The 269,050-nt window shown below is 39.3% G+C and overlaps 4 protein-coding genes, 1 non-coding gene and 1 pseudogene across 17 annotated transcripts; 5 read left to right on the top strand and 1 right to left on the bottom strand.

The window, feature by feature from the left end:
* The first annotated feature begins 69,754 nt into the window (after positions 1-69,754).
* Positions 69,755-104,438, top strand: GRAMD1C (GRAM domain containing 1C). 4 transcript variants are annotated; one of them, XR_009540763.1, is made up of 14 exons: positions 69,755-70,009; positions 72,538-72,656; positions 75,058-75,190; positions 78,503-78,662; positions 85,058-85,195; positions 89,354-89,472; positions 90,912-91,054; positions 91,820-91,923; positions 93,270-93,446; positions 94,576-94,633; positions 96,596-96,706; positions 96,926-97,031; positions 101,858-101,962; positions 102,737-104,438. XR_009540763.1 is itself a non-coding variant. In XM_060150583.1 (14 exons), the coding sequence occupies exons 2-14, from the start codon at positions 72,613-72,615 to the stop codon at positions 102,738-102,740; spliced, it is 1,413 nt and encodes a 470-aa protein (XP_060006566.1). In that variant the 5' UTR covers positions 69,755-70,009; positions 72,538-72,612; the 3' UTR covers positions 102,741-102,765. The 4 variants fall into 4 exon arrangements, 3 of the variants coding, with proteins under 3 accessions (XP_060006566.1, XP_060006567.1, XP_060006568.1); XM_060150583.1 differs by lacking the exon at positions 101,858-101,962 and adding an exon at positions 102,055-102,170 and having other exon boundaries at positions 102,737-102,765; XM_060150584.1 differs by lacking the exon at positions 101,858-101,962.
* LOC132521453 (U6 spliceosomal RNA) lies at positions 84,666-84,767 on the top strand. Its single transcript, XR_009540900.1, has one exon. It is a non-coding gene; the product is annotated as a U6 spliceosomal RNA (small nuclear RNA).
* Positions 104,439-105,335: 897 nt separating the features above from the next.
* ZDHHC23 (zinc finger DHHC-type palmitoyltransferase 23) lies at positions 105,336-117,212 on the top strand. Its single transcript, XM_060150580.1, has 5 exons — positions 105,336-105,488; positions 106,060-106,254; positions 108,310-109,020; positions 110,609-110,776; positions 112,632-117,212. Exons 2-5 carry the CDS (start codon positions 106,094-106,096, stop codon positions 112,897-112,899), a joined length of 1,308 nt encoding a protein of 435 aa, XP_060006563.1. The 5' UTR covers positions 105,336-105,488; positions 106,060-106,093; the 3' UTR covers positions 112,900-117,212.
* An 882-nt stretch (positions 117,213-118,094) lies between these two features.
* On the bottom strand, positions 118,095-221,934 carry CCDC191 (coiled-coil domain containing 191). Of its 7 annotated transcripts, XM_060150574.1 has the most exons (18): positions 221,779-221,934; positions 219,267-219,305; positions 215,103-215,244; positions 203,269-203,412; positions 199,728-199,906; positions 198,035-198,258; positions 194,511-194,664; positions 177,043-177,233; positions 168,648-168,894; positions 159,781-160,226; positions 158,858-158,970; positions 156,019-156,101; positions 155,165-155,266; positions 135,867-136,010; positions 131,395-131,547; positions 130,716-130,861; positions 119,128-119,307; positions 118,095-118,929 (listed from the first exon to the last, which is right to left on the bottom strand). In XM_060150574.1, the coding sequence occupies exons 1-17, from the start codon at positions 221,869-221,871 to the stop codon at positions 119,163-119,165; spliced, it is 2,745 nt and encodes a 914-aa protein (XP_060006557.1). In that variant the 5' UTR covers positions 221,872-221,934; the 3' UTR covers positions 118,095-118,929; positions 119,128-119,162. The 7 variants fall into 7 exon arrangements, with proteins under 7 accessions (XP_060006557.1, XP_060006556.1, XP_060006561.1 ...); XM_060150573.1 differs by having other exon boundaries at positions 118,095-119,307; XM_060150578.1 differs by having other exon boundaries at positions 118,095-119,307; positions 159,781-159,962.
* On the top strand, positions 146,279-146,892 carry LOC132520778 (ATP synthase F(0) complex subunit B1, mitochondrial-like; annotated as a pseudogene).
* A 185-nt stretch (positions 221,935-222,119) lies between the features above and the next one.
* Positions 222,120-245,633, top strand: QTRT2 (queuine tRNA-ribosyltransferase accessory subunit 2). 4 transcript variants are annotated; one of them, XM_060150569.1, is made up of 9 exons: positions 222,120-222,271; positions 228,469-228,689; positions 229,434-229,489; positions 231,199-231,275; positions 233,232-233,444; positions 237,431-237,630; positions 239,772-239,923; positions 241,627-241,744; positions 243,410-245,633. In XM_060150569.1, exons 2-9 carry the CDS (start codon positions 228,490-228,492, stop codon positions 243,639-243,641), a joined length of 1,248 nt encoding a protein of 415 aa, XP_060006552.1. In that variant the 5' UTR covers positions 222,120-222,271; positions 228,469-228,489; the 3' UTR covers positions 243,642-245,633. The 4 variants fall into 4 exon arrangements, with proteins under 4 accessions (XP_060006552.1, XP_060006553.1, XP_060006551.1 ...); XM_060150570.1 differs by lacking the exon at positions 222,120-222,271 and adding an exon at positions 226,595-226,635 and having other exon boundaries at positions 243,570-245,633; XM_060150568.1 differs by lacking the exon at positions 222,120-222,271 and adding an exon at positions 226,595-226,635.
* Positions 245,634-269,050: the final 23,417 nt, after the last annotated feature.

Below are 269,050 nucleotides of genomic sequence, written 5' to 3'. Positions count from 1 at the left end.
TCCCATAGCATTCTGAATATTACTTTAAATTGAAAAAATGAATGGTTTCTAAAAGTAGACTTATAAATGAAAGGAAATCAGTGTACTCATCTCTACTTTTGGCAAATGAACTAAAGCTTTGTAATTCGTAATTCTGCAAGCCAAATTATTTAAGACCCAATGTAGCAACATGGTTTTTATTTCCTTAAGTGTATTTTTAACAATTTCTAAAGGAGTAAGAAGCAGTGTGAAATGAAAAACTCTACCAACTTTATGTAGAGAAATACTTAAAAATTCATGAGAAAGCTTATTCATTATAGAATGGGTGATTTTTATTTTTTGGTAATAATCCAATATTTTCAGGTTATTAGTTTTAATGTATTGCCACAATATAAGAGTATGAAGAAGGGAACCAATTTTCCCAGGTGAGGTATGATAAAATGCCTCTGAAGTTGTTCTAAGGGCTCCCTTTTAGTTCGAGTTCTCCCAGAAGTTGACACTGAGACATGTATTTGCGTGCAGACAGTTTATTTGGGATGAGATCCTAGGAAAACACCAGTAGGGGAATAGAGAATTAAGACAGAACTGAAGGAAGCCAATACGTGTTCGTATCAAGCAAGTCAACATTTTGGAGCACCATCCTGCTTGGGAGTTGTGGGAACGACTGAAAAATATGCATCTCGTTATATTCCACCTGGGGTGCAAAGGAACTAGCGTCCTTTCAGCATCATTGATTGACAGCCACCTGCTGTCAGTCATCCACTGAAGGCTGTTCCCACAAAGACAGGGAGAGTCAGTGCCCAGCACATGAGTATAAGTAGATCAGGCTCTGGTGGCCACAGGAAACCCTCTGCAAAGAGATTTAGGTGCCGGCAGTTGGGAGGTCAGCTGGTGGGCACCGAAATGGTACTCATGGCTGAAGATATTTGGGTGGGGAACTCATAGCATCTGCTTCAGGGCTCTTAAGACACAGGAAAAAAAGATTGTTCAATCAGTAACTGAAAAGCCATTGTTCTGCAACATAAAGAAGCACCCTGTAAAAGGATTGGGCACTCTTTGAAAAGAGTTTTTAAAAGAGCATCTCTTCAAAGAGAAAAGATGTCTTTTAAAGAGCAGATAGTACACACACCAATTATGATTATAAATAGGCAGATGTGGGGTTTAATGCTTCTGAAAGTAAAGCAGGTTCTTGGATTAGTGGGGATTTTGATCATATATTCCAACCCCCTCATAATACAGAAGAGAAGTGGAAGTTTAACTGATTTGCCCAGTGTCACACAGCCACTTAATATCAGAATTCAGAACCCCTGATTTCTAGTGTCTCTTTGTACTCAATCATACTGTATATCTTTTCCTTATTATGTACTTTTCATTCAGAACCAAGAAGTTGGGTTTATAAATGTGAGACAGATAAAGTAATCAGAAGGAAAGTAGGGAGAAATGACTGGCTAGCCAAGGTGCTTGTGGACATTGTCATGACTCAAGTCATGTTTAGAAGGAAAATGTGTTTGAGAAACTTGAGTTTGAGCCAGAGTTTAGGAAGGTGAGTCTAGAAATAGCCATTTTTACCAAAATTATGTAACAGAAGTCTTTAAAGTGGGGAGGAGTAAAAACATAAACAATTATAAATACCTTATTAAGGATTTATATCCAGAATATATGAAGAACTCCAAGTCAAAAAAAAAAAAAAAGAGATAAATGATGACATAAATGGATGAAAGACCTGAACAGGCACCTCACAAAATCGTTGAATAACGATGGTCAGCTTCTAGTCATCAGGGAAATGTGAATTAAAATTACCACGAGATACAATTTTATATACACTAGAATGACTAAAATGGAAAGGACAGAGAATACCAAGTGTTGATACAGATGTGGAGCAACCAGAACTCATACATTTTTGGTGGGAGCATAAATTTCTACAGCCACTTTGGAGAACTACTTTGGGTGGTATCTACAAAGTTGAGTTAGTAATACCTAATACACAATAGAAATGCATACATACATGTTCACAACCAGAAGATACGACCCAAAACGTTTATAGCAGCACTGTTTGTAATAGCCCCAAACTGGAAAGTACCTAAATGGTGGTATGGAAGAATGGATAAGTGGGTTGTGGTATATTCACACAGTGAAATACTATATAGACGTGAGAGTTAATGCAGCAACATGAATGAACCTCACTAATAACGTTTAAAGAAGCTAAACAAAAGAAAGTACACTGTATGATTCCATTTATATAGAATTCAAAAGCATAAAACTAATATATGGTGTTTGAAGTCAGGATAGCAGTTACACATGTGGGGAAGGGAGTGTCATCAAGATGGGGGAATATGGGGGCCTTCTAGGGTGTTGGTAATGTTTTGATTCTTGTGGATCCTGTCATACATGGGTGTGTTCATTTTGTAAAAATTCACACACATGATTCAAGCACTTCCCTGTATGTATATCATACTTAAATGATGTTTACCAAAAACATTACACTTAAGGGATTTCTATTTATTTAAAGTAGTTTCACACTAAGATATGTATAGTGGTGGTTTTAAAGTGCTTTTGAATTTTACCTAGTAAAATGATGACATTCTTGTTTGTTTGATTTTTAAATGTGCACTTTTCTAGCAGTGGTGATTTTTCAATCCAGGAGCTCTCAGTTCTGTTTGCAACAAGTAACTTACTTTGCCAGACAGCTGACCAGGATTTGGGGAAAGTATGTTCTTGGAACAGAATGAGGCTAACCAGATCACACAGTCATAGAATGCAGACACTGTTGGCTTGTTAACAGTGCTATAGCTGGTTGCATGCAAATACGGATTCAGGTGTCCCTGAATACACATCACAGCCCTTAAAGCAGCAGTGGATGCCTGTTAAAAGCAGCTTTGATGTTTTAAATATAGATGTCTTAATGAGCTGTTTCTCAAACTTGTCTGACTATAGGAAATATGGGACTGTGTTAATGATACAGATTCCTAGGCCCTGCACTAAGCCAACTGAATTGGAATCCATTCTAGGGAAAAGATATAGGAGTCAATTTAACAAATAACCCACATAATTCTTACTATGGGGCAAGTTTTAGGACATAAGTATCTTTATTCAACGCTTAGATATAAAAGGTAACCCAGGAGACTTAAATAAGTATTCTCTGAATACTAACAGTTTTACCACAATCTATCTCAGTATTTTAAGATTTTGCTGAACCATTTATCCTTTAAGACATCCCCTGTTATTGGTCTTAAACAGTGCTCTACTGATTCATGTGTATTCTGACTAATTTAGATCCAGAATTGTCTGGCAGTAAGACAAAGTTTTCCTAAATCACGAAATTTGAGCAATAATAATTGTTATACCTATGGATTTCAAACAGGATTCTGTTACAGTGGTTTCAGGTATTTACTGAATGAACTAGCAGTTTCTCTTCTGCTCATTTCTTTGTATGCAGGAAATTTCAGAAAGGAATCAAAATTCTGTGATATATTTGAATTTTTTCATACACAGGCTTAATTTGTAAATAAAATGATAGAAGAATATAATTTAGTCTCATTTTTTAAACAGCATTTGTCCTGGGATTTAAAATTCCTTTTTCTTTAATCCATTACAATATTTTTTTAATTTGATTTTCAACCATCATCTGAACAGCTCTTATACTTTTATAACTTCCAAGTAGTACATCTAACATTTACTAGATGACTTAAAATTGCACTGAGTTTTAGACACCTTGTATAAAAGCCACGTTACTTTCAATCACATAAAATCATATTCATGGCCTTTATTTTTATTTATTTATTTATTTATATCTGAGTTGGGTCTTCGTTGCTATGCACGGGCTTTCTGTAGTTGAGGCGAGTGGGAGCTACTCTTTGTTGCAGCGCACGGGCTTCTCATTGCGGTGGCTTCTCTTGTTGTGGAGCATGGGCTCTAGGTGCACGGGGCTTCAGTAGCTGTGGCTTGCGGGCTCTAGAGTACAGGCTCAGTAGTTGTGGTGCACGGGCTTAGTTGCTCCAGCATGTGAGATCTTCCTGGACCAGGGCTCGAACCAGTGTCCCCTGCACTGGCAGGCGTATTCTTAACCACTGCGCCACCAGGGAACTCCATGGCCTTTATTTTTAAATTGCATGCTTTATTTCAAAGTCTTTATAAAGACCTTTTAACACTTGTCCTAAAAATAGGATTTAGGACAGTATTTTCTCAAGCATGGTATTGTAGGTTGGGTTCTTTGGAAACATGCTGAGATAGAGATGGAGGTACAAGTTGCTTATTTGGAATCAACACGAGAAAGGAAAGGGGTGAAGTGGGATTGGGCAGAGAGGAAATCAAAATACAAAGCAGGTTTGGCAAAGCCTTAGCCACTCCAGTGGGGAAGCTCTGGAGGAAATACTGCAGATCAGAGTTGACATGCATCAGACTGAGACGGCCAGGCCTTAGTACCCCAGTGCCTCTCTCTCTCTCTCTCCCTCCCTCCCTCCCTCCCTCTCTCTCTCTCTCTCTCTCTCTCCCCCAAACCTCATGGAATCCCGGTTCAGGCTGCCCTGTGAGGATGTGACCTCAGGTGAGGTGGCATCTGCAGACCTAGCCTAGAAGGAGCTGACAGCTGGCAGCTGTCTGCTGACCACACTCCTGGCAGCTGACTAACAAGTCTTTCCTTGACGGGGGATTGCACAGCACAATTCTGTGTCCATGAGGTAGTTTTGGGGGAGAGACAGATGTATAGTGTACATTTTAATGCACAGAGGCAAAAATATACATTTTTGCCTCTGTACATTAAAATGTACTTCATGGGCTTCCCTGGTGGCACAGTGGTTAAGAGTCCGCCTGCCGATGCAGGGGACACGGGTTCGTGCCCCAGTCCGGGAAGATCCCACATGCCGCGGAGCGGCTGGGCCCGTGAGCCATGGCCGCTGAGCCTGCGCGTCCGGAGCCTGTGCTCTGCAACCGGAGAGGCCACAACAGTGAGAGGCCCGCGTACCACAAAAAGATAAAAAATTTAAAAATAAAAAAAATAAAATGTACTTTATGTACATATGAAAATATAATTCATATCCAAGATTTCAAGGATTTGCTTAGGGAGGAGGCCAAACTAGTAAAAAAAAAATTTGAGCCATTTCTAAAGAAAATATTAAGTACAGAAAAGTGCAGGCAATAAGGAGATACGGCCAGATCGTGAAGGCAGTCTTCAAACCAGAAATTTTAACAACCCCTACAAGTGAAAAGCCGGACTCGTTTAGTGCTTGTTAAAATGTCAGTGCTTACTGAATACTTCTGAAAGGACCAATGTTGGCCTGATTCCATATTCATCATCAAACGCAAACCTCTTCAGGAATTGACTAATTCAAAAATAATAAAATATATTTCTTCACATTTGAATCATGTGACTTACCTAGTCAAATAGTTAAAAATTAAAAATTAAATAGAATGAACCAACAAGAACCATTTCAAATATATTTCTTTCTTGTAGCAGCACCTCTTGGTATTACTTAGATTAAACTACCGCCAGGTAAGCAGTAGTTCTGTGATAAACATAATTAATAAATCTCTGGTATTTATAGATTTGCTCAAGTAAGAAGTAACACAATGCACCTCTGCAGCTGCTTTGTGTCTTTGAGGTGTCTTTTTGGGCTTCCCAAAGGGAATTTTGCATGTGCCACACTGCCTGTATTTTAACCCAAATTCAGTGACTAGCTTATTTGAACCCTCCATTCATTAGATTCTAACTTAGTTAACAATTCTTTGCCCATAAAGAAAGGGCCTATGTCATAGCAAGTCACCTATATGTTGTCCTCAAAATGTATGTTCATGAGAAAATTAAATTAATCCCTAGATACTTTGTAAACAGAAACACAGGCTATTGAGTCTGTATATTGAGCAGAAGGGGAAACATGCACCTTGATTTTACAGCAAATTGTGTTGAATTATAAGCAATATCCATTTAAATGTTATGAAGTGAAGATTTTAAAATTATACATCATTAAAATAACTTACTTCATAAACATAACAGAAGCCAAAAGGATGGGCTTGCTCTTTTGGAAAAGAATTCCTGAAGTACAGCTACATAATATGTTAAACTAAATGTGAGTGTAATTTCTTTCTAAGCTTTGAAACATAAGCAGTTCTCATTACTGTCCCCATCATCCCCTGAGAAATTTGTTCCAACAATTATCTCATACTTAAAATATCATCAGTTGGGACATCCCTGGTGGCACAGTGGTTAAGAATCCACCTGCCAGTGCAGGGGACATGGGTTCGAGCCCTGGTCTGGGAAGATCACACATGCCGCAGAGCAACTAAGCCTGCGTGCCACAACTACTGAGCCTGTGTTCTAGAGCTTGCGAGCCATAACTACTGAGCCCACGTGCCACAACTACTGAAGCACACGCACCTAGAGCCTGTGCTCTGCATTAAGAGAAGCCACTGCAATGAGAAGCCCGCACACCACAACGAAGAGTAGCCCCCGCCCACTGCAACTAGAGAAAGCCTGCACACAGCAACAAAGACTCAATGCAGCCAAAAATAAACAAATAAATAAAATGTAAAAAAATATATATATCATCAGTTCCTCCTGTTCCAGTAGTCTCTTTCCCCTTTATCTAGTAGCAGGGATAAAATATCATGGTCAGTAAGAGCATAAGTTCTTAAATTAGACAGTCCAATTTCAAATCCCAAGTCTGTTACTTACTAGCTGTATGACCTTGGGCAGTCAAGTTAGCCTCTGTTTTCCCATCTGTAAAATAGAGATGATAAAAATATCTACCTGTTTTAGTTAGGGTTAGGTTCAGCTTGAGTGACAGAAATCCAAAACAAAGTGGTTAAAATAAGGTTAAAGTTTATTTCTTTCACGTAAGTGTAAGCATTCCAGTACTTTACTCAGTACTTCAGGTACTCAGATTTGTTCTTCATCCTCAATATATGTCTTTCATCCAACACAGCTCCAGCTCCTGCCATTTAGGCCTACATAACATATCCCAACCATCAGAAACAGGAAGAATATGTCCTTCCCTATTTTTTTTTTTTTTTTGGCGGTATGCGGGCCTCTCACCATTGTGGCCTCTCCCGTGGCAGAGCACAGGCTCCGGACGCACAGGCTCAGCGGCCATGGCTCACAGGCCCAGCCGCTCCGTGGCATGTGGGATCTTCCCGGACCGGGGCACGAACCCGTGTCCCCTGCATCGGCAGGCGGACTCTCAACCACTGCGCCACCAGGGAAGCCCCTGTCCTTCCCTTTTAGAACATTTCTATTAACATAAAATTGACCAGTTATTAGTTACAAGGCCACACCTATCTGCAAAGAAATTGGGAGATACATAGTCTTTATTCCAGGTAACCGTGAGCCAAGACAAAGATCAGGGTTTCTCAGTGACGGTAGCATCACTCTTAAGGGAGTTCCGGAAATTTGTGAAGGTCTTTAAAATTTGTCACAATGAATGTATGTGTTTGAGTGTGTGTGTGTGTGTTTGTGTGTGTGTGTTAAAACTGATGGTGGATTTAGATGTTGTCAGCCAATCCATCTACCTTAACATCCTCATATTTCACCCAGTGGTGAAATAGCAGCCACTGATGATCATTGTCTTGATTAGGGCTGCCCAATAGAACTTTAAGTTGATGGAAGTATTCTACATCTGTGCTGTGAATACGGTAGCCACTAGAGTCAATAGAGCACTTGAAGTGTGGCAGTGTGACTAAGGAACTGAATTTTAATTTTAATTGATTTAAGTTTAGCAAAGTGTGGGTGTGCTTCCTGTACTGGAGAGCACAAGTCTAGATCCATTATTTCATACTTGTGATATCCAATTTTATCATTTCTTCTATATTTATTAGCTTGGAATTTTCTATATAAAAAGGACTTGCAGGATGGTTTTAAACTAAATTCACATTGAAATTTGTTTGGACCACCTAGGTAGTGTGAATATGGTCTGCAAATCAGCATAATGGTTGGTCTATAATAACAAAATTTCAAGTCTGCGTTCCCCAACTCACCTTCTAATCTCTTACAGGTGAGAGCATGGGATGGGCTTTCTTCAAGTTCATGCGCAGCTTTATGAGAAGGTGGTTTCCCATTAGACTCTCCACATTGGGACTTTATCTTCTGTCATTCTCTTCACCAGGCCTTGTAAACTAAAACTTAGTGTTTGGCCAGATTCAAAGCAAAAGCGGCTTCATTACTTCACTCGTGTTTCTGGGTTCCTTAGATACTGGCCTGATAATTCTTACTATCTTGTCATCTCTCTGATAATTTACAGAAGGTTTTCAAAAAAATATTTTATAAAGCATTTGTAGTTACTCTTAGTGGGAAGTTTGGTCCAAGTAAGTGGCCCACCCTATTACCAGAACTACAATTAGAACTCTACCATGTGTTCTTTAAACCTCACAACAATTCTAAGAAGGGGTTACTATTCCTCTTTTTTCCAGATAAAGAAGCAGATGAGACACATAGAAGAAACTTACACACAATCATACAGCTAGTGAATATTAGAGCCAGAATTTAAATTCACTTCTATTTTGGGAATTCCTTGGCAGTCCAGGGGTTAGGACTTGGTGCTCTCACTGCCAAAGGCCTAGGTTCGATACCTGGTCGGGGATCCCACAAGCTGCAAGGTGCAACAACAACAACAACAAAAAATCCACTTCTATTTTGCTCAAAGCTTTTTCCCTTATCGACCCAACAATATGCCTTACACAGAGTGAAGACTTTTGGTAACTTTTCTGAAAAGTAATTTAACCTTTTTATTTTGCTTTTTTAAAGTATTAGATAACAGTGAACCCAGATGCTAAATAAAAAGGTGTTTGAACACTAGAATCCTTATTTTTGTTTGTTTGTTTTTTTTCTTTTTGGTGCTGGAACCCGGGATCAAATCCAGTTTTATTTCGAACAATTATATTAATGACAACTACCAAAAATGTTCTGGAGTTAGAATATGCAACTGAAGGAAATGGTGACAGCTTAGGAAAAAAGAGAAAAGAACACAAATAAAAATATTACCTGTAGCTGATCCTGTTGGTGAACTCCCAGAGTCCATTTACCAGGCCAGTTCACTGCCTCCAACTGAGTGTTGACCGCTAAGATGCACAGCGGCACACTAGTACTGAAACTTGCCCTCAACCAAAAGGAGCTGCCACATGTGGCAATGCCTGGAAGGTTAAGCATTCTGTGCCTGTGCTCTCCCACCACCCCACGCCCGGTGGTCCCAAGCCAATATGAGGGTATCAAAGACCAATCCTCTTGCCTCAAGGTGAATGTCGTCATGTGTGCCTGTGACGACATTCATGCTCTAGAGCTCCCTGTGGGATCAGGATGAACTTCAGCTGCACCCACATGAGTGTCTACTTTGCCTCTCTTTTCCTGCTTCTCTTATAAGTTTCCCCTGAGCAGCAATCCCTCAGCAAGTCACTTGTACGGGAATCTCTTTCTCAGGTTCAATTTCTAGGGAAAGGAACCAAACACATCACCTTCCATTTCCTCCCTTTGGACCACTTTCTCTTCCACAGAATTTCTCACTGAGTAGAAATAACTACCAGGATTTTTCCAGCCATGTTGAACATGGTCAGGCATCTTGTTCTGAGAAGTTTTCACTGAAAAAAGTCCTTCAAATTATAATCTTCATTTCGAAAGAATTGAGAATTCAAGTCCACATATTTTTCTTCTATGACCTTCTTCTTTTCTAGGACCTGAATCACATACAGATGCTGTTTCCCAGGGGTTGGACTTACTTGTAAATGTACCGTTGTGTGGTCCAAGGCAAGATATTTACTGATATTAGTATTCTATTCTCTGTCCCCAACAAACTTAGCTACACAAAAAATACTACATATTTTACAATTTGTATATATTTAATATTGAGTTCTAATTACCGTGAGCACAATTTGCATTCTTTTGTAGGCAGAATTAACACTTATCCATGAATTGTTATATTGAATGTTAAACTGCTAATGATCTTACTAGAGATTTAAAAAAATAATACTCCTGTGGCCTGTTAGATTCAATAAAATAGATAATATAGTTTCTAAATATGTCTAATTTCCAGGAAGAGTGTTATATAAGGGAAAACATTGTCTCAACATGTTTGATGATCTCTGAATTTAATTACACTATCAATAGTCTATTAGAAAACATTTACTTATATCTTTGTAAAAGCAAAGCATTTCTACTTAAAGTAGCAATGCTAAAATTGTGAGGTTAAGTGATATCATTAAAGCAAAGGAATAGGAAAGGGGTGTGAGATGGCAGGTCAAATTTACGTATGTTTATTTATTTAACACCATAGGTTACAGTGCTACATTAGATAATATAAGGCATCCCATTTCAGAAATTGGCTCAAGGTGGATTTAAATAATTCACGGTTTAATGAAATGAAATCTAGAAACCCAATACCTTTAGCAAATGACGTAGGAGCTCTCTCAGCTTGCTCTTCTCTCTTTTTATCCCAACACTTCTACTTCACATGTACCCTTAGATTTTGCCAGTCTCTAAAGTTGTTCTGTCCAGTGGATCTTATGCTACTCTCCCAGATAACATTATTATCCCTTTCCCTTTCTCAATCCTCTTTTTCTCTTTTGGCTCTTTCCTACTAGGATAAAAATACATTCAAGCCACTTGCATCTTACAAAAGGGATTCAAATCAAAACCAAAATCTTTCTGTCAAACAAACATTCAACAAGCCACATTTAAATAAAAAGGGAATTACTTTTGTTAGTTGTTTATTTTTTATTAACTTAAAAATACTATGAAATGTATTGCGCATACAGAATAATATATAATATTTACATGGGCAATTTAAAGAATAGCATAAATATGTATGTACCCATTACTCAGATTAAGAAATAGAACCTTAAAGGAATATAGAAACCCTGTGTTTCTCCTCAGTTGCATCTATCTTCCTCCCCCCCAAAGATACACATCACTCTGAATTTTGTGTTAATCAGTCCCTTGTCTTATTTACAGATTTACCACTCACATATGTATTCCTAAACAATATTCCTTAGTTAGAAAAAAAGAAAAAGAAGAAAAGCTGAGTAGCAAGCACCAAGTTACCTGTGTAAAGGAAGGGTGACATTGCCAGTATCAGATAACAACTTCTAGGAGAAAATAAACTGAACAGAGTCTATGGGTCATGATTTGGTCATGACACCAGTCGGGTTCCCTGAGCATTTATAAGAACCTCTTCTAGGAAGTCAGGGGGCAAGGGCTTTATGGAGCCCTGAGAGCATAGCGCTCATCATAGTTTAGGCCCCTGGACCAGATAACAGACATTTAGCAAAAATATGGTCAGAGAGAGTAGACTGCTCTGTGGTTTTTTTTTTTTTTTTTTTGAGGTACACGGACCTCTCACTGTTGTGGCCTCTCCCGTTGCGGAGCACAGGCTCAGGACGCGCAGGCTCAGCGGCCATGACTCACGGGCTCAGCTGCTCCGCGGCACGTGGGATCTTCCCGGACCGGGGCACGAACCCGTGTCCCCTGCATCGGCAGGCAGACTCTCAACCACTGCTCCACCAGGGAAGCCCTGTTCTGTGTTTTCTGCTTATAAACTTCCTCTGGCTACTTCCAGCTCTCAGGAGGAAGTCAAAGCAGAAACTTGTGTAGTGAAGCAGCAGAGCATGGTGGGAGAATAGGAGCTTCACAAACTAAGTACGGGAAAGAATCTGAGCAAGACCCCTGGGGGGATTTTATCCTCAACTAAAAGAAGGTAAATGGCAACAGGGATCTTGGAAATCAGCACTCAATTGGTTTGTCTCGAGTTGCAATGCCCCTGTCTAAACAGCTGTCTTCTATATCTTGTCTCCAGCTGTCATTCTGGGATCTTCCTTCAGCATCTTCTTGGGGGTTCCCTTCATTTCTCTCCTGGTTCCATTTCCTGTTTTTTGTATCCCACTTTTTGCCTTTACTGGTCTCTCAGTGAGCAGTTTCTCCAGTAGCTTCTTTCTCAGATAGGGTGGTACATTTTTTGAGACACTGTATACCTTAAAAACATATAGTTGCCTAGTAACCTGGAGGTGGTGAGATGATCTAGGGTATGTAACTGCTTCTCAAACAACTTTGACCTTGTTCTCCTTATCTTAGCTGCTATTCTACTTCCTCTTCCCTTTTTATTTATCACCAGTTCCACACATATTTTGGTGTTGCCAATTCCTATGCTTTTGGGGGATTCTGTGGTATAAATTGGGTTGGTCTCAGTTTTCCCCACTACCAGTTTAGGAGTTGGCTTTCTCAGTTTTATAAGTCAGTTACCACTTGTTCCTCTCTTTCTAGAGTGAATCACAGCTGACCATTGACTCCAATAGGATGCGGTATAGGCGACACTGTATAACTTCCAAGGCTAGGTCATAAAAAGCATTGCGGCTTTCACCTTGTTCTCCTGGATCAACAGGCTCTGAGGAAGGCCCTGCCAGGCAGCATCTTAGAAAGGCCCATGTGGAGAGAAACTAAGGCCCCAAACCAACAGCCTGCACCAAGTTGCCAGCCACTACGTGAGACACCTTGAAAGTGCTTCCTCTAGCCTTAGTCAGGCCTTTTGATGACTGGAGCCCCACAGGATTACTGAGGGCAACCTCATGAGAGACACTGAGCCGGAACTTCCAGGCCAAGCTGCTCCCAAATTCCTGATCCACAGAAATCATGAGAGATAACGATTATTGTTATTTTCAAGCCACTAAGGTTTTGGGCGATGTGTCATGCAGCTATACTAAATGGAACACCACTGGGCCCAGAGAAAAAGTGATTGCCTTTCCTTCTGCTGACTAGTACTTCCAGACTCTTCTCCTTCACTCTTCCCTAAAACCCTAGCTCTCACTTTCATGCCAGAAAAGTATGCCACAGACTACCTCTCTTCATTGCAGTCATCTACGAAGTCACAGTCCACATACTCTTTTTTTTTTTTTTTTTTTCTTTTTGCGATACGCGGGCCTCTCACCATTGTGGCCTCTCCCGTTGCGGAGCACAGGCTCCGGACGCGCAGGCTCAGCGGCCATGGCTCACGGGCCCAGCCGCTCCGCGGCATGTGGGATCTCCCCGGACCGGGGCACGAACCCATATCCCCTGCATTGGCAGGCGGACTCCCAACGACTGTGCCACCAGGGAAGCCCCACATACTCTTTTTCCTTGTTCATGGTCACTTTCCTCTGTGCTACTCTTTTTATACTTGGCTTCTTGGTTTGTTCATGCTGCTATAACAGAATACCACAGATTGGGTAGCTTATAAACAACAGAAATTTACTTCTTCCAGTTCTGGAGGCTGGAAGTCCAGGATCAAGGTGCTAGTACGGTTGCGTTTTGGTGAGTGGCCTCTTCTTGATTTATGGCCGGCGCCTACTCTCTGTGTCCTTACTTGGTGGAAGGGCAAGGAATCTCCGTGGGGTCTCTTTTATAAGAACACTAACTCCAGTCACCTCATACCTGCCAGAATGGCTATCATCAAAAAGAACACAAATAACAATTGTTGGCGAGGATGTGGAGAAAAGGGAACCCGCCTACGCTGTTGGTGGGGATATAAATTGATGCAGCCACTGTGGAAAACAGTATGGAGGTTTATCAAAAAACGAAAAATAGGACTACCATATAACCCAGCAATTCCACTCCTGGGTATATATCTGAAAAAACCCAAAAACAGCAATTCGAAAAGTTACATGCACCCCAATGTTCCTAGCAACATTATTTACAATTGCCAAGATATGGAAGCAACCTAAGTGTCTATCAACAGATGAATGGATAAAGAAGATGTGGTGTATATATACAGTGGAATACTACTCAGCCATAAAAAGAATGAAATTTTGCCATTTGCAGCAACATGGATGGACTTTTTCATCTTCCCAAACTGAAATTCTGTACCTATTAAACAATAGGGGATCCATTCTGCCCTGTCCCCAGCTCCTTGAAACCACTGTTCTACTTCGTCTCTGAATCTGACTACTCTAAGTACCTCATAAGTTGAACTAATTTTATACTCTTTATCATGTGTGGCCATGGAAATCTCTGTTAGTTTAATGGTCAGCTAGAGATTTGACAGAGATTTCCTTAAACTCCAGGAGAGAGAGAGAGAGAGAGAGAGAGAGAGATCCGCAGCGGGAGAGGCCACAACAGTGAGAGGCCCGTGTACCGCAAAAAACAAAACAAAACAAAACAAAAAAAACTCAGCTAGGCAATTTGCAACTCTGCCCTAGCTTTCCCTTTCTGAAGAGGGTGAAATCAGCCAGAGGTGAGAGCTTAGGGCCTTAGGTCTTTTCTGCGCATGATCCAAGCTCTGGACATGTGTGTGACTTGCTGTATTCCCTGGAATTTGTGGGAGCTTTTCAAAGCCCTTTTTCCCTAGCCTTTCCTCTCAAACTTCTCAGATTGTCTATTGTTTGCCTCAACTGTTTTCCCTTGTCCCAAATGGCAGGCAGTGGCTATTACAGTGTTTACCTTCAAATGTTTTCCATAAATCCCACCCTCTTCCCCTCCTTTAGGTAGAGAGTTCTGAGTTAGGTGAAGTAAGGCAAATCCTTTAGCTGGTCCTTCCGGGAGCCACCAAGACAGGTCAAAGCAAACAACCACAATTCTTTAATAAGTTCTGTGCTACTCCTCTAATAGTGGGAACCAGTCCTAGAAATGTGGGCTATTGTGAGGCAGGGGGTGATAGCAGAGTAAATTAAAATATCACAAAGCTCTCTTACTGAGACTCAGCTCTTTTTTCTTAGTTAAGCATTCCCCTGATTATTACAAGCTTTTTGTTGGATTCCTGAGTTCCGAATAGGTAGGTCCTGACAGTTTCTGCCAGCTTAATTGTTGCTTTTGTGAAGGTACAGACTTTCAGAATTCCCTACTCTGCCATTTTTGTTGATATTACTCCCTCTCACTTTTTTTTTTAAATTGAAGTATAGTTGATTTACCATATTATATTAGTTTCAGGTGTATGACATAGAGCTCATCCTCTCATTCTTAAAAAAAAAAAATCAGCATAGAATTCCAATGGGTGGATGTACATAGTTTATTCAGCCAGGCCTTCATTGATGAACATTTATTTTCAATTTTTGCTAATGCAAACAATTCTCCAGTGAATAACTTTGCACATTATTTTGCATGTATGCAATTAAATCTATAGGAAAAAGCCCAGAAGTGGAATTGCTGCAAGAGTATCTGCATTTTGTGATTTTTATGTTTTGTTAAATTTTTAAAAAAATTTTTAGGCCATGCCAGGCGGCATGCAGGATCTTAATTCCCCGACTAAAAATCCCCTGTGATTTTTATAGCTATTGCTAAAGTGCTATATTGCTTTACACTCCCACTATGAGAGTTACTGTATCTCTGACAGTCTTGCCAATAGAATGTGTTATCAAATTTCTGTACCTTTGTCAATCTAACAGGTGAAAATGATATTTCAGGGTGGTTTTAATTTCTTTTATTCTGAGTGAAATTGAGCACCTTTTAATATTTTTTAAAAAGGCACTTGTATTTCATTTCTGTGAACTTTCTGACATATACTCTATCAATTTCTTACCTGATTGGGGTTTTTCCATTTCAGTTTCTAGGAGTTCTTTATTTACTAGAGTGACCTCTCTTTAAATACATGACAATGAATCTCATTTAAGCATTGGTGTTGCCCAGCAATCCTGTTTCCCTCATACGTCAGTCCATTTGTTTTCCTGTGGTCCCAAGTAAGTATTTCATAATTTCTCCTTTCTCCTCAAACTTCCAACTTGTCCTCCATATTCACTTTCAGGCTTGGGTGTTATTTCACTGAGAAATATCAATGCCCTTCAGCCAAAGGCCACCAGGAGCACACCTGTAGCGGAACAACACTCGTTGCTATGAAGGTTAAAGCACATCACGGAGAACCTTGAGGACGTCTCAGTAAAAGTGTATTGGAAAGGATTTACTATGGGATTTGGGTTTGCGTTGGGGGATTTTGTAGGGAGGATTCAAGAGGTGGGGATTTCCCCTGGATTATATGTTGTCAGAAAGCTGCAGCGATTCTATGATTGGGTATCTCCATGCATCTTACCTAGAAGATGGGAGGAACAAAGTGAAGCTAACGCTGTGCCTGGGAAGGAAGCAGGTGTCACTCATATCAGCCAGCGTGGGGGGGTATTTGGTCATTTTGGTGGTTTGAGCCATGCCCATATTTTTGTGTCTGTTTAGACATGACTATGACCCCGTTTTTGTCTTGTTCTACCGCAGTCACAGAGTGGCTTTGTTTGACATTAGTGTGGTGTGAAATTTCTGTGTTCACAGAACATCGTGGCCTGGCTGTGAGTGCCAGGCCATCTCCTGGCTGTCAGGGCTGCCTTGACGCAGTCCAAAGAGAACTTCCACAAACTCACCTCAGCACATCTGTTCACTTACCTGCACTTGTGCGCATTTATTCTTCCTTGATACAGGAACAGCCCAGGTTCCTATCCGGGGCCAGCACATCCACTTGCATACTGAATCCTACCCCCTTACCTATGCAAGGTCTTCACTCCAGCAGCTCTCCCTACCCTATCTCTCCTGCATTCGTGATTTTCCCTCTCTGTTGGGTCATTCTCATGAATGTTCAGACATGTTGTTATCATTCCCGTCTTAAAAAACAAACAAAATTTAAAAACAAAGCTAAACAACAAGCCCCCTTTTGACTCTAAATGCCCCCTCTAACTACTGCCCTATTTCACTGTCTCATTTAGAGCAAAACTCTTCCAACTAGTTGTTTATACACACTTCCTTCTACTCTTTTCCCTTTCCTCCTGAATCGGCTCTCCACTGAAATTGCTCTTGTCAAGGTCACCAATGACCTCCAGATTGATAAATACAGAGCAATCTAGAACTATTCTCAGTTCTCATCTGATCTATTAGCAATATTTATCATCTTTGATTTTTCCATCCTCCTTGAAATACTTTATTTGGCTTCAGGTTGGAGTCCTCTACCTCAAGGACCATTCCTTCCCAGAGTTTTTGCTGTTTCCTCTTCATCTCCTCAACTTCTACATCTTGGATTGTTCCAGGAAGACATCATCAGATGTTTTCAGTATCTACATTCACTCACTTGGTGATCTCATCCACTTTCATAGCTTTAAAAACCATTGATATTCTGATAATTCCCAAATCTCTATCTCCAGAAATTCGGGATTATGCATACAACTTCCTATTTCACATATCCATTAGGATGTCTAATTGGCATCTCAAACTTAACACGTTTAAAATCAAACTCATAGCTCTCCCCGGATTGTTCTTCTCTTAGGCTTTCTTATCTCAGTTAATAGTTGTTCCATCCTTTCAAGTGTTCAGGCCGGTAGCTTTAGAGTGATCCTGACTTCTTTCTCTCATACTACACAACCAATCCACCAGAAAATCATTTAAATTCTTCCTTCAAAATACTGTCTATGCAGAATCTCACCACTACCACCACTGCCACTCTGGTCCAAGTCATCATCTCTAATCTGAGTTATTGCACTAGCCTTCTAATTGGTCTCTTTGATTCTGTCATTGTCCCTTTATCATCTCTTCCTAACATTTGTGGAGTCTGGGACAAGAATATAAACGGATGTGCATATTTGCCTAAATTTGTAAAAATTATAAATCAATAACTTAAATATATTCTACTTTCCTATCTTTGCAAATATATCGCTCCAAAGACCTAAAACACCAGTTAGAATTTAGAGTTCTTGGGCTACCCAGAATTCTATGCCAGGTAGTAAGTGATGTGGAGATAACTATTTCCTGGCCACTAGCCTGCAAACTGCCCTTTTATTCCAGCTCTGGCTCCATTCCCCATTTGCAAGGACCCTTGTGTCCATGCATACGGACACTTAGACTACAAATCCAAGCTCCATTTACACCCATTACAAACAGCCACCCCTTGGTAACTCCACAGGCTTTGGGTGTGCACACCAGTGATGTCATTTATTCTTGGAAGAACAGATTCACAGAAGAGGTCTTTGTGGTTCCTGGAAGTGGACTTGGGGCAGTTTGGGCAAGGAATTCAGAGTTCTGGCTCTTTGGAGTGTGGTCTCTGAAGGGAGGAATGTGGCCAGAGGAGGCCTAGAGTAGAGCCTCTAAAGTAAGGCTCAAGGCAGGGGCTCTTCTTATCTGGATGTCCGCTCAGGCTCCCCTTTACAGGCTGTAAGGGGAGAGGACAGGAGCACGGAGACCAATCAGGAGACTACAGTAGACAGACTGGTCCTTTTACAGAGCAAGTCAGATGGCACCACTCTTATGCTCACAGCTCTCCACTGGCTTCCATCTCATGCAAAGGAAAAACCAAAGTCTTTACGATACTTAAAATCTTCTGCGAGATCTGACTTGTCCTCATCCACCTTGCCTGCTTGGTCTCATTTACTTTACTCTCCCCCTTGCTTACTTGCTTCTGTCCACACTGGTCTCCCTTGTTGCTCCTCAAACAGGCCAGGCACCCTTCCACCCCAGAGATGTTTGAGCTCACTCATCCCTCTGTCTAAAGCCCCCTTATCCCAGATATCCCTGTGGCATATTCCCTTCTTCCCTCGTGCCTTTATTCAAATATTACCTTCTCAGTGAAACTATGACCTGTTTATTCAAAATCTTTCTGTTTCTTCCCTGGTTTGTGGTCTCCAAGGCCATTATCACCATCTGGCATAGGTGTAATTTTACCTATGCTCTATCTCCCAACTTTAGAATATAAGCTCCATGAAGACTGTGATTTTTATCTATTTTATTTATGAGCTCCCAGCTCTCGAAACAGTGCCTGGTCCATACTAGGGGCTCAGTGTATATCTATTGAATTAATGATTACAAACCATTTTAAATCTTTTTTATTTCAACATAGGCTGCTTAGAGACCAAAATAAAATGTGTTACAATTTATTAATATAATACCAATTTTGTGTCTGATTAAAGAGAAATAAATTAGCCCTATAATAATCTCAGTCTCACATTTATATGAATTGTATATGATTGTCTATCTCTATTTCTATATTTTAAATTTAGGAAATTTAAGTTATTATTTCTGCCAAAACCAAAACATAGTGCCTTCCAGATAGCAGGCTCTTCAGAAATCTGTCTAAAACATATAATGCCTTCATAAGTTTCCACTGAGTAAATATACTGTAATTTAGTTACTATCATTCCCATTTTTTGGATGTTTACTTTTCTAATATTTCACAAGTATAAGAAATCCTGCAGAGAACATCTTGATGAATAAAGGATTATTTCTTTAGTGTAGATTCCCAGAAAAGGACTTATAAAGTACCAATTTATACTATCACACAATTGAATTATAAAAATGGTTTGTCATTTTAAATGTGCATTTCTTTGATTACTATATACTAAAAAGAGCAAACCTTAATTGAAAATTTGCTCTGTGCTAGAGGCTGTGCTATTTTATATAGATTATCAAATTTGAGTCCATTATTACTTCATGCTTATTAGGGACTAAATATTTGTATCCCCTCTAAATTAATACGTTGAACCCTAGCCTGTCAATTTGGTTGTATTTGGAGTCAGGAAGTATTGTAATTAAGGTTAAATGAGGTCATAAGGTTGGGGTCCTGATCCAACAGGATTAGTGCCCTAGTAAGAAGAGACACCAGAGAGCACACCATGTGAGGACATGGCAAGAAGCTGGCATTTGCAAGCCAGGAAGAGAGTCCTTAGTAGAAACCAAACTAGGTGGAAACTTGGTCTTGGACTTCTAGCCTTCAGAACTGTGAAAAAATACATTTCTGTTGTTTAAAGACACCCAGTCTGAGGTATTTTGTTATGGTAGCTGACTAATAACATACTGTTGCTATCTCTATGTATCAAATGAGGACACAGGTAACAAGAGATTAGATGAGCTGCCAATATATGGTGGAGCCAAAATTTGAACCCAGACAATTTTTACTTCACGGCCAGCCATTTGTTCTGCCTAACCAATGGGATTGTCTAATCATATCTTTTTTTCATTTTATCTATGAAGGGTCTTATTTTTTAAAATTACTTTTATTGAATATTGAGTAGATAGAATAATTATATGATAAGAATATATATATTATATATCTATATATGTAAGGTATCCAGAATGACTATACAACAACTTTATACCCCTGTCCAGTTTGAAGTTCCCTATGCACCTCCCTGAATCTAATGCCTTTCTTTCCCTCTCAAAGGGAAATTGTGCTTATTGGGTTTTTTCTTCTCTAGAGTTTTATTATATTTGTGTCCTTTAACTGTATTTGGAGTGTACTGTTTGGTTTTACATGTTTTGAAATGTTATAAACTGAATCTTACTGTATTTTTCTGACTCCCCTCTTTAACTCAACGTTATGTTCTTGAGATTCGTCCATGTTATTGTGTCTTAATGTTTAATAAATTCTCTATGCATTTAAAGATACCAAGTCTTTGTCTTTTAAAAATGTGTTATTTTTTTAACCTTTGGAATTTTATATTTTAATGGACATTATTAATTTTTCTCTAATGATATATTCTATTGTTTACAACATAATTTTTACCCTTGCAGAAATTTGATATTCACTGCTATTCTCCTCTTCTTTTTCTTAAAAATTAGATTTTTAAAACCAATGCCATTCACTTTAAATTGGGTCTAAAACCTGAATAGTGATTTGCTCAGCCCAACCACAGGATCTTCCTTTATCAGATGATTTTCATTTTTTCAGCCTTCACAAATAGTTTAAATTGGGCTTCCCTGGTGGTGCAGTGGTTGAGAGTCTGCCTGCCGATGCAGGGGACACGGGTTCGTGCCCTGGTCTGGGAAGATCCCACATGCCGTGGAGCGGCTGGGCCCGTGAGCCATGGCCGCTGAGCCTGCGCGTCCGAAGCCTGTGCTCCGCAACGGGAGAGGCCACAGCAGTGAGAGGCCCGCGTACCGCAAAAAAAAAAAAAAAAAAAAAAAAATACTGGCATTATTAAACTCTTTCAATCCAAAGAAGTGTGTGGCTTCTGGTTCAAAGAATAGACAGTCATTTTTTCTTCAGTCTATTCTTGTACACAACATTGAAGGAAAACACAGCTTATGCAAAGTTTTGCAGGACTAGGACAAGAACCTATCCTTTCTTGATTATCTTATTAGGTAATTTGTCCTTTAGCATGTATTATATATTTTAAAAATACACTCAATATCTGACTTTCTGTGGAACTGGATTTGACTCCTTCCTCCTCCTCAACTTTACATGATTATTTTCAAACATACAGAAATAGAAAGAATCACTGAACACTGGTATACCTGCCACAAAGATGCAATAATTGTTAACATTTTGCTATTTTGCTCTCTATGTATTGTCTTAGTCCACTCAGACTGCCAAAACAAAAACACCACAGACTGTGTGGCTTAAACAACAAAGATTTATTTCTCAGGGTTGTGGACTCTGGGGACCCCAAGCTCAAGACAACAGCAGATTCGGTGTCTGGTGGGAGCCGGCGTCCTGTTCACAGAAGGCAGTCTTCTTCACTGCGTCCTCGCACGGTGGAAGCAGACTACGCATCAATCTATGAATTTGGGAGGACACATCCATTCTCTGGCATCTATCTTTGTTGAAGCATTTGAAATCAAGTTGCAGACATCATGACACTTCACTCCTAAATACTCGAGCATGAATTTTCTAATAATAAAGACATTCTCCAACATAACCAAAAGTATTAATTAACCATAAACGAATATCAATAAATTTATCTGTCATTCATTATTTTGTAACACTAGCTCTAATAAACGTTTCATATTCAATATTCCTCAATTGTTCTAGAAATGTCTTTTATAGCTGTTTTGGAACTAGCATCTGCAACAACATTCAATAGCTTTTTATCAATAACCTCAATTGCTTATTTTTAAAATTTTTTTTTATTTTTTACATCTTTATTGGAGTATAATTGCTTTACAATGGTGTGTTAGTTTCTGCTTTATAACAAAGTGAATCAGTTATACATATACATATGTTCCCATATCTCTTCCCTCTTGCATCTCCCTCCCTCCGAGCCTCCCTATCCCACCCCTCTAGGTGGTCAGAAAGCACCGAGCTGATCTCCCTGTGCTATGCGGCTGCTTCCCACTAGCTATCTATTTTACGTTTGGTAGTGTATATATGTCCATGCCACTCTCGCTTTGTCACAGCTTACCCTTCCCCCTCCCCATATCCTCAAGTCCATTGCTTATTTGAAGGAACAGCCCTTGCCATGCAATTCACTTTTTCTGCACATTGGAGCAGTGTACGTATAAATGAGAAGCAGAGTGGAGGCTTTTTGCCTAGAAGCCACTTCACGGTAGGCACATGAGTTTGAGGTTGGGAGGTAGGTAAGGACAGGGACTCATCCTGATTCCTAGCAAAGATAGGCCTGCCGGCTAACAAGTTAACATTACATACTGGGGTGGGGGTGTGTGTGGAGGGGGCGAGTCGTGAATGGCCGCCAGAGGGCGCAAGACGCGCCGACGGGACCGAAGGTGGCCCTCGGAGGGCGGGCGGGAGGGACGCGCAGGGCCGAGAGGCAGGAGGGACGCGCAGGGCCAAGAGCCCGGAGCGCTCGCCGCGGGGCCGCGGGGAACGCGCCTGCAGCCCACTCCCCGCGGAGGGGCGCGCGTGCGCGGTACGTCGGCGGCGGAGGGATCCGCGATGGAAGGCGCTCTGATGGTCCGCCAGGTAAGCGGCAGCGCGCTGGGATGAGTTCCCAAGCGGGGGATGTACCCGGCAGTTTTCTTCACGAAGGTAGTTTGAACCCTCTCAGATTATGAAAATTATTTCGTCTTTTTCCTTTTCTTGGTGCTCTTTAGAGTAATTTGGCAAGTTGTTATCGAGGAAACGGTGTCCTGTGCTTCCTGGGAGCCTTTCCGTCTGCGCGGTGGTGGGAAGATCTGCTTGTTTGTGGGCGTGGAACGCTGGCATTTGGTCTCGAGATGTCCTAGTCCGGACGCCCCAGCCTAAGGCCCCACTGTCGTGATTCCGACCTGGGATCACGTCGATCCAGTCTCACGCCATTCCCTTAACTTTCAGCTCTTGATAAAAGGGCTGAGAACTATAGATAGTTTAAATCACTGTGCAGTCAACTACGTTTTTGGTTTCAGCTAGTTTTATTTGTTTACTACCTTATTTGATTAATGGAAGAACTTGCTGATTAATCTCTAGGGTGAAAGCCCACTTTTGTTGCAGGAGTACCTGCATTTCTGAACACTATCCTCATTGCTTTCACCTTGGTTGTGTGTGTGAATTTTACTTTTAGAGTTGCAGTCAGTGCAGTCCCTTTTAATCGAGAGCATTTTATAGTTTATAAAACGGCAGAGGCACTCAAATAATTGTTGGATGAACAAATAAATGAATGTGCTATGTCAGTTGATTCTCAAAACATTACTACGAAATAGGCCAGGTAGATATTTATGGACCGAAGCAGTCACTCATTCAGCTACGTCCCTGGCACTGCGTGTTTGGGGTAAATGGGGAGCAACACAGACGTGATCCCTGCCCTCAATGAGCTTATTGTCTAGACTAGAGAGCACTGTTACCCAGACTGTGGAGTGGAGAAAACAGATTTAGAGAGGTTGAGCGACTGCAAGTGACCGCGTAGCTAATACCTTGGAGAGCTAGGACTGTGCTGTGGCCACTCTGTAAAGCCAGAATGGACTCCTACCCAACATTTGATTTGGAGAGAGAAACTGACGGTGCCACACACACACCGTGAAGAGGTTTATTACTTTTATTTAAAGGCTTATTACTTATATATGTACATAGTGAAGAGGGAAGAGCAGGGCAGTCTCCTCAAGAAGATCCAAAATGATTTGAAAGGGCAAGGGAAGGAGGCTGGCTCGGCTTTTATTGTGGTTAGGGGGTGGGGTCACGGGTTCCTGTGTGCCTACAGGGTCTTGCCTGGTTTGACTCTCCCACCCACACCAAAGGAAAGAGCACCCAGGCTTTTTTTTTTTTTTTTAACCAACTTGCCCATTTGAGGGACAGAGAGGAAGAAGGAGGGGGTGAGGCCTGAAAGCTGTCAGCAGGCAAACTTAAAAAAATTGAATGAGACTGATGACAATTCACCGTTGGTGTCTGACTGATGACTGAAATGTACCATTTTTCATTGAGTTTAATTTTGAACTTGTTTAAGCCATCATGGCTGTGGTATGAGGGCTGCAGCCTGAAGTCAGTAAGGAAAACGTAAGTTCCATGGAATGCCTTGTTCAAGAGCCCGATGATGTGTATTTTGAGAAATAAAATGAGTACCTTGGTCGCTGTTAGTAATGTCTGGAACTCTTAATGGGGATAAGGAGTGTCTTGGTGAGGCCTTTTATTGTGGCTTTAGTGTATGTATAGACACGTGGACCATGATTTATATTTTGAGTATCTGAAAGCAAGAGAGTTCCAGAGTTCTTTACTCCAAATGGTACAACTCCTAGGCAATGGCCCAAGAGTCTGTGAAAATGTGCAGATGGAGCCGATTGTTGGCCAGAGCATTCAGTGTTAAGAAAACTGTGGGAAGTTCAGCCAGTTGTGCTGACCTCTGGGTCCTTTCCTTCATCAGGGACATCCTGGTTAAGGGATGAAAAGCAGTAGGTCTCCAGTGAGCTCCAGCATGTGTAGGGGTCATGATGCTGTCCACTGAACAGCAAGTTTGTCCATCAGACTTAAGATGGGAGTTAGAAGTGTTGAACTCCTATTGCTTTCACTCAGTTGAATCCAAACTGGTCTCCAGGTATTCAAGGGGTTCGGGAGAGGGGTGACCTCTTCTAGCACCATGACATCTGAATGAGAACAGGGGAGGGCCATGCCTGCCTGTAGGTGGGCTATGCCAGAGGGCCCAGATTTGTTTCTATCCTGCAGCAAGGAGACCTTGGTGGCTATGCTGAGCTTGCAAGGTGTTGCTTCCAGGACCCAAGGCATAATGGGCAACTGGGTATGGAGGGTCACAGGCTCAGGGCTTGTGAGAGCCTCTACTTCTAGGAGGGTCCAGTGTGTTGTCAGTCATTGCTGTTTAAATGGCATATTGTGTGGAGGTGAGGAGAGAGTTTCTTGCATCAGAAGCCAGTGGACAACTTATGGACACTGTGGGTGGTCCAGAGACTCCAGGAGTCATGAAAAGAGGCTGCTGGAGTCTCTACAGTGAAGGATTCTTTGTGTGTTTATAGGTGTGTTTGTGGGGTTTTTTGTGTGGGGGGGGATGGGGGAGGAAGTAGCACTGTTGGGAGTGTCTGTTATATTATAATTTTGACAAATTTTAGAATCTTTTTTGGGAATCCACCTATTAAGGGTGGATTGACCTGCAAGTAACAGCATAAACAGGCTTCAGTAAAATTTGTAAATGAGTAATATATAACCTCCAGTATCCAAAAGGACCTAAAAGATGTTGGACTTTGTTTTTTTCTAATTTATTTTATTCAAGTATAGCTGAGTTAAAAAGTTGTGTTAATTTCTGCTGTACAGCAAAGTGATATATACATTCTTTTTCATATCTTTTCCATTATGGTTTATCACAGGATATTGAATATATATTGTTCCTTGTTGGACTTGTTTTAATGTTGCCCCTTGACATTGTAAGGGGAGGAGTGGCCCTTGGTTTACCAAATAGTTTTCACGAATGTAAACAAGGTAGCAGGCCTTACAGTATCTGTGGGGCAGTGACCCGTCCTCTTTTCATGAGTATTTGTACGTCCTGAATGGGTGTGTCAAAAGAATGTCCTCAGAGGAGGATGTAATCAATGTAACATCATACCTGTGCTCCTGGAGAGAATTGGATACAGTTACCTATAAAGGTTGTATGTGGTGGCAAGGCTTTTGAGATGCCATATGGGTAGCCAGGTAAAGGTATATCATGTCCCTCTGGAGGGGAAGGCAAACTGTGACTGAGAGGTCACTGAACAGAACGTATTTGTCAAAATTATCCAAATATTTACCAGTTTCTGATTGGATGGTGTCACTAATTTTAGTAGTATTGGGTAGAGGGGCCTTCACGGGTAGGACCATAGCATCAGGGATACAGTAATCAACTGTGAGGCACTATTCATTTTTCCATCTTTACCAGGCCACATTGGGCTGTTAAATGGAGAAGCAATAGGGATAATCACTCTTTCACTAATTAGGTCTTATATAATAAATCTCAATCTTTGAAGGCCCTGTTTTATTTTACATTGAGCTATGTTAGCTATTTTAACTAGGGGTTGAGGGGTGGTCCATAGGGTCCGACTTTTATAAAAACGTTTTGTAAGCCCCAAAGACTTGATATAAATTTATTACTCATTGGGTCAGAGCATCCTTTGCCACTACAGGATATTTTAGGGCAATGTGTTCTATGACCAGGGAGAATTTAGGCAAGATAGTAGTTCTGGTAGTTAAGGTGAGACATACCTATTTGTTGTCTATTTTATGTTGAGTAATTCCTCTAAGATTGTAGAGGGTAACTTGTTTAAATTTAGTTCTTTAGGTATAACTGTAGTTTGAGCCCAGTATTGATTAGAGCCATGAAGATTTGCCATTCAATGCATTTCAGCAAATGTTGAAGTTCATTCAAAACCTATGCTATAAATCCCACCCCTGTGCATATATCCAGAGAAAAGATACATGTACCCCAATGTTCATAGCAGCACTATTTACAATAGCCAAGACATGGAAGCAATCTAAGTGTCCATTGACAGATGAATGGGTAAAGGAGATGTGGTACCTATATATATATATAATGGAATATTACTCAGCCGTAAAAAAGAATGAAATAATGCCATTTGCAGTAACATGGATGGATCTAGAAATTATCATATTAAGTGAAGTAAGTCAAGGACAAAAATCATACGATGTCACTTATATGTAGAATCTTAAAAAAAATGATATAAATGAACTTATTTACAAAACAGAAAGAGACTCACAGACATAGAAAACAACCTTATGGTTACCAGAGGGGATGCTGTGGGGGGAGAGGTAAATTAGGAGGTTGGGATTAACATATGCACACTACTATATATAAAACAGATAAACAACAAGGACCTACTGATGTTGAATATCTTGTAATAACCTATAATGGAAAAGAATCTGAAAAAGAATATATATTTAGAACTGAATCACTTTGCTGTACACCTGAAACTGACACAACATTGTAAATTAACTATACTTCAATAAAAAGAATGGTTATATATTTTTTAAAAACCCTATGCTGTAGAGGTATGAAAGCCAATCTTTACCTTTTGTTGTATAAATTATTTTAATACGTTTTGGATTTCCAACTGTGTCAAATTGTGGACCTCTGTTTCAATTTTTTGTTTTGTTTTGTTTTTGGTTGGTTTCTTCTCCCTGTATCCAGCCCTGTTTGTTTCTTTTTTTCTCTCTCTCTTTGATGGTTAGTGAATGTACTTCCTGTCGAGGGGGTCCTGTGTATCCTTTCATATTTGTAAATTTCTTCCTCCAGAGAACCTCAAATCAGTATCACCAGGGTTAGGGGCTTCCCCCATGGCAGTGGTTACTTCGTAGAGTTTAGGAAACTCAAGCTGAAGTTGTGTTTGAATTACCCCTTTACTGTGCCACATGGGTGCTGTGGGAGCTTTTCCCTGTAACCCTGAGGATCAGCAGTTTTGTTAAAAGAGGCATAGGTGGTGACTGCAGTAGCGACAGCAGTGTTTAAGAGTCCTGGTGAGCTTTGTGGTCTTATGATGGATGCCGCTCCGTCCCCGCCCCTTTTTTTTTAACTCCATAGTGACTGCTTTTTCGTGAGTGACCACCCCATGGGCTAATACCTTGCATAGGGTATAACCTTTCCCCTAAGCACTCTATAGGTTGAGGCCAGTGCCTGGTTGAGACATCTGATTCATTTATTTTATTTCTTCATGTTTGTATAAATCAGAGTTAATTTACCAGTTTCCCTACCAATGGACAGTAAGGTTGTTTCCACTTTCTTAGTGTTACAAACATTGTTAACTTCATGTACATTAAATTGGTGGGTCGTAGTACATGTATACCCATCTTAGACCCTACTAGGCATTGCAAATTATTCTCCAAAGAGAGAATGGTTAACTCCCGTTACTTTTTTTTTTTTTCTGTTTAATTGTTCCTCTAGCTGACTATGAACTCCTGGTTCACTCTAGTGCCAACTAAACTACCTAATAAATAGTAGTAGTTGGAAAATATATGTTGCATGTATAAACATATGAACTATAGAAGCAAAAACATATTAATTACTCTTTTCTAAAAGCTTAAATATTGTCCTTTTTATATTAATTTGAGTATTTTGAACATTAACTGTTTTCTTTTTAAAATGGGGCATTTCTCAGTAAGTAGTTTAATTGTTTGATACTTGTTTCCAGGTAATAAATGAAAGGGATTCAAGCTTTGCTGCTGAGTTACAGGAAGAGTTAGAGGAAAATCTTAGTCCAGTTGTGGATGAGAATAATATAGTGTCAGCTACAAAACAGGGGCCAAATTTACATAACTGGAGTGGTGACTGGACCACTATAGTGGTGACTGACTATATTTTCCTTCTTATATCTTCATTTTAATCTTAAATGCAAGATTTCTTTGTCTATAGCAATTCTTATTTATAATATTTTCTTATTAACTTCTAGACTTTAGATATTTTAAGTTTTAATCCAGAGTCCGAAAGACATTTCTGATTATGCTCTCTTTTGGCCACTAGAATGCAGTGTTGTGGCCACTGCATTGTGATGCAGTGATGGAGTAGAATTATCTGCTTCAGTTTCCCTGGGAGAAAACTACACCACAGAAATGGATTCCACTTACATTGTTGTGCCTTATATTGGCAAGAGACTAATATCATACAGAAACTGTATTTCTCAATGTTATTGAGAAACCAGCCACTTCACATAATTTTGATTTAAAGAATTAGTTCCTGTACCTAAAAGGAGGTTTAACAATGTTTGACCTGTAGCGTGTAATGATTATAGGATAGGTTTTAAAGGTAGGAGTTTCATATTCTTTTTGCCCTGTCTTCACCTGGTTGTATATCCTGGATATGCTTCAGGTTTCAGCCCGCGTGCAGCAACAAAGACCCAACGCAGCCGTAAACAAACAAACTAGTTAATTAATAAAATCACAAATGGACATTGACTTTTGTAAAATTTTATTTCTGTTTCAAATGATGTGGTAATGTGATTTTTCTTTTTCAACATGTTACTATGGTGGATTACGTTGGTCAATTTGTGAATGTTGAACCTGCCTTGGATTCCTGGAATAAACTCCAGGTGGTCATGTTGTATAATTTTCATATATTGCTTTATTGCAGTTGCTAGTATATTGTTGAGGATTTTGCATCTATATTTATGAGGGATATTGTTCTTTAATTTTCTTTTTTTTTTTTTTACTGTCTTTATCTTGTTTTGGTATCAGGGTAATACTACCTTAATATAATGAGTAGGGAAGTGCTCCCTCCTCTTCTGGTTTTTAGAAGAGGCTGTGTAGACTTAGAGTTAATTTTTTTTAAGTTTTATAAAATTCTCCACGGAAGCCATCTGGGCCTGGAGATTTCTTCCTTGGGAGATTTTAAATTATAAATTCAATTAAATTAATGGTTGTAAATCTATTCAAATTATTTCATATTGAGTGAGTTGTGATAGTTTGTGTCTGTTCATCTAAGTTGTCATATTTATATGTGTAGAGCTGTTTATAGTATTGCCTTATTTCCTTTTGATGTCTTTGGAGTCTGTAGTGCTGTATACCTTGTTTTATTCCTCATACTGGTAATTCATATCTTCTTGCTCAAGATTTTTTTTCCTTTGTCAGTCTTGCTAGAGGTTTGCCAGTTTCATTGATTATTTTAAAAGAATCATCTCTTTTTTCATCAATACTCTATTGTTTTTGTTTTTCTGTTTCATTGATTTCTCTTAACTTTATTATATACTTTTTTTGCTCATGTTGGGTTTATTTTCCTCTCCCTCTTCTAAGTTTTTGAGTTGGACACTGAGATTATTAGACTTTCCCCCTTTCCTAATGTGTGCATTTAGTGCTATAAATTTGTTTTTCAGCTTCAGTTGTGTCCCACAAATGTTGATATATTGTGTTTTTATTTTCATTCAGTTCAGTATATTTTTTATTTCCCCTAAGACTTCCTCTTTGGCCCATGGATTATTTAGATGTGCATTGTTTAGTGTCCAAGTGTTTGGGGATTTTTGTGCTATCTTCCTGCTACTGATTTCTAGATTGATTTCATTATGGTAAGAAAACACACTCTGTATGGTTTCACTTCTCTTAATTTGTTGAGATATGGCTGAACATATAGTCTATCTTGGTTTTTGTTCCAATACACTTGATATTATCAGTCTTTAAAGTTTTGCTAACCTTATACATTTGAAATAACACCTGAGAGAACGTAGATGAACTAGACAAATTCCTAGAAAAACACTAACTACTGAAACTCACTCAAGAAGAAATAGAAAATCTCAAAAGACCTATAACAAGGAAAGAGATTGAATTACTAAGAAAACCAAACCAAACCAAACCAAAGCAAGAAAACTTCACAGAGTGAAGCTCAGTACCAGATGGCTTCACTGGCAGATTCTACCACATTGTTTAAAGGAGAATTAACACAAATCCTTCAAAATCCCTTCCCTTAAAAACAAAACAAAAAAAAAGGAACACTTCCTAAATCATTCACTGAGGCTAGTGTTACCCTGATTCTAAAACCAAAATTAATTGAAAATCTATAGATTGCAGTGAATGACTTGAAAATGAAATTTAAAAAAGAATTCCATTTACAATAGCATCAAAAGAATAAAATACTTAGGAATAAATTTAACAAAAGAAGTGTAAGACAGGAACATTGAAACTATGAAGTCTCATGAAAGAAATTTTAAATTCTATAAATAAATAAAAGGATATTTTTTGTTCATGGGTTGGAAGATTTAACACTGTTGAGATGGCAGTACTCCCTAAATTGATCTACAAATTCAGTGCCATCCCTATCAAGATCCCAACTGATTTTTTTCTTTTTGGGGGGTGTGGAAATTTACAAGCTGAATCAAAGTTCAATTGGAAATGCAAGGGCCAAGAATATCCAAGACAATCTTGAAAAAGAGTGAAGTTGGAAAATATAAACATCCTAATTTCAAAACTTACTACAAAGCTACAGTAATCAAGACAACGTGGCCCTGATAGAAGGCTAGACACGTAGATTAATAGAATAGAATAGAGTCTAGAAATAAACTCTCACATTTATGGTCAGTTGATTTTTGACAAGGGTGCCAAAACAATTCATTGAGGGAAATAGTCTTTTCAACAGATCGTTCTGGGACAATTAGATATCCACATACAAAGGAATGAATTTGGACTCCCTATTTCATACTGAATACAAAATTAATTCAAAATGGATCATAGACCTAAATGTAAGAATTAAAGTTGTAAAACTTTAAGAAGAAAACATAGGTGTAAATCTTCATGACCTTTGGATTAGGCAATAATTTCTTAGATATGATACAAAGCTCAAGGGGCAAAAAAAAAAAATAGATAAGTTAGACTTCATCAAAGTTATAAACTTTTGTGATTCAAGGAGTCCATTAAGAAAATGAAAAGACAACTCACAGAATTTGAGAATATATTTGCAGATCAAATATCTGATAAGGGACTTATACTGATATATAAAGAACTCATAGCTGAATAATAAAAACACAAATAACCCAATTAAAATGTGAATAGACATTTCTCCAAAGATATGCAAATGGTGAATAAGCACAGGAAAAGATGTTCAACATCAATCATTATCTAAACATAAATCAGAACTACAATCGGGGCTTCCCTGGTGGCGCAGTGGTTGAGAGTCCGCCTGCCGATGCAGGGGACACGGGTTCGTGCCCCGGTCCAGGAAGATCCCACATGCCACGGAGCGGCTGCGCCCGTGAGCCATGGCCGCTGAGCCTGCCTGTCCGGAGCCTGTGCTCCGCAACGGGAGAGGCCACAACAGTGAGAGGCCCACGTACAGCAAAAAAAAAAAAAAACTACAATCGGATACCGTTTCACACCCTCTAGGATGACTGTAATGAAAAAGACAGACATTAGGTGTTGGCGAGTATGTGGAGAAATAGGAACCCTCATGCATTGCTTGTGGGAATGTAAAATGGTGCAGCCAATTTGGAAAATAGTTTGGCAGTTCCCCCAAATGTTAAACATAGAGTTACCATGTAAGCCAGCAATTCGACTCTTGGGTATATACCCAAGAGAACTGAAACATTCACACGAAAATTTGTACATCCATGTTCATAGTGGCAGTATTCATAATAGCTAAAAAATGAAACAACACTAATGTCCATCAGCTGATGAATACATAGACAAAATGTGGTATAATATATTCATAAAGTGGAATAATATCCATAAGCTGAAATGTTGTAATGTTTCATGCTACAATATGAACGAACCTTGAATACATTATGCTAAGTGATAGAAGACAGACACAAAGTCCACAATATCACATGATTCCGTTTATATGAAATTCCCAGAATAAGCAAATCTATAGAGACAGAAAGTAAATTAGTGGTTGATAGGGGCTGGGTGGAGGGGCAAGTGGGGAATGACTGCTAATTGGTATAGGGTTTCTTTTGGGAATGATAAAAGTTTTTGGAATTAGATAATGGTGATAGTGGCACAGCTTTGTGACTATACCAAAACACACTGAACTGTATATTGTAAAAGGGTGAATTTTATGGTATGTGAATTATATTTCCATTTTAAAAGTTGAGTGCCTTGTTGGCATGGAACTCTAAATGACTATTTTCTTCTGCATTGAATGGGTAGAAATGGGCTCTCTGAAGAGATTCATTGCCTCTCTAGTAGTACGGTAATTCTTGATTTAGCCCGTTCAGTAATCTTAAATAATCATTCATTCTGTTCATCAGGATTTTTGTTTCTTTTCCTTCTGGGCCCATGATAGATATTTGTTTCTCCATGTGCCTGAATTAAGTGTAGCCATGTGACTATTTTTTTGGTCAATGAAATGTGAACAAAATGATGTGTGTCATTTCTAGGGGGCAGCCGTTAGAGTTAGTACACTCTTTGCCATCTTCCTGTCCCTGGATGGTGGAGCCTTTATTAGCGTATGTCCCTCTGTTAGGACAGTGTGGAGCTAAGCCTTTTGCCAACCCACAACTGTTCATTTGTGTTTAAATGGGAAATAAACCACTGTTCTTGTCAGCACTGAGATTTGGGAGTTGCTGATTACTACAGTACAATGTAGTCTTTTATGACTAATGTACCAAGTTAATTTACTGTTAACTTTTACACTTTCTCTTATTCCAGTCTGCTTTCAAAACTGCTTTAAAAATCTGCTTCTGAGGTTATGGAGTGTGCCATAGATACTAATCAGTGAGACTCTCCAGGTCATTTTTGACTAGCTGCTGCCAGCCGTTAGGAGTTTTGGACTGCAAGATGCTAGTTTATTGAATTTTACTGTATTGACATGTATAAATATGCACTAAAAGTGTTGGAATTACTTAGAGTGAGAAGATTGTTATATTTTGAAAATTATTTTAGAGAAAGAAGAAGTTGGGACCTTCAAGGACGGATACTTTAAAATATGTATATATATATATATATATATATATATATATATGCTTCACACACACACACAAATATAAATATATAGATATATTTGACACACTGCGTGGCTTGTGGGATCTTTGTTCCCCGACCAGGGATGGAACCCAGGGCCCTGGCAGGGAGAGTGCCGAGTCTTAACCACTCTGATTGCCGTGGCTAGGACTTCCAAAACTATGTTGAATAATAGTGGCGAGAGTGGACATCCTTGTCTTGTTCCTGATCTTAGAGGAAATGCTTTCAGTTTTTCACCATTGAGAATGATGTTTGCTGTGGGTTTGTCGCATATGGCCTTCATTATGTTGAGGTAGGTTCCCTCTATGCCCACTTTCTGAAGAGTTTTTATCATAAGTGGGTGTTGAATTTTGTCAAAAGCTTTTCCTGCATCTATTGAGATGATCATATGGTTTTTCTCCTTCAATTTGTGAATATGGTTTATCACATTGATTGATTTACGTATATTGAAGAATCCTTGCATCCCTGGGATAAATCCCATTTGATCATGGTGTATGATCTTTTTAATGTGTTCTTGGATTCTGTTTGCTAGTATTTTGTTGAGGATTTTTGCATCTCTATTCATCAGTGATATTGGTCTGTGATTTGCTTTTTTTGTAGTATCTTTGTCTGGTTTTGGTATCAGGGTGATTGTGGCCTCGTAGAATGAGTTAGGGAGTGTTCCTTCCTCTGCAATTTTTTGGAAGAGTTTGAGAAGGATGGGTGTTAGCTCTTCTATAAATGTTTGATAGAACTCACCTGTGAAGCCATCTGGTCCTGGGCTTTTGTTTGTTGGAAGATTTTAAATCACAGTTTCAATTTCATTACTTGTGATTGATCTGTTCATATTTTCCATTTCTTCCGGGTTCAGTCTTGGAAGGTTATACGTTTCTAAGAATTTGTCCATTTCTTCCAGGTTGTCCATTTTATCGGCATAGAGTTGCTTGTAGTAGTCTCTTAGGATGCTTTGTATTTCTGCGGTGTCCGTTGTAACTTCTCCTTTTTCATTTCTAATTTTATTGATTTGAGTCCTCTTCCTCTTTTTCTTCTCATTAGTTCTTTGAAAATATTTTAAATAACTGCTTTGATGTCTTTGCTAGATGCAGTATCTGGGAACCATGAAAGACTCTATTGCCTGCTTATCTCTTTTCTTATTATGAGTCACATTTTCCTATTTCTTTTCATGTTTCATAAGTTTTTTGAAAATTGGACAACATAGGGACTTCCCTGGTGGTGCAGTGGTTAAGAATCGCCTGCCGATGCAGGGGACACGGTTCAACCCCTGGTCTGGGAAGATCCCACGTGCCGCAGAGCAACTAAGCCCGTGTGCCACAACTACTGAGCCTGCGCTCTAGGGCCCGCGAGCCACAACTACTGAAGCCCACGCGCCTAGAGCCCATGCTCCACACCAAGAGAAGCCACTGCAATGAGAAGCTCGCACACCGCAATGAAGAGTAGCCCCTGCTCGCCGCAACTAGAGAAAGCCCGCGCAGCAACGAAGACCCAACACAGTCATAAATAAATAAATAAAATTAATTACAAAAAAAGAAAATTGGATAATATAGATAACATATTGTAGCAGCTGTGGATTCTGATTGCATCCTTTCTACCGCTAAAGCTTGTCATTGCTAATTTCTGTTTAGTAACTTGCCTAGAGTAAATCTGTGAAATATGTTTGTCCTGTGGTATGTGGAAGCAAATGTCTTTGCTCAGTTTATTATTATTGTTGTTGTTTTACTTTTAAGGCTGATTTCTGGTGTCACCCCTTATATCAGCCAATCATTGGTGAGAAATTGTGCTCAAAGACAGAGCCAGTAAGCCTTTTCCCTGCTGCTGACAGATCTGTGTGTAGATTGGGTAGTGCATTCGAAATTCAGATCATTTTCAAGTTTGTCCCAGTTTTAATGTTCCACTGAGACTTCTTGTATCTCCATCCTGGAATGTGTGGATAGTTTGGGATTTCTCCAATCTCTGTTACACATGCGTGTAGTCCCTGTTTATTTAGGAGTACATGGAGAGTTTATCAAGTTCATCTGTGGCTGTCTCTCTTCTAAGATCTCTCTGTTACACCCCCTACTGATCTGACAGTATGCTTGTTTGTTGTCCTAACTGGGACTTCAACCTCCACACACTTGGATAGCTTCAGAATTTTTCCTTTCGCTTCTGGGATAGGTTTTCTGCTTTCCACTCTGAATCAGCTAAGTCCTGCGCTGCTAGTTTTCATGGCCTGTTCCACCTTTGTAGAAGTACTATACTGACTTAACTTGTGGGGGAAAAAGAGTAATGCGAGCAGGCCCAGGAAAGAGTGCCACAGACTTCTGATGCTCATACGCAGGTTCAGTAGATTTTCCTGAGAAAATATTTCTCCATTTATTGTATGCCTTTAGTCAGTTTCCAATCATTTGAGATGATTGTTTTTGACAGTTGTTTTTTTTTTTCCCCCAGCTGTATATTTGACTTTGCAGGGAGGATTTGCCAAAGTCCTCACTCCATCATCCTGGAAGCATCCTTTGCTTCCTTTTGGTGTTTTTTGAAATGTTTATGTGGTTTTTCATATAAAGACAAACAAAAATATTGCATAAAAAGTGTATAATTTTAAAGTCCATTTTAATTTTATTTTCTAAGATACTACAATTCAGTTCATTTAATGATGATCATAATTAAACAGAAAATTAATTTTTTTATTGTTGCAGATTTCAAGTTCTGCCTATAAAGACAGGAATGAGGAGTATAAAAGACAGTTCACACATCTACCTGATACAGAGAAGCTGATAGCAGGTAAAAACCAGGAAGTTACAAAAAACCCTTTTACTACCACATCAAAGTAGAGCTGATGAGTGACAATATTTGTAGAAAATTTAAGCCTTTATGCTACATAGAAACTTTTTTTTTTTTTTTTTTTTGCGGTACGCGGGCCTCTCACTGTTGCGGCCTCTCTCGTTGCGGAGCACAGGGTCCGGACGCGCAGGCTCAGCGGCCATGGCTCACGGGCGCAGCCGCTGCGCGGCATGTGGGATCTTCCCGGACCGGGGCACGAACCCGTGTCCCCTGCACCGGCAGGCGGACTCTCAACCACTGCGCCACCAGGGAGGCCCCAGAAACTATTTTTTGAGATAAGCAGCATCTTATCATCTGTAATTAGACAATGTAAAACTAAGTTGTAATTCAGGGAGGCGTGATTTCTGCGGTATTAAGTACAATTGACCCTTGAACATTGAAGGAGTTAGGAGCGCTGACTCTGCAGTCAAAAATCCACGTATAACTTATAGTCAGCCCTTCATATCTGCTGTCCCTCTGTGTCTATGGTTCTGCATCCATAGATTCAACCAGCCACAGATCTTGTAGTACTGTAGTATTTACTATTAAAAAAAACTTGCATATAAGTCCACCCACACAGTTCAAACCCATGTTATTCAAGGGTCAATTATACTCGCTAAAAAATAGACCTAAGAGGAAATGATTTGTCAGTTTCTTCTAGTGCTTGTTTCATATGGTTTTGTAGGGAAAGTTTAAATTTGATGTTCAGTATATATTACTGTTCCTCAGAAAAAAGTGCTCCTTAGCAGATAATAGAGCAATTTTATAAAATCTTTTAGGGCTTTATCATTATTCATATAGTCTTTCAGGTAGAATTTTTTTTAAATAGGCCTTAAGAGGAAAAATTTAGTCATAGAACTTACAAAAGTGCTTTATTTTTGCTCTAAGTATAATATAGATTCTTTACCATCAAAATACTGAAGTTGGCTTTAGTTTTAGTACATATTTCATTTAAACCATTTATTCATGGGAATTTCTCAGATTTCTGGTGCTGTTGGTTAATATTCAATTCAATGTAACTGAATTTCTAGAGAGTTCGATTTAGTTCTTTAAATATCAAAGAAATGAATCAAAACAATTTTTAAAAAGATTGGAATGTAATATAGTCTCACGATAATAGAGTGTATGGTAAAAAATTGAAAGATCGTTTCACCGAAGACCACTCTGACCTTCTTCCTGGGTGATAACCACTTTTAGCAATTTCTTATGTATATTTCCAGAAATTTTCTGTATGTATATCAAGAGGAATATATTCCTAAGAGAACTTAGATGGGAGCACACTGTGCTTACTGTTTTCAGTCTTGTTTAGAGCTCTATTAGCACTACTTACGGATCCACTTCATTCTTTTAATGGCTGCCTAGCAGTCAATTGAATGAATTTTGTACCATAATTTGTTTAATAAATCCCCTCCTGATGGACATTTTGATTGCTTCCTGTCTTTTGCTGTTACCACTAATGCTACATTGAACCTTCATGTTCATTTGTTTTGGCACGTATGTGCCACATGTATTGTAGGTTAAATTCCTTCAAGTGGAATTGTGACTAAAAGGTAATGAGCACTTAAAAGGTTTATACTGTTGCCAAGTTATCCTCCAAAAAGGCTACACCAATATTGATTCTCATCAACAGTGTGTGTAAGTATCTGTTGTGGCACACCTCAGGAACTTTGCTTTAGCAAAATTTGGTAGATAGAAATTGTATTTAAATATGCATTTCTTTAATTATGAGGGAGGTTGAACATCTATAAATCATTTGTATTTTTCTGTGAACCTTTCTTTTCATAAACTTTGCCCATTTTTCTAGCAGTTATTTGTCTTTTTCTTGTAATAACTTGTTAGATATTAAAAAAAATTAGATATTTTTAGGGCTTCCCTGGTGGCGCAGTGGTTAAGAGTCTGCCTGCCGATGCAGGGGACGCGGGTTCGTGCCCCGGTCATGGCCATTGAGCCTGCGCATCCGGAGCCTGTGCTCCGCAACGGGAGAGGCCACAACAGTGAGAGGCCCACATACCGGAAAAAAAAAAAAAATTAGATATTTTTCACATGTTGTTGCAAATGTGTCTTGCCAGTTTTGTCACTTGAAATCGAATACTTTTCATGGAAACCTTTATAAAATATTTTATACTCATCACCGCTTTCTTGAAAGAAATTAATCTGATAATACAGTGATACATACTCACTATAAAGCCTTAAAGCCATACAGAAATGTATAAAGAAAAAATTGAAAATCATTGGTGATCCTACCACCTATATGTAATTTTGCTTAATATTTTGTAGATATCTTTCAGTATGTATATTTGCTTTTAAAAATTTACAGTTTTTGTGTTTTTCCTCACTCACTGCTATAATAAACTTGTTCATTGTATAAAATTTGGAAAATACAGGCATTTACAAAATAGAAATCTAAAACCACTTATAATTGTACTATCTGGAAATAATGTCAATGACACACATATCTATACAAATTAAAATATCTAATTGGTATTCTGTACAAATCGCTTTAAGTTCTTCGATTCAACCACATATTGGATCACTGTCTTCTGAAACAGAGAATCTTAAATTTAATTTAAACTTTTATTTTAAAAAACAACTCATTGTCATTTCAAATCCACAATATTATACTTTATAGGCTAGTTCAATAAATATTTATTAGTACTCAGTATGTGCCACACACCATACTGTTTCTGAAGAACTTGGAGTGTGGTGGGAGAGCAAACACATAGAAACAAATCACTATGATTCAGGGTGATATGAACAGTTTTAACAAGGTACAGAAGTGGTACAAAGGAAGACATAACATGTTGGAGGAAGGCAAGTATTTTAATTTTGGGCATGTTGAGGTTGAGTTGCCAAGACAACTAAAAAAATAAAAAATAAATATACATATATATGTGTATATATATAATATAAATATTATCTGGAAATAAAGATTTAGTGTACACCACAGTAACCTTCTAACTTGTCTCTCCCCTATTCGTACGTGCCTTCAATCTATTCAATACTGTAGCTATAGTGGTTTTTCTAAGATGCAAATCTGATCAGATTAAAACCGTTCATGGATAGTATTCCAATGACCTTAGAATAAAGCTTGACTGCCTGACTTACGTGGCCTTTCATATATGTTAAATATCCTCTCATCCCTCATCCTTCATCAAGGTCCCTTCAGTCTCTAGCCTTCTGAAGGCAACCTTCTTTAGATATGTCATTTCCTTTTGTTTTCAGGCTTTTTTACTTCAGTTTGCCTAGAACTGTTTTCCCTCCTCTGTACCAGGCTATCTTTTGTCTATATATTTTTAAATATATATTTATGTATTATATATATTTACATATATATTTTATTTGAATATTTCTCATTTAGCAATGCCTTTACTGTAAATTTGACTGGATTGGTACAGCTCTCGTATTCAGCTACTGCGCCCCAGAGTAACAGTTGTAGTAGTTAAAATACTGAAACACTGACTGGTAAATAGCCACTGCCTTTAGCCCCCCAAGTGACTCCTCATACCTTAGCTCTCCTGGCTTCTCTTCTAGGATTCCTAGGGCCTTCCCATGATCCAGCAATGAAAGGTTTTATATCTGACATAGAAAGGTCCCTGTAGAACTCTGATCCAACACTATGGTTGGTGATCAGTGCTGTTACTTTAAATATCACCTCTGGATAGATGCCTCCACTCTGTGTTCCCTTAAGTGCCTTACACTTTTCTCTATCATATATTTACATAACCATTATCTATATTATTTGCTATTGTAACCCTGATACCAAGGTCAGTACTTGACTTATAATAATGGGTGCCCAGTGATTGAATGGATGGTTGATGGATAGAGGAATGAGTGAGTAAATGAATATCAATGTCACTTAAAATCAGGAGAATAGATGCGCTCAACCATGGATAACATATAGAGTTAAAAGAACACTAACAAAAGAATCATGGCAGCAGTAGAAGAAGAAAATCCAGTAAAAAAATTCAGAAGGAAAGGTCAAATAATGTGTGAAGATCCAGAAGAAAGGAGTATCACAGTGTTTCAGGGTGCAACGAGTTGTAAGAATCAGAATAATTTAACAGTGTGAAATACAGTTGAACGAAATGAAAATAACAGTTTGTGGGACTGATCTAAAGTAACTATATAGAGGAAATGTATAGTGTTAAATGAATATATTAAAAAACAAAAAGGAAGTAAAATCAGTAACCTACGCTTACCCCTAATAAATCTATAATAGAAGAGGAAACTAAACCTAAAGCAAACAAAGGGAAAGAAATGATAAAGACCAGAGCATAAATTAATAAAATTAAAAATAGAGAAAACCAATGAAGCAAAAGCTGGTTCTCTGAAAAGATGAATAAAATTGAGAGACTGAGAGCCTGGTTGACCAAGAAAAATGACAGATGACACATATTACCAATATCAGGAATGGAAAAGAGGCCATCACTACTGAGCCCATGGATAGTAAAAGGATAATAAGGAAATACTATGAACAACTCTATGCCCATAATGCAGTAATTTAGATAAAATAGACTAATTCTTTGAAAAATACAAACTACCAAACATCACACAAGAAGAAATGTATAGCTGGAATAGTCCTATACCTAGTAAAGAAATTGAATTTGTAGTTAAGAACCTTCCATAAAAAGAAAACTTGATCTAGATAGTGTCACTGGTGAATTCTATCAACCATTTATAGAAGAAATAGTATCATCCATTCCAGAAAATAAGAAGGATCACTTCCCAACTCATTTTATGAGACTAGTATTACCAAAATACCAAAACCAGACAGAAACATTCCAAGAAAAGACCAATATCTGTCATGAACATAGAAATAAAAAGTTGAAACAAAATATTAGCAAATGAAATTCAGCATTTATAAAAGGGATTATAGATTATGACCAAGTGAGGTTCATTCCAGGAATGCAAGGCTGGTTAAACACTTAAAAAAAAAATCAATGAAATTTATCATCTTAACAGACCAAATATGGAAAACCATGTGATCGTCTCAATAGATGCAGAAAAAGTGTTTGACAAAATTCAACATTCATTCATAAGAAATCTCTCAGCAAGTTAGGGATAGAACTTCAATCTCCTTAGAAGTAGCTATGAAAAACCTACAGCTAACATCATACTTAATGATGAGAGAGTGAATGCCTTCCACTTAAAATTAGAAACTAGGCAAAGATGTCCTCTCTCACTACTCCTACTCAGCATTGTACTAGAAGTTGTAAGTATAATGAGTGAATTAGACTTGAAAAGGAAATAAAAGGCATATACATTAGAAGAACAGGAAAAAAAACTAACTTTATTGCCAGTAGACATGATTATTCATGTAGAAAATCTCAGATAATCTACAAAAAACTTCTAGATTTAATGAGTGAATTTAGTAAGGTCTCAGGATTGAAGGTCATTTGAAGGTAAAATAAAGGGTCATATTTATATGCACCAGCAAAGAACAATTGGAATTGAAATTTTAAAAATACCATTTACATCAGAACTTACCAATAATGAAGCACTTAGGTATAAATCTAACACATATGCAGGCTCTATATGCTGACAACTGTAACACATTGACAAAAGAAGTCTAAATAAATATTTATAGATTGAAAGACTCAATATTGTTAAGATCTCAATGAAAACTCCCAGCAAGCTTTTTCATAGATGAGTAAAATGACAAACTGATTCTAAAATTTATACAGAAAAACCAAAGAATTAGAATAGCCAAAATAATTCTGAAAAAGAAGAACAAAGCTGGAAGACACACATTACTCAATTTCAAGACTTATTATGAAACTACAGTAATCAGGAAAGTCTGAGATTTGCCAAAGGATAGACATTTAGATAAATGGAACAGAAAAAAGTCCAGATATAAATTTATACAAATATTGTGAACTGATTTTTGACAAAGGTGCAAAGGCAATTCAATGGAGAAAAGTTAGTCTTTTCAACAAATGGTGCTGGAACAATTAGATGTCCATATGCAGAAAAGCAAACCTTGATGCCTGCCTTACACTTTTTACAGAAATTACCTCAAAATGGATCATAGAACTAAATGTAAAACTTTAGAACTTCTAGAAGAAAACATCTGGGTTTTTCTAGAGGAAATCTCTATGAACTAGGATTCGATGGTGAATTTTTAGATGTAATACCAATAGCATGATTCATACAAGAAAAGAATTGATAAATTGTACTTTTTTTGCTCTGCAAAAGATGCTTTTTAGAGAGTGAAAATATAAGATGCAGGGAGAAAACAGTTGTTAATCACATATCTGATTTTTTCTTTTTAAAGAAACACTTCTATCCAGAATAGAAACTATTCTTAAAAGTTAACAGTAAGAACACAAACAACCCAATTAAAAAATAGGCAGACGCTTTACCAAAGGAGATATATGGATAGCAAATAAGCATATTAAAAATTGCACACTATCATTTGTCATTGGGAAATACAAATTAAAAGCACAATTAAATAAACAGCATAGCTAATAGTCTTACTAAAATTAAAAACAGGGACTTCCCTGGTGGTCCACTGGTGAAGAATCCACCTTCCAATGCAGGGGACGTGGGTTCGATCCCTGGTCAGGGAACTAAGATCCTGCATGTCTCGGGGCAACTAAGCCCACGTACCACAACTACTGAGCCCACGCACCTCAACGAGAGAGCCCGAGTGTCCTGCAGCCCATGCACCACAACTAGACAGAAAAAAACCTGCATGCCACAACTAGAGAGAAGCCCGAGCACCACAAGGAAGAGCCTGCGTGCCTCAACAAAAGATCCCACGTGCCGCAAGTAAGACCTGATGCAGCCAAAAATAAATAAATAAAAAGTATTAAAAAATTAAATTAAATTAAATTAAAAAACAAAAACAAAACAACTGACAACACCAAATGATGATGAGACTGCAAAGCTATAGCAGATCCACTGTGTTGGAAGATGTGGGTGACTGTGGCTGACCTCTACCATAGGGAGTTCACCAGCCAGTTATTTGATATCTGTCCCTGTTCTAGCTGTCCCTCTTTGTACCTGCTGATTCTAATTGTGAAGTCTCTCTGGGGTGGCATAGGGAAGAGTGGCTGTTATCTCTGCTGTAGCCTTCCCGTATATTTTTTGAGCTGAGGCTTTCTCCACGCTGTGGTTTATACATTTTTATCCACTTTTTGTCTTCTAAAGTTTATCAAAACTTCTAGTTTTTATACCCACCCCTCAGCATTGTTATGAATTTAATCTCTTTCATACGTCTTCCCTGTCATTTCAAAGGAATTTTGGAGCAAGAGGGGAAGTAGACACGTGTCAACTTAGACCGGAAGATCTATGTACTAGTTTTGTACTAAAATAACAATATTTACACTGCTAAATATGTTTGTTGATTTGAATGTATTCACCTTAGGAGAATGCTTTTTTCAGTGATGTCATTGCTCAAAACATTTTTTAATTCTCTGATTAAATGAGTGAACAAGGCAGATTTTCATGCTGGAACATGTGTTGGGAAAATATAATTAAAAACAAAATATCCTACCACCCCAGAAAACCTCTCCACAAAAGTAAAAGAGAAAGAAAACACTTGGTTTTATTACTGAATAAACATTAAACTAGAATGTGATGTGCATCACAGGCAGTCTGCAAAAGACATTGTGAAGGCAGAAGAAATCTCACCCTTTTATATAGGCAGGCAGGTACAACCATTACATGTTCTAAAGATAAATGGTAATTAGTCCTGGGCTTCCCTGGTGGCGCAGTGGTTAAGAATCTGCCTGCCAATGCAAGGGACACAGGTTCAATCCCTGGTCTGGGAAGATCCCACATGCCGTGGAGCAACTAAGCCCATGCGCGTTCCACAACTACTGAAGCCCATGCGCCTAGAGGCCATGCTCCGAAACAAGAGAAGCCACTGCAATGAGAAGCCTGCGCACTTCCGCTCGCTGAAGCTAGAGAATGTCCACGCGCAGCAATGAAGACCCAACACAGCCAAAAAAAATAAATTAAAAAAAATTTTTTTTTCATTTCTTGCCTAGGACATATTGCTAGGAAACTATCTTACAAAAAATCAATTTTCGTGAGGTATAAGTTTACTACAATAAAACACACCTGTTTTAGGGAGACTGTTTTTAAAAACCACTGGAAAAAATCTGTCAATCTATATCAATTAGTCTTCAGTTAAAATGTTAGCATAGCTTTGAATAGAGTTGATGTAAAATAGTGCAGCGGTTCTCAAAATGTGGTCCACAGCAAAGTTGGCATCACCTGGGACCTTGCTAGACGTGCGGACTCTCCCCCCAGCCCAGATGTATTTAATCAGAAACTCAGGGAGGGGCCTAGCAATCTGTGTTTTCTGATTGATATTTGAGAAGCATGGAATTAATAAAGTGTTTCAGCGCTTTAGATAAAAATTTCAGGATACTTCAAGGTGACCTTTAGCCCCGTCCCTGTTTTAGAGATGCATACTAGTAAAAGAGTAACTTAATCTGCTTATTTACTAGGATTTTTTTCTTTTTTTTTGGTTTGATGGCATCTCAGTTTTGTTTTGCTGAAGGAAGCACTGTGAAAGACTGCATTTCTTTGCTCTATTTTTAGTGTTTGCTTAGAAATTTACCACAAGCAAATTGAAATATTTTAAGGTTCATAACCTCAATAACTTTTTCCTAAAATTGCTAATCACTTTATATAGTTTTAAAATTTATCAATTAAACTAAATCTCTTCACAGCAGCTCTTTATATCTTATATTATTAATAATTTAGCAATGCTATTTACTTTAGTCACAGAGACAGGTCTTAATCTTAGAGGCATAGTATTAACTTGCTTGTAGACAGTGGCATTTACCAGAGCACTCTTGATTTTGCTGGATTATAGCTGAGGTAGAGAGGCTCAAACTTGAAACTAAACTTAAAATGTATACAATTTTTAGAGTCATCCTTGCTCCCTCCCTCACCCTCATCCAACATCTAATTAGTTACCAATTCCCCATCAGTACTACCCCTTAAATATCTCTGAATCTAACTACTTCTTTCTCTAGTACTGCCATCTTTTGGTCTGAGCCACCATCAATTCCCCCCTGGATTTCCAACTGATTTATCTGAATCCATACTCACAGTGTGAATAAAGTGGTCTTTAATAACATACATCTGATCACGTCCTCCCACTTAAAACTCATCGATGGCTTTTCATAAAATCCACGCTATGCCATGGCCTGTGAGGCCTTACATGAGCTAGGTTCTCCAGCTTCTCTAGCAAGAGATCTATCTTTGTATAGTTGCTCAAAGATGTTGTTTCTTTCTACCACAGGGCCTTTGCACATGCTGTTCCCTCATGTTCCTGCTGACCCTTTGTTGATCTTCAGATCTCAGTTTATAGATTACTTTTTCTGGAGAACTTTTCCATGTGTACTCTCCCTGCCCACTCCCCCATACCTGTATACCCTTTGCTATATGCTCTCAGCTTTCTCCACACTTTGGTCATTATACTTATTTTTCTATTTGTTTATTGTATGCCTTCCCCTCTAGACAGTGTTCCATGAGGGCAAGGTCCATTTCTGGTAACCCTAGTGACTAGCAAAATATCTGGTGTATAGTGCCCAAAGTATAGGAATAAGTGAATGAATGAATGAATGAACTAATGAACAAAGTGATGACTTTCCATGTGTTCAAGTAGTATAAGATTTATGAAGTTGCCACATTTTTTTGTTACTAACCTGTTCCTTATTATTATTATTTTTTAATGTAGATTATGCTTGTGCTCTTCAGAGGGACATTTTGCTTCAGGGACGACTATACCTTTCAGAAAACTGGCTATGTTTCTATAGCAACATCTTCAGATGGGAGACTACAGTAAGATGTATTTTCATTTGATTTGCTGATACAAATAGTTGCATAGATAGAAATGTATACAGTCCTTCTGAAAACAATGTACTTTAGATTTAAAAGTAAGTTAAATGTATTTATCTATACTTGTATACATCTAAATATATTTATGTGTAGTATAAGTGTGTAATATATTTTTCTTAATACATTGAGCTCCATTTGTGTATATTTAATATAGTTGGGAAGAGAGATTTCAGGTTGAAAAAAGCTTGAACATACCTCCTTTTGGCTGCCAAAAGCATGTCTTATGTGACAGACTGTCTGAATTTTTTGTGTGTATTAGTGTGTCTTTGTGTGTGTTAATGTGGAACATAAATACCCATGTGTCTTCTCACACTTTATCCTAATATTAGGTATAGGAGCTGATGGAGGAAATTACTGAAGGGAAGAATATCTGTTCACCGTGTTTATCTCAGAGAATGCGGGCATGTGCTTATTAACTCCTTTAGGTTTTTCACCTGAATATTCTGGACTAGATTGATGTAATACTTGGTATTTTGTGTTGTGTATGTTTCTGAGAAATTCATTTTGCAATTTTTTATCCTTTTCTGTGTGTTTAGATTTCTATTGCTTTAAAGAACATAACCTTTATGACCAAGGAGAAGACCGCTCGACTCATCCCAAATGCTATCCAGATCTTTACAGAGGGTGAAAAGGTGAAAAACTTTTCTACCTTTGCCTTGTAACATAATGTGGAGAAAATCTGCCTCATACTGATCATCAATGTTGGGAATGTAAGCAATTCTTCTTGGAGTTAGGAATATTTAATAGTATTTAACACTAGATTTCTGTATACTTAAATACTTATTGGTGACTAACTTTAAATGACTGCTAAAATTTTTTGTAGTTTATAGTTTACAGAGAAATTTCTCCCATATTTTTCATTTCTTCATTATAAGAGGTAGGTAGGATAAGCCTTAGCAAATATCCTTATTATTTCTAAATACCCTATAATTCCATGATCGTTGTTTGGTCAATAATACCTGCACAATAGCAACTAATAAAAACCAGAGTGAACCGAGATTTGGTAGCATACAAATAAACACATAATCACTACAATCTTTTTTAGAATGGGGATTTTCTTTAATTGCCATCATTTTTATTATCCACCTACAATATCCATCATTTCTTGGTATGAAGAATCTTTTTCTACCCACCTGGAAAATTGATACGGGCTCTGTATGTGACATAAGAAGCATAATGCTGAGAAAGAAAAAGAAATAAGGAAGGAAGGAAGGAAGGAAAAAAGGAAAGTATGGAAGGGAATGAAGGAGAAGAAGAAGGAAGAAAGGAAGGAAAGGAGGAAGGAAAGAAGGAAATGAAAGAGAAAAGAGGAAAGAGAGCGGGGGAGAGGGGAGAGAAACACGATCATGAGATTGAATCATTATGATGATACTTTTTAATCTTGTAAAGTTTCTTTCACATGCACTTTCAGTTTTCTTTTTAAACAATCTCATCCCTACAGAACACTGCCAGGTACAGTACAAAGAACTTTTCCCCTTTGAACTATTTGAGAATAAGTTGTCACTCTGAAGACTTATCACTCCAGACATGATCCCAGGTAGTTTATCATGTATTTCTTTTTTTTTTTTAAACATTTTTACAGTTTAATTTCAAAGAAAAATCTCAAGTTATATTTATTAGCAAACATATTTCAGCTAGGGAGTTTTTCATCCCCCAAAAAGATGGCAGATGGAAATGAACCTAATATGTGTTTAAAGAAAATATAGCATGTATTTCTAACAAAGACATTCTCCTACATAACCACAACATGACCGTCAAATTCAAGAAATTAACATTGATCATTATCACTGCTCAGTTCTCAAACCCGCTTCGGTTTCCTCAATTATCCCAATAAAATCCTTTATAGCAAATAGGCCCAGTTCAGAAATACCTATTACATTTAGCTGTCATGCTCTTTAATTTCCTTATTCTGGACTAGCCCCTTAGTCTTGCCTTAACTTTTGTGCCCTTGATGCTTCTAAAGATTATAGGTGAGTTATTTTGTAGGATATCCCTCAATTGTGTCTGTCTGATATTTTCTTATGATTAAGTTTAAGTTATACAATTTTGACAGAAATAACACAGAAGTGATACTCTCTTCTTTCCATTGCATCCTATCAAGTGGTACATGATTTAATTTCTACCATTACTGGTGATATTCACTTTGATCACTTGAATAAGGTGGTGTCTGCCAGATATTACTGTAAAGTTAGTCTGTGTTCCTTTGTAATAATGTTTTGTGGTCAACTACTTTGAAACTATGTAAATATACTATGCCTCATAAAATGTATTCATTTATTTACTTATATCAATATGACCTCATAGCTTCTTATTTTATTCAATGAATTATAATCCATTGCTATCATTATTTATTCTGATGCTCAAATTGTCCCAAATTTGGCCAGTGGGAGCCGCCTCAAGCTGGCTCCGGTGTCCTTTTGACCATTCTCAGCATTATTTGAGCACTTTCTTGCTTTTTAGCACAAGATGGTACAGGTTTTCTCTGCCTCAGTCCTGGAATCAGCCATTTCTCCAAGAAGTCCTGTTTTCTTTTGGGGGAGACTGATATTTAGAAGCCAGTTTGTTCATTGCTATAGGGTGTCACTGTTTGAGCCCTCTAACTGGGCAGAACAAGGGGATATACAATATATATATAAATTACACACCTATATACATAATATGCACACGTATATTCCCACTTACACATCTACGTTTATCTGTCTATCTATGAATGGTAAATCACCAATTCACATGAATACCTCTAATTCTAGTCCAACAACACAGAGTTATTTTGACTTTTCCCCTTCATTTTTTTTTGGCTGCACCATGTGACATGTGGGATCTTAGTTCCCTGACCGGGATGGAACCCATGCCCCCTGCATTGGGAGTGCGGAATCTCAACCACTGGACTGCCGGGGAAATCCCTTTCCTTTTGTATTTGTAACTCCCTTCCCTGACTGAGAGAAACCAGGCTCCCATTATCCTTAATATATTTACTTTGATCAGTGGACCTGTATGTAACGCATCTTCATCTCCTCTGCCGCCCCTTCCCTACACTTGATTTCTGACACGTAGAGTCAGGTTGCTGCCCATCCCACCACCACACTAGGGCTCTCATCCTGAAAAAGCTCTCCTCACCCTGCTTGGGCTCTGATACTCCACACAGGGCAGCCCTTCTACGAGGACAACCTCCTCATTCTTCTCTGGTGCTGACACCCTGCTTTGGGCTACTGCAGCTCCTCCGCCCCTGCCCTTACCTCTAGCGTGGATGCCTTGCTTTCCTCTGTTCCGCTAAACAGCTTTAGGGCCAAACTGTTCAGGAAGGGAACAAGACCTAAAATAAGCTTATTGTTTTGTTTTGTTTTTTTTTTGCGGTACGCGGACCTCTCACTGCTGTGGCTTCTCCCGTTGCGGAGCACAGGCTCCGGACGCACAGGCTCAGCAGCCATGGCTCACGGGCCCAGCCGCTCCGTGGCATGTGGGATCTTCCCGGACCAGGGCACGAACCCGTGTCCCCTGCATCGGCAGGCGGACTCTCAACCACTGCGCCACCAGGGAAGGCCAAGCATTTAAATTTTAATAATGATAACCACAGCTAGTATTTGCCGAACATACTTGTTCTAAATATTGTGCTAAGTTTTTTTTACATGTATTTTCTCATTTAGTTCTCACAAAAATTTGTTACTGAAATTATTCTCATTTTGTAGATGAGGAAACTAAAGAAAATAAAAGTGACTCAAAGTCATAGAACTGAGTGGTAGAACCAGGATATGAACCCAGGTAGTTTAATTGCAGAGACACTGGTCCTAACTACCTCACTGTATTGATTCAGTGATCTCTTTTACCATCATCATGGAGAAAAAAAAATCTACACTAAACATTTATCCCTCCATGCACTGTATGGTTAAGGGAAGGTTAATCATTGTACTTTTAGTTGTTTTCGTTTCTAGCATACGTTCTATGCCCCAGCGGCTTAGAGATGTTATTATGCAGAACTCCTCACAAATTAAGGTTATTATTATAATAATTATTATTTATTATTTGGCTGCGCTGCACAACTTATGGGATCTCAGTTCCCCAACCAGGGACTGAACCCAGGCCATGGCAGTGAAAGCCTGGAATCCTAACCAGTAGGCAACCAGGGAACTCTCTAAGGTTATTACAGAAGCAAGATATATTAGTAAATTTTTTTTTTTTTTTTTTTTTGCCGTACGCGGGCCTCTCACTGCTGTGGCCTCTCCCGTTGCGGAGCCCAGGCTCCGGACGCGCAGGCTCAGCGGCCATGGCTCAGGGGCCCAGCCGCTCCGCGGCATGTGGGATCTTCCCGGACCGGGGCGCGAACCTGCATCACCTGCATCGGCAGGCGGACTCTCAACCACTGCGCCACCAGGGAAGCCCTATTAGTAAATTTTTGAAGTTGGATATCTAACAAGGAATAAAATAAGATGGTAATTTACATGGATTGCCCAGAAAGATGGGAGTGTTAAGGAGTTGAGAATGTGGTTTTGGTATATAAGAGTGGATAAAGTTGATAGCAAAGTATTTAGTTTAAAAAGTGGGAATAATAAGCATAACACCATGGTGAAAAAGAGATGGACTAGGAGATTTTTCTTATCTATATATCTACATACAGGGTTGTAAGATTATTAAAATTTGGTCTAAGAAAAGGAGATAAAGGGTAGTAAATAGTGATCATTAGGTCACAATATTATATGTGTAATTGTGTTTGGAAGAGCTCCTAGATATATCCCCATGATAAAAAGTTTTGCTTTTTGAAGAATATTATATAAACTAGGTTTCAGTTTATTAACTGGAAAAATACTACTTTAAAACCTTTCTATGAAAAATATAAACACCTCAAATACTATTTTGTTTGGCATTTTATTTAATAAATCAAAAATGGAACTGAGCTTTCTCATTCCTAAAAATATTTTTATATATAAAATATTATATATTATATATATTATATAATTATTATATAATATTAATTATATTAATATATTATATTAATAAATTAATATATTAATTAATTATATTAATATAATAATATATTATATATTATATATATTATATATTATATATAAAATATTATATATAAAATAGTCTAAATATTTTATTTAGACTATTTTTCTCATTCCTAAAAATAGTCACTAACTGGGGGATCAGAAGAGACGATCCACTGAGAGACTGTATTTAGTGCTGCCACTTGTCATATTTTCTCATAAAAGCCTATTATAAGATACGACTTTGCAAAAATCATTTACATGCAGAGGAAGAGATGGGGCTAAAAGCAAACATGGAATTATAGATTGAAGTATGCTATTTTTCTTATACAACATTGAAAGCAAAGTTTAGTGTTAACATGGGTGTTTTATATCTATCATTAATTGAGATTATGTATTTCTGGATGTTTTTAGAAGACTATGAAAGATGATATAATTTTAAATTAGGATCCTTAAAATAAATCTATCTCTGAAGTCCACTTGCAGTTTTCTCTTATTCTTTGTGTATATTTGGCTCAAACGGCCACCAAATTGTATCTCTCTGCAAAGTTCAGAATAAATAAAATTTTAATTTTTTTGATAAGTTTATTTAGATTGATTTTAATAATTAAACTACAATGGATGTAAATAGCTACCCAGTTCAAGCTCCTTTCCCTAGTAAATATTGATAAAGTTATTTTGCTGTAAGGTACAATTTTAAAAGACACCTTGTTCATGCACCAGTTATGTGGTTTTTTTCTATTATAATGAAAACTTTAACAAAAATTAGTATATAAAGTAGGCAGTGGTGACCTACTAGTTTGCTTTGACTATATCAAGTCACAGCAGACTGTCATGACAGATACTTTCCCTTTTTTTTCCATGACATTAAAATTGTCCTATTATTTGTCTTTGCAGTTTTTCTTCACATCTTTTGCTGCCAGGGATAGAAGTTACCTCAGTATCTTTAGGTTGTGGCAGAACGTACTGTTAGACAAGGTAAGTGTTCATACCAGAGGCTGGTGCTTGTTATAATAGCAACCTCCCAGTGTGTACCTAAACAGTGTTTGTGAGTTGAAAGCTCTTTTTTATTTTTCTGTGGTTAATTTTGACTAGACTATTCAAATCCAAGAAGAAACTTGAAGCAAAACAAAATCCATAGTTACAAGTTAAGATGTTAATTGTAATCCCCAGAGTAACCACCAAGAAAATAACTTAATAATAACTTACCATCCAAAATATGGTAAAAGAAACATAAAGGGAATGAAAATGGCACACTAGAAATATCTATTTAACACATAAGAAGGCAGTAATGGAGGAATAGAGGGACAAAAAAGACCTAATAAGATAGCAGACATTACATTAGCAAGAGGACAAATAGCAAGATAGCAGACATTACATTAAATCGTTAAACATAAGTGGATTAAACTCCTCAAGCAGAAGGCAGAGATAAACATGATCCAACTACATGCTATCTATAAGAGACACATTAGATTTTTTTATTTTTTATTTTTTTTAACATCTTTATTGGAGTATAATTGCCTTACAATGGTGTGTTAGTTTCTGCTTTATAACAAAGTGAATCAGCTATACATACACATATAACCCCATATCTCCCGCCTCTTGCGTCTCCCTCCCATCCTCCCTATCCCACCCCTCTAGGTGTTCACAAAGCACTGAGCTGATCTCCCTGTGCTATGCGGCTGCTTCCCACTAGCTATCTATTTTACATTTGCTAGTGTATATATGTACATGCCACTATCTCACTTCATCCCAGCTTACCCTTCCCCCTCCCCACGTCCTCAAGTCTATTCTCTACGTCTGCATCTTTATTCCTGTCCTGCCCCTAGGTTCTTCAGAATCATTTTCGTTTTTAGATTCCATATATAGACACATTAGATTTAAAGATAGAAACAGATGGAAAGTGAAAGGATAGAAAAAGATATACTATGCAAACAATATCCAAAAGAGAGCCGAAGTGACTATAGTTATATCAGACAAAATAAGCTTAAAGACAAAAATTAGTAGAGACAAGGAAGAATATTTTATAATAATAAAAAGGTCAGTCCATCTGGAATTCATAATAATTATAGACTTATATGCATCTAATAAGAGAACTCTAAAATATATGGGACAGAAATAAATCACTACATAAAAGTAAATAAATAAATAAGTTACATGGAACAAAAACTGGCAGAACTGAAGAGAAAAATAGGCAATTTAACAATAATAGTTGGGAGATTTCAGTACCCCACTTTAAATGATGTATAGAATAACTAGACAGAAGATCAACAAGGAAATAGAAGATGAACAAAACTATATAACTAGAACTAAAAGACATCTGTGGAACATTCCACTCAAAACAGAATACACATCCTTCTCAAGTGTACATGGAACATTCTCAGACTAGACCATACACTAGGTCATAAAACAAGCCTTAATAAATTCAAAAGGATTGAAATAATACAAAATGTGTTCTCTGATCACAATGGAATGAAATTAGAATTCAGTAACAGAAGAAAATTTGGGAAATTTACAAAAAAGTGGGTATTAAGCATAACACGCCTAGAAAGCCAATGGTGAAAGAAGAAATCACAAGGGAAATTAGAAAATACTTTGAGTTAAATGAAAACAAAAACACAACATACCAAGACGTATGAGATACAGCTAAAGCAGGGCTTAAGAGGGGAATTTATAACTATAAACACCTATATTTAAAAAGAAGAGTGATCTCAAATCAATAAACTAACTTTCTACCTTAAGAAATGAGAAAAGAAAGAGGAAACTAAACTGAAAGCAAATAGAAGCAAGGAAATAATAAAGATTAGAAGAGAAATATATGGGACTTCACTGGTGGTGCAGTGGTTAAGAATCTGCCTGCCAATACAGGGGACATGGGTTCGATCCCTGGTTTGGGAAGATCCCACATGCCATGGAACAACTAAGCCCATGTCCCACAACTACTGAGCCTGTGCTCTAGAGCCCGCAAACCACAACTACTGAGCCTGTGTGCCACAACTACTGAAGCGTGCGTACCTAGAGCCCATGCTCTGCAACAAGAGAAGCCTGCACACCACAAAAAAGAGCGGCCCCCACTTACCGCAACTAGAGAAAGCCTGCATGCAGCAACAAAGACCCAATGCAACCAAAAATAATAAATAAATTTATAAAAAAAAAGAGAAATGTATGAAATAAAGAATAGGAAAATAGTGATAATCAACAGAACCAAAAGTTCTTTATTTGAAAAGATCAACAAAATTGACAAACCTTTACCTAGGGTTACCAAGAAAAAATTAAAATTATTACATTCAGAAGTGAAAGTGGTAACATTACTACTGGCCTTACAAAAATAAAGGGTTTATACTATGAACAATTGTATGCCAAAAAATTAGTTAACCTAAATGAAATGGACAAATACCTAGAATGTCACAAACTATTAAAACTGACTCAATCAGAAATAGAAAATCTGAATAGACCTATAACAAGGAAAGAGATTGAATTAGTAATCAAAAATCTACCTACAGAGAAAAGCTCAGGCCCAGATGGTTTCATTGGTGAATCCTGCCAAATGTTACCGTAGAATTAATACCAATCTTTCAGTCTTTCACAAAGTATTCCAAGAAATTAAATAGGAAGGAACACTTCCCAACTCAGTCTATGAAGCCTGTATTACCTTGATACCAAAAACAGACAAAGAACATCACAAGAAAACTACAGACCAATATTTATGTTCATTGTGTCTATGAATGTAGACACAAAAATCCTCAAGAAAATATTAGCAAACCAAAGTCAGCAACATATAAAAAGATTATATGCCATGATTTATATAAGGTTGTTCAACATATGAAAATTGATCAATGCAATACACTATATTAGAATAGAGGACAAAAAACATGATCATCTCAATTAATACAGGAAAAATATTTGACAGAATCCAACATTCTTTCATGATAAAAAATAAAACAGGCTAGGGCTAGCAGGAAATTTCAACAGCATGATAAAATTCACACCTACATATTTAATGGTGAGAGACTAATGCTTCCGCCTTAAGGTCAGGAACAAGGCAAGGATGTCCTTTCTTGCCACGTCTGTTCAACATTGTATTGAAGGTTCTAGCCAGGGAAATTAGGCAAGAAAAAGAAGTAAAAGACATCCACATTAAAAATGAAGAAATAGAGACAGCAGAAGCAAGAAGAACTACAATCCTGCAGCCTGTGGAACAAAAACCACATTCACAGAAATATAGACAAGATGAAAAGGCAGAGGGCTGTGTACCAGATGAAGGAACAAGATAAAACCTCAGAAAAACAACTAAATGAAGTGGAGATAGGCAACCTTCCAGAAAAAGAATTCAGAATAATGATAGTGAAGATGATCCAGGACCTTGGAAAAAGTATGGAGGCAAAGATCGAGAAGATGCAAGAAATGTTAAACAAAGACCAAGAAGAATTAAAGAACAAACAAACAGAGATGAACAGTACAATAACTGAAATGAAAACTACACTAGAAGGAATCAATAGCAGAATAACTGAGGCAGAAGAAAGGATAAGTGACCTGGAAGACAGAATGGTGGAATTCACTGCTGTGGAACAGAACAAAGAAAAAAGAATGAAAAGAAATGAAAACAGCCTAAGAGACCTCTGGGACAACATTAAATGTATCAACATTTGAATTATAGGGGTCCCAGAAGGAGAAGAGAGAGGGAAAGGACCCGAGAAAATATTTGAAGAGATTATAGTCGAAAACTTCCCTAACATGGGAAAGGAAATAGCCACCCAAGTCCAGGAAGCACAGAGAGTCCCATACAGGATAAACCCAAGGAGAAACATGCCAAGACACATAGTAATCAAATTGGAAAAAATCAAAGACAAAGAATAGTTATTGAAAGCAGCAAGGGAAAAACGACAAATAACATACAAGGGAACTCCCATAAGGTTAACAGCTGATTTCTCAGCAGAAACTCTACAAGCCAGAAGGGGGTGGCATGATATACTTAAAGTAATGAAAGGGAAGAACCTACAACCAAGATTACTCTACCTAGCAAGGATCTCATTCAGATTCGATGGAGAAATCAAAAGCTTTACAGAAAAGAAAAGCTAAGAGAATTCAGCACACCAAACCAGCTCTACAATAAATGCTAAAGGAATTTCTCTAAGTGGGAAGCACAAGAGAAGAAAAGGACCTACAAAAGCAAACCCAAAACAATTAAGAAAATGGTCACAGGAACATACATATCGATAATTACCTTAAACATGAATGGATTAAGTGCTCCAACCAAAAGACACAGGCTTGCTGAATGGATACAAAAACAGGACCCATCTATATGCTGTCTACAAGAGACCCACTTCAGACGTAGGGACACATACAGACTGAAAGTGAGGGGATGGAAAAAGATATTCCATGCAAATGGAAATCAAAAGAAAGCTGGAGTAGCTATACTCATATCAGATAAAATAGACTTTAAAATAAAGAATGTTACAAGAGTCAAGGAAGGACACTACATAATTATCAAGGGATCAATCCAAGAAGAAGATATAACAATTATAAATATATATGCACCCAACATAGGAGCACCTCAATACATAAGGCAACTGCTAACAGCTGTAAAAGAGGAAATCGACAGTAATACAATAATAGTGGGGGACTTTAACACCTCACTTACACCAATGGACAGATCATCCAAACAAAAATTAATAAGGAAACAGAAGCTTTAAATGACACAATAGACCAGATAGATTTAATTGATATTTATAGGGCATTCCATCCAAAAACAGCAGATTACGCTTTCTTCTCCAGTGCGCACGGAACATTCTCCAGCATAGATCACATCTTGGGTCACAAATCAAGCCTCAATAAGTTTAAGAAAATTGAAATCATATCAACCATCTTTTCTGACCACAATACTCTGAGATTAGAAATCAATTACAGGGAGGAAAACGTAAAAAACACAAACACATGGAGTCTAAACAATACGTTACTAAATAACCAAGAGATCACTGAAGAAATCAAAGAGGAAATAAAAAAATGCCAGGAGACAAATGACAATGAAAACACGATGATCCAAAACCTATGGGATGCAGCAAAAGCAGTTCTAAGAGGGAAGTTTATAGCTGTACAAGCCTACCTCAAGAAACAGGAAACATCTCAAGTAAACAATCTAACGTTACACCTAAAGGAACTAGAGAAAGAAGAACAAACAAAACCCAAAGTTAGCAGAAGGAAAGATATCATAAAGATCAGAGCAGAAATAAATGAAATAGAAACAAAGAAACAATAGCAAAGATCAATAATACTAAAAGCTGCTTCTTTGAGAAGATAAACAAAATTGAGAAACCATTAGCCAGACTCATCAAGAAAAAGAGGGAGAGGACTGAAATCAATAAAATTAGAAATGAAAAAGGAGAAGTTACAACAGAAACAACAGAAATACAAAGCATCCTAAGAGACTACTACAAGCAACTCTATGCCAATAAAATGGACAACCTGGAAGAAATGGACAGATTCTTAGAAAGGTATAACCTTCCAAGACTGAACCAGGAAGAAACAGAAAATATGAACAGACCAATCACAAGTAATGTAATTGAAACTGTGATTAAAAATCTTCCAACAAAGAAAAGTCCAGGACCGGATGGATTCACAGGTGAATTCTATCAAACATTTAGAGAAGAGCTAACACCCGTCCTTCTCAAACTCTTCCAAAAAATTGCAGAGGAAGGAACATTCCCTAACTCTTTCTACGAGGCCACCATCACCCTGATACGAACACCAGACAGAGGTACTACAAAAAAAGCAAATCACAGACCAATATCACTGATGAATATAGATGCAAAAATCCTCAACAAAATACTAGCAAACAGAATCCAACAACACATTAAAAGGATCATACATCATGATCAAGTGGGATTTATCCCAGGGATGCAAGGATTCTTCAATATAGGTAAATCAATCAATGTGATACACCATAGTATCAAACTGAAGCATAAAAACCATATGATCATCTAAATAGATGCAGAAAAAGCTCTTGACAAAATTCAACACCCATTTATGATAAAAACTCTTCAGAACGTGGGCATAGAGGGAACCTACCTCAACATAATGAAGGCCATATACGACAAACCCACAGCAAACATCATTCTCAATGGTGAAAAACTGAAAGCATTTCCTCTAAGATCAGGAACAAGACAAGGATGTCCACTCTCACCACTCTTATTTAACATAGTTTTGGAAGTCCTAGCCATGGCAATCAGAGAAGAAAAAAAAAGGAATCCAAATAGGAAAAGAAGAAGTAAAACTGTCACTGTTTGCAGATGACATGATGCTATACATAGAGAATCATAAAAATGCCACCAGAAAACTACTAGAGCTAATCAATGAATTTGGTAAAGTTGCAGGATACACAATGCACAGAAATCTCTTATATTCCTATACACTAATGATGAAAAATCTGAAAGAGAAATTAAGGAAACACTCCCATTTACCACTGCAACAAAAAGAATAAAATACCTAGGAAGAAACCTACCTAGGGAGACAAAAGACCTGTATGCAGAAAACTATAAGACACTGGTGAAAGAAATGAAAGATGATACCAACAGATGGAGAGATAGACCATGTTCTTGGATTGGAAGAATCAATATTGTGAAAATGACTGTACAACCCAAAGCAATCTACAGATTCAGTGCAATCCCTATCAATTTACCAGTGGCATTTTTTACAGAACTAGAACAAAAAGTCTTAAAATTTGTATGGAGACACAAAAGACCCTGAATAGCCAAAGCAGTCTTGAGGGAAACAAAGGGAGCTGGAGGAATCAGACTCCCTGACTTCAGACTATACTACAAAGCTACAGTAATCAAGACAATGTGGTACTGGCACAAAAACAGAAACATCGATCAATGGAACAGGATAGAAAGCCCAGAGATAAACCCATGCACCTATGGTCAACTAATCTATGACAAAGGAGGCAAGGATATACAATGGAGAAAAGACAGTCTCTTCAATAAGTGTTGCTGGGAAAACTGGACAGCTACATGTAAAAGAATGAAATTAGAACACTCCCTAACACCGTACACAAAAAAAACCTCAAAATTGATTCGAGACCTAAATGTAAGACCGGAAACTATAAAACTCTTAGAGGAAAACATAGGAAGAACACTCTTGACATAAATCACAGCAAGATCTTTTTTGATCCACCTCCTAGAGTAATGGAAAGAAAAACAAAAATAAACAAATGGGACCTAATGAAATTTAAAGCTTTTGCACAGCAAAGGAAACCATAAACAAGACGAAAAGACAACCGTCAGAATGGGAGAAAATATTTGCAAACAAATCAATGGACAAAGGATTAATCTCCAAAATATGTAAACAGCTCATGCAGCTCTATATTAAAGAAACAAACAACCCAATCCAAAAATTGGCAGAAGACCTAAATAGACATTTCTCCAAAGAAGATATACAGATGGCCAAGAAGCACATGAAAAGCTGCTCAACATTACTAATTATTAGAGAAATGCAAATCAAAACTACAATGAGGTATCACCTCACACCAGTTAGAATGGGCATCATCAGAAAATCTACAAACAACAAATGCTGGAGAGGGTGTGGAGAAAAGGGAACCCTCTTGCACTGTTGGTGGGAATGTGAATTGATACAGCCACTATGGAGAACAGTATGGTGGTTCCTTAAAAAACTAAAAATTGAATTACCATATGATCCAGCAATCCCACTACTGGGCATATACCCAGAGAAAACCATAATTCAAAAAGACACATGCACCCCAATATTCATTGCAGCACTATTTACAATAGCCAGGTCGTGGAAGCAACCTAAATGCCCATCGACAGATGAATGGATAAAGAAGATGTGGTACATATGTACAATGGAATATTACTCAGCCATAAAAAGGAATGAAATTGAATCATTTGTTGAGACGTGGATGGATCTAGAGACTGTCATACGGAGTGAAGTAAGTCAGAAAGAGAAAAACAAATATTGCATTATTGTATTAATTTATGTATGTGGAACCTAGAAAAATGGTACAGATGAACCGGTTTGCAGGGCAGAAGTTGAGACACAGATGTAGAGAACAAACGTATGGACACCAAGGGGGAAAGCCACGGGGGGGTGGGGGTGTGTGTGATGAATTGGGCAATTGGCATTGACCTGTATACACTGATGTGTATAAAATTGATGACTAATAAGAACCTGCTATATAAGAAAATAAATAAAATTAAATTAAAAAATTAAAAAAAATTTTAGGAACTATTTATTTTAGTTCTTCAAACAGAAAAACTGCCTGGAGATAAGTTCTCTTTGGTAAGTTTATATTTCAATACGTGTATCTATTTTATATACTATAGTGATATACACAACATGAAATTAATAAAAGCTCTAAGAAAGATCTGTCATTTCCAAAGAAAAACAAAATGAAGAAATAAAACTATCTCCATTGACAGATGACATGTTTTTTTGTATATAAAATCCTAAGAAAACCAATAAAAATGTGAGAGAACCAATAAATAAGTTCAGTAATGTTGCAGAATGCATGATCAAAATACAAAGATTACTTATATTTTTGTACATTCACAATAAACAATCTGATAATAGAAATTTTGAAAAATTTATTTACAATAGCATCAGAAAAGAATAAAATACTTGGGAATAAATTTAACAGAAGTATAAGACACATACACTGAAAGCTACTAGACATAGTTGAAAGAAATTAAAGGAGACTTAAGTAAATGAAAAGAATCTTATGCTCATGGATTAGAAGACTTAATATTGTTAAGATGGAACAGTACTCCCCAAATTAATCTGCAGTACTCCCCAAATTAATCTGCAGATTCAGTGCAATGCGTATCAGAATACCAACTGGCATTTTTGTAGAAATTGAGAAGTGGATTCTAAAATTCATATGGAAATGCAAGGTACCCAGAATAGCAAGAACAATCTTGAAAAAGAAGAACAAAGTTGGATGAATTAGTCTGTTAGGTCTGCCATTTAAAAAATGCCATAGACTGAATGGCTTAAACAATAGAAATTTATTTTCTTGGAGTTCTGGAACCCAAAGGCGCCATCGCCAAATACATTGGGAGTTGGGGTTTCAACATATGGATTTGGGGGGGACACAATTCGGACCATAGCAACTTCATTTAACCTTAATTTCCTCCTTAAAATCTCTGTCTCCAAGTATAGTCATATTGGGGGTTGGAGCTTCAGCATGTGAATTTGGGGGACTACAATTTGGTTCATAATATTGGAGGACTTAACACTTCTTGATTTCAATGTTTACTACAAACCTGCAGTAATCAAGGCAGTATACCTGGCAAAAGTCTAGACATAGATTAATGGCATAGAATTGAGAATCTAGAAATAAAATCTTAAAATTAATTATCAATCATAAATTGATTTTTGACAAGGTTACCAAGATAATTCAGTGGGGAATAAATAGTCCTTTTACCAAATGGTGCTGGAATAACTAGATATCAACATGCAAAAGAATGAACTTTAACCCCTACTTCATACCATATACAAAAATTAACTCAGAATGGATCATAGACCTAAATGCAAGGTCTAAAAGTATAAAACTCTCAGAAGAAACTGTAGGTATAAATACTCATAACCTTTGGATTAGACAATGGTTTCTTAGATATGACATCAAAAGCTCAAGGGATGAAGGAAAAAAATAGATAAATTGGATTTCATCAAAATTAAAAACTTTGTGCTTGAAGGAGTCCATCAAGAGAGGGAAAAGGCAACTAACTCATGGAGAAGATATCTGCAAGTTATATACCTGATAAGGTATTTGCATCCAGAGTTACATCTCTGGAGAGTAAATATGTGCAAGTTAAGAGTATATAAAGAATTCTTACAACTCAACAAGAAAAAGACAAATAACCAATTAAAAAGTGGGCAAAGGATTTGAATTGTAATTTCTCCAAAGAACATATACAAATAACCAAGTGCATGCAGAGATGCTTAGTGTCATTAGCTGTTAGAGAAACGTAAATCAAAACCACAGTGAGATACCACTTCACACCCACTGGGATGGCTAAAATAAAAAGACAGACATTACCTCATGTTGAAGATGTAGGTAAACTAGAGCCCTCATGCATTGCTGGTGGCATTGTAAAACTTTGAAAAACAGTTTGGTAGTTTCTCAGAATGTTGAATATAGAGCTACCATATGACCCAGCAATTCCATTTCTAGGGCTGTATGCAAGAAAATTGAAAGCATATGTTCACACAAAATCTTGCAGTCAAATATTCATAGCATTATTCATAGTGGCCAAAAATAGAAACATCAGCAAAGTATACATAAAAATATACAAAATGTATATTCATAAAATGGAATATTATTCAGCAATAAAAAGGAGTGAATTACTGATACATGGTACAACATGGTAAACCTTGAAACATTATGCTATGTGAAAGAAGCCAGTCCCAAAGGAACACATATTGTATGATTCTGTTTTTATTAAATGTCCAGAATAGGCAAATTCATAGAAGTTGAAAATAAATTTGTTGGCAGGGGGAGGGAGGAATGAGGAGTGACTGCTAATGAATTTGGCCACCCTTTTGGGTTGATGAAAATATTCTAAAATTCATAGTGATAGCTGTACAACTCAGGATATGCTAAATACTACTGAATTGTATGCTTTTAGAAAAGTGAATTTTATGGTATGTGAATTATAGCTTAGTAAACCTGTTATTTGTTATTTAAAAAATTTTTTTAAACACATTTATTTCTCTATAGCCATTATTTTGTAAAAACTTTAAAAAAGATTTTTATTTTATATTGGAGTATAGTTGATTTACAATGTTGTGTTAGTTTCCGGTGTACAGCAAAGTGATTTAGTTATACCAATACAAATACATGTATCTATTCTTTCTCAGATTCTTTTCCCATATAGGTTATTACAGAGTATTGAGTAGAGTTTCCTGTGCTATACAGTAGGTGCTTGTTGATTATCTATATTATATATAGTAGTGTGTACCTGTTAATCCCAAACTGTTAATTTATCCCTCCCCACCATCTTTCCCCTTTGATAAACACAAGTTTGTTTTCTAAATCTGTGAATCTGTTTTGTAAGTTCATTTGTATCAGTTTTTAGATTCCACATGTAAGTGATATCATATGGTATTTGTCTTTCTGTGTCTGACTTACCTCACTTAGTATGATAATCTCTAGGTCCATCCATATTGCTGCAAATGGCATTATTTCATTCTTTTTATGGCTGATTAATATTCCATTATATATAGGTACCACATCTTCTTTATCCCTTCCTCTGTTGATAGCCATTTAGGTTGCTTCCATGTCTTGGCTATTGTAAATCTTGCTGCAATGAACATTGGGGTGCATGTATCTTTTCAAATTTTGGTTTTCCCGGGATATATGCCCAGGATTGGGATTGCTGGATCATATGGTAGCTGTATTTTTAGTTTTTTTAAGGAACATCCATACTGTATGCTTTTAGAAAAGTGAACTTTATGGTATGTAAATTATAGCTCAGTAAAACTGTTACTATTTTAAAAAATGGTTTGGGGGAAGAGTAGAGATTTCCAGCTGATAAGAAAGGCTCCTTCTTTGCAGCAGGAGCTTAAACACCACTGGCAGAAACTTGACCTCCTCTCCTCCCCGCTACCCAGCTCAGCTCCTCACTGGAGTGCACAGCTTTTGCCTAAGGGCTCTTAGGATTGAATGACTTCCAGTTTTTCAGGCAGCTGCTGAGGTCTGGGTCTTTCAAACAGTGCTCTGCTCAGATGCTTTCACTTTGCAGGAGTGCTGGGGGACTCAAGGTGATCTGGAAGTTGGGAGATGGAGGAGAGAAGTGGGTGGGGGTGGGGGAACTTGTCAAGCACAGACCCTCCTCCCTCCTTAAGGGAACGTTTAAGGCTGGCAGGGCAGCCCCAAGCCCAAGCTCCCCCCACCCCCTTGAGTCTTTCTAGGAGTTTGGGCGCCCAGTCTCCCCATGCCCATGCTCCTAACCTGGGAGATGCTTAGGGCGGTGGGCCCGCGGGTGCCAGGTCCAGCAATGCATGGCAGCCACCTGGGAGAGCACGGAGCAGACGTGCTAAGGCATGAGCCCCCCGCAGCTCCACTCTGCCCTACCAGGTCGTGCTGCAGGAAGGGGGCTGGAAACTCCAGTGTTGCTCTAGGGACATGGCATGGCTAACCCTTCCCCCAAATACCAATTTTTTTCGAGTACTCTGGGAATCCCCCAGGTGCGTTCTCTCATGCTAACAAGGAACCAAAGACTGCTATGCAGCCTACGTTTGGTTATACCCTAGATCAGAGTGTCCTCTGCAATCACTTTTGCGCTTACCACACTGGGGTAAGTTGGGATGCATCCTCACGAAAACAAATACCTCCTGGGAAATGATAAAGTTCAGGCTTACAGATGAGCCGGGGAGAAACTGAGATCTGAAATTTAATGAAAAAAGAAAAAAAAAAAAGCTCTTTGAAGTGGGAGAAAGAGAGGGAATTCCAGACTACTTCTAAGGCCACCATAGCCAAGAAATGTCTTGTATGCTGGCTGGGAGTAAAATCTAATCCTTTTTGAAAAGATCCTCATGTCACCCGTGTTCTTGATGTGTACACGAGGCGTATCACCATCTTTACTGTAGTTATACCTTTCAAATCTTTGGATTATTTGGTTATCTTTAACATTGAACATGCAACTCTATTTCAAGCGGACACTATACCCTTTTTTTTTTTTTTAATTTTTTGGCCATGCTGCTCGGCTTGCGGGATGTTAGTTCCCCCACCAGTGATTGAATCCGCAGCCTCGGCAGTGAAAGTGCAGAGTCTTAACCACTGCGCCACCAGGGAATATCGCTATACTCTCATTTTAATAAAGAGAACGGTTACCATTTCTGCTCTATACTATGACAAAAATCAATGTTTATGCATATACTATATGTTAAGTACTATACAGACTTAATGAAAGTTGAAGGTGAGATCTCAGGTTTAAAACTGTCCTAATTGGAATTTTGAACACTGTAGAATCCACCCAGAAAAGGAATTAGAAAACAAAATCAACAACAAAGCTACCCTTCCTGTGTTCTTCTAGTAATCTTTGAAGAACAATTCTTTGTAACATGGTAATATGTATAACAATAATAGTAACTCCCACTTAGGAAGTATTAGGTGCCAGGCATAGTGCTGGGTGCTCGGTGTAGTCTTAGTATTGTCTGTAATTTTACGAGCCTCAGTTGTCTTCTAGTTTTTTAAAGTGATAAAGCCACATTGGTTAGCTTCCTTGATCTTTTGTAATACTATTTTTTAAAAGAGAAGGTAAAAACCAAAATTCATAAAATACACAGCCTAACTACAAAATTCTAGAAAACAACACAAGGAACTTGAATAATAAATTTTGTATATATTCAAACTATTTTAGGGAGTTTAAGTTCAGAATATTATAATCATGTTTACTTTCAATTAGGGAATTTGAGAGTAAAAGTAAATATGTGTTACTTTTGCTTGCTGTTTGCGTAATAAAGCCTTAAAGGCATAGCATATTAATCTAGATAAAAGACTATTCCAGTAAGATTGATTAAGACAATAGAGTGATTTTAAATCTGTGTGTGTGTGTGTGTTTTATTTAATTCTCCAGTAAGATAAATCTACAAAAGGGGAAAAAGCTGGAGGCAAATATGGTGCCTTTGAGAAAGAATGCTTTTAAAAGTACATTTTTTTTTCATTCGTAAGGTTCCTCTGATGCATTGCTTCAGAAAGGACAGTTTATTTCAGATATTTGAGTTAGCTTACCATAAGTCTTCAATGTTTAGACATGTGTCTAAACTGTCACCATGTCATTCATGCTGTAATTAATAGCACTTCAGCTTAGTTCACAACCTTTGAGTTTAGCACCCTTCTTGCAGATAGCACATTGACTGAGATTTGTGAGGCCAGGAGACTGTGGCAGCTCCATTCTCGATTACAAACAATTGATGTTTACTGTCTTTTGTAAAGAACCTCTCAGCCCTTCCCCACTCCAGCCCTCCACTTTTTGTTAGCGTTTAAGCCCCACCCCCTTCCATGTTTTGTATCAGAGCCAGAAAGTCTTCCCGCCTGTTTTTGTATGGTCCACAAAGTAGGAGTGGTTTTACATTTATATTTCCTGACAATTATATGAAATTCAAAGTCCATTAATAAAATTGTATTGAAACACAGCCATGCTCATTCTTTATGTGTTGTCTGTGGTTGGTTTCACACGACAGAGGCAGAGTTGAGTAGTTGCAACAGAGACTAAATGGACCACAAAGCCTGAAATATTTACTCTGTGTCTTTTACAGGAACAGTTTTTTAACCTCTGAACAATACTAAACCAAACTCATCTTTTTTTGAAAAAAAAAAAAATGCATACCTGCTAATGTTAGCTTCCTGCTGAATACCCATCACCCTTGGATAAAAATTTTTAATTGTTTATAGAGACTGTATGATCTGGCCCCAGCCCACCACTCCACCTCATTAATACTTTTATGTTTCTAGTGATATTATCATATTATTAGATTTAGGATTACTCATGCTAATAATACAGGCAGGATGTGTACAGAATGAAATTGTTCTTTTTGTGCTATTTTTTCTCTGAGAGATAATAGTGGTATCTCTTGCCAGTACACGGGGGCTACTGGGAAGCTAGCTCTCCATGGAAATTTAAGACTACATATTGAGAATAGATGTTTAAATCCGGGGCCTAACAGAGCAGAAATCTGCGCTCATTTTAAATTCTAAAGCTTAAAGAGACAGAATGGCTTTCAGGCTTATTCCCAAAGGCCAGAAGTAGGAGGCATGTGTCAGAATTAGGGAGGAGGTTATGAGGGGTGTTTTGTCAATGTATACAGACCCACCGTCTTCCAATTTTGATACATGTCACTCCATCTTCTAGTTTGGGTACCTCTAGTTGAAGGATGACAGGAGAGTATCCTGTTCCTCAAGTGGGTTGGGGAAAAAAGGATTTAAAACAGTTTACTGATTGTATTAGTATATATAAAGAAAGAATGTGTTGGTCTGAAGGGGGCTTGGCCAGACTTAGGCCAAGAACTTAAGACTTAGGCCAGAAAAGCAAAGTCACAGAGGCAGACTTTGACCACTAGAGAAATGTACAGAGATAGGACAGAGATGAATCGTCAGGCTCCATCAGTGTCACAGTAGTTTTTCCTTTAACACTGTCTACCTTTGCTCCGACTTCATGCTTATCATGCAAATTTCTGATTACTAGTCTGATTTCCAAGGTATTCAGGTACCTGAATACCTGAATATTCAGGTTCTCCAGGTAGGTTGAACGAATTCTGATGATTAGAAAAGATCGTTCCCCTACTATGCATTAGTATATTTACTACGGAGCATGTACATGCAGCTTGTGAGTGTGGCTGGTTTGAGTCAGCTGATCTGAGTGCATCTCTAGGATGTCAACAGTGCTGAGGCCATTCTGCAAACAGTGGTTAGTTTATCAAGTTAGTGTCACCTTTGAGACCTTTCAGAAGAGTGTCATACAGCTTTTTCCTGCAGACTCCTCAGCCTTATCAAACCTCTTATTACTGCTTATGCCCCTCTCCAATGATTCTTTCTTTTGGAATTACTTGGAAATCTAGACGTTTTCCAGTAGTCCTATAAATCTAATAAGTACAGTATTCAAATCTACCAGGAAAAAAATGCAGATTGCTAAGTATTTTAGTCACATATTCTATAATAACCTGGCAGTGTAGAAGTATTAGTATTTGTATATTGTTCCCTCTTGTTGACCTTTCTGGTTGGCAGAACTCCTCCACCTATTTTCCCTTGGTCAGTGCAGTATGCCTCCTCCTGCCCAGTCACCCAAGCCAGAAACCTGGTGCATCCTTGTGTCTTACCTCTTTGCCAACATGTCATGTTGGTCATCAAGGCCCTCATCATTTCTAGCTTGAACCGTTACAGTAGTCTCCTACGGATCTCTTTTTAACACTCTACTCTGTCCTTTAGGTCAGGGGTCCCCAACCTGGGGACCCCAACCCCCTGGGGGTGTTGTTAGGTTCCTGTTAGGAACTGGGCCACACAGCAGGAGGTGAGCGAGCGAAGCTTCATCTGATGCGCCCCATTGCTCACATTAGGTCCCTGGTGCCAAAAAGGTTGGGGACCACTGCTTTAGGTTTTTACCAAAAAAGTAGTCATTTTAAAAGTGGATCTTTTAAAAACGCACTTCTGAACTTGTTGCTTTTCTATGTGTAACTAATAGGTGGCTTTTTCTATTTAGCGTGAATACAGGCTCTTCATGACCTGACTGCTTCCCCCTTCCCCGCTGACTCTTTCCTTCTTCTTCTCTGTGTCTTCCTCTCCCCGCCCTCCCGAGTCATGGTGAACTGGCTTGCCAGGCCGCTCCACTTCTCTGCACACTTGCATTTGGTGTACGTGTGTTCATCTTACTTGATATTTCAGCAGCATTTCACACCATGGCACACTCCCTCTATTTTGAAACACCTTCTTCCCTTGACTTCCATATCATTCTTTCTGAACCTTGCTCTACCTCTCTTGTATTTTTCTGTCCTTTTTTCCTCCTCTTCCACTCAGCCTTTGCATGCCAGACTTTCTTTGGGCCCAGTCTTAGGTTCTGTTTTCCCTCTTAAACCTACTGAGCTCAGCTCTGCTCCATATCCAGTGGTTTACTATAAGGGATTTTTATATTTAGCAAAAGTATATAAAAATCATTTACAGTACAATTAATGTATATTTTTCTCATAGCTATTTGGTTACCATGGTACAGTGAGGATACGTATCTATGGTTTAGGTCAGTAAGACCTGCCATCATATGCCAAGAGCACTGGTTTTTAGGGAGTAAAAGCTAGCCCCATAGTGAGCTCTCTTCAGTTTGAGCGAGTAGTATCCTCCAGTGTTGCTTTGGTCCCTCATTCTGCTGTTGTATAAAATGATTAGATTTTAGCAACCCTATCTCCCCCCAAAAGGTTGATCCTTGCAGTCTATCAAGTAGCGTTTGACATGTCTACACACTTTACCAGACTAGATGGAACAGTTAGGTAGCTGTTTCTAGCTAGGTAGAAATTAGGGCAAGATTTGATTTTTCATTTAGAAGAAAATTTTTCTTCTGGAAAATAAATTAGAACTGGTAGATGAGACTCTCTATAGTGTTTATTATAGTCCAGGTAGGTCGCTGCCACGAAATTATTCTGAATAAAGGAAAAAATATTTCTAAAGGAAAGAATTATTGAGTAATCAACATGTAAACTTTTCAGTGATGAAAGATATGCCGCCTGCTTCTTGGAATTGCTCCACCTGAATAGCTCATTCTTCTTGACATTTCCTGACGTTCCATTTACAGTACTCAAGAGTTGCAATCCTTGATAGTTGTAAAGGGTTAATGCAGGAGTCTGATGGGGATGTGACATTAGTACTGAAGAAGTGGGGTATGAAGAAGCAATGACATTGCCAGAATTGAATAGGAAGTATTAGCATGGAGAAGAAAATTTAACCCTTAATATATTTAATTTTAAAAATGAGATTAAAATCATATTGCAATAAGCATTTTACATAATTGAGCATAGGCAAGATATTTTCATTTGCATTTTTTTGTTTCTAATCAGTGTGTAGAACAGAAGAAATTGGGAACTGTCTCTTTAATAAAACCCTGTTTACCTACCCTCTTTTAGTAGGAGTGGCTTAGGAACCTGTAGAGTGAGGTGTAACTTCCAATTCTGCATTCTGAAGGGCAGCCTTGGATAAGAGTGCTGATACTACAAACCAGGAAGTGACAAATTATTTGCCTTAAATTATAGTAGAGCTTGTCTTTTATAAGGAAAACTTCTCATAACAAAACTAGAAGATTGAAGCATGGTTGTCACTAAATGTTTGGAACTCTGCTGCAGATAAAGACTTTGCAGTGTACTTAGAATACAAAGCTTTCTGGGCCAGAAATTGATCTGACTTTTGAGCCTTATCTGATTACTGCTTGATTCCTCTTTATTTTGCTCAAGTGCTCAGCAGGTTGAACGGGGAGCCTTCCTCCCCATTGTTAGCAGGTAGGTGGTCAGCCTTTGTTTAAAATTTAAGTTGTTTTTTAAGGTTACTTAACCCTGGTTCTGCTGCTGATTATTGAAAGAATTATGAAGATCAGTCTGGGTATACGTTTTAATGTTTGAATATTCAGCATGGCTGTAAATAATCATTTTTGTGACTTTGTAGAAAAAGTCATTTTTAACAAATTAGCAAATCTATAAGGTGACAAGTTAAATGAGTTCTATTTTGTTTTCTATTAACCTTATATGTTTAAATTTAATTAACAGATTAAAAGTATATTGAAATTACTCTGCCATTGACTTCCTGATAGTATTTGATAATATATTTAAAACATTTATTGATGTAGTCAAATAAAATTGTATTTTTGTTGTTACTATTTTACTTATAAGTTTCATTTCTTTCACTCTTAGAACGCTGTCTGAGTGTTTAGCTCATTGTTTATCTACTTGCTTTAGTTTGTTTTTGGAATACTTTGATACCTATTATTTCAGAAGACTTTTTATAAAAGGTTACTCTTCCACAAGTATATTGAAATATTGCTTGTTTCTCTTTATAAAGTTAACCATGCATTTATGACACTAAAATTGTTTCAGAGATAACATCTTTGGAATATTGAGCTAATTATTAGTATGAGCTAACTGCTATTGTGAAAAAAAAAAAAGCCATTCACAAATGGTTCTTCTGGAGTGGGGATCAGAAATGTGTGTGGGTACCTTTAGGATCAAGAACAGTGGTTTCTTTCTCTACCACTAGTGATCCTTTTTTTCTTCTATGGACACTGTGCTTCAAAAGACTTTTTGTCAACCAAATAAGTGGTGTATATTAAATAATAAAATGTTAGAACATTATCGTTTATTAGGGTTACATTATTTCCAATGAGAGTTTCTTATCAGCCTGAGATAACCACTCTAGGTTAATATAATTCAGCTCCGAACGAAGAGGCCTTACATTTTACCTAGCTTGAAAAACTTTATTGTAGGTAACTGTTTGGATATTTTTGACTTTTTGAAATACTGATAGTAACATCTGAAGTTTCAACAACTGCTCTTATGGAATCTTAGTCATCTGGGAACTAGCAGTCTAAAGTGCAGAAATTCTGTTCTTAATATCTTTGAGTTTCCATGAAATGTAATGAAGGTCATCTAGTATAATGTAACAAATAAAGATACCATGGCTACTAGACCGAGAGGAGAAACGGGGAAAAAGAAAAAAGGAAGTGTGGTATTTGTCATTGGGAATATCTGCGAGGAATTCAAGGTGTCTGTATGTTTTTGCCCCATAAAATTTCCCTATATTTATCGCTACTATTTACCCACTTAAAATTTTTACTCTGATTAGTCTGATAAATTGATAACTGACTTCAAAACAAATATTGCTTATGTTTTTCATGTATCTTATTCTATATTTTTATGTAGCTTCCCTCTCCCAAATTTTTTTATTTCTCCATTTCCTCTATTTATGTCCTTCCTTCAGCTTAGCTGAAGACCCTTCTGCAATGTGAAGCCTTATCTGATCACCCTAAACCGCAGTAATATTTCTTTCCTTTAGATTTTTATATCATGTTGATTCTACCAGTTCTTTCGTACATAATAATGATATAGCTTGTCATATTTAACTTTTACTTAAAAGTTTGCAGTGTTTCTTCAACTAAATTATAGTTGTTTGAGAGCAAGTAGGACATCATTTTTATCCGTTTTAGCATCTAGTGCAGTGATACACATGTGGCAGGTTCTAAATAAATATCTGTTGAATGAAAGAGATGTAAAGAATCTTGCCAACAGTTGCTTCAAGTGTTATGCTGCCTCCCTCTACCTTGCTTAATTATGTAATTAACCATCCATAATGTTTCTAAAAATCAGACTGTTAGTTGTCATACTACTATCATTTTTGTTTTCCTTTGTAACACATGCATTTTTTATATTAGATTATTTAACACTGATATGATACCTACAAAGAAAGAACAAGCTGGACTTTATTAAAAATAAATAAAAATAAAAACAGAAATATTCTGAATTCCAGACTCTTGCATTTTATATTTTAGGAAAATATAATTTAAAATTTACTGATATGTGAGGTTTCAAATATAGTTAAAATATTCAGATACATTATGAATTAAGGGGAGGGATTCTGAACTGACATTTGGTATTCTGAATGGTGATCCAGTCATCCTGGTAGACTGGTTGGATTGCAGAATTTAAATCACAGATTAGTAATTGCCAGAAAGGATGAACAAATTATTTTATAAAAAGAGGGTTTTAAATGTCTTACACCCATTGACAGTAGTTATTATGTTACACACTTTAAAATCATCATCTACCTATTCCCAGTATCAACTATGTCGGATACGTTTTGTTAACCCACTTTTTATAGATACAGAAACTGATATCTAGAAAGGTGAAATAACTAACAAAACCATATACTAGTAACTGCATAACAGGTCATTTTGACTTCAGAATTCATGTTTTGAATCACTATGTTGTATACTATGTTATGTTTTCCAATAGTCAGGGTAATCTTTCTGTCATTCTAGAGCTTGACCAGACAGGAAGTCTGGCAGCTGCTCCAGCAGAACTATGGCACTGAGCTAGGCTTAAATGCTGAAGAGATGGAGAACTTGTCCCTGTCGATTGAGGATAATGTGCAGCCAAGGTACTGCAAAGTGTCTTGAAATGTCAAGATTTATTCATCATTAATCAAAGCAGAATTATTTTAGACTTTACTAATTCAGGCTTTCTGTTTATTCACCATCCAGTGAAATTTGCCTCTTGCTTCTCTGTAGTGGAATGAGTGAAAGGTGAGGACAGTGAATAGTTTGCTAAATTGGTAAGCAAATACAGGGCAGATGAGGAAATGTTCACTTTGTAACTGTGTCACCTAGGATTTGCTTAAAGCATGGGGTTACTAAACCTTTTTATTAAGGATATGGAGAAGTACCTAGTGAAATCTCTGCACCTATAGATAACAATAAAGAAAAGTAGCTGGAAGATATTTTAAGGGATAGAAAGATAATATGACTTTTCCTCAAGGATACCCTAGCGTAGTACTTGACATGTAGTTGGCACTCAATAAATATTGAATGCATTAATGAAAGGAGCTTATAGCGCTACAGGGAATGCAAATAATTATAATACAGGGTTGAAAATGATAAGGGCCAAAAAGAGCAATAGATAATGTGGGAAAAATTCAGAGTGGAGAGAGATTATTTTTGACTGATGGGAATTCACTTGGAAGAGTGGACATTATTATTAACCTGTACAAATAAAAGTGCTTTTTGTCCAGTGGTGATTGAGGTCAGAGCAATAAAAACAACTAAGGATAATACATGAAAATTCTAGAGCAAACATTATGCTAAGTCAAAGGAGCCAGTCACAAAAGACCACATATCGTATGATTCTATTTATACGAAATAGAGTCCAGAATCAGTAACTCCATAGAGATGGAAAGTAGATGAGCAGTTGCCAGGGACTGGGAGAAAGGGAGTGTGGGGAGTGCAACTGCTGATGGGCACAGGGCTTCTTTTGGGGTGATAAAAATGTTCTAAAATTAAATAGTGGTGATGACTGCACAACTCTGTAAATCACTGTATTGTACACTTTAAATGGGGTGAACTTTATGATATATGAATTATACCTTAATAAAAAATTAGGTAAATTATTTATTTAAAAATTCTGTAGTAAATAAGTCTTAAGGTGGAAATCTTTCAAAGTCTCATGTGTGTACAAAGATTTTATTCTATCCAGATAAGTCTTCTAGTTATACTGATTCTATTTATATTGTGTCAGCTCAGCATTAATATTTTATGGTCTTTTTTACATGGTTACACGTGTATATTTTATTAGTTTTCTGTAAAGTTAAAAATTTCCATTGGACTACTCTCCTTGTAAAGTTTACTAGGCTTGGGACTTCCCTGGATCCTCATTCCCTCTTCTGCTCTTTTTCTCATTCTTCCAATCTCTGAGAGAAGCATATCTACCTCACACCTGTTATTTCCTCAGCTCTTCCATCTTCTTTCTTTTCACTTTCAATCTTTCCTTCACTCTCCTTCCTCTTTTTTTCTTCATTTCTCCACAATCCACCTCCATCCTTAAAATCCTCAAGTACAGACACTCAGCTGGTGGTCTTGTCTCCAGGAGCCGTTTTCCTTGTTTGGTTCCCTCAGAGTCCTGCTATTCTGCCCGGCCAGGAGTAACTGAGTAGTAGACCTAAGTATTATTTGGGTGAAGTCGAATAGGCTTTTTTTAGCTTTTCTGTCTCTTTGTCAGGATAATATGGATTCACATGTCAGGCAGCCAGTTTATTTTAGGAGAGCTTTAAGTCTAAACATAGCAATGATTACATGGGAATGCTAATTGCTCAATAAAGTTGAGGTCTGGAAATTAGATCCATTGTGCTGCTTTTATATTTAATACACTTTCCTGTTTTTCCCCCCACTCCCTGAAAGAGGAAAAGAAGGTCCCAAGACATTTATTGTAATCTTGTTCCTATGACCATTTGAAAGCTTTTCCTTTAACCTTAGGAATTCCTGTTCTCAGGAACGAGAAGAACAAGAAGGGAGGCATGGTTTGATGGATGGGCTCTGTGCTCAGACATCAGGAGCTTCCCCTTCCTGGAGTGATGTGCCATCTCAGCTGGTACTGAATCTGAAGGAAGGAGACGAGATCTAGAACTGCCTTCTGGTGTTGCCTGGCATCCAACTCAAACACCTACCCTGCACCTTTCGAAGCTTCTTCATTGTCCGCAACTGCAATTTAAATAAGCAACGTTCATTTTATTAGTTGCTGTTACGACCACTTGTACTTGGTTAATTTCTTAATGGTTTCTGAAGTTTATAAAATCTTATATGAGCATATTTTATTTTCAGCAGTTAAGTCAATTTGCATGTGATTTAAGAAGATAGCTTTGTTATAAGTAGAAGCTTATTTGTTACATTACAAAAAAAAAATTTGTTGTCCAAATGCTTTATAATAGAAAAGGACCTCAGTGAGGAGACTGAATCAGCTGTTTGTGCGGAAGTGACCTTGTTTATGTTTCTATGATGTGTTTCTTACAGAAGTCCAAGAAGAAGCAGCTTGGATGGCTGTGGGGAGAGAGATGAGAAATTATCCAAGCCGATCAGTTTTACCCGTGAATCAATTAGTCAGGTTTCAGAAACAGAGCCAATTGATGGAAATCCACAAAAAGGGGTTAGTATATGATATCCCTTTTAAAATCTGTCTGATACTACCATGTGTTCATCACAATGGACCTTTTAAAATCTGTCTGATACTGCCATGTGTTCATCACAATGGAAGAGAAAATGAAAATACAATATACAAAATGTTTAAAAACTTAAGATGTCAGGCTGCTCTTGTATTTTAGGACAAGAGTTTTAAGCCTGTAAGTTGCAGAGGTTGTATGGGAATAATATATGGTTCTGTTCAGAGCTGGATATGGTGCAGAGTTACCAGGCAGCTCCCTGAGCATCAGTCTGTAAGGAGGATAGACATCATTAAAAATATAATAAGGTGGAGAAATTCATAGTTAGCAGAATTTTTCCCGTAGTAGGTAGTGTGCGTAGTGAAAAGAATCTGTTTTGAAGGGGAGAGGAGAACTCTGAGCACCATGCTTGAATAACAATAGATGCTTGTTAAGCTGATTACTAAAGCAGGCACATCCAGTTAATTACTGGGCTTCATAGTTAGTTTCTTTCTTTATTTTTTCAAGTATTATTATAAGCCCTTCAATTTTTTTTAATTTCAGTGAGTTTCTATCACTTGAAGTCATTATTATTACTACTTTTTTTTTTTCGGTACGTGGGCCTCTCAGTGTTGTGGCCTCTCCCTTTGCGGAGCACAGGCTCCGGACGTGCAGGCTCAGTGGCCATGGCTCACGGGCCCAGCCGCTCCGCGGCATGTGGAATCTTCCCGGACTGGGGCACGAACCCGCGTCCCCTGCATCGGCAGGCGGACTCTCAACCACTGCGCCACCAGGGAAGCCCTGTTACTACTTTTTATACTCAGTTTGTCCCCTCTGCCAATGGGAGCCCCTTCAGGTTGGCTCCTTTGTCCTTTTGAAATAATCAATAATCTTTGATGACTTCCTTTCTTTCTGGTACAATAATGTGTCCTAGGCACATTTTGTTTGTATACTTTCTGTCCCAGACTTAGTATCAGCCATTTTTTCTAATGAGCCATAGTTTTAATGAAGAATGGTACTTAGGCCACATTCTGAGGGCTAAGAGTGTACAACTTTTGTTCTTCTGATTGGGGATGCAAGTTTGGGGCCAATGCTGAATTTCTTGTTTTAGATCAGAGCATTGGCTTCAAATCCTACCTCTGCCACTTGCTAACTGTATGACCTTAAATAAATTAACTTAATTCCTTAACCTTTCTATGCTTTTGTTTTCTCAACTATAAGATGAGGACACTTACCCCACAGGGTTTTTTAATAAGGACTAAATGAACTAATATATGTGAAAATGCATTGAACAGTCCCTAGCACATATTAAGTATTCAATAACCATAAGCTATTATGATTGAAGGTGAATCTGTGTGTGGCCAGCAGTGGACCTTTTCTACCTTCTCTCGAGCTCCCAGCATCTGCTGTGAATAAATGTTGGGGAAACATTGAAACAGAATATATTTATGTAAAAGGCCACCAAGTTATAAACTTGTCTCAGGCAATTATCACGCACCTATCTAGTCTGATTTTGTGTTGTGGATTTCACGTAAAACTTATTCATCAAGAGACCCTTAGGAACTTACTGCTGGTGTAAGGGAGGTGATTCTGAATGCTAATCCCCTTGTACGTTCTCACTGAGAAGACCAAACCACTCAATTTTGGGGTGGTAACAGGACAGGGGATCTCTTACAGTCCCCTCCTCCTTTTACAAAAGTCTGACTTTGAGGACTGGGTTCTCAGACAATGTCTTCTGTACCTGCTCTTGGGACAGTTAACCTATTGGTCCTTGCTTCTAGTTTTGTCCCTAAAGGAAGTCATATGTTCTCTAAGGAAAGGGAATGGAATGTAGAGGAATAATTTAATGTTTTAAGATTGATTATATATTCATTGATGTTTAGTATAGATGTTTTCAGGTTATGGAATACAAGTAATTTAGAAGTTTGGTCCTTTTTTTCCTTTTGCACTCAAGAGCAGTAAAGTGAGATTCTCAGATATCATGAATATCATATGTCACTTAATTTGTTTCATTTTTACTTCCAACAAAGTTGGAAATAACAAAAAGTTAGAAATAACATTTTTTCCAAGAACAAAATAGGTTTTTCTTAAGTTATAAACTTAATACTCTATAAAAAATCAGGAAATATAGAAAAATATACAAAGAAATAAAAATTGTCCAGATGCTAACCGTTCGAAGATAGGGACTGTTACTTTCCTATAAGTATCTGTCCATGTTCTTTATAATAGGAACTATATCTTAATTAGAAACAACAGGAGTAATATGTGTGGAAAGTTACTCTACTTAGCATCTAAAGAGACCCTGGGTCAGCTAAAAAACCTGTTGCTTCGTAGTGTGGAACTCCGAAATAAATCAAGTCTTGATTTTAACAATACTCTCTGATTGAAAAATCAGTCCTCGACTAGGATAGTATAATCCTTTAATAAATTGAGTCCTGGGGCCCGGTTGTTATTCTGCTTTCTGAGCGGCCAATGGAAACCGGTCTCCTCCCTGGAGCTGCTTCTGTTGTTAAGTGCTGCTCAAAGATCTCATGGGGCAGGAAGTTATAGATATGCTTTTGCTGTCTTTCATCTGCTTATACAAAGACAATGCAAGAAAGTACATTGCTGTGTAGTTTATATTTATCACACTGTTCTATTAAGCCTAATTATAATACTGTTCTACTTGAATACTACTAACATAGCAATAGCATTCATACTTTAATGCCTAATATTAAATTTATTATAGAAATGACATATCTTTATTAAGCCATTCCCAGAAAGTATGGATAGCGGTATATATTGAATATATTTTAATGCCCAATTCCTTAGTCCCTTAACAGCAAAGCCAACTCTGTTCTTATGGGTTTGCTGTAAAATTAATTTTCCCTTTTAATCTTTCCTCCCTCACTGTACTCTTACGTGACTTTTATCTCTCTTTTTTCTTTCCCTTTCCCCTTTAGTTACTGGTCTTAAGAGATGGGTGAGTTCTCTTCCTTGAGGTGATGGGGCAGGTATTGTCTGGGGAAACTAACTGGGTTTGACTCCTTTCCTTTTCACACCCCAAAGAACTGACTGTTCTATTATTTTTGTCCTTTGTCCCCTTTCTCTTCAACCTAAGTGATTCACATGTTGTTAATTGTCTGTGAGTTCTTTTTTTGTGATGTTCTTCATAAATTTATTGTTCATTAATATATAAGAAGATGACTTTAGGATAGTCTATGTTATCTACCAATATTTTTTGGACTGAATTGGAAATGTGATACAAACATAACAATTTTTTCAAAAAGCAGTATTTCAAAGTGTCTTTATTATTAAAGATCTCATTGTTTGCTTTTTAGGGGTTAGGGAAAGAGGAACCCCAAAGTGAGAAACAGATCAAAAGTCCTTCACTAACTTCAGAAAAGAGGTTAAGTAGACTGTCATCAAAATCACTGGACTTGAATAAAAATGAATATCTTTCTTTGGACAAAAGCAGTACTTCAGATTCTGTTGATGAAGGTAAAGAATTTCTTATAAATTTTAGTAAAGTTTCAGTTACGTCCTTTAATGTTTACTTTTATATTAGATGTGTGCAAATTGAGCATTTGGTTTTTGCATTAGATACAGTCTCACTCTATAATGAACCAAAAAAGGATGGAAGTTAATAAGAAATAGAGGAAAGGGGCTGCTAAATCGAACCTCTCTCCACTTTTCAGAAGCCTGGAATTTGAAAATCTTCATCACGTTTAGCTTTTAATGTCCCAAGCCTTAAGATGGGGGAGATGAAGCAGTAGCAAGGGAAAAGCAATTTTTTTCTTTTTATCCATGACTCATTTGTAACTGGATGTTGTGCTTCTAATCTCCCTCACTTGTTTTTCTCCTCCTCCAACCTCCTTCCCCTCTGGCAACCACTTGTTTGTTCTCTGTATCTATGACTCTGTTTCTGTTATGTTTGTTCATTGTTTTGTTTTTTAGATTCCACATATAAGTGAAAGCATACAGTATGTGTCTTTGTCTGACTTATTTCACTAAGCATAATACCCTCTAGGTCCATCTATGTCAAAAACGGCAAGATTTCATTCTTTTTTATGGTTGAGTAATATTCCATTGTGTGTGTGTGTGTGTGTGTGTGTGTGTGTGTGTGTGTGTGTGGGTGTGTGTGTGTATATATATATATATGTGTGTGTGTGTGTGTACACACACACACACACCCACACACACACCCACACACACCACACCTTCTTTATCCATTTATCCATTTACCTTCTTTATCCATTTATCTGTTGATGGGCACTTAGGTTGCTTCCATATCTTGGCTACTGTAAATAAGGCTACAGTGAACATAGTGGGGTGCATATATCTTATTGAATTAGTATTTTCGTTTTCTTCAGATAAATACCCAGGAGTGGAATTGCTGGATTGTATGGTAGTTCTATTTTTAATTTTTTGAGGAACCTACATACTATTTTCCATAGTAACTGCACCAGTTTACATTCCCACCAACAGTGCACAAGGGTTCCCTTTTCTCCACATCCTCCCCAGTACTTGTCATTTGCTGTCTTTTTGATGACAGCCATTCTGACAGGTGTGGGGTGGTACCTCATTGTAGTTTTGGTTTGCATTTCCCTGATGATTAGTGATGTTGAGCATCTTTTCATGTGCCAGTTGGCCATCTGTATGTCTTCTTTGGAAAAATATCTATTCAGGTCCTCTACTCATTTCATTTTTTAATCAGGTGGTTTTCAGTTGTTGAGTTGTATGAGTTCTTTGTATATTTTGGATATTAACCCCTTATCAGATATATCATTTGCAAATGTCATCTCCCATTCTAGTCAGCCTTTTCATTTAGATTATAGTTTCTTTCACTGTACAAAAGCTTTTTAGTTTGATCTAGTCCCATTTATTTATTTTTGCTTTTATTTATCTTGCCAGAGGTGATATACACAAAAAAATACTGCTAAGAAAGCTGTCAAAGAATGTACTGCTTATGTTTTCTTCTAGAAGTTTTATGGTTTCAGGTCTTACATTCGAGTCTTTAATACCATTTGAGTTTAAAAAAATCATAATAAAAATCTTCATGGTGTAACACTATAATTTTACTACTTTCCTTAACCACAAAAAAAAAGAGAAAGAGAGAGAGATTCAAAAGTAGAGAATATAATAAAAATAAAAAGCAGTTGCTTAAGGGAAACTTTATAGCAAATCATATTCTCTTTACTTTCTCTTAAGTTAGAACCAATAACCTAGGGCTTGTCATGCTTATCAAATGGGCATTTCAAGGAATTTTTTTTCTTTTTAGCTGTAAGATTATTGACACTGAAGTCAGTGAAGTGAGGAGACAATGGGAAAGATCTAGGGTAGTGACTACTTTCAAATTTCAAGAACGGAGTAATGCCAGTGGAGTTTTGCTATACCTGCTTTTGTACCAGCATGTTATATTAATATTCCTACCAGAATATTGGTGATGGGGATGTTGTAGTGGTTTGGATCTGTCTGGCATGATTGTATTTGCTAGTCCACTTACTGTTCGGCTTAGACCTGGTTTGGGAACCCCTGAAGGCTGTTTACTAAATCCATGAAGACTAAAACTAGATCCAAGGCAAACCTAAATCAAATCCAAATCACGTCCAAATCTAAAATCAAATCCAGATCCAAAACCAAACCAAGACCAAATCCTTGAAAACCAAATCCAAATCAGATTCAACCTTGGTTTGGAAACACTGAAGCATCTCTGATGAGAACTAAACCCACGCTCTTAAAAACGTAAATAAAAATAAACAAGTCCCTAAAATATCATAGAATGCATTAAGAAGACAGTTGATGCGTTCTTTTGAAAAGATAGTTGACGGGAAGTTGTTTTATAAAAGGGTCAAGCACCAGGAATGACTAGACTCTCTTGGTGTCCTTACCATTCATGCTTGGGTACGCAGCCCTGTGAATTAGTTATCCCCTGCCTGCTTGAACCTCTAACTGTAGGAAGATCTACTCTGGCACCCAGTGGCCAGACACGTAAGTGACAGCAAAACGGGGATTTTTTCCCCCCTTCTTTCTCACCCGCTCTTTTATAAGAATGGTCCTTTAAAAAAGATGCCTTACTTTCTTTATTGAGTTCCTATAAAATTAACATTAATGATTAAAGAGTAACATTAAAACTCACATAAGCTGTGTCTTTATCTAGAAATAAACAAAGAATAATAGTGATGTAGTTTCTGTATTGCATGTGAGCCCTAATCACCCATTTTTAGAAAATGGAAGATAAAAAAAATTGTGTGTCCTTAGTTACTCAGTTAAACTCCAAATTACCCAATTTTCTTGCATACCTACCTAATACATTTTTCACACATCCTCAAAATACTATCAACATCTGGTTTAAGTTTTATTCATGTCCAGGTCCTTTTCATACTTATGTCTCAATTTTCCCACGATTTCCACTGGCCACTTTCAATATGCTTGAAATAGTATTTCTTCTTTATTGGAAATAGTAACCTGCTACTAAGTTGAGCAGTGTTCCTTTCCCCATTTAAAATGCCACCTGCTAGCTTAATAAATTTCCAGCAATATTATTGGTGATGTTATTTAGGTAGGAAGCTTTAAAGTACCATGAATTTAATAAATAAATAATCCCAGGGACTTCCTTGGTGGTCCAGCGGTTAAGACTCCACGCTCACAATGCCAGGGTCCGGGTTCAATCCCTGGTCAGGGAACTTGATCCCGCATGCATGCCGCAACTAAAGATCGTGCACGTCGCAACAAAGATTCCACATGCCGCAACTAAGACCCGGCACAGCCAAATAAATAAATATTAAAAAAAATAATCCCAGGTGGAAATAGTTTATTTCATATCATTACTTCCTCAAACACATTTACATACAAAAAGTATTATTGTTAATTTCCAGCAGCAATACCACAGATTATGTTTTATCAGTCATGATATAGAACATTTTATCGAATAATGGAGTTTAAATGAAATATGAAGATATTGTGTTGAAATATTTATATAAGTGTAATTTATGTCCTTCTTAAATGTGAACAGGAAACTTACTTTTGAAAAATTATAGTTCCAGGACTCCTTAGAGAAATGGCTGCTTCTAGGGCCCAGTTGGGGAATATACAAAATGAACCTGGAACATCTTGTAGTGCCAGAATATAAAGAAGTGCTTGAAAAAGGAAAAAAGAGGCATGTCGAAAGGACATAGGAGTCAACCTGAAAGAGCTTCTAATGGCCAAACAAAAAAAAAATGTGAGCAGCAAAATAAATAATGATAATACTGCATTATAACCTAAAGTATAAAATAATTATTCATAAGTCCATACTGATACCAATGATTGAATAAATATATAAATGGGGGAGCAAGCGCGAGTCTTCCTTACAGAGTTCAAATAATATAGGTAGATACTCCCCCTTCCAGGAGGTGGAGCTTAATTCTCCTCCCCTTGAGTATGGGCTGAACTTAGTGACTCATTTCTAACAAATAGAATGTGGAAAGAGGAAAATAATACTTTTGAAGTGGAGAAGCCTGCCAGACACCACCAAGTGATCAAGGTTAACATCATCATAAGTGATGCGGATATGTGTACACCCTGAGTTTGAAGAGAAGGGTTCTTCATCTCTGTGGTATTCTTCCCCAAAATCCAAACCCCAGTCTAATCATGAAAAAACCCCACCTCAGATGAACCCTAATTGAGGGACATTCTATATAATACCTGACCTGTACTTTTCGGATGTATAAGGGCACTGAAAAACAAGGAAAAAGTGAGGGACTGTCATAGATTGGAGGAGACTAAGAAGATAACAACTAAATTCGACATGGGACTTTGGGTTGGGTTCTTGAACAGAAAGGGACATTACTGGAAAAAATAGGAATAAAGCCTAGTTTAGTTAATTGTACCTCTAAAATTCTTAAAAAATAAAAAGTTTAAAAATATGATTGCAAATTTAAAGTTCTATAAATAAAAGTAGACCCTAAGATTTTTTGCGTTTTCAATAGTCACTTATTCATTCAAAAAGTTATTTAACACTTATTGTGTGCCAGACATGTAATGTACTTAGGTGTTTGAAATCAACATGATCCCTGTCCACATAGAACTTAGAGTCTAGTGCAGGAGAGAGACAATACCCAAGTCACTAAGCCAATAAAAATATAATTACAAGTTGGGATAAGTTCTGTGAAGGTGACGAGCAGGATTAATAGAATCACGTGTACTTGTTTGTTTCTTTGTGAATACATGAATTATTTTTACAATGAACATGTATTACTTCTATGTCAGAAAAAGCTATTTCTCAAGCCTAATTAGGAAGTTGCCTCACAGAACCTTAGTTAATTGCCTAGTTTCAGTGATTCATTTCTATGCCCACGTAGCCATTACTTGAAATTGCAGTGAATAGCTTTTGCCTACACATAGTATTGTTGCAGGGAGAAGGTAAATCAGTATCTACCCGATGTCCCTAAGTTCTTTGCACCTGTAGCAAAATAGGGAGACACAAACCATTTCATGAGGGAGAAAAACCAACAGCTGGGGTGAAGGCAGAGCTAGAAGAGTTTTTCTGATGCTTAAACCACTATCTTTTACTTTAAGTGACTGCTTCTCATGGCTTAACATGGACAGATGCTTGACACAGATAATTCTTAGAGCTTGATTTGTGAACTGTGGGGAGCTTTTGTCACAGTTGTCATTCTGTACTGACAGGCATAATCCTTGAAATAATAAATAATCCCAGCCCTGAAATCATTAAAATTTCACATTGGATTGCTTTATTCTATTTCCTTTATTCTACCAGGCTCCTATTCCTAGATGTCCCTTTTTTTTTTTCATTTCCTTTTAATTCTTCTAAGTTAAACTCCTTGAACTATAAAATAGAGGTTTAGTTTGTGTGCTCTGGAGCTACGGTGAATTCAAATTCCCATTCAGTCACTCACTAGCCACAGAGCTTTGGCGAGTTTCAGCAATTCTCTCAGTGTCTCAGTCTTCTCCTCTGTACGATGGAGATGAAGATGTTAATACCTCTTATCTCACAGGATTGCTGTGAGGATAAGATGAGTGAATATTTGTAACGTGCTTAGCACGATACCTGCCATATGCTAAGCACCATAGATTCCTGGGCTCTTTTATGCAGTGTTTCCAGGGAACATGAGGAGAGGTGAGCAGATGTTGCTTCTTCATTTGCTACCAGGAGTTTTCAACATAATTATCGCTGTCAGATTCTTAGAAAAATGTAATATTCCGTTGGGCTTTATTTAGCTTTGAAGAATACTTTTCAGAAGGATTTCTTTTAATGTGTGGTATTGAGAGTAGGTAGTGGATACAGTGATACTTGTCTTGGGGGAGTGAGCTTCAAGTCAAATCTGAAACACTGTTCAGGCTAGTAAGTTAGTGAGTGCAGCAGAGAGATATTCGAGTCATTCATGACTTAGTAATTACCGAATGTTTGCGTATTCAGAAATGGGACCTGCTATTCACCGTGGTAGATACCACCCTATGTGTCTCATTACTGCCCTTGTCAGTCTTGAAATATTTTTTTGAGTGCTAGCTTTGGCAGCACGTATACTAAAATTGGAATGATACAGAGAAGATTAGTATGGCCCCTGCACAGGGATGACACACAAATTCATGAAATATTCTTTTGAATGATATATTATGGTAGTTTGATATTCAAGTTAAATATGTCTATGTCTTTTGGGTTTTGACTGAACTATTGATCATGTATAGTTTAATTACTATATACTATTATGTATAGTTATACATAGTACATATGTATATAATACCAATTTAGAGTTTTAATAGTGTCCTGTAATGTGCTGATCATTGTAATCACATTTAAAAACCATTTTGTGCCCAAAACAAACAAAACAAAACCTTGAAATTACCTTTCCTTGATTTCTTCACTCTTTGTTCCATGTTTTTTGTTTCCCCAGAAAATATTCCTGAGAAAGATCTTCATGGAAGACTTTATATCAACCGTGTTTTTCATATCAGTGCTGAGAGAATGTTTGAATTGCTGTTCACCAGTTCACGCTTTATGCAGATATTTGCCAGTTCTAGAAATATAATAGGTTGGTCTTGTGTTCTTATCTAATGATAAATTTGGGAGAATTTTATTATCCTTAGAGGCTTGAGCCTATGTAAATTGATTTATGTTGTCAAGGGGAAAATTTAGACAGGCTTCCATTTTATTTTGGTGATGTATAAACTAGTGTTTAGGTGTTTTGGCTAAAATCACACGTAAATAGTATAATTGTCCAATTAGTCAGGTCCTACCTACAATTAAGTTCAGGCCCTTTGAGAACTAAAACTCCATTTATTTATTAATGTAGCAGTTTAGTTGGGTTGAACCACCTTTAAAAGGGTTCTACTGTGGAAAAATTGGATTCTAGTAGAGTATAAATTGGTGCAATCACTTTGCTAAATGGTTTGGCAGTATCTACTAAAGCTGACTCCGCGATTCTACTATTAGGTATATATAACCTTCAGAAATGGGTACATGTGTATTCTGAATGACATGTACTGCAGTGTTCATAGCAGCATTATTTATAATGGCCCCCAAACTCAAAACACAGCCCAAATATCCACCAATAATAGAATGGATAAACAGATTGTGTATGTTCACACAAAAGAATACTGTATAGCAATGAAAAAAAAACCCTGCTACTTATAATAATACGAGTAAATCTTACTGATATTCTGTAGTATTAAGCAAAAGAAGCCAGACACAAAAGAGTACATACTGTGATTTCTTTATATAAAGTTCAAAAACAGGTAAAACTTATTTATGGGCATAAAATCAGCATACTAGTTAACTGCAGTTGGTAATTGGGTGGGTAAAGACTGGGAGGGGGCTTCTGGGGTGCTGGTAAAGTTCTCTGTCTTGATCTGGGTAGTGGTACACGTGTGTGTTTTCTCTGTGCAAATTCACGGAAATTTGAGATTGCAGTGTCTATGGTCTACCTTAATGAAAATACCAAAAAAAAAAAAATCCAGTTAAGAAGTTAGTTATAAAAAAGATTTTATTGATTATGTATTAAAAGTTCTATTTTGGTAAACATCTCAAATAAGCTTATAGTCAATTTGAAATTGAATTTATCCTAAATATTTCAAGATATTTTAGAAACTTTGGGAGCATGTGGTTTAGCTTGCTATATAAAATTAGAAATCAGCAGTGGCAGAGATCCATATAAGCTGAGTCATTCGACATAGTCAAAGAGGAAGTTATTCTACAATCAATTTAAATATAGTCTATAATTTAGCCATTTTATTAACGATTAGATGTTATTCCTTTATTTGAAACTTTTATGTAAACATAATTACATATTCATAGATTATATCATTGATATAGGTTCAGTTGTAAAGAGTAATTTTTCCTTATTTATAGTAGAGTAGCAAAGCAGTTTCTAATTGATAGCTATTGAGTCTTGTGATTATATTAAGAATGTCATGTTTTTAAAAATCATTACTTTTTTCAGTTCTTCCAGTTTTTTTTTTAACTTATTGATTTTATTTATTTTTGGCTGCATTGGGTCTTCGTTGCTGTGTGTGGGCTTTCTCTAGTTGCGGAGAGCGGGGGCTACTCTTTGTTGCGTTGCGCGGGCTTCTCATTGCGGTGGCTTCTCTTATCGCGGAGCACCGGCTCTAGAGCGCAGGCTCAGTAGTTGTGGTGCACGGGCTTAGTTGCTCCGTGGCATGTGGGATCTTCCTGGACCAGGGCTCGAACCCGTGTACCCTGCATTGGCAGGCGGATTCTTAACCATTGAGCCACCAGGGAAGCCCCAGTTCTTCCAGTTTTAAAAATGTATAATACCTGAGGGATATAAATCTTTTCACTCAGTAGCTTATATTTAACTTATTATATCTGTTTTGAATCTATTTTGTATCTTTTTGCCATTCATGTCTACCTGGAGAACTTGCTATTTCAGAAGAGTAGGATACATAATTTCTCTTAATTTTCTAAGATGATGCCTGTTGATATTGCACCACTATTTTTATGGCTGAAAAGGCCCACAGGAAACTAGCATGTTATTCCATGCTGGTACTAAATGAAGTTTGTTTTTTGAATCATAGCTGCATTTGGTGTCTGATATCATATCTAGCTTCAATATGGATGACTGTGTTTGCTATCTGATGCTATAAATGGCTTTGGGGAGCAAAGGCTTCTGGCTAACCACAAGTGTAAATAGTGATAGGCATGTTGCCTTTAGACCTAGAATTAGTCAGAAGGTTTGCCCCAAAGGAGATAATCTGCTTCTGATTGCACGCTATTATGTTATCTTCTGAACTTGTTACCTAGTAATCAAAGTTGTGTTTCTTGAGAATGGGTCTCAAAGTCTCCTTTCTAAAAATATCAAGAATTTAATGGGAAAGTCTAGTATGGTCAGTTATTTGTGGATTTAACCTAATTTCAGCATTAAAATGGCTACTGCTGGATCTATTTTTTAATAATGATTTAAAATGATTAAAAATGATGGTAATTCTTAATAATTTTCAATAAAAATTATCTAAATTGGATTCTTCTAAATCTTTGTTTACTATTGTATGACACTACTTTTGTAATTCAAAGCTCAGTTTCAAGTCTTTTTATTCAACTTTTTAATTTTGAAAAAAATGTAAACCTTCAGAAAAGTTGCATGAATAGTATAATAAAACCTATACCCATTACCTAGATTCACCAATCTTTTTTCTTGTGGTAAAATGTACATAACATAAAATTTACTGTTTTAGCCATTTTTAAGTACAATTCCGTGGCATTAAGTACATTCACATTTTGTTGTGCAGCCATCTCTAGAACTTTTTCATCTTCCCAAACTGAAACTCTGTACCTATTAAACAATAACTATCCATTTCCCCCTCTCCCCAACTCCTGATGACCACTGTTCTACTTTCTGTCTCTGAAGTAGACGATGTTCTGGCACATTATGTTCAGTAGGCTTGTTGGCAACATTGGTGAAGATACAAGTGGAAGAGACACTTTCATCTTTGTTGATAGTTGCTTTGTTGAATGGTGTGCAGTCTTAATGGCAGAATTCAATGATATCTTTAAATTCTGTTGCTGATTAACAACGGACTATTTGTATAATTTTTCTGAAACAGGCTGACATGTGACTAAAATGATCTTTTGAAAAGTATTTTATAATTAATTTTATATCTCTTTCTTGGACAACTAAATAAATCATTTTTACAGCAAATTCTGTATTGTAGATCCCATGGTTTGTAATGTTGCCTTTTTAATTTGCTTGCACAATTTTTCTAGATATGCAAAAGGCAGCTTCAGGATCCCTTATTAAATCTCTAGGCCTAAGTAAATGAAAGAAGTTGAGCAAAATTGGATGTATCATAAAGCCTTGCTTCAATCCTTTGATGATGGGTAGTGGGTTAGAGAAATGCTCCTATGTTTTAGGACATTGATGAATAGCAGCCAGATATACTAATTGCCTAAATCCACTGTGCCAACAACATTAGCCAGCTTAGTCAGATCTTTGAATAGAGTTCATGATGCTGTTACCTATATTTTCCTAGTGTTTCGCTTGTTAAAGGACCTTTATGTTATGCTATGTGCTAAAGATACGTTTCCGTTCAGAGTGTATTTTTACTCACTGTGTTGTTGCTAAGTAAATAAAAGAGAATTTTGACCAAGATCTTGCCATAAATGCAGAGAGATTATTCTATAGCTTTCTTCATATAGAAAAGGTTACATGGTTTATTTATATTCCACTGCTCCCTCCTTGATTAAAGATCTCAGCAGATAAACCATTAACACTACATGATTTCTCATCGACGTGATTTCCCCACAAGTTGGGATCAGATCATATTGCTGCATAATTCAAGGTCTTGTCCTCAGTGATGGAAATGTTGAAGTGTTCTATCTCTGTTTAATAAGGCCAGCACTGTTACTTCTCTTTGTAGGTACTGGAGACTTTAAAAAGAAGCCTACTGGTGAAATGACTTTTAATTTTATCTTCTAGAGAAAAGAAAAAAGTTTTTTAATAGACTACAATTTAGAAGTAAATGGATCAGAGATGGGGCGTATGTCACATACAAGAAGAGTGCCTAACATGTGATTTTACTCTTGTTTAATGTTAAACTAATAACACAGTGATAAGGAAGTTAGGATTGGTCAAAAATAAAAATTGAAATAATCCAAAAACTTCCTCTTTGATTCCATTCCAAGCCATACCCCTCAAATTTCTAGAACTAACTCTTTTTATATTTGCTGTGATTAGATATAGTATCTACCCCTTGGAATGTAGAGCCTGGAGGTGACCAACTGAGAACCATGACCTACACTATAGTCCTTAATAATCCACTAACTGGAAAGTGCACCACGGCCACTGAAAAGCAGGTATGTCTATGCTGCCAGTATTCCAAAAGAATCGTGCATGTGGGAAGAGGGAAGATGCCTGTCATAGGTCCTAGTCACCAATTTACAGGACAGTTGCAACAAATAAACGGCAAGGAAAAAAATAGAGGAGAAACTGTGTACAGGTTAAAAGAGATTTAAGAGGTATATCAACTAAATTAACTCAATCCTAATTCAGACAAACCAACTGTAAAAGGGTATTTCTGAGATTTAAGGAATTGTTCATTTTTATGTGCAATAATGGTATTGTAGCTATATTTTAAAGAAGAGAATATTTATCTTTTAAAGGGATATACTGAGGAATTTATAAAGAGATATACTGATGTATTTTTGGATGAAATTATGCTGGTATCTAGGGTGTTGTTTAAAAGTAATCTAGTCAGACAGAGGATGGGAGTAGAGGGAGGGAATATGGGGAGAGGTACAGATGAAACAGGACTGGGCAGGAGTTAATATTGTTGAAGCTGGTTGATGAGCTTATGGGGGTTTATTGTATAATGTTCATTTCTACTCTTGTATATGTTTGAACTTTTCCATAATAAATGGTTTTTAAGAGAACACTACTGGAATCTGATTTACTGGATCATGTCAAGGGTTAGAGCCAAATAACTAGATGGCTGCTGTGACATATGAGGAAGAGATTGTAAGATATTTAATGCTCTGTCTGCTGTGTGACCAGCATGTCACTGTCCTACAGTGGGGTTTATGTTTGGCCAGTTGTTGTTGACGTATAGTATAACTGTTCTGCAAAGTTAGAAAATATTTATTAACATCTGAATTAGTTGTGCTATCATAGTTTTTGTCCGTCAGTGTTCAAAAGGACTTAAATATTTTTCTTCCAAAGATTTTCAAACATTTAAGAGAAGTTTTGTATTTTGAATTGGAGGGTCTTTGATGACCTTAGAGGATGGGCAGAATCGGTAAGGTGAAAATGAGAAAGATTTGGCCAGCAACCACTTCTGATCCTGTTTAGGAAAAGCAGTGTTTTGTTTGGTTGTCTCCTTCCTTCACGGTTTTGGTGAAGGGTGGTTTTGTTAAACTTTGATGAATTTTAGAGTGGGGTCCTGGCTTTGTTCAATCGAATTTTGAATTGTTTCCCTACCAGGAACATTTGCAATTCTTTATAAATTACTAACACACACGAGAGATTATGTAGTTCCTTTCTCCTCCTCATGCCTCAAAGAAAGGAAAAAAACAATTATACAGTGAAGTGACAGAGAGGTAGCAAATACTATTTCTGCAGGTCCCGTCTCAATTCATAGATCTCACAGCCAACGTGATGGCCCTTCTGGCTCTGTATATAGGCTTCTCATGTTTTTTGTAATTGGTGAGAAGGAATTCGAGTATATAGGCACTATATTGGCAAGGAATTTGATGTATTAAACATGTACATGCAAAAAACCTTAATCTTATTTTGGCAGAGGCTGTATAAAGAAAGTCGGGAAGCACAGTTTTACTTGGTAGATTCAGAAGTGCTGGCACACGATGTCCCCTACCATGATTACTTCTATACTCTGAACAGATACTATATCATCCGATCTTCAAAGCAGAAATGCCGGTTGAGGTGAGCTGCTGTAAATGAGTGTTTTAGTCAGGACATGCTACATTGTGTGCTGGTAACGTATCAATCCCGAAATCTTAGTAGTAGCCTTACACAACAAAGCTTTATTTCTTGCTTTACGTGTCCACCGGCTATCCGCAGAGGGGCGGGGATCCTTACTCAAGGACCCAGGCTGATGAAGGCTTTGACCTCCCGGGGCTGCAGTCCAGAATACGTGTCATTTCATTTGCCACTGGAAGAGAGAGCTGTAGAGCTGTGCTCACAGTCCAGTGGCCAGAAATGCTCGCAGGACCCCGTTTAATGGCAAGGGGACTGGGAGACTTGAGGAGCACATGGTGGGCGGTAAACAGCTCTGTTGCGATGGGAGACCAGAAATGTTGGCCTGTTGAAGATGGTGCTGGGCCATCACACAACTGGCCTAGTCTCAGCTAATGTAGTGACTTGCAGCTAATGTATGACCACTAGAGACTTTTTATACGAGGCATTTAGGAAATGTAAAATTTATTTTGAGCCTTTATTGCTATTTACGTAAAGAAAATTCAGGGTTAGAGAAAGGAAAGAAATAAAATGCCAAGTTGATGAAATTTTAGCAGCGCCCAGTAATTTTTTAAGGAATTCATTATCAGTGAACAATTTTTTTTTTAATAGTCTTAATGACTTTGAATCCTTTTGGCTTTCCGCTGAATTCGTTCCTACATCTAATTGTAATGTTAATAATATAATTAAAATTTGTAAATTAAATATTCTTCTTTCTTCCTTATCTATTAGAGTTTCAACAGATTTGAAATACAGAAAACAACCATGGGCCATTGTCAAATCTTTAATTGAGAAGAATTCCTGGAGTTCCTTGGCGGACTATTTCAAACAGCTTGGTTTGTAAATTTCTTGATTTATCTATTTTTGTAAAAATGGCATTTATTAACAGAATGGATGGATTCTTCGTTTGGATTCATAGCAGGAACTGGTAGGTGATGTTGGAATGACTCCTGCTGAAGTGGTTCCAGCTACTCCACTTGGAATTTCTAAACTTCTAATTTTCAGTGGTCTACCAAACACTTATATAATGCCTGTGATATGCCAGACGTTGTTCCGTGTGCTTTATAAATATCAACCTGTTTTTTACAACCCTGTGAGATATAAGTACTATTATTTTTTTTTCCATTGAAACACACAGAGAGAGAGGTTAAGTAACTTGTCCAAGATCACACAGTTAGGAGCTGTCACACTCCCACCCTCTGTAAGGAGCCGAGGAAGCTGACTGCAGTGAGGGACTGGGTAATCCGGTCACAAGTATGCACTTGTACCCACGAAGGTCTGGAGCCTCCTCAGGCCCACATCTCCCTTACCAATGCAGCTCTCCTGGGTTTACGCAGGCCCACCTAGCAATGGTACCACGTACATGTGTGGATTTGGTGGAGGTGGGTACTAGACTGGGGAGTGATGTAGTTGTTCTGTTTGGATATTCTTTAAAATATACATGAGGAAAAAACATATATATATACATATGTGAGCATAATTAATTTTAGTTAAAGGAAAGGTGGTGGCCAATCAACTCAGGGTAATTTAAGGCTTCATCATCCAGCTTGTTGATTATTTATTTTCCTTGTTTCCTTGTCTTTGGTTATTTGATTATTAAGCTCCGGATCACTAGAAAAATGAAACTCAGAAATGAGTTTGGCCACTAGATAATGAACTTCTACTGAAAAATCTGGTGAAGGGAAAGGTTAAAACAAATGTGGAAAATGAGGTTTTTACTGATAGGTTGTTGGCAGATTTTCTTTACTAGTGCTTCCTTTTTTGCAAACCCTCATTGTAAATTAGAACTATTATATGCTTCCCCTTCCTTTGAGATTGACAATCAAGTGCTATAATCTATCTTGGAAATCTTTCTAATGATCCAATGTAAGTGGGTTGTTTCCATAACTGAAATCTCTACATTAATATTTAATATAGCACATGGCAAATTTGCTCTGATGATCCTGTCATTAATTAATACAGTTCATTCTTCCTAGAATAATGCAGCCTCATTATGGGATCATCGTACAAAACTTTTCATTAAGAGTAAAGTTTGAATCTAGGCCATAAGAATCTGAGTAATAGTTAAAGAAAGTTACCAAGGTCTAAAAAAAAGCAAACTGAGAACAAAACAGTGACCAACCCCCCAGTATCTTATAGTTGAGAAGGTTTCTCCACTATCTAAAGAGTTTTTTCTTCTTAGAATCAGATTTGTTAATGGAAGAATCTATGGTAAATCAGCCCATTGAAGAGCCTGGAAAACTGAGTGGCCTACGAAGGAGAAGGCGAACAGTCAACAGAACAGCAGAAACAGCTCCTAAACTTTCTTCTCAGCGTTCTTCTGGAGACCTGGGCTTAGATGCCAAAGGGGATATTACAGGTAGCTGTTACCTGGTAAACAGAGATGAAGGTTTTTTTTCCTTATAAGTTTATTTTATATGAAGCCAAATATGCCTCTTGTTTATAAGACACGCCAGTTAGGAGGTCTCCCTTTCTCCTCTCCTTTTCCAATAATGTTTGTCGAACTGTGGTTTCCTTAAAGAAAACCAATATATAAGTATAAAGGAGCAGTTACAAAATGGCAGGCATGTGGCCAGTAGAAGTATTTTACTGGACCCACATGGTATTTTAAACCTTGGACATTTTTATGTAGAATCTCAGATCTGGCAGCCCTGGACCCACATCCCTTCGTAGCAGCAGGTGGTTGGAGCTTAGTAGTAGCTGCCCCATTTGACCGAGCGTGCACTCTCCCCAGGTCACCAGTCCCCACGACTCTTACCCTATTGCTGGATGCTTCACTCATTAACTTCCTGCCTAGCATTTGTACACATTTGATTTCTACCCTTGAATCTACTACCATGTTTGTATGCTTTTAATCCTTATGTACTATCAGGGCCAGCCCAGCAAAACTGCAGAGATAGAAGGTGACTTTGATTATCTCTACTCTCAATTTTGAAGACATCTTGCCCCTACTAACTGTTGTTCCCTCCCTCTCAGTGCTATAAAGCTGTCATACCTTCTCATCCTTCTACATTATCAGATCCTTTGCTAAGGTTTACATCTTAGTGTGAATATGTTTTTCTACCATTTCAACTTAATAGCTCTTTAATTTTGGGACTTGGCAACAAAATTTGGGAAACAGAGAACAGGTGAGGATGATATAAAAAGTTTTTTTTTAAGGAGGGAAGCATTATACGTAAAACTATTTCAAATATTATTTGCAGAGATGGAACTTAGCTAGAGATCATACATAATATATTGAATTGCTTATTTAATTGTAGAACAAATTAATCTTGTAATATAGGCCAAATTTGCAGAACTGATACAGGGTTTCTTTTTGTAGATTTGTTTACTAATACTCAGGATATCAAAAGTCAGAAGAGGGGTGCAGAGAATTCACTGTAAATCACTTTGTCTTCACAAATAATTAAAAAAACTCCTTTTCCAGTACTTTTCAAATGAAATTAAACAATCCTGATTCTAAACCGGCCTTTTTTTGTAATTTGCAGGAAAGAAAAAGGAAATTGAAAGCTATAACACCATCCTTATTGTGGTGATGAGTATTTTGTAAGTATTTGTGTTGAACGCTTAGTTTGCTTGTGTCCTCACTTATCTTTTAATGGTTTCCAAAAGAATTTGAATATATTTGTATATTGTTATATAGAAATTATCACAATTTGACCAATTTTGGCCTACAAAAACAGTAATTTTATATGCTTCAGTCTGATAGTTTTTGAATGATTTTCAGAAGAACTGTTAAATTCGAGGGAATACCAAATACACGTTCAGTAAATGTTTTTGTTTTTTAAAGTAATCTGATTTGTTTCTACCATCATAGATTTTTAGGGAAGTAGCATAAATTTAAAGGGAATTTTTTTTTTTTTTTTTTTTTTTTTTTTTTGCGGTACGCGGGCCTCTCGCTGTTGTGGCCTCTCCCGTTGCGGAGCACAGGCTCCGGATGCGCAGGCCCAGCGGCCATGGCTCACGGGCCCAGCCGCTCCGCGGCATGTGGGATCTTCCCAGACCGGGGCACGAACCCGTGTCCCCTGCATCGGCAGGCGGACTCTCAACCACTGTGCCACCAGGGAAGCCCAAGGGGATATTTTTATATGCAGGCTGATGAAATCCCAACAATGCTATTTTATTTACTCTACTTGATTAGACCAGTGGTCCTTACCCTTTACTGTGCATAAGAATCACTTGCTGAAATACAGATTTCCCAGCCCCAGTCCTACAGATCGAGTCAGTGGGTCTTGAGTAGGGATCAGGAATCAGTAGTATTCTAAAACACACGTGCGGGTTATTCTGATGCAAATGATCTGAGGATTGTAGGGTGAGAAATACTGGGGCAATTAGTCTGAATCTCAGTGTTCTACTGGAATCTACTCAGCCAGTCTTATTTAGACTACTGTTTTCTCCATGGCTGTACTTGGATCTTGAGGTAGTCCATCACATTTAATTGAATTAGTTCTGACTGGATGATACACTCTGGGTTTTGGAATGAAGTTCTTATATCAGCTGTTTTTTCTAATTATAGATTTCAGAACATACAAAATGTTTGGTGTGCCTTTTGAGTTTTATAAAAGGTTTTCATATTCTGCTTCCATTGGTTTGCTGTGACGATTTTGAATAGTAAATATTATCTGTGATCTTTTGTATTACTTTGTAGAAGATTTACAGTCAGATGTTGAAATGTTGATCTATACCCCATTTCAGTGACACGATAATTTCATAGATTTGATTTTCTTGCTACTACCTTAGTTTTCATTCAAGAAAAATCTTCTGGATGGGTAAAAGTGAATATGATGTATTTTTAAGGGCAAGTCAATATTTTAACAGAAAAAATCAGAGAGATATGATGCCACCTATGTATTTGCATGTATGTGTAATGAGATACGTTCACTCACTTGAAATACTATTGTGAGAACCAACAGAGTAAGTTTATTTAGCAGGTAACATTTTATATATGATCCAATTAATGTATGTTTGGGATTTGAAATTTTGTCTAAGTGGAACTAGAAGAAATTTTTGCTGAACGGTGATTTTGTGAATGTGAATTTGTTTTGGCTTCTGCTGAGAATAAGAGGTACATCATGATCTATCTAAGATCAAATCCATATTGATCTTCATTTCCTTTCTGAAGTGCAGTATTATGTATGTGTAATTGCTTAAGACAAAAGCACCCAAAAATAGATCTTGAAAGCTAACATGGTAGATTTCTCAACCGGTGGTCGCACATCCACACTGGCTGGGATTGCTAGCAGAGAAGAGACGTCAGGGACAATCCCAACCTGCTTGTTTGGGGACTTTATTGTCACTAGTTATCTTCTAACTGTTCCCTCAACATCCACTGAATACTTACAAATAAGTATTTCATACAATAAAATAGGGGTAATTGATTTAAATAATAATAATTGGAAACTAGTCTGGATAATATACATTTTGAAGGTGTTGTGTGTCTATTCTGCACTAGCAACGCGTTAGGTCTGAGTAATAGTGGATTAACCAGGTCTGATTTGCTCTGCCTAGTTTGCTGTTGCTGGTTTTATTGAATGTGACGCTGTTTCTGAAGCTGTCAAAGATAGAGTACGCGGCTCAGTCCTTTTACCGTCTTCACCTCCAGGAAGAGAAATCTGTTAAGTAAGTCTTCTTCCCTCACAACCTATTATGTCAATAATTCCTTTGCTGCAGGGAACTTAATTCCAATTTTAGAGATTTTGATCTGCCAACTCTTCTCTAGTCATAAACTTTTTTGTTTACTTTTTTGTTTTATTTGCAAATTTATGGGGCACTATGATTTCTAGAGATGAAAGCCTAGAAGCTATTCCTTTGATCTTTAAGATGGTATTTTTCTTTCAGTTTAGCCTCTGATATGGTGTCAAGAGCAGAAAATATTCAAAAGAGCAAAGATCAGGCCCATCGCTTAAAAGGAGTGCTCCGGGACTCCATCGTGATGCTGGAACAGGTCAGCACCTCTGTGTACCACATTACTTAGTAGTCATCCCAGTGAATCAGCTGCTCCTCTGGTTGTGAGAGAATATTTACTGTTCCATTATTTGAAGAAATCCCCCTCCTAGAGGCATCTACCCTTGCCAGTTTCTGGATTATACATTTTATAGTCACTGGTACTTTTTGTTTTTAACAAAATGGTAACGTACTGTACTTACCGTTGCATACCCTCTTCTTTCAATTAGTAATATACTTTGAAGATGTTTCCCTATCAGCTCGTATACATATACCTCATTCTTTTTATTGGTCCTTCTATATAAAATTTCACGCTCAATATCAGCTTTTTATAGAAGTGGTAGATTGCTCATTATTCTGTTTTATCTATTAACCATGCTCATTATTTTGTTTTTATCTATTAACCATGTATCATGGAGATGCTTCCATATCCTCTTCTTTTAACAGCTGCATTAGAATTCAACTGTACGTATGTGGCATAATTATTTTGCCAGTTCTCCACTGAAGAAGGAACATTTAGGTTGTCTTGGTGTTTTGCTATAAGCGTTATCTCTTGAACATAGTGTCATCAATGTGTGCTGCTCGGTTCTATGAACCAAAACTTAGGATTCCCTTTGAAAAATGAGGACTAATACTTCCATTATAATATAATACATGTGTACTTCTCAAAATTGAAAAATAGAGAATAGAAGAGAACCTACTAGCATTCAGACATAATCACTTTTAACATTTTGTTTTATTTGCTTCCATCCTTTTCTTCTATGCATTGGTTTGTTTTTTAGAAGATTCAGTTATTGAGCATTTCTTAGAACATCATGTGGGGCACTAAAGGTGCTTCCGCTAGGCACTCTTCAGATGCACAGTGCCTGCAGTTAGTAACTTTCTCCTCCCCCTCAGCAAGGAGTAGATCATACTCTCACTTTTCTTCTCATCCTCTCCACTCATTTCCTGCTGACTCTGAACTCATGACCATGCCTCAAGGAGAAAAGAGACCCTCCCTCTCCTTCTATAACCAGATCTACAGACCTTCCCCCGTCGCTGCACCTGTCCTGCTCTGCACTCCATTAGAAGCATTGCTCTACCTGTGGGATGCAAGTCCCAGCACGAGTTGGCAGGAGACTCCATCTACCCCTCTAGCTTCCCCATCTTCAGACTCCCTCATTCAGCTGGATCTTTCCATCAGCACCTCCCCTGCTCTCTTATCTCCTACATTAGAAAACCTGCGTCATCCACATCCTTCTCTATCTGCTCATCTATCGCTCTCCTCCCTTTCACCGTCAGGCACTCTCGGAGTTGCCTACTCTGGCTGTCACTATTTTATCGTTTATAACTCCTTCACTTTTTTGAGGTTTTATTTTCACCAAAGTCACTCGTTCACATGAAGAGTTAACTTGTTCTACAGGGTTGTTCAGAAAAATAGCAATCCTGGTATCCTCTTCTCCATTTCTTTCCCAAAGACTACAATCTAACTCTCCTGGTTTATTCTTCTGGTGTTTACCTCCATATTTATAAACCACAAGCATGTGTTGATACTTCTTGATTTTTCAGTTTTAGACGTTATCTTTTGACTTCCCGTTATGGAGACTGGGATTTTGTTTTCTTTCACCTCTTCATGCTCCCATTTCTAATCCCCCGTCCTCCAAAGGAAGTTGTAATTTTGGTTGGATCAGCATTCAGTGTTGGCTTTGTTTTGACTAAGTTTACTGTTCTGAGCTGAGCCATAGAATGAACCGCGGCTACTTTTTCTTACCCCTGAAATTGTCTTCTTATTACAGTTGATTATTTTATTGTATTGTTTATAAGTGTTTCATGCCCTGATGCTCTGTCTCCTCTCATCATCTTCGGTCACCTCAGGTTTTCAATCCATGGAGCCTCTGACGGGCTCCAGGCAGGGCCAGTGGCCCTCTCTGCAGGTGCACAGCTATCATCTTGGGGCTCCTGTTGCCCACCTCCTGTTTCCCATATCCCATGTTTTCTGCTTTCTTGGTTTCCTCCCTCCTTTTAATGGAGCATATCCTCTAGTAGCTTCCTGAGAAAGAGGGTATGGAGGTAAATATTTTAAGACTTCACCTGTCTGAAATTTTTTATTCTGTCCTTCCCCTTTGATCAATTATTTGGCTGGGGATAGAATTCTAGCTTGGAAATAAGTTTCCTTCAGAACATTGAAGGCATTGCTCCATTGCCTTTTGGCTTCCAGTGTTACTCCTGAGAATTCTGAGGCTGTCAGATTCCTGATCCTTTCGTCTGGAAACTGGTGCCCTTTCGTCCTGGGATGTACTGAGCTGTGTGGCTGATGATTTCCTCTCCTCCACCTTCTCTCCCCTGACTTTCTTTTTTTTTTTTTTTTTTTTTTTTTTGTGGTACGCGGGCCTCTCACTGTTGTGGCCTCTCCCGTTGCGGAGCACAGGCTCCCGACGCGCAGGCTCAGCGGCCATGGCTCACGGGCCCAGCCGCTCCGCGGCATGTGGGATCCTCCCAGACCGGGGCACGAACCCGTGTCCCCTGCATCGGCAGGCGGACTCTCAACCACTGCGCCACCAGGGAAGCCCATCCCCTGACTTTCTATAGCACCTGTAATCAGGTGTCTGCCTTCTGTTGGACAGGTTGTCTAACCTTACCTTTTCTTTCCAGCTTCCATCCTTTTGCCTTTTTGTTCTACTTCCTCAGAGATTTCCTCAACTTAATCTTCAAATTCTTTTACTGAGTTTTTCAGTTTTTGCTAACAAGTTTTTAATTTCAAAGAGCTGCCATTTCTCTGAATTTTCTTTTTTAATGGCATTGTGAACGTTTTAAGTGGCCATAATATCTTTCTCTCTGACCATATTACTGATAATTAAAAACATTTTTTTTTTTCTTCTTGCATACCCACATTCCAGCAAGGTCCTTTCCCCCGTTTTGATTTCTATCCTTAGGGTTAGAGGATTTCTTTAGATGTCTGTAGTCCTTCGCTTTCTGCTTGTATGCATCCAAAGTTCTTATCGTGTGGGTTGGGCTGGTCTACCCTGAACTTCTTGGTAGATCTGGCTGGGCCGTTGGCTAAGAAATCCTGATGTCAGTATCTTTAGGTTTTTTCTCTTGGATTGGTCAGTTTCCACAGAGAAGACTCTTCCAGTCTCCTCCCTGAAGGACTAAGGGATGGCTGCCAGCATTTTAGGTGAGTGAGAGTAGAGAGATTGAGGAGGGCAGGGCAAAGGGATGATCTCAACGTGCAGTATACACGTTTTTGTATAATCCCCATTTTTGGTATGGTACTGCTGTCTTTAACGATGTATTGGTGTCCTCCTGGCCAGACTGCCAGAGACCCTCTTTTTTTTTTTTTTTCGGTACGCGGGCCTCTCACTGTTGTGGCTTCTCCCGTTGCGGAGCATAGGCTCCGGAAGTGCAGGCTCAGCGGCCATGGCTCACGGGCCCAGCCGCTCCGCGGCATGTGGGATCCTCCCGGACCGGGGCACGAACCCGTGTCCCCTGCACCGGCAGGTGGACTCTCAACCACTGCGCCACCAGGGAAGCCCAGAGACCCTCTTTTTTATCCTCTCCAGAAAATAGGACTTTAGACTTCTGCCCAGGTAGTAGGAGAGGCCACATGTCCAAAAGTTCATCCAATCCTTATTGCAGTCCCTTCCTCTTTATTCCCATTTGCAGAGGTGCCTGTCAATTCCTGAGGCTTTAGAGGATTCTTCAGGGTACATTTGGTTGGTTCTCAGCTTTCCCTACTGTTAGCTTAGGATTCAGCGTTTTCAGGGCTGCTAAGTAATCCATCCGCTCTCCAGTTTCCAAAGTTGTGTTGCTATTGTCACCTTTTCTGTTTTCCTCTGTCCTGGTGGACTTACGTCTTAAAAAAATCCCTTTACCGTGCTTTTGGTGGTGTTTCAGGAGGGAGAAAAATTGGATGCCTGTATTTAATCCGCTCACTCACTCTTCAGCTCACACTGTCTTGATTTCTTCCCCCATATCTTCCACTGATACTGCTCAAGCTAAGCTCCCCAGTGACCTCTGGCTTTTAAAGTTAATATACCTTTTTTTTTTTTAACTTTTCATCTTACAGTGCCAGCATTTGACAAAGCTGACCATTCCTTTCTTGAAATGTATCTAATCTTCCCTGCTTTGGAACCATGGAAAAAAACACAGCTTTATTGTGATATAATTCACATAACATAAAATTCACCTTTTAAAGAATTTTTAGTGTAATTCACAGGCTTGTCCCACCATCGCCACTATCTAATTCCAGAGCATTTTATCGTCCCCCAAAGAAGCCCTGTACCCATGAGCAGTCATTCCCATCCCTCACTCTCTCAGCTCCTGGAGATCACTAATCTACTTTCTATTTCTATGGGTTTGCCTGTTCTGGACATTTCATATAAATGGAATCATATAATATACGGTCTTTCATGCCTGGCTTCCACTTAGCATAATGTAAAACTGCTTTTTGCTGGTTAAAACCATCTCTGCTTCCTGAGCTCGTCCCCTCCCAGTGCAGGCTTTTGCGTTAGATTCTCTTCCCTTCTCCTTCACTGCCCTCTAGGTGATCTTAGCTGCTCCCCTAACTTGGAATACCACATGCGCCAATGGCTCCCAAAGCATGTCTCTCACCCTGACCTCTTCCCTGAGTCCAGACTCACACAGCCACTTGCTGACTTGGCGTCTTTACCTCGAGGCTAACAGGCATCCCGAACTGATCATGTCCAAAACAGAATTAAGTTTTCATCTTGAGCCAAACCTAGTTCTCCTCTAGTTGACCTAATTTCAAAAAATGATACTACTATCCTCCAGTTGTTCAAGTTGTACAGTGTGTAAGTATATATTTATCTGTGTAATTATTCATTTTAGTTCTGAGTCTCTCACTAGTCTGTAAGCTCCATGAAGGCAGGGACAGTGCCTATTTGGTTCACCATTGTATACCCAGTACTTAGCACAGTGCCCAGCATTTAACAGGTAAGCAAAAAATATTTGTTGAATGAATGAATGAATACAAAAAAGAAATAATTTTTTGTTTTGTTTTGTTTGTTTGTTTTTTTATACTGCAGGTTCTTATTAGTCATCAATTTTATACACATCAGTGTATACATGTCAATCCCAATCGCCCAATTCAGCACACCACCATCCCCACCCCACCGCAGTTTTCCCCCCTTGGTGTCCATATGTAAGACATAATTCTTGCTCTCAAGTTGTCTACAATTTTATTAGAGATGTCAGATGTCCATGTGTATTGTTAAAGACTGTAAAGAAAAAGTACAAAATTAAGCATCAAAGTAAGTAGTAAAGCTTTAGGAGTTTAGAGGCAGGATGATTAGGGAAAACTGCATGGAAACAGTGGGACGGGTAAGTTTTAGATAGGTGAAGATGAACGTGAGCATAATAGCAAGCAAAGGCCTTGAGTGGAACTTGAGTTGCTTAGGGGATGGTGGGGAGACCACTGTAGCTTCAGAAACCATTTCAGTAAACAAGCCCTTCACTTTGGATCATTTGATGAATAGACTTATTGGGAGGTAAAGCACACAGTAATACGTTGTAGGAAGAAGTGCAACACTACAGCAAATGAAAAGAACGCTAGCAGTCACACTGACAGATAACCGAAGGAATCAGGTGTTTTATAGTTAGTCTTTTATTTGGGCATCAGTATAGACAGAATTTTATTAAATGCAAACTTTTGGCATACAAATAATCAGAAAAATTTAAACAATCTGATTTTGAAAATTTTCTTTACAGTTGAAGAGCTCACTCATTATGCTTCAGAGAACCTTTGATCTACTAAATAAGAACAAGACAGGCATGGCTGTCCAAAGCTAGTGATCTTAAGGACCAAAATTATAGAGATATGTGGAACCAAAAGAAAACGTCTTGAAGAAAACTAGAGGGTGAAGGATTTGAATTGTCATAGGAACATTTCCATATTTTCTCATTATTTGTACTTCTAAAATTAACATTCTTTTGAATAACATTTATTGGAGAATTAGTCTCTGACGGCCTTAGGAATCCATCCTTTCATTTCTTATACATAATTCTAAGCTGTGAATTTCTCCAGTGAAGCATGAAATATATTGTGGATTTGAATTTCTGTGATACAAAAAGAAAATGAGACATTCTGAACTGAGTGGTATGGCCTCATTTTCACAGTGAAGTTTGAAGTTTGACACTTTATCTGTTAGTACAGAATCAGTATGTGTCCAATAGGCTGCTTTCACAGTTGAGATACATTCAAGAGGATAAAGAAGACAATATAAGAAGAAATCTCTAAATCATTACTAACTTTGAAGGATCAGTTTTCAGGCATCTATTATAACATTTATAGATTCTTGTACTATAAATATTATCAATACAACGTCTTCATTTATTTAGCGTGTAAATTCAGTAGTCAAACCTTTTGAATCTGCATGTTGATGATGATTATCTGAAAGGTTCTTCAGCCATGTGGTATCTTTATGAAAGAAATAGGTGTTTCTTCAGGTGGCTCTCAGAGGTGAGATTATCTTGCTCTTCATACATTATATGGCAGAAGAGTCAATTTTGGAAAAGGAAACATGTAGGATACCATCTCTCAAAACGAAGAACCATGCTCTGAGTTTTAAAAACTAGAAGATTATGTTAAAATCTGGGCATGTTAGTGACAGATCAAATGAATACTTGAACTAAGCTTGGCTTCAGCTTAGCAGACTTTCATGGTGGAAATGAGCCATCTGGTTGAAAATATTATAATTTGTGGACTACTTTTCAGTAGCCACGTATGGCTTCATTTACTCATTCACATGTGTGGCTTTAGTCAGTCAGTTGTAAGCCAGACACAAACTTTAGCTCTTTAAGAAAGACTTTGGGGGGCATTTTCTCCCAATATAAGTGCACTGACAAGTTGTAAATCAGACATGAGCTTTGGCTCTTCATTAAAAGTTTTTAGGCGTATGTGTCTCAATACAAGTGATGTCTGTGGAACAGGAGAAGGACAGTGCAGAATAATTTGTATATATTCTTACTGCTTGAATAACAATTGCCTTTAGTTAGATGTCTCTTTTTTGCCCAGTCACCCAAGCCACATAGGATTGCTAAAGTCATTTTCGAGATGCCCATAGAGAATGAAATTATTGACTGGATTAGAGGAAAAACGGGTTTCTCTGGGCGAATCTCAACTAACCTACCTTGGGATACCAGTGTACCTACCTGGAGGTTTTTTGATAAGGATTTATGATGTGTCTGACTGAGCAAAAGTGACTGGATTGTAAACTTGAAACCTTGTTCTCTGTTAATTTCACAAAAATGGTCACTGACAAGCTGAGTATTTTTGTGATATTTCTTTAAAACCTGTACTTCATAAAATACCTCAAAGAAAGTTACCAAAGTTAAGTTGCTTTGTAAATTACAACTAAATATGTATGCATTCAATTAATTGTATTTGAGCCTATGTAAATCGAATATCAATAAAACCCCAAATCTCTGAGTTGTTTTCCTTCTTTTTCGGTCAAACCCTCCCCAAACTAGAAAGCCTGTTTCTGTGAAAACGTATACATGGGCCTACACCCTTTAAAAAAAAATTTTGTGCAAAAGTGAAACCCAGAGAGGACTCTCATCTTAGGGCAGTTTCGTTTCAAATATGCAGCTTTCTGGAGCAAGAGTACTAGATAGGCCTGCTGGTCTCATGAAGAGACTGCTGGCCAGAAATCATGAAAATGAACAAGTTGGATAATTAACAGATCAGGGACAGTGACCTGGGCCTTTAAGAGAAGGTTAGCGAATTTGGGGGCGGTACGTCGGTAACATTTTGCCGTGGAGATCTCCCCCAACGCCTGTTGCTGGCTTCTGAACGAAGACCTGCCGACCCACGGGTCTCATGTATTTAGGAAACTCTCAGGGGTCCAGATTTCCCGTATTTCCGCCTTCGCCGACCCCCCCCCCCCCCACCACCACCGAAGGCTCGGGAGGCTGCCCCCACGCGCCGCCCGCTGGCACCCGCGGGTCCGGGCGGGGTCCGGGCGGCCGCCTCTGGGGCGGGGCGGGGCGGAGGTGCGGATCAGCCCGGCGCCTAACCTGGACCCGCCGCAGGAGCCCGGCCTTCGCTCCTCCGCTCCCCCGGGCGCCAGGGCCGCGGGCCGGGGGAGGGGCCTCGCCGGAGGGCTCCGCACGTGCGGGCGGGGGATGCCCGGCGACGGGGGCGGGGCACCCGGAAGCTCGCGGACTTGCCGCGCTCAGCCGGGCCGGCCGTGGGGCGGCGGGGGACACGGCGGGAGTTGGCTGGGGGCACCGCGGGAGGCGGGCGCACCGCCCCAGCGGCGGCCCGCTGTGGTCACAGGTGGGCGGCGGCGGAGAGGGCGCGGCGGAGAACGGAGCCGGGGTCCCTGAGACTCCAGCCATCGCGTCGGGAGCCCCGTGGAGCAGAGATCGGCAGACGCGTCCGCGCCTCAGGAGGAGCCGACCCTTCTCCTCTCCGCCTCGGCCTCTTTGACTGCAGCCGCACCTCGGCCCGGGAGCGCAGGTAACTTCCCTCCCAAGGTCATTCTTCGGGCTGGGCGGTGTTCTCGGCCCACCCACGTCCTCACGATTGGCCGGGGCGGGAGAGGCGCGCCCACCTCGCGGCGGAGAAGTGGGTCTGGACGGCGACCCTGAGCGCTGCCCGGGCGCCGGGTGGCCTCTCCGGAGCCGGGTAGTCGGCCCCAGCGGATACATGCTTTGTCTCCTCCCGCAGCTCCGAGGGTGTTTCCACCCTCACCCTGGCTTCGGGCGGGGACAACCCGGCCCTCCCCAGCCCGCACCCGCAGGTGAGTGCAGCCACCCATGCCCCGGCTGTCCCGGGCCGCGTAGTAGGCTGTCGTCATGGGAACGGCTAGCGCCCAGGCGGCGCCTCTCCTGGATGGGGACCTGGCGGTGAAGGCGCTTGGAGCCCTTAGAGCCCTAGAGCTTTGTGTCTGGCCACGCCGAGCCAGTAAAGCCTGATGAAAAGGGGACCACCTCCGCCTCTTCTCATTTTTGATTTCTCAGGCGTTGGTGGTTAATCAGGTATAGGCTTACAAGATGTGAGTTGTGTTCTTTCCACTTTACTTCCTGAGGGCTTCTTATGCCTCATGGTGACAGGTGGAAATCATGACCAAGAAGGGCAGTATGAAGCCAGGAAAGAAAAACAAAGCGGAAGAACCTGAACTGGAGCCCCTGTGCTGCTGCGAGTACCTAGATCGAAATGGGGAAAAGAACCACGTGGCTGCTTGTTTGTGTGATTGCCAAGATCTGGATGAAGGGTGTGATAGGTAAGAGCTGTGTGTTTCTAGATGCTGATCCCTCCAGCCCTTTTGAGAACTACCATGTATACTTTCAGCTTAGCCATCCAGAACATCTAGAACACTAGAATTTGCTCTTCATTCTGTTTCCACTTATCTCCAACTGAAAGTTGTCTTTTATGACAAGTGTGAGGACTTTATAAAGATGAATTATTACCCAGTAGTGCACAACTGTTTGTTCAGCTCAGTTTACTAGGACATTATTATTTCTCATTTAAAGGGAGGAGGTGACAGAGAGAACAGGCAGGTAAAGGGATAGTAGGCAAGTTAAGCGCATTAAAAAAAATAAAATGCAGGCCAGGAGAATCTGTAAGTTTAAAATGAACACATCAGTACCAGAAAGTTCCTACAATTCTCAGTGGTCTCAGCATTCAGAGACTGACATCTTGGGACTGGATTGCACTTGGCCACACAGGGCCTTGAGGGTTGAAAAATCATTTTTCTGCTCTTGGAATCGGTTTCACCCCTTGTTTCTGGGGAGGAAATCCAGCCAGAAGGCATGTGCCTCCCCTGGACTGGCTGTTTTCAGCATGAGCAGCAACACAGTCCTGATTGACGCTACTGTATTTGGCTTTTATTTTCACCATTATCCCAAGTGATGGAAATTAACTATCCAAAGAGATGATTTCTAATATCACTGAAAAAATTTTGTGCCGAACAGTAATAACCTGGTTTTTATCTATTTTCTAAATAATTATATATTTAAAAATTATCACATGGAAAGCATAATGTGGGGAAAACACAGATGGTGGAAACTTGCTTTTCCCATCAGTAATTCCTTCTGGTTAAAAAAAGTCATAGCAGTGGCACATTGCTGATTTGGTATGCTGCTTGGTATGTTCATCTCGCCATGAGAAGCGTTCTTGGGGACTACTGTAGTCTAGTATCCCATAATCCCTTTGTAATTCTTCCTTGACAGTGTCAATAGTCTCTTACAGGTGCCTTTAAATGTAAGTTCTTTAGTCTTAGTCTAAAATCCATACTGAGAAAGTAGAACACTTTGGACTAATGAATGGAGAAATGATGCCTTTTCTGTAACCTCCATCACTCAAGACCACAGCTCTTCCATTGGCCTTCTAACTCTTCCTCCCTCCCAGCCCTTGAGACCTGGGCTGTCCCTGAGTTTTCTTCTCTCCAGACCCTTCTGGATGAGATGGGCTCCCAGCATTTCTACAGACCCGCTGCTCTGTATGCCTCCCATATAGTTAGTTCCCATTCACTTCCAAGTCTAGCCCTATTTTTTAAAATTCTAAATTCTATTTTAATTCTAAATTTCTAAAACCAATGTTATCCTTCCTTAAACTGTTCCTTTCCATAATAGCCTAATATGCAAAAAAAGTCAACAATACTACCTGTCCACCAAGCTCAGTCATTTGACTTGTACTAGTTTGACCTCCACGCTTCCTTATGCAGCCCCCTGCCCTATTGAACTGGTTTACTCCCCCGGCCCAGGACAGGTTTTGTGCTGCACATGCATCTCTCCACTGGAACGCCTTCTTGCCTTCCTCTCCACCCACAGGAATACTAGCCAGCTGTCAAGGTCGAGCACAAATCCCTTTTTTCCCACAAAGACCCCTGTGATGACTCCACCCAGAAGTGTGTCCTCTCCTCTGAGCACACCTTACCGTGTTTGACTGTAATAGTTCATTGGGTGATTTTGCTACTTTGTCACTTACCTAATATTTCTTGAATTCCCATGTTTTCTTCACACCTAGATGGTGAATTTTTTTGAGATTTTTATGGCTCTACGCCCACCCCAGTCTGAACAGGACTTGTGTGGAATACGTGTGTATTCCTGTGTATTTGTTTCGTGGAGAAATAGTTCTGTTAAATATCTAAGCATTTTGTCATTCGTATTAAGGAATTATACATGAATCTGAAGAGCTCGTGTTTAATAGTAGGGAAGTAGAATGCTTGGTCTTTGGCATCTTTTATCATTGATCCTGCTGTCTGGCCTACAGTGTTGAGTGGTTTTTCATTCAACAAACACGTCAGAGGTGTCTTCTCTGTGCTCTCTCGGAACAGATGGATCACGTGTAAGTCCGTGCAGCCCGAGACCTACGAAAGGATCATGGATACGATCTCTGACCGCCTCCGGATTCCTTGGCTTAGGGGAGCCAGGAAAGTTAACATTAGCCTCCTTCCCCCACTCTTCCTGCTGCCTGTCTTCCTGCGAGTGGCTTCGTGGCATTTCCTCCTGGGGGGGGTGGTTTTGACCTCCCTCCCTGTGCTGGCTCTGTGGTACTACTACCTCACTCACAGAAGGAAAGAACAGACTCTGTTTTTCCTGAGCCTCGGACTGTTCTCTCTGGGCTACATGTACTACGTGTTCCTGCAGGAGGTCGTCCCCAGGGGGCGTGTAGGGCCCACTCAGCTGGCTCTGCTTACCTGCGGGTTACTTCTCATACTCTTAGCCTTGTGCCGAGCCAAGAAGGATCCAGGCTACCTCAGAAACCCAGCAAACGATGACAGATCTCTAAGCGGCAGCCACACCGAATACCTGAACAGAACAGGGCCGGAGAAGCCCAAAGGGTTCCCCGGCGCAGACCCAGCGGGCGGTCTCAACAACCGCGGGCCCAAGGATGAGCCTAAGGGCTGCCCCAGGACGTTGGCTGGAAGCCCCGCCACGGGGAAGGAGGACTGGTGCGCCACGTGCCGACTGGTGCGGCCGGCCCGGGCCTGGCACTGCCGGATCTGCGGCGTCTGTGTGAGGAGGATGGATCATCACTGCGTCTGGTATGTTGGAAAAATCTGGAGGCTTGCGGAGGGTGCATTCACGTGAGACTCTCTAGCCGGGTTTGCTCTTCCTTTGGGCCATCCTCAAATTTCCTTCCCAGCTTTACACCTTGGAGATATTTGTGGGCTGTTATGATGTTCCCACTTAGTCATCAGTTTCTTGAGCTTCACAAATTTAGTTCTTTTCAGTCATTTCCTGAAGGTGTTTTTTTTTTTTCCCCCCGCTTTCTCTTTTGAGCTGCCCCTCATCTTCTCCTTTCTAAGAGAGAAGTATCTACAGTTGAATGACTTTTTAAAAAAGAATGTATCAGACGTAGTATAGGCACATCCCCCTGTGCTCACAGAGCTCAAGAAAGTGTTCCTGTACTTTGAGGTGACTCTTATCCTCTGACCATGTATCCGTCATCATTTTGATGCTACCAGTGATTTCTAGTTGATATTATTGACTTAAGGCCCTGCCAGATAACTCCCTATTTGGTTAGTGGTGCAGAAATGGGCTTTTTGGGTACCTCTTTGCTGGCCAATGACAATCGAGGACACCTGAGGACACCCGTAACATGTGTGGTGCAACTTTTAAAGAAAATGTTGCAGCTTTACTGAATAAATCTTAAACTAAAGGAGCGTGATTAATTCAGATATGAACGCTGTAAGTAGCATGTTTGCAACTTGTTCTTCAGGCAGTCATGGTCAGTGAATTATGCCTTTTATCTAGGCTTCTGATCATGTCACACTCTCCCCCTCAGAAGGGGACATGGGACAGGGTGAGGGTGCAGACAGCCCTGGAGGACACAGGAGCACACCTTAAGTTCAAGGCTCATGAACAGGGACAGCTCTTTTCTGGGGCTTTGTCTTTAGGAGTAAGCAGGTATTTTCATTTTTAGGTTTTCCCCTTCTCTGTCTTCATCATTTATTATCGTGCATACCTGGGTATGTGCGTGCGTGTGTGCAGGGTGGTGGCCCATTTACAAGCGCTGGTTTGCAGAGGTCCTGACAGCCTCGCCTGTGAGATCTCTGCCTGCTGGAGCATCCCGGCGTGCCTGTCATCCTGCCCTGCAAACGGCCATGGCATGGAACTCTGTACCTGACAAGTAGTCTGCATACTATTGAGTTCTCTACCCCACACTGTGCTTCTAACCTCTTGGGATCTTTTATTAATATGTGTATGTAATACATGTTTTCCCACATTGTATAATACTTCTGATTTAGCATTTTTAAGTTTTTATAACTCTGATACCATCCTATCCTTATGGTGGTGATTACAGTGTTAACTCTCTTAACATTGGGTAACAGACTTGGGTAACAGACTTCACTTATTAATACCTAGAAAGATTTGTTAGCCAGGTTCTGCTTTTTGACTTAGTCTTGTCCTTAAGCTAATGATATGATTTCACCTTGCAAAGAGCGGAGAATATAAGACTACATCTCTCAGCAGACAAGTTTTTAATTCCCTAAAACTGAAAAACAAGAGAACTTACTTTTTAATAACTGAAATTCACACTATCTCTGTTTTAAAAGCTTTCTTGTTTATTGAGCTATTAGAGAACGTTTAAAAACATGTTTGTTTTCTCCCCCTCTGTGCTGTTTGGAGGATAAATAGCTGTGTCGGAGAATCAAATCATCAAGCATTTATGCTTGCCCTTCTGGTCTTCCTCCTCACCTCGGTGTACGGGGTAACGCTGACCTTGGACACCATTTGTACGGATAGAAGTGTCTTCACAGCTCTCTTCTATTGCCCTGGAGTTTATGCAAATTACAGGTGAGACATGGATACCCCATACGGGGCCCCACGGAAGCGGGAGTGGATTTGCAGTGAATGTGCGGGGCTGTGATTCACTGCTAGGTTAGGGGGTCTCACCCAAAACACAGGACAGGTTCTGGGGATGCTGGGTATCCCTGAAATTGCCAACACACAGTTGTGCAGTGGATACGTGCATTTTTCTGGATGATGTCACAAGGAACATTGACCTTAAAAAGTGAGGAACCAGTGCTCTACAAGTAGGACTAGGCTTACGCAGGGACTCCAGAGTCAAACGACCACTAGCATGTCCAAGGTAGCCACAGTGAAACTGAAATGATAACTAAAGTAGCAGTCTCTGGGTATGGATGTGGTCTCTTTTGTCGCTCGTTATTGGGGAAATTCTCACTTTATTGCTGTTTTCTGGTGCTTTGTAGCCCAGTCTTAATTTACCGCTTCTGACCCTTTCGTGAAATGCTTACAATCTCTGTAACCTTTCTTTTCTATTTAACCTCCATTGATTTTTTCCTGTTCTACTTTTTTTTTTTTTTTTTAAATCACCACTCATGATTACTGTGGTATCTAGGTCAGAATTTCCTTCAGTGTTTTTAGGTTGGGGCCCATTTATACAGTGTGATGATCTCCGTGCTGTAGCAGAAGCGGGAACTTTTTAGTTTTGGCCCAATCCCCTGCCCACCCTGTCCCTGAAAGCTCTGCTTGAGGACATTTATCACAACCCACTAAGAATAGTAGTCACTGAAGGATTTCACAACCTATGAAGACTCTCAACACAGAGAAGACAGGAACTTAACCTGCGGAGGAGGGCCCATCTGTTCTAATGCCCACGAATGTCTAGCTCTGCAGTGGCGAGGGGGAGATCTGTCCACAGACTGGTACAGACAAGGGCCCACACAGGCGTGCTATGTGGACAAAGCAGGGAGTGTCTTGAAAACAAAGAGCGAGAAGAAAGCAGAGGCCCTTGGGGGTCGTTGTGTCTGTATGTTGGTAAGCATGAGTTTTCTAGGCTTTCTGTGGGCCCCGTAAATGAGATGAGGAACACAGTCCTGCTGCTGTGTTCTCAGTGCTATGGACCCACGATTCATGTCTCCTCACTGGGCCTCAGTTTTCCTCATCTTTGTGGCGATTTAATCATCCCTGAGGTCCCTTTCAGCTTAACAGATGAAGATTCTGAATGAATTTCCCTCTAACTCACGTGCAGATGTTTGAAAATAATCACTTGGCAGACGTTAATCGGCAGCCTCTCCTCACAGCCTTATTAATGAGCTGGAAGCAGCTTTCTTGTCCTGTGTGACCCTGTTTGGTTTTGGAAAGCGGGATTTGAAATGTGACGGTGCTCCTGGCGCTCCTTCAGGGCTGCTGGTGCTGGGAGCTGTCCTCTTACCTGTGCTCGTCGGCCTTGTACGGAAAAGAACGGGGATGAGCAACCTTAGCACTGCTGCTCGGTCCCACCCACAGCTCCCTTGAGGACGTTTACAGCAATCTCACGGCGCCTCCGTTTTCTTCTGCGTTAAGAACAATTTAGGAATTATTCATGCAACAAACAGATCTTGACTGCGGTTGTGTCAGACACTGTTGGCTGTGTGGGGGACACGAAACACACAAAACAGTCCCTGCTGTTCTAGTATCACATCCTAGAAAAGGAGGCACCAGTAATTATAAGAACATGTTAAGAGTCATAAGTGAAGCAGGTTATTTATTGGCACTCCGAGGAGAGAAAAGTATCTTCCAAGTGGGGTAATCAGGGAAGGGGCCAGCGTCCTTAGGAGTAAGTACTACGTGTGTAAAATGTTACCATGGGGAGAGCTCTCTGAATGTGCAGCGTTGGCCGCCCTGACCTGCCTTTTCCTGCTCCCAGCTCAGCTCTGTGCTTCACCTGCGTGTGGTACTCTGTGATCATCATGGGGGGCATGGCCTACATCTTCCTGATCCAGCTGATAAACATCAGCTACAATGTGACGGAGAGGGAAGTGCAGCAGGCCCTTCGACAGAAGACGGGGCGCCGGCTGCTCTGCGGGCTCATCGTGGACACAGGCCAGTACAATCGGGGCTTCCTGCGGAACTGGCACCAGTTCTCCACCCTGGGCACGCACCCCTTCCACCACCCTGCTGAGGACATAGTATGAAGTGCCTTCTGTACGGCTCCGGGGGCGGGAGGGCGTCTCCTCCCTCTGCTCCCTTGCATCCTACACTTCGGTACGCGTAGGATGCTTGCGTTTATCCCCGGTTTCTTAAAGGCGTTATAGGGCCATGCTCAGGTTTAGGCACTGGACTGGGAGGAAATGAATTTTTCTGACTTCACAATTTAAGGGATTTTTATATCAGTAAAAGTAGAGCCATTCCTTTCCAGTCACCTTATTAACTAACTCAGTCACCAAAAGTTGAAAAGGATGTGGATTGCTAATGCAGAAATTGATAGAAGCAATTGCCACCCATTAGTATGGGAGAGAGAGCTTTGGATTAGGGTAGTTTCTAGTCCCTCTTTCAACTCCTAATAGCCATGCGACCCTCGGTCAGGTCACTTCCCTGAGTCTCAGGTTCATTTGTCAAGTGGGGTACTGATGCTGCCCTGGCTACCTCACAGAGCGGTTGTGCGGGGGGACACGGGAGGGTCACGAGAGGGATGCGGTATGTGGAAAGCACTGAAAAACAACGAAAAACTAAAGGACCAGAGAGGTGTCAATTATTATTAGGAGACTCCTAAGACTGGAAAAAATATTTCAGGTCAGAATATTGAAACCAGTCCATTTTCAGCATTTCAGAGTGAAAAAACGATCCCCAAATACCATATGGTACGGTTATGGGGATTTCTCTTTCTGAAGTATTAGACATTAACTACTCAAACAGGGTAGAAGACGACCAAATGGATTTACGCTGTCATCTGATCTTGAAAGTTGATAATAATTACGAGCCTAATTATTGCTAGTGTAATGCACAGTGGTCATGAGTTTAGGTGATGAGTTCTTACATTGATCTTATTTCTTATGGATTTATTCTGTTTGGATTTACTCTAAGTAACTCCAGTAGGCATCAGTGTTTTTTTCCGCTTCCCACGTGTTGCCTGGTCAGGTGCTAGCACACTTGTGACAACGGCTGGACGAGAACAGACACGCCTATCGGGAAGATTTTACTCTCTTTGTGGGTAGGGTGGCTGGTTAATATCAAGAGCTTGACTTTTTTGTTGATATAAGTGATTCAGGCACTGTCAGTAATAGCCCCAAGTTGCAAAAACCAGTATTCTGGCGTTCACATTATTCTGGCATGAGCTCTCTGTGAGGGGCTGATTGACGTCTTCCCACTTAACTTGCACATTACTTCTCATTCACCTTTCCCAAGATAAAAGTATCTCACTAGGAGAGAAGAAACAGGGTATATGTGGTTTCCACTAATTAATAGATTACTGTTCTTCCCTGGCTCTTCCTAAATTGTTTCTTTAATCCTACCTCAAAACGGAAAACGTGTAAAGGATTAAATATTTAGCGATTCTGGCATAAAATTAAGATGAGGCAACTTAACATGGGGAAAAATACCCTCTTGAAATATTTGGTTTTGTACCTGTACTTGTTTTTGGAACCCCAAAGAATTCATGAGCCCTTACATTTGTTTTGGCTAATAGCTTAATATAGGGAAAATACCGCCAGCTTTTTCAGTCAGTCCTTCTGTGCATGCTGCTGTAGCAAGAGGTTTATAAAGGTCGAGAAGAAATATTGCTACTTCTACAGCATTGCCACCCTCTGCAGCTGGGACCGTCCCTGGTCCTGCCGTTAATCGAGGCTGTCCTTAAGACAGGCATCACATTTTTATACAGGCTTGTCGTTGCTCTCCCTAGAGATGGATTGTTTACTGAACGATAGGCTCCGTATTCCACTAGGATGAGCCAAAGAGCAAGTCTGGGGATGTTAGCAGAGTCTGTGGTGTGTACAGTGGTACCCTGTCCCTGGTCCAGAATCAAGCATTTATTTGCAATTAACATTGGAGGTGATGTAACGAATTCCTCTTTGTGTGGGTTGCAGGTGTGAGAGAGAGAGAGTAATGATGTCAAGGACAGCACATGTGGCCAGAAATCTCTGCTTGTAGTCTCTTGAATGCCAGATGTATAGCCAACTCTGATTGGCTAGCGATTGATAATAAAATTCATAGAAATGTTAATATAGTCAGTAATCTTGGCCTCTTGCCAAATCTTTAACCACAGTCAAAATATGATGCGCTGAAGCTGAGGAGTACCCTAAAGACCAGAGTCATCTGGGAGAATTAGGAATGACCATCATCCTTGTAACAGTGCACCCCTAACAGGGTTCCCTGGATGGGGCAACTCACTGTTTCCCTCACTCAGATAAGAGCTCCTTGTATATTGTTCTGGCTGATTGGAATTCAGGTGCTTGTTTGAAGTTGAGAACTTCATGTTGGCAGTTTACAGAAGAAAGCTCAACCCTTTGAAAAGCTCCGTGGTTCTGCGGAGGTAAAAGCCTACTGAAGTATTTGCACCAAGGTGCTATATATGTGAGCAGTTTCTGTGGACTCTGGGATATCCTTGGTCTCTACTCCTGGACTTTCAACCCTTTTTAGGGTCTGGAGCTATTTGAGGGATTTCGGCCTTTTAAAGGACAAGGCCTCTGGGAACAAATGAGTCCCAGGCGCAAGTGGTGGCGGTGGCTGGGAGGATTGCCCTGCGGACCTGTAACCGCAGTTTCTTGGCCGTAGGAGCAGGCCCGCCCCGACGTATTTCAAATAAGTGCGTCCCCCCCTTTCACCCCACATCCTCAGTTTCTGTTAAACATACTGGATGTGGAGTTGAGTAAATGATCTGCTGTAGTCTGACCACTTACATTACTGTCATGCCACGGTACACTCTTCCCGGGGGAGAGAAATGGGTCCACTTGAAAGATGTGAGGGAGAAATAGTTGAGAATCAGGATTGCACGAAGGGAGACAACCCTTCAGTATTTAGAAATGTTTCTTACGCCACCCAAAGAGTCCTTTGTGATTATAGCTGGCACACCTAAGGTGAACTGACCACTGACAGCGGCCCTGTGGTGGGCTCCTCTGATGCTGCCGAATCAAGCCTGAAGCGTGTTCTGGGGACGCTGGGCTGCTCCTCTCACGTCAGCCACCTGCGAGTCTGTTTTTAGGATCCTGTAAATCTTTGCTCTCCAAGTACTGGTGGTCTCCTTTGGTGAATAAAGTAAATGTTGTCTTCCACCGTACCATCTGCCTAGCAGAAAGACTGCTACAAACTTTCTCTTATGCAACAGTCCTTGGTACTTCTAAAATTTTTAGCAAGAGAAAATTTTCTATAATAGAATCTTCCACTGCCAGAAAACACAATGCTGGTAAGGTTCTCTGTAATAGTGACCATCTGCTTAATAGACTGTTTCCTTTGGGTAGGACATTAGCTTTTTATTATAAAACGCAACTAAGCAAAAATATGACATCTAGAAGCACAGTTTTAACCAGGATGTTTGAAAATTAAGGTTCTGTGAGGTTTAAGCGTCCTGGTCAGCAGGTTTATATGACTTCATTTTTAGCTATATTTTGGTACCCTGCATTTTAAAAAGGAGCAGTTCCTCAAACAAGCAATGGATGATAGAGACTTTTGCGTGAGGCACCTGTTTGGAATCTGGTTTTCTCATCAGCAGCTTGACAAGTATGCCATTCTGTATTACACATCGCCAAGGTGATGCAGGGGGAGAACGAGAGCCATGCTTAACTGATCGCTGAATAAAATGCGGTATGCTCTTGTGGATGTTTGTTGTGATTAATATAAACTTTTTGCAAAATCAGCTACATTTAATCCTGTTTCTAATGGACAGTTATCCCCACTTCAGTTGGCACTAAGGGTTTCACGGTAGTATCAGCAGCAGGCCAGAGACTGAATGGTTTAGTGGAGACACATTCCTTAGAGGTTGTGACTGTTTCCGAGATGGGCTTGTGACGCTCCTAGCTAGCCTTCCCGATGGCACCATTAACTTCTAGAAAACTCATACTTTAAAAGCAAACCTTTAAAAGCAGAGCTAGTCTATTCCAGTTATCGATGCAACTAAAATCCTCTACTTCTTCACATGGCGCCCCTGACAAGATGCCGGGTTACAGAGCTCAGCTTGTCGCGATCCTGTGGTCTAGGTGATTGGCCGGTTGGAGTTGTTGGGGCCTCTGAGCCTTTTCATCTGATTACGTTTCTGGGTCTGATGTTAGACTAGAGGAAACCCAGGAAAATTTATTTAATATTAAATTTAACGTAACTGATTCAGCAACGTTAAAGGGGACTTGTGAAGCCAACACTGGACGCTGCGGGCTAAACGTTTTGCACTGTTTTTATACTTGTATTCATATCCTCTTATCACCTCAGACTCAGACACAAGGCCTTTTAAGTGGAGATTTTAAAAATTACTGCCATTTATGTAAAATAACGTACTGTGACCAAGTTGTTTAAATGGAAAATAAAGTGCTTTCTTTAAGGAAAATCGTCGTTGTTTCTTGGTGTGTCTCCTGAACTCTTTTGCTTTAAGAAAAGCGTGCATTAGACCTGGGCTGCCTCTTTGGCTGCCTAGATGTCCCCATCCTGTGGACTTAAACCGTCCCTAGCCGTAAACTATTCTTTTCCTTGTGGTTACTTTTCTGGTTTTGTAGGCCAGGGATACTGCTTATTTGGGCATTTTGTCAGCAGTAACACTTTAAATCATATCTTTAAGAGAGCGCAGCAAGAAACGTTAGGTCATTTACTAAGTCACTTACTAAGGAGGTCATTTTCTAAGTTATTTCCCGGTGTCTCTTTAGAGGGTTCTATAAGTAGATTAAAAAGTCCTCGCTGGCCCAATGAGAATATGGGCTGCTGAAGACTCCATCTCTAATTGATGCTTGAGGTGAAATAAAGCTTAAGAGAGGAAACTTAAGCTTTATGGGATTTATTTAGGCCCCTGGCAGGTTTACTTGAGGTAGTCACCCTTCCTTATCTACTGGCTTGGCATTAAAATAAAATTGATATTTTATTTCTGGGGGCTGATACCGGCCAATATTCTATAACTGTGCTATTGATAAGTAAAGACAGATAGTGATTTAGATGAGAAGAGGTTAACTGTGAGTTACTTCTAGTCGCATTTCTTTAGTGGCCATTAGTCTTAAAAAGTTTTTAGATATGATTTTATAATCATATTAAAGGAAAAGATGAGTGGGAACAGGGACATTGTGGAAGAAATAAAGTTCAATATGGTATGTTTGGTCATATCTGAGTAAATCATAATACATTTTCTATAGAGAAAGGATATGTGATTTTGCAGGTGGTGTAGCTAGATATCCCTTCTAGGAAGTAAGAGGCAATAACAGAATTTATTGAACGACACACCGTTTTATTTTACCAAGTCAAAGTTTCAGCTTATCAAATAATAGTAGTTACCTCAGGGCTGCAAGGGACTGTCTCGTTTTACTGTGTGCATTTACTGCCTGAATTTGTTGTAATGAGCATGTGTTTTGTAATGAAAACTTTTTTTCTAGCAGGCAACTCTCTCAGACAATTCACAGGAGTGTCTTGTCAGTCTTCATATTCTTTAGCATCTTAAACATTAAAACATTCTTTGAATTCAAGATAAGGACCTTGATACACAGAGCAAACTGAGCTGAGGACTGGAAGACTGATCGAGTGTGTTATGTAGAAGTTGCAGTTGGGAGCACAAGCAGACACTTGAACAAATTGCTGGACTGCCTTTGATAGAGCCTTTAGCTTTTGGACTTCCCTTCATGCTTAGCAAAGTGCACTGAGGAGAAGTATCTCTGGTGCTCCGGATTCTCTGGAATCAGGATACACTGCTACCCTTTGCAGCAGCTGCCTAGGATGCCTTTTGATCCACGGTTTTCCATCAGGTGGGCAAAAAGGACAGGGTCTGGCAGGATGCCTGTTGCTGATGCTAAGGTACCAGATGACTGGCCCTCCTTTTCTAAGTGCCCACTACTTTTAATTTCTATTTAATTAAAGTTACATTTGTCAACAGTTCACATTAAACTATAAGGACATATTTTTCTTCACAGTCTCAGGCAAGCAAACACTTGTCCTTTTTAAAGTTTATGATCCTAAAAATACATAGGGTACATCTGAACAGCAGAGCTCTAGACTGTTCCTTTGGAAGATCCTGCTGTGATAAATGCGTTAGCGGACTGATTAGCAACCTAGGAGATATCAAAGAAGGGAATACAAATTCACAAAATAATTTCGTTGATCCAAGAAGTACGTGACAGAACATAAATCAGATATATGCGCGCCTATGTGGGTGGGTGGAGATCACACACACACACACGGACTGATGGAGATTCCCATTGCAAGCACTGCACTGGGCTGTGGCCACTGGCACGCCAAGGACTCCTTACCCACGGGCCGAGCATCTGATTGCTGTACACCTGAGTCACAGCGGTGTGAGCATCTGGAAGTCTGGAAGAATTTCAGCTACCTTCCTACGGAGCTGCTCTCGCCTTTCTTCTTTTCCTCTTTCCTCTTTCGTAAATTTTGCAAACTTCTTCCATGTCTGAAATGTGATCCAGAGAATCCTCCTTTAAGAATGAAAAGGAAAACAGTGAAATACGATGGAAAAGTTGACTTTCCAGCTAACTGAATTGCAAACTTTACAAAAGTAATCCTTATGTGAATAAAATGTTATATGAAAGGTATGGAAATCACAATTGGGATTCAGACAGTAAGAATGCTGCAAAGAAAATAAAGCAACAAAAGAGGATGGAAGTGACTAATGGGTTATTTTTCTCTTGCATCAGGTGGTCTTCCATCACAGGTCACCCTCTGTGAGAAGGTGACATCTGAGCAGAGCACCTGGTGGCCTCTGAGTGAAGGCCATGAGATGTACTCCTCAGGGGGTCTGACCACAGCCTGCACCTTGTGTGTGAGGCAGGGCTAGTGGAACAAGGGCTCCAGCAGCCAAAGTCCTGGAGGTAGAGATGCTGGGAAAGCACGTGCAGCACGTGCAGCACATGCCACAGTTATTAGCATCAAGGTCCTGGTGCTTGGACGTGAATTGTTTAAAAAGCCCACTGGTAACCTCACCTCCAACAACGGTCTTGAATTTTAGTTGAGGAAAAAAATATTAAGCCAGTTGTCTGCTGATGGGCATTTGGGTTGCTTCCATGTCTTGGCTTTGTAAATTACGAACATTGCTGCTATGAACATTGGGATGTATGTATCTTTTTGAATTAGAATTTTCATTTTTTTCTGGAGTGGGATTGCAGGATTGTATGGTAGCTGTATTTTTAGTTTCATAAGGAACCTCCATACTGTTCTCCATAGTGGATGCACCAATTTACATTCCCACCGACAGTGTACAACGGTTCTCTTTTTTCCACACCCTCACCAGCATTTATTATTTGTAGACCTTTTCATGATAGTCATTCTGACTAGTGTGAGGTGACATCTTGTAGCTTTGATTTGCATTTCTCTAATAATTAGCGATGCTGAGCGTCTCTTCATGTGCCTGTTGGGCATCTGTATGTCTTCTTTGGAAAAACGTCTATTTAGGTCTTCTGCCCTTTTTTGGATTGGGTTGTTTTGGTTTTTCTCTTATTGAGTTGCATGAGCTGGTTGTTTTGGATATTATGCCCTTGTCGGTCACATCATTTTCAAATATTTTCTCCCATTCTGTCCATTGTCTTTTTGTTTTGTTGATGGTTTCCCTTGCTGTGCAAAAGCTTTCAAGTTTGATTAGTTCCCATTGGTTAATTTTTGCTTTTATTTCTTTTGCCTTGGGAAACTGATCTAAGAAAACTTTGCTACGATTTATGTCAAAGAATGTTTTGCCTGTGTTCTCTTCTAGGAGGTTTCATGGTGTCATGTCTTACCTTTAGGCCTTTAAACCATTTTGAGTTTACTTTTGTATACAGTGTGAGGGAATGTTCTAATTTCATTGATTTACATGTAGCTGTCCAGCTTTCCCAACACCATTTGTTGAAGAGACTGTCTTTTCTCCATTGTATATTCTTGCCTCCTTTGTTGTAGATTAATTGACTATAGGTGCATGGGTTTGTTTCTGAGCTCTCTATTGTGTTCCATTGATCTGTAAGTCTGTTTTTTGTGCCAATACTACATTGTTTTGATTACTGTAGCTTTGTAGTATTGTCTGAAGTCTGCGAGGGTTATACCTCCAGCTTTGTTCATTTTTCTCAAAATTGCTCTGGCAATTCTGGGTCTTCTGTGGTTCCATATAAATTTTAGTATTATTCTACTTCTGTAAAAAATGTCATGGGTATTTTAATAGGGATCACATTAAATCTGTAGATTGCTTTGGATAGTGTGGCCATTTTAACAATGTTAATTCTTCCAATCCAAGAGCACAGGATAGCTTTCCATTTCCTTGAGTCATCTTCAGTTTCCTTTATCAATGTTTTGTACTTTTCAGCATGTAGGTCTTTCACCTCCTTGGATAATTTTGTTCCTACATATTTTATTTTTTGATGCGATTTTATTTTATTTATTTATTTTTATTATTATTTTTTGGCTGCATTGGGTCTTTTTTGGCTGTGTTGGGTCTTTTCTGGCTGCACTGAGTCTTAGTTTCGGCATGCAGGATCTTTGTTGCGGCATGTGGGGTCTTTCGTTGTGGCACACAGTCTTCTCTCTAGTTGTGGCACGCGGGTTCCAGACTGCGTGGGCTCTGTAGTTTGCAGCACGCGGGCTCAGTAGTTGTGGTGTATGGGCTTAGCTGCCCCTCAGCACGTGGGATCTTAATTCCCCGACCAGGGATCGAACCCACCTCCCCTTCGTTGGAAAGCGGATTCTTTACCACTGGACCACCAGGGAAGTCCCTTGATGTGATTTTAAATGGGATAGTTTTTAAACTTTCTGGTATTTCATTATTAGTGTAAAGAAATGCAACAGACTTCTGTATATTAATTTTGTATCCTGCTACCTTGCTGAATTCATTTATTAGTTCTAATAGTTTTGTGTGGAGACTTAGGGTTCTCTATATAGAGTATCATGTCATCTGCAAATAGTGACACTTTTACCCCTTCCCCTCCAATGTGGATACCTTTTATTTATTTTTCTTGTCTGATTGCTGTGGCTAGGACTTCCAATACTGTGTTGGATAGAAGTGGTGAGAGTGAGCATCCTTGTCTTGTTCCTGAATTTAGTGGGAAGGCTTTCAGCTTTTCACTGTTGAGTATTGTATTGGCTGTGGATTTGTCATAAGTGGCCTTTATTGTGTTGAGATATGTTCCCTCTGTACCCACTTTGGTGAGAGTTTCTATCACGAATGGATGTTGAATTTTGTTAATGCTTTTTCTGCATCTATTGAGATGATGTGGTTTGTTGTTCCTTTTGGTAATGTGGTGTATCACATTGATTGATTTGCATATGCTGAACCATCCTTGTGACCCTGGAATGAATCCAAGTTCTCTATTTTGTCTGATATGAGTATTGCTACCCCCACTTTCTTGTTTCCATTTGCTGCCCTTACTTTCAGTCTGTGTCTTTTGCCCTGAAGTGAGTTTCTTTTTAGGCAGCATATTGCAGGTTCTTGGTTGTTTATCCAGTCTGTCACTCTATGTCTTTTGATCAGAGCATTTAGTCTATCAGCATTTAAATTAATTATTGATACGTATGTACTTATTGCCATTTTAATCCTTGTTTTCCAATTGTTTTTCTAGTTCTTCTTTGTTCATTTCTTCTTCTTGCTTTTACTTTTGTAGTTTGATGATTTTCTTTTGTAGTATATGCTTGATTCCTTTCTTTTTGTGAATCTATTGTATGTTTTTTATTTGTGGTTAACATGGAATTAAAGTATGTTGACCCATAAATACGTCTACTTGCTTTAAACTGATGGTCATTCAAGTTCAAACACATTCTAAAAGATATCTACATTTTTATACTCTCCTCCCCCACGTTTTGTGATTTCGATGTCCTACTTTACATCTTCATGCTTATCCTTTTATTGTTTACTGTAATTATAATCTCTTATAATTTTTTCATTGTTTTTTAATCTATGTACTGGCTTATTTGAGTGATCTTCAGTCCTTAACTATATATTTGCTCTTCCTATTGGGATTTTCCCTTTCCTATGGATTCTTCTTTCCATTTAAGGAAGACCCTTCAACCTTTCTTTTAGGTTAGGTTTGGTATTGCTGAATTCTTTTAGTTTTTGCCTGTTTGAGAAATTCTTTCTCTCTTCTTCTATTCTAAATGATAATCCTGCTGGATAGAGCATCCTAGGTTGCAGGTTTTTCCCTTTCAGAACGTTGAATATATCACGCCACTTCCTTCTGGCCTACAGAGTTTCTGCAGAGAAATCAGCTGATAGCGTTATGAGGGTTCCCTTGTAAATAACTCTTTGTTTTTCTCTTGCTGCCTTTAGAATCCTCTCTTTAACTTTTGCCATTTTAGTGGGTGGGCCAATAGGTTCGTTTGGTTTTTTCCATAAGATGGCTCTAGTAGCACTTACTTGTCTTTAACTTCATTCGAAACAATTTTGTTAGATTGTATGTGACAGCTGTCATATCAGCATGCATTTAAAAAAAGACATAAAAATTGGTGAATTTTTATGTAGCCATTTTAATATGAAAGATGGAAGAAAAACAACATTTTTGGCATTTTATGCTTTATTATTTCAAGAAAGGTAAAAAAGCAACTGAAATGCACAAAAAGATTTGGGCAGTGTATGGAGAAGGTGCTGTGACTGGTCGAATGTGTCAAAAGTGGTGAGGTTTCCTGCTGGAGATTTCTCGCTGGCTGTTGCTCCACGGTTGGGTAGACCAGTTGAAGTTGATAGCAATCAAATTGAAACAATAATTAAGAACAATCAATGCTATACCACGCGGGAGAGAGCTGACATACTCAAAATATCCAAATCAAGTGTTGAAAATCATTTGCCCCAGCTTGGTTACGTTCATTGCTTTGATGTTTGGATTCCACATAAGTTAAGTGAAAAAAAACCTTCCTGACCACGTTTCCACGTGATATTCTCTACTGAAATGTAATGAAAACGTTCCGTTTTTAAAACAAATTGTGACGGGCGATGAAAAGTGGATACTGTACAACAATGTGAAATGAACCGCCACCAACCACACCAAAAGCTGGCTTTCAGCCAGAAGGTGATGTTGTGTATATGGTGGGATTGGAAGGGAGTCCTCTATTATGAGCTCCTTCTGGAAAACCAAACGATTAATTCCAACAAGTTCTGCTCCCAATCAGACCAACTGAAAGCAGCACTCAACAAAAAGCATCCAGAATTAGTCAAAAGAAAACGCATAATCTTCCATCAGGATAACGCAAGACCACATGTTTCTTTGATGACCTGGCAAAAACTGTTGCAGCTTGGCTGGGAAGTTCTGATTCATCTGCCATATTTAGCAGACATTGCACCTTCGGATTTCCATTTATTTCGGTCTTTACAAAATTCTCTTAATGGAAAAAATTTCAGTTCCCTGGAAGACTGTAAAAGGCACCTGGAACAGTTCTTTGCTCAAAAAAGATAAAAAGTTTTGGGAAGATGGAATTATGAAGTTGCCTGAAAAATGGTAGGAGGTAGTGGAACAAAAGGGTGAATATGTTGTTCAATAAAGTTCTGGGTGAAAATGAAAAATGTGTCTTTTATTTTTACTTAAAAAACTGAAGGTACTTTTTGGCCTGCCCAATAAGTATTATTATTATTATTTAACATCTTTGTTGGAGTATAATTGCTTTACAATGGTGTGTTAGTTTCTGCTGTATAACAAAGTGAATCAGCTATAGATATACATATATCCCCATATCTCCTCCCTCTTGTGTCTCCCTCCCACCCTCCCTATCCCACCCCTCTAGGTGGACACAAAGCACTGAACTGATCTCCCTGTGCTATGCAGCTGCTTCCCACTAGATATCTATTTTACATTAGATAATGTATATATGTCCATGCCACTCTCTCACTTTGTCCCAGCTTACCCTTCCCCCTCCCCGTGTCCTCAAGTCCATTCTCTATGTCTGCATCTTTATTCCTGTCCTGCCCCTAGGTTCTTCAGAACCACTTTTTTTTTTTATTCCATATATATGTGTTAGCATACAGTATTTGTTTTTCTCTTTCTGACTTACTTCACTCTTATGACAGTCTCTAGGTCCAACCACCTCACTACAAATAACTCAATTTCATTTCTTTTTATGGCTGAGTAATATTCCATTGTATATATGTGCACATCTTCTTTATCCATTCGTCTGTCGATGGACACTTAGGTTGCTTCCATGTCCTGACTATCGTAAATACAGCTGCAATGGACATTGTGGTACATGACTCTTTTTGAATTATGGTTTTCTCAGGGCATATGCCCAGTAGTGGGATTGCTGGGTCATATGGTAGTTCTATTTTTAGTTTTTTAAGGAACCTCCATACTGTTCTCCATAGTGGTCTGCTGTTCTGATTGGGTGATTTCCATTATTCTGTCTTCCAGATCACTTATTTGTTCATCTGCATCATTCAGTCAGCTATCCGTTGCTTCCAGATTGCTTTTTATCTTGGAAATTGAATTATCTTTGGTTCATTTTTTTAGTTTCTAGTTCCTTGTTACAGTGATCTGTGTTTATATTGATAATCTTTCTTAATTCAGTTAGCATTTTGATTATTACCTTTTTGAACTCGAGTTCTGGTAGACTGGTGAGCTCTGTTTCATTATTTTTTATTTTAGGGGATTTCTCTTGCTCTTTTAATTGGGAGTAGTTCCTCTGCTTTTCATTTTAGTTAAGTTTCTCTGTCTCCATGAATTTAGGAGAAACAGTTATCTATTTTGGTCTTGAAGGAGTGTTTCTATGTGAGAGCATCCCTGTGTAGACTGTGTATGTCCAATGTTTTTGGTGTGAGGGCTGGTTTTGATATGGACACCAGCCATGTCTGTCCTCAGGGTGTACTGGCCGTTGTCACTCTGATAGGGGTGTGGTTGGTGTTGGGGGATCTAAATCCTGTGCAGGGTGTGAGGCAGGACTTCCTCTCTGCTCAGTGGCAGTCACCACCTTGTCAGGTTCCCAGTTGCTGCAGCAGAAGCTCTGAGGGTCAGGCTTGATCAGGCTCCATTACCCTTGAGTGCATGCTCTGCCCCAAAGGTGGGGAGTGCTGAAGGAACTGGGGCTCGTGCACTTACAGAGCACCAATGTGCCGCCTAAGTAGGTGACGTCAGCTCTGCTCAGACGCAGCCCAGGGTCACATCTCTTCCCCTGCTGTGTTTGTCCCAGATCGAGTGCAAGGCTGTGGTGTGGAGTGGGCAGGGCCGGGGCATTTGCTAGGCTGGGGCTGGGGGTCAGGGCACTGTGGCTGCGGGGACTGAGGTGGCTGTGCTGCCGCCTGAGATCTGGGCTGCCTCTGTGGCAGCCTTCTTATAGGACCGATCTCCCCCAGACCCAGCATTGAGCTGTGCTGTGGGGTGGGCGGGGCCGGGTGCTCCTGTGGTGCTGCTGGAACGAGCTCTGACAGTGGTCGCCGGTGCCCCACCTGGATCACAGCCCAGTCCCCCAGGGCTGTCTCTGAGCAGCTAGGTCAAGCCTTCTCCCTGGGCCTGTCTGCCCCAGATCCTGCACCAAGCTGCAGTGTGGATGGGGGTGGGGAGTGTTTGCTCAGCTGGGGTATGAACCACTGCCTGCTCCTGGGGTGCTGCCCGCTGACAGTGGCTGCTGCCACCCCACCTAGATCAAAACCCAGGCCCCCCCGGGGCTGTCTCTGTGTAGCTAGACTGAGTCTTTTCCTATGGCCCGGTTGACCCTGATCTCACACCAGACTGTGGTGTGGAGTGAACAGAGCAGGGGTGTTTGCCCCGTTTGGGTTAGGGATTCTGGTGAGGCAGCAGCCACCAGTGCAAGGCTCTCTCTGCCCTGGCTGTTGCAAGCCAACTTGTGTGCACTCCTTGTGAGTCGAGTTAGGCTTCTGCAGCTCTTCTATCTGTCCCAGCAGTTCTCCCAGCAGCCAAAGGGGCTTGTCTCCTCCGTTCAGGGTCCCAGGACTGAACACTCAGACTGTGGCTTGGCCTGCTCACTCCCCAGGGTAAGGGTCTGCCCATGTGGACCTTCTCCTTTCAGATCCCTCCCAGGGACACAGGTCCCAATCTGATGCCTTTTTTCTGCCCCACGCGGTTAAGCGGAGATCTTTCTTGCAGCTTTGGTTGTACAGAGTTCTTCTGCCAGTTTCTAGTTAGTTTTCTGTGACAATCGTTCCATATGTAGACTTTTTTTTTTTTTTTTTGCGGTACGCGGGCCTCTCACTGTTGTGGCCTCTCCCGTTGCGGAGCACAGGCTCCGGATGCACAGGCTCAGTGGCCATGGCTCACGGGCCCAGCCGCTCCGCGGCATGTGGGATCGTTCCCACCGGGGCACGAACCCGCGTCCCCTGCATCGGCAGGCGGACCCCCAACCACTGCGCCACCAGGGAAGCCCGTAGACGTATTTTTGATGTGCTTGTGGGGAGAGGTGAGCTCCATGTCCTCCTGCTCCGCCATCTTGATCCCTCCTAGGCAAAGAAAAGGCATTCCTAGAAGAGGGCATGTCTTGAGTAAAGGCAGAGGCAAGAATAGCTAAGTTTATATTTTCACAAGTAGAGGCATAGATGGTACTTATTCTGGCTTCATGACCTTCTAATGAAGCCCCCCTAGAATGCATTTCAGTCCCCATTAGTTTTATGGCTCATGGTTGGTTGATGCTTCTGATAATGTTGATTTTTTTGTTGGTGGAGGTATTACTGTTCAGTTAAAAAAAAGCCTTCAAGGAGTGGAGCTGCTTGATTTGCTTTCTTCTTTCATCCATCCAGTCCACCATTTATAGCTTCCTGTACTCGGCTATATGACCCACTCACAGTCCTTACCCCTGTCTATCTCCCACTCTCACGTGCTGTTCACAACTTTCTTCTGGCTACGCTCCCATTTTCTGACTTCTACATTTTAGCTCCTACTGTTCTATCCTGACTGAAATGCTCTGCCCCCTGGGGGAATCTTCCTAGATCGTCCTTGTGCCTGCATTTATCTTCCTTCCTCTGAACTCCTAAAGCACATGGGCACAATCACTGGTTTGGTGCTTATTTGTAGTCTCTATCTACCTACCTACCTACCTACCTATGTACATCTATCTACCTACCTATATCTATTCACCTGAGGTCCACCAACTCCTTGACATTTTGTGTGAAGTTGTATGTAATGTGCATATGTGCATTTTCTGTAGAGCAGGTCTGCGACTTCCATTACTACCTCACAGGGGTCTATGATTCCAAAGTGGTTAAGAACTACAGTATCAAGGCAATACCAGACATATAAGAAGTACTAGTTTGGCTGAGAAGAACTGGCCAAGTGCATAGCTGAGCTCTAATTGCAGAACTACACAGTAACTGCTGACAATGAGAGACTTAGGTCTGGAGACATCTCTTAGTCCTGCCATGTATATAAAAAATACCAGATTTGTAACATTATAAATCTATATCCAATTACAAATTATATACACCTAGAAGTGATATAGATATGCAGAATTAAACTTCATGGTCTTACTAGGAATCATCTTTTCAGTGGTACTGCAGTTTCTCACCCACAGCTTTTCTATACAATATTCTTTCATTCAAATAAAATTAAGAACTCTGAATATCAATTTTTAAGTGTTAACGTTCCTTTTAAAAGATCCATTAGTGTCACTCCTGCCATAAAATGCATCTATTTGTGTACCAAATATCTATCATACACCCATGTACTAGGCTCTGTCATGCTGAGAATACAGTTGTATGCAAGATGTGATGGGGAGAGACGATAAACATATAAACAGTAAATGACAATTTCAGAGAGTCTTATGTGCTGTGAAGACAATAGGGCAGGTTATTGGATAGACGAGAATGGAGGCAGGTGGCGTGCATCTGAGTGGAAACCTGAATGGTGAGATCTGGGTCACGTGAGAGCTGTGACACAGACGTGAGCATTGTCCGTCTGAGGAACACTGTGGGAGGCTAGTGGGGCTGGACCATGGTGAACAGGGGCAGAGTGGGGAGAGATGAAGTCACAGCCATGCTCTTCCATCAAGTGGACTCTGGCTGAGAATTTACTTCTTGTTGAATGCATGGATTCACACACTGATTTTCTAACTAACTTCAAACCCTAAATAGGACCATATCTTACTATTGTATGTTAGTTTACAAATGAGATTGAATTAGAAGAATGGGGAAGAAGACTGACTTAGCAAGAAGAGGATGATTTGGAGCCAGAAAACCTGATTTGGAGTCCAGGCTCCACCACTTGTTATTTGGGCAATTCATCGACCTGAGCGGCTCCACCATTTGTTATTTGGGCAGTTCATCGACCTGAGCATAGCTTCAGTTTCTTTGCTTGAAAATGAGAATCCTGACATCTTCCCCCTCCCCTCTGGCCTATACTCATCCATCAGATGAGATGGCATGTGTGAAAGCCCTCTTACTGCCCTGTGTCACATAAGGCAGCTGTCCCAGTGAATCTCTCAGTCTGTTTTTGGCAGCTGAGAAACAGAAAACAAAGGCGGACAAAAAGGGTATTTAATAGTAATACATTAACAATGACAATAAACAAAACAATAGCCATTATTTTGGGCCAAGCAGTACATTAACTGAGGTCCTATGTTACCTTGTTTAGTCCTCACAACAACGCTGTAAGACAGGTTCTGCGGTTATTCTCATTTTATAAAAGAGGAATAGGGAGGTTTCAAATGCGAGCACTTCTTCAAAGGCAAGTCCTCTGAATACCCTCATTCATTACCTATTTATTTTAGACAAAATTAGAATCAACTTGCTTATGTTTTCTGCCCACAGATTTTAGTACCTGTAAATTAAACAAGGATGAGCAGGTTTTGCTGGAGGTGGGCACCCTACTGGCAACAAGATAGAAACACTTATAAAAAACCAGACACGTACACACATACACACAAATGAAAACAAAGCAACCAAAAGTGAATTGATATAGTGAGAAAAGGGACACTTCTACACCTTCACAATAGTCTTCACACCTCAGAACCTGGAGGCTTATGCCCACCACATTAACTGGTGCTCCTAAGGAATGACATTAAATCACCAAAAAAGGACAGATCGTTTATTTACTCTCCAAGGGAAGGGCATCATGAAATTTAGAACATTTTTATCCAAAATGCTTAAAGTTATAAAACAGAGAAAAAGCATACTTATATGGGATACCTTATTCCCCAAAGACACTGAATTAAATGTCATCACTGTATTATAAATATTAATATGACATACAGTATGATTCTACTTATATAAAGTTCCAAGTCTTGAAGGGTGCTTACTTAGGAGGTATCAATAAAAAGAAGTGCAAGGAAATGTTTCTCATAAAGGTCAGGAGAGTAGTGTACCTTCAGGAGGAAAGGGTGGGACCTGTGATTGGGGAGGAGCCCGTGGGGACTTCTAGGGGCCAGCAGTGTCCTACTTCTCAACCTCAGGAGTGGTGATAGGGGTGTCCACTTTATAGTTCATTAAGCTGTATTTATAGGATTTAAGCACTCATCTATATTTGTGTTATATTTCACAATAAATAATGTTTAAAAAAATTGAACTTCTTAAAGAAAAAACTATGACAAAGAACACAGTACCTCTGTTTAGGTGTGTTTCATGTATTTCAAAATTCACTTTTAAAAAAAATTTTTATTGGAGTATAGTTGCTTTACAACGTGGTGTTAGTTTCTACTGTATAGCAAAGTGAATCAGCTATATGCACAGTTCACTGTATTCTCTTGCTGGTCCTGTGAGGAAGGGAGGGCAGGCATCCTCCTCCCCTTCCTCATTTTAAAGATGGGGACCCTGGAGTTCAAGGGGGTTACTCTTTTGTCTTCACCCATGCAGTCAGGGGGCGAGCTGGGACTCCCACCCCTGCCGGGTATCTCCGAGTGTCCAGCTCTCCTAGCCTCCACCTTATCTTTTTAGAACATTCCAGGCATAGAATCTATTGCAGAGCAATTGTGAAATCAGTTGAGTGAATTTTCGTAGAGATGAAAACCTCACCTGTCACTGTGCTCCACCGCAACCTTGTGCTTGTTCTGGGAATCGATCCTGGCCTCCCTGACCACGTTATACCAGGCCCTGAAAATCTTCTTCTGAAGAAAATGTACACACAGTGTTTGTACTTCTTCCTCGAGGTCAGTCAGGTACTGGGGATGAGAACAGGGAAAAAAGTGAGACAAATAACAGCATAGACAAAGAATTCAAGCAAATAAACAGTACAAAAGAGAAAGAATCGAACCAGACACAAAACAAAGGACACTGGAGGCATAAGGAGAAAGGATGGTGTGGCAGCCAAGGCCATATCCTCTGTAAGGTATTAAAAGATAATAAATGGAATCAGAGGGATAGAAACAGTTATAAGACTGAGGGCGTAGGTTTCTAGTAAAACCACTTGAGCAATTATGGGACAAGAAAGAAAAAATTAGTATAAAAAAAGCTGATGTAATGACACATTACAGTTTATAGGGATACTCTGTATGTGAAAAGAAACGTGCTTAAGATTTTATACTAACAAAACGCTGACATTTTCAAATTCATTTCAAAGCAGTGAATTGAATTGCCTCTTCTATATTGTTCTTGAAAAAAACATAATGACTGTTGACATCTGGAGTGCACCTAAGTTTCTTACATGGGGTTGGGCAGAGACATGTATTTAACACTCCCTTCGTTGGGGCCTTACCTGTAGCCAGCTCCGGATGACTCTCCTAAGTAATATTTGGGAATAAAATTGATCAGCTTTGGCCATCTTCCTAGCCAGGCTTTCCCGACTCCACTGGAACCAGGTCAGCAGGCATTTCCTCTGTAGGGCCAAAGAGTGATGTCCTTTGGCCACCTGGACAGTTTTTTAAATGAGAAAAGGGAATTATTCCTTACATGTTAAATCATTTAAGGAAATACACATCACCTTGGCAAGGGATGCCGTAAACCACATACAGGCAGTTACTAGAGAGAATCATCTTACGGACATTCACCTGTGTCCTACAAGCTTTGACTACTGACTGTACTACTGTATTACATGGGGACTTTAGATTCACATCATGCATAGCCTTTCAATGCTGACTCCCCGAAGACCACAGTGACTGGCTGGTTATTCAGGAAATGGAACAAACAACCTCCAAAACCATTTTGTCGCTCGCACTGAGCTTTAAAGTGCATGGGCGGCAACATTCTTGGTTCCTTCTCCTGGAGCTTGGGCAGCAACTGCATAACAAACCTCTCTTTATTATGTGCTTAACCACTGTCTAATTGAGGAAATGCCAATACTTTCAATTAGTTTTGTAGAAGGAGCTGTCACTAGCACTGAAATTTAGACATTATCAATAAACCACAAACCATTTGGTAGAAAAATAACATGATGAATAATTTAGTATCTTACCAACTTAAAGGGCTCAGAGTATCATTCTACCAAAATAAACATAGAACTCAGACTTTATAGATTTTTTTTAAAAGTAACTGTTACAATCTCTTAAGAGGCAGAGGGAAAAGCCCTTCTCTCTTAGTCCTCCCCATTAGACCTTTTTCTGAGTCTTGTCTCACCACTGAGCACTGTGAATGTGACTGATCTAAGTGAGTCCCTTGGCAGTCACACATACTGGCCAAAATGACCATCACAGGAGGTCTCTGTGACACCTGGGAGCCAAAAGGCAAGGGGAGCCAGAAACACACAACTTTCTACCCTCTCTGCTCTCCATCTTCTAGGAAAACACAGAGAACCAGGGAGAAAAAGAAAGATAATCAGAAGATCCCTTAAAAATTCTGAAAACTGTTATTGGAACAAATGAAATATAGCACATGTGAGTTTAAGGGAAAATGCTAAATAACTCTTCTGAAAAAAAACCCAAAAACGTTATAAAGAAGCCAGGAACTGTTTAACTGGACGCTTTTTCTTTCTTAATTTTTTCTATCCCTTCCTGGATGTCAGCTCTGCTGGATGAAGAAGATACTGCTTCCTCTTACTGTCCTCCAGAACTTTTCCTTTTACTTCTTTCTGTTTTTTTTCTACCTTTCTTACTTCTTCATTTTTTTTTTTTTTTTTTAAACTTTCAGCTGGTGGTTGGTATCTACATATACCTCTGATTCCTACACAGCACAAAAGACATGCCTGAACTGGGCAGGATTTTTGGAGGAAGGGGTTGCTGAGCTCCATTCTAGTTTTGTAACCAATGTGCTGTGGGAGCTTAAGCAAGTCAGTTTTCCTCTCTAAGACTCAGTTCCCTTATTTACAAATTGAAAGAGAAGGAGAGGATTACTAATATTCTAAAATTCTATTATCTTGTGTGGTAGGATGAATAGTGGCCCTCAGGGATGGCCACAAACTAATCCCTGGAACCTGTAAATGTTACCTTACATGGTAAAAGGGATTTTGCAGATGTGATTAAGTGAAGGATCTTAAAATGGGGAGATGATCCTGGGTTATATGGGAGAGCCCTAAATGTAATCACAAGAGTTCTTGTAAGAGGGAGGCAGGAGGATCAGTATCAATATGAGATGTGACATGAATGTAAGAGATTAGAGTGAATTGAGGAAGGGGCTATGGGCAATGGAATGCAGGCAGCCATTAGAAGCTGGAAAAGGAAACAGTTTCTCTCTTGGGAAACTCCAGAAGGCAGTTGTCTTGCTGACACTTTGACTTTAGCCCAGCAAGTCTGATTTTGGACTTCTGACCTCCAGAAGTTTAAGATAATAAATTTGTGTTTTAAGCCACTATGTTTGTGGTACTTTGTGATAACAGCATAGGAAACTAACACACTTGTTACAAACTAAAGAGGTGATTCTCAAAATGTGGTGCTCAGACTACTTGGATCAGAATCTCCTGGGCTACTTTTTTTTTTCTTTAATATTATAGTTTTTTATTCTACTGTTGTTTTTTTTTTAATTTTTTTTTTTTTGGCCACACCATGTGGCATGTGGGATCCTAGTTCCCCAACCAGGGGTCGAACCTATGCCCCCTGCATTGAAAGCACAGAGTCTTAACCACTGGACCACCAGGGAAGTCCCTGGGCTACTTTTTAAAAATGCAGATTCCCTGACACACCGCCTCCAGCCCCCTGGCCAACAACCCAGACCTACTGAGAACACCTGGAGGTGGGAACAGGAACTTGCATTTTTATAAGCTCTCCAGATGGTTTTATGAATAGGAAAATTTGGAAATGCTGGATTCAGATCTGTGTTCTCCTGTTTTTATTTTAATTAGGTTTTTCTATATTTAAGGCCTATAACTGTCATTTTGAACTCAAACTCCTGTTTCTTTTTATATTCTTTTTTTTTTTTTTTTTTGCGGTATGAGGGACTCTCACTGTTGTGGCCTCTCCCATTGCTGAGCACAGGCTCCGGACACGCAGGCTCAGCGGCCATGGCTCATGGGCCCAGCCGCTCCGTGGTATGTGGGATCTTCCCGGACTGGGCCACGAGCCCGTGTCCCCTGCGTCGGCAGGCGGACTCTCAACCACTGCGCCACCAGGGAAGCCCTCTTTTTATATTCTTATGAGTAAATTATTAAAAATTTAATTTGATTATTCACCTATAGATTATTTTGTTTCTAAATTTTATATCTTTCTTGATTTTACTCGGTCAAAACAGGGACCAAAAAAGAAGAGCTGATAAGAATTTAAGAGTGAGTTTTTCTACTTCCTGTCTGGTTTTTCTTTGTGTATTAATAATTAAAAACAAAGAAACAGACAAAAGCCAGAGAGAATAAAACAAAACTAGGAGCGCTCAATTGGATAACAAACTATCTGATATGACTAATGTTTGTTGTAGTATATTGCAAGAAGCAAACTTCCATTCAGATTTCATTTCCAGACTCATTCACTCAGAAAACTAAGGCTCAGCCCTCCCATATCATTACCAGGAAAATAGCAATGCTTGGGGCACAGATGGGTCAAGGCCTCCAAGAGGAGGGATCCTCACGCCCTCAGGCCTGACCACCACAAATTGGCCTCCTTAGCTGGTTTGAGATACTCAGTGGTTCCAGAACCACCGGTTAGGAGGCAGAGGACAAAAAATCAGAGACAGAAAAACAGTGGGGAGGGCATTTAGGGAAGATAAAAAGAAGAAAAGAAAGTGTGAAAATAGGAAGAGAACAAAGAGAATGAAGGGTGAATAGACTGGCTAGGGGAGGAAGAAGAGTAGCCTAAGTCACGTTCACAAAGGTACAACCTGCAGCATTACTGAATGTAGTGGGATTCTTATGATACCACAGCATTATTGTTCATCTTTAATCCTTGTTTTCATAACCAAGAAGATTGGCCTTACTTTTCAGTATTAACTTGGCCAAGTGTGTAAATAACAGTGGTCATAACTGGTAGGCATTACTGACCTTATTATGAAATAGAATTCTAGAGATAACAATTTATCTATTTTGAGCTTTTGATCATTTAGTTAAATGCCGTGTTCTGTGCACTGGATAAATTTGAATTTCAGTGGTATTTGATTTCATTTATCCCTGTGTGGTAGAGTGGATGACTATTCCGGATAATAGGATCAGACACCCACACACTTGCGTGTGATTTCATCCTGTCTCCCACTGGAGTAAATGGAGCCTCTTTCTCCTCTCAGTGACCTTGAGTTTGGCCTTATGACTTGCTGTGGACATGATACAAGCCAAGGTTTCATATGAGTTTACATAATTGGGTTTGGCCTTTGTATCTCAGACATTTGCCAGGTGAAAGCTTGCCCTGAATAACAGCTGGAGCCAGAAAGAGGCTGTGGAGAGATCTGAATTTGATCTAAACTGGCCCGCAAACATGTGAGTGGGAAATAAATACCTGAGTTGTAAGCCACGATATTTCAGGGCTGTTTGTTAGGCAGCCTTATTGCAGCAGAAATCTGATTAGTATACCTTACGGTAATTATTTTTCCTTTATTACATAGCTATACACTGCTAAAATTGAGAGAGGCCTCTATTCATCCTACCTTGGAGGGTCTCTAATAAAAAATGTACTCTAGTTTTTTCCAACCTATTCAGTTACAGAGGTCTTTCTCTACCTTGGAAGACCAAACTCAAACGTTTATCTAAAACAAGTAAATATCCACACTCAATTCATTTATCTCTCTGACTTTTAAATCTCCAAACGACCTCCAAAGCCTCATTGGGTGTTTATCCTATTTTAAAGTCCACTTGCTGGGGGGGATAAGAGTGTGACACTGTACCTGGAGGTTCTGCTTGCTTTGCATTCTCAGTCTCTTCCAAGGCTCCAGACCTTTTTTTCTTAGCAATACGCTTTCATAATGTTCTTTGGCTATTGCTTCCAGCTGCTGGTTCCTCTTAATTCTCTTCTGCTTCTCTAGTTCTTTCTGGAAAAAATAAATAGGTGAAAATGCCAAGGAGGAACCAAAATAGTGACAGGAAGTTCCTGAACTTCCCTCCTCCCTTGGATGCACTGAATGTATAGCTACACATGGAGCACTTCCCTCTGAAAGAAATCCAGAAACTAGCTGTGTGACTTTTCCACATCAACCGAATGAGAAAATACCTACATTGATACATCAAAAATATTGACAGGAAAGGCTGAGACACAGGCTTGCCATAAACGCCACCCCTGGCTCAGTGCCCTATAATAGGGAGGGAACTCCCAACTCCCAGCTTCTTCCTAAGGAATGAAGGATTTGGACTGCACATCTAGCACCCCAACTTTAAAGACAACCATTCAAGCAAGGGATGGGCCCCCAAAACACCAACAAGGCTTGTGTCCACGAGACACACAAGACTATAGCAAACAATGAAACAGGTCTTATTGGATGAGAGTACTCACTGTGGCTATGCTCCTATACTCACTCCTGTGCTCTCAGGACTCAGTCCTGAGAAAGCAGGCAAAAAGCCCATTTCCCAGTCTTTCCCTGAAAGAGATTTGACTTCATACTTTACGAACTGCTGCCTGAGGGTCCAGATTCTAATTTAGCACTCATCTAGGAGCTGGCTGAGATCCTCTCCAGAGCAGGAGGGAGCCTTTGGGTACTTCCTCTGCCTTCTCCCTCTGGCTCACTCCAAAGGTAAAACCAGATTGCTAGCATCTGTCTGAAAGGAGCTTGTACACACATTTTGCATGCTAGCTTTTGTGACTGCCACCTGAGTGGGATGGGCCCCTGGACTGCCTGGCTCTGACAGCCAGTGGAACTTATATTCACAAGTCCCATAGGACTACGGCAAACAAGCAGGCTTTAAACAGGCACAGGAGAAACACCCCGCCCCATCGCCCTGGCCATCCAGCCCCATGGTTATACACCTGGGCTCAGTGAAAGGGAGCAGGAAAAACACACATCTCCTAGTTTCTCCCTGGAAGGGGCTTAACTACGTATTTTCACAGCTGCTGCCTGAGGGTACAGCTTCTAATAATCAGTGTGTATCAAGGTGTGACCGAGATCCTTTCTTTTGACAACTGTCTTTTGACCAGGAACCAGAATTTGCTGGAAGAAGCACAGGGCCGCTTCTGAGATCCAGGCCCCTATAGGGAAGGCTGCTGCCTCTAAACCAGCTCCTTCCCAATCCCGGCTCCTGGAGAGAGAGCCGCTTCTGCGCCCAGAGGATTTTTCTGCTTGCTTTCCCCAAGTGTCTCCCCTGTCCAGCCCCCTTGCCTCCAGCCTGAGGGTCTTCCCTTAGCCTGACCCTGAAGCCTGCCTCATTTACAGCCCTGCAGGCTGGCTTAAGAGGGTTCTGGGAGCTGGAAAGAGGTTCAGATGAGACTGCTGCATGGATTAGTGAAGAGCCGCACAGAAAGCACCTGCCCCAGAGTCAGCCCCCAGGACACAGGATGAACCAGCAGAGAGGGATTCCCTTACGCAGGCTCTGCATCTCCAACCCCAAGCGATAGGTCTTGGCACACGCTCAAATACGGGGAGCTACTAAGGACAAAGGCAGTGACAAAGCTTTGAGAGACAACCAGGAGCCTGGGCCAGGCTGATGAGATTTATCTTCTGCATGTGAGCACTCTGTCAAGACTAGTGGAGGTGACTGTTTTATCTAATGCACAGAAACCAACCCAGAGAGTCAAGAAAAATGAAGAAACAGAGAAAGATGTTCCAACCTAAAGAGCAAGATAAACCTCCAGAAACCAGTCTTAATGAAATGGAGATAAGTGATTTACCCAATAGAGTTTTCAAAATAATGGTCATAAAGATGCTCACTGACGTCAGGAGAGCAATGCATGAACGGAGTGAGAGTTTCAACAGAGATAGAAAATATACAAAAGTACCAAACATAAAGCATACAGCTGAAGAATACAATAACTGAACTGAAAAATTCAACAGAGGGGTTCAACAGCAGACCAGATCAAGCAGAAAAAAAGATCAGTCAACTTATAGACAGAGCAGTGGAATTCAACTGGAGGAACAAAAAGAAAAAATAATGAGAAAAAGTGAAGATAGCCTAAGGGACTAATGGGACACCATCAAAGGGAGAATAAACATAGGAGTCCCAGAAAGAGAGAAGAGAAAGGGGCAGAAAACTTATTCAAAGAAATACTGGACAGTTCAACTTCACATGGTCAGGCAGCTGGAAAGATGCTTAGCATCTGTAATCCCTTGGGCTTCAATGATACAGTCTTTTCCCAGTGCCAGTTCTAAATCTGCTCCATCCTGTAGTACTTTATCTGTGACTGTTTTTAACCACAAAATTCTGCTGATTAAAGAAGCAAATCCATATAAACTTGGCCTTTTAAACAATGCCTTCATTCTGTCGTAACCAGTCCCTCTTCCTTAACAACACTTTTCTTACTTATTAAACAACTTAGCAAAAGAGTTTTCCCAGCTTGCTCTTTTATAAAATTTTATAGATCTTTCAAAGGGAAAAGTACTTTATCTCCATCTTTGTCTCATATTTCTCTACCTCTACACCTATGACTATACAGAAACATTGGTATACCCTATTCTATAAAGCCAATTACTTCTTATTTTGCTCTAGTCTCATTATAACCACGTTTTTTAGGTTTTGACCACTCCCTTTCCAGAATCTTGCATCATGAAACATGTGCACAGGGAACATTCCCCAGCACAGATCACATGCTAGGCCACAGAATAAGTTTCAATAAATTTAAGATTGAAATCATGTCAAGCATTTTTTTTCTGACCACAATGGTATGAATCTAGAAATAAAAAAAGATAAAAAAGAAATACTGGCTGAAAATTTCCCTAACCTGGAGAAAGAAACAGATATCCAGGTCCAGGAAGCCCAAAAAGTACCAAATAAGATGAATCTAAAGAGACACACACCAAGACACTTTATAATTAAATTGTCAAAAATTAAAGACAAAGAATCTTAAAAACAGCAAGAGAAAAGCAACTTGTTAAGTATAAGTGCACTCCTTATACACTGATAGTATAAGACTATCAGTGGATTTTTGGGGCAGAAATCTTGTACGCCAGAGAAGTGAGATGTTATATTCAAATGCCGAAAGACAAAACCCAGCCAATTAAGTATACTCTACCCAGAAAAAATGTTCTTCAGAATTGAAAGAGAGATAAAGAGTTTTCCAGACAAACAAAAGCTGAAACAGTTCATCACCACTAGACCAGCCTTATCAGAAATGTTAAAGGCCTTCTTCAAGTTGAAATGAAGAACACTAATAAGTAATATGAAAACATTTGAAAGTATAAACTCACTGATAAAGGTAAATATATAGTTAAATTCAGAATACTCTTAATATTGTAATGGTGATGAGTGAATCACTTAAAATTCTAGTATAGGTTAAAAGACAAAAGTATTAAAAATAACTATAACTACAATAACTTGTAATAGATACACAATATAAAATTGTGACCAACACATAAACTATGGTGGGAGAAGTGTAAAAATGTAGAGTTTTTGTATGCATTTGAAGTTATCAGCTTAAAATAGACTGTTATAACTACAAGATGTTTTATGTAAGCCTCATGGTAACCATAAAGCATAAACTGATAGTAAATATACAAAATATTTATAAATCACAGCACAAATACATATAATCAAAACACAAAGGAATAATGCAAGAGAGGAAGGAACAAAGGAACTACAAAACAGCTAGAAAATAATTAACAAAATGGCAATAGCTAGTCCACGCCTATTAATAATTACTTTAAATGTTCATAGATTAAGTTCTTCATTCAAAAGACACAGAGTAGCTGAATGGATTAAAAAAAAAACAAGACCCAACTATGTGCTTTCTATGAGAGGCTCACTTCAGCTTTAAGGACACATAGAGACTGAAAGTGAAGGAATGGAAAAAGATATTCCATGCAAACAGGAACCAAAAGAGAGCAGGGGTAGTTATTTTACATAAGACAATATAGACATTAAGCCAAAAATGATATCAAGGACAAAGAAGGTCATTATATCATGATAAAGAGGTCAATTCATCAAGAAGATGTAACAATTTAAAATATTTATGCATTCAACATTGGAGCACCTAAATATAAAGCAAATATTAACATTTTGAAGTGAGAAATAGACAGAAATACAATAACAGTAGTGGATTTCAATAACCCACTTTAAACAATGGATAGAGCATCTAGACAATCAACAAGGATATATTGGACTTAAACAACACATTAGACCAGATGGAATTAACAGACATATACAGAACATCTCATCCAACAGCAGCAGAATACATATTTTTCTCAGGTGTACATGGAACATTCTTCAGGATAGATCATATGTTAGGCCATAAAACAAGTCTTAATAAATTAAAAAAGACTGAAATCATACCAAGCATATTTTCCAGCTACAATGTTATGAAATTAGAAATCAGTTACAAGAGGAAAACTGGAAAATTCACAAATATGTGGAGATTAAACAACATGCTTGTGAACAACCAAGGGTCAAAAAAGGAATCAAAAGAAAAATAAAATAATTAAAAAATATCTGACAAAAATGAAAATGGAAACACAACATACCAGAACTTATGGGATGCAGCAAAAAGCAGTTCTACGAGGTAAGTTTAAACACTTACATTAAGAAAAAAGAAAGATCTCAAATAAACAACCTAGCTATACACCTCAAGGAACTAGAAGAAAAACAAACTAAGTCCAAAGTTAGTAGTAGGAAGGAAATAAAGATCAGAGCAGAAATAAATGAAATAGAGAGTAGAAAGACAATTAAAAAGATCACAGAAACTAAGAGCTGTTTAAAAACAAAACAAAACAAAACAGACAAACCATTAGCTAGACTAAGGGAAAAAAAAAAAAAGACAAAACCAGAAATGAAAGACATTACTACAGAAAACTGAGAAATACTAAGAATCCTAAAAAAAACTACTATAAACAATTAAATGCCAACAAGTTAGATAATCTAGAAGAAATGGATATATCCCTAGAAACATGCAACTAAGACTGAATCGTGAAGAATTAGAAAATCTGAATAGACTAATTACTATAGACTCAATCAGTAATCAAAATCTTGGATTTGACACCAAAAGCAAGGGCAACAAAAGCCAAAATGAATAAGCAGGACTACATCAAACTAAAAAGCTTCTGAACAGCAAGGGAAACCATCAACAAAATGAAAAGGCAACCTATAGAATGGGAGAAAATATTTGCAACCACATATCCAATAAGGGGTTAATATCCAAAATATATAAGGAACTCATATAACTCAATAGCAAAAAAACCCAAAAAACTCATTTGAAAAAATGGGTAAAGGATCTGAAGAGACATTTTTCCAGAGAAGACACACACAAATGGCCAACAGGTATGTGAAAAGGTGCTCAGCATCACTAATTATCAGGGATACACAAATCAAAACCACAATGAGCTATCACCTTACACCTGTTAGGATGGCAATTATCAAAAAGACAAGAGAAAACAAATGCTAATGAGGATGTGGAGAAAAGGGAACCCTTGCACACTGTTGGGGAATGTAAACGGGTACAGCCACTGTGGAAAACAGTATGGCGGTTCCTCAAGAAATTAAAAATGGAACTACCATATTATCCAGCAATCCTACTTCTGAGTATATATCCATAGGAAACAAAATCACTGTCTCAGACATATCTGTACTCCTATGTTTATTGCAACTTTATTCACAATAGCCAAGGAATGGAAACAAAGTAGGTATCCATCAATGTATGAATGGATAAAAAAATGTGCTATAGATACACACAATGGAATATTATTCAGCCTTAAAAAAAAGAAGGAAATGTGGTCATTATTGACAACATGGATGAATTTTGAGGACATTATGCTCAGTAAAATAGGCCAGACAGAGAAAAACAAAAATACTAAGTGGTATCACTTATATGTGGAACCTTAAAACAAAAATGGGTTGACATTGTAGAAACAGAGTAGGATGGTGACTGTCAGTGCCTTTGAGGTGGGAGAAATAGGTAGGGCCTGGAAAAATGGTACAAACTTTCAGTTACAAGATGAATAAGGTCTGAGGACCTAATGTATGACACGGTAACTATAGTTAACATTTCATAATTGAAACTTACTAAGAGAGGAGAAAATAAGCGTTCTTACACACACACACACACACACACACACACACACACACATACAATAAGTATGTGAGGTGATGGATATATTAATTAACCCAGTGGGAATCCTTTTACAATGCCTACATATATCAAATCATCATGTTTTATGTACATTTTAAGTATCTTACAATTTTGTCAATTATACCTCAATAAAACTAAAAAAAATAAAAGATGCAATGACCTAAAAACTCATGAATTTCATTTCAACAAATAGCTAATTATTTTAATTTGAATATGTAACCACTAAACAGCATGTTAATCATGGTAACAGAACACTGGAACATTAAAAAAAAGGAAACAATTCTGCAAAGAGGGTGAGGAAAAGTTCCTCATGAATCCTGCAAGAATCAGGGCTATGCATATCCTTGGATTTATTCAGCATTGTTCACAGAAATGATTACATCTCACCAAGTTACTAGAAAGTAAAACAGTTAGGAGAGCAATCAGTATTTTCCCCTTATTATTATGGGAAACGTAGCAATATAGCCCCTTCATTTAGATCATGGGGTAGAAATTTATATATGAATACTTCTATTCAAATTTAAAGATACTTCATACTCCATTAAAAGTCTAGTGATGGCTGTTACGCAAGTCACAGGAGCAAAAGCAAAGACTTCAGACTGTCTTCACAGTAGTTGTTAGTCTCTGCAGTAAAAATCACTTAATTTAAGCTTTTTCTTTATTTGCCACAATTTCACTTCAAGAAAACGGTTGTGGTGAATTGGCTGATTCTGACAAGCTACTTAATTGCCTGAGTCTTCTCTAAGAAAAAAAAAAGAGAGATAGGGCACTGGAACATTTCTAAGGTGGAAGGGAGATTTGCTCTGATCTTCCAATCCACACTACCTTTATCTGTACACATTCCTCAATGAATATGAAATGTCCATATTCTCTAAAGGATTCAACCAAAATTACCTTCATAATCTTTATTAGACAGTTGAGATATTGAATAGACAGAAAAATTATTTTCAAGAATTTTCTTATGACCAATAAGAGGAAGCTGAGAGTTAAATGGGGAGGAAAATGGAAGCTGGCCATTTTCACATCCACTGAAATGTCCCTGTAGCATCGAGGCAGCAGTTGCAACTTGTAGACAGGAATCTAACACAGTAAGCGTCTGGAGAAGCCCTCAGGCTAGGCCAACCCTGTTCACACACACACCTAAGTTATCTTCCTAGAATTACAACTCTATGGCTGGTGTCGTAGCCTCTTAAGGAAGACCATTTTCATGTGGCTTGTGAGGGAAAATGGCCTACTTATTTATTTAAAAAAAATTTTATTGGCATATAGTTGATTTACAATGTTCTGTAGGTTTCTGCTGTACAGCAAAGTGAATCAGTTATACATATATCCACTCTTTTTTAGATTCGTTTCCCATATAGGCCATTACAGAGTATTGAGTAGAGTTCCCTGTGCTATACAGTAGGTCCTTTTTAGTTATCTATTTTATATATAGTAGTGTGTATATGTCAATCCCAATCTCCCAATTTATCCCTCCCCCACCTTACCTGCTGGTAACCATTAAGTTTGTTTTCTACATCTGTAACTCTATTTGTTTTGTAGATAAGTTTATTTGTACCTTTTTTTTTAGATTCCACATATAAGTGATATCATATGGTATTTGTCTGTCTCTGTCTGACTTACTTCACTCTGTAGTGACAATCTCTAGGTCCATCCATGTTGCTGCAAATGGCATTATTTCATTCTTTTTTATGGCTGAGTAATATTCCACTGTATATATGTACCACAGCTTCTTTATCCATTCCTCTGTTGATGGACATTTAGGTTGCTTCCATGTCTTGGCTATTGTAAATAGTGCTATAAGGAACATTGGGGTGCATGTATCTTTTCAAATTATGGTTTTCTCTGCATATTTGCCCAGGAGTGGGATTGCTGGATCATATGGTAGCTCTAGTTTTATTTTTTTTAAGGACCCTCCATACTCTTCTCCATAGTGGCTGTATCAATTTACATTCCCACCAACAGTGCAAGAGGGTTCCCTTTTCTTCACACCCTCTCCAGCATTTATTGTTTGTAGATTTTTTAAAAGTATACTTTTCCATGGAAAAATAGAAAGAAAAACATTTAATAAATCAGATATCTGCTTGAGCCAAAGTTTTGTATTCATATGCAGCAATTTACTTTAAATGTGTATTTCCTCCCTTGATTAAGATTTCCTCAATAGAGTTGGCTGTATTTCATTACTATTACTGTATTTTCCATTTCCTTGTATAGAAAATGTCCATAACACCTGCATCTAAGGTTTATTGGGAGGATTACATGAAATGATGCTGTCTGCCTTGAGACGGCACTTATACTGGGGATCTATGCAGCTAGGGTTTCACAGAGCATAATTCACTCAGGCTAAAAAGGGACACAAAATCAGGGTATCTTTCTGATTTAAATTATTCAACAAACGATATGCAACAAATAAGGCTCATTTGAAATATATATATATCTCCACCACTACTGCTTTGAAAGAAAGACAAGGAATTACAGCAAGAATTAAGAAGAATACAGGGCAGTCGACACCATTCCCACACTCTGCCTTCCATCCATTATAAGCCACCCTTTCATTGTGCTCTGGAACGTATTCCCAGTTACGCACTCCTGTAATTTATAGTCTTTGCCCTCTTGTATCATGAATTTCTCCCTCGCTACTAGATCATTCCCATCAATACGCATATATGTGCTGATACCTCCCATCTTTTAAAAAACAAAATAACACTCAAAAGACCAACTGCCAACAGAAAAAAAAAAATCCTTCTTTGACCACATGTGACCCCTATTATATGGGCTCCCTTCCCAGCAGTCCACTGAAAACACTCTTGTCTATGTCATGAATAATCTCCACGTTGCCAAATCAAAGTTTCACTTGTCTATCCTCTTTTTAATTGAACCCAGCAGCATTTAGCCCAGTTAAACACCATCACTTCCTTCCAGAAATACTTTTTTCTCTCAGCTTTTCAATAAACAATTCTCCTGGTATGCTTTCTACCTCACTAGTTCCTCATCCTCTGAGTAGTTATTCATCTATTCTAGGACTTAGTCCTGGATCCTCATATTTCTTCTCTATCCAGACAGTCTCCCAGGTTGATTTCATTCACTTCCAGAGCATTAAAAACACTGACATGTTTTTGACTCCCAGGTTCCTTACTACAATCTTGATGTCTGGGCTTATATATTCAACTGCCTATTTGACATGTTCATTTGGATGTCTAATAGGTATCTCACATTTAACCTGCCCTTGTGGACCTTATAGAGGCCTCCTCAGCATCTAGCAGCTCAAATATCACTTCTTCAGAGAGGCTTTCCCCATCTTGCTTTCCCCATTATACCTCTCCCTCTACTTCTTAGTTATTATCTTATTTATTGCCTGTTTTCCCCACTAGCATATAAGCTTTATGAGGGCAGGGCTATTGTCTGTCTTCTCCACTTCTCTAATATCTAGAACAATGCCTAGCACATAGCAGATGCTCTACATATATCTGTTAAATGAACAAATATGCTTGCTAAGCAATTATGAAAGACTTCAAATCTTGCCTGGTCTTCTCTGATAAATTTATGTTTCCACCATAAACTTCATCAACTGTCTATTAATACAAAGCATATTTACACAGCCATAAAAGTTACTGCCTGGTAAGTATTTCTAGAATACTTTTTATAAAAATAAAGCAATGGGATGTTAAAAGGAATTTAGATTATCTTCAAAAGATCATTGTGTGAGACCTGTGACTGGCCATCTTACTGCTGCACCTGACATGCTATCCTGTCAGGGTCACAGGGACATTAAGCCACCACTTGGAGTGTCACTGACCATGCTGCCATAGGTGGTACTTCTGCCATTGCTTAAGTGGTCCCTCTCTGAAGAATGCAGTACTTGTAGATACAGGCAAATTGCAGGTAACAAGAATCTTTCACAGAGGGCAGCCATGTCTAGACCTTGAACCACTTCTTTTTTGTTTTGTTTTGTTTTGTTGGGGTTTTATTTTTTGGCCGTACCACGCGGCTTGTGGGATCTTAGTTACTCGACCAGGGATTGAACCAACGCCCTCAGCAATGAAAGCATGGAGTCTTAACCACTGGACCTCTAGTGAATTTCCACCTCTTTTTTTATAATATGGAGGACAAATTTGTCATGGGCTTATCCCTGAGGAATTCTTCCAGTTCTGTATCCTAAAACTGGTATCACAGAACTGATCTTGTGTTTTCTACCCAAAGAAATATATGTGATTGCTAGAGACCTTTATCAACAGTAGGGTTGCTCATCTATGTAATTAGAAAGAAGTATGGTACCTCTGTCGGACAATTTGCTGATAAACTTAATGAGCAAAAACAGCCCAACTAGAAGACAGGAAGCAGGCTTCCGTCAAACACATCCAGGATGCAGCTGATTTGGACAAGCCACAGCAGGCACTGGTTGAGAAGTGTCATTAACTTTTTTGATGTTCAGAGGAATAACACTGCTATGGCCTGGGAGGTTGCTTACTGGTAACGGCTATATAAAGTATATAGGAGGTCAAGAATCACCTGTGCAGAAAATGATGCATCAAAAGGAATACAACCACATGATAAACTGGGTAGAAAAACACATTGTGCAGAGCATCTTTGCTCAGAAGCAAAAGGAGACAATTGCCAAGTGCATTTTATATCTAAAGCTGCTCCCAAAGAAAGCTCAAACAAGTCAGTCTATAAATGCATCCATCTCAATTGAGACAGCTACAAACAGCTGATTTACTAAATGGAAACTAGTCTATGTGACAAAATCTTTTTGTCTGTTGTTGTAGACTGAACTTACATTTTACCTTTCATAAAAAAGAAAAGATTTGGGCTTGGATAGTGAGAGAAACAGAACAACCTATTGGCCAGTAATGTATTTCTCATCCTTCTTGCTCGGTATAAGCAGTTTGCTTCCAGCAAGAAACAAGCTGGACAGATAGATAACAAATTAATGACTTTTTATGAACCAATCAGAGAACTGAAGCCATCCCCAAATCTGGAGACAGGCACCTTCAGTGAGACACAACACCCAAGCATTTGCTTATCTGAGGCAGAAGCTACCCTACACCATGAGCCAGTAAGATCATTAAGCTAGAAATCTGGCTAATTGCTGAAGGCCAAGGGTGGGCCGGCATGAGAAGGGTGAAGCTCCTGGGGGGTCACAGTCATAGGGAGGTTCCTACCTTTTTGCTCTAGGAACTCCACCAGCCTCTCACAGAGAGGATCAGGGAAAATCTGGATAAAGTCCCCACCGTGGTTCTAGCTGGGGGAGAGGAACAGCAACAACTGCAAAATCTGCCCCTACTCTTCTCCGCGGCTTCATCTGCAAGCAGCGCCACCTGAAGGCACTAGGGTAATGCCACTGCAGCTGGGGGAGGGGAACTCTGCCCAGACCAGCCTCCCTATCTCATTCAAGTGAAGAAGGAACCTCACAGAGGGAAGGGCTTTAAGGTCACAGACCAAGACAGTGGATACTGAAAGAAGGGAACACAGGGGCAGGGAAAAGCTCTGCCCCTAGAGTAGGAGCAGAAATTCTTCCGAATGGCCAATACTGTGCACTCCCAAGAGAACGTTAGAGAATGCTCCCCTCATCCACACACCAGCACGCTAGCAAACCTCTAGTAATAACAGAGGAGTACAGCTGGAGGATTGCAAGAGACAGATTTTCTCAGGGAACAGCACAAAGGGAAGACCTAAAGCCAGAAGAGAGGACAAAAAAAAAGTCACTAGTGAACACTGAAGTCTATGGTGCCCATAGCAACAACAAACCTCAACAATGGTAACCATAGCAACAACAAACTTCAAACATAGCCCAACGCCTGGCTACATTAACACAAATCTCCACACTAAAGGCCCATTTATCTCAGTTTCTATTGCCCTGTACATGTCTGGCTTTCAACAACAAAAAAATCAGACATATTAAAAGACAAGAAATAAACAAAGTCTGAAAAGATAAAGCCATCATTAGAACAACACTCAAATATGAAAGATGTTGGAACTATCAGAGAGGAAATTTTAAATAACTTATGATAATATTAAAAGCTCTAATGGAAAAGGCAGTCATCATTCAAGATTAGATAAGTAATCTTAGCAGAGATATGGAAACTATAATAAGGAGTCAAATGAAAATGCGAGAAATCAAAAACACATGGTAATAGAAATGAAGAGGGCCTTCAATAGGCTCATCACTAGACTTGATACAGCCGAGGAAAGTATCAGGTTACTTGAAGTTCGGGCAATAGAAATTATATAAACTGAAAAGCAAAGAGAAAAAAAAGTGAAAAAAAACAACAGAGCACTGAAGAGCTGTGGGACAATATCAAACAATGCAATACAAGCATAACTGGAATCTCAGAAGGAGAAGAAAAAATGGGGCAGGTAAAATATTTGAAGAAATAATGGGTAAAACATATCCTAAAATTACAGACACAAAACCACATACCTAAGAAACTTAGAGGCCACCAAGCAAGGAAAACAAACAAACAAACATACTATACCTAGACATATCATATTCAAATTGCCAAAATCCAAAGACAGAAAAAATCTTGAAGGCAGCTGGAGGAAACCCATCGTACCTACTCTTATGGATTTAATGTTTTTGTTCCCCTCCAGATTCATATGTTGAAGTCCTAAACCCACACCACCCACCACCCCAGTGTGGCTGTATTTGGACATGGGGCCACTAAAGAAGTAATTAAGGTAAAATGAGGTTCTAAGGGTGGTATTAGTGTCCTCATAAACAGAGACACCAGAGAGCTCACACACTGTCTCTCTCCCTCTCTGTGTACATGCACCGAGGAAAGGACGTGCGATGACACACTGAGAAGGTGGCCTTAACCATGCTGTCACCCTGATCTTGGACATCCAGCCTCCTGGATTGTTAGAATGTTAATTTCTGTTGTTTAAGCCAACTGCCCTGTGGTATTTTGTTATGGCAGCCTGAGCAGACTACGATATCTACAAAGGAACAAATATAAGAATTAAAGCAAACTTCTTGCCAGAAACCAGACAAGCAAGAAGACAACAGAATGACATTTTTAAAGTGTTGGAAAAAAAAAAAACTGTAAAACCAGAATTCTATCAATATACCCTGTGAAAATACCCTTCAAAAAGGAAGGAAAAATAAAGAATTCTCAAACAAGTAAAAACTAAGGGAATTCATTACCAGTAGACCAACCCTGTAAGAAATGTCAAAGGACATTCTTCAGGCAGAAGGAATATGACATAGCTTAAAAACTTAGACTTACACAAAGAAATAAAGAGCACCAGAAATGGAAGAAATGAATGTAAAATATAATTTTCAGCTTATTTTTAAATACACTGAAATATAACTATAAAGCAATAGCAGTGACAAGGTGATGGGTATTTATAATATACATAAAAGTAAAATATATGACAATAATGGTGAGAGACTCAATCTTCCCCCTGAGATCCAGACTAAGGCAAGGATATCTTCTCTCAGTACTATTCAACCTTGCACTGGAAGTGCTAGCTAGTGCAATAAGGTAAGAAAAAGAAAGAAAAGGCATACAGATTGGAAAGGAAGAAATAAACTGCCTTTATTGGCAGACAATATGGTGGACTATGTAGAAAATCCCCCCCCAAAAATCTACCAAAAAACTTCCTAAAATGAATAAGTGAGTTTAGCAAGGTTGCAAGATACAAGGTCAACATACAAAAATGAACTGTGTTCCTACCTACTAGCAATGAATAAATGGAATCTGAAATTTTAAAAAGATGTCATTTGCAATAGCACCACAGAAATAAGTACTTAGATATAAATCTAACAAAAAATATATAAGATATGTGGAAAGCTATAAAATACTCATAAACAAATCAAAGATCTAAATAAATGGAGAGCTATATCATGTTCACAGATTAAAGACCCAATGTTGTTAAAATGTCAACTCTCCTGATTTGATCTACATTCAATGTGATCCCAATCAATCTCAATATGGTCCCAAATGTAGCAAGCTTTTTTATACAAATTGACAAGATTGCCAATTTATATAGAAAGAACAAGAAACTAGAATAGCCAAAACATTCTGAAAAAGAAGAATAAAGTGGAAAAATTCACATTGTGAGACTGAAAGATTTCCTATAAAGCTACAGCAATCAAAGATAATGTGGTACTGGCAAAGGACTACACATAAAGATGAACAGAACAGAATAGAGCCCAGAAATAGTCCCACATAAATGCAGTCAACTGATTTTTGACAAAAGTATAAATGTAATTCAATGGAGAAAAGAGAGCCTTCTCAACAAATGATACTGGAACAAATGGATGTCTATATGCAAAACAAATGGATGTCTATATAATTTACACCTTATGCAAAAATTATCTCCAAATGGACAACAGATCTAAATGTAAAACATAAAACTATAAAACTTCTTGAAGAAAATATAAGAGAAAATCCGAGTGACCTTGGATTTGGAGATTAGTTTTTCCATACAATACTAAAAGCACATCCAGTGAAAGAAAAAAAAATCAATAAATTGGACTTTATCAAAATTAAAACTTTTCCTCTGTGAAAGTCGCTTTTAAGTGAATTAAAATACAAGCCACAGACTGGGAGAAAATATTTGCAGTCACGTATCTAGTAGAGGACTTGGTCCAGAATATATAAAGAACTCTTAAAACCCAGTAAGAAATAATAAGATAATAAGCAATAAGAAATAACAACTCAATAAGAAAATAACTCAATTGAAAAATGGGTCAAAAATATCTGAACAGACACTTCACCATATAAGACATGTAGAAGGCAAGTAAACAAATAAGATGCTCAATATTATTTGTTGTTTGGAAAATGCAAATAAACACCACAATGAGATACCACTCATGACACACCTATTAGAATGCTTAAAATGCAAAAAACAAGCAAACAAACCAACAAACAAAAGGACAATAACAATTGCTGACAAGGATGTGGAACAAGAGGAACTTTCTGGTGGGTATGCAAAACAATGCAGTGACTTTGGAAGAGAATTTGGCAGTTACCTAAAAAGTTAAACATAGACTTAGCATACTACCCAGGAACCACACTTCTAGGTATTTACCTAAGTGAATTTAAAACTTATGTCTAAACAAAAACCTACATGTGAATGTCTGTAGCAGCTTTATTCATAATCGCTAAAAACTGGAAGCAATATTAACAGAAGAATAGAGAAACAAATTATTTCAGAATAAAAAGGCTATTTTTAAAAAATGGCCTTCAGCATATAAGTAAAAAGGTTTTGAAGAATTCTGAATAACAAGTGAAAATACTCATGATAAAGTCCTAAATGAAAAAAGCAGCTTAAAAACTATATACACCCACACACACAAATTATCAACTTAACTATTAAAAGAGAGAGATGCATCGAGATAAAAGAACAGAAGTAAGTATTCTAAGATATTAAGAGTAGTTACCTCATAGATTATTTTCCCCCATCTTTTTGGTATTTCTCCGATGTTCTACAATGAACAGATACGAGAGGAGAAATGTTCTGTACTCTGTATTTTTTAAATGGTCTCACTTCTTTACAGTAGCATGCCCCCAGTTCTTCATGAGATGTTGCTGGCTGCTCTATAAAAAGGGTTCTTTGGTCAGCCATATGTGACTGCTTGGCACACTGTCCCTCTTCTGGAGACTCATAATACCTGGTAGGATGTTAAAGGTTCTGAGAAGGCAGCTAATAATGAAACTTGTTTAACTTGATTTTTTTAACCAGCATTTACCAAATTTTTTTGACCATAGAATTTGTATTTTCTCAAAACTACTTAATATCTCAGGACTACTAGGATTACACAGAACACATGTTGGGGAAATGTTCGCTTAGAACCCCTCTGGTAGTTTTTTTTTTTTTTTTTAATAGTAATCTTTTATTTATTTATTTATTTTTATATTTATTTTTGGCTGTGTTGGGTCTTTGTTTCTGTGCGAGGGCTTTCTCTAGTTGCGGCAAGCGGTGGCCACTCTTCATTGCGGTGAGCGGGCCTCTTCACTATCGCGGCCTCTCTTGTTGCGGAGCACAGGCTCCAGACGCGCAGGCTCAAAGTTGTGGCTCACGGGCCTAGTTGCTCCGCAGCATGTGGGATCTTCCCAGACCAGGGCTCGAATCCGTGTCCCCTGCATTAGCAGGCAGATTCTCAACCGCTGTGCCACCAGGGAAGCCCCCCTCAGGTAGTTTTTAAGGGAAGTAACTGAGCTGTTTCTGGAGATTTCTTTGGCTGATTTAGCAAAGGATGAATTATATATGCCTTTTGCTCCATGGACAAGATGACCCATTATGTGGATACCAGTCAGCCTCTTCCCCCAGCCACTGCTGTCATTGCCCAATGGGCTCATGAACAAAGTGGCCATGATGGCAGGGATGGAGGATATACATGGGCTCAGAAACATGGATTTCCCCTCACCAAGGCCAACTGGCTATGGCCATGCTGAGTGCCCAATTTACCAGCAGCAGGAGAAACTAACACAGAGTCTTCAATACGGCCCCATTCTCCAGGTTAATCAGACAGCTGTCAGGTGGCTGATTATATTGGACTGTTTCCATCATGTAAAGGGCAATGTTCTATTCTTACTGGAATAGACACTTACTCTGGATATGGACATGCCTTTCCTCCCCGTAATATTTCTACCAAAACTACCATCCATGGATTTACAGACCATCCCTGGATTTACGGAATGCCTTATTCACAATCATGATTTCCACACAGCATGGCTTCTGATCATGGAACTCACTTTACAGCAAAAGTACAGCAAAGGGCCCATATGCAAGGAATTTACTGGTCTTATCATGTATCCCACCATCCTGAAGCAGCTGGCTTGCAAGAATGGTGGAATGGCCTTATGAAGACTCAGCTGCAACACCAGCTAGGTGGCAGTACCTTGTAGGTCTGGGGTTAGGTTCTCTGGAAGTCTGTATATGCTCTGAACCAGCAGCTAGTACATGGTACTGTTTCTCCCATAGCCAGTATTCATGGGGTCCAGGAAGCAAGGGGTGGAAGTGGGAGTGGCACCACTGTAACTAGCAAAATTTTTGCTTCTTTTCCCACAAATTTATGTTCTGTTGGCCTAGAGGTCTTGGTTCCAAATGGGGAAATGCTTCCACACGGAGACATAAAATGATTCCACTGAACTGGAAAGAATGCCACCTAATCATTGTGGGCGCCTCATGCCTCTGAATCAACAGGTAAAAAAGGAAGTGCTGGCTGGGGTGACTGACCCCGGCTACTAGGGGCAATAGGACTACTACTCCACAATGGAGGTGAGGAAGAGTATGCCTGGACTATAGGAGACCCCTTAGGGTATCTCTTAGTATTACCATGCCCTGTGATTAAGGTGAAAGGAAAACTACAACCCAATCCATGCTGGACTACTAACGGGCCAGACCTTTCAGGAGTGAAGGTTCAGGTCATCCCATGATTAGCAGCGATGCTTGCTGAAGACAAAGGATAGAGTGGGTAGTGGAAGAAGGTAACTATAAGTACCAGCTACATCGACTTGACCGGTTACAGAAATGAAGACTGTAATGGTCATGAGTATTCCCTTCTTATTTTGCTATGAATACATTTGTGTGTATATGTATCTTGTTTTCTTTTCACTCTTATTCCCTAATCATGTAACCATAAGATGTATTGACTTTGTGTCATGGTTAGCAAGGAGAAGAATAAACATCATTCAAGGACTTTACCTCCTCTTCTGGGGAAGAGGTGTTCATTTTCAGTTGTATGCAGGATAGTTGTATCATGTTAGGCAGAATTATGATCTTGTTGTTTATTTGGAGACTAGGTATGGTTTAGGGAGATGTATATGGGTGCCAAGTTGATAAGGCATGGACTTATGATTTTAATTTTATGTGTCAACTTGACTGTTCCACAGGGTTCCCAGATTAAACATTTCTGGGTGTGTCTGTGAAGCTGTTTTCAGGCGAGATTAGCCTTTGAATCTGTTGACTCAGTAAAGCAGGCTGCCCTCCCAAATGTGGGTGGGCATTATCAAGTCCTTTGAGGGCCTGAAGAGGACAAAAAGGCAGAGGAGGGAGGAATTTGCCTGTTTTTTTGCTTCTTGCCTGCCTGTTGAGCTGGGATATTGGTCTTCTCCTGCCCTTGAACTGGGATTTATACCACTGGCTCCTCTGGTTTCAGGCCTTTGGACTTGGACTGGAATTACTGGAATTACCAGCTTTCCTAGGTCTTCAGCTTGCAGACAGCAGCTCCTGGGACTTCTTACCTCCATAATCCTGTGAGCCAGTTCCTCATAATAAATCTTCCTATACATATATCTTATTGGTTGTGTTTCACTGGAGAACCCTGGCTAATACAGTTTCCAATTCAAATCCCTCCTCTATGAAAATACTTCTGATTTCTCCAAAATCTTCATGGATCTGGCCCTGTTCATATAACTCTCTTGATCTCTTTTGGCCTGTGAGGCACAGGACAGCATATGCTTGTACTATATTCTCTCTGACAGGTGTGTATTTTTAGGCCTTATCTTTCCAACTAGAATTTAATAACCTTGAAAGTAACAGCTTTATCTCTTACTTCTTCTGTATTTTCTTCCATTTGTTCATTTGTTTGTCCATTCATTTTTCATCCATTCAGTAGATTTTCTGAGTTTCTACCACTAGCTAGTTCAATAGTGAGTAACATCTGAGCGCTCCCCTTATTCTTAGGGAGATTACGGTTTAGTTGGGGATACAGAAATGAATAAGATAATCAAGAAACAGATACATAATTATAAGCCCTGGTAGTACTTTGAAGAAGATATACTCAGAGTCCATAAAGAGGGACCTAAGCTAACTCTGGGTAGAGAGGAGGGTGGGACAAGGCAGGAAAGGCTAACCATGTTGAGCTAAGATCTGAGGAATGAATAGGTTTTCATTAAATAAGGTAGAGAAAGGGTGGAGGCGAGAGAAGAGTGTTCTAGACCGAAGTTCTCCGGAGAGAAGGTGCACAGGACCACAGGATGGCATACAACAGGCTTCAAAGGACAGGTGGCTGACCAAATAGAAACTACTAACCATTTTCTTCAGTCTCTTCTCTTCTCGTTTTTTCTCAAGCTGAGCCTCCTTTTCTTCTGCCTCCCTCTTCCGACGCTCCTTCTCTTGGGCCTTTAACTGGGCCTGATCAAGATTAGAATTTGTAAAAATCAGAACCCTCAATTTGTGTGGAAATAAGATCTTTTATGTTGAGGAAAGTCAAGTATCTACCACAGTGCTCGCCCAGTCTCTGGAAGAAGCCTGTGCTTTGTGTTAAAAGTAGAAAGCCTGACCAGCAGGTGGTCAGTAGTGTAACCTAAATGTTTCTCCAAAAGAATTCTCTTCTACTTGGGAAGATGAGACTAAGCATGAATAAGACCATTAACTTTTCATTACAAAATGATTACTTTTTAGTTCTTATTTTCATTTATGAAATACTAAGTCCAAACTATATATAGCGTAAGAAAATTTTTTCTTCCATTTCACCAAAAAACCCCAAAGCTGTTAGAACTATTTATTTTTTCTTAGTAGGTACAAAATTTACTTCTGGCAGTCCAGGTCAAAACTTTGGAAGATAAGAATTACTCACCTTTGTAAACTTATCAGGTTGGACATTTACCTGTAACACATTAGTCTTGGTTATGTGTAAACCTCCTAAGTTGCCAGCTCCCAACAACTTTCATAATATTTCCTTCCTGCTATATTAATGATGCTGATGTTTTTTCCCTTCATTTTCCTAAAATTATCACAGAGTTCAGGCCGGGAGGCAAAAAGCCATATCCAAAGTTGGTGTTACACTATTGCCTTAATGGTCTTAAACAAGCTAGGTTTCATCTTTTAATAAAGACCTATACAAATCCTTTTTCTTGCCTCACTTTGCATTCTTGATTTATTACCAATTTCTCCTCTTCTTTTTTTTTCTTCCTCTCTGCCAAGATCCGCCTACGTTCAGCTCGCTGAACTGCTCTCTCTTCCATGGCTAGAAAATAGTAATGCAGATCCAATATAAAAAATATAAGGAATGCTGCAAAAGAAATGTCTCCATTTTATAGTAAAATTTAGTGTTATTGTTAAAAGTTTCCTTTTAAGTTGAATGTTCACAATCTCAGAAGTATATGTGTGTGCATAACATTTATATAAAAATATAATTACGGGCTTCCCTGGTGGTGCAGTGGTTAAGAGTCCGCCTGCCAATGCAGGGGGCACGTACAGGTTCGAGCCCTGCTCCACATGCCGTGGAGCAACTAGGCCCGTGTGCCACAACTACTGAGCCTGCACTCTAGAGCCCACAAGCAACAACTACTGAGCCCGCGTGCCAAAACTACTGAAGCCCATGCACCTGGAGCCCGTGCCCTGCAACAACAGAAGCCACCACAATGAGAAGCCCGCGCACCACAACGAAGAGTAGCCCCCGCTCGCAGCAACTAGAGAAAGCCATGCACAGCAACAAAGAACCAAAGCAGCCAAAATAAATAAACAAATAAATAAAATTTAAAAAATATATATATAATTACAAAAACTGTAGGTATACACACACACACACACACACACACACGCCCTACAAGTTAAAGATCTACAATCCCATCCTCAGCAATGATGAACAATTTGCAGATTAATTATGTTTTTGTTCACATTTCTATTAGAATAACTGTTCACTAGTTTAAACAAGATAATCTGTCTTGATGGTACTTTTAGTACGTGAAACCCAGAAACCAGAATTTTAATCTGATAATTCTTTTAATGAATGTAGAAAACTTTAATTACATCTAACAAATACTCTGAGAATAGAATCACTCCTCAGATCCCACTGAGTTTGCTACTTTTTCCTAAGTCACTATACATATGTCTGTATATGTAACAACAATGACAACAAACAAACTGAAGTTTGGGGTCATAATGATTACATTTTTAAACTAGCTTTAAGGCCTGGATATCCAGATGGACAGGAAATGGAATCGTACTAGGCATCTGAAGAACTGGCATCTGAATGAATTCAAGTGTCAGACTCCTGTTCTTGACAGTCTATTAAATATCCATCCAAAACAAGCAAATGTGCAAGATGGCTTGACAATACGACTCTGTCACCAGTTGGGGTTTCACAGGCAGGGGGGCATGGGTGGGAAGAGTATCAAGTTCTGCTCACCTAAGTCAGCCAATGGTTACTTTCGGTTCCTTGTGCTATGTTACAGAGAAGAAAATTTAAGTCCAAGTTTCAAGAATTAATAAACAAAAAACTCGCCAGGCTATTTCTTACAGATATTAAGTGTCTGCTTTGCTGGAAAAAGAATAGTGGGGTTGGCACAGATGGCAGGAATGAGACTCTCTTTAAGGGGGCAGAAATGGACTAGAGGATTAAAGTGAGAGCCCCGAGAGGCAGAGTCTGTGGTAATATGGCCTTTTCCCATCTTTTCTAGAGCCAGTCATTAAAGACTACTTGAAAAGTAACCAGGTGTTCTAAAACATGCAAAGTCTTTGATCGGATAATAATTTTTTAAAAATAATCACACCAAACTGGGCATTTCCTGAGCATCCTCATTGGCGGACAAAGAGGGCATAAACTGCTGACCTGGAAGAGAGTCAAGGTAAAGATGGCTGATTTCTTCATTAACAGGAATGGACTTCAGGCACAGTGTCCGTCAGGTGACATCACTTCCCGTTAGGGCAGCAATCTTACCATAGATGAAAGATCAGATTTACAAACCACAACGTAATTGTCAAAATGCCTACCACTTCATATAAACATATGTTCAGTGCATGACTAAGTACAGAGTCAAAACAACTGGCAGATTCACTAGGGGGGTTCTAAGGAATACTTCTATTCTCATAGAATGGTTTGGTTTAAATAATGATTTCTATGCACATCAAGAATGTTATTAAAATGTCTGGTTTGATTTGTAGAGACGTGGATGGACCTAAAGACTGTCATACAGAGTGAAGTAAGTCAGAAAGAGAAAAACAAATATATACCAACGCATATATGTGGAATCTAGAAAAATGGTATAGATGAACCGGTTTGCAAGGCAGAAATAGAGACATGGATGTAGGGAACAAATGTATGGACACCAAGGGGGGAAAGCGGCAGGGAGTGTGATGAATTGGGAGATTGGGATTGACATATATACACTAATATGTATAAAATAGGTAACTAATAAGAACCTGCTGTATAGCACAGGGAACTCTACTTCACTGTACAGTAGAAACTAATACAACATCGTAAAACAACTATACCTCAATAAAAAAAATGTTTTTTTAAATGTCTGGTTTGTGGATTTCATTCTAAAAGCCTATCATCAAGGCACAACCCATTATAAAATGATGTAATAACTTGATGTGGATTGCTGTAAACTGATCAATATTTTAATGTTAACAAAGTACAGTGATAGGTGATCTTTATCAGGGTTTATTCTTAGCAGCTACATGGAATTTTTTATTTGTGTAATTGTCCCATTTCTAAAATCGCAATCCAAATTACAGAAAAATGCTTAAACCTTTCAGCAATGTTTTGTTTGTTTTTTGTTTTTGTATTGGCTAGGAAGACTAGAAAGTTTGGCAAAAAGGGTAGGAAAAAGTCGTGGCATTCTCTGGTGTATCCACTTCTCATGTGTCTACCCATCTCAGACTTTGACTAGGTTCTGCCGAGTCTCAAAACCCAAGAGTTGCCAGGATTCAGTCTCAGCACATTCTACTCCAAGAGGAAAGATAACCACAACCAAGGCCCCACCAAGACAGCCCTGCCTTTCAGTATGGGATGGGGTGCCATCAGCTGCCTTGGATTCCTTCTGGGTCCAGACAGAGAACTTCGGGAGTCACTTCTACTACCTTCAGTCCCAGGGGAAGCAACAGGTGACCTGCGGGAAAAAAAAAGGAACAGAATTCAGACCAATCACTAGCTTCATTCAAAGCCCTTGCACCTGAGGAACTCAACACCTTTTACAAACTTTAATTAATCCTCACTTTCTGAAATAACTATGTATTATTATACCCATTCAATAAATTGGTGTAATGAGGTGTGGAAAGGTCGAGTGATTGGCCTGAGTCTACAATGTGAGTCAGGCGCTCTGATTCCCATCCCAGTGCTTCAAATCAATACATCACCCACTTCTTATCCTACCATTTATCACACATACTGAGTATGTCACAAGCATGTCTAAAACCATCTTAAATAGCTTTTGAGAAATTTGGACTCTAATTCTAGGCTCAAAGATGTTTACTTTTATCTCAAACAACTACAGACTTAAGCTAGGTAACTGGCCATAACCAAGGGCTGCTCCATTTGGACCTGATATTGTCTGACCTTGTTCTCAGCCCTAAACATACTCAGAAATCCAGAAATTGAGTTAGAGCAAGTAAGCATTTTTCTCTTTTACTGGTATAGTACTGCTACAGTATAGACAGAGCTCCTCAGACAAAGGCAGCCACCATACAAATGCTAACTATATAACGGGATCCTTAGAGGCAGCCACTTGCCTTACATACGTTTTGGTACCTGTCACATACCAATCACCACGCACGGGGCTTCTCTGCTTTGCGAGTGCACAGTAAAAGAAAAGGAGTAATTGTAGAGTCCAGACGCTGGGTAAAGTTCAGGAGCCTTTCGATCACAAAGTAAAAAACCCCAAATAAAGAGTCCAAAGAGTGTTCTGATACAATGGACATACTTTGGAAGCACCTGGCAGGTTCTTTTTCGTTCATCTTCTCCGGGGTTTGACAGTAGGCAGCTCTGTGTGTCAGCATGCCCTGCTGCCCGCCGAGCCTCTGCCAGCCGCTGGTTTTCCCTCAGCTCCAGAATTGTTTTCTGTTGTTCCTGAAGTTTCTTCTTCTGCTTTTCAATCAGCTGTTGCTGGAAGATGTGGCGGTTATGGAAATGACCCATGCACATAGGTTCTGCTTTCTGGCTGCTGGTTCTGAGCTTCTCTTTGTTGCCAGGCTGTTGGGAGGGCTCAGTGTCTAGGGCCTTGTGCGGTTTAGTGTCAGATGTATCCAGAGGGACATTCTGGAGGGGAACCTGCAAGATGTCCTTTGATGGTCTTCCTAGGTGGGGGCTGGGCACATAACCATTGGTCCCCAAGGGAGGCTTTTCACACAAAGAGGGGACGGCAGCTGCCTGAGAGAGAAGGAACGTGTGATAGCTCAGCTATTTAAAGGACTGTACTGGTGAGATCCAACTCTACCTGGTCAGCACTGTTCTGTTTAGTGGCACAACTGCCCTGCACCCCAGCCAGAGCTGCCCTGTGCTCCTGGCCTGACCATCTCAGAAGCCACCAGCCTTAGCCCCGTGAGCCACTCTTAGAACGTGCCCTGCTGCTCACCACAGAAGCTGGTGGGAGAGTGGGTACAATCATACAAACCACTACCATGGCCAGGATATGTGGAATCAGAAAAATGTGCTCTTAGAAATATCTAATTTGGATAGTTTGTTTGTGAATTAGGCATGATTACTCCAGATATATATTCCAGGAATTTAATCTGCATGAATTGACCCTGAATTTTGCAGGAAATTGAAAATATTGTGGCAAAGTATATACTGTTTCTCAAGAATGTTTGAAAACTAAGGAATAACTTTACAAATCAATAATAGCTCTTTAATAATAACAATAGCTCTTTATTTTTTTATTTTTATTTATTTTTTACATCTTTATTGGAGTGTAATTGCTTTACAATGGTGTGTTAGTTTCTGCTTTATAACAAAGTGAATCAGTTATACATATACATATGTTCCCATATCTCTTCCCTCTTGTGTCTCCCTCCCTCCCACCCTCCCTAACAATAGCTCTTTAATAAGAGCTCTTTCAATGTCTCTCTTGCCACCAGTAAATTAATCACAGGGTGTCTATTTCAGGATCAAGGCCTAGATTAAAGCATACAGCTTTAATCCAGCTATTCCCAAACAATTTATTTATGGGAAATATTTGCAAGCCCACGATCACTGGGCAAATATCTGCATTATATAAGAATAATGCTACCTAATAATATTTTGTATTAGCATATGGCTTAATAGTTTTCAAAGCTTTATCACATAAATCTCATTTAACACACTGAGGTGTCATACTCAATTACAAATTCTATACAGATGGGAAAGATGCAGAATTCTTAATCAGAAAAATTTATCCTGGCTAAAATAATGTCACAGTTAAAATGTTTATTCTAGAATAGTTTGATTCCATGCTCTAAGCGCTGATCAGTTTTTGATTCTGTCACCTGCAGTGGTGTAAGGGAAAAAAGTACTGTGAACTATCTTATTATCTTAGAAGCTTCTAGCTCTAACAGGGCGCCATATTTGGGAACTCAAAGATATTTTTCAGAATGATGGAAATATTTTCCATAGACTCAGCCAAAGTGAAAGATGTGATATATGGAAACTCTGAAATGTTAAATATTTTAAAAAATATCTTTTATTTCAGAAATGTCAGTGGACATTTATTCATGAGAACACCTGCTTAAGCAATTTAGCGTCAAGCAGGGTTTGTGTTTTAGGCCCTTTTAAACTTTGTGGTAATGATACATTATTAACCCAGCAAGACTGTAAAAGCCTTGAGTACAGCAACAAGATTTCTTTTGGATCATGGTAACTTTTTAAGGTGAAAATAAGAGAACGAAAGAAAATCTTAATGGTACAGACTGTACTTAATAGAACAGGACTGAACAGTCTGGCTCAATTAGAGAAAATCACCTATTAGCTAACTGATAATTTCAAAAAATTTCAAGGTATGAGATATGGGTTTATGCGTTCCTGTGACTGTACAATTAATGAACATCTAACTATAGATTTTATATTGTCATTTGTTCATGTTACACTATATACTCTGGACAAGATCAGAATTTATCAGTAAACTATAGAGTCTATTATAGCCTTTTATTTTAATTTGCTCTATTTTTCACAATTTTATCTTTTCTTGATAAAATCTTTTGTCTTGACTTCAGAGATCTGGAGACATTTCTCTTGAGTCTAAATTATATATACATTTAGTAATTTTTCTGTTTTATGCAGGTAACAAAAGACTTTCTGCTGACATTTTCCGTTTGAAGATAATAGTGGAACTTTGTGAGGTAAAAGGTTCCACAGAGCTATTGGGTGGAACCGATAAGTTTCTCTTGGGTCTCAATGGAAACAAGATTATCTAACTGACATAAAGTTACACAAATTGCCTAGGGGAAGGGACCAAATAAGCATCCTCATGATCCCCCTTTGTTGAGACACTAAGCTTAAATTAAAACCAGCCTACTTGCTGGCAGTAATAACAATAATCACAATAAAAGGCAAGGCTAGGAATCATCCAAGTGTTCAATATAACTTCACACATTTGAGTTAAGTATTGATACTTAAAGGCATTATGTAGAAGGCGGCAGGGGAAGGGTTGGGGGAAGGATAGATTGGGAGTTTGAGATTGACATAAACACACTGCTATATTTAAATAGATAACCAACAAGGACCTACTGCATAGCACAGGGAACTCTGCTCAATATTTTGTAATAACCTAAATGGGAAAAGAATTTGAAAAAGAATCAATACATGTGTAAGTATAATCGAATCACTTTGCTGTACACCTGAAACTAACACAACATTGTTAATCAATGATACTCCAATATAAAATAAAACTTAAGAAAAAAGAAAATGAGTTAAATAGGTTTCCCTACAGATTAATAATTCTGAACTTACAGCATAGAATTTAAAATAAATGTACAATGTAAAAGAATGAAATTAGAACACTCCCTAACACCACACACAAAAATAAACTCAAAATGGATTAAAGACCTAAATGTAAGGCCAGACACTATCAAACTCTTAGAGGAAAACATAGGCAAAACACTCTATGACATAAATCACAGCAAGATCCTTTTTGACCCACCTCATAGAGAAATGGAAACAAAAGCAAAAATAAAAAAATGGGACCTAATGAAACTTAAAAGCTTTTGCACAGCAAAGGAAACCATAAACAAGGCGAAAAGACAACCCTCAGAATGGGTGAAAATATTTGCAAATGAAGCAACTGACAAAGGGTTAATCTCCAAAATTCACAAGCAGCTCATGCAGTTCAATATCAAAAAACCCAATCCAAAAATAGGCAGAAGACCTAAATAGACATTTCTCCAAAGAAGATATACAGATGGCCAACAACCACATGAAAGGATGCTCAACATCAGTAATCACTAGAGAAATGCAAATCAAAACTACAGTGAGGTATCACCTCACACCAGACAGAATGGCCATCACCAAAAAATCTACAAGCAATAAGTGCTGGAGAGGGTGTGGAGAAAAGGGAACCCTCTTGCACTGTTGGTGGGTATGTAAATTGATACAGCCACTATGGAGAACAGTATGGAGGTTCCTTAAAAAACTAAAAATAGAACTACCATACGACCCAGCAATCCCACTACTGGGCATATACCCTGAGAAAACCATAATTCAAAAAGAGTCATGTACCACAATGTTCATTGCAGCTCTCTTTACAATAGCCAGGACATGGAAGCAACCTAAGTGTCCATTGACAGATGAATGGATAAAGAAGATGTGGCACATATGTACAATGGAATATTACTCAGCCATGAAAAGAAACAAAATTGAGTTATTTGTAGTGAGGTGGATGGACCTACACACTGTCATACGAGTGAAATAAGTCAGAAAGAGAAAAACAAATACCGTATGCTAACACATATATATGGAATCTAAAAAAAAAGTGGTTCTGAAGAACCTAGGGGCAGCACAGGAATAAAGATGCAGACGTAGAGAATGGACTTGAAGACATGGGGAGGGGGAAGGGTAAGCTGGGACAAAGTGAGAGAGTGGCATGGACTTATATATACTATCAAATGTAAAATAGATAGCTAGTGGGAAGCAACCGCATAGCACAGGGAGATCAACTCAGTGCTTTGTGACCACCTAGAGGGGTGGGATAGGGAGAGTGGGAGGGAGAGGCAAGAGTGAAGAGTTATGGGGATATATGTATATGTATAGCTGATTCACTTTGTTATAAAGCAGAAACTAACACACCATTGTAAAGCAATTATACTCCAATAAAGATGTTAAAAAAATAAATAAAATAAATGTACAACTAGGAAAGTTATTTGTATTCATATATGACAGACAAATAATTAAAAACAAAATAAAACAAAACTTAACTGTATATAGTACCAAACACCATAAATAAACCAAAAAGACAAATAAAAACAATGAAAAAAACTGCAGAATATATAATAATAAAAGCATCAATAGTCTTAAAAATATAAAGAGCTCCTATAAACAAGAAAAAGATATATATTCAAGGATAAAAATAGATAAAAGGTATCAGTATTCATCTTTCTATACCCATTTTCAGATATATATATATGTAAATGGAAAATATAAAAAATGTTTAACCTCACTAGTAATAAAAAATGCTAATGTTGAAGCAATAGTAACACAAAAAATATTTTACTTGTCAACTTGGCAAAAATGATAAATATGTTATCAGGCAGGAAAACAGGTACTTCTTTGACACAACCTTCCTGGAAGGGCAATTTGGTAAAAGTCTTTAAAATATGCATTCTATTTTTAGGTATTTATCCTAAGTAAAGCCTTATGGATGTGTGCAAAGACTTAGCTACTTGTTCACTGAAGCTCTGTTTATAATAGTGGCAAACTAGAAACAACTTAAATGTCCAGCAACAAAGAAGGAGGTATACAGTCTAGCTCGTGTTTCATGATAGAATTTCATGCAGCCATTAAAAAAGATGGCACAGAATGACAGTCCTTAACCAGGGGTTATTCATCAGGTTCACCCGTGGAACTTTAAAAAAAGTATGGTGCCCCACACCCAGAAATTCTGATTTAGTAGGTCTGATTCTGTGTTATACTCTCAGTTGGGAACTACTGTTGCAGAAGTAGATTTAGTGACACAGAAAATTCTCGTTATATTGCAGAAAATAATTTTAGAAAAACAGATTACGTTACTATTAAGTAGAAAAATATATTCTCATCAAAGTGGGTATAGAGGGAACATATCTCACCATAATAAAAGCCATTTATGATATACCCATAGCCAATATAATACTCAATGGTGAAAAGCTGAAAGCCTTCCCAATAAATTCAGGAACAAGACAAGGATGCCCACTCTCACCACTTCTATTCAACACGGTATTGGAAGTCCAAGTCACAGCAATCAACAAGAAAGAGAAATAAAAGGTATCCAAATTGGAAGAGAAGAGGTAAAACTGTCACTATTTGCAGATGACATGATTCTCTATACAGGGAACAATAAAGACTCTACACAAAAACTATTAGAACTAACAAATGAATTCAGTAAGGGGACTTCCCTGGAGGTCCAGTAGTTAAAACTCCATGCTTCCACTGCAGGGGGCATGGGTTTGATCCCTGATCGGGGAACTAAGATCCTGCATGCCATATAGCATGGCCAAAAAAAAAAAAAGGAATTCAGTAAGGTAGCAGGATACAAGATTAACATACATAAATCTGTTGCATTTGTTAATACTAACAATGAAATATCAGAACGAGAAAGCAAAAAAGAAAATCCCATTTAAAATTACATCACATTGGCACAATACTGTAAATCAACTATACTTCAATAAATAAAATAAAGTTGTGTCCAAAAAAACCTAGGAATAAACTTAACCAAGGAAGTGAAAGACCTATACACTGAAAACTACAAAACACTGATAAAGGAAACTGAAGGTGATTCAAAGAAATGGAAAGATATCCCATGCTCTTGAATTAGAATAATTCATACTATTAAAATGGCCATACTGGGCTTCCCTGGTGGTGCAGTGGTTGAGAGTCCGCCTGCCGATGCAGGGGACACGTGTTCGTGCCCTGGTCCAGGAAGATCCCACATGCCACAGAGCGGCTAGGCCTGTGAGCCATGGCTGCTGAGCCTGTGTGTCCAGAGCCTGTGCTCCACAACGGGAGAGGCCACAACAGTGAGAGGCCCGCGTACCACAAAAAAAAAAAAAAAAAAAAAAGGCCATACTACCCAAAGCTATCTACAGATTAAATGCAACCCCTATCAAAATACTCATGACATTTTCCACAGAACTATAACTAATAATCCTAAAATTTATATGGAATCTCAAAAGACCAGTATTGCCAAAGCAGTCCTGAAGAAAAAAAACAAAGCTGGAGGCATAACACTTCCAGACTTCAGACAATACTACAAAGCTACAGTAATCAAAACAGCATGGTACTGGCACAAAAACATACATACAGATCAATGGAACAGAATAGACAGCCCAGAAATAAACCCATACACCTATGGTCAATTAATCTATGACAAAAGAGGCAAGAATATACAATGGAGAAAAAAGTCTCTTCAGCAAGTGGCGCTGGGAAAGCTGGACAATCTCATGTAAATCAGTGAAATCAGACTATTCCTTCACACCATATACAAAAATAAACTCAAAATGGTTTAAAGACCTAAATATAAGACATGATATCATCAAACTCCTAGAAGAGAACATAGGCAAAACATTCTTAGGCATAAATCATAGCAATATTATCTTAGATCAGGCTCCCAAAGCAAAAGAAATAAAAGCAAAAATAAACCTAATCAAACTACTAAAAAGCTTTTGCACAGCAAAGGAAACCATCCACAAAATGAAGAGACAACACACTGAATGGGAGAAAATATTTGCAAACAATGCAACTGACAAGGAGTTAATATCCAAAATATACAACAATGCATACACCTCAATATCAAAAAAGCAAACAACCCAATAAAGAAAATGGGCAGAAGACCTAAATAAACATTTTTCCAAAGACATACAGATGGCCAACAGGCACATGAAAAGATGCTCAGTATCACTAATTATTAGAGAAATGCAAATCAAAACCACAATGAGGTATCACCTCACACTGGTCAGAGTAGCTATCATCAAAAAGTCCACAAATAATAAATGCTGGAGAGGGTGTGAAGAAAAGGGAATCCTTATACACTGTCAGTGGGAATGTAAATTGGTGTATCCACTATGGAAAACAGTATGGAGATTCCTTAAAAAAATAAAAATAGAGCTACCATATAGATCCAGCAATCCCACTCCTGGGCATACATCCAGAAAAAATGAAAACTCTACTTTGAAAAGATACATACACCTCAATGTTCATAGCAGTACTATTTACAATAGCCAAGACATGGAAACAACCCAAGTGCCTATCAACAGACGACTGGTTTAAGAAGATGTGGTGTATATATATACAGTGGACTATTACTCAACCATAAAAGAGAATGAAATATTGCCATTTGCAGCAACATGGATGGGCCTAGATAATATCATGCTAACTGAAGTAAATCAAACAGAGAAAGACAAATATTATGTGATATCACTTATGTGTGGAATCTAAAAAATAATACAGATGAATGTATATACAAAACTGAAATAGAGTCACAGACATAGAAAACAGACTTATGGTTACCAAAGGGAAAAGGGAAGGGGGAGAGATAAATTAGGAGTATGGGATTAATAGATACAAATTACTGTATATAAAACAGATAAGCAACAAGGATTTACTGTATAGCACAGGGAACTATATGCAATATCTTGTAATAACCTATAATGGAAAATAATCTGAAAAATATATATATATATAACTGAATCACTTGTGCCGTATACCTGAAACTAACACAATATTGGAAATCAACTGTATTTCAAGTAAAAAAAAAGGAAGAAAAAATACATGGCCTTGGGCTTCCCTGGTGGCGCAGTGGTTGAGAGTCCGCCTGCCGATGCGGGGGACACGGGTTCGTGCCCCGGTCCGGGAAGATCCCACATGCTGCGGAGCGGCTGGGCCCGTGAGCCATGGCCACTGAGCCTGCGCATCCAGAGCCTGTGCTCCGCAACAGGAGAGGCCACAACAGTGAGAGGCCCGCATACCGCAAAAAAAACCCCAAAAAACATGACCTTTCTTTTCCTGTATTATGATAGATTAGATATCCGCAATGACTTGACTGAAGAAAATTTAAAAGCTAAATACAACATTAAAGAGAAAAATCTGCGTATGCCTGAATAGAGAAAAGACAAGATGGCTATACTTCAACATGTGGTTATTTATTGGTGGTTATCTCTAAATGATAGAATTATTGCCTACTTTTCTTTTTCCTCTGTCATTTTCTCCTGCCAAATTGCTACAATTAATACATGATTCTTCTTATTAGGAAAATAAAAACTTAAACATTCCCGTCTTATAAGTCACAAGCTCATTTAGAAAGGAAATGCCTGACAATCAAATAAGAGGTGTTCAAGAGTTGTAAACAATGCTTTATATATCTGTTCCTGAAAGAGTCTTTCACTTAGCTGTTTTAAATTCCCTGTCTGTATTACGTCTTTACCAAGTTTCAACTATACCAGTCTGTATGTGATTATAAAAGAGGATTCAGTTCAAGAAAATCAACACTGACTGAAAGATAAACTTTGTGCACTGTAGCAGCTCTCATCTTTTAGATAGCCCAGGCCACACAACCTGACAACAGCTAACACACCCCAGGCTATACAAGTATAAAGCTCAAAAGCAGGAAGACTAAGCAAAGGAAAAGCAACTTACCTCTCCATTTCTAGGGGGATCCTCCATGGCTGTTGCCTCCTCAGGTAGACTGATGCTTGATGACACGTTTGCACTGAGTTTCCCTAGTGATGCTGCCTTCAGCAGCTCATTCATTTTCTTCCTAGTTTTCTCCTTTGTAACAGCCAGCTCTCTGTTTTGGATCTCTGCACGATGCCAATGCTGCCATTCTGTAAAATGGTGTCGGAGAACTTGTTTCCGGTTATAGTCAGTGGCCAGTTGTTGTTTTCTAAGAAACAAAGCACTTCCATTAAAAAAAAGAAGCCATTTACTGCTTTTTGGTTGATAATATAAATGAAATACAAGTCCAAAGGAGTCCCAGAAATGCTCCATTTTAGCTCCAGCTTATTCTTTTATTTAAGCTCAAAGGAATCATTTTATAAAGCTCCCCAAGGCAAAGGGTCTGCTCATAGAAGTCATTGGCACCTCAAGGCATTGCTTCAGAAGAGTGACTGTTCTGTTCTATCACATCACAAAGGCATATTAAATTTTCTGATTATGATAAAATAGTTTCTGAGAGCTTTTGGAGGGGAAGGAGCAGAAAGAATAGGTATTCAAATAACTGCTTTTAAAAAATATGCATACATGAGGGAGATATTCAGCTATACTTGCAAATCTAAGGAAGACAAGAGGTTTGGGAGAAAAAGGAACGAAACTTAACAAATGAATTGTCAATAATTAAGTATAAGACTTATAAAAATCAACATGAAATTATGAGGGTGGATCTTGTGAAAGAAGGACTTGGTCAGGGAAAGGCTCTCTATAGAGAAGGTCTCATTTACCAAAGCCATAAACTGAGTGAATGAAGAACTGCTTTGTGAAGACACTTGTTGAACATTAGAAATGTGTGAAGGGCATACACAAGGCACTTGCTCTCAGAGAACTCACTCACAGTCTAGTAGGGGGTCTGATTCACTCTCTTCCTAAGGAGGAGCTCCTTTTGATTCCTGGAAACTTCATGATGTTAGGGGATGTGCCTGAGTGGAGTTGGGAACTGCCAGCTACATTCCCCTCGCAAAGGGACTCTCCATTAGGAGACATGTTTGTGGTAGCCAGTTGAGAATTCAAGTGTAGAGCTTTCTGAGATCAATCTATAAGTGGATGATTATTGTCTCTGAAGAAGTGAGCTGTAGAGCTTGGAACTTATGTCGCAACCGGGGTCAGTTTCGAGGTTTAAGATCTGATTGTTTAGATACCTACATGATTTTATCTTGTAAAGATGACTGGAATAAGGTCTCTACAACACTATTTGCATATCCATTTCTGTTAAACATAAATAATGTTTAACCCACCTCATGGACTTTTTGGGGTCATATGAAAAAAATCGTAACATTTTAAGCCAATGAGTCAGAAGAACATTTCTACAGTTCTTAAATGCTTAAGTGACTTTTAAACCTTTTTTGACTGCCACCTAAAGAAAAAAGTGTCACACTATGACTTCAAAATAAGTTGATGTGTGTACATGTGCATGAAACAAAAGTATATATAATTGAAACAAAGGTTCCACCAAACGATATTCACCCTTACTACCAGAGGTGTACTCCAATGTTTCTTTTCTAATCTTTTCTATTTTTTAAAAAACATGCCTCATCTTGAGCCTGATTTTAGGACCCATTAATGAGTTAAAACCCTTAGCTTGAAATACTACTCTAGAGTCACAGAATTTAATATTATGTCGGAGAAGTTGGGTGAAACAACCAATTAGTGAGAGTAGTGTTGACTGAAATAATAGAATTCAGGGTAAATGCTAACAGCAATTCTGCCAAGAGCATATTTCATTATATATAATTGCTTCTTTCTAATGCAATGATAGATAATAAATATGATTGACTGATGGTTTTTATAATAAAAATACAATATAGGTGGTAATAAACATCTATATATAATATTTTACTTTGATGAAAAAAAGAAAGTATCTGAGACTGAATAACCTTGAAACAAAAATTTTAAAAGAAATAAGAATAATAAATCAGGTAGCAACACAGGGTAAGAACAAAGCTCCAAAAATATCAATGTCTAAATAGTGAAACAAACAAAACACCTGATGGCATTTTACTCAAGTAAGTGGAAATCATGTATTTCCACAGACTAGAAGACATATGTTGCTCTGTCTGATTAATGTAAAATTTGATTTACATCAATCTGCTTAGGAAGGAGGAGTGTGAAATTTACCTGATGAGTTAATTTCATGTTTTTACAGCATAAACAGCCAAAAGCCACACTGGAGTTCTGACTGTCAAGGAGAGGGTTATTTGGACAGTATGAAAAGGCAAAGAGAAAAATATTTCTGGTAAATATAACAAAAAGACTAAACAGTAAAAAAAAAAGGTGGGTTAAAAACTGCGTGTTAATTATTGTGTTTAGAGCCCTCTCTATCATGATCATGCAGGAGATTTGAAGATGTACTTAAGATATCTATGTTCATGGGAAGGGTAAGAACACAGAAGCTAGGGATCCAGAGACAAGACTGGTTGTACTCTTGCTCGCTTGCAGTTCACTTCAGCAGAGTGACAATATTGCAGATAAGTCCATTTCTATACTTTTTTTTTAAAGAATGGATGCACTCATAAAGTTATTTTATTTATTTATTTTTGGCTGCGTTGGGTCTTCGTTGCTGTACACGGGCTTTCTCTAATTGCCATGAGCGGGGGCTGCTCTTCACTGCGGTGCGCAGGCTTCTTATTGCGGTGGCTTCTCCTGTTGCAGAGCACGGGCTCTAGGCACGCAGGCTTCAGTAGTTGCAGCACGCAGCCTCAGTAGTTGTGGCGCATGGGCTTAGTTGCTCTGTGACATGTGGGATCTTCCCGGATCAGTGCTCAAACCCACGTCCCCTGCACTGGCAGGCGGACTCCCAACCACTGCGCCACCAGGGAAGTCCCCATTTCTATACTTTTTAAATGATGACACTAAAAACACAAATATTTCTGAAAGTGAAAAATCACTTAAATTTCTTAAAAGCTTAGTCAGATGTGATTTACTTGGGCATGCTAACCCAAAGAAATTGTTCCACAGTTCCCAGATAATCATAAAATGAAGGACAGAGTTTCTTTATGGAAAACATCCTATCCCAATATGTTTCCAAGCTGAAATCAGGGAATTTCTGGCAAGGGTCTATAAACTGATCATTATAATTATACAACTGCATGCAGAGAAAGACTGTCTCTAAAGAACTAAGAATATAAGATATATAGGTTTAAATAGGAATTTAAATATGAACCAGGATGCTTAGAATCAACACCTCAAATGATACTCAGTTACTGAGGCACATTCTAAAACACAGTAGTCAGAAGAACACCAACTAGATATAGGACACTGGGCAAGCAGCTGAAAGTATCTAAATTCCTCCTCAAAGATGGTGTCACTCTAACAACAAAAACAAGCCCTATACTGCCTATCCTACAGGATTTTGTTTTTAAAGATGTAAATTTTAAAAAGAACCTGAAAATATAGAACAAATTCACATGTAAGGTAATAACACTATCTTAGGACAAGACTACTAGATATCTAAAAAGTGTCTTGAATTTTTTAAAGGGAAATGAGAAATGACAAATAAATAACCACATACTACTGATCTGATTGAGTGCTGAAATCTGAACAGAACATAAAAATAGCAACAATGCAAACAGCTGCATTTGGGACGGGCAGGTTCAGCAGGAATAGGAATGCATAAGCTAATGCATTCAGAAATGCACCAGGCAGCCCCCCAGGGAAAATGTGGAAGATAACACAGTTCTGTTTTAAAGAGCTTTAAAGTGAGCCAGTCAATGCAAGTCCGGTCCTCCTGCCTCTCTGGCAGATACCAGGAGCTTTATCAGCTTCAGATGCCATGCAATTTCTAGCCTCTCAACTGGATACCCAGGTGAGCACGGAGGGAAGGGCAATGGACCATGACTAACAGAGGTGCTCCATAAATGACTGCCCTAACGCACGCTGAAATCAGGAGTGCTGGGAATGGGGAATATCTGACAGTCTCTTTTCAATTCAGTCTCCCCACCCCTAGGCTAGCCTGGCGGGTTCACCCCAGCCTGTTCCCACACAAGCTGCATATGTGCTGGTTTACCAGTTTTCCCCTAAACTGAGAAGTGCTCTCTTCTACTTAGCCACGATCTGTCTCTCTCAGAAGATGGGACCAAAGAGTTTCTATTTTTAAAAAGCTGCTTGGGGGATTGTAATGCATGATAGCCAAGTCTATGTCACTCCTAAGTTTTTATATTATTGTGCCTTCTGTTGCAATTATTTTTAGTATTTGGGTAAATTTTTAACTTCTTCACTTAGACTGAAAACTCCTAGAAGGCAGGAGTACCCCTGCTGGTACTTAAGAAAGAGTCTAGGGACTTCCCTGGCAGTCCAGTGGTTAAGAATCCACACTCCCAATGCAGGGGCCCCGGGTTCAATCCCTGGTCGGGGAACTAAGATCCCGCATGCCTCATGGCATGGCCAAAAAAAGTCTAGCACACAGTAAGCATCAGTAAAGCTGACTGACTGAATATATGCTATCAAACAGAATAAATGAATGAGTGAATGAATGAATGCCATGGTTTAAGGGACATCATAGGGCCAATTTTTCTACTGGCCTGCCACTGTACCCTCAAATCCCCATCACTTACATTTTGGGCACTGTTTCCAGACAATGCCTATTAATGTATAAGTTTCCTGGGAGGGATAACATCAGTTGAGGAGTACAGAGACAGAGCATGAGGGGATAGAGGGACACAGGGAAGAGATAAAAGCCTGTTCCAGGAAAGGCCCAAAGTATTTGGTACTGAGTACCAAGGCTCAGGAAGGGTGGGTAGAGGATGTTGAAACAAATCCTGCTTCTTCCCAATTTGTCTAGGGCTGGCTGTAAATTGAGAGAAGAAGGGAGAGAGGAGGAATGAAAGATCTGGAGCCAACTTTCAGAAGTGAATATGCTAAAGAATTTAAAAATACAATTCAAATTCCCATACCACCATGTCCAAGGGTCTAATTTAGCATGTATACCAGAATTTTGTTGTATTGCCTGAGTGACTGAATCCTTAGTTAGAGTTTGGGAATATTTGTTAATGTTGCAATTGTATTGAAATTTTATAACACCATTACCATAACTACTTTTAAAAGAAAAGAGATGGACAAAAATTCCTATTAGGGAAAGCAAGGTACATTTTTTAGAAGAAATACATGGATGACCTCGGAGTGGAGTGAGACTCTGAGCACAGGCTCAGTAAGAAAATATGGTGGCTGGACTTCCCTGATGGCGCAGTGGTTAAGAATCCACCTGCTAACGCAGGGGACATGGGTTCAAGCCCTGGTCTGGGAAGATCCCACATGCCGCGGAGCAACTAAGCCTGTGCGCCACAACTACTGAGCCTGCGCTCTAGAGCCCGCGAGCCACAACTACTGAAGCCCATGTGCCTAGAGCCCATGCTCTGCAACAAGAGAAGCCACTGCAATGAGAAGCCTGCACACCGCAATGATGAGTAGCCCCCGCTCACCGCAACTAGAGAGAGCCCACGCGCAGCAACGAAGACTCAACGCAGCCAAAAATAAATAAATAAATAAATTTATAAAAAAGAAAATATGGTGGCTAAATCATGAATGAGAAGAAGCGAGGGATCTGTTGTTGCTCCAGAGAGAAAGTGGGAAGAACAAGAAGGAAAGAAGGCAAAGAAAGAAGCCCAAAAGGCTGGGCCCTGCATAGCCAGTAAGAGGAAAGCCCAAGTGGCAAAAACAAATGCGGATTCAAGAGCTGGAGGCTAAGGACACAGCTGACATCTGAGAAACAGACACAGCAAATGATTTCCATGTCCAGGTGGATGGGCCAAAGAACCACCTATGTCTTGTCAATCTGGTAAGAGTTTAGTTGCTACAATGAGTAACCCATCTACAATAAATGCGCTCTATCCCTCGATCTCACTATTTAGAAAAAAGTGCTTGAAAATGTTATGGAGTTAAATTTCAGGAGAGGAAGCAACTGAGCTCTTCATTGATCCACTAACTCACCTATTATTCAACAATTATGTATTTGGTGTACACAGAGGAACTGGGAGAGACTCCGATGAGCATGGTAAAGAGGGTCCTGGCTCTTCTGACACCCCCGATCCCACTGACATTTCTTGGTTTCTGCTTGTATTGATAGTAGCTACCTTTGAGCTTTTTTCTCCACCTCTATTATTCCAACCTTCTTTGAACAAAATCACCTAACAATTTCCTAAAACAATCTCTAGAACAAAGAACAACATGCAGAGAGCCTGGGATCTGTAGGAAAGCAGCATGAAGGACAGTTTGTATCTAATAGCTCCTTTCTTATATGTTTCTAGCATAACCTGTTATTTGTTCATTATTGCTCTTGTTTTACATCTATAATCATCTGAAGTCAACTGCAATATAACTGAAAAACATGACTGTCTTAGGGAGCCATCACCTACATGCTATTTAACTAGGAGCAGCATGTTATAGGAAAAAGCATCTGACTCAGCATCGAAAGGACCAGGCTCTAGTCCTGGACTGGCTACTCGTAACTTTATGACTTGAGACAGTTGTTTATCCTTTTTGTGCCTTACTTTTATCATCTGTAAAATGAGGGACTGGATTAGATGCTCCTTGAGGTGCTTTCCTACTCTAAGAACTTTTTGCTCTAAAGTTTTATAGTAAAAAAAATTATTATAAGTTAAATATTTTCTAACTCTGACAGTTAAAAAAATGTAGCACCCATTCTGAACATTTAAAAATAGACACTTGAAAATAATTCACAGATATGAGACAAGAAGTTCTAAGAGGATCTTTAAAAAAAATTGGCACATAATGCTATTATGAAATCCCCATTTAGTGCTTTTATATTTAAATAGTTTAATTGGAATGGAATCTGAAGTTCTTCAGATTTTTCTTCTACAAGTTTCTTCTGGCATGTAAATTTCATAGACCACTTTTACCTTTAACATCTTAGTTGCCACTCCCTCTATGCCCTCACTCATGATGCTTCCCCTTTCCAACACCTCCAGTTTCTCTTCTTTATCCAACAAATCCAGCTTTGAGTAAGTTATCATCCCAATTCCCTGGATCAATCACTAGGTCCTGAAAATTTAGACATAAATTGTGAAAGAGCTTTTTTTTTTTCCCCACTGAAGATTTCCCCCAGCATAGTATAGGAAAGGAAAACTGTCTAGGTCACCCTCCTGCTTAAAAACCTTCAGGAATTCACCTTTATTTACCTAAGAACGCCTAAACTCCTTGCCCTAGCATTTAAGGCCTTCCACAAGTTGATGAACTTGACAACCACATGCTTGATGATTTCCAGCCACACGTAATGCCATTATCTCATCTCCCTCTTTCTACCTAGGAATATCCTACTTACTGTTCAGAGCCCAGCAAGACCCATCTTCCTGATAAAGCCTTTCCGGACACTCTGTAGGAGCCTCCCCAGTTACTTCCCTCTACTATGTTCTCAGCAGCAGAAGGAGATGCATTACAAAGTTTATAATGTTAATCCACACCTGTACTGTTTCTAGATCTCGTTTTCCCCACAAAACTGAGTTCTTTGAGGACAAGGGGCCATGTGTCAGGCTCCTAAGTATTCTCCCCAGGGCCTGATGCTGTCACAGGAATGCACAACTCCAGGGGGCGCCATTCCCTTCTACATGACGATACTTTCACGTACCATTCATCCAATTTTTCACCCAGAAGGAATAACAGAGTTGCTCGTAGAAAAGTGATTAAACGTAAGACCGTGAACTGCTCCCTCCAGCTCCCCCAACCAATAAACAAATGGCTCCTTCTACATCTATGATTTCGGTTCAAGAATGCAAAGTTGACCTTGGAAATGAAAAGAAGAAAATGTATTTGATTTTAGGATGAAGGAACAAAGAAAGTTTTATTTGAAGGCAAATTCTGTGTCATTCACAAGCCTAAGAGGGAGCTGATATAAAGGTGTCCAAAACCTCTAAAGAAGGTGTGGGGGAAGGGAGAAATCACCCTTGCCAGGTCTGCCTTCCCAGATGAATGTTCCCTGTCTCCCTAATTAACATTCCATGTGCAGACAGTGATTTCTCTCAATGAGAATTACTACCGCATAAGCCAAATTCTGTCTTCTAAATTGTAAGATGGTCCAGAGTGCAATGACACTACAACAAAGGATAAGGGAAAAAGCATAATACTTGCTTCCTTTGAAATAGGAAAGCATGTACATTGGTATATTTTAATCAAAATTTTTTTTCGCTTAAATTTTCCATTACAATTTTCTAGTTTGGGATGTAACAGAGAAAAACAGTGATTATCATATATTATAAGTAGATGAGATGATTCCAGTGAAAAGCATTTTTAGAGCTTATTTCTGGATTCTTCAGGAGGAAAGATGTCCTACATAAACATACTAGAAGGATTTTCATGGCATAAGTAATAGTACCTGTTTTCTTCCCTAAGGTCATTTTCCATGGCTTGAATCTCCCGCCCCAACTTCTGGGATCTTGTGTAGTCTCTCCAGGCCCGCAGGACCTTCAGTTGCAACTTCCAGTCAGACAGGGTCCCAGCTTTCCCCAGCTTAATCCTATGATCAAGAATCAGCTTGTGCCAGGCAGAGAAATACCGTTTTTGACACTGCAATGGAAACATTGGAAAATCAGTACTAGGGTTTCTAATATCTACTAGTGAGAACCCTGTCCTCAGATATCCGCCTCACACTTTTTCTAACAAATCTAGGAACTGTTGTCTTGATGGAAGGGGAACAGACAATTGCTTTATGCTCAAATGACAAGAAAGATTCAAGCCATGCAACGAAGGCACTATCAACCTCATGGCAAACTAAAACATTTAATTCTCATTGTAAGGCACCAGTTCTATGCAGAGCTGGAGTAACTGTCACAACTAAGATCTAAGTTAAGGGGCTTGTTTGAGAGACTTGAAAGGCCTGCTTCCAACAGATCTCCCCTGCCAGGCTGTCTTAGAGTTTAAAATACCATTAACCATTATCACCACTGATGTCCTGCACAAATGAACATGGGAGATCCCACAGGATGGAATGGGGTCTCTGGTCCCTGGGAACAAGATGGCTGAAAACAGCTTCAGCTGGGCTACCACTGACCACGTCAGGGCTTTGGTGAACACTCCTACAGAAGCTAGATACGCGGGCTGCTTGCGTTCTTCCACTATATGTATCTGACAACAAATCAGACAAGGTCTACTGACCCTAAGCATGTCTCCAGAGAAGTACTTACGGTCCTAGGCTAAGAAAATCTCTGCGATCTAGGCCTTGCCTACATCTTCTATCTTCACAGCAAACTTTATGCTCCTACTGTATTAAATTACTTTCAGCTCTTGGTCTTATACCAACCACACTGTTCTGTGCTTTTCTATCTATGGTCATAGTAATTTCTCTGTCCTTTTCTGCCCTCTCTCTGCCTATTTCAAGAGTCACCTCTCTCAGGAAGCCCTCCTAATACCAATCACTCTCGCCACATGTAAGTGCCCTTCCGCTGTGTTCCCAGAGCAACCTATGCTTTCTTTAGTCAAAATGGTCATCACACTGTGTTATAATCACCTGTTTACCAGTTTCCATGAGACTGTGAGCCTCCAGAAGGAGGGACTGGCAGATCTGAGAGTACCACGTGTGAGGAACACTGAAACAGAAAGTAACCTCACAAGAAGTGACTCTGGGAGGTATAGGAGATGCCTGCTGACCAGCTTCGAGAACTTGGTAGCCATATCAGGGTCAGCCCTATTTATTGCTTCTTTCTCTTTAAAAATACTTGACTTTCACTATTTCAACATTTAGTAAGCTGTGTTTGAATTTGGGAATTCTGAAAAAAGTTGTTTAAGATATAATCTCTATTTTTGAAAGGTTATAGGCAGAGAGAATATATAAATTAAAAGACCAATAACATGAGAGAGCACAGGCTAGACTTCTTAGAAATAGCCCATTTGACCTGAAATATTTTCTACAAAAGAAACCTATTCCCATTTAGACAAACTACAAAATCTTCTTTATTATAATTTGCCATTAGGAGAAACCATGGCAGTCTTTAAAACGCCCTGTTCCCTTTCCATTATGTCAAACGAGGGCACGTTTCCTAGACCTTTGCCTTAGATTCTGTGGAAGGAAAGAAGGGAAGGGAAATTTGCTGAATATAAGATATGCCTTCAGTCATAACAAGGAAAAGACACACAGCTTCCTGGTTGAGAGGGTATGCTTTCTGCATTATTATTTGCTTATCTATCCCACAAAATACAGCATGGGGAAAAAAACAACAACAGTGTTAACTTGTGCACCATAGTCAAAAGAAAATCTATCTATTTACCAGATTCATTTAAGAGATTCTTAAAAGACTTGATGAAATAGTCTCCGTATGGGTAGTTATCTCTAATTTTAACTCCTGGAATATTTCTAATGATTAAATAGTACAAACATAATCCACCTTGACAATAATAGCACTATTAATAGTGTCCTTCTTGGATTTCCACATTTTTTTCTCTAGTCCAAAGCATTTCACATGTACTATTTTATTGACTCATAGACCATCATTACAAAATAGAGAGGCTGCAGATATTATGATTTACCTTACCAAGCCAAACTTCAAATAGAGAACGAATAATGACTATATTCACAAAGCAAAGAGTTAGTGGTATACCTAAGGCTAAATCCAAAACATTCAGGCATCCTGATGACCCTAATCTACTAGGCAAAAAGTCTCTTTTAAAGAGGAAGAACAAATTACTTGCTTGTCTTCTGAAAGAGAAAGAACTTGATATACAACTTACTACAGTAGAAAAGCACTGCTGGAAAATATCTGAATTTAAGAGGGGGAAAATTTGAGTCTGTAAATGCCATAGTCAATATATTTCTTTAAAAATACTTAAGTTTAGACTGTGAGAGCAAAATGATTGGTTTTGAAGGTCTATAATTCAGTTTCACTACACAGAAGTTAATAGCAGCAAAGTGACATACTCATACAATAACTGCTTTCTTGAAATCAACTTGCCATTGGTTTTTTTCTCCTGCCTACTCAAAAGAGCAATCCCATTTAAATTAAATTAAAAAAATAAAAGTATGAATCAAGAATAGCCACTTAGTTATTCTTGATTCACAGCAAACATTATTTAGGCAAACAGGAGTCCCATAAATGTGCTTGGAGGAAAATACTTGGGAAAGGAAAACATTCTTGGTCCTGTCTTCTCTGGGAGAAGATGCTAGCACTCCACTCCTACTTAGAAGGGACAAGAAGTGGCATAGTTCACAGTCACCATCTATTCACATTTCCTATTACCCTCCCCCAAGTGGCGTCCCTGCAGCGCTCAGGCCTGCTTTTCCTCTTCAGTTCTACACTCGAACTACAGCAGTGCTCTATCCCTTTGCTCTTTGAAACAAGAACTATTATTTAAAACCGCAACTGGTCAGAAGAGGAACACCTTCTGCTTAAGCCAGAGAACTTAATGTTTGAACTAGATGGACAACTAGTCTGACCTTCCTCCGTTTCTTACCTAGTTCATTTATTTCTGCACCATGTTTTTATTCTGATAGATTCTCAAATACAGTCATGCGTTCTTTTAGTAACTTCTACCATGTTTTTATTATAGTTGTGGTGATAATTAAGGCTTGTTACAGGTAAGTAAAATACTGAAAATCACTGTAGGAAGAACTGCTCCTAAGTACATATCTACAATAATTTTTAAAATAAAATACTAAAAAGTGAAATTTAGAAAGTTTTTAAGTGAAATGCTTTTCTCCTTTCAAAATCAAAATCTTCCATGAGACATCATTTGGTCATTAAGGATTCCACTCAAGAGAAGAAATGACAGCTCACCCTGCTAAATTTATTACCTGCACTGGAGTTACCCTCGTTTTGTTGGCAAGAAAAGCTCTTCCCTGAAGTGTAATCACACTGCTGTCACTGGGAATGATTGACGTTAGGTGGAACAGCAATTTGCTATCTAATCTTCATTGTAATTCTAACTCTGTCACTAGAGATGCTTGTTCTGATTAATGAAGTGGGTAACTCATCAAAATTCCTCAGCTATTTCCCTTTTGTCAGAAAGCTCAGTGATAATTGCATCAAAATTCTCAGTCATGGAAAAATAAACAATGAATTGTAAAGAGGACAAAAATGTCAACAAGTTTACAATTTATTTTTGCCAAATGGAACTAACTGTGGTGCAACTGGTGGTCAAGGGGCGCTGGACAAGGACCAAAGGTTGGAGATAAAGGGCCCAGCTGACTCCTGGCTGCTCCCAGACCCAAAGGAACAGACAGATGCTCTAATATTACCCAAGAAAGCCGTCCTCCACTCCTTTTTTCCTTTTTGAGGACCACTACAGCTAGGCAGAAGACCCCACAGATGCTAAGAAGTATTTGATGGGTGGAGAGGAGGATCTTGTTCATGACGAAATGAATGCCCCTGGGAAGAAGCAGCACTGAAAAGCAGTCCCCTATATCCCATCATATCCCTGATTTTCATAATTTTGCCCCAAAGAAAAGAGAGGAAATCACTGTGTCCCCTACCGCCAACCATATACACTCCCATAACTATTATAGATAAATATATTAGGGAAAATACATTCAGTTTTCAGCACACTGTGCTAAGACCTGGACTTGCTGTTGGGTTCCATGGAAGAGCCTAAACTCTGACAACCACTGCAATGTGAAATGGTAACACTGGCTACAGACAAAAAGCTACTTTTGTTATATACTGGAAGCTTTGATGCTCACTTTACTCCTGTATTTATTTCCCCTTCATTTTTTAAACTTAAAAAAAACCCTCACTCTATTACAGAAATTTCATAAACATACCCAAAAGGAGAACAGAAGAATAAACCCCTCACTCAGCTTCAAAAATTACCAGCATTATGCTGATTTTGTTTCATTTCTCTTCCACTCACTTTTCTTTCCTGGAGTATTTAAAAATAAATTCCAGACATCAGACATTGTATCATTTCACCCATAAATGCATTGATATGTATTACTAACAAAAGGACATGTTGTAAATTCTTCTTAATTCTGCTAAGAAGTTTCAATCAATAATATTGCTGTATTTATCTAATTCTGTTTCACTGCAGAAGTAGCAGAATTTCAGAAAGCAACTGCTTAGTCTCATCATATTAAATTCTTAACCAATAAAATGCTCTGGGATCTTTTAAAGAAGAATGACCACAATACAGCCTATAACCTGACTAGGATAGGGCTCCTTTCCCAACAAAGCCTGAACCAATTTCCATGACCTCATGTCTTTAGGGAAGGCAGGACTACTGCTCATCAGCTTCTCTTTCATCTTTCTTTCCCTTCTAGACCTTCTTCCTCCCTCTACAATCTCCACTCTCTGCCCATTCTCCCCACTCCAAGCATGCCCCACAAACATACACTATGCCAAAAGTACAGCTGACCTCAGAATATATTAGACAAATGCTGGATTCACCTCTAGGGGTCTCTGACAGTAAGGCGATGATGTGATGTCATTTGTTCCTCACCCATATGGTTCTTAAGATCCGTATAAATATTCACCTGAAATTTCTAGTGTTTAGGGGAAAAGATACTCTACTCTGCATAATTTTAGAGAATGGGCTTCACTTATGCCAAAGGCTCTTTTCTTAACTTTTTAAAAGCAGAATTTAATCAGTACTTTTTCCAGAAGACAAAAAAAAGAAAATCAGATACTTTTGAATTAGAACCTCTGGGATCAACATGGTGTTTTGAAAAGCAAAACACTCTTGCAATGTTTTGGTAAACTGGCTCTCGATGTCCCTTCTGTGAGAATGGAAAATCCGGGTTACTCACAGGGTAAGGAAGAGTACAATAACAAACTAAACAACCTCTTTACCAACATCAACAAAATTTTATTTGGAAATTTTCCACAGAGTGGCTGTATGAAGTTATAGATAATAATGCATCAAAGCCCTCCTAAAATGCACAGCACACAATGTCTTTGGCAATATGTTTAGAGGGGAGAGTTACATGAATCCCAATATTCTTCGTGTGTGTGCCCAACACTTCTCTTACTCAGCAGTTTTATTTGCAAAGAGGTTTTTCCTTCATTTTCTTACCCAAACGTAAGACAACACTGCTGAGACGATAGCAGCAACTGCTATGTTTCAGCTCAGGAATGGTTGTGTTTCAGTGCTATGTAGGCAGTCCTGCTAAAACTAAGATTTTGGGGGAGGAATCAGGCTGTATAAATGAGGTTCTTAACTACAGTTTTCAACACCTTGAAAGAAAGAAAAAAAAAAATGCAGGCTTCTCTTCTATGGATTCCCACATTCCCTCAGTTTAGTTCAGGGCAGCCTCCTGGAAGGCACTATGCCACAAGCATAACATCAACAATGCCTCCTTTGGGTCATTATTATCTTATCCTCTAACAGAGATAGTAAACAAGCAACTCAAAACCTCCCCCCCCCTAGAATTAAGATTTAGTTAGTGTCAACGCATCTTTCTTTGCTTTCAACTTTTACAAGCAGGAAAGAACATAGATTTTTTTTATCTGAAGAAAACATAAAATGTATTTCAGAATAGGGTGAGAATTAAGAAGGCCACTTTCCAAACAGTATAAGAATTTCATACTTAATCCCTTGTTGTTTCTGCTAATTAGCACTGACATGTGGATTGCTGAATCTCCTCAAGAGATTTCACTGCAAGATCAAAGAGAAAGTAGGATAGGATGGAAGTAGAAAGTTTCTATATAAAAATAAGTGTTTTTGACAAAATAAAGAGACCTGGCAATGAAATGAGTGGGAAAGAGGCATGAACAGTGCTGCACCTGAACTTGTGTTTTGGTAAGAGAGCCTGCTCTGTTTCTCTCAGGAAGTCTCCTATTAAATAATGTGGCCCACGCATAGCACAGGGAGATCAGCTTGGTGCTTTGTGACCACCTAGAGGGGTGGGAGGGAGGGAGACACAGGAGGGAAGAGATATGGGGACATATGTATAACTGATTCACTTTGTTATAAAGCAGAAACTAACACACTATTGTAAAGCAATTATACTCCAATAAAGATGTTTAAAAATAAATAAAAATAAATAAATAAATAAATTTCTGACCCACACACTCAAAAAAATAATGTGGACCAAATGTGATGTTAAGAAGTTGTTTGGCAGAACAAACCCAGAGTCAAAGCACAAAGAATACAGGACCTAAAAGGGCCTGAACTAGAGCAACCCTTAGAAACAGATTCTTTGAAGTCTTCCTGCGAATTATATAGTTTGCCATTGGGTTTGTGCCAGTGAACCATTCTGAGGGTGCTGACAGGAGTTTCCTGCTATCTAACTGCTCACTGCAAGCCAGGTAGGCATTTTCCCGCTTTTTATTCTGTGGTCATATTTAGGCTGCTGAGTATCCAAGTTTCATCACCCAAGGGCAGCTTCAGCTCCTTCAGAGCCAGGCTAGGAATGTGGACTGGGACCAAGATAATGAGCCCAGAGGGCCTGCTACTCTGGTGGTGTTTACCAGAGGACATCCTGTCTCCAGCCAAGTGTACGTAAAAGCCTGAGGAGTGTGGAAAGGGGATTTCCCCCTGTGTCTCAGTTATACCCACATACACTGGGGAAATCTAAATTAGGGGTTCACTAACAATAATACACATGAATAACAATCCCATGGAAGGGGAAGGGGAAGAAAAGAACCAACCTAAGTAACTCTGGAAAACAATTTTGGCTGAGTAAGGCTGAAAACAAAAATAACTGTACAAATATTACACTGTAGCTAGTAAATTTGTTTCCACAGCAGTATAGGTTACCAATTCTGAAACTACTTTTATAGTATACTAGGACTAAACAAGTAAGTAATATAATTTAGATAATAAGCTCCAGGTATAAACAAGCAAGGGGGAAAGGCTACACTAAAACCTATGGTGTTAGATTAGGGTTGAAGTTATCGTTATGAGCTCACAATTATTTTAATATATATACAGATAGATAGAGAAATAAGTGACAATTAAGGAAAGGGGAGGAGAGCATGACCCCCGTGTTGCTGCACTGGAATTGGATGTATCAGTATGATTTAATGGATTTTAATGTGTACACATATAGATAGACACAGAAACAAATATAATGTGTGTGTATGTGTAGTTAGTATATGTACAACTATTTCCCAGCTCTGTCTGCTGAGAGGTCCCAGAAAACATGATACCCCAGTAGCAGTGAGCACAGCTAGTACCCAGATCTTGGTTTCCAAATATTATTCTCCAACAAATGGAACCAGGGTTCCATGTATTGATAGAAGTGGTTGATTCCAGAGCTAGGGCAGGGAAAATATAAGATGAGCCTGGAACATCTTGTGGTGCCAGAGAAATAAAGGATTTTTTCAAAAAAGGATTTTGAAAGGGCAAAAGAGTCAACCTGAAAAATTTCCCAGTGGCCAAGGTTAGAAAAATTTGAGAAAAAAAGTAAAAATAATACTAGAATATAATCCTTAGGATAAAGTAAATATCCACAAGTCCATACTGATACAAATAAACAACTGAATAAATGAAATAAATAAATGAGGGAGAAGGGACAGTTTTTCCTTCTAGAAGAATTTAAATGAATACATGGAGACAAGAAGGGAAATACAAAATCATCATTAGACAAATACCACATTAGTTATTGTTACAGGCAAGACCCATCAATGAATGCTAAAATTAATAGGTGAAAGTTTACAGATAAACAGAATATTTGCATAGTTTCACAATATTTCCTCTAAGACATTTATGAATTACAAAGGGAAAAATAGTAACTTTACAGTGGAGAAACCCAGCAGACACAATCTTAAGTGATCAAAGTTAACATCAACAGTAATAAGACTTATTAACATTATGTGGAATTCCCTGGCAGTCCAGTGGTTAGGACTCCGCGCTCTCAATGCCGAGAGCCTGGGTTCAACCACTGGTCAGGGAACTAAGATACCACAAGCCGCATGGCATGGCCACCAAAAAACAAAAACAAAAAACAGAGATTGGCTCAAGATGGTGGAATAGAAGGACGTACTCTCACTCCCTCTTGCGAGAGCACTGGAATCACAACTAACTGCTGAACAATCATCAACAGGAAGAACTGGAACTCAATAAAAAAGATACCCCACATCCAAAGACAAAGAAGAAGCCACAGTGAGATGGTAAGAGGGGCACAATTACAATAAAATCAAATCCCATAACTTCTGGGTGGGTGACTGACAAACTGGAGAACACTTATACCACAGAAATCCACCCACTGGAGTGAAGGTTCTGAGCCCCACGTCAGGCTTCCCAACCTGGGGGTCTGGCAGTGGGAGGAGGAATTCCGAGAGAATCAGACTTTGAAGGCTAGCAGGATTTCATTGCAGGACTTCGACAGGACTGGGGGAAACAGAGACTCCACTCTTGGAGGGCACACACAAAGTAGTGTACACATCCAGAACCAGGGGAAACAGCAGTGATCCCGCTGGAGACTGAACCAGACCTACCTGCTGGTGTTGGAGGGTCTCCTGCAGAGGTCAGGGGTGGCTGTGGCTCACTGTGAGGACCAGGACACTGGCAATAGAGGTTCTGGGAAGTACTCCTTGGCGTGACCCTCCCAGAGTCCGCCATTAGCCCCACCAAGGAGCCCGGTAGGCTCTGATGTTGGGTCGCCTCAGGCCAAACAACCAACGGGGAGGGAACCCAGCCCCACCCATCAGCACACAAGTGGATTAAAGTTTTACTGAGCTCTGCCCACCAGAGCAACACCCAGCTCTACCCACCACAAGTCCCTCCCAACAGGAAGCTTGCACAAGCCTCTTAGATAGCCCATCCACCAGAGGGCAGACAGCAGAAGCAAGAAGAACTACAATCCTGCATGCTGTGGAAAGAAAACCACATTCACAGAAAGATAGACAAGATGAAAAGGCAAAGGGCTATGTACAAGATGAAGGAACAAGATAAACAGAAAAACAACTAAACGAAGTGGAGATAGGCAACCTTCCAGAAAAAGAATTCAGAATAATGATAGTGAAGATGATCCAGGACCTCGGAAAAAGAATGGAGGCAAAGATTGGGAAGATGCAAGAAATGTTTAACGAAGACCTAGAAGAATTAAAGAAAAAACACCTAGAAGAATTAAAGAACAAACAAACAGAGATGAACAATATAATAACTGAAATGAAAAATACACGAGAAGGAATCAATAGCAGAATAACTGAGGCAGAAGAAAGGATAAGTGACCTGGAAGACAGAATGGTGGAATTCACTGCTGCAGAACAGAAGAAAGAAAAAAGAATGAAAAGAAATGAAGACAGTCTAAGGGATCTCTGGGACAACATCAAATGCAATAACATTCTCATTATAGGGGTCCCAGAAGGAGAAAAGAGAGAGAAAGGACCCAAGAAAATATTTGAAGAGATTATAGTCAAAAACTTCCCTAACATGGGAAAGGAAAAAGCCACCCAAGTCCAGGAAGCGCAGAGAGTCCCAGGCAGGATAAACCCAAGGAGAAACATGCCGAGACACATAGTAATCAAACTGACAAAAATTAAAGACAAAGAAAAATTATTGAAAGCAACAAGGGAAAAATGACAAATAACATACAAGGGAACTCGAATAAGGTTAACAGCTGATTTCTGAGCAGAAACTCTACAAGCCAGAAGTTAGTGGCATGATATACTTAAAGTAATGAAAGGGAAGAACCTACAACCAAGATTACTCTACCCAGCAACGATCTCATTCAGATTTGATAGAGAAATTTTTTTTTTACAGCAACCAAAAGCTAAGAGAATTCAGCACCACCAAACCAGCTCTACAACAAATGCTAAAGGAACTTCTCTAAGTGGGAAGCACAAGAGAAGAAAAGGACCTACAAAAACAAACCCAAAACTGTTAAGAGAATGTTCATAGGAACATACATATTGATCATTACTTTAAAAGTGAATGGATTAAATACTCCAACCAAAAGACACAGGCTTGCTGAATGGATACAAAAACAAGACCCATATATATCCTGTCTACAGGAGACCCACTTCAGACCTAGGGACACATACAGACTAAAAGTGAGGGGACGGAAAAAGATATTCCATGTAAATGGAAATCAAAAGAAAGCTGGAGTAGCAATACTCACATCAGATAAAATAAACTTTAAAATAAAGAATGTTACAAGAGACAAGGAAGGACACTCCATAATGATCAAGGGATCAATCCAAGAAGAAGATATAACAATTATAAATATATATGCACCCAACAAAGGAACACCTCAATCCATAAGGCAACTGCTAACAGCTGTAAAAGAGGAAATCGACAGTAACACAATAATAGTGGGGGACTTTAACACCTCACCTACATCAATGGACAGATCATCCAAAATAAAAATAAATAAGCAAACAGAAGCTTTAAATGACACAATAGACCAGAGAGATTTAATTGATATTTATAGGACATTTCATCCAAAAATGGCAGATTACCCTCTCTTCTCAAGTGCACATGGAACATTCTCCAGGATAGATCACATCTTGGGTCACAAATCAGGCCTCAGTAAATTTAAGAAAACTGAAATCATACCAAGCATCTTTTCAGACAACAACGCTATGAAATTAGAAATCAATTACAGGGAAAAAAACATAAAAAACACAAACACATGGAGGCTAAACAATATGTTACTAAATAACTAAGAGATCACTGAAGAAATCAAAGAGGAAATCAAAAAAAACCTAGAGACATATTACAATGAAAACATGACAATCCAAAGCCTATGGGATGCAGCAAAAGCAGTTCTAAGAGGGAAGTTTATAGCAATACAAGTTTACCTCAAAACAAGAAACATCTCAAATAAACACTCTAACCTTACACCTAAAGGAACTAGAGAAAGAAGAACAAACAAAACCCAAAGTTAGTAGAAGGAAAGAAATCGTAAAGATCAGAGCAGAAATAAATGAAATAGAAACAAAGAAAACAATAGCAAAGATCAATAAAACTAAAAGCTGCTTCTTTGAGAAGATAAACAAAATGGAGAAACCATTAGCCAGACTCATCAAGAAAAAGAGGGAGAGGATTCAAATCAATAAAATTAGAAATGAAAAAGAAGTTACAACAGACACTGCAGAAATACAAAGCATCCTAAGGGACTACTACAAGCAACTCTATGCCAATAAAATGGACAACCTGGAAGAAATGGATAAATTCTTAGAAAGGTATAACCCTCCAAGACTGAACCAGGAAGAAACAGAAAATATGAACAGACCAATCACAAGTAATGAAATTGAAACTGTGATTAAAAATCTTCCAACAAACAAAAGCCCAGGACCAGATGGTTTCACAGGTGAATTCTAACAAACATTTAGAGAAGAGCTAACACCCATCCTTCTCAAACTCTTCCAAAAAATTGCAGAGGAAGGAACACTCCCTAACTCTTTCTACGAGGCCACAATCACCCTGATACCAAAACCAGACAAAGATACTACAAAAAAAGAAAATTACAGACCAATATCACTGATGAATATAGATGTAAAAATCCTCAACAAAATACTAGCAAACAGAATCCTACAACACATTAAAAGGATCATAAGCCATGATCAAGTGGGATTTATCCTAGGGATGCAAGGATTCTTCAATATACACAAATCAATCAATGTGATACACCATAGTAACAAACTGAAGAATAAAAACCATATGATCATCTCAATAGATGCAGAAAAAGCTTTTGACAAAATTCAACACCCATTTATGATAGAAACTCCAGAGAGTTGGCACAGAGGGAACCTACGTCAACATAATAAAGGCCATATATGACAAACCCACAGCAAATATCATTCTCAATATGAAAAACTGAAAGCATTTCCTCTAAGATCAGGAACAAGACAAGGATGTCCACTCTTGCCACTATTATTCAACATAGTTTTGGAAGTCCTAGCCACGGCAATCAGAGAAGGAAAAGAAATAAAAGGAATACAAATTGGAAAAGAAGAAGTAAAACTGTCCCTGTTTGCAGATGACATGATACTATACATAGAGAATCCTAAAGATGCTACCAGAAAACTACTAGAGCTAATCAATGAATTTGGTAAAGTTGCAGGATACACAATTAATGCACAGAAATCTCTTATATTCCTATACACTAATGATGAAAAATCTGAAAGAGAAATTAAGGAAACACTCCCATTTAGCATTGCAACAAAAAGAATAAAATACCTAGGAATAAACTTACCTATGGAGACAAAAGACCTGTATGCAGAAAACTATAAGACACTGATGAAAGAAATTAAAGATGATACCAACAGATGGAGAGATATACCATGTTCTTGGATTGGAAGAATCAATATTGTGAAGATGACTATACTACCCAAAGCAATCTACAGATTCAATGCAATCCCTATAAAATTACCAATGGCATTTTTTACAGAACTAGAACAAAAAGTCTTAAAATTTGTATGGAGACACAAAAGACCCCGAATAGCCAAAGCAGTCTTGAGGGAAAAAAACGGAGCTGGAGGAATCAGACTCCCTGACTTCAGACTATACTACAAAGCTACAGTAATCAAGACAATATGGTACTTGCACAAAAAAAGAAATATAGATCAATGGAACAGGATAGAAAGCTCAGAGATAAACCCACGCATCTATGGTCAACTAATCTATGACAAAGGAGGCAAGGATATACAATGGAGAAAAGACAGTCTCTTCAATAAGTGGTGCTGGGAAAATTGGACAGCTACATGTAAAAGAATGAAATTAGAACACTCCCTAACACCATACACAAAAATAAACTCAAAGTGGATTAAAGACCTAAGTTTAAGACCAGACACTATAAAACTCTTGGAGGAAAACATAGGAAGAACATTCTTTGACATAAATCACAGCAAGATTTTTTTTGATCCACCTCCTAGAGTAATGGAAATAAAAACAAAAATAAACAAATGGGACCTAATGAAACTTAAAAGCTTTTGCAAAGCAAAGGAAACCATAAACAAGATGAAAAGACAACCCTCTGGGGCTTCCTTGGTGGCGCAGTGGTTGGGAGTCTGCCTGCCAATGCAGGGGACACGGGTTCGGGCCCTGGTCCGGGAAGATCCCACATGCCACAGAGCAACAAAAGCCCGTGAGCCACAACTACTGAGCCCACGTGCCGCAATTACTGAAGCCTGTGCGCCTAGAGTCCGTGCTCTGCAACAAGAGGGGCCACTGCGGTGAGAAGCCCATGCACCACAACAAAGAGTAGCCCCTGCTCTCTACAACTAGAGAAAAGCCCACACGCAGCAAGGAAGAACCAACACAGCCAATAAATAAATAAATTAAAAAAAAAAAAAGACAACCCTCAGAATGGGAGAAAATATTTGCAAACGAATCAACGGACAAAGGATTAATCTCCAAAATATATAAACAGTTCATGCAGCTCAATATTAAAGAAAGAAACTACCCAATCCAAAAATGGGCAGAAGACCTAAATAGGCATTTCTCCAAAGAAGACATACAGAATGCCAGGAAGCACATAAAAAGCTTCTCAACATCAGTAATTATTAGAGAAATTCAAATCAAAACTACAATGAGATATCACCTCACACCAGTTAGAATGGGCATCATCAGAAAATCTACAAATAACAAATGCTGGAGAGGGTGTGGAGAAAAGGGAACCCTCTTGCACTGTTGGTGGGAATGTAAATTGATGCAGCCACTATGGAGAACAGTATGAAGGTTCCTTAAAAAACTAAAAACAGAATTACCATATGACCCAGCAATCCCACTACTGGGAATATACCCAGAGAAAACCATAATTCAAAAAGACACATGCACCCCAATGTTCATTGCAGCACTATTTACAATAGCCAGATCATGGAAACAACCTAAATGCCCATCGACAGACGAATGGATAAAGAAGATGTGGTACATATATACAATGGAATATTACTCAGCCATAAAAATGAATGAAATTGGGTCATTTGTAGAGACATGGATGGATCTAGAGACTGTTGTACAGAGTGAAGTAAGCCAAAAAGAGAAAAACAAATATCATATATTAACACATATATGTGGAACCTAGAAAAATGGTACAGGTGAACCGGTTTGCAGGGCAGAAATTGAGACATATATGTAGAGAACAAACGTATGGACACCAAGGGGGGAAAACGGTGGGGGGTTGGGGGGTGGTGGTGTGATGAATTGGGAGATTGGGATTGACATATATACACTCATATGTATAAAATGGATAACTAATAAGAACCTGCTGTATAAAAAAAATAAATAAAATTAAATTAAAAAATTAAAAAAACAACAAAAGAAACCATTAAGTATACCTGATATTATAGTGTCAGGAGCACAGTATCACTTCTTGTAGTATTCTTACCAGTAATGCATAATCTCAATCTAAACAGAAGAGAACATCGGAAAACCCCAAATTGAGAGACATTCTACAAAATACCTGACCAGTACTCTTCAAAACTGTCAAGGTCATAAAAGAAAAGCGAAGATTGAGGAACTATTACAAACTGAAGGAGACTAAGGAGACACGACAAGCAAATGCAGCATGAAATTACAGATCAAGTCCTGAAACAGAAAAAAGACCTTAGAGGAAAAATAGGTGACATTCTAATAAGTCTTGTTAATTGTACTTAATGGTATTTTACCAATGTTAATTTCCTAGTTTTGATAATTAAACTATGGTTATGTAAGATGTTAACATTGAGGAGAGCTGGGTGAAGGGTATTCAGGAACTCCATGTACTATTTTTTGCCATTTTTCTGTATGTCTAAAATTATTTCAAAATAAAGATTCAAAAATATAGGTTCAAATCAAGCAGAATCTGTGGCAAAGCAGAGATAATTTATTCATATTGGCTCATTTTTAAATATACCAGCTGATCCTTTTAAAGCTGAGTAATCTGTTTTGGTAGGCCACTAATTTTGTAAAACTCTTTTTGTGTGTCTGAAATTCATACCTAACACTTCTTTCTAAAACATATATAGTCAGCCCTCTGTATTTGCAAGCTCTACATCTGTGGATTCAACCAACCATGGATAGAAAACATTCGGAAAAAAAAAAATTTCCATTAAGGTCCAAAAAGCAAAACTTGATTTGCCGGGCTGGCAACTATTTACATAGCATTTACATTGTATTTACATAGCATTTACATAGCATTTATGCTGTATTAGGTGTTGACCTGGAACAAATAGACTGCTAGGGTTTACTCCAGCAAAGACGGATTTATTTGGAATCAGCAAAGAATTTCAATTTGGGATCTCCATCCTTGGTAATCCATGTGCAAGTTCTTTCAGGGTAAGGGGAGGAGAACTCTTATAGAGGGAAAAGTAAGTTGGGAGGGCTGTAGTAGGCAGAGTCCATGGCTTTTCATTGGCTGAGTTCGTGCCAGGAAATAAGAGTTTTTCTTTTTCCTTTTGGGCTCTGCTATTGTCACAGGGCATGAGAGCTCCCCCTTCTGGTCTTCTGACTCTACTTAATTCAGGTTTCTATTTATTAATTTTTTACATAGGTGTTATAAGTAATCTAGAGATGATTTAAAGTATACAGGAGTATGTGAATAGGTTATATGCAAATGCTATGCTATTTTATATAAGGGATTTGAGCATCCACAGATTTTGGTATTTGCAGGGGATCCTGGAACCAATCCCCCTTGGATACCAAGGGACGACTGTATTACTTCTTCTTGCACAGTGGACTTCAATAAAATTAAAAACTTAATCTTATAGGGAACACACATCTTATCCATCTCTCATTGGTTGGGGAACAAACATATCATGGCCCTTTTTCCCTATGTCTTCTCAAGATGGCCCCCTCTGTACTCATTTCCTTTCCTATTTTCTAAATCTGAACTGTTACTGTAGGAGGACACATTAACTCCATCCGTCTCATGGAGGGGACGCAGCATCCAAAAGCCTTTGCCCATCTTTCCCAAAATGTTAGTCCCAACTCTTAATAGTCCCTCCTATCACACTTGCCTCTGCCTATTCCTAAAGCCAAAACTCTGACCAAACTCGTTGTTTTATATTTGAATAATTATGACTTTTTGCCTATCAGTCCAAAATGCTACCATCAAATGTGTCTAGTTTTAAAGAATTGCTTTGACTACTTTACTTTTTCCCTCATATCTTAGTTATCCATATCATATTCACAGGCCTGTTTTTAATTTCTAGGTCCCTTTTAGTCTATCCTACATTTATCAAACTCCCTCAATCTCTTCCTGACATTCTTTTCTCTTGTTAAATCCATTCATTTATACATTCATTCCATTAACTTTCACTGAATTTCATCAACGCCCAAGGCCTTGGAGTGGATGTTGTAGGAGATATAAAATATACATATTTATCTTTTCTCATCTGACCACCTCATTTACAAATCTTCCAAGTAATTCCTTTCACCTGAAATGTTTATAAACCCCAAATTTATAGTGTTATCAATCCCACTTCACTGAAAAAAACTTCTGCCTAAGTAGCCTGGGGAGGATGCTCATTAGTCAATAAAAAATTGGCCAGTTAATTTTACAAAAAGTGAAACTAAAGAAAGGGATAGAAGAGTAAAATAAAATGCAGACCATTAAAAGTAGAAGCACAAACATGTCATTGTTTAGGATCTGAGCTACCAAAAGGCAAGTAACTTTCTGAATAATTCTTCTGAATAATCCAGAACACAATGGTCCATAAGACTGTCAAAGTGGAAGTTACGCTTTCAAACTGCCAGAGATCTACATTAGCACTTGCATGCAATTCTAAAAAGGGTAATTTAGGAAGACATCCCAAATTCATACCCCAATTTCCCAGGATCACATGGAGTATATAAGAATAGCCCTGAATAGAGGACTGAAGCACTCCCCTGTGTACTAAGCCAGCTGGGTAGCACAGAACAAATGGTGTGGGCAACTTTGGTATTTGTAACAAGGTTCAACTGGGCTTAGTGTTACACTGTCCATCTCTCACGGAGCCCTTTGTCATTTATGCTACAGAATGCTGAAGAAAGAGACATTACAATTCCTACCTGGTGATTTTCCTTGAAAGTTTGGATTAATAACTCTTTCAGTTTCTTCTTTCTTTCTTTTGCCATTTTTTCTTCATCCAGAAGAGTGTGAACACTTTGAAACATGCCTTTCTCTGGATTTTTTGGAGAATTTTCTTCTTGCTTTTTCTTCTCTCTATTAATAACAATTAAAAAACACAAGTATGAATAATAGACTTAACAGTGAGTAATTAGAACATACCATAGTGGAATGAACACTGAATTTTCCATCAGAAGATAGAGATTTTTAGATCTGGCCCTAAAACTACAAAGTAGGGTGATTTTTTTTGAGATTTAGTTTATTCCTTTATAAAATACAGTTAAATGAAATAAAATTATAATGTACTCTGAAAAGGAGAAAGCCTTATATATATTTTAGTAAGGTTTTTTTTTTTTTTTTTTTGCAGTACGCGGGCCTCTCACTATTGTGGCCTCTCCCATTGCGGAGCACAGGCTCCGGACGCGCAGGCCCAGCGGCCATGGCTCACGGGCCCAGCCGCTCCGCGGCATGTGGGATCCTCCCGGACCGGGGCACGAACCCGTGTCCCCTGCATCGGCAGGCGGACTCTCAACCACTGTGCCACCAGGGAAGCCCCTAGTAAAGTATTTTTATTGAGTTTAAAATTGAGTGATATCTTGATCAAAATTTGAGAGATAACAACTATCAGGTATTCTCTAATACAGACATAAGTTCTCTCTCTTCTTACAAGGGGAGACAAAACAGGACCCTCAGGTAAGAAAGGAATGACATTTTTCCCACAAGGTTTTTACAAGGTTTCTCGGAAGAAAAATAATAAAAGAATCAGGTGTTACTGAATAAGGAGAAAATGGAATTTATATTAATTCTAAAATAGCTGGAAAGAGAAAAAACAGAACTTAGTAACAATAAGGAAAAGGACTTCAGGCAAGTTAACAAGAATCTCTTAGTAACTTTGTTGCTCATATTTCTGCTTATCTCTTTCTCACTCACCTACCTTTTCTTTCTCATCCAGGTCATCCCTCTTACACTCAACAATCCAAGCCAGGTCATAGCCATTGCCTTCTTATTGGAGTGTATTAAACTACACAGGTGTGTGTAAGTGTATAAGGTATATATTTTATCAATGACGTAGTAAAGATAGCATCTAGTCAGGAATCTAGATTCATGGGTTCTGGCCACAAATCAGCTGTGAAAACTCAGGCAAGTCACCAGTCTTTCTGAATTTCACTTTACAGTTGTGGAAACTCAAATTGAGAGAGGGATGACAGAATAATCTATAGACATTCATTCATTAATTATCATATATCATACAGGGGGCACACAATCTTATTACTGGTGATATGAACCATCATTTGGTTAAGGTAGTTTCTCCAGTGTAAAGTTGCTATTTTTCCCTTTGTAATCAATAAATCTCTTAGAGAAGATACTTTGACACTATGCAATGAAGCAGATTTAGGACACCTTACAAATAAATTTAAAAAGCCCAACAATAAAATTTTATTGACTCTTTCCAAACTTACTAATGCCATAACAATGTTTTATTAGATAGTTACAGACAGATCATAGTGGGCATTTAAAGAAATACAGTTCTCATACCATGGATGTAGTCTTTAAAAAAAATCAAAATACGTATCTGTTATGAAAGCAATGTTTGCTCATTGTGCAAAATTGGAGATGTATAAAAGCCATCCATATTTCTACCCAGAAGAAAACCCTGATAACATGTCGGTGCTGTTTCATTGTACAACTAGTATTTATTAATTTCTCCAATATTTATTAGTGTCTGTTATTATAAATAATATTATTTTCATTATATTTGTGTACAAATCTTTGGATTTCTGATCACTTTCTACACTTGGTCTTAGCCAAAAGGCCGAGAAGCGATTCTGATCACTTTCTTAGGGTAGTTTTCCTAGGACTGGAATTCCCCGGTCAAGTGATAACATTTTTATGGCTATTATTGTTTATTGCCAAATTGCTTTCTGGAACGTTTAAACCAGTCTGTCCACCTAGAAGTACTGCATATTACCTGTCTCACTGTATCTGTGGATAAGCTTTTTTTTTTTGCCCACTTTTATTTTTTATTATTTTTTTAAACATCTTTATTGGAGTATAATTGCTTTACAATGGTGTGTTAGTTTCTGCTTTATAACAAAGTGAATCAGCTATACATATACATATATCCCCATGTGGATAAGCTTTTAACTTTTAAAAGAAATGACTGGTTAGTGAATGTCTGTTGAGTGCCCACTGTGAGCAGAACTTCCTGCTACCATCAAATATTACTTGTTTTCACAATTTATTTTAGGTCAGCCTAGATTCTTCAGGGCTTGAGAATAATCTGAAGAGCAAGGCTGACCTTAGCAAGAACTCACTAAAAAACTGGAGATTGCTTTCTGAAAGGAAAGGCCTCTGGAGGAGGCTTCAGCCTGGCACTTGGAAGAATGAGATGCACGTCCACTGCCGAGCTGTTTTAAACTGGGTAGGATGAGAGCAGTCAAGAACACAGGGGGAAAAGCTGTGTACGCTGATGGGGGTGGAAGGGGGTGGCAGGCTAATAGGTCTTTCTGGCCCCTCAGTTTGAGTATTCAGGCATTTCAGGCACATTGTCCTAAGGCTTTTGCAGTTTATGCACCAGTGCTGTTTCTCAGAATAAATACATTAGTTATTTCATTTATGAAGCTCATTTTCTGCATGAGGATACACAATAGTACTACATCCTGTGAGGACTATTTTGATTTCCCTCTTATGTCAGATATTCTTTTCCTTTATCAGTGGCAGTAAGGCAATGGTGACTCTCTGTATGATTATCAGAAGATAAGACACTGAGGCAATTCACAATAGAATGAAGCATAATTAGCAAACGTGCATAAGGAAACGTGTTCAACCTTACAAATGTTCAGGTACACAAAGAGATGCACACTAACCAATAAAATACCTATTAAAAGTGCAAAAATATTGAAAATGATGATCTCCCCCAATGCTGAGTGGGGCTGTCAGGAATTGTGTAAATATGCACAACTCGTCTGGAAAGGAATTTGGCAATGTTTCAAAAGTCATAAAAAACCTACACAATTTACCTCAGTAATTATACTCCTATGAACATAATTCAAAAGAATGAAAAAGCTCTATGCTTAAGGATGCTCACTGCACTATTAGTGAAAAATCTGAAATTAGCTGAAATGCTTACCAGTATAGGGAGTGGAGGTCATTACATAAATTATGGTATAGGAACTCAGTGGAGTAATATACAGACCTTAGGACTCCAGGCGATGTGGTTATTACAACAAGCAGAATAACAAATTAAATGTACTTTATGGTTGCAGTTAAGTTCATAAAGGGACCAAGACCAGGAGGAAACATGGAAAAATGAAAATAGCTAACTTGTTAAGATGGTGGACTAGTGGGTGATTTCTCTTTTGTGTTTTATTATTGCATTGTCTGTGCATTTTAAGGACCTTTAAAGTACTTCCAAAATGACTGCTTAAACAAAAACACTTCACGCTGCTCATCATGGCTGGCTTACATTTTCCACGCTTCTTCCACAGTGCGTCTCCTCTCAATTATCTCCCTCCGCAGCTTTACCATCTCCCTTTGAATCTCCTCCTCCTCTTTCTTGGCCTCTAGAGCCTTCCTTTTTTTCTCTTCTTGCACCAGATACTGAGCCTCTAAGAAGGCTGATTTTTTCAGGGTCTTTTCAATTCTCTGGCGCTCCAGTTCTTTCTCACGTCTTAAGCGATTTTCTTTTACCTTAAAGAGAATACAACAAGGGTGAAATGCAGCCTTTCAAGTAGAAAGGGATATGCAAAACCTTAAAACACATTTTGAAGTTCAGAATACAACTACTTGGAAACATTTTGGCCCAGAACCCCACTGTTTATCAGAAAAATAGGGAAAATTCATTTATTTACTGGGTAATGGCCTATACAAAATTTTAAATGAAGTCAGGCGAGATGACTCCAAACAATTTGGGAATGATCGGCACTACAGAAAAGCTGAAAATCCAATGGGTTGGATGCCAAATTCTGGATTCTTATTTAGTAATGATTTTCAATCCATAAGATTTTCCAAGGTGTACATTACTGTTACTTATTTAAGCTCTGTCTGTATGTTAATTATAATTTAAGAAAGAATAAGGATATTTTGGAGAGGCTACTTTGTGAAGGCTAGAACAGTGATTTACTGCCTTAAAGGAGCATCATGACCTTTTATTCAATTCTATCTTTATTTGAATTTATCAATGATTCTGGATCATATTTGGAAATCAAAACCACAAACTTCACAGATATTTCTGAATAAGCACAATCATTTTTTTCAAACCCAATTCTTTAGACTAGCTATGAATTAAGGAGTGGTCCTTTCCTTCCTGCTTCATTTAACTTTACCCTTATCTTACTCTTCAGTTATGATAAGACTTCTAGATAATTGCTCCCTCTTACCGAACCTTTTCTCTTCCCTTTTATCATAAATCCAAACCAGGATCATGCATCTACTCGTTTCTCTCACATCCTTAGTGCTGCTTTGGCATACATTATCGTTTAAAGTAATCAGAAATTCAGTGTTATAAAAAGATAGCATACACACATATAGACATTAATACTACCCTGGTCTTGGTTCTGGACATGTGGAAAAGACTTGGTCTTTCGGACTTCCTTAAGTTCCCCTACAAAGTGTTGAGATGAATCTTTTTCCTATAACCTACTATTCCCTTTGGAGAAAAGAAAGTTCCCATACGCCTTTCTAATTCAAAACAGCTGAACTAGATTTAATTCAGCTCTGTTCTCCCTTTCAAATTATAATCACAAAATAAGTGAATTTTCCCACTGTCTAGAAAAGAATTATCATTATAACATTCACCAGAATATTCATGATATTAATATCTTGATCTCACAATACAAAAACCAAATTCAAGCAAAACCCAATCTACATATTTATAATAGGAAGTATCACATCCAAACTAATAAAGTTTAGCTCACCACTCTCATGGTCAAAACCAATTATTCCTCTTTTTGGTTTTCTTAAATAAATTGTTTCCTATCCTCAGCTTATGAGCATTATTTTTCTTCTGAAGTTCTTATATTTTATTTTTATTCTTTCTAACCAAACCACAGATGGCACCCTTTTTCACAATAAAGCCTAAGTCTTTATTTAAGCTTATTAAATGTGTTACACAAAAATTGCTTCCTGTTATCCATTTTAATTTTGCTTTTCCCTCCCACCTGCTTATGTCTCATCTCCATGGTAAGATGAGGATCCTTCTGCCACTTCTTGTCTTGGTTTTCATTCATTCCAAGATCATCCAATATCCCAGAATCTACCACGTCTTTACGGAGCAGATGGTCTATGAATTTTTGAAAGGTGGTACTTTCGTCTTCCTCCTCCAAATAACCACATAAATCTGGGGGAAACATAACAACAACAAAGAAGGAAAAACTTTTTAATTTTTTTAAAATTTAATTTTAGTACAATTTCCATATTTATGTAAATAATCCTGGTACAATAAAAATACAAAGCTGTGAGTGTTCGATAAATAGTAACTGATAATGCCAACTGGATGAATACAGCCCTCAGCAATTACCTTCAACTAAGAGGAAAAAACCTCCACTCATGAGGAATTGCCCTCACCCGAGTCACTAACTCCCTCACTGCCAAATTTAAAAGCTATTAATTTTACATTTATGTTACAAGGATCTAAACATCCTTGAGGACTCCATTGCTCTTTTTAAAAAAGGCTTTACCGTGGTATAATTGACATATAATAAACTTGTAAATATTTAAAGTCTGCAATAAGCTTTGACATATATAGATACCATTAAACATCATTACAATCAAGATAATGAATGTGTCTGTCAGCTGCAAAAGGGTCCTCACGCAGATTTGCAATCTCTTCCTCTCACTCCTCCCCATGCTCTTTGCCCTATCCCAGGCAACCCCAGACCCGCTTTCTGCCAATAGATTAGTTTAAATTTTCCAGAATTTGGTATCAATTAAATCATATACTATGTACTCTTTCTGGTCGTCCTTCTTTTACTCAGCATAATTATTTTGAGATTCATTCATGTTGTTGTATCAATAGTTTATCCCTTTTTATTGCTGAGTAGTATTCCACTGTATGGGCATACCACAATTTATTCATTCATTCATCTGGGGATAAACATTTGGGTTGCTTCCAGATTTTGGCTATTACAAATAAAGTTGTTATGAACATTTGTGTACAAGTCTTTGTATGAACATTTGCTTTCTTTTCTCTTGGGAAAATGCCTAGGACTGGAATGGTTGGATCACATAACTATGTGTTTAAATTTTTAAGAAACTGTCAAGCTGTTTTCCAAAGTGGTTATATAATTTCACATTCTCACCAGCAGTGTAGGAGGGTTCCAGTTCCTCCATATCCTTACCAAAACTTGGTATGATCAGTCTTTTAATTTAAGCCATTATAATAGGTGCATAGTGGTTATTCATGGTAGTTTTAATTTGCTTTTTCCTAATGACTAGCAATACTGAATATCGTTCTTGATGATGTTCTATTTAGTTCCATACATTATTGAAAATGGGGTACTGAAGTCTCCAACTGTTATTGCTGAATTATCTATTTCTCCCTTCAATTTTGTCAGTTTATGCTTCACATATTTTGGGGCTCTTTTGTTAGGTGCATATATGTTTACACTTGTTATGTTTTCTTGATGGATTGACCCTTTTATTATTATAGAATGCCCTTCTTTGTCTTGAGTAACAATTTTTTATCTTAGAGCCTACTTTTTCTGAGACTAGTAAGCTGCTCTCACTCTCTTTTGGTTACTGTTTGCATAGTACATCTTTTTCCATCCTTTTATTTTCAAGCTGTTTGTGTCTTTGACTCTAGACTGTGTCTCCTGGGACAGCATATAGTTAGGTCATATTTTTAAGTTCATTCTGCCAGTCTCCATCTTTTCACTGGAATGTTTAATCCATTTACATGTAATGTAATTCTTGATAAGGCAGGATTTATGCTTGTCATTTTGGTATTTGTTTTCTACATGTCTCATGTAAATGCCCCCTTCAGGATGAAAAATTTACCTTTTATTAGTAGTTTGCTGAGAGTTTTAATCAGGAATTAATTTTGTCAAGTATTTTTCCTGCACCTATCGAGATAATCATATGTTAGTTAATAATTTTTTAAAAATAAATGTATTTATTTTTGGCTGTGTTGGGTCTTCATTGCTACACGCGGGCTTTCTCTAATTGCGGTGAGTAGGGGCTACTCTTTGTTGTGGTGGCTTCTCTTGTTGCAGAGCATGGGCTCTAGGAGTGTGGTCCTCAGTAGCTGTGGCATGCAGGCTCAGCAGTTGCAGCGCATGAGCTTAGTTGCTCCATGGCATGTGGGATCTTCCTGGACCAGGGCTTGAACCCATGTCCCCTGCATTGGCAGGGGGATTCTTAACCACTGCACCACCAGGGAAGTCCGTTAGTTAATAACTTTGATAAACATCCTTTTTTAATGGCTGGGTAATATTTTTGTTCAATGTTTTGATCTCCCAAAAAAGTAATACTACAAGCATAAGATGAGTGAGGCCTGATAAGATACTAGAAGGTAATAACAAATCTAAGAGATATAACTAGATATATTAGCACCATATGAAAGAAAGTAGCAGTTTCATTATATTTCAGACATGCTTTAGAATAAATATTATGTACTGAAATGCCTCACTTTAATAATGATATCATTAAACTAGAAAACATCCAGAAGGTGGCAATCAGTATATCTAGAAACAATGTGATATAAAGAACTGTTGAGAGTACTGGTGCTATTTAATCTAGGAAGACTGATGTATATGAAAGATCAGATATGATTACAACTCCCACAAGAAAAGAAAAGACGGTTCTTGAGAGAGAGAACATGATATTATTTTCTGTTGCACAAACGGGTAAAAGGTACTGAGGACAAAATCCTAATTCTCCTAACTAAGAGAGAATTTATGAATATTAGAGCCTCACAACAGCTGAATGGGCTCCTCCCAGAGTGCAGGTTCCTTATCCTGGGAGGTGTTCAGGCAGAGATTGTATTACCCCATATTAGGGATACTACAGAAGAATCTCTGTGTAAGGGGGTGAAGAGGGTAGATTGGATTAGGTGATCTTGAGGAGTCCCCTAACTTTAAGGGCTCATGACTTTGTGATTTACGAGCTGGGGATTTTGTAGTGTCCTAAACAAGGGAAATGCTGCAAGATGAGTTCATCAGTGGTGTCTGAGCCATGCATGGCAAGATGCCACCACCATCACTATGCCTATCCTTACGCTTAGGGAAAAAAATCTTAGACTCTTTGGGTACAACTGAGGAATCCTCACAAGTTAGCTATTTAACTTGTCTGACACTAACTCTGTGTACAAGTAATAACCTCCCTTATAAAGACATATGAAGCATTTTGTAAACACAAAATGAGATATCAATGTTTAAATATAGTAAAATATTTAAAAGCCATCAAAGTAAATGGTCATCCAACAATATATGGAAAGAGGCACTCTTAAACAGCATTAATTGCCATTATAATCATAAGAAGAATTACAAATAATAGAATATTTTAATTTAAAAAAAACCACGAATTTACTGAGGATACAGATAAGTAATTTAAATTGAATCAAGAAAAATTAAAGCCAATTAAAAAATAAGCAAAACACAGAAAACTCAAATAACATATCATTTATTATTCAAAACAATTAAAAAGACTTCTTGGACACATTCATTGGATGATAAAGCTTAGCACAATTAAATAAGTTCTTACCATCGAACTTGTCATATTTCAAATGTCCATTGGCTTCTGGCACAGGAGGGATACGTGACACAGTGTCTTCAGTATCACCGTCCCCATCACTTGCTAGTTCTTGCTTAAGTTTGGTATCTAACCAGTCATTGACCAATTCCTGAGCTGTCAATAAAACAAAAACATCTTTTTACTCCTGAGACTTTCTTCATTTGCTGTTTTCATTCATTCAATAAACGTTAACTGAGCATTTATCATGTGTCAAGTACTGCTCTAGATGTTGGGAATACACCAGTGAACAAAACAGGAAAAATAAAACCTACCACCATGAAGCTTATGTTCTAATTGGGGAAGAGAGACAATGAACAAGCAAGTCAGAAAAACAGAGCAGGAGAAGGAGAAATGGTGTACAAGAAATGAAAGATGGGTGTTGATACTTTTAAATTAATTGGGTGGTCAAAGGAGGCCTCACTGAGAAGACATTTGAGCAAAAAAGGGAAGGAAGTGAGGGAGTGAGCCATATGGCTATGTAAGGGAAAATTAATCTGTGCAGAGGGAAAACAAGTGCAAAGGCCCTAAGGCAGTAGAGTGTCTAGTGTATTGGAGAAACAGCATGGAGGTGGTATGGCTGGAGGAATGAGTAAAGGGAGAGTAGTTGGAGATGAGGTAGAAGAGGTAATGCAGGGATCAGGTTTAGAGCAGTGGTTCTAGAGCAGTGGGGGTGATCTTACTCCGCAGTGGACATCTGGCAATGTCTGGAGCCATCTGTGGCTATTACAACTGGGGAACTGGGTAGAGGCCAGGGATGCTGCTAAACATCCTACAATTCATAGGACAGGCCCCACAACAGAAATTATCTGGCCCAAAATATCAACAGTGTTGAGGTTGAAAACACTTTGTTTAGATAAGTCTTGACAGCATTCTAGGTACTTTGGCTTTTACTCTGTATGTAATGGGAGGTTTTTGAGCAAAGAGGTAACATATTTTAAGAGCATCACTCTGACTACTATGTTAAAATAGACTATACAGGGACAAGCTCAGAAGCAGGAGACAACAGTTGAGAGACAAATATCCAGAAAAGGGGTGATGATGGCCTAGACCTGAAGTGGAGGTAGTAGAAATGCTCAGATTCTAGAACATAATGTTTTGAGGTGGAGTTGACATGATTTGCTGATGGGCTGGATATGGGATGTGAGAGAAAAATCTGTAAGGGTTTTGGCTTAAGCAACTATAGAATGGAGATGTCATTTACCGAGATAGGGAAGACCAAGGGAGCAGCAGGTTTGGACGGAAGATCAGGAGTTCAGTATCAGATGAGTTGGGTTTGAGATGCTTATGAGACATCCAAATAGGGATGTCAAATAGGTATTGGCTATATCATCTGGATTTCAAGGGAGAGGTCCAAGCTGAAGAAATAAATGTGGGTGTTGTCAGCATACAGATGGTGTTTAAAGCCATAGAAATGAATGAGATCGGCAAAGGAGGAAGGTAGATAGAGAATTGGTTCAAGGATTAATCCCTGAGGAACTCTAGTATTTAGGGGTTGAAGAGATAAGGCAGAACCAGGTAAGTAGACTAGGAAGGAGAGACCACTGAGGTAGGAGGAAAATCAAAGAGTGTGATATCCTGGAAGCCAACTTCCATTTGGATTCCTTTCTTAGTGACATTCAGAAAACCTTCTTAATTATAGAGTTATGAGAGAAAATGTCTACTTTAGCATTACTTTCATCATTATCATACAGCTCTTATGGATAGGGCATGGGCGTTTCAAAGAAGAAAAATGTCTATTTCAGTATTATCTTCATCATTGTTCTTATCATTATTGCACAGCTCTAAGGGAATGGAGTGTTTCCAAATACTAAATGATGCCAAGAGACATTTAACATAGATGGGAATGCATGATATGTAAAAATAGAAAAAAATGAATCAAGGTGATAGAAACTAAGTATAAAAAGTATGCTAGCGGGCTTCCCTGGTGGCGCAGTGGTTGAGAGTCTGCCTGCTGATGCAGGGGACGCAGGTTTGTGCCCCGATCCGGGAGGATCCCATATGCCGCGGAGCGGCTGGGCCCGTGAGCCATGGCTACTGGGTCTGCACGTCCGGAGCCTGTGCTTCCCAACGGGAGAGGCCACAGCGGTGAGAGGCCCGCGTACCACCAAAAAAAAAAAAAGTACGCTAGCAACAGACACTACTGGCTTTCAGAGGAAGGTAGAGAAAGGGAGCAGATATTTACTGAGTAACCCTGTGTAAAACAGTTCACATATTTATAATAAATTATGTGTAAAATAATTTGGATCTACTAAATGCCATTTATTAGTAAACAGAGGTATACTATGAAGTGCTTCGAAAGAACAAGGAAAGAGAACGTCTCTTGGAGGGTTCAACTGTAGTAACGCCTCATGTTGGATGAGAGGCTTGATGCCTACCTCAAAGCAGAGTTTCTCAAAGTATGTTCCCCAGAACACTAGTTCTTACTGAATATCAATAGACGGCTGATGAGAGGAGGAAAAAAGGATATAAACTTTTGAAACACATGTTCAATTCATACACGAGTACTTTCTAATGTGGATCAGTAGTTTCTCAGGATATTAATATGTATTTCAAGATAAAAAGAGTTCAGGTTCTAGGAAGCTTGGAAAATGGGGTAAGTAAATATATATTTAACTACAGGACTTTTTGGAAACGTTGAGTGGCTAAAGTTTAGTGTGTATTCCTATTGCTGGGGTGGGAGAAGGGGTGGGTAAGACATAGCCTTGCCAATTTCTGAATCAATCTCCTTTCTCCAACTCCAGTACCACCAACCACCCAAGACCAAATGCCATTACAGCTCACAGCGACCACTGCAGTAGCCTCCCACTAGTCTCCCTTTTCCCTCTTTTTCTCCCCTATAATTCATTCTTCATATATTAAATAAATTATCCTACTACACCTCTGCTTAAAACCCTTCAATGATGTCTAATCATACTCAGAATAAAATCTAAATTCTTTCACCAGGCCTATAAGGCCCTATGTGACACGTCTTCTGCTCACTCCTGCAAGCTCACTTCCATGGGGTAGCTGCAGCAACACTGGTCTTCCTTCAGTTACTCAAGCACACCAAGCTTGTACTTTAACTTTTTTGTTTTTTTAACATCTTTATTGGAGTATAATTGCTTTACAATGGTGTGTTAGTTTCTGCTTTATAACAAAGTGAAACAGCTATACATATACTTATATCCCCATATCCCCTCCCTCTTGCGTCTCCCTCCCACCCTCCCTATCCCACCCCTCTAGCTGGTCACAAAGCATGGTGCTGATCTCCCTGTGCTATGCTGCTGCTTCCCACTAGCTATCTATTTTACATATGGTAGTGTATATATGTACATGCCACTATCTCACTTCATCCCAGGTTACCCTTCCCACTCCCCATGTTCTCAAGTCCATTCTCTATGTCTGCGTCCTTATTCCTGTCCTGCCCCTAGGTTCTTCAGACTTTTTTTAAAATTTAGATTCCATATATATGTGTTAGCATACAGTATTTGTTTTTCTCTTTCTGACTTACTTCACTCTGTATGACAGACTCTAGGACCACCCACCTCACTACAAATAACTCAATTTTGTTTCTTTTTATGGCTGAGTAATATTCCATTGTATATATGTGCCACATCTTCTTTTTCCATTCATCTGTCAATGGACACTTAGGTTGCTTCCATGTCCTGGCTATTGTAAAGAGAGCTGCAATGAACATTGTGGTACATGACTCTTTTTGAATTATGGTTTTCTCAGGGTATATGCCGAGTAGTGGGATTGCTGGGTCATATGGTAGTTCTATTTTTAGTTTTTTAAAGAACCTCCATATTGTTCTCCATAGTGGCTGTATCAATTTACATTCCCATCAACAGTGCAAGAGGGTTCCCTTTTTTCCACACCCTCTCCAGCACATATTGCTTGTAGATTTTTTGATGATGGCCATTCTGACTGGTGTGAGGTGATACCTCATTGTAGTTTTTATTTGCATTTCTCTAGTGATTACTGATATTGAGCATCCTTTCATGTGTTTGTTGGCAATCTGTATATCTTCTTTGGAGAAACGTCTATTTAGGTCTTCTGCCTATTTTTGGATTGGGTTGTTTGTTTTTTTTGATTTTGAACTGCATGAACTGTTTGTAAATTTTGGAGATTAATCCTTTGTCAGATGCTTCATTTACAAATATTTTCACCCATTCTGAGGTTTGTATTTTCACCTTGTTTATGGTTTCCTTTGCTGTGCAAAAGCTTTTAAGTTTCATTAGGTCCCATTTGTTTTTATTTCCATTTCTCTACGAGGTGGGTCAAAAAGGATCTTGCTGTGATTTATGTCAGAGTGTTCTACCTATGTTTTCCTCTAAGAGTTTTGTAGTGTCTGGCCTTCCATTTAGGTCTTTAATCCATTTTGAGTTTATTTTTGTGTATGGTGTTAGGGAGTGTTCTAATTTCATTCTTTTACATGTAGCTGTCCAGTTTTCCCAGCAACACTTACTGAAGAGACTGTCTTTTCTCCATTGTATATCCTTGCCTCCTTTGTCATAGATTAGTTGACCATAGGTGCATGGGTTTATCTCTGGGCTTTCAATCTTGTTCCATTGATCGATGTTTCTGTTTTTGTGCCAGTACCATATTGTCTTGATTACTGTAGCTCTGTAGCATAGTCTGAAGTCTGAGAGCCTGATTCCTCCAGCTATGTTTTTCTTTCTCAAGATTGCTTTGGCTATTCGGAGTCTTTTGTGTCTCCATACAAATTGTGAAATTTTTTGTTCTAGATCTATGAAAATGCCATTGGTAGTAGTATAGGGATTGCATTGAATCTGTAGATTGCTTTGGGTAGTATAGTCATTTTCACAATGTTGATTCTTCCAATCCAAGAACATGGTATATGTCTCCAACTGTTTGCATCATCTTTAATTTCTTTCATCAGTGTCTTATAGGTTTCTACATACAGGTCTTTTTCCTCCTTCGTTAGGTTTACTCCTAGGTATTTTATTCTTTTAGTAGCAATGGTAAATGGGAGTGTTTCCTTAATTTCTCCTTCAGATTTTTCATCATTAGTGTATAGGAATGCAAGAGGTTTCTGTGCGTTAATTTTGTATCCTGCTACTTTATCAAATTCATTGATTAGCTCTAGTAGATTTCTGGTAGCAGCTTTAGGATTCTCTATGTATAGTATCATGTCATCTGCAAACAGTGACAGCTTTACTTCTTCTTTTCTGATTTGGATTACTTCTATTTCTTTTACTTCTCTGATTGCTGTGGCTAAAATTTCCAAAACTATGTTGAATAATAGTGGTGAGAGTGGACAACCTTGTCTTGTTTGGTTCCTGATCTTAGTGGAAATGGTTTCAGTTTTTCACCATTGAGAACGATGTTGGCTGTGGGTTTGTCATATATGTCCTTGATTATGTTGAGGTAGGCTCCCTCTATGCCTACTTTCTGGAGGGTTTTTATCATAAATGGGTGTTGAATTTTGTCAAAAGCTCTTTTGCATCTATTGAGATGATCATATGGTTTTTATGCTTCAGTTTGTTACTATGGTGTATCACATTGATTGACTTGCATACATTGAAGAATCCTTGCATTCCTGGGATAAACCCCACTTGATCATGGTGTATGATCCTTTAAATGTGGTGTTTGATTCTGTTTGCTAGTATTTTGCATCTGTGTTCATCAGTGATATTGGCCTTTAGTTTTCTTTCTTTGCGACATCTTTGCCTACTTTTGATATCAGGGTGATGGTGGCCTCATAGAAGGAGTTTGGGAGTGTTCCTCCCTCTGCTATATTTTGGAAGAGTTTGAGAAGGATAGGTGTTAGCTCTTCTCTAAATGTTTGATAGAAGTCACCTGTGAAGCCATCTGGTCGTGGGCTTTTGTTTCTTGGAAGATTTTTAATCACAGTCTCAATTACAGTGTTTGTGATTGGTCTGTTTATATTTTCTATTTCTTCCTGGTTCAGTCTCAGAAGGTTGTGCTCTTCTAAGAATTTGTCCATTTCTTCCAGGTTGTCCATTTTAGTGGCACGTAGTTGCCTGTAGTAATCTCTCATGATCCTTTGTATTTCTGCAGTGTCAGTTGTTCCTTCTCCTTTTTCATTTCAATTCTATTGATTAAGTCTTCTCCCTTTTTTTCTTGATGAGTCTGGCTAATGGTTTCTCCATTTTGTTTATCTTCTCAAAGAACCAGCTTTTAGTTTTATTGATCTCTGCTATTGTTTCCTTCATTTCTTTTTCATTTATTTCTGATCTGATCTTTATGATTCTTTCCTCCTGCTAAATTTGAGGGGTTTTTGTTCTTCTTTCTCTAATTGCTTTAGGTGTAAGGTTAGGTTGTTTATTTGAGATGTTTCTTGTTTCTTGAGGTAGGACTGTATTGCTATAAATTTCCGTCTTAGAACTGCTTTTGTTGCATCCCATAGGTTTTTTTTTTTTTTTTTTTTGTGGTACGCGGGCCTCTCCCTGTTGTGGCCTCCCGCTATTGTGGCCTCTCGTGTTGCGGAGCACAGGCTCCGGACGCGCAGGCTCAGCGGCCATGGCCCACGGGCCCACGGGCCCAGCCGCTCCGCGGCATGTGGGATCTTCCCAGACCGGGGCACGAACCCGTGTCCCCTGCATCGGCAGGCGGACTCTCAATCACTGCGCCACCAGGGAAGCCCCATCCCATAGGTTTTGGGTCATCGTGTTTTCACTGTCATTTGTTTCTAGGTATTTTTTGATTTCCTCTTTGATTTCTTCAGTGATCTCTTGGTTATTTAGTAGTGTATTGTTTACTCTCTATGTGTTTGCAGTTTTTACAGATTTCTTCCTGTAATTGATATCTAGTCTCATAGTGTTGTGGTCAGAAAAGATACTTCATACGATTTCAATTTTCTTAAATTTACCAAGGCTTGATTTGTGACCCAAGATATGATCTATCCTGGAGAACGTTCCACGAGCACTTGAGAAGAAAGTGTATTCTGCTGTTTTTGGTTGGAATGTCCTATAAACATTAATTAAGTCCATCTTGTTTAATGCATAATTTAAAGCTTGTGTTTCCTCATTTATTTTCATTTTGGATGATCTGTCCATTGGTGAAAGTGGGGTGCTAAAGTCCCCTACTATGATTGTGTTACTGTTGATTTCCCCTTTTATGGCTGTTAGCATTTACCTTATGTATGTGCTCCTATGTTGGGTGCATATATATTTACAATTGTTATACCTTCTTCTTGTATTGATCCCTTTATCATTATGTAGTGTACTTCTTTGTCTCTTGTAACAGTCTTTAAAGTCTATTTTGTCTGATATGAGAATTGCTACTCTAGCCTTCTTTTGATTTCCATTTGCATGGAATATCTTTTTCCATCCCCTCACTTTCAGTCTGCATGTGTCCTTAGGGCTAAAGTGGGTCTCTTGTAGACAGCATATATACGGGTCTTGTTTTTGTATTCATTCAGCCAGTCTATGTCTTTTGGTGGGAGCATTTAATCCATTTACATTTAAGGTAGTTATCGATATGTATGTTCCAATTACCATTTTCTTAATTGTTTTGGGTTTGTTATTGTAGGTGTTTCCTTCTCTTGTGTTTCCTGCCTAGAGAAGTTCCTTTAGCATTTGTTGTAAAGCTGGTTTGGTGGTGCTGAATTCTCTTAGCTTTTGCTTGTCTGTAAAGGTTTTAATTTCTCTGTCAAATATGAATGAGATCCTTGCTGGGCAGAGTAATCTTGGTTGTAGGTTTTTCCCTTTTATCACTTTAAATATGTCCTGCCACTCCCTTCTGGCTTTCTTTGTGACATCTTTGCCTACTTTTGATATCAGGGTGATGGTGGCCTCATAGAATGAGTTTGGGAGTGTTCCTCCCTCTGCTATATTTTGGAAGAGTTTGAGAAGGATAGGTTTTAGCTCTTCTCTAAATGTTTGATAGAAGTCACCTGTGAAGCCATCTGGTCGTGGGCTTTTGTTTCTTGGAAGATTTTTAATCACAGTCTCAATTACAGTGTTTGTGATTGGTCTGTTTATATTTTCTATTTCTGTTTATATTATATAAACATTTATATATATTTATATATTATATAAACATAAATATATAAATATTTATATATAATATAAATATATTCTGTTTATATTTTCTATTTCTGGCTTGCAGAGTTTCTGCTGAAAGATCAGCTGTTAACCTTATGGGGATTCCCTTGTATGTTATTTGTTGTTTTTCCCTTGCTGCTTTTAATACTTTTTCTTTGTATTTAATTTATCATAGTTTGATTAATATGTGTCTTGGCATGTTTCTCCTTGGATTTGTCCTGTACGGGACTCTCTGCTTTTCCTGGACTTGATTGATTATTTCTGTTCCCATATTAGGAAAGTTTTTAACTATAATCTCTTCAAATATTTTCTCAGTCCCTTTCTTTTTCTCCTCTTTTTCTGGGACCCCTATAATTAGAATGTTTGTGTATTTAATGCTGTCCCAGAGGTGTCTGAGACTGTCTTCAGTTCTTTACATTTTTTTTTCTTTGTTCTGCTCTGCGGTAGTTATTTCCACTATTTTATCTTCCAGGTCACTTATCTGTTCTTCTTTCTCAGTTACTCTGCTATTGATTTCTTTTAGAGAATTTTTAATTTCATTTATTGTGTTGTTCATTGTTGTTTGTTTTCTCTTTAGTTCTTGTAGGTCCTTGTTAAACATTTCTTGTATTTTCCACATTCTATTTCCAAGATTTTGGATCATCTTTCCTATCATTACTCTGAATTCTTTTTCAAGTAGACTGCCTATTTCCTCTTCATCTGTTTGGTCTGGTGGGTTTTTGCCTTGCTCCTTCATCTGCTGTGTGTTTCTCTGTCTTCTCATTTTGCTTAACTTCCTGTGTCTGGGGTCTTCTTTTTGCAGGCTGCAGGTTTGTAGTTCCCGTTGTTTTTGGTGTCTGCCCCCAGTGGCTAAGGTTGGTTCAGTGGGTTGTGTAGGCTTCCTGGTAGAGGGGACTGGTGTCTGTGTTCTGGTGGATGAGGCTGGATCTTGTCTTTCTGATGGGCAGGACCTCATCCAGTGATGTGTTTTGGGGTGTCTGTGACCTTTTTATGATTTTAGGCAGCCTCTCTGCTAATGGGTGGGGTTGTGTTCCTGTCTTGCTACTTGTTTGGCATAGGGTGTCCAGCACTGTAGCTTGCTGGTCACTGAGTGGAGCTGGGTGTTAGTGTTGGGTTGGAGATTTCTGGGAGAGCTTTCACTGTTTGTTATTACATGGAGCCGGGAGGTCTCTGGTGGACCAATGTCCTGAACTTAGCTCTCCTGCCTCAGAGGCACAGGCCTGACATCCAGCTGGAGCACCAAGACCATGTCAGACACATGGCTCAGAAGAAAAAGTAGAAAAAAAGAAGGAAAGAAAGAAAAAATATAATAAAATAACCTTATTAAAATAAAAAATAATTTAAAAATTATTAGAAATAAAAAAATTTTAAAAAAAAGAAAAAAAAAAAAAGAAAGAAGAGAGCAACCAAACCAAAAAACAAAGCCACCAATGAGAACCAGTGCTAAAAATTATACTAAAAACAAACAAACAAACAGACAGAAATCTAGGACAAATGATAAAAGCAAAGCTATGAAGACAAAATCACAGAAAGAGACATACACATACACACTCACAAAAAGAGAAAAGGAAAATGTATATATATATATATATGTAAAAAGAAAAAAGGAAGAGAGCAACCAAATCAATAAAACAAATCTAACAATGATAATAAACTCTAAATACTAAACTACAATAAACATAAAATGAAAAACAAATTAGATGCAGAAAGTAAACTCCAAGTCTACAGTTGCTCCCAAAGTCCACCGCCTCAATTTTGGGATGATTTGTTCTTTTCAGGTATTCCAGAGATGCAGGGTACATCAAGTTGACTGTGGAGATTTAACCTGATGCTCCTGAGGCTGCTGGGAGAAATTTCCCTTTCTCTTTGTTCACACAGCTCCTGGGGTTCAGCTTTGGATTTTGCCACACCTCTGCGTGTAGGCCGCCAAGGGCATATGTTCCCCGCTCAGACAGGACGGGGTTAAAGTAGCAGTTGATTAGGGGGCTCTGGCTCACTCAGGCTTGGAGGAGGGAGAGGTTCAGAATGCAGGGTGAGCCTGCAGTGGCAGAGGCTAGCGTGATGTTGCAACAGCCTGAGGCGTGCCGTGTGTTCTCCTGGGGAAGTTGTCCCTGGATCTCAGGACCCTGGCATTGGTGGGCTGCACGGGCTCCCAGGAGGGGAGATGTGGATAGTGATCTGTGCTTGCACACAGGCTTCTTGGGGGCTGCAGCAGCAGCCTTAGCATTTCATGCCCGTCTCTGGGGTCCGCGCTGGTAGCCATGGCTCGCGCCTGTCTCTGGAGCTTGTTTAGGCAGTGCTCTGAATCTCCTTTCCTCGCGTACCCCAAAACAATGGTCTCTTGCCTCTTAGGCAGTTCTAGACTTTTTCCCAGACTCCCTCCCGGCTAGCTGTGGTGCACTAACCCCTTCAGACTGTGTTCACGCAGCCAACCCCAGTCCTCTCCCTGGGATGTGACCAAAGCCCAAGCCTCAGCTCCCAGCCCCCACCCACCCCGGCGGGTGAGCAGACAAGACTCTTGGGCTGGTGAGTGCTGGTCGGCACTGATCCTATGTGTGGGAATCTCTCTGCTTTGCCCTCCGCACCACTGTTGCTGCACTCTCCTCCGTGGCTCCGAAGCTTCCCCCCGCCAGCTCCTGTGTCCGCCAGTGAAGGGGCTTGCTAGTGTGTGGGAACTTTTCCTCCTTCATAGATCCCTTCCCGAGGGGCAGGTCCCATCCCTATCCTTTTGTCTCTGTTTATTCTTTTTTCTTTTGCCCTACCCAGGTACGTGGGGAGTTTCTTGACTTTTGGGAGGTCTGAGGTCTTCTGCCAGCATTCAGTAGGTGTTCTGTAGGAGTTGTTCCACATGTAGATGCATTTCTGATGTATTTGTGGGGAGGAAGGTGATCTCCACGTCTTACTCCTCCGTCATCTTGAAGGTCTCTCTGTACTTTAATTCTTGATGCCACCTTTCCCACTGTCTGTGATGCTCTTCCTCCATCACAGCTCACCTGGCTCATTCTTGTTATTCAGGTCCAAACTCAGATGACTTATCACTAACTGACCATTTAGTTTTCGTTTTATTTATTCCCACTCTAGAATGTATACTCCATGAAAGCAAGGACTTCATCTCTTGTTCATAACCTGCCCTTCCAGTGCCTAAAATAGTACCTGGCACAGAGTAACAATTTAATATATATGTTGAATAAATGAAGAAACAATCTGAAAAACTGGAGACATAAATGATCCAAATGGAAATTGGCTTCCAGGACATGGCACCCTCCTACCTCAGGGGCCTCTCCTTTCCAGTCTTCTTTGCTGGTCCCGCCTGATCTTTTCATCCCTAAACAGTGGAGTTCCTCACGGCATCAGTAACTAAAATACTGAATTCCAGAGGAGTAAATGTTTTGGGGAGGCAGGGAGGTGAGGTCAGCTTTAGACTCTCTTCATAAGGAACAAAGTTGATTTACAAACTAGTGGTCAGATTATCTATATGATAGTAGATCAAGTTAACAAGCTGCCCTCTGTGCCACAGGATTAATATCTTACACTTACTAGATAACTGTGTTATGTCAAAACTGCCTCTGGATGTGGTTCTACTTCAAGAGACAAAATAAGCCTTAAATGTAAACTGACTTGTAATATTGGAGTTAGAGTAAATTAGCTTCAGGGAAGTAGAAACAAAGAAAAATTAAGAACAAGAGAAAGAAAAACTTTCATTTCATACTTTGAAATACATTATGAGTTACACTTTAGTAAGTTGTACTCCAAAGAATTGTTAACATCACAGCAAAAAATGTATTCTCTTACCTTCTGCATAGACTTCATCATGATCCTCTATTTGCTCAGGTGTTTCCAAATCTACAATTTGGTTCCAAAGCCTTCTGGATAAATCTGAATTTCCAGCAGAAAATGCTTTTGAAACTGCAAATTCTGAAGCTTTCTCCACTCTCTTTAAAAAAAAGAAAAAATCCACTAAGGTGACAGCTTTCTTCAGGGTTAAAGAATTTCTCTCGTATTTAAGAATCTGATTTTCTACCAACTACCAAGATACTTTCATTTTTCCATTTTTAAAGGAACTCTGAGGTTTAAACATCCACCCTAAATAATTTCATTCATTAAATATGCAATTAATTACAGTATTTTACCAAGTTTTAACAGGTGTTCACAATGTTTATATTTGAACAAAAGGTAATTTAAGTTTTAGATAACTTTTGTTTAGAGCATTAGTAATGGGATCCTGACACCTGAATAATTTATTTTAAAAAATACATAATATTTTATTAGTTTCCATGTCACTAGGACTTGCATATGAATATGAACCACAGGCAGACAGCTACACTTTCTCAAATTACTACCTCTGAAAGGAACTTCCCATCATATATTAGGGAAACTGTTAAGTTCAAAAAAAGTGGGATAAACAGAGTCATTGAACTGCAGTAATCAGGAATATTTTAACTCAACAGTGAGAATCTAGTAAAAGTATGGCCAAATTCACGGGAACGGGGAAGGGATTAGCAGAGGTGGTCAAACTCCTGGCGTTTTGGTTTACCTGCATGGTATAAAAAGTGTATTTTACAATTAACCCCCGACTTCACCCCTCACCCCACAAGCTGGTTTTTCTCCATGCCTGTTGTGTTCCTAGCCTTCCAACTCAGGTAGTGACAACTCTATTCTTTCAGTTCATCAGGACAAAAATCTTGGAGGCCTTCTTGAATCCACTCTCTGTTATCCCACACATAATCTGTCAGGAAATCTGTTGACTCTAATTTCAAAATATATCCAGAAGATGACCACTTCTTGTTACCTCCAGTGCTATCACCCTGGTCCAAGGCACCACCGTCTCCTGACACGTTTTCTGGAATAGTCTCCCACCACAGCAGCCAGAGAAGCCCTTTTAAAATGAAAGCCGTCTCCTGTTAACTACACTCAAAACCCTTCAATGGTTCCCTAGCTCCCTCAGAACAAAAGTCGAAGTCCTCATGACGCACTCCGTGGTCCTCCAACATCAGGCCCTTTGTGAGCTCTCTAAGCTCGCTGGCCGCTCCTGCCACTGCTCACTCTACCTCAGCCACTCTGACTTCCTTGTTTATTCCTCCTTAAACGTGCCAAGTGCATTCCTACCTCAGCCTCTGTGCTTTCTTCCCCTCTGACTGCTCTCCTCCAGAAGGCTGTACTACTCTTTCCCTCCCCTCCTCAAGTCTTTACTCAAATGCCACCTTCGTAGCAAGGCCCGCTCTGACTACCCCTTAAAGAATTGTAAACACCCTCCTCCTGGCTCTCCCAGTTTCCCTCGGCAGTTCTGACTTTCTCTGTAGCACTTATGACCTTATAACATATTTTATCATTTATCGTCTCCCCTAACTCGAACATAAGCAGGGATTTTTGTCTTTTTCATGCGTGAAACCCCTAACACCTAGAACAGTGCTTGGTATATAACAGATGCCCCATCAGTGTTTGTTAAAGAATGACTATGTTAAAGAGTTATTCAAAAAAGCCACACTTTCCCATAGTTTATGTTGTTGTCTGACCTATTTTGAAAATGATTTTTCCTCATGCCCTTCGTGGAAAGACTGGTAGTACAACTGTCAAAACCTGCCATGGGCTTTGCCTTTTAAACTCTCAAAGGTTTCGTATACTAAGTTTGAATTAGATAGAAGCACAGGAATAAAGTCGAAAAGGCAAGGGTAACTTGAAAAAGATGTAGAAAATAGAACATATGGGAAAAGATATGAATCAGAAGAAAACTGATCTAATCAGGGTTAGAGTCAAGAAAGTATCACTTACTCTTTATGAGGTCACTCTGGAGAGATCTGTTTCCCACATTATTTTTCCATATATGTCCCCCGCTTCCATTTTGAGTGAGTGGTCCACTCAAGTGGATTTGGAAATCTTAGTTCTAGAAGTTGTAACAGTTTAGGGTACACCCAGAGTTGGAATATATTAGGGAATAAAATCAGACAAGAAGACAGAGGAGTGAACAGAGAGGTATTAAGAGAAGCAAGAGGGGGGCTTCCCTGGTGGCGCAGTGGTTGAGAGTCCACCTGCTGATGCAGGAGACACAGGTTCGTGCCCCGGTCCGGGAAGATCCCACATGCCGCAGAGCGGCTAGGCCCGTGAGCCATGGCCACTGAGCCTGCGCGTCTGGAGCCTGTGCTCCGCAATGGGAGAGGCCACAACAGTGAGAGGCCTGCATACCACGAAAAAAAAAAAAAAGAGAAGCAAGAGGAAACAGTGTCACGAAAAGGTAATGGAGGAGAGAATTTCTAGAATAAAAGTGATAACTAGAATAAAAAAATGAAAACTGTATCAAACAGACCTGAAAAAGTTTGAGGACAAAGAATGGACCACTGGATTTACTCGGGAAGTCATTTATGACAACTTTCTGTGGAGTGGTAAGAAGTAGAAACTGAAGGAAAATAATTTTGGACACAAGAGGATAATAAAAACACAAAGGCAAGGAGTCCAGGCTATATATCCAAAGATACTGGAAAGGAAAAAGAAACAGTATGGCAATCAGAATGGACTGCATGGTGAAATGAGAACTTCTTGATTTTTTTTCTAGATGGGAGATTTGAGGGTATAATGGAGAAAGAGCTACTGCAGAAGTTTTAGAGGAATGATAAAGTCTAACCAAGTCAAGCTGGCTGACAGCAGCATGAAAGAGGAAAATGGTGCAGACAAGTCACAGCAGAATTTTATCCTTTTATTTTACCCAAATCTTCCCCTCTGGAGGAGACGGTGACTAAATGTACAATTAAGCCCTGCAAAGGCTTGGCATTCTGACTTTCAACACTGACACGCAAGCTGAGCCTGATGGAGACTGAGAAGTGGGCTTCCTAGAGGTTAGCCTCCATGACAGTGGACCCATTTTATTGTCTTCTAAGTCAGGCCTTCTGCAGGAGCCAGGAAGCTTCCCTGGCCCCATTTATATGAGCGCCCCACACCATGAGCTTCCACTGCATCCTTAATTCTCCCAACAATTTAAAGTAAGTTGTTTAGGCCCCCACTGGACTATAAACTCTGGGAGGGCAGAAACTGTACCTGCCCCGTGCACTGTTTTACTTCCGGTGCCCAACATAGTGGGCTAGTACTTGGCAGGAACTTAATAAATACTGGCTGGATGAAAAAATGGTTAACAGTGATTATATCTGTCCTAGGTTCCACCTGGCCTGGTGCTCATAATGCCTGTCAATTTTGATAAGTAATAGCTCTTCAAAATACTACCAGGCAGAAGGATATTTTCCCAGGAAGATACTGCATGATTTTGAAACAGGTCGTGCACAAATGAGTACGGCAAGTTGTCAAAATGACACTCGGAGGCACGCACCAGAAGTGGTTTAATGGTACTTTCAACTTAAATGGTACTTGGACTCAAAAATATACGTCTCAGGCCTGGAAGAGACCTCAGAGGTTATCTAACACAATCCACCACCATCCACCACCCCCACTCAACGCTCAAACATATTCCTCATTAGTCCTAGCATTAAGTGACCACTTAGAACCCACTTGAATACCTCTAGTGATAGAAAATCCATCTGTTTATAAGAATGCCCACTCCATTTCTGGATTGCTTTAGTTACTAGAAGATTCTTACTTGTGATGCATGCATAGCTTTTACCTATTGTATTGGTCCCACAGGTCAATGTAACTACAGTACATTCTTTCCAATATCTGGGGAAAGCCACAATGTCCTCTCCTAAGGCTTCTCCTCCCCTCCTCCTTTACTCCTCTTCAGATGATCCTCATGGCATTTGAAAGGGATGTCTACCTGTTATCTTGTCATTCATGCTTTTATAGAAGCCACAAAATCATGAAAATGTACTATAGTACAAAACTAAGGCAACATATATAGTCACATGGGAATGAAAACAGCAAAATATACGCAAAATGGAGACCTATTAGTATTCCTATTCCATCTGACTATGTGTGACTCTTAATTCTCTTTCTATCTTAATTATGAAATATCCTTACCTTAATCCAGTGTTCCACATTGTCAGGGTCAAACACAGGCTGCAGAAAATATATACAGAATATTAGTACCCAGCAATGTATCTATCAACTTTGCCATTTTAATTTGTCTTTCTGGTTGAAGCCTGTGGACAAGCGTCCTTTAGTCTTTCCCCAAAGCATTGCATTAGAAAGTTCAGCAACAAAAAAAATACAGAATGCTGGTAGGATGAAGAAAACACGAAGCCTTCTCTGGAACAACTTCTGACTGCTTTATCTCTTACTTAGGCCCATCTCCAGATTCTGATTTAATTGGTCTGGGGTAGGGCCCATGTGTCAGTATTTTTTTAAAGCTCCCCAGGGTTAAGAGCCAAGATAGAGGAATGCTACATATAATATTCCTTATAAAAACCCAAATAAGCACTGATTAATTAGCCAGGTTATTCAAGTGTCATGGAAACAAATCTGCTTGGAGAAAGGTGTGCGCCTCTCCCCAGACCCCTCTTTTCATGAGAAACTTGTATTTACCTAGAGCAAGGATATTGTTTGGTCCAATAAGAAATGGGGGGTAGAGTGAGGGATAACCAATCTTCCACTGTTTTACAGAGCAAAAATAAGGCAGAAATCACATAAATTTCTACCCAGGTCAGTCAGATATTAATCTGAAATTAGAAATCAGACCAGTAGGACACCTGCTTTCTTCACTCTCTGTTAACTCTCAGAAGTTTGCAGAATTCCCTCTAATAGCAACTTAACAAATAGAGGTATTTGCTTTGCTAATAATTCAGGTGGGTTTTTCAATAAATAAGGGAATATCTAAACGAGCATGCTGACACACAGAGGAGGGAAAGGTATAATACTATCCTTCACCTATATAACACTTCCCCTACAAAGCACCTTACAGTAACTAATTAATGCAGCTGTACTGCTGAATAATTTTGTCGCTGCAACAAAGAAACAGCTGATCCTATTCAAACACAATTGAACCTCAAGGATCTCTTGTTTTTTACCTTTCTATCCTCTAGGTAGTAACAATGAGCACTAGCAGCAAAAACTTTCCTTTTGGGGTCCCCAAAACTGTCCCCAGTTTTTACCTTTCATCATCAAGTTTATACCCATAACCTACTTTGGATCCAATCTATTATGGAACTGGTACAACAGGAGCAGACTCTGTTTCCGAGTCTCTTTAATGCTCCAGTCTGCACACTCCAGCATCTGGCGCAAGATATTCACCAAGTAAAGTATGTCCAGTGCATTATTTAGTTGGTATATTCAGAATAACCTGCAAGCACAATTGCCTAGGGGCCACAGAAACGCCACATGTCTACCGAATATTTTTTAAGGAGGGGTAACTTAAGGGTGAAAACAGGTGTAAGCTGAGAAGTCCTCCATTTGGTACTCCCATTTACATTTAAAGCATTCATTTTTGTGACTGTTAAAAAAAGTAGTCTGTGGGGCTTCCCTGGTGGTGCAGTGGTTGAGAATGCGCCTGCCAGTGCAGGGGACACGGGTTCGAGCCGTGCTCCGGGAAGATCCCACATGCCGCAGAGCAGCTAAGCCCATGCGCCACAACTACTGAGCCTGCACTCTAGATCCCGCGAGCCACAACTACTGAAGCCCAAGCACCTAGAGCCCATGCTCCACAACAAGAGAAGCCACTGCAATGAGAAGCCCGCGAACTGCAACGAAGAGTAGCCCCCTGTCGCCACAACTAGAGAAAAGCCCGCGCGCAGCAACGAAGACCCAACGCAGCCAAAAATAAAGAAATTAATTAATTAAAAAAAAAGTAGTCTGTGTAAAGCACACTCCGTGTGACTGTGACTTTTCACATGTCATTTACACGTTTCAAGTTTACAGTGGGGTTATCAGTTTTCCATGTCTTTGGATGCTAATGCATCAAAGAAGGTGGCAAATATAAAGAGGATCTATTTTTTGACTGTTTCTACAATTTAGATTTTCAAGTGAATCAAGTATTGATATAGTCAATATCCACTTGCATTTCTGAGTTCATTTTAGATACTTTATGTAAAACTAGAAGTTGGAGGAATATGAGGCCGAGAACTTAAGGTGAAGATCTTACCCCTCCAACAAAGAAGTTTCCTATGATTTGCAAAACATTAAAAAAAAAAAAAGAAGAAGAAGAAGAAGAATGAAAGAAAAGAAAAGAAAAAGAAATGAAACCGTGTGGGAACTTCCCTAAAACCAGGAGTGGTGGGGAGCCGGGATAGCTCTCGAATTCTCTTCACCGGGATGGGCACTATCAAGACTCTCCGGTTTTTGAGAAAAGCGTTTGATGGAAACAGTTCCTCCACGACGCTGCCCATCAAAGCCGTAAGGTAACCAAGCCCCAAAGTTCCTAGGCCCCCTTCACTTAGCGCAGTGCTGGCTCTCAGTGGGTCATGGCAGGAGCGGACCAGGTAATGATGCCCCTGGGTCAAGAGGGAGGACGCGCAGGTGGCGCTGCGGCTGGCCTTAGGACCGGTCCCCGCCTCCCCTCCCCTCTCCTCTCCAAGAGCTCCCGATAGGAATGGATCACCTTGGTGAGACTCGGTTTCCTTGTAAACTGTTTCCATCCATTCAGCCCCGACCTCTCCCTTGAGGAGGTCCTTTCCTGGGGCGCTAGAAGCATTTTCCAGGCTCAGGGCCGGACTTCGGCCAAAGCTGAAACAACCGCTCCTTTGCCTAGACTGCTTCCGGGTCTCCCTGGGAGTTGTAGTTCCTCTGCCCACAAAGACTGCAGGTGTGGGGCGCCGTCGAACCACCACTCCCAGGAGGCCTTGCGCAGGCGGAACGTGTGTGCTCAGTTACCCATGGCGACGGTAGCAGTCCCTCGGCCTAGCAAACACCCAAGCTCATTTTCAATTACCTTTGCCTTTTCCTGGCGCCCGGTGATGACGCAATGCTCCCTGATTGGCTCTGCATCGGAGGCGGTGGTTCAGGGAGCCGAGAATTCTGAAAGCTGGACACGTGGTAGCGAACGGCGAGGAGCTTAAGGGGTCTCAAGCCCAAAAAAGTTGGGAGGTTTGCAGGTAAGTGCCCCCTTTTCCTGTTGGAGTGGGAGCTGCTACGCGTAAGGGGAGGCTGCTGCGAGAGAGTCGCGTCGCGTCTGGACGCTTCCTGGTTGTGTTGCGGTTGTACTGGCGCTATGTCTCTTTCATTTTTCTGGGTCTCCTGGTGGATCCTGGCTTCTGTAAATCCAGATTCTCCCAAATCGTGTGAGCCTCACCGCATCTCAGAGAGAAAAATGTCTCCTTTCGACCGGGCTCTGCTTAAAGGTCAAGTTTCCGTGCGCAAGTTTTTTCTAGACTCCCCAGGATGCTTGGGAGGGTTGGACCGATCTCGAATACCTGATCTAAGCGCTTCGCGAGGTCTGGGGCCCCTGGAGATGGCCCATGGAGTGAAGCTAAATCCATCGTTACTGACTGAGCCTAAGTGTTCCCGGGGACAGTGCATGCTGGGATATGTAGGTTCATAAGGCAGGGTAGAGATTTAGACCTAGCTACTTTGTAGTTGTATGACCTTACGCAACTTGTTTAATAACTCTCGGACCCTCGATTTACTCATCTGCAAAATGGGAGCTATAGTACCTAAAGCATTAGAGTGTGGTACCCATTAAAAAAATCTATGTATGTAGAGAACTCTGCCAGGAAACGTAAACTGAAATAGACTTGAGACTTGTCAAAAAAAATCAGGGAAGCTGTGCCCTCAAGACTACTGCAGCAATCACAGGACCTGTTCTGTAACTTGAGTGTTCATCAGAAGGGTGATGGTAGATTAAACTGTGTTACATCCAAGCTATGCAGTATCATAAGTAGTTATTTTAAAGGGTAAGTTAAATTCTGTGTCTCCAGGAAAAATATCCGTTGTGTATTCCTGGGCGAAAAGCAGATTTCAGAGAAGTGCTTATAGTATAGTATATTTGCATTTTTTTAATTAAAAAACACCCTTTCCCATGCAAGTATACTTAAATGTTTGTGTGCATATATAGAAAGGTTGTAGAGGTTGGAGGATGGATAGAGGCAGAGAAGGGAGATAAAGGAAGACAAGAACAGTAATAACAGTATAGCAAAATGGAAAATATGACTGTAACATTATATCTTAACATTACAGTTAATTTTTAAACATTGCATGTGTTTATGGACAAGATGGGACTTCTAACAGACTACCAGCCTATTAGAGTACAGCCTCTAAAGGCAGACTTCTATGATTTAAGTGGCTCTGCCACTTTGTAAATGGTCACTTTTTTAGCCTCAGTTTCCTCATCTGTAAAATGCCCATAATAATAGCATCTGCCTTAGATTGACATGAGAGTACATAATAGTGGAGTTAACGTGAATAACAGGACCTGATACACAGTAAACACCCAAAAAATGTTGCTACTGTTGTTGTTATTTCTTTAAATAGGTGAAACTAATTTAACTTTTATTGTGATTACTGGCATATTTGGACTTACTCCTGCCGTCTTATTTTGTATTTTCTATTTTTGGTGTGCTTTGTGGTCTCTTTTCCTCTTTTTTTCCCTTAAGTATTAACCAATTTTTCTTGATCCTTCCCTGCCCCTCCCCAGCGGGTTTGGGAATTATCCATTTTCAGTAATCTTTTAATGCTTACTTAAAATTTTTTAACATGCATACTTAAAGTTTAACATTATTCATGATCTCTCTCCTCCTCCCAAATAGTGTAAGAATTTTAGAATAGTACCTCTGAATAGTTTCCTCCTCATCTTCCGTTACTGGTTTCTAGAATTTTAGAGTCCATCATTTCTGTATGTCTTTCTTAATCAGCTCAGTGCACCATATTGTTTAGAAGTCCTTCAGACTTTTTTTGCATGCATATACAGACAGTGTACAGTGTGTGTTTGTGTGTGCATATTTATAAATATATATACGCAGTTTTTCTTTTGCAAAAAATCTGTTCACCTAAGCCTGCTCTTTTCCCTCAGTGTATTGTGGTCATCTTTCCATGACAGTCTGTAGAGAATCCATTAAGAAACATTTAAAAATCCCTTTTTTCCTAAGGGGATGGAAGGAGGGGAGAAATATGTGGCATTGGAGGTATTAAGATATGTACAATGCTGCCACAAGTGCAGGGAATCTTGGTTAGCCCTTGTAAAAGCATAGATCTACTTGTCCTTAAAGTGATTAAGAGTTTTTCCATCAACCATTATTTCCAAATGGCTCTTTTAATGGTTTTTTAAGACTTTACCAGGAAGTGAAAATGTAGATGTTTGTATATTGAGAAGACACAGCCCCAGAAATCTTAGAAGAGACTCACAACAAGTGAAAGGGAAAAGGGTAATGATATGAAGCCAAATAAAAACCAGTTAATATTTTGGAGACCGTTAGTTTGTTTCTTGAGAACTTTGCTTGGATTAATAGACTATATCACTCCAAAAGCATGTTTTAAAAATATGTACATGAATATGTGTATGTGTGTATATATTTACATTACTCCATAATAAAAACTTTTTGTGTTCAAGCCCCTAGAAAAAATGTGCAATTATAAAAACACTAACCACAAATTGATCAGTAATGAGGAAAGGAAAGCTGGGTTCAAAGCTGGACAAAGTTGCATGTTATTTTTTAAATGTTGATTTCCAGCTAAAGTACATTCTCTGATGCTTCCCTCAGATTTCTTCATATTTGCATTCATCCTCACAATACACAGAATCACCAGTAACAATTTATCTATTACAATACTTTTCTTTAGACACATTTGTCTACTTTTTCTTGCTTATACTTTTTCCTTTGATGCTGTGTCCATTTACTGTGATTAGGGTAGGACTCTTAAGAAACCCCAAACAGCAGAATGTGAGTACACAGCATCAGAGTCCCATACTGTGGAGAGAACCAAGTGGGTATTTCTCTCCAGCTGATCTAGTGGGTTCAGTACACTAAGCTAAGGATTTTCAATTTCATCCTTAAAGTTATGGAGATTAAACTTTTGTGCATTGTATCACAGGAGGACCCATCTCTGCATCTAAGAGCATGGTGGCTGAGGTCCTCTAGAACTACTATGGACCTGTAATGACAGACCTTGGGTTGAGAATGAAGGAAGCTATTTCTTCAATTGAGGAAAGAGTGGGAAGAGGAGATATGCATATACAGACATTGTATTACTCTCACTTCAAAGATGTAATCAAAAGCTCAGGCCTCTTGGCAGAGACCTGGGTTCTAGACTAAGTCTGATTAATCTTGCTTAGCCTCAGATTTGTTATTGTGGAACGGCAGAGGGGATGGTCCATGAGGAGCTCTCAGTTTGGCGTCTCTGGTAGTAATGGTCAGACTTAACTATTTTCAGCATTTCTAAAGTCTGATGGCAATCATACATTACCTGGGATGTTAAACAGAAGTTTACTAAAGCACTGCGGTTTGTTGTTTTTACCTGGAATTGAGTTAACTTGACATGGAAAAGCACATTATCTCATGCTTGTCAGCAGCTTTGATTGTCAGTCTTTTATGTTATTTATTAATAAACTGGAAAAATGAAAGGAGGGTTTGATGGGGAGAGATAATAATAAAAATTGGTAGCATTCTAGAATCCTAAACTTCATTTTTCAAACATGCTAATTTTATCCTGTGAAGACTCTTCCTACTTTTATATGGATTTAATGTAAAAAATACAACTCTTGTGTACATTTAAACTCTTTACAAAACTTAAGCAGCTCAGATGAGACAGAACTTTTGGAGCAAGGGGAGGAACCAGCAAATTCTTCTCTCTAGGCCTTTCTGAAAACATGCGGGACGATGCAGTTTCTTCCATTCTCAGATGTGTGTGAGGGTAGTAAGCGCTAAGTTGTTGTAGTATTAGTAATCTTGGTCCATTAAATTTTCATTAGTTCTTATTTATGTTTCAAAAACCTATTGTTCCATATTTGTTGATTCTAATAGTCAGAATAATAGGGTTGGTTCATTAACTTTGAAGTGAGTTTCTTACTTTCGTGCTTCCCCCGCTTTAGTTCTCTAGAACTTAACTTAGATTGCAAAATACATTCTTTAACTTTGCTACAAATGGCTTCCAAGCTCTGTTAGTTTAAAAGATTTTTATCACTTGAAACCAGAAGGTTATGTGTATTATTTGATAAATCAATAAGGAGTATGAGGGACTTCCCTGGTGGTCCAGTGGTAAAGAATCCACCTTACAACGCAGGGGACGCGGGTTCGATCCCTAGTCAGGGAACTAAGATCCCTCAAGCCTGCGCACCACAACTACTGAGCTCGCACGCCTCAATGAGAGAGCCTGGGGGATACCCACACGCTCTGAACGCCACGAGCCACAACTAGAGAAAACCCACACACCACAACTAGAGAGAAGCCCGCGCGCCGCAAGGAAAGATCCCGCATGCCTCAACGAAGATCCCACATGCCACAACTAAGACCCGATGCAGCCAAAAGTAAATAAAATAAATAAATAATAAATAAATAAATCTTTTTTTAAAAAAGGAATATGATTGTATAAACTAATGACTCTTCTTTTGTATTCTCTTGTATTTTCTATATTACATTCTCATTAGGCTGTAATTATATTTTTTTTTGGTATAAACTTTCTTTTATTTTAACAGTTTTAATGTGTAATAGCATGGCTTTAAAAAAATAGCTTTTATATTACCCTTTGTTAAAACATAATAACTTTTTTCTCTTAACACTCTCCATTTCTGTGGGTTCCAGTGAGACATTTAATCTTTGTGATAACTTGAAATAATGAAGGTAGAGTCACAGAAAATTGACCAGCCTTTCCCCAAATACTTATACTATTTTTTATAATTCATGTTTAACATGAAATCACTTATTGAACCATACGGAAAGTAGTTATTCTTATTTCTAAAATTCAAAAGACTGTTAACTATTTTATTTCAATATAAAAATTTATAACTCCAAAAAAAGTAATATATACATCCCTGAATATTTTTTAAATAATGATAAATAATGCTTATTTATTTGGTAACATCTTAAACAATGGTTGACTTTCAGCGTGTGGTTTAGTATAATGCTTAAGAGGATAGGACCTAAGGTTGGAACCTCTCAGAGAGCTGTATTAATTTATATATTAATAAAACTGGGCCTAGCCTAACTGGCAAAAATTCCAGAGGGTATGGTATCAATACTTGCTACAGAGACGCTGGTATTTCAAAATGCTGAATATCCAGTGACATTTTGCAAATGATCTTCCATGCCTGATCACTGAGTTTTACAGGGCATTTAAAGAAGTGGGGCCCATGGGCTTCCCTGGTGGCGCAGTGGTTGGGAGTCCGCCTGCCGATGCAGGGGACGCGGGGTCGTGCCCCGGTCCGGGAAGATCCCACATGCCGCAGAGCGGCTGGGCCCGTGAGCCATGGCCGCTGGACCTGCGCGTCCGGAGCCTGTGCTCCGCAGCGGGAGAGGCCGCAGCAGTGAGAGGCCCGCGTGCCGCAAAAAAAAAAAAGTGGGGCCCAGGATTTGCTTCACTGAATAATAAATTAACACAGTTCAACAAAGTAATTGACCATGTTTTCTGATTTTTTTCCCTGTGTATCTGTGGAATTTAGAAAGTATATCTTTTTTGTTAATCAAATATTTTTCCTTACCAATTATAAGAATAATGAAACGTTGCTTACGAATTGCATGGATGCCCACACAGTTTCTCACCTCTGTTTGGACACCGTATAAGAACAAAGTTGGAGAATAATCCCACCTCTCTGACATAACCTCTGTTTATCTTTTGATGTATGTTCTTCCATATATTTTAATAAACAGCAGAATGCTGTTTTGGAATCTGTTTTCTTCATTTAATTACATATTAGGAAAAATTGCTATGTTGCCTAGTATTCTCTCAAATTAGAGAAAGAAAAAAAATAGATCAAATCAGTAATCAGTATTTCCTAAGCAGTATGACCTTTCTCTATACACATTTTCATGACTGAGAGCAATCCTTGGCTTCACAGTGCTCTTTCCATGATTAGTCTTTACTTCTGTCCTTCTGTTTGTTTGGTTTCCATCAGCTCAGACAAAATTTCCATGACTGAATTTAAATGTGGTTGATGTCATCATATTGTGCTGGGACTTTGGGGAAGGTGTCTTATTCTCTCTGTGTCTTTTCCCATTCCCCTATTCCTGATATCTAAAAAAATCCTAGACTAGAAGTAATAACAAAGATGCTATCATTTTTTTTTTGTAGTTTTGCTTGGAAAAATGTTTAGTTTTTAGATGTCATGGAACTCCTTCTGAATGTAATGTACTTTTCTTATCAGGACCTAGAGGAACCCCTTAGGATGAAGCTAAGTCTTACCAAGGTGGTTAATGGCTGTCGCCTAGGAAAAATAAAAAACCTAGGCAAAACAGGGGACTGCACCATGGACATTCCAGGCTGCCTTCTGTACACCAAGACTGGCTCTGCCCCACACCTGACCCATCACACACTGCATAAAATCCACGGGGTTCCTGCCATGGCTCAGCTTACACTGTCATCACTGTAAGTATGAGACCTGATCATTCACATGTCAACCCTGGCAGCAGCTTGGTTACCTTAATAAGGTGTGGTAAAGAGAAAGACTTTTTTGCTTACGTGCAAAATCTGTAGGTTTTTTAGAATGAAATCAGAAGAGAGATAGCAAATATTGTACATCATCTGGCCCTAATCTGGAATCATGGGCCAGACCTACGTGATAGAGCTGCTTCACTTTTCCATACCGCCCTCATTGCCACTGCTCCCAGGGGTGACAGGGCCTGGAATGCTCTATGAGGGCTAAACTTGGAACCTAGGGGCTGTCTTCACGCACCAGCCTCAAAGTTTTCTCTGTCTCTGCACATGTTCTATTCTAGGGAAACAACTAAGGAGTGAGATCATTTTGTGTAATGTACATACTGACCTCATCCCTAATTGAAGAATCTGCTATAAGATCAAATAACTCTGTAAGATTGTGTTAATAACAGTGATTTTAAAGGGACAAGGGAAAGAAGAAAATCTAGATATTCTGAGGCCATTGCTCTTTGCCAATTTCTCCTCTCACAGAACCACTTGCAAATTGAAGAGCTTTGCTCTGGCTAGTGAACCCAACCTAATGAGTGGGGACTCTTGAATAATGGAGTACTTGGTTTTTTGAGATTACATTTACTGTCACGTAGCTTGTTTGGGTGGGAAGAGGGCTTCAGTTGTTGCATAGAGTATCTAGAAGGATTCATTATTATGTTACATAGTTTTCTGTTTTGCTTACAGGGCAGAACATCACGAAGTCTTGGCAGAATATAAGGAAGGAGTTGGAAAGTTTATAGGTAAAAATTAATCAAGTTATTTGTGTGTGCCTTGTGGTGTATTAATTTGGAGGTTGGAGATGCTGTTTATTCTTTGATCCTTCATTCATACATTTATTTATTCATTAATTTAATAAGCATTTAATGAGTATCTAAGAACCAGGAACGCCTTTGAACTGGGGATTCAAAGATGACTGGGAAACAACTGCTGCCCTCATGAAACTCAGAGCCTAGTTGGGATAAAGATAAACAGGTAATTCTAGTAGAGTGTGGTGACTACATTTGCAGGATCAGGTGTAGATACATGTATCATGAGAGCCCAGAGGAAGGAACATATAACCTGCTGTTGGGTCCATGTGGAAGGAGGTCAGAATAAAGGAAGTATTCTTGACAAAGAAGATGACGGGGCGCCTTAGCTGGGTCAAGGAAGAGTAGGAGTTAGCCAGGTCAGGAGGTGGGTGCAGTGGTGGTGGTAGACAGGTGTGAGCAGACACTCCAGGCAAAGAGCAAAGACCTAGAGTTGAAGGACTGCATGGGACACACCTAAGATCCAAAGCAGGCTTGTCATGTTTGCGCCTAAAACATAAGGCAGAGGATGAAGAGTCTATATTCAGCTATATTCTGATATGTTAATATTATCTTCTGTTCCAGAACTAGGATTTTGAATGTTGATCTATGTGTCCATTTATTTATAGGAAAAGCTTAGCAGGGACAGCCAGAGAACCAATTCTTCTGTAGACAATTTTCTCTTGAAGCTTTTTCGCAATATCTAGGACTCACTTAAATGAATGAAAATCCTGCTTCCATTGGTTGTTCAGTCCTCTGCTTCTGAGGGAAACTGCATGACAACTTGGTTGTCACAAGGGCCTGTGTTTCAGAAGAGGAATTTATATAATATCGTTTTCCTTGATCTGAGACCCATTTTAATAACCAGCTTTAAAGTATACAAGCGCATAATTAAGTGAAAATAGCTAATATAAGCTTTGTAGAGATAATTGTAATAATTGAAATTGTAGACAATAAGGTGGAGAACTGCAGAGATTTTTGTTTGCTTTATATTTTTGGTCTTTTTTCAGCAAAATTCTATTTTTTTTTTCTTATGAAAATGCAGCATATGAAATTTAAGTACATATGGCTTAGTAAACTTTTTTTGGATTTTTTTTTAAACAACTATCTTTTTGATTAAAGAACCTAAGAAACTGGCATCTTGAGTAAATGAAACTTATTGAAAATGAGATCCATTTGCAATGTCCTACAGCTTTTCTATAATTCTGCCCCTAGGGACCCATGGTGTGGGCTGGATTTATTATTAATAAGATTACCTATTGACTGTATAATTTCATCTTTACAGTAGCTAGTTCCCCTTGGATAGTGCCTAGAATGACTATACTTGATATTAAATTCTTCAAAGCAAATCAAGCAGGGTCAACATATCATTAAACACTTTCATTGTATCATACTTCAGGTTATACCTTTCCTTTGTAGCAACTCGCTATGTCTTCAGACATGAACCTTTACATTTAATTCTTCTTTTAGATTAGTAGGTTTCAAAGTAATCTTTTCATTCTTGTTGACAGGCCTCCTACAATTCTAAGATAAAGTATGAGCAATTTATTGTGTTTTAGACTTGCTTTATCCAGCGGTACACATTATGAAGCTGCTCTCTGTTACAACACAGTGTAATTGTTGATGTAAGTCCTCTCAAGGGTTCTTTTTTTATGTTTATACAGGCATGCCAGAATCACTGTTGTATTGCTCCCTGCATGATCCAGTCAGCCCTTGCCCAGCTGGTTATGTAACAAATAAGGTATGTTCTCAGAAGGTCCTCCAAGGCTGAAGGCTTTTCTCAGGAAGTCAGCCTATGGGATCTCTCAGCTGCAAGGATCCCACTGCTTGGGGTGCTGAGCCATTCCAGACCCCTTTATGCCTTCTCTTTATTTCTACGACTATAGTGGGATGGTGTGGTTCATAGGAGTTAGAGTGGGGCAGCCCAAGGATAAGGTTAAGGTAAGGACTGTATCCTCAGCTTTTTCATTGTTGCCCAAAATTTGGGAGTAGAGAAAGGTCAAGTATATGCCAAAAAAAGAAATTGCTATGATGGTAGAAAACAATAGTCTTTTGATACCATGCTTTATTTGAAGTTTTAACAACCTCAGGAATAGTGGGGAAAGTTGCTGACGAGTATTATCACATGTATAACTATATATAGTAGAATCTCAGTATAATACTGCTTTTTAGAACAGAATTTGAAAAAGCTGGAGATTTTAGCTGGTGAAAAACAGTATTCAAAGGACTTCCTTAAAAGTTTTAACCTGAGATATGGCCCCATTGCATTGTCCCTGAGGACAGCATTCTAGAAAAGCTTTAGTATATATTGCCACTTTACAAACAGTTACTTTTCTTGCACCCACTTTATTGATATCAACAATATCTATTAATCTTACCTAAGGTAACTATTTTAAATTTGTCTCCTGTTTTACACTTCTTTTTATTTTGTAATTTGAATTCAAAAGAAACTATTTTGACCTCGGTCGTCTATTCCATTTATAAGGGAGAAAGGATTCATTTAAACAGTGTTCTTGTGCCAGAACAAAAAGATTATATGTGGCCTCGCCTTTATGTCCATCTCTTCTAAGAAGAGAGATGCTGTAGGGAAAGGAGTGACCAGAGGTACATACAGAGATTCTTGTGTACTATGGGATTTATGTCTTTGCACATATTTCTGTATCTAACTCGATCTAGTAAACCCTTACTAAACATTAATAATGTGTGAGGCCCCAGACTGTGTGCTTGGGGCACAACCATGAATTCGGATACTCTAGTCAGACATATATACAATGGTGTGATAAGGGCTATCTTTTCTTTTTCTTTCTTTTTTCCTTTGTTTGTTTATTTATGGCTGTGTTGGGTCTTCGTTGCTGCTCATGGGCTTTCTCTAGTTGCAGCGAGTGCGGGCTACTCTTCGTTGTGGTGCGTGGGCTTCTCATTGCAGTGGCTCTCTTGTTGCAAAGCATGGGCTCTAGGCATGCAGGCTTCAGTAGTTGTGGCGCACGGGCTCAGTAGTTGTGGCTTGCGGGCTGTAGAGCGCAGGCTCAGTAGTTGTGGTGCACGGGCTTAGTTGTTCCACAGCATGTGGGATCTTCCCGGACCAGGCATCAAACCCGTGTCGCCTGCATTGGCAGGTGGATTCTTAACCACTACGCCACCAGGGAAGCCCCAGGGCTATCTTTTCTGTGAAAGAAATAAATACAAATTGCTGAAAGAGCTTATAAGAGTGAGCAATTGATTATGCCTAGTAACGTTGAAGGAACACAATAGAGTAGATGGTATTTGAACTCTTATGTCTTGAATAGTATTTTACCAGGCAGAGAAGTAGGGGAAGGCCATTTCAGTGAAAAGGAACAATGTGATCAAAGACAGAAGAATTAAAGTCTGTGGTGTATTCAGGAACAGCAGGGTGTGGCGGAGAATGGAAGACTGGGCTTCTGGAAAAGTAATTATAGAATTCTGAGTGCTAACTCAGAAGTTGGCTTGTGTGGCCGTTGAAAGACTTTATCGGAGTGCCTCTGAGCTATCAGGTCTTTAGAGAATTTGGAATATAGTATAGGAAACCTCTTTACCCACCGTGTCTAGGATATTGAATTGCCACCATCTCTCCATCTGTAAAGAAGAGTTGAGTTCAGGATCGCTTTGATCATTTTATTATTTTCTTTTTCTTTTCATGTTACTCTTCCGAATCCCTCATCGTCTTGTCCCGTGGCAGTCAGTGTCTGTGTGGGGTGTTGGAGGACGAGTGGAAATGACTGCCTCCAAGTTCATGGCAATTCAGCAGGCCCTTCAGCCAGACTGGTTCCAGTGCCTTTCAGATGGAGAGGCAACGTGTGATGAAGCCACTTCCATAAAGAGAGCCAGAAAGTCTGTTGACCGATCGCTTCTATTCCTGGATAATTGTCTGAAGCTACAGGAAGAGTCAGAGGTAAAGCCGTGCCACTCACCACTCCTTTCTCTTAGAAACTCGCGCTCATTTACGTTCCAAGATACCACCCTTTCTTCTCCTTCTGCTTCTCTGCTCCTCATTTCTTGGTCTCTTACTCTCACCTGATTTTTTTTCCTGATTGTTTCATTGCTCTTTAGGATTCTGTCTTAGGCTCTCTTTTCACCCCTCACTATTTGTTCTCCCTGGGCAGCTCCCCTTAGTTTAAATTGCTGAAAATTCTAAACTTGTGTATGTAATGGAGATCACTCTACTTAGCTTCAGAATTACATAACCACAGGCCTTTGCTAGGTTCTGTCACTAGAGTATTCCTCACATGCACCTCAAACTCAGAGATAACCAAACTCAGCGTCTCCCCTCCTCTCACCTGCTCTTCCTTCGGCTCTCCCTCAATACTCTGTCTCCCTTTGTGGCAGCCCCCAGCTCCTCATCCCAGAGATTTGAGTCTTTCAAGACCCCTTTTAATATCCAAGTAATATTCAGTTTTTCACTCCACCTTGGTTCCAGTTCCCTAAATAAGTCTGGAATGTGCCCCTCCCCACCCTTCTTGTCTCCTTAAGGCACAGTAACCTCATCATCTCTCATGAGCTGGGGAAGATGAAGCTGTAGCAGTGAATAAAGGATCTTGATAGCAGAGTTAATAAAGCTGGAAAAGGAAGGGTTCATTAGGAGAGAGCAGAGGAGGTGGGAGAACAGGAGATATGATCAGAGGAGAAGCTTTCAGTGTCTGATCATTTATGTAGAGTAATCCTGAGCAACAAGTGCGCCCCACTACAGCAAAAGCGCACGGAGTTTCAAAAACATCATTATTTTGAGTTTACCAATAAAAAATATAATTTGGCTAATCAAGTTAATATACATGAAATAATTAGAGGAAGCTTACTTGTCGTTCTTAATAGAACTCTCAGTATGGGCAATAAGGGTCCAGCGTGGGGCCATGGCTGTGGGTCTGCATTGTTAGCTCTGCCAACAGTTGTTTGCTAGCAATTGTTTTGAGCCAGTAATTATCCTCGTAGGATAAGTAATGTTTGGATGAGGAGAAAGGGAGGACAGGACGTGTGACGGAGCATGATTATTAGATGAGCCTCAAATCCCTCTTCTGTGTTAAGTCAGCCTGACCATTTCACGTTGTTTCTGTGCGTTGGTCAAATGCAGGGGTCCCTCTCTGTACCCCTTATGCTCACGCTATTGTCTTGACATGATTATTGATAGTGCCCCCTTTTACTTTTAAATGTGTTCCGTTTTAGACAATAAATTATATGGTTATAGTTCTTACACCGTGAAAATGAATTTCCCAGATGGGGCTGTACCGGTCACGGAAAGGGGCAGGCCGTGTAACTGTCTCCTTTGTATGGCGGCATACATCTTTTCCTCTTCCTGTGATTTCTTCCCCTCTGATTCACTGACTCCTCTTCCTCTGAATGCCCTTAAATATTGAAGCCCCCCAAGGTTCTGTTGTCGGCTTTCTTTCCTTCTCCATGCATTCCCTAGGCCAGGGATGGCAAATGAGTTCCATCTCAAGGTGCTTGGAGCTGCTCCCAGGTGCAGCGGGGTGAGGGCGGCCCGCTGTCTGGCTCTGTCTGCCATGGCAGCAGGCGTGGGGAGTGGCAGCACTGTGTCAAGCACCTACCGTTCTCTCTAGGCTGGGCAGTCACACTTTATATACATATCCCTGACTTTCGGTCCGTATGTTCAGTGGCTGATACCTCAAACCCAGAATGCCTGAAAGAGAATAATCATCTTGCCTCACCCTCCACTGTTTTCTTAGGATTCCCTGTCTTTGCTCCTCTCGTCATCTCCCTGGACTTCTGAAATTGGAGCCAGGAGTCCTAGATTTTTGTCTTCATCCTCTCCCCAGATAACTAATCAGTCAGGTTGAGTTGATTGTACCTCCTGATGAGGTTTCAAATCCTCTTTCTCCTCTTCACCCCCACCCCCCACCCCACCACTGCCTTAGTCCAGATCTTCTTCATCTTTCCCTGGATGATTAAAGTCGTCTCCTACCCCATCCTCCCCTCCCCTCATTCATTCTCCGCGCAGCAGATGAAGTGTTCTTTCTGGAGGAGTAGACTGATTGTATTCCTCCTACTTAAACCAAAAAGCAAAATTCCCTCTTTATAGCCTTCCAGGCTCCCTCCCCATCCCTCTCTTCTACCAGAGAGCCACTGTTGATTGGTGTTTTTCCTTGCAAACCTTATTTTTTTACAGTTCCATACACAAAACTATTACATATATGCATGCCTGTATGTGGTTTTTATTACATGAATATGATCATCTATTCAAAAATTTGCTTGTTTTTGTTTAACAATATCTTGAAACTCTTTTCCTGTCAATGTATATGTTAATATATGTTCTGCTTTCTTTTTAAAACAGCTATATAGGAAGCCTACTATGAACATATTATATTGATACTTTACTTAAGCCTTTACTCTATTTTTTTTTTTTTTTTTTTTTTTTTGTGGTACGCGGGCCTCTCACTGTTGTGGCCTCTCCTGAGCGCAGGCTCAGCGGCCATGGCTCACGGGCCCAGCCACTCCGCAGCATGTGGGATCTTCCCCGACCGGGGCACGAACCCGTGTCCCCTGCATCGGCAGGCGGACTCTCAACCACTGCGCCACCAGGGAAGCCCAAGCCTTTATTCTATTGATGGATGTTTAGCATGTTTCCAGTTTTTCATTATTCTAAACATCTTTCGCAAATAAACCTTGGTGCATATGAATGAATATATTTGTAGGAGATATTCTTAGAAGTGGAATTTTAGGATATATAAAGATAAAAGCATTGACGTTTTGGTAAGTGTTATCTACTTGTCCTCCCAAGAGGCTGAACTAATTTTTATTCTCTCTAGTTATCAGGGTATATAAGTGCCATTTCTCTAACACTTTTACCTCTGCTATGTTGCTCTCTGTCTTTTAACTTTTTTGTCAGTGTGATGGGCAAAAATGGTATCGAATTATTTCCAGTTTTCATTTCCTTACTTGTGAGGTTTAGTTAGCTCTCCAGATATGTACGGGGCATTCACATTTGTTTTTCTGAAGTTCATAGTCACATATTTGCCTAGATTTCTATGGGGTTGTCATTTCCTTAGAGGATTTGTCGGAGCTTTACCTATGGTGTAGACATTTATGTGTTCCTCCAAAGAATAAGTTCCCCTTTGTCTTTGTTGATAGTATATTTCACTAGGGAATTTTTATTGTTTTTGTACTCAAATATGTCTGCCCTTTCCTGTAAGCTTTAGCTTGCTTTGAAAGGCCTTCCTTATCTCAAGACTATAAAAATATTCAAGCTATTCTTCTAATACTTGTATAACTATATTTTTTATGTTTAGATCTTAGGGCCGTCTGGAATTTATTTATTTTTTTGCGGTACGCGGGCCTCTCACTGCTGTGGCCTCTCCTGTTGCGGAGCACAGGCTCTGGACATGCAGGCTCAGCGGCCATGGCTCACGGGCCCAGCCGCCCCGCGGCATGTGGGATCTTCCCGGACCGGGTCACGAACCCGTGTCCCCTGCATCGGCAGGTGGACTCTCAACCACTGCGCCACCAGGGAAGCCCTGGAATTTATTTTTGAGGATGGTGTACAGTAGTAATTTTTGTTTTATCTTTTTCCAAATGGACAGTCAGTTGTTCCATCCAAACAGTTTTGCAGTTCCTAAAGTTACTACTAACTAAGAGATTTAGAAGTAACCTAAGGTAGACCAAGATAGCCATTTATAGAAATTAAAACTGTTGCTTTTGTTCTTTTCCTCTTATACCTGCTTGGTGTGTGCTTAATTTAATCTATGCTAAAGCCTGATTAACTATGTTGATTGCCTCAGCTTCTCTTCGGTCTTTTCTCCCCTTTTTGAGTGGCTTTCAAATTGTGTTCTTTGGAGCCCTAAGGGTTCTTAGGAAGGCGGTAAGGCTCATTTCAACAAAGGTCTCCACTACTGGAAACAGTTAAAAGCGTTCAATCCTTTCTTACCTTAGGTCCTCCAGAAAAGTATGATCATTGGAGTGATTGAAGGTGGAGATGTGATGGAGGAGAGGCTGAGGTCAGCACGAGAGACAGCCAAGCGGCCTGTAGGTGGCTTCCTTCTGGATGGCTTTCAAGGGACTCCAACAACCCTGGAGACTAGACTGCACTTGCTGTCATCAGTCACTGCGGAGCTACCGGAGCACAAACCGAGGCTAGTGTTCAGTTAGGGTGCAGGTCGAGCCTGGTGGGCTGCAGAGCAGGGGTGCTGCCGAATGTGTGGTATGCAGTCTGTACATGGGTGTGTCTTTTGATGTTTTGATTACGTCTTTCTGGGCTGAGTCTGCTGAGGCAGACTGTGGAGGAAGTTTCCATCAAGGCTGTCTTGCCTTTGATTTCAGAATGTAGACCGGAGGACACTGCCATGTGAATTAATTTGATCCTCATTATAAATGAGGGCAAGTGTTATACTGGTTCCCCTCATCCTTGTGCCAATTGTAAATATTGTTCTTTATTCACTATAACCTGGTGCCTGGGGACAGATAGAAAGTCATGTGGAACTCTGGCCTTAAGCAAGTAAAGTTGAGGACAGACCTGGGATGCCTAGTGGAATGAAGATGGGTTCTGTCAATAAGGTCCTTTAAGAAGTTCTTAGATTTGAGGCAGGTAGTGAGTGGTATTATTTTTTGAAATCAAGGGCACTGGCAACCCTAGTGGGGTTGATTCTTTCCATCAGTCACAGGATTCATTATGTGCTGGAGAGAAGAGTGATCTGCAAGATTCAGAGCTAAAAATCCCCAAGTTTCTGAGTATAGCCAATGTCTTATTAGACTATTCAAATTTTTTCTTTTTAAAAAACCGTAGTCTTTTATCCCAGTTGATATGAATATTCATGCTTTTTTTCCTATAGATATATTAAGAGGTTTGATTATGGGGTGCTGCTTTATACCCCTTGGGCTGCTGGATATGCGTATGTAATTTTACTACTTTTTAAAAAATCCAGGTATAGCTTGCAGTTAAGTATATGAATCTTATGTATACCCGGATGAATTTTTATTCGTATATATGCTTGTGTAAACACCAGCCAGAGCAAGATATTGCCATCACCCCAGCCAGCATTCCCCCCTCCCCCCGCCCCGCCCGCCCCAGTTTTATCCTAGCTCTCTGTGTTCATTGCTTTCCCTCCTGTGCTTATTTCATTCTGGTGCAGATGATAATTCAGCACTAGTATTTCTAGTCATTTTCTGGACTCCTTTTGAGTTAAGTGCTCACAGATGTCTGTTACTGGATTTGAAAGCTGGGATTGTTTTTCTTTCTATAAGTGTGTAGAAATGCCAGCTTCAGTTGGAGAGGAATTCTAAAACATGACATTACTTGAAGGAAACTGTAGTCAGAAAAACCAGCATATATTTAAGGGTTCTAGTTGTTTAATATTACATAAGCCTTTTTTTGGACTTCTTTTAGAAATCAGGGAGTCTATAAGCTTTTCTCTGCCAGTGTGTAAAAGGGACCTATGAGTAGAAAAACAAACATAAAAAATAGCAGCCAGCCAGCCAGCCCTAGTCTAGTGCATTTCCCCATCTCGTTTTAGTGGCAAAACCTGGTTGAATGTTAGTAACACTCTCAGAATTCATTACCCATCGCCTCTGGAAATACCATCTCATTCTACCATGCAGACATTTTATTAATGGAGAAGATATAAAGAAGCATAAAGAAAACTGACTAGATTCTTAGAGCCTGTGGGCAGAGTTGAAATTCCGAGAGCAAGAATTGCTTCATAAATGAATCTATGAAGAATACAGTAGATAAAAATGTCTTTCTTGAAGCAATTATGAAAAAGAATTATAAGCAAAATACAGTTAAAACATGGAAGAGTATTTGAAGGGGAAATAAAGCACACAGCTTTGCACTAAAAAAATCTTATGTAGTGGATAGGAAGACTACAAAGTTCAGTCTGAGACTACGGAGGTTATTTCAGAAGGGATGAGAAGGGAAGGAAAACTAACCTTTGTTAAGCTTCTCTTTGGGGCAGAAACTACACTTTGTGCTTTCGCGAATATCTCATTAATCCTTACAACCAGTCTATGAGGTATGTATTCTTGCTGTTGTTTTTAAAATGAGAAAACTAAAACTCAGAAAGGTTAAGAAACCTTCCCAAAGTAACACAGCAAGTAGGGATTCTGGTCCAGGTCTCTCTGCCTCCAAAGCTCTATGTTCTTTCCATACACCTCCTTATCTGCTGCCTGCCACGCTAACCATGATTTTTGTTATTATTACTGTTAATGCCCTCTGGAAAGACTCTCTGATTTCATTCCTGGCATTGTTCTTATGTCACTGTTCATATTATTTTCACAGGCTCATCTGCGGTGTTAGCCAGCCAGATGAGGTGCTCGAGTGTATTGAAAGAGGAGTGGACTTATTTGAGAGTTTTTTCCCTTATCTAGCAACAGAGCGGGGATGTGCCCTCACTTTCAGCTTTGATTACCAGCCGATTCCTGAAGAGACATGTAGGTCTTTTGAAGTTAATCTCTCTGTTACCCTTAAATTCTCTCTATTTCCTATCAATTTTTGCCTTGAGTTACAAGCCAGAAATATGTGCATACTATAAAGCCAGCCTTTTATAAAACTATGTCTTTGTTTCTTATCTGTACGCCCGGCATGTTGGCACACAAAACCAGGCACTTAATACTATACACATAGCTCATCAATATTAGGAAGTGATTTTGTAGTGAGCAGAACCAAGAAAAACAAAACCTCTTCTATTAACAACCTGAAAAAAGAACATTCAGAGTGAATAGTGATGAAAATCTAAGAAAAGAAAACCTTTGAACTGCTTGGTAAAAGTTAATTTGTTTTTTCACAAAAGAGTTCTTGTCTGCTTTTTGCAAACCCCATGCTATTAATACACAGGGAGTCTCATCCCCTCTGATCCTAGTGTTACTTTTGCTTTTTTGGTTTTTTATACATACTGAGATGTGAAAGCTGTTTTCCTCTACTAATGGTGCTTTGAAGCACTGCCATTTTCTTTCAGTGTTTAGTTATTCAGAGGTCAAGAAAAGCAGTTTTAGATTCTAACATTTAACTGGCAGTAGAAAAGGAACCAGGATACAGACTTTGGGTTGGGGTCCCTTGAAGTGTCTCCACAGTGTTTCAGGAGAATGTTGTGTGCCTGGCCTTCCGTCTGGCCTTCAGAGTGTGCTTTCCTTTCTCTCCTCCTGCTCTCTGTTGAACTCTTGCTCTATCACTGCCAACCTTAAATTTGAGTAGGGCCAGAGACTTCTTTAAGGGTTCATTTTATTCCCTACAAGTGATGAAAATTTCATTCAGAATATGTTACACTCCTATAAAGCAACTGAAGTGTTAATCTAAATGGAATTAGTTCTAGAAACAAAATCAATCAAGTTGATCAAATTCATATGTAGAGGAGGTCAATTTTACTGTCTTTTAGACAGACTAGAACGTAATGTATCTGGATAGGCACACCATAAACACTTTATACATGTTCATGACTTCATTTACAAGTGAAATTATCTCTGCCAGGACATAGGTGACTGATAGTCATTCTGTACCGTGAATATGCAAAACTCTACAAAGACCCTGATATTGAATTCTCTGTAACAAACACGTTCCTTTTGGGCCAGAGAAAGCCAAATTTCTTTATGATTGGGAAAACTGAGTTTGAACATTTTTATGCAAGTATTATGAATCACATTTGTGTGCGCGTGTGTGTGTATAGTAAATTGAGGCTTTTTGCCAATTACAAAGTGAAAATTCCAAAGGAATAAGTTGCATAATGTAGGCAGCAATTCCCCCTAGTAACACTAGTTACTATGCAAAGAGCCAGCTGCTCTGAAGAGAGGCAAGTAGATAAGTATTCCTGGTGTTTCTCTTGCAATTCCAGGAATGTTCTTTCTTAAAGCAAAGAGTGCAAGGGAACAACTCAAGTCTCCATTTAATTATAAGATATATACTTGTAACTACTATTCACTTAGACATAGTTGAATCTCCAAGTTTTGGTACTATAGATAATAGGTCATTGATCATCTTGTTACATATTGCTTTGTTTTTCTTGTGCTATTTCCTTCCAATAAGTTCTGAGGAGTGGAATTACAGGGTCAAAGGGCATGAAATAGTAACTAAAATAAAATTCTCCCAATGGCCACTCTTTATCTGACCTTCATTCAAGACTTTTTGTTGGTTTGTCCTTTAGTATTGCAACAAAATGGGACACAGGAAGAAGGAAAATATGTGGATCAAACAAAGAAGAGTAAAACAACTAGCTGCAACCGAGAAATGACATCATTTGAAATTAATCTGAAGGAAAAAAAGTAAGGAATTTTTTTTTAAGTATGGATTTTTATTTCTGACTTTTTAACTTCAGTCTGTTTTGAAAGTTTATATAACTGTTCCCTTTTCAGTTCATGACTTCAAAACATATTTATAGTTGGATATTGTTTGGGCCTTCTCAAATTCAGTGCCGGCAGTACTCTTTTCTTCTGCAGATGAATTTGTGTACTTTGTCTTGTCAGAAAACTGAGGCTAGATAACTGTTGTTTTAGAAGAGCTGTCAGAAAAATTAGACCAGATCCATTGTTTGGTGTTCTTTACTCCTTATGATTACTTTAAATAATAACAGTGTAAAATAAGGATTTCAAGATAAAATATTACAACAAAAGTTTTAAATTTTAAGGAATTTAAGCCATCTTGGTTATATACAGATTATAAATCTTAAATAAAATATTTGCCTCTATAAAGATTGAACTAAGATATCTAATAACTTTGTATTTGGCCCAAAGTGGAAATCATCAGTGAACCAGTGAGCGGTTTTTCTGTGAACTTGGTATACTCACTTTAATGCTGGGGTGTTTTTGGTCTTATGTAAAAGGACATTTTAGGGACTCAGACTTATTTATGTCTATCTAGTAACAGGACAGACTTGAAAATTTATGAAAGAATATGAAATTCCTAGTTCTTATTTCTATAGTGATTTCTTGATTATAGGTCTGTAATGGTGACGTTTATCACATTTGACTTCTTGAAAAATAGCCAAGGAGATTCATTTCCATTTTTAAAAACCTAGGTTAATATAAATGGTTACTACTAAAATTCACTTTACATTATAGATATAATTGGAAACTCCGATATTTTTATCATCAGCACTAAAAGTTTTGGAGATTTGGCGTTCAGATAGTAGCCTTGCTTGTGACTGTGTGACCTTGGTCAAGTCATTTAACTTCTTTTTAATAGCTGATAGAAAGTAGCATGTATATAGTGCTTAGCATGTACCTAGCAGTGTCCTTTACTATATTAACTTATTTAATTCTTGTAACAACTCTTATTAGGTAGGCACTGTTACTACCTTATTACATTTCAGATGAGAAAACAAAGACACAGGGGGAGGTTAAGTGACTTGCCCAAGTGAGTTGTGAGCCAGGAACCAACCCCAGGCATTGTTGCTCCATAGCCCTCCCTCTTAAACCCCTTGGCAGTCTTCACTGGTAAAGTGACAGGAAAAATGCCTATCTCCATGGGTGGTTACAGAGATTAAATGAGACAGTATACATAAAAGTTTTTTGTAAACTGCAAAAAGCTATGCAAGTAAAAGGTCATATCATCTCTTCTAATATTAGCCCTGGTGGCGAGTGGGAGAAAAGTGTCATTCATCAGAACAGTGTCTCCTGACATTTTTGTGTGCTTTACAGTGTGACTAACCCTGCTCAGCAGGGGGGAGCGAGCACGTGACTCTTCTGCTGCTCCTTGGTAAGCCTCCGTCTAGGAGGTCGTATCCATCTGAGGAAGACTCCTGAGTCTCCCGGCCCATTGTACTCTCTGTTAACTTTTGACCACGTTGCCTTCTTAAGCAGGTGCCTGGCACTACATTTGCCAGTTGTGTTACTAACTATTGGTTGCATGCCAGCAGAATAGGTTAGTCTAGGTTGTCGAGGTCTTGTTTTCCTCACTTTCCGGAATATCGTTGTAACTTCCTTTCTCAGGTACCAGGAGGACTTTGATCCACTCGTGAGAGGGTGTCCCTGTTACTGCTGTAAGAATCACACTCGTGCGTACATCCACCATCTGCTGGTGACCAACGAGCTGTTGGCTGGCGTCCTGCTCATGATGCACAACTTTGAACACTACTTTGGATTTTTCCAGGCCATCCGGGAAGCACTAAAAAGTGACCGACTGGCACAGTTGAAAGAGCTCATCCACAGGCAGGCGTCTTGAGACCTGGTACGCATAACCTCACTCTTCACGTTGAGCCTGCACCACGGTTGTGATGTGGGAGGAAGACAGCAGGAAGCGATCTTCACTTTAATCACTTATATTTGAGAATGAAGTCTACTCAGATAAGGAACATCTGTACTGAGGCTAAAGAGACTTCTTCTTACGACTGAAATGACCTAGAATGACCTAGATTGATCAGAAAGAATTGAAACCTGACCTTGAATATTTCTGCGCTAACTCTTTTAGTCAACAGAGATTCGTTTAGTCAAAGATAAAAGCTTTAGATGTGAAGGGACAGCCTTGAAGTGGGGATGATGAGAATCTGAGGGTTCACCGAGCTGGATTGGAGCTTGAAGGGAGTTGATTGGTCATGAGTAGCATGACCTCTGTGGACGCATGCCTGTTGACCAAGAAGGAATTTGTCTGATTCAAGAGTTTTCTTCATTTTAATCCTTATATTCTCAGGGGTCTCTTTTCGACACTTGTGCCTTCCAAGCTGTCCTGGCAGTGCAATCAACCTTGTGATTTAACCAGGCTCACATCTCCACGGAATGTGGAGCTCACACATTGCTCCAATGACCAGTTGGCCCAGGGCACACTCTTCGTTTGACCATATGGTCTTTCTGTGACTTGTCTCACTAGAGTCAGCGCAGTTGCCTATTAGGAGCTGAAAGTTTGCCTAGCTGCTTTCATCTGGTCGTGCAGATCCACTGTGTTCTGCCTTGTAGGGTCATTAAGAGTCGAACCACATAATAACTGGAGCTACATCACCTGGGGAGATTCAGTCACCGTGTGTTCACTTGGACAGAGCCCTGGCCTGCCAGTTAGAGGATTGGGTTTCAGTTCTACTCAACTATGACACTTGGGCAAATCACTTAACCTCTCCATGCCTGTTTCCTCCTGAATAAATGGGGACAGGCAAAGTGAATAGTACTAAACTAATTTCTAAGATTCCATTTAGCTCTAATATTTGGGGAACAAGAAGTTTTAGATTGGAACCATAGTTTTATGTGTATCCTTGTTTATTGATCACTATTGGCCTGATGAAAAATGCAGTGGTGCCAGGAGTCAGGCAACAGTAGAGATATTTGAGAGCCTAGAAAGGTTTAGCCTGTGGATTTTAAAGTGGTTGGTAAATTGGCATCAGCAGGTCCTGAGGCTGGGAAGACCTTCGCTGATCACCTCTGATTCTCTGAATTTTTTTCTGCTCTTGTCAAAGGAATGACATTCATGTTGATGGTGTGACAGGTGATTTTTATTTTCTTTGTGCTTTTCTATATTTGTCAAGTTTTCTATAAGAATACACATACATGCACATTTCACACATAGTTTTTATAGAAACAGCAGAACCAAAAAGATGCCTTTGTTTTGTTTGTAGGGGGATAAAATATATTTGTTTTACATTCTTGTGCTACATTTTTCTATTTGTTCATTTTAGTGGGCATTACTGAACTTTGTTTTTAATTATTATGTGGTTACTGTATTTTTATATGTAGGGTGCCCATCTGTACTGTTTTCTTTTATTGTGGTTTAAGAACGTCCATGAATTCCAAAGCTCATGAATTCCAGAATTCATGGATATTCTTACAACCTCTCCTCCAATTAATGGCAAGGATACTTATGAAAGACAGAGTTTCTCTTCTCAAGAATCTGCTTGTTTTGGGCTTCCCTGGTGGCGCAGTGGTTAAAAATCCGCCTGCCAGGGCAGGGGACACGGGTTCGAGCCCTGGTCCGGGAAGATCCCACACGCCACGGAGCAACTAAGCACATGTGCCACAACTACTGAGCCTGCGTGCTGCAACTACTGAAGCCCGCGCACGGAGAGCCTGTGCTCCGCAACAAGAGAAGCCATCGCAGTGAGAAGCCTGTGCACCTCAACGAAGAGCAGCCCCCGCTCAACGCAACTAGAGAAAGCCTGAGCGCAGCAACGAAGACCCAGTGCGGCCAAAAATAAATAAATAAAATAAATAAATTTATTTTTTAAAAAAAGAATCTGCTTGTTTTGAAATATATTGGATTGGAGTTGTTCATATGTTTATAACTCCTGTTCAATGCCAAACCCATTGTTGGAGGAGTATTAATAAATATCCCAGAATCCATATAAAATTTATGAGTTTTATTTGTGTTCAAAACCGAAAATTCTGTCCAACTTTGTCCATTTTTCTAGGTCTTTTTCTTATTAGCACATTTGAAAAAAATGTTCCTTTCCTTTAATGTAAATCTATTAAGGTCAATAGCCAATAAACATTTTTAATTAAAAAAATATACTAGTCTGGTTTCCTGTAAATAATAATGAGTCTATTAAACAAAGCGTTAAATTTCCACGGTACCAGAAATGTTCTCTGTTAAATTTCCATGGTACCAGAAATGTTCTCTACTATTCCATCTGTAGTCATGGTTTTAAGTGCACTCACACTAAATGCAGAATCCCAAGAAAGAGATTCAGGGATGCACCTGTCTTTTTACATTATATAATCAAGGGCCTTAAGGCTATGCTAGCACATAATAAAATAATAATAATAGGCACAATCTATGGAGTACTTTTACTGTGCCAGGCACCTTAGTAACTGCTTTCCACACATATCTCATTGACTCTTAGAGCATGGCTGTGAGGTGTTGATACTACTATTCCTAGCCTGAGTTTCGGGAAGGTTGAGTAGCCTGCCTGAGGGCCTACCAGGAATTTCTGGAAGGTTGAGTAGTTTGCCTAAGGACCTACCACTAGTCAGCTCCCAGGTTAGACTTGGCGCCATCTGACTAAAACTCAACAGTTAACCGTTGCAGTAGCTTCTTCCTGGTGGCTTACTCCTGAGTTGAAGGGGCTACGAGAAGTGAGGACTGAAGAGGTGGGTCTTCTGGCCCCGAGGTGCGGGGTGCTTCTGGAGCTTTGCTGCAGCTCAGTCCTGGTTTCCAGTCCTGCACTGGAGACTAGCTGGCCCTGGCCTGTGTGGCCCATGGTACCGTGTTGGCACCTGTAGGTCTGTAGGTGCTCAACGTGAGTTGCCATTCCATGTCCCCCAATCCTTCCTGACCCCAGTTTGGGGACTGTAATCACACCTTGAATGGTTTCGAGAGGGTTTCTGTCTGCGATCAATTAAAGTGGGGAGTCAATAGGAGCCTGAGGTTTCCTATATGCCTTGGGGGAAGGATATTTTATTATTCTCTGGGAATAAAGGGAAAAGATTCTTTTAAAACATTTTTCAAACTAAATACTTGTGTAATTAAAGCGTTTTAATAAACATTTCAAACAAAGACCATCAAAAGGTCAAGATTAGAGTGTGTAAGCAACCATCTTCTCCAGGATGTTTTTTCCTGTTGAGGCAGCTTGGAGCTCACTGAGAAACCACAGAGTTAAATGATTATCCTGTGCCTTCCTAATTAGGAACAGGCTGCTCTCTGCAGTTTGATTAGTCTCGCTGGTAGCGATGGGATTACAGCTTATTAAAACTGACAGTGCTGTGGGGGGCAGGGAGCCAGGAAGTTCAAACTTACATGCCGAGCCAGCCACCAGCAAGGCTCTGCCTTTACCTGAAGGTTTGGTGTAATTGGCATTCATCCTAATATTCTTTTTCATTTCTTTTATTTTTTTCAACCGTCAAGTCTCTTCCTCATTTTACACCTTTTCTCTCTCTTCTTCCTCATGGGCGTCCCTGACTTATGACCATATAACCCAAATAACAGTTGGCCAAACCAGAAAAGCAAGCCCAGTGTAGGCAGTGTGAAGTAGGGTAAACATACATCCTCGTTGTTCACAACAGTCCTGGTTTATGTCTGTGGTCCAGGCGTCATTACTAACAGCGCCCCCTTTTACTCTTAAAAGTGCCCTGTTTGGACAAGTTATATGGTCACCCTAATGTGAGTGGTGGGGATGGTCAAACTAGAGAGCAGACGCCCATCTAAACAGGACAGCTGCTACCCACCTCTTGCTAACTGCTGCTGTGGGTCCAGTGCTGTCAGATCTTCCAGTGTTTCAGAGAAGCCAAAAAATCTGGATTTTCACGTGAAAACTCACAATTTTTAAATGCTGGATCAATTTTTAAAAAATATTCTGCTAGCCAGACAAAACCTAGGTGTGCCTAGTTTGCAGCCTTTGGGTTAGAATCTGGAGGGAAGACTGGCATCTTTAACATTTAAAAGTTTCTCAGTGATGCATAAAAATATATAGAAAAAGCACCTAGAGTTTCTACTGCCTGCAGCTGATTACAGATTTCCCCATTAAGAGATCCCCATGTTAGGAACCAAATTATTAGTTATGCTTTTATTAAAAAAATTACCAGTTTACGTAATTCATCAGGATGCATTTTAATTTCTTTTTTTGTTTATTGTGTAATGCGTCACTTGGAAATACCAAGGAAATATCCTTTTGTTTTTAGTGATGTATGAGTGGAACGAATGCTAGTTGGCAGTATTTGATTCTAAGAAATCAATAAAGTAATTGTATTTTTTTTTTTTAAAGAGATCCCTATGTTGTCCCAACTCCCTGGCACAATCCCCAGATAACTCCCAGAGCCATTCCAAACCTGCCCAAAGGGAAGGTATGGGTCGCCTTGTTCAACCTATTTTATGGTTGAGAAATGTCAGGCCTGGAGAAGAAAGAGTAGCAGTGACGGTGTCTTTCCTCTTAAGGAGTTTAAGACAGAAGCATATTTCTTTCCGGTTACCATTTTGGCTCTCCCCCGTCCTACCCTATTTCCTGCCGGGCTGTGCCCTTCCAGGGTCAGCAGTGATTTCCCAGTACCCGCTTTCCAAGGATCCTTTCTGACTCACAAAACCAGTTGGTACAAGGACATAAGGTCTCCTATCACACCTTCCAGCATTAACAGCAATAGTCCTGGCGACACAGCTCAATTACTGTTTGTCGAGGGAACGAATATTTTCAGAATAGTTGAGGCATTATCTTCAGATTTTCGCCAGCTGAGCGCTGCTTAGAAGTGACTGGCACAGCAATACGTGGTGGGACCTAGGCTGAATGTCTCGTTAGTGTGGCTTTATCTCACTTTACGCTAGGCAAGCTCCCAGTGACCTGACACACTTTTATTCTCTTCTTTGACTCGGCTTTCTACCATTAGCATCTTCTAGTGCTGGCCTCAAAGCAATTTCTCCCGCTCTGACAAGAGGAACTCAGAGTGAACTTTTCTTTTGTTCTTATTCCTCACAATCCACTTTGAGACCAGGCTGAAGTTGCCAAGGACTTCAAACGCCTGTGCCCCTGCCAGTGTGATTCAGAGGGATTAGGGCATCCCACTCTGCACACTCTCCCTCTGCAATGTTCGCCTCTTTCTCTAAACTGCTGTCCCCTGCTGTCTGCTCCTTTGTCTGAGAAATACATTTTCCCTTATTATCCCCTTGTTCCCTGCCTCTTTCTGATGACTTAGGAACAAAATCAGGATGTGGCTATTAATGGTCTTCTTTCTTAACAGCCCAGAGTCACTTCCTTTTATTTAGTCCATTTTCCCTTCCCTCCCGAAACAACATAATCATCTCTGCTTCAAATAAAAGTTTCATAACCATTTCGTAACTACTCTTTATCGTTGCTATCAATAAGGCATATGAGAGAGGAGATAAAAGTAAGGGAAGAGAAGCCAAAAGGTGAGGGGGGGAGGGAATCTCCAAAACTGAGAAACGGGGCAAGCATCTTCGGGATGCTTCCTTCATGAAGAAATTAGGTAAGATTAGCCTTCAGGACTGAACGTTACAAGCCCAGTGGTCTGGTGAAGTTTTCCTCTAATTTTTATGGATGGAATGGGAAGATGATCTCCCCTCAGAGGATCTGATTTCCTTCCAAATGGTTAAAGTACTACTCAGAACCATCCCAGGATCATTTATGTTGGTCATAAATCCTTTCATAGACTTCAATTACATAATGGATATAAGAGTTTTTCAAATCACACCTCCCCAAAGCTAAAATATTTACCCACTTTTTCCAGCATTTTCCATTCCCTACTCATTTATTGTTATTTTCGTTTAACAAACTTATAGAACATTTTCATGACACTTCTTTGTATCATTCCCCATGATGCCAGCTGAAGAAAATACAAACTATGTAAATATATTCAGTCCCCCACATAGTAATTACACATCAAAAGAGAAGAGAATGACAGAGCATGTTCAATTTTTTCTTTTTTTACCCTGTATCTGATTTTGGTTAGACTCCAATTTCATGTTGTCTGAGTAGAAAAGTCACTTCCAGTCATGTGAAAACAGTCAGTTCAACTTCACTTTTCGACTTGAACATTCAGCTATTACCACATTTCCAACATGTCACAATCTAGATTTATTGTCTATGTTCCTTCAATCAAACTAGTTCTCCACTTCAACTTCCTTGCCTCTGTCTTCTAGTCAATCCAGCTGGGAAACTTACTCCTTGGATGAATGGTATAATTCATAAAAGGGATGGGGATAAGATATTTTAAGGGAGAGAGCAACAAGGCTTGATGACTGGTTCAGAGGATGCAGTTAAGTCATGATTCAAGGAAGATTACCACCTGTCCTGCCCTCATCCCCTTCTTGTCTGATCCCACTCCTCTCTTTCTCTTTGAGTTTTACCATCCACTGCTACTAGGCTAAGCTGTCATAAATGTTACCTTCACCTGGGACACTCCCTGACTAAAAACCTTCCATGGCCGTCCAATGCCATATAGATCAGCACTAAGCTGGCTGCATGAATGTCTAGGCCTGTCACAATCTGGTGCTATCCAGTTGCCATGGACTTCCCTCCCCTCTTCCCCCCGCAAAAACAAACAATGTCTGAAGCCCAGTGTTTCCCAGTTTCACTCCTTGAACTCCCTAAATTGAGAGCATCTGCTCTCCTTCAGGAACAAAGGCCAGAGGTAGGTGGAAGCCTAGGCCAAACAAAGTTCCTTGTGTGATCACCTCTCCTGGTTGCCCTCTGGGCCACCCCCGTAATTACTGCCTGTTATTCTAGGACTGGTAAGTCAGATTGACTTAGCAAATGTTTTCTTTTCCGTTTTGGGGTCCAGAAATCTGCAGCTGCACTTTAATGATGAGAGGACTGAGGAGTCACCCAGAGATGGTAATTTTGTTTTGGTCAAAGTCTCATACATTTACATATAAATGAAAAACAGAAGGACATTTAAATTGTAGAAGTGGGGGGAGGAAATTAGCTTTTCTCCTTGTCAATAAAGGATTCTTTGGTGACACAGAGAATATAATAATTTATCAAACCCCTCATTTTATACACAGAGGTAGAACCGTGGCCCAGATAGAATATGACTAACCCAAGGTGCAACAGGAAATGGGAGGCAAGGCTGGAACAGGAGTTTAGGAGTTTAGGTTTCCTTTCTCAGCTCTTCTCTCTGTCCCTATCTCTTGTTCTGCCTCATGCAGGCTCAGTACTCTTAAGCAGCTCCTACGTCATATACTGGGTGCTTGTGATGGTTAATTTTATGTGTCAACTTGACTGGGTAAGTGATGCCCAGAGAGCTTGTAAAACATTATTTCTGAGTGTATCTGTGAGGATGTTTCAGGAAAGATTAGCATTCGAATCCACAGACTGAATAAAGAAGATCTCTCTCACTAGTGCGGTGGGCATCATCCAGTTTCTTGAGGGCCTGAATAGAACAAAAAGGCAGAGGAAGGCTGAATTAGCTCTCTTGCTTGAGCTGGGACATCCACCTTCTCCTGTTCCTCTGGATATCGATGTTCCTGATTCTTGGCCCTTTGGACTCAGACTGGAACTTACACCATTTGCTCCCCTGGTTCTCAGGACCTTGGGTTTGGACTGGAACGACACCACCAGCTTCTCTAGGCCACCAGTTTGTGGATGGCAGATCAGATTGTAGGACTTCTTGACCTACATAATCATGTGAGCCAATTCCTAGAATAAATCTCTCCTATCTGTCTTCTATCTATCTATCTATCTATCTATCATCTCTCTATCTCCTTTTGGTTCTGTTTCTCTGGAGAACTCTGACAGGCATGATTTTACCCCTCTGGCAGTGGCTGTAGCCTCCCCAGCTGTTGGGATAATAGTGATTCTTGAACACAAAGGTCATTCTGTTTGTAGATACATTTTTAAAAGTCTGCATTGACCTCATTATGACTGTGGGCACCATGTTGTGTTGGCAAAGATGTCTCAAGCCTAGTTCAGAAAGATCATATAGACCAAGCTTTTCCCAATGTATTACATTATGCCATTTATAATCCCTTCTCTGGCCTATGCCCTTCCCATAATTGTAAAGGGCCCCACTGCTTTTTATGAATTTTGTGTCAGGAGAGGGGAAGGAATGAGCAATGGTGTTTATCATCCAGGGCCTCATCAGGTGATCATATCTTTTTCTCATGTGTCCTTGATGATCTATGGAATTTGGTCCAGCTAAATCAATACATAAAAACAAATCTTGAGGGACTTCCCCATAATTTGGCACTGGGGACATTGTTCAGTCATATATATCCTCACCATCCTGATTCTTCCAATACCTAGCATTCGTTCATTCAGTCAGTCAAGAAAAAACTTATCCAGTTCCAACTAAGTGTCAGGCACTCTCTACACTTGGGGTTCAATGACAAACACCCCACAGAGAGCACCTACCTTCTTGGAATTTATAGACCAGGAGCAAACTCAAAATTACATACATTCTACAGAGTTAGAAAATTTCACTTTGCTCAATAATCTATTAAATCATATCCCAACCACGAAAGAAGACTATGAAACTGTCCTAAGAAATGAGAGAACGTAGAAGATCACCAGATGATAACACCTACAGAAAAAGAAAATACAAATGTTAAAGAGTTTTCTACTATTCGTTAATGAAGAAGTAGAACTGAGGGCCAAATTAGTGAGCTGAGTTTGCCTGGGCTGGCTCACAGTAATTCAATTCGAGTGTTTTTCATTTTCAGGTTCCCAACAAATGTACAATCCCTCAAAAAAGTATAATTGTTCCCATTTATATTTGAGAAAACAGGCTGGAACTATCAAATAACTACTTACAATTATGTACCTTGATTCCAGGAATATCTAGCTCTGGAGCCTACACTATAATCTCAACCTCACCCCCTTCTCACTCACTGGCACCTGGGGTCCAGGGTAGGGCACTGCAATGGATATATAGCCTGCCTTCTTTTAATAAATGTGTTTCTACAGAGACGTGTCACTGAATTTTTTTAAACAGAATTTTGAAAGAAGTGATCTATTCTTGATGTCTAGAAGATAATCATGGGAGTAGAGGCCTTTCCTAATGACCCCACAATTATTCAAAACCTTCTTGGGGCAACATTTGGAAACAGAGTTTGGGAAAGGAGTTCAGACTGGAAAGCACACCCAGCTGAGTGTTCGTAATGACAGCATTGTATATGTGCTTTACATTTTAGAAAATAACAGAAGGTCATTTGAATCCATGTCTCATGAGAAGGTCAAGCTAAGTAATTCTGGTTATGATTTTTTTTTTAAAGGGTGTGGGTGTATGGGTCAGAGTAGCTGCAAAGCAAACTACTACTGGTTTTCTCGTGTGATTTTTGAAGTCAGTAAAAAGATCCTAGCTAGAAAGCCACATTTGGAGTGTTCATCCAGAAAACAAAAAATTAAAGAAGTTGCCATTTCATACTATTAACTTGTTTGGATGCCTGATAATATTTGTCAATGGATGGTCTATTCATTCAACATGTATTGCCTGCTTATATGTCCCACATTTGCTGGATGGTGGAGATTGAAAGGTGAAAATGTCAGGGGTTTTGCTTTTGAAATCACAGCTTAGTGGAGAAAATAAACATTTTACTGTGCAAAACAGCGCAGTAACCACATTGCTGGTGGGATATACAAAGTATAATACCATGTTATGAAAGTTTTACTCACCATGTTTTTTTTTAACCAAATTAGGAACATGTAGTTGGATGAATGTGAATCTACTTATGGGGACAACAGGGAAAATAGTTGACTTGGTAATTTAAAAAACAATGTATAGAGTTTTACCAAGGGAAGAAGATTCCAGGCCACTAACCAAGTGGTCCAGGAATTCCTCCCGGACTTGCCTGTGCTCTTTCAACGGTGCCATGTTGCCTCTGATTACCCTTCCGTTATCCATCCCTTACTCACCCCCAATTTGCTGACTGACTAGGCGGGCAATGCAAGGGTTACAGAAGAAAGGATTGTTGTTTCCTCTGATAAAATGAAACCCAGAATCCCTGAAGTTTAGCGCTGGAAGGAAGGTGGTATTCCACAAAGGGGTGGTTCACTGATTCCAGCCGTCCCAGCGTTCTCCCGCTGGGATTTAACTTCCCTCTGGAGGTTTCATATTCAAGTTAGCCCTGTCTCCATCATGTGAGCTTCTCCTGGAGGAACGCTGGCTCAAGCTGGATTGGAAACATTTGTCTCCTTCCCTGACAGCAGTTGGAATTTCTTCACTTTTTCACATAGATGATCTAAATCTTTAGATCCACAATCTTTTTTATTTATTTTTAAACTTTATTTATTTATTTTTGGCTGCATTGGGTCTTCGTTGCTGCGTGTGGGCTTTCTCTAGTTGCAGCGAGCGGGGGCTACTCTTCATTGTGGTGCTTGGGCTTCTCATTGTGGTGGCTTCTCTTATTGCAGAGCACAGGCTCTAGATGCGCGGGTTTCAGTAGTTGTGGCACGCAGGCTCAGTAGTTGTGGCTCAGTAGTTGTGGCACACGGGCTTAGTTGCTCCATGGCATGTGGGATCTTCCCGGACCAGGGCTCAAACCCCTGTCCCCTGCATTGGCAGGCGGATTCTTAACCACTGTGCCACCAGGCAAAAGTCCCACAATCTTTTTTAAATTTCAGCATTGGGGGTGATGTAGGGTAGCAGAGGGAACGTGGGGAGATACTGCCCACAATTGGGTGTCTGCTTCAAAGCCAGGGGAGGTATTCTGGCCACTGTTACAACCTCTCCTGGAATCAGAAGTGATTGACTTCTGTGATTGACATAACCAGCAGCTAATCCTGGGTTTCCCTGGTGGTGCAGTGGTTAAGAATCCACCTGCCAATGCAGGGGACATGGGTTTGAGCCCTGGTCCGGGAAGATCCCACATGCCGCAGAGCAACAAAGCTCGTGTGCCACAACTACTGAAGCCCATGCGCTGAGAGCCCGTGCTCCGCAACAGGAGAAGCCACCACAATAAGTCCATGCACCGCAACGAAGAGTAGCCCCCGCTCGCTCCAACTAGAGAAAGCCTGCACGGCAACGAAGACCCAAAACAGCCAAAAATAAAGAAATAAAAATAATAAAGTTCCCTTTAAAAAAAAACACACATGTATTATAGCAGCTAGCCCTGATTCCATTATCTCCTTTGCAGTGGATTCAATAAACTAGACCCTTGCTATTCTTTGACAGAAACTCTAAACAGCAAGCTGGTGCTATTTTCAAGAGTAAGAGGTACAGAAATTACAAAGAAGTTCCAAAATAGATCTTATTTTCAGTCAACATTTTTGATTGCATAGGAAATCTAAGAGAATCTACAAACTACCAGACTTAATCAGAGAGTCACTGAGGGTTTCTGGATACAATATCAATATAAAATGATCACTTGTATTTCTATATTGTGGTAATAAGCAAATTGCAATTATAAAAATGATATTCCATCAATGATAGCCATAAAGCTATAAAGTGTCTAGGAACAAATAATACCCATTTGATTAACAAATTAAATAGTTAACAACTCAAAGGTTTGAAAGAATATGGATAAATGGGAACTCATAAACTAAAGATGGGGAAGTAAATTAACACAACCACTTTGGAGAAAAATTTGATAATATCTACTAAAGTAAAAGATGTGCAAATCTTTCTACCAATAATTTCTCTTATAGGTTTATATCCTAGAAAAAATTCAGCACAAATGCTCAAGGATGTATTATAAAAATATTCGTTATACCTTTTTAAAACAATAAAGATTTCAGAACAGATTACAGGAGTATCAACAGGAGAATGGTATGTTTATATAGAGTTAAAATGAATGATTGAACTAAACTTCCATGTATCAACTAATGTAAAAAAAAGAATTTTCAGGTAATAGTACTTATATATACTTTGAAAGCATAAAATAAAATGCAATATGGAGATATGTGTATGTAGCAAAGCATAAAACATGATGAAGATGATAAACATTTAATGCCAAATAGTGATTCCTTCTGGGCATAGAAGGAGAAAAATGCTATAAAGATGATTGTTTTTATAATGTACTCTTTCTTTTAAAAGATCTGAAATGAATATAGCAAAATGTTAACATCTGATATAGCTATTAGGTGTAGCATTATTCTTTAAAGTTTTCTGAGTATTTGATACATTTTATGATATTTTCAAAAGTGAAATAAATCATCTAAGAAGACAACATTTTTAATCTCATGGACCACTCCCAGGGTTGCAGAATTTAGTTTTTCTACCAGCTGGATGTTCCAGGTCCCCTCTCTGAGCTCCCTGTCTCCTCTTTAGGAAGTTCGTATGAGGTCATGTTTGTGTAACCACCAGGGCAGCCCAACTGAGAACCAACTTTTTATTTGTTCCCTATGGTTTTGTTTTCTTTTTCCTGACAAGAACTAAAACTCATGTTCTATTTCCACCCCCCTGATGTTGCTCATGGATTGACATAATTAAACGAATGAGAACTTTGAGGTTTCTCCTACATTTCTTCAGAGTGAAACCTGATAAAGTTTGAAGGTGATGGTGCTGGGCCGAATGAGAATATGGGTGGGATGGCGTTACCAGGCAAGCTTTGTTTTCTTCTTCACTGAAAGGAATTACTCTTCCTAGCTTTCTTAGCTTCTTTCTAGCTTCTCACTGAATTCTTTACTTCTTACTAACGTATCTCACAGCTTCTCTCTCTTTTCTAAACTTGAATTTATTTTCACTTGATCAAGCTGTTTTCCTACTTCCTTTCAATTTCTACTCTACACAGCACAACTTCCCTTATCTCACAGAATCTTTGCTCCCTCACTTTACCTCCCTTTGCAAATCCTGAGCAAGACTTGCCCTTGTCTCCACTCCCCTCCCTTTATCTCAGTCTTCTGGACAGTTTTGTCTTTATAGTATTTTCAAAAGTGAGACAAATCCCTTCTGTCTCTTGATAATTTCTTCCATTCTCCCCTCCTACACCGCTCCCCCTACCTCCAGGCAACCAATGATCCACTTTCTGTCACTATAGATTAGTTTTCAATTTTCAGAACTTTTTGTAAATTAAATCCTATAATATATACTTCTTATTTTTCCCTCTGGCTTTTTTCACTCAGCATAATTTTGAGATACATCTAGGTTGTGGCATGTATCTATAATTCTTTGTATGGATATATCACAGTATCCATTCACTTCTTTTTTAAAAATTTTATTAAAGTATCGTTGATTTACTGTACTTGTGTATATTAACACAACTATATGTTGTGTTAATTTCTGCTTACAGCAAAGTGATTCAGTTATACATATATATATTCTTTTTCATATTCTTTTCCATAATGATTTATCACAGGATATTGAATATAGTTCCATGTGCTGTATAGTAGGACCTTGTTGTTTATCCATCTTGTATATAATAGTTTGCATCTGCTAATCCCAAACTCCCAGTCCTTCTCTCCTACCGCCTGCCCCCTTCTAAAAAAAAAAAAAAAAAGTGAGACAAATCATCTAAGAGGCAGTAACATTTTTATCTCATGAAACCCTCCTACGTCCTCAGGTTTTAATCCCCATATGTGTGGGGACAGGGCATTTTTGGGGGGTGGACATCAGTAGTTTTATCAATAGGGGAACTTACACATCTGAAGAAAGGTCCTAGAGTGACACCTCACTGTGTGTGGCCGCAGGTGGCGGCAGGCTTCGCTGGGGGCGGAGGGGGAGATTACCAAGTTATAGGGGAACTGACATGTCAGGTGGGCTCATTAGTTACCAGAGAAACCAATAGAGGGTCACACCCTTCACCGCCCCTTTGATAAGAACAATCACTAGCTGGGGCCTGAGGTAAGTATGTAGGAAAGTCAGTCGTATGAGTAAGATACAGGTGAAGCAGGCACTGGTCAGGCAGGGGATGTACGGAGAGCAAGAGAACAGCCATCCTGAGTGGCCTGACCACACACTCCACCCCTACATACCCTGCATGACCCTTATAATCTTGGTCTGCCCCTCTTCTGCGATATCCCTGGAGTCAGGTATGTAGAGGGGCACTGCAACCAGATACCACAAATATAATACAGACAGACCACCCCTGGTTTTCACAAACCCAGGGCCACCCCCATGGGGAGAGGTTGGGACAGGGCAATTCTTGATTTAAAAAACTCAGTTCTCAGACTTGTGTTTGCCAAGAGGGGGAGGTAGGGGAGGAATGGATTGGGAGTTTGAAATTAGCAGACGTAAAGTATTATATGTAGAATGGATAAACAAGAAGGTCCTACTGTATAATACAGGGAACTATATTCAATATCCTATGATAAACCATAATGGAAAAGAATATGAAAAAGAATGTATATATATATGTATAACTGAATCATTTTGCTGTATGGCAGAAATTAACACAACGTTGCAAATCAACTATACTTCAATAAAATAATTTTTAAAAAAACTCAGTTCTCAGCGTTCCTTGCTCAAAATTCTCCCTAAAGATTGTTCATTTCTACCCAGTTCCAACTCATAACTCCCATCCCTGATATTGTCAGGCAACATATCTATGTTAAGCACAAGTAGTAGATATTCTTGTATAGATAGATCATGGTTTCCAGTTTATATTTTCTTACACGTGATTTTTTTTCAACAGCTCTGTAGACAGGACAGAGTTCATTGCCCTCACTGAGGAGGCTGAGGCAGAGATTTACCCCTTAGAGTTTGTCAGCTGAAGAAGGTGGACTTTAATTGAAGTTGATAGAAGCAGAACAGTTAGGAGATGGAAATCCCCAGCTGTCAGGGTTTACAGGCGGAGACAACCAATTCCCCGTAGAAGTGCTTTCTTCACTTACCTCCACTCATGAGTTTTCTGGAGGCAGGTGGTAGTTGAGTTTGCCTGGTACAATAGAGGCTCACTCCAATACATGAACAGAAGGTACTTCAGTCCAACAAAAGCAGTGTCTGGAAGAGAAGCCCAGGGGTCTTACACAGATCTCAAAAGGAAGCAGGAAAACAGAGGGGAAAAAGACAGGAGGGAAGGGGTAGGGGGAAGGAGAGTAAGTAACGGAGAAGAAAAAAGGTGTGAAAGAATTTGCTCCTAATTTGTCTTTATGAAAATTTGATATATGACAATTCCTACTTGAAAAGGAGATAAATAAATAATAAAATGAGATAAATTATTTGCATTACAAATTAACTCTTCACTTCAAAAGAGTATTTACCACAGGTGTGATTCTGTGATGTGAGACTTTAGAATGGAATATGACTTGGGGGAGGTGGGAGATTTAAACAATAAAATCCTGATTATAATATAATAGGAAATAATCCAGGGATAAAAGGGGAGACATCTAAAGAGGGAGGTGGTTGTACAGGGAGCTCTCTGCAGAGCTCAAGCTTTTAAAAGGACATGCACAAGAGACAGGGAAAGTGGATTACAGATGAGCTGGAACACAAAAGACTGTCATGAACCTTCAAAAACAGAATAAAGGAGGCTAAAGTTGGGAATAAACCTAGCCTTACAAAAAGTGCTAAAGACTGCTGTAAGGACCCTAAAAGCTTTGTTATGGTGAGGAGAAGCCCAAACATGGAGCAACTTGCTCTTTCAGTAAGTGAGATGGCATAATGTTAACATAAGTTAAGTAGTTCTTACTTTTTTCTATTGTTTATATTGCTCTGTCTTCACCGACATGCAAAAAGATGGAAAAAAATTGTATTTCTCTTAGCTAGTGTGGAAGGAGTATATTGATATTATCCCACTTGGAAAAGGAATGAAGATTCCCAGAGTCTGGGCATCAAAGGCAGGAGAAGAAGAAAAAAAAAAAAAAAAAAAGACAGGAGAAGACTTGGAAGCCCCGAGGCCAAATTTGGGAGAAAGGTGGTGAGAAGATACAGGAGAAAGACCAACCCAGGAAGATGGTGATCTGCCCCTTCCCTCTTCCCCACTGGGCTCAGATCTTGGGTAAATTCCATTAAGGCTTATTAATTGCTTAGTGTGAGTGGACTTCTTATGGAAATAGAAGATGGAACTCAGTTCAGTTCCCTAGGGGCCCTGGGGAAAATAAAAACCAACTTTCAAATGTAGGAACCAGAGGAAGGGGGTACCAGGATATACCACATTCAATTTTGAAAGGAAGGTGCAAGGAGAATTGAAGTCCCACATAAGTGAGAAATTAAGAAAACATGGAACCTCTCTTAGTGGATTTAAGTTTCTAGAGCTGGAGGAATGAAATGCCAGGAAATTGAAATAATGTGCAGTGCAGAGGGATTCCCAGTGCCTCTATCAGTAATCCATTGGGGGTTACAGCAAAAGGGAGAGGTGCCTGAAGGCTGAAGGCTTTTCACACAGGGCAACAGATTAGATTCTACCAACTATGGATCAGGAAGCCTGACGTCGATTCCATTGCAAATGATGCTTTAAGGCTAAACCAATCATGGTATTCCATTCCCCTTGCCAGGATGGATTTTAGAGGGTTACAGACTTCATCCAAGGATGAGGGGAATTCTTTTTAAGGGACAAAGCCTCAGGTAGTATGCCTGTCAAGAGAAATACTTTGAGGTAAGAATATATATCACTCATGGGCAGTAGGGAATGATTTGGCCAGTTGATGCTTTACAACCTAAGAAACAGAATGTCGTAGCTAGTTGATGTCAGCCAACTTCTATCAGTGCTGGCACAAAAGGCACATTAATGCACTAGTAGGTAAGAAATAGAGCCATCCTAGCAAGGCTCACTGACCTTCATCACCAGGAGAAGACAGTTCTGCTCTTACATAATGGAGACAGAAAAGAATACCCAGTTGCCCAAATATGATGGTAACGGACAAGTACAACAACTATGGCCTGTGAAATGGTAGCAAGGATGGAGGCTACGCATGGCCCCAAAACATGGGCTCCAGCTATCTAAGTCTGATCTAATTATTGCCACTGTTGACTATCCGGCCTACCACCAAAAAACACCAGCAATGAGCTCCCAATACGGCTCCACCTCTTGAAGAGACCCATCAGCTCCTTAATGGAAAGTTTATTACAACGGGACCTTCCATCTTGTGATTCCTCTTGATAGGAATTGACACATTTTCCAGTACGGATTTACCTTTCCTACTCATACAATCTTAGCCCAACAGTGCTTATGTGGTACTTGAGCCACTGGAATAGAATCCTGACAAACGTTACCTCAGACCCAGGTAATTGCTTGTATGGATGGAGGGATGGCCGTATGCACATGACCATGTGATCCACTGTTTCTGTCACATATTACACCTCCCAGAAGCTGCTCGTCTAATGGATGTGCAACAGCTTTTTGGATGCACGATAGAGGCATCAGCTTGGAGATGATGCCTTCTGATGATGGGCACCAGACTTCAGACAGAGTATATACTCTAAACCAAAGACCCTTATATGATGCCAATCCAATCAGTAAAATACATGCATCTGGGAAATGAGAAGTAGAAGTACAAGCACCACTGCCTAACATTATTCTCTCTGATGCGCCTGAGGAATTTTGTACTTCTTGTCCATGCTATTCGGGACTCTGCAGATTTACAGGTCTTTCTTTAAAAAACATTTTTATTGAGGCATATTTTACATAGTGTGTAATTCACATACTTCAAGTGTATAATTCAGTGATTTTTAGTAAGTTTACCAAGTTGTACAACCATCACAATAAATCAGTTTTAAAACATTTGTATCATTCCAGTAAGATCTTCATGCCCATTACATCTCCCTGCCCCAGGCAACCACGAATCTTCTCTCTTTCTCTATAAATTTGCCTTTTTGGACATTTCATATAAACAGAATCATATGATACATAGTCTCTTGTGGCTTGCTTCTTTCATTTAGTAAAAGTTTCTGACATTTGTCCACGTCACAGCATGTACAACCAGTTTGTTACTTTCCATTGTTGAATAACATTTTGTTGTACAGATACACCACAATCTGTCTATCCATTCACCAGTTGATGGACATTTGGGTTGTTTTTAACTTTTGGCTATTATGAATAATCCTGCAAAGAGCATAATGTGCAAGTCTTTGTGTGGATATTCGTTTTATTTACTTTCTCTTGAATAGATGCCCAGGAGCAGAATCACCCGATGATACGGTAAATTTATATTTAACTTTTTAAGAGGCTGCCAAACTGTTTTCCAAAGTGACTGCATTATTTTACATTCCTATCAGCAATGTATGAGGATTCTCATTTCTCCACCTCCTCTCCAACATTTGTTATTGTCTGTCTTTTTAAAAATGTTTTAGTCATTGTCTAATGAAAATGATGAGTGTCTTTTTCATGTATTTATAAGCAACTTTTCTATCTTTTTCAGTAAAATATCCATTAAAATATTTTGCCATTTTTAGATTGAGTTGTCTTCTTATTATTGAGTTGTAAGTGTTCTTTATATATTCTGGATACAAGTCCTTTATCAGATATGTGTTTTGCAAATATTTTGCAAGCCAGTCTGCTGTTTCTAATTAGTGTCTTTTGAGGTGCAAAGTTTTAAATTTTCACAAGATCAATTTATCACTTTTTTCTTTTTTAAGGTGCTTATAGTGTTATATCTAAGAAATCTTTGTCTATCCTAAGATCCAAATATTTCTACCTAGGTTTTCTTTTAAAAGTTTTATTGTTTAGTTTTTACATTTAACTCTATGATCCATATTGAATTAATATGGGGGGATGGTCTAATTTCATGTTTATGCATATGAATATCCAACTGTCCTAACACCATTTGTTTAAAAGGCTCTCCTTTTGCTAACAGATTGCCTTTTTTTGAAAATCAATTAACCATAAATGTAAGGATTTCTTTCTAGACTTTTAATTCTGTTCAGTTATCTATATATCTGTTCTTATGCCAATACCATATAATCTTTTTTTTTTTTTTTTTTTTGCGGTATGCGGTAGGCCACTGTTGTGGCCTCTCCTGTTGCGGAGCACAGGCTCCAGACGCGCAGGCCCAGCGGCCATGGCTCACGGTCCCAGCCGCTCCGCGACATGTGGGATCTTCCCAGACCGGGGCATGAACCCGCGTCCCCTACATCGGCAGGCAGACTCTCAACCACTGCGCCACCAGGGAAGCCCCATATTACCTTGATAACTGTCGATTTATAGTGAGTTTTGAAATTGGAAAGTAAACATTCTCCAATTTTGTTCTTCTTTTCAAAAATAATTTTGGCTATTATGAATCTTTTGCATTTCCATATAAATTTTACAATCTGCTTATAAGTTTCTGATAAAGAAAAAAAAAGAAGGTCTGCTGGACTTTTTAGATGGATTACATGAAATATATAGATAAATTTGGAGAGAGAACTGCCATCTTAACAATACTGAAGAACATGGGATCTCTAGGTCCTTGTTCATTTTTATTTCTTTTTAAAATTAAAAAAAATATATTGAGGTGAAGTTCACATAACATAAAATTAACCATTTTGAAGTGAACAATTCAGTGGTGTTTAGTACATCTAACAACTCTGCAAGCACCACCTCTATCTAGTTCCAAAACATTTTCATCACCCCCAAAGAAAATCATGTACCCAATTCAGCAGTTACACCCCATTCCCTCCCTATCTACCCTTGGAAACCACCAGTCATTATTCTGTCTCTGTGGACTTATCTATTCTGGATATTTCATATAAATGAAATCATACAATATGTGACCTTTATGTCTGGCTTCTTCCATTTAGCATAATGTTTTTGAGGTTCACCTGCATTCTAACATGTATCAGTACTTCATTCCTTTTTATGGCTGGATAATATTCCATTTTACATACATGTATGTAAAATGGAATTATATATAATATATGTGGTATATATATTATCTATATAATGGAATCATATATACTATATATGTGATATATACATATCGCATGTAATTTTAGCTATTGTGAATAATGTTACTATGAACATTTCTATGCAAGGATTTGAACATTTGTTTCCAATTTGGGGGGTACATACATAGGAGTGGAATTGCTGGATCATATAGCAATGCTATATTTAACTTTCTGAGGTAAAGTCCTTGTTTTTAAAGGGGGAACATGTCCACTAGGGGATGAGAATCCCATTAAGCTCTAAGTTATAGTTTCCACCTAGTCATTTAGAGCTCCTTGTGCCAGGAGACCAACAGGCAAGTGATGGAGCATTCTGGATAATTGCACCCTGATCATTAGGAGAAGTTAGGGATGTTGTTACACAATGGGGACAGGGAAGAATACATCTGCTACCTGGATAATCCACTGAGGTATCTCTTTGTATTCCTTCGTGTATTTTGATGGTAATGGATAAGTGTAGCAGCCACGGCCTGAGAAAGTTGCCATGTCCCTCAAGATCACTGTACCAGGTAAGCCACCTGGACCAGTAGAGTGATAATCAATAGTGAGGGGAATCTAGAATAGACAGTAGAAAGGGAAATGATGAGAATTACCTTGTCTTTGAAACCATTTGCTGTGGCAGAGATTATAGTCCATTCCACTAACTTTCCATAGGAAGAGGACAACTAGATTCCTGAGGAAGTTGTTTCTAGAATTTACTATATGAGGAAAAGTGAAGCCGAATGGTATAAAGGGTGAACTGTAGTGGATCCTGTGGTGTGCCACCCAGATCACTCTTCAGGAATGAGGAATTTGTTCCCCCAGTTGCTAGGAGTATTGACAGCTGAAACCTTTCAACTGAAGAGAGCTTCCTGGCCTAAGTCATGCCTCCTTCCCAGAGGTAGCCTGCATCCAATTACTGGTTGGGACCATAAACACCCTGCTCCCTCAAGAACTCCCTGTAGGATCATCTAAGATTTTTGTGTGACTGCAACACTGTTCAATTCCTTCCTACTTCCTTCAAGTATAGGTGTTGCTCCTTAAGGCATACCCCGTTACATTTATCCATTTAGGATGCAAATTTCCTTCTTAGTGTTTCAATATGAGCCCTAAGAGTCTATGCAATTTGAGTTGGGTCATTAAAAATGGAATATACCAGTCATGTGGAATAATGAGTCCATGGTACTCTGAACTGGTTAAACAATATTTAGAAGATTGGATTCTATTTGTGGCCTCATTTTTTTTTTTTTTTTTTGCAGTACGCGGGCCTCTCACTGTTGTGGCCTCTCCCATTATGGAGCACAGGCTCCGGATGCACAGGCTCAGCGGCCATGGCTCACGGGCCTAGCTGTTCCGCGGCATGTGGGATCTTCCCAGACCAGGGCACGAACCCGTGTCCCCCGCATCGGCAGGCGGACTCTCAACAACTGCGCCACCAGGGAAGCCCCTGTGGCCTCATATTTTAAGAGAAACACTAACAACATGGTTACATCCAGAGGAAAGCAACCAAGATAGAGAGTGTAAGAAAATGTACCTTGAAGTAGAGATATAGGGATTGAAACTTTGGAGAATTGTCTTAATCGCACAAAGGCTATCATTGAGAAGATGGAACAGAGGACAGAATAGGGACCAAAAGGTGGATTTTATAAGAAGGCAAATTTTGGCTTAAAAGAGGGCGGGATTTTCTAAAGGGTAATTTGTTATATGTCTTGGAAAGAAGTGAGCCAGCTCCTTAATACAGCTGGGTGATAACGAATCAGAGATGTTAGAGAGAATTTCTACAATAACCAGGGGATTGGAGTAAAGTCCCCTCCAACTCTTAAATCCCATAATTATACACTGTGATGAATTGCAAGCTTTTTTTAAAAAAATAAATTTATTTATTGGCTGTGTTTGGTCTTCCTTGCTGCGCGCGGGCTTTCTCTAGTTGGAGTGAGCTGGGGCTACTCTTCGTTGTGGTGCGTGGGCTTCTCATTGCAGTGGCCTCTCTTGTTGCAGAGCAAGGGCTTTAGGCATGCAGGCTTCAGTAGTTGCAGCACGTGGGCTCAGTAGTTATGGCTTGCGGGCTCTAGAGCGCAGACTCAGTAGTTGTGGTGCATGGGCTTAGTTGCTCCGTGCATGTGGGATCTTCCCGGACCAGGAATCGAACCCATGTCCCCTGCATTGGCAGGAGGATTCTTAACCACTGCGCCACCAGGGAAGCCCGAACTGTAAGCTTTTCAAGTCTTTACTATGGAGTTTTATGGAGTCTGCTCAAACCATAATGCAAGACTCAATTATGTTTGTTTTTCTTAAAGGAAAAAACACCCTCGTCCACTTTAGTCAGTCTGAAGTGGTGCTACATGGAGTAGGAGACCTACATGATATTCCCTCAGCTTTCCTCCTCAGCCCCTAATTGCTGTTGAATTAGTTTTTTTTCTTAAGACACAGAGAAGCAACTAAGAGTTGTTTCTGAACAGTTTGACTTTTATTAGTAAGCATATTTATAGGCTTTTAGGGCTCAGAAGATAATTCATATCCTTCTAGAATTATTTTAACTTGTCTCATCATAGCTTAGGAATTCAGACTTATCACTTTTACTGATAAGAAAGTTGAGTTCCAGGAAGTCTGCCGATTTGACTCAGGGCCACTAAAAGGACTATATGCCAAGGCTGAAATCAGACCTCTTATATTCTGAATGACAGAGCTTTGTACACTTCCCCAAGTCATCCAAGTTCCAAGTCCTCCTGCCTTTCAGATCACTTTCACCATAGCTTATGGATTTATTTGTGTTTCCACAAAAAGATATGTCAAAGTTCTAATTCCCCAGAACCTGTAAAGGTGACCTTATTTGGAAATAGGGTCTTTGCTGATGTAATTGAGTTAAGATGGGGTTGTATCAGATTAGGGTGGGACCTAATTCAGTGACTGATAAGAAGAGTGAAATTTGAACATGGGCACACAGGAGAGAACCCCATATGAAGATGGAAGCAGAGATTGGAGTCAGGCTGCCACAAGCTATGGAACACCAAAGATTGCTGGCAGCTACCAGAAACTAGGAAGAGGCAACGAAGGATCTTCCCTTATAGCCTTCGGAGAGAGCATGGCCTTGCCAACACCTTGGCTTTGGACTCCAGCTCCTGGAACTGTGAAAGAATAAACTTCTTTTTTGTTGTTTTAAGCCACCCAGTTTTTAGTAATTTGTTACAGTAGCCCCAGGAAGCTACTGCACCAGATCCAATGCACTTGTCTCAGGAGGGAAGAGATGGAGAAAGAGAAAAGCATGTTTGGCTCAGATGTCATGAGGAACAAAGCTGGAAAGTCCTAAGGAATAGATGTGTTCTGCTGCTTTTTCCTGGCCAGGAGAGGAAGAGAGGCCCTGAGGTCACTTTAGCAAGTGAGCATCTGCCGTCAGTCTGGTGTTAGATCATGCCACACTTGTGTACTTGGCTGTGTGAACAGGGAAAGGGACTAGCCAATTGCCTAACAATCTGACTACAAATTCAGCCAAGTATCTTGGGCACATTTGGGGAATAAAAGACAAGAGAAAAATCAGTTTCAAGTGGGAGGCTGAACAGATTATGCCTAATAACTTGAGACTATTAGAGAATCAGCAAAGGGAAAGAAAGGTGGGCTGTGAACCAGATAGTTAGCATAGAAACAGCTGCTTGGGGGGAAAATTAATAATAATATCAATGATAATAATAATCTCTTACATTTGTTAGAGCTTTGTAGTTAATAAAGCACTTTTAATGTTAGCTATTCAGGGCTTCCCAGGTGGCGCAGTGGTTGAGAGTCCGCCTGCCGATTTAGGGGACACGGGTTCGTGCCCCAGTTCGGGAAGATCTCACATGCCGCGGAGCGGCTGGGCCCGTGAGCCATGGCCGCCGAGCCTGCACGTCCAGAGCCTGTGCTCCGCAACGGGAGAGGCCACAACAGTGAGAGGCCCGTGTACCACAAAATAAATAAATAAATAAAATATTAGCTATTTAATCTTTCAATGGCCTATGTAGAAGGCTAGGTCTTCAGGTCACCATTTTACTAATGAGGAGGTTGGAACTAATAGAGCTGAAATACTTGCCCAAGGTCGCTTGTCCCTGTTAGTCCTCCAGTCTTTTTGATTCATTTCTGTCCATTGTTTTTCCCATAAGCTGGTCAGAGAAACCTTGGGTTCAGCCCAGCCCTCTCTCTGGGGCACATCCATCCTCAGTGGCCTATGGCCGTCTCTCCGCTCGTCCCAGTACCCAGCAGACTGCACAAAGCAGGGACTTGATGCACAGTGGTGGAGGCTGGGTGATTAATTGAGATGAGGGTAGGTGGGGCGAGAGGCCCCTGGTCTTGTGCTTGGCACAGACTTCAGGTTCGGCCTCTGCCAGTGTGTGCTACGAAGCTGAGCTGCCTGGCATCACCCTCAACTGAGTCTCCGTGGCAGGAGGTAGTCATGGAAACTCACTCCCTTTCTAAGCTGATGAGGAGAGAATTAGGTAGAAAGGAGGAATCAAATTAATTGCCTGTCATCCGCTCTCTGCTCTTTGTGTGTTGATTCAAATTAAGTTTTTTCAGTTTTCTGATGTCAGCAGATACCATACGATCAGAGCACAGGCTGGGAGTCAGGATCTCCAGGAGACAGCCAGTTTTTAGCGAATCCCTTAACCTGTCTCTCTGTTTAGTTCTGACCCAAGCATACAGAAAAACAAATCTCTCTGCCTGACCTGCCTTGATTTCTGACCTAAACTCTCTGAACTGCCTTATTTTAATCATCTTTGACTCTACAGACACCCAACCAGCCATCCCTCCTCTTGTAGACAAAAGAGGAGAGAATTCGAATCGAATTCTGCGTTTGCTGAAATTGACTGCAGCTCAGAGAGAGGTAGTTAAGTTAGTGATAAATATTCTGTGATGCGTGTTGCCCACCTGGAGGAAAGTGGAGGCAAAATCTTGAGATTTTCTGTGAGAGGTGTCACCACCAGCTCAGCTGCCACCTGAGCAGAGCCAGAGGATGTCTCCAAAGGTGCGGCCCTTTCCTTTCCTGTGCTATCTGTAAGATCTTTTCTCTACAGCCAGTTGGAATTATTTGAAATTCCTTGCATGTTCCTTACTTGTTTGTTTCTTTAACTTCTCAGACGATTTCTCTGCTGAGAACACTCTTCCTACTTTTTCATTATGTCTCAACCCTGGCAACACGTCTGCGAAGCCTTCTCAAGGCAGAATATGGGATTTCCAGACACCATGAATTCCCTTTATTATAGATGACAAGCAAGTCATCACTGTACACAGGAATTCTACCTCCCCAGTGGTCTACAGGCTTCTGAAAGCAAGGACTATGTCTTCCTTGATCATGTTCCCAACACCAAGCATCATGCCGAACACATAGAAGGTAATCAATCTATTTATTGAATAAGGGACTGATTTAATAAATGAGTGATGAATGGAATTTTTTCAGGATGGTGTCTTAGAAGAAGAAAATATTTACTAAGGTCTACAGTTGAAGGTTGATTGTACTCTGTTTGGATTTCGATGCTGTTTGCATTTCACCCAAGTAGAATGGACTGCTGTGAGGTGTCTTTGGGCTCCAGACCT

This window comes from Lagenorhynchus albirostris, chromosome 5 (assembly GCF_949774975.1).
Source record: "Lagenorhynchus albirostris chromosome 5, mLagAlb1.1, whole genome shotgun sequence".
NCBI classification, from domain to species: domain Eukaryota; kingdom Metazoa; phylum Chordata; class Mammalia; order Artiodactyla; family Delphinidae; genus Lagenorhynchus; species Lagenorhynchus albirostris.
Note: the sequence above shows the minus strand (reverse complement) of the source record. Positions and strands in the feature narration are given on the sequence as shown.

Coding starts and splice junctions, on each gene's coding strand:
- CCDC191 (XM_060150573.1), bottom strand. CDS start 221,871: ATGCTTCTAGCGCCCCAGGAAAGGACCTCCTCAAGGGAGAGGTCGGGG. Junction 155,267..156,018: donor AAAAAGAAGAGGAGAAATTG/GTAATAAATCAA, acceptor AATCTTGATCAG/GCCCAGTTAAAGGCCCAAGA. Junction 131,548..135,866: donor AAAGCAAGCAGAACCTCCAG/GTACAGTGTCAC, acceptor AAAACTGTCCAG/GTGGCCAAAGGACATCACTC.
- ZDHHC23 (XM_060150580.1), top strand. CDS start 106,094: ATGACCAAGAAGGGCAGTATGAAGCCAGGAAAGAAAAACAAAGCGGAA. Junction 106,255..108,309: donor CTGGATGAAGGGTGTGATAG/GTAAGAGCTGTG, acceptor CTCTCGGAACAG/ATGGATCACGTGTAAGTCCG. Junction 110,777..112,631: donor GGAGTTTATGCAAATTACAG/GTGAGACATGGA, acceptor TCCTGCTCCCAG/CTCAGCTCTGTGCTTCACCT.
- QTRT2 (XM_060150568.1), top strand. Junction 228,690..229,433: donor CAGCTTACACTGTCATCACT/GTAAGTATGAGA, acceptor TTTTGCTTACAG/GGCAGAACATCACGAAGTCT. Junction 233,445..237,430: donor AGCTACAGGAAGAGTCAGAG/GTAAAGCCGTGC, acceptor TTCTTACCTTAG/GTCCTCCAGAAAAGTATGAT.
- GRAMD1C (XM_060150583.1), top strand. CDS start 72,613: ATGGAGAACTTGTCCCTGTCGATTGAGGATAATGTGCAGCCAAG. Junction 91,924..93,269: donor GGACTATTTCAAACAGCTTG/GTTTGTAAATTT, acceptor TTTTCTTCTTAG/AATCAGATTTGTTAATGGAA. Junction 93,447..94,575: donor TGCCAAAGGGGATATTACAG/GTAGCTGTTACC, acceptor TGTAATTTGCAG/GAAAGAAAAAGGAAATTGAA.